The 288,358-nt window shown below is 38.6% G+C and overlaps 1 protein-coding gene across 2 annotated transcripts; it reads right to left on the reverse strand.

Moving 5' to 3' along the window:
* Positions 1-20,078: 20,078 nt before the first annotated feature.
* On the reverse strand, positions 20,079-241,898 carry LOC131043810 (ferrochelatase-2, chloroplastic). Of its 2 annotated transcripts, XR_009105605.2 has the most exons (12): positions 241,711-241,898; positions 216,430-216,538; positions 181,751-182,105; positions 148,891-149,034; positions 146,343-146,444; positions 145,703-145,806; positions 145,422-145,548; positions 108,912-109,064; positions 105,513-105,613; positions 104,462-104,663; positions 57,888-58,271; positions 20,580-20,714 (listed from the first exon to the last, which is right to left on the reverse strand). XR_009105605.2 is itself a non-coding variant. In XM_057977047.2 (11 exons), exons 1-11 carry the CDS (start codon positions 241,754-241,756, stop codon positions 20,490-20,492), a joined length of 1,668 nt encoding a protein of 555 aa, XP_057833030.1. In that variant the 5' UTR covers positions 241,757-241,893; the 3' UTR covers positions 20,079-20,489. The 2 variants fall into 2 exon arrangements, 1 of the variants encoding a protein (XP_057833030.1); XM_057977047.2 differs by lacking the exon at positions 57,888-58,271 and having other exon boundaries at positions 20,079-20,714; positions 241,711-241,893.
* Between the last annotated feature and the right edge of the window lie 46,460 nt (positions 241,899-288,358).

Below are 288,358 nucleotides of genomic sequence, written 5' to 3' on the forward strand. Positions count from 1 at the left end.
ATTGATATTGGTTATGATGTGGCAGGATATTAAGAATTCATTGGACAACGATTTATGATAATCAGACATCAATCTTGAAGAGGAATAAGACTTGGCAGTCTAATCAATGACAAATAATTGTTATGAAGAGGATTAGGGGCAGCGATCTATTATCATGAAGACAACGATTAGTCAGAAGACTAATCGGTAGTCATGGGATAACTAATCGATTGCATGTGAAGTGATGCGATTAGTATAAAGGAAAGGAGGTGGTGATGAATAGACATTATACATGTCTTAGGAACGCAACCAATCAATCTGACTTACAAGATATAAGGAAGCATTCGACCTCACTTCAGCAATCATTTAAATTTGCCTTTGTTTTTTATTTATTCTTGTATCCTATTTGGATCTTCTCATTACAGCATTTGCCCTTTACATAGTCAGGTTGCATAATTCAAAGGTGATATTCAGAAAGAACACCAAACCCCATTGCATATTCTCAAAGACCAATCAGACACAGCAATATAGCATTCTTGCTTCAGCAAGTTAGAAGGAGATTTATTACATAACTTCATCGATATACCAAGAAGAGAAGAGATCTCTATATATCTGCAGATTGGAATATCTTAACTTTGCATAATCCCTAAAGTCATATTCGATACAACAGTGATCTAATATCCAATCTATATATATTGTCATCTGCAGATTATACATATTATCAAGATAATCTTAGTATTATATATATATATACACTTAAGCACCTTGTATATATCCAATTGTCATATTAGAGGTGGCAGTGATATTGTCATCAAATATATAATATAAACATTTATAAGTGGTATCATAGATCATCATTCTTAGTGTTAAGAAAGATTTTGAGAAAAGAAGTTTCTTGCAATTGATTTTGTAAGTTAATTGTCCCTATTTCCTAAGTGTTAACTTAAGGGGACATTATATTCAATTCTACCATCAATACTTAACTAAAGATGGGATTCTATCCCATATCTTTTGGAATCTGAAATTGAAATCTTACATGAACTCATGAGGGGCTCTCTTGATGGCGGTTAGTTTCTCAATTAGAGAGAGATAATTGCTCCTTTTGCTCACACAACTTTTCACCAAGGTCATCCTAGTTATGAATGGAGTTGGGCTACAATCCTCTGTACCACTAAAGCACCTTTCCTTTTAGGGAGGAAAATAGGAGCCTAATAGCTACATTGTCTTTAGTGATATTATACAGAACAAATACTAGCAACATTTTGAATGTGCTCTACAAGGGTTGTAGCATTTTCACCAATGAAATAAGGTACGCTTTTATAGCCACAATTGGTATTTCATCATTTGCTGTAGATTAAGGGGGTTGTCTCCATTGAAGGTCACAAACACATGATTTCTTGAGGCAACCATTCAAGGAGCATGAAAAAATGTTCTACTTGTCTAAGAGAAATTGTTAATGAAAGGGTTCTTGATTGGGCTTTTAAACATGCAGGAGGTCTATTATTATATTTTTTCTTTATATATGCAAATAAGGTAATTTCCAAAACTTGGGACACTTACCTTTGTTCGATGCTTTTGTTTGTATCTTTGACATGAATGAGCAACATGGTTTGAAGACAAGAGAGTGGAGTCACTAGAAATCGTAGTTGCCAAGTGCTTGAGTCATCATGTCCAATGGTTGTAACTATTAAGATTGCACTAATATTCGCAATAGAATGATGTAAAACTCATTAAACTTGTCCCATCAAGCATGCCAAAACTATTATCACTTAAAATTGCACCTTTGTTCAACACAATTCCGCATTCCAATGACACAATGAGAATAATCTCAAGGCATGAGACCCTTGTAAATGAGACCAAACCTTTAGAGGAGGTTACTTCCTTTACTAAATCTATATGCATATGTTGGTGTAAAGCAACACAGGTTAAACCTACAAACTAATCCTATTCTATACATTCACTAGAAAAAGAGATAGAAAGAATGCATAGAAGAAAACAAGGTGATGCAACAAGATTTAAGTGAGTTTCCTCCTTGTTCACAATAGCATAGAAAATCAACAAAAAATCTTAAACTCACACAAATCTCCATTTAGCAACTACTACATGCATATATGGAGGCAAGAGATTTGAATATCACTAGGGAAGAGGAAATCCACAAACAGTTCATGAAAACAATTGTCTCACAACATTTATCTCTAGAAAAGCAACAAAACTCATTGAAATGTGAAGATAAACAAAATTTACATCACATATTAAATTTGAGAAAAGGTGAAACAAGCAATTTAATTGATTCAAAGGCATTGAACCTATTTAAAACAATAGAGTTGTCGAAGATACAAGTCTTTGAAGAGAAAATGAGAAGGAAACTCCTTATAAATGAGCATTGTGTGACCTTTAATTTTGGAAGAGGTGTTGGTAGCTATAAAAAAAATATGGCATGCTAGAAAGAAGCCGTAGACACCACCTCAACAAAAGAACAAGAATGTGTATAGTGATCAAATCTACCCAGGAAGTTTTGTAAAACAATATGGCCTTAGGAATGGCATTCTAGAGAAGTGATGCTTTTAGTATTAAATAAAGCATGACCAAACATTAAATAATTAATCTTGGTGCCTCTAACAAATATTGATTGGTGAGTGTTGCAAAGTGGTAGGTGTAATAAAGAAGGCCTTAGCTTTATTATCATGTCATCTAGAGTGATCCTCCTAGTTGTAGACAAATAGTGTCAGTGGACCATCGGGCCTATCCTTACCCTCATGCCCATAGGAGAGGAATATAAAATCTTTCAATACCCCTATAATTCACCAAAACATTAAACATGACTCCAAAATGCATTATAGAGGAGTTATTGAAGTCTTGGGCTTTTAGGGAATTAGACTTTTGAGGAAGGCGTGAAAGAGATGACAAGTCTGAAAGGAATGGATGGATAAAGAAGTTTGATAGCTTGAGAGACAAAAGAAACTTTTTGAAACGTGGTAAATTAGGATCTTTAGCCTAGAAATGCAATCTAGTAGCTTATTCATTCACCATTTCCAATTGTGATCATTTCATTAGGGGAACAAACAATTAAGTCCAACTTCAGTCGTCAAGGATAGTAGGACACTATTGTTAATTCTTCTTGTTTTTTATTTAATTTTATTGGATATGATTACGATATGAATAAGCAAGATCTAGATAAAATGATAGGAAATTGACAAGATTCAACATAAACATAAAGATATTAAACTAGAAACAAACACAAAATTACAGGTTTGGAATCAAAAGACAAAGAAGAACTTAACATAGCAATCTAGTATTGAAAGTGTTGGACTAGTGAACTAGGAACCCTAGTCTAAGTTGTCTTCATCAATTGAAAGCTTTGCATTTCAAAACAGGAGGCTCTATAGATCTTCCCCTCCAAAATTCAGTGAAAGTGTTAGATGAGTGAGCTAAGTAGCATAGTTCACTAGTTTTTACTTGTTCAAAGTCTGGGATTGTCCGTCTCAATTTACTTTGTGCAATTCTACAACTTTTGACTGTCATATCTAGACCCGCACACACAAGGGGGGAAAATGATGTGTTTCATAGGGGCTCGCCTAAGTCAAACCATGTGTTGGTGTTTCCACCTTCACTAATACAATGTTGAATGAAAGAGATCTTACACCTACTAAGGCAAAGGTTGAAAAGCTTAAAGGAAATGCTTGAATTGATAAATGATACATTTGATGTGAAATGCTTGCCTTGAAGTCTCACACAGAGCTTGATGTTGCCTAATGTATGTCAATGCATGCCTTCATCATGGAGGAACACATAAAACTTGATCATGATTGTTGAACTTTAATGCTTGACTCCTTGATTGCAGACTTGTCTTCAATTGCCTTAAAGATGCTTGATTAAATGCTTAGTTGGAATGTTTAATTGTAAGACTTGATGTTCAAAATGAGAGAGGGAATTGTATTTATATCCAACTACACCTTTTCAGTGTTAATTTTTAATTAAGGCCAGCATCAAGGAGTAAGCCAAAATCAAGGAGCACTTTCTTGCTACTCACAAAGACGACTATTATGATTTCAAATTTGGTGCAAAAATGCCTAGACAGTGTTGCTAGGCATCCTAGTCCAGGAGGATAGAGTGCTAGTTTCCCTATTCTTGGTATTTTGGGCTATAAAAAGGTCTTTGAGTAGGGCATTGCACTTAGCTTCTAGAATTGGTCCCAAAACTAAGCACAATTAGACATAAAACAAGAGCATGAGGCACAACCACTGAAGTGTGTCCAAAATGTGTGTGAAATTGTATCAGGATACAATTTATGACAATACACTTTTATGGAATTGAGGAAGAAAGGTATCGTAAGTAGATGAGAGAAAATACAAAAGTCCAAAGGATTATAATACATGCAATTTTTAAGGACTTCGATGGAGTTTTGAAGATGGATGGAAAGAGATGCTAGAACAAGGGAAGGTCGGAAGCCTAAAATAATTAGAAGGATTTTTGAAGTAGACTAAGGGAAATGATGGGGAATTAGACCTTCAAGTAACACATGCTTAGGATGACAAGTTTGATAAGGGTGGAGAGACAAAGAATTCCAAAATTTCAATCCATGCAAGAACTTGACCTTTTAGAAGACTTTTGAGCTTTGACGATTGGGAATGTCAAAGGAAAGGGTATGGGGGGGACTAAACTCTGAAAATCTAACAAAATGACAATCATCCAAAAATTTACCTTTTCAGATTGCCAATGTTATTTACAATTGTGCCTTCTTTAAGCATCCCCAACCCTTGAAGTTTGAAGGGTAAAATGTTGCCTAAGTGTTGTTTTGTTGGATTTTTAAAGTTTTGATTTTTGCGATACCTTTTCCTTTGGTCTTCCCAATCCTTGAAGCCGAAAGGTCTTCTAAAAGCCCAGGTCTTTGCAATTGTTGAAATTTTGGACTTCTTCATCCCTCCATGTTGGACTTGCCATCTCGTCCATGTGTTCCTCAAAGTTGTAATTCCCTGACATTTTCATTATTCCACTCCAATATTCTTCTAGGTCTTTTGGACTTTTGGCCTTCCCCTATTTTGGCAACTCCTTCCATTCATCTCCCAATGTTTGAAACTTTGTTGAACTCCTTAAAATTAGCCTATATTTATCGACCTTTTAGACTTTCAGATTTTCTCTTATCTTCTTACCATCCCTTCCTCCCCGATTCCCCAAAACTTGCTCTTTATCATTTGTGTTGTCAAACTTCATCATCCATCCATTCTTTTTGGAATTGTCATCTCAATCATGCCTTCCCTAGATATTCTTCTAGGTCTTTTGGACTTTTGACCTTCCCCTATTTTGACAACTCTTTCCATTCATCTCCCAATGTTTGAAACTTTGTTGACCTCCTTAAAATTAGCCTGTATTTATCGACCTTTTAGATTTTCAGATTTTCTCTTATCTTCTTAACATCCCTTCCTGTAATACCCTAAAAATGGTCACCTAAACCATGGGCCCCTAATCTCGACAACATCACCAAGGTCATAACCAAAGGCAATTAATCAACCTTGAGCATCTAATTAATTAATTCTTCAATCATTTATGTTACATGGCAAGTTAATCACTCAATATTAAATAAATATTTATTTAATTGGTTAAATCATTCCAAGTAAATCATTTTGATCAATTATCCTATTTATTTAATTAAATATCCTAGCATATTTAATTAATTAATAAATTTGCCATTTAATCACAAAAAAGGAATTAATTTACAAAGAGAGATTTATCACAAAAAGAGGAATTAATCTACAAAAGAAAGAGTTAAATTGAAAACAAAAGAAGAGAATTAAATTGAGAGAAGAAATTAAACTTACGATATTTCTTTTTCTAAAATTGAGATAACTTGAGAAATCAGAAAAGCAATTAAATTGAATTATTCATTTTCTCTAAAATTAAAACTGAAAGCTTTTGAAGAAAGAAGTTCAAGTTGCATTGAAAAGGCTTTTTCTAAATAAAAATCTTGAGAAAATTAAAGGAAAGTGCATGGAATCACCTATTTTTATCTCAAGTGCATGGAATCAACTAAATTTTATGTCCAATGCAAACTCAAACTTATAATCTGAATGCATTCAATCAAGCTATAATTGGAATCTATCTCAAGGTTAACTGAATTTGATCTCTCAATTATTTCAATTAATCCTAAATTGTGCTTTTTATTGAAGAATCTCAACCGCTCATTGCTAGTCAATCTTGACCATTGGTCTCTCTTTTGAGTCTCTATAAATCCAACCTTCATCTCTCATTCAAAACACCCTGGAGATTTATTGTTATTATGCCGTTTTTGCTCTGGAGAAATTGAAAATATCTTGCTTTGATATTATTGCATCTTAGTTTAGCTTTTTGCATACTTAGTTTAACTATGATCGCTTGAATTCATATAGCTTATTATTCATTCGTATAGTTTATTATTCATTCATCTTGCTTAATATTCATTCATCTAGCTTAATCTTGCATACATTTAGCTTATTCTTGTGCTCATATAGATTAAATCCTTCATCTTGGTGTAGTCTTGTCACTGGTATTGCTTAGACAAATCTGAGAGCAAGTCTATACTCGCATCTTTTAGAAGGAAATAGGTCAATTTGTTATGGTTTTTATATTCATGATTATATCTATCTAACCATGCATGCAATGACTTAATTGAAGTGTTGTGTCTTACAACTTGCAGATCCATATCCACTTTTCACACACACACTTCCTCCCTAATTCCCCAAAACTTTCTCTTTATCATTTGTGTTGTCAAACTTCATCATCCATCCATTCTTTTTGGAATTGTCATCTCAATCATGCCTTCCCTAGAAGTTTGATTCCCTAAAAGCTTGAAACTCCACTAATTCCCCTATAATGCTTCTTAGAGTCATTTTTTTGGCTTTTCTCATCCTGCAGTACCAAATCTCTTTTTCCCATCCCATGACAAGTTGCTCGAAGGAGGCTCAATGTCTAATGGATTGGTGAATTGTCAAGATATTGGAGGGTTTTATATTCTTCTCCTTTGAGCGTGAAGGTAAGGATAGGCTTGATGGTCTACCAACATCAACTATCGATGGCAATAAGGGTTTCTCTAGATAACGTGATAATCATGACGAGGCCTTCTTTCTTCCACCTACTACTATACAACACCATTAATGTGCTTGCAACATCCACCAATCATCAAACTTGTTAGAGGCTCCAAGATTGACCATTTTATGCTTGGTCATGGTTTATTTAATGGTGTGGACATCCATGCTCTAAACTGCCATTTCCTGGGCCAATCTCTTTTTAGTGGACTTCCTATGCAAATTTGATGTTTTGACTAATCATTAATGAAATAATTTTCTTCCATGCCTCAGTTAATCAGATCCTTCTAGATATATCTAATGTTCATTGGTTGTGGTGAGGACTAGGGATTCTCTTTGGCCTACCATATTTTTTTACAACTTCCAACATCTTTTCTAGAATAAAAGGTCTTGTAGTACTCATTTGTAAGGAGGCCCCTTCCCAGTTTCTCTTTAGAGACTTGTGTCTTCTACAACTCTACTACTATAAACCAATTCAACACCTTTGAATCACCTTGACACTTGAGCTTGCTTCTTCATTGTTGCCTAAACATGAGCCTTACCTTTCCCAACCTATCCAAAAGCTTAAATGATCATTGTGTTTGCCATTGTCAAGTCTACAAAATTCTTCTCTCAAAGATTCTTCTTTAGTTGTTGATAATATACTCACGATAATTCTATTAGCACAATCATACCACCCATTATGCTAGATTTTGATAGTGATTTAGAAGACATGGTTGAAACAATAGAAACCAATCACTTTGTAGTTTTAATATGTTGTGTATATTCTACTTACCTTCATGTTTAAATGAATTTTGTTGCTTTAATATAGACGTTGAGTGATAATGGTTTGCCAGAACTTGATGGTATGATGAAAGAATAAGTACTTGGTAGAATACTGAGAGGGGGGGTGAATCAGTTTATTGAAGAACTGATACAAAGTTCCCAAGCTCAAACTCAGTCAAACAAAGTAAACATATCTCAGTCAAGATCAATATTCTCAGGAATACTTGACATTAACTGGTTTAACTGTTATGACAACTTTTAACAGTAAACACCTTCAATCTTGTAAACATCAACAATGCTTAATCTTAACTCAACATATTCATCTCTCAATGCTTCTACTTACCATGCCTTATCGGAAATTAACCAAATCAACAAATAAGATCACAACCACAAAAGCATTCACCACTTGACACAAATGTTTATACGTGGAAAACCCAAATAGGTAAAAGCCACCGTGAGATGGACTCACAAGGATAGCTATCTGAACTCTTTTGAAGCTTGCCCTGTTAGGAGCCAAAGTATGTTAGAGCTTTACAATAAGTCATGTTAAGAACTAATTCCAGTTAGGAATCACCCGGTTAAGGGATTTACAAATATGCCTTGTTAGAAGCACAATACCCTGTTAGGAGTAACCTCGCTGGAGGATTTAAGAATCCAAGCTAATGGACCACCTTGTTAGATGATTTAATGAGTAACCAAGCTTGTTAGAGCTTACCCGGTTAAGGGATTTTACTTCTGCTATAATTGTTAGAAAATAACAGGTTTTCTTGATCTGTCTGAGTAGCACTACATTTGCTTGATCAGATCCTTCTAAGCTTCAATCTGCCTTCACTCAAAACTGCAGATCCATTCATTGGTTGGGCAACCACACACTCAACAGGTTTTCTACCAATCTTTCCAACAACCTTTACAAACAACTTCATCGACCTTAAATACAAATCAATTAGGTCAGTAACACAACAAAAACCTAATTCTCATCATTGAGATTACAAACAAGTTGGTTCAATCTTGACCATTAGAAATCATGACAATCTCTTCACATTCTTCAAGACAATTCCAACCGCTCCATTGGACTTTGTAACTCATCACACGTTGTGCATTAAATGCAATCATCTTTTCTCCTTCCCTAGACAATAAGCAAATGCGTCAAACCAATTTGAATTTATCCTCATACAATGATCACACATGTCTCCATCATTACCGCTCATTAGATAATAAACCAACAAACTTGATTGGTTAGGGTTTAATAGCTAATAGGGTTTACCGGTTACATTACATAGAAAGGTTTGACCCTTTACACTGGTTCAACTCACAAACTTTACACACCGGTTACAACATCATCTACAACTCTCTTCTTACTGGTTACTAGCCAATATAAAAAACAACAATATCAGCAATAACATGAATACCTTTCACCGGTTCAATTGACATCAATGACAACATATCATTAATGCAATCTCTATGCAAAATGCCAACAATCTCCCCCTTTGGCATTGATGGCAATACAAATATTAATGCCTCTGATTGCTGCTGAGATTGGTGAATAGGAATCCTGGTTTACATTACCAAGTATTCACCTTTCTCTGTGTGTCTTCAGCTTGTCGCTGGTGAGTAGGAATCCTAGTTTACATTACCAAGTATTCACCTTATCAGACACATAATTCTTCTCCCCCTTTGACAGCAATGCCAAAGTGAATGTAAAACATGTAATTCTGCTCTCACTATGCATCAACATCATTCTGTAACTTGATGCTCCCCTGTGGAATACATTAACTTCTTCATCAATCCATATAAGATTTTACAAGTAATTCAGGGACTGATGCAATCAGCATCATGTTCAACTGACTTCATGAAGAGGGACAACCCCCTATTGACTTCTAAGATACTCAAAAGTGGTCTTAGGCAAAGGTTTGGTAAAGATATCTGCAAGCTGCTCCTTGGTAGAAACATGCTCCAAGATAACATCTTTACTTTGAACTTTTTCCCTCAAGAAGTGATATTTTAATTCAATGTGCTTAGTCCTTGCATGCAAAACAAGATTTTTAAAAATGTTTATTGCACTTGTATTATCACACAAAATCTTTATAGGTTATGAGATTTTCATCTTCAAATTCCAAGATGTGCCTCATCCACATAGCTTGTGTGTAATTCATATAAGCTTCTACATATTCAACATCAGCAGTAGATTGTGAAGTGCAACTCTATTTTTTACTACTCCATGAGACTAGCCTTCCTCCTAGAAAGAATGCTCCACCGGTAGTACTCTTTTGGTCATCAATATTTCCTACCCAATCAACATCTATGTATGCCCACAAGTCAAAATCTCCACCATATGGATACCACAATCCATAATCCATAATCAATAGCACCTTTCAGATATCTAAATATTATCTTAGTTGTCATCAGATGTGCCTCATTTGGATTCTTCTGAAATCTAGCCACAATACCAATTGCATGGGCAATATCCGATCGACTGTGAACAACATAGTGTAGTTTGCCAATCATTGACCTGAATTCCTTTTCATCTACAGACTTAGATGCATCTTCCTTGGACAATTTACAACCTATAACCATTGGGGTTCCAACTGGTTTACAGTCACTCATACCGAAAGTCTTCAAAACTTCCTTCACATACTTGGATTGAGTAATGAAAATACCATTCTTCATCTGCTGTATCTGTAAGCCTATGAAATTTTTTATTTCCCCTACTAACGACATCTCAAATTCATTCTTCATTTCATCTGCAAAACAATTACTCATGTCATCATTTCCTCTAAATATAATGTCATCTACAAATACTTCACTGACCAGTATATCATCTCCTTCAGACTTGAGATAAATGTTGTTGTCATCACTAGTTCTATCAAAGCCTATCTTCATCAGATGAGTATGAAGTCGTCCATGCCATGCTCTAGGTTCCTGCTTTAGTCCATGCAAAGCTTTATGCAATTTGCATACCATGTCTTCCTTATCTGTCAATGCATAACCATCAGGTTGCTCTATATAAACCTCTTCTTCCAGTATCCCATTCAAGAATGAAGACTTGACATCCATCTGGTATACTTTGAACTTCTCATGAGTTGCAAATGCAAGTAGTGTCCTGACACCTTCCAGTCTTGCTATTGGTGCAAAAGTTTCTCCATAGTCTTCTCCTTCTTCTTGCGCATAACCTTTGCATACTAATCTTTCCTTATTGCGAACTACGACACCATCTTCATTTAACTTGTTTCTAAATACCCATTTAGTACCTATAACATTCTTGTTTACCAATCGGGGTACCAGGGTCCAAGTGTTGTTCTTTTCAATTTGTTCCAACTCCTCCTCCATAGCTTTCACCCAATGATCATCACCAAATGTCTCCTTAGAATTTCTGGGTTCAAAGGTGGATATCATGCAAGATTTCTCTCTTATTCTCCTTCTAGTTAGTACTCTTACATCCTTATCCCCAATTATCTGTTCAGGACTATGATTCAATCTCACATGCCTAGGAATAACATGATCATTCTCTCCAGGTTCAGATTCTTCATTGTCATCTTCCTCTGAATTTATTTTTTCCGATAAAACAAGTACATCAGGATTTGTTTTATCAGTTTCTGATTTAATAGTTTCAAGTTCTAAAAGCAAAATGCAAGGATCTTCATCCTTCTTCTCAGAACTGGTTCCTTCTGATATTTTAGGACATTCATCTACATGAACATCAACACTCTCAACAATTTTTTGTGTCTGGTTGTTGAAGCATTTATAGGCCTTACTCTTGGTGGAATAGCCAAGAAATATGCCTTCATCACTCTTAGCTTCAAACTTGCTTATGTAGTCACCTCTTTTAATAAAACATTTGCTACCAAATATTTTAAAATAGCTAACATCAGGTGATCTCCCATACCAGTACTCATATGGGGTTTTGTCCTTACCTCTTTTTACCAGAACTCGGTTCATTGTGTAGACAGTTGTACTTACAGCTTCTTTCCAAAAGGTTTTTGATACACCTCCTTGTATCAACATAGTTCTAGCAGCTTCAACCACTGACCGGTTGTTTCTCTCTGCTATACCATTCTACTATGGTGTCCTTGGTGCAGAAAGTTGCCGCTTGATACCATTATCATCACAATATTTAGTGAACTCTGCAGAAGTGAATTCACCGCCTTGATATGTTCTTAGCCATTTTATCTTTTCGCTACTCTCTTTCTCAGCTAAGGCTCTGAATGCCTTGAATTTGCCAAAAGCTTCATTCTTATCCTTCAAGAATGTGACCCACATCATCCTTGAACAATCATCAGTGAAGATCATGAAGTATCTGTCACCTTGAATGCTTCTTGTTCTTATTGGTCCACATAGGTCTGTATGAATCAAATCTAACAAGTGCTCTGCTGAGAAGGACTTGCTCTTGAAAGTTGAAGAAGTCATCTTTCCTAATTGACATTCTTTACAAAGAGCATTAACTGGTTTGTCTAGCTAAGGCAGACCTCTTACTATCTTAGACTTGCTTACTTTAATAATATTGTCAAAATTTATATGACAAAATCTCCTATGCCAAAGCCAACTATCATCTATTTCTGCAATCAAATAGTTGCTAACTTTAGGATTGAGATGAAATAGATTACTTCTAGTCTGTTTGTCGGTTGTAATTAATTCACCTTTGTTGTCAAACATTTTGCATAAAAAATTTTTGAACTCGAGTGGGTAACCTCTGTCATTAAGTTGTGCCACACTTAACAGATTATGCTTTAGGCCTTCAACCCAATAGACATCATCATCACTACTCTTCCCATTAAGAGAAATAACTCCCTTACCTTTTACTATACAGGGTGAGTCATTGCCAAATCTGACAACACCACCATCAAATTCCTTCAGGAAAATAAATTTGCTCCAATCACCAGTCATGTGATGCGAACAACCAATATCAATGATCCAATCACCAGAGTTATCCATTCTAGATACTAGTGCCTTCTGATCTGATAATTCTTCCTTCATTTCTACGAACATAATATCTTCACTAACATCATCATTAGATTCATCATCAGTAATACCATTGTCAATAGCTACAAGACAATCTCTCTTGCCTTTACCCTTGTACTTTTAAATTTGTCTCTCTTGTAATCATTTTCACCATTAGGGCAGTTTGTTGCTATATGACCAATCTTGTTGCATGAAAAACATTTTAAATGTAGCTTACCTCTATATTTACCAATGCCTCTAGGCAGTCATTTTGCCAATAATGCTTCAAGTTCCACTAAGTTGTCTTCATCATCAACATCTCTGCTGGATCTAGATTCATAGCTATTGCCGGTATCTCTACTTCTTCTCACAGATGGGTTAGAGACAGAAGCTCTGAATGCAGATTATGATTTCTGTACACTACCATCATAGCCATTTAGTTCAAAAGTAGTAAGTTTGCCAATAATAGAGTCAAGAGTTACCTTTGTCTTGTCAATGGATTTTAGCTCCTGAATAGCTGCAACTCGGATAGCATAGACCGGTAGCATGGTTCTTAGTACCTTACTGATTATTGTGGCATCTTCCACTTTCCCTCCTGCACTCTTTATCTCTCCAACTATCTCTTTGATCCTTTGACCATACTGCTGGATAATAGCTTCTAATGCCTAGTGATTTTTTTGTTGTTCTTTCTTCTGATCATCAGTTAGGGGTCCAGTAGGTGTAGTATACTTATGTTCTATATGATCCCAATACTAACTACCAAGACTCTTAATGTAAATCTTCATTCTGTCACTCCATATTCTATAGTTATCTTTGTTAAACTTTGAACCTTCTTTCTTCATCATGATCTACACGATCTTTTCCTCAAGCTGTTAGGCTTTTAGATTAAGAGGACTTGGATAGCTCTGATACCAATTGATGGTATGATGAAAGAATAAGTATCCGGTAGAATAATGAGAGGGGGGGGGGTGAATCAGTATATTGAAAAATTGATACAAAGTTCCCAAGCTCAAACTCAGTCAAACAAAGTAAACATATCTCAGTCAAGATCAATATTCTCAGGAATACTTGACATTAACTAGTTTAACTATTATGACAACTTTTAACAGTAAACACCTTCAATCTCGTAAACATCAACAATGCTTAATCTTAACTCAACATATTCATCTCTCAATGCTTCTACTTAACATGCCTTATCGAAAATTAACCAAATCAACAAATAAGATCACAACCACAAAAGCATTCACCACTTGACACAAATGTTTATATGTGGAAAACCCAAATAGGTAAAAACCACGGTGAGATGGGACTCATAAGGATAGCTATCTGAACTCTTTCAAAGTTCGCCCTGTTAGGAGCCAAAGCCTGTTAGAGCTTTACAATAAGTCATGTTAAGAACTAATTCTGGTTAGGAATCACTCAGTTAAGGGATTTACAAATATACCTTGTTAGAAGCACAATACCCTGTTAGGAGTAACCTCGCTGGAGGATTTAAGAATCCAAGCTAATGGACCACCTTGTTAGAGGATTTAATGAGTAACCAAGCTTGTTAGAGATTACCCGGTTAAGGGATTTTACTTCTGCTGTAATTGTTAGAAAACAACAGGTTTTCTTGATCTGTCTGAGTAGCACTACATTTGCTTGATCAAATATTTCTAAGCTTCAATCTGCCTTCACTCAAAAATAAAGATCCATTCACTGGTTGGGCAACCACACACTCAACAGGTTTTCTACCAATCTTTCCAACAACCTTTACAAACAACTCCATCGACCTTAAATACAAATCAATTAGGTCAGTAACACAACAAAAACCTAATTCTCATCATTGACATTACAAACAAGTCAGTTCAATCTTGACCGTTATAAATCATGACAATCTCTTCACATTCTTCAAGACAATTCCGACCGCTCCATGATCACCGCTCCATTGGACTTTGTAACTCATCACACGTTGTGCAATAAATGCAATCCTCTTTGCTCCTTCCCTAGACAATAAACAAACACCCCAAACCAATTTGAATTTATCCTCATACAATGATCACACGTGTCTCCATCATTACCGCTCATCAGATAATAGACCAACAAACTTGATCGTTTAGGGTTTAACAACTGATAGGGTTTACCAGTTACATTACATAGAAAGGTTTGACCCTTTACACCGGTTCAACTCACAAACTTTACATACCGGTTACAACATCATCTACAACTCTCTTCTTACTGGTTACTAGCCAATATAAAAAACAACAATATCAACAATAACATGAATACCTTTCACCAGTTCAATTGACATCAATGACAACATATCATTAATGCAATCTCTATGCAAAATGCCAATAAACTCAAAATGCCAACAGAACTATCTATGGATTCCCTCTTTCCTCCTAATGATTGTTGAATCCCTATGTCCCTATTTGCCTATAAGAGCTGCTTAATGGAGTTCTATATGAATTTAGATGATTTTGCTAGTTTTCTATGTTATGTGCAATGATGAAACACACATTTGGTGCATCACCTATTTTCAAATTTTGTGTTCTTTCTGTCCCTTTTCCTTGGTGAATCAATAAAATAGGATTAGATTGTAGGTATAATCTATGGTGTGTAATCAACACATGCATCTAGCTTTAGTAAAGGAACCATCCTTCTTTGGAGGTTTGATTTCATCTACAAGGATCCCACACCTTGAAATCATTCCCATTCTATCACTGAAATGCTAAATTATCTTCAACAATGAGTGCAATTTTAGGTGATAACAATTACCATAGGTAAAAGATACACATTGTTTACAAACAAGAAATGACAAGTTTTTTTTGGCTTAAATCATGACTCATTACAAAAAAAATTCATAGCTACAACTACTTTAAACATTGAGTTTTTCTTTGTCATTTTTGGGCTTCAAGCATAACAAGATTTGGACTATTGGTTATTGCTAATGTTTCACTTATAGTCCAAAAAATTCAAATCAAAGACAAAAATAGCAATTGTAGACTAATTTAATGCAAGTTTTATGGAAAATTAAATGCAAATATTAATCTTATTTCACATATTTAAAAATAATATTAATATGTACCAAAAAATATTGATATCACTACTCATATGAGCGACATTTACTCTTAATTTGTAGAATCCTCACTATTTATTGATATAGACCTCATGATTCATGTGTACAATCCTAAATGTCACATGAATTCCATACAACCATGTCTTTTTTTTTTTTTTTTTTTGCTTTGCCTATATCAACAATGATTTATGATTTTTGCTTGCAATCATTTTGACAACAATGATTATGCAATAACTTATCTTTTTGCCTTCGACAACAATTTGCCTCCTTCCAAAAAGATTGAATCATTGCACCTTCTCATAAGGCTTCCTTTCTCTAATTTAATGTGCCCTCTCCAAGATCGTCCTTGTTCTCATACTAACTAATAAAAAAATACTTAAATGGAATTAGAAAAAAAATGACGCACACTTCAATGTGTTTATTCTTGCATTTATCATTGCAGGAAGTGACATTGAGTTATATTTATTATTATCACATATTGAAGAAAGTAAATAACAAACAATTGTGTAATTAAGACATTCTTTCAAATTGAGAAGAAACTCTTTTAATATGAGGAAAGAATATCTTGTGAGACTTGGTGCATGGCTCCAGTTGAGACTTAGATTGTACACATTTGTGGATGGCTCTCGTGAAACTTAGATTGTACCAGTATTTCTGCCATTTACGAGTATCCAGATGATGCTCAAAACAGGTTGTCTTCATGCCTGATCTTCATTTTTGTTGCAACGAGTGGTTCATCGTCATCGACTTGGTACCTGGTTTTGTCACACTTTGACATTATTGGCGCAACATTGACTCTCTTTCTTCCTTGTGGGGAGGTATTTTGGTCAACATCATTGGACCATCTTTGTAGGAGATTCAACATTGAGGGGGGGCTTCATGGTCTCTTTTTCTCTCTTATGGGGGGACATATTTTGTTCTTCTCATTCATCATTGAGAGCATTGTGTGCTTTTTTCATCTCTCTTTTGGGGGAGAGTTTTTTCCCATTGTGTTTTTCTATCTTTCTCCGTTTATGGGAGATTGTATTTGCATTTGTACATGGGTACCTAACATGGCCTTGTAGCCGGAACCCATCTTGCATTGCTTAGTTGTATTGTAGACTTTAGTACATTCCCCTAAATTGCACTTAAGGGGGGGTGTTGGTGTAAATAATTATTCATCATGGATATTATTACACTTTACTTAAGTTTATTTAAGTACATACATTTCATAGTAGTTTGGGTATGAGACACTTGGGTGTTTGTGCCACATTGGGATAGTGTGTGTAGGAGAATTTCCACCTTTTATGGAGTTGATCTTGTTGTTACATTTCACCTCATGTGGAATATTTTATTGTTTCTCCTACCCACCCACACCTATTTCCTACCTACCCTTGTTTCTTATTGAGCCACATGTCATGTTTGTGTGCTCACATATCCATATAGCCTTGCCTATATAAGCAGACTCATCTACATTGTATTTAATGCTTGATGATCCAGTTGATCAGTATTTTCATCTTGATAGAATACAGTTTATTCCTATCATCTATTTTGTTCTCTTATTTGTGCTTTCCATTGCCTCTAGATCTTGGCAAAATCTCAAATGTATCAACTTCAATATTAATACCGATTGTCATGTGCAAAAAAGATAATGATAGTGGAAACAATATTTTATGTGAGTTTGTATGGAATTTGTTGTGCATGGTATGTATCCAATTATTTCTTGCATTCCTATTTGATTAGTGTGTACAACTCTTATAAAGCAAGATCCTTTAGACTGCATACAATATTAGCAATAATTCCAAGATTTTCTCTCGGTGTAAGAGTTCTTTCATGCCCCTACTATGGTCCTAATGTCACTCAACCATATTAGTGATTCTTCCCAAGATAAGCTTTATCAGTGGGAGACCCTAGGTGCCAAAGTTGAGATTTGATGATGAGATCATTACAGGCATACACCAATTAAAGACTCTAAATTTTAACACCAATATTTGACATGCCAAGAATCCTTTTGCACCCATTCCTAGCTCATAACGATTTAGGTCAAGAAGTTGCATTAAACATCCAACTCGATCATTGTTCCATTCAATCATATTAAAGTCTACTCCGAAAATTTTCAGTAGGCACCAAATGTCGTTTTGTGAAATAAGTCAATAAAAGAATACAATAAGAAAATACAAAATTTTCCAATAATCACTGTTGTTATGCACAAACACCGAGCCATTGGTTCTCTTCTTAGATATATGGTATGAGGTTTTGACCAAGAACTTCTCCCACTTTTCCTTCCTCATAGGTAGGATTGTAGTAATTGTTATAATATGCATTAACAAGAGCAAGTTGTGTCCAAACATTAACATATGAGGTGCTTGCGAGAAGCCACACAATTTCCCCTTCCTCATGAAAAGTGGCACCATAACACCATCTAAATATGTATATTATCAAGTACATCTTGAAAGCAATGTCTTTAAACTTGACGATGAGCACATCCACGCATAAATTGCATGAGACCATTTAGATAATTGCTTGCCAGTATTTTGAAAGATCCATGGACATCTGACCTAAAAGTTTCACTGTTAGAAAGAAGTATCATCTAAGTCCTTATTTGAGGGTTGTGTTGGTTGTTTGATTGGGCAAAACCATACTATGTTCCAATTTGATATAGACTTTGGTGTGTCATACTGAAAATACTCATGTTCCACCTTTCATATTTTATTGCATATATAGAAAAAACCAAACATGTGTTAGTAGTGAATCGAAGGAGAGAAACGAAAAAGTGTCTATGACCACCAAAAAGGTTCACCATAATCATGAGGCCAATTTGTTGGATGACACCTATAGTGATCAAGATTAAGCTCTAATCTAATCTAGCTTTATAAGGAACAATACAAACAAATCTAGACTAAGGGTGTGGTCCCATGGAGGGGCTTAAGCTTCTTTTTTTTTAAGAAAGAGGTCTCATGAAGAAAAAAAATGTGCTATGGGATTATTTGGAATCTTTCCTTAGAAAATAGAAGCTCTTACTTTTTAAGCTTGCATATTTAAGTGGGTGAAAATGGGGAGGGGCAAGAAATTGCCCCACCTGCTTAGGGATGTTATTTGCCATTTGTCAAACATACAAGTTTAGATTTCGATTAATAAATAGTTTTGGAGAGAAAATGTTTTTTTTATACTGATTTTTATCATTGCACATTATAGAGGACAAGTATTATATTCATGAGACCATCAGCTTCTTTAAATTTTGGACCTTAAACTTTTAAGCTAAACTGCATTACAAAATTCATGGGACCAACAACATTAAAATATTCCTAAAAAATCTCAGTAACTCCAGCTCTAGTTTTGAGGAAGCCCCTCTGAAGCCCCCTCTCCTTGGGACCCCAACCTAAGTAGAATGAAATCTAGAACGAAGCAACAGGGAAATAACATTTAACATGTAGTCTTGTAATTTGTCATGTAAATTAACAAGCATGTGAATGACTAAGATAATAGCATAAATGTAAGAATTTGTTTACTTGCACATAAAGAAGCCCCTAAATTGATAAGCATGCAAATGACTAATCTAATAGCATAAATGAAAGAAATTGTTTACTTGCATATAAAGAAGCCCCCATGGCTAGCATGCGCATAACTAACCTACCTCGATCCAAGCACTCTTAATTGTGTTGATAGTGATGAGGGAAGAGAAGTAATCCAAAGAGAATGAGAAGCAATTCATTATAACTTCTTTACTATCTGGCTAAAAGACTGGGCCATGGAAGAACGAGATTAACAATGAAAAAGGAATTTGAGTGCAATGAACTGAGCTTTAATGGAGACCTGTGTGAAATACAAGAGAGGCGAATGAAGTGGAATTATAGCAATGAGTGAAACTTCCAGCAGCATTTGGTTAAGGTAAAACAAAGTTAATAGAAAATGGAGACCTGGGTCCTCATGGAGGCTGCACCAAGGGCAAACTAGCCATTTATTGTTGTTGGAGAGACCATATGAACCACATCACATGGCCAAACTGCTAGTTTTAGGGGGTTTTGCCAAAAGCAGGTGCCCTAGGCCACAAGAGAGCCCTGTCCAATAAACAATCTTGGAGGGATGTGAAGGGGGTTAAATGTCAAATGAGTAACACAAAAAGGATAAGCAGAAGGAATCTTTGCAGAAGTACTTCTTGGATTTATCTTGTCTCTCAAAGACTGAGAATAGCGTATTGGTCATTGGAAGTATTTTAGCATTCAAGATTGATCACCTCATTTGTTTCTAAAATTCTGTTCGGAATTCAAATGGGAACTTAAGTCTGGTCCCAATTTACCAGCAGATGAAGAAAATCATGTTGCGTACTTCTCCTTGGTATTCATTTTTTCTCTAAAGAGCCAGAAATTACACAGTTGAATTAGAATCCTTTTTTTAAAATACAGCGATTAATTGCACTAGGCTATTGATAAAATCCAACAATATACATAAATACATCATTAACCAAATTACCTAACCACACACTCAAAAACAAAACTATTTCATCCGGTCATTTTCCATAATGTTTTGACTTTTTGTGGATGTGCTGATAATAATTTCCATATATGTTGAACTTAAAAGTACCAAGCATGTCTTCCAAGTTTTCAACTCCACAGGCACTGGCATGCAATATTCTGCGAGCAGCTACCAAGTGAAAAAAAAATCGTCTTATTAAACCATTAATTAAGCCTTTACAACATACAAAGAACTACAGCACATCAGCGGAACAGTGGTAGTATGCCCCACTGATGCAAGAAACCTTGACCTGTTGTGACTTCCAAAAACAGCAAAACAAGAACTGCCAGCATGGCTGCTCTTCCATTCCATGTTTCTGCACTCTTTGTCCAACCCCACTCCCACACAGTAACAGGTGGTGGCAATTCTCTCCGTTGTGAGTCATAGGTAGCTAGCAGCTCTTCCACACTGCCCAGTGGTAAAAGAGACTGCCCATGAATACAAAAATCTTCAGTATCATTATGAAATCCATCTTCTATATGACGTCTAAATAAATTTTCATTTCTTAATGTAATATTGAGAATGATGTAAAAATAAGAACAAAATCCACAGTAGAGACAAGATACTGACAAAACAAAATTTAATGTTAAACTTAAGATACATCTATTTGAAGTAGTAAGGTAGTTATTCTAAATGCTTAGACCATTTAACATTATATTAAACTGTTAAAAAACTACTAAACTAATCTGGCAAATATGAAAACACTAAAGTCCTTGCAACTTACATTCCTTGGGAGAGTTCATTCAAAAACTAGTTGGAATTAGTATTAAATCTATAGTATGTAGTTTAGATAAGAAAGTAATAAATAAATATTAGTTATAATAGTTAATAATAAATTAGTTAGATTGCTAGTTTTGGGAGTTACTTTTTTAATAAATAAGTTTGGGTAGTTAGTAGTTAGTACACGGAAAATAAAGGTTTTATAAGCCAATCTAATGTGATGTGAAATTTGTGTATTGCAATCCTGAATCATATTATTTTGTATTTTTCTTTCTGTGCAATAATGGTGTAATTTGTATAAGCAATCTGCTTACCATTTCAATATGGTATTTGAGCACCTTTGAAAATGGGTTGTGAAGGAGATACAATTGGCGGTTGAGTGGTGGAAGGAAAGTTTATCAGCATAATTATGCCTAGCATAAAACGGTTTGTTCTCTGTTTTTGCTAATATTATAATTGACTGTGTACATGTTATATCATTAGCATAAATCTTTGATCAAGAGTCAAGATCGTCCTCCATTTCCAATCAGAGTCTTAGCTCAAAAGTTTGGCACAATACTCTGTATGCATGCATTAAAAAGTGTAGAGTGGGATTTGAGAAGAGAACACAACAAATTTTAAATATTGAAAGGCACTCATGCAAACAAACGCACAATTCTTGCAGGTCGTCAAGCATTAAGCTTGAATGAAAGAGATGCATGTCAAGGAGTCAATGCTTGATGTTTAATGAAGTAGAGATGATTGAGTAAGTGAGGTTAGATATTTTTTAGCATAGTTAGTAACCTACCAAAAGCTCGAACTTTCATAGTCAGTGCCCTGTCTAAACCACAACCTCACTCGAAGCATAGTCAGTGCTAGATGAAATCTCCCACTCGAAGATGGAAGAAGATGTTAAAGTTGACGATCAAGAGAATGATGAAAGAAGATCAATCCAAGGCATTTGAGCATGAAATGAAGATTAAGGAAGATCAACTAGTTTGCATCTTAGTCAATGACCTCCTAGAAGTCCGAACTCTTCCAGTCAGTGACCTAATAAAAGTCCGAACTTTCCTTGTGCCCAGTCAGTGACCTAATAAAAGTCCGATCTGCCTTAGCATCTTAGTTGATGACTCCTACAAAACCCAATCCATCTCAGTCAGTTCCCTAGTGAAAGTCTGAACTTTTTCAAGCTTGTTCAAATTGGCGATAAAGATGACATTTAAAGCACTTATGCTTAAGATGAGAGCCCACCTAAGAAATAAATGTTTTTATTTGAATTTGAAAGGGTAAAAGCAAGTCGGCTTTTGTCTTAAAACTTCAATTGCAAAACATTAAATAAAAGATCAAGTCGGCCTAACTCATTTAAGGGTCACACCCTTACATCTCTATAAAGGATGTGATTGATCATTTCATTTGATCAATCATCGATTCCATCCTTCATGTGCAGCGATCTGACATTGTTAAGTGGCAGTGATTTTGATCAGTGCATCCTCCATTTGCTAAGTGAATCGCCACCCAAGGACAGCGAATTTGCCTTCACAAGCAGCGACATTGTATCTATTATAGAAAAGCGAACTTTACTTCAGCGATCAAGACCTCCAAATCAGCAAATTAAACAATAAGATCAGTGATTTTAAATCAGTAATCAGGTGAATACATCAGCATTTGATACTGCAAGTTCATTGACACAAGGGCAGTTTTGCCAAATTGGAGATCAATTCGAAGTTACCAGCCAGTCTAGAGCTTGTTTGTAGATCTGAATTAGGTTCTGTTTGACCATTTTCATTGAAATCAGACCCTAATTTGATGCTGGTACAGCTTCATGTTCACTAATTTCATGTGGTTCTAGTTATAGGATGCTTTTTTCATTACATTTTGATCATCTAACATGCTTAAGAGCACAATTCATTGGATTAGATGATTGTTTTCAGATTTAGACAAGTCTAGGGTTTGTATCCATGCCTAGGGTTTTAGTGATTCAGCAAGGTTTTGATGGTCTTATATGCTTTTTAGAAGGAATTACTAACCTAGATGCATTTTAGATATTATAGGCTTTGAAATCATATCACCACCCTAACTTAGATGCCTCTTTTAGGTAGAGCATGGCGGCCCCAAAGGCAGGAGTGGTCTCAAGGCAAACTCTCATCAAGGAGAACTAAAGGGGAGTGATGCCCGAATCAAAGATCACCTCATTTTGGAGTAATGTAGGAGACACCAATCTCGGACAAATTGACATGAAGAAGTTCTAAGGTCCCCTATACACAAGCAAGCCATCTAGATTCTCACAAAAGATGATTGAAAGTGGGATAGTGAATGCGGCAGGTTTCCTTCCAGCCATCCAATGCAATGAATTAATAGTAAAAAGCGCCAAACATTATGATGCCACCAGTAGAAAGGTGGTGGCACCTGATGGTTGAGTACTTGCCTACCTATCCAAGACAACCATAGGTGAAGCTTTCACATGTAGGACCACAAAGGCATGATCAACAAGAGCAAAGGAATGCAAGTAGTCTATGAGTATGATCTCGACAAATACCTGGGCATAATCAACAAGTACTGGGTATTGAACACAAGACTCATCTTATCAAAGGTTCCTAGTGGGCTGCAGAGAATTGATTTCAAGGAAGAATTTGGTGATTTGATCACTCTAATCAACTGAGTTACAGGGAGTCCTCAAGCATATCAGTTGGAGAACTGGATGTTCTACTTCATGGAGACAATATCAAATGGAAAGGAAAGGATCAACTAGGCAAGAATCATAAGCAATAACATTGTCATACAGTTGAAAAGATTCCAACGCACTAAGACATTCTACATGAGTTCATATCTCATATATTCACTTGCCAGGGCTCATGAGTATGTAGGATTAATGTATAGAGGTCCAGTTGAGATGAGATCTAAAGAGATGAGAGCATGCAAGTCAGAAAGACAACTGCAATACCCTAACAGAGCACGTTACAGGAGGGTGAATGTGTTGACATTTGGCATAACTGATACAGACGAGGTGATGTCATTGAAGATGGATGATTGCATTGGTAAAGGATAAAAGTCTATTTGTGATGAAGAGATTGAGATTCTATGATTAGATGACTTCATCAGTTATTTGAGTTGTGATTGATGGCAACTGATGTCAAATGATGTTCTTGATGTTTTGTTTTGTCATCTAAGTGATTTGGTTTACCGGAAGACAAGGTTTACCAGCAGAGAAATAAAATTTGTGAAATAGGACTTTAACCGGTAAAGCAAAGATGTTTTGATTGAATCGGTCGATCGGTGATGATTGGTGATTTGTGGTTTGAAAGGTGAGCTTGTATCATGGAAAGGTGTATCTGACCAGAACCGAAACTTGTGATGTTTTAGTAGGGTTTAAGACCGGTGAAGAAATCATTAAACCGGTAATGATTTTTGTTATGGCGGTGATCGACGATGAGTCTACATGAAGCTAGTAACACGACACAACCCGCATGAAAAGATTTAATTGCTGTTTTGGCGCGATTCAAGGAAAATTTCTTGGGAATCAGCGAAACGCTTAGTAGAGTGTTTTGAGGGTTTGACTTTAGTACAAATCGGATTTTCGTGATGGGTTACGATCAACCAATGATTGATATGGCATTGTAATTTGTTGTAATGATCTGTATATCGATCTATGATGATCTCTTATGATTGGTATTGCAAATTCATGATGTTATTAGGGTTTAGTGGCCGACCTAGTTGAGATGGCTATTTAAGATGACACAGTTGATGTTTATGATGTTGGTGGTCTAAGAGAATGTGTTGAGTCGTCCAAGTGAAGTGTGAGATCTGCCTGAGAGTTGCAGAGTGTTGTGCATAACTAGATTTGATCAAGCAAGCAGAGAAGTGCAAGTAACAGATTATTTTCTTACTGTTGTTCCCTAACAGTTGCAACAAGTTAAATCCCTTAACCAGGTAGGTCCTAACCAGAGAAACGAGACTTGCCCGAAATCGCCCAAACTCGGCGAGTCTGAGTCCGAGTCAGGCCAAACGAGTCCCAGGGGCTCGGACTCGGACTCGGCCGAGTCTGGAGAGTAAACTCGCCAGACTCGCCGAGTTGGCGATTTTGGCTCAAAATCGCCAGACTCGGCGAGTCCTGAGCCCCAGACTCGGCTACTGGCTGGGTTAATAAAATGACAAAAAAAAAAAACATTTTAAAAAGTAAGTTTTTTTGGAAGGGCGAAATTTGACATTTTGGTCTCTCCATCAAGATTATTTTATGGAATATAACATTTAAGTATAAGTGACAGACTGTCAGGATGTTTGAGAGTGGTTTCGGGCCTCCAGGAGTTATATTGCAAAATCTAGTTTTTGGAGGATTCTTCAGTTTTCCAGACTTAGTCAAATTTTAGGATCAGGACATTCCAGACTTAGCCAAATTTCAGGGCATTTGAAGATCAGGATGACATTCCAGACTTTATCACTCACCAACTTGACCTAGCTTGGACCTTCAAGAATGATACTCACTCACCAAGCAAGACCCAATTAGCAACAATAGCAAAACCAGGCCCTAAGGAAGACTCTCAAAGAAGCCCTAATTTAGACTTGTAATAAGTTTTTTTGGCCTCGCGGGGCGCTACCCCTCGACCTCGCCCTGTATCGCGACAAGGAGCGCGCAAGGGGCGCTGCCCCTTGACCCCACCTTGGGGGCGCTGCCCCCAAACCCCCGTCGAAAAATATGGGGGAAACTGCGTCGATAGAAGTAGAGAAAATTTAACCTCCGAGTTTGACATTGATTGGATCGACCAGGTAGATATAGAGGTTGAGACTGTAGCCATGGCAGAGGAGGAGCGGAAAGCACGAGCACAGACAGGAGATTCAGAGGCAGATAGTGACACGGATGTTCCTGATGTTGGTGAGCATGGCATGGTGTCACGGGGAGCGGCTATGGCAGTCGAATCATCCAGGACCTACCTTAGACGCCTTTGCAGGGGGCTGGGGCCGGAGGGTGCAGGCTCCTCTGAGCCATAGACTTGTAGTTGTATTTACCTTTGGTATTTGTATGAAACATTTGATGATGATCATATGATGACATGGATTTTTTATTCCATGAGTTTTGTAATATTGTATACATTTGACAATATTTATATATCTATGTTTGTTATTTTCTTCAGCTACAATTTGCGTTTATGCTTATGTGATTGATGTATACTTGTGTATGTAATCAAATGAGCTGAGTTTGATGATGTTATTGTGTCTTTAAGGTGTATTCAATAAAGGGTGTCTGAAACAAGTTTTAAATATTTAAAAATCTCTAAATTTCTTGAGTTTTTCACTATCCCGAGTCCAGCCGAGTCTGGAGCCGAGTCTGACGCCGAGTCCCGAGTCCGAGCCGAGTCCGAGTCCCGTTTCTTTGGTCCTAACAGACCTTAAACATTTAAGTCCCCTAACAGGGGAGCTCTCAAAAGAGTGTTAAATCATCTCACAAGGTTGATCCTAACAGATCATCAAGCTCCTAACCGGACCGCTAGGCAAATCCCTTAATCGGGTGACTCCTAATAGGGCATATTGTAAGCTCCTAACAGGGCTAAGCTCCTAACAGAGCGTACTTCAAAAGAGTACAAATATTTGTGGGTGCCAACTCCCACCATGGTTTTTCCCTATTTGGGTTTCCACATCAAAAACTTATGGTGTTCATATGTGGAATGTTTTTCATGTGATGTTCTTGTTTATGTTTCATTTCATGCATTATTTCTGAGACACCGGTTATGATGTTTTATTAGAAGTTTATCAAAGGTTACCGGTACTGATAAGAATTGGTAGAAGAAGTATTTGATCTAATTGATGGGGTTAATAAGTTGGTAAATGATCAAATCTATTTGACTGTTCAAGTGGTGAAAGTATTGATAGATATGGTAAATGATTTGATTAATGTGTTAAGCAAATTTGATTAAAGAAGTTAAGATATTTGTTAAATGGTTTCAGATCTGATATAAGTTTGATTTTGGGTTTGAAGTTTCAATTGGTCTTAATACTGATTCACCACCCCCTCTCAGTATTAACCGGATCCTCATAGGATTAACAATTGGTATCAAAGCATTGGTCCTCTGTGTGCAGAAAGCCTAACCGCTTGAGGAAAAGATTCTGAGGAAGTCAAGATGATGAAGAAAGAGGGTCCTGAGTTCAACACGGATAACTACAAGATCTGGAAAGACAGAATGAAGATCTACATCAAAGGTCTTGGTGCACAATATTGGAAGCAAGTTGAAACAACATATGTTGCTCCAACTACTACTCCCTTGACACTGGATGAACTCAAAGAGCAACAAGATAACATGCAAGCCCTAGAAGATATTGTAAGTACTTTATCTGATTTAGAATATATTGATGTTCAAGGATTGGAAACTGCAAGTGAAATTTGGGAAAAGTTAGAGACAATCTATGGAGGAGATGAGCATGTTCAAAGAGCCAAAGAGGAAAGCTTGAGAGGAAAGTTCGATGACATGAGAATGCTTGAAGGAGAAAATATTGCACAGTATGGTCAGAGAATCAAAGAAGTTGTTGATGGCATAAAGAGTGCTGGAGGTAAAATAGAAGATGATGCAATAGTAAGTAAAATGCTCAAAACTCTTCAACCTCAGTATGCTATAAGAGTATCGGCAATCCAAGAACTTAGATCTATTTTAAAGGATAAGGTAACCGTTGATTCATTGATTGGTAAGCTTACAGCTTTTGAGTTAAATAGTTTTGACAATAGCGTGACAAAATCCACTGAATCTGCCTTTAAAGCTTTTCTTACCGGTTCATCTGCTAGAAAAGGAAAAGATATATGTCAAAATCATGAGTGCGGGACAAGTCATGGAAGTAACTGGGGAAATGAAGACAATCAAGATCAAGTGATGGAACTTGAGGCACTGTTAGCAAAGAGATTTCCAAGAGGCACTGGTAAGTATAAAGGAAAGCTACCTTTGAAGTGTTTCTCTTGTAGTAAATTTGGTCATATTGCTGCTAACTGCCCTAACATCAATAAGAAAGAAAAGTTTAGAAGATTCAAAGGTAAGGGCAAAAAACATTGTTATGTTGCAATAAATGAAGGTGTGACCGATGAGGAGTCGGAAGATGAAGATGACAATGAAGAAATTGTGTTTCTAGCCGTGAAGGAGGAACTGTCAAATGAAAAGGCACTAGTATCTCATATGGAGAATAGTGATGAATGGATTATAGACAGTGGCTGCTCACACCACATGACCAGAGATACCAGTAAGTTTGTAACCCTTAATGAATTTGATGGAGGTGTTGTTAGATTTGGAAATAACTCTCCTTGCATGGTGAAAGGTAAAGGTTCAATTTCTCTAAATGGGAAGAGTAATGCTGATGATGTGTTTTGGGTTGATGGTCTTAAGCAAAATCTTTTAAGTGTTGGTCAGCTCAATGATGAAGGTTATTTGGTTGAATTTAAAAGTGGAGTCTGCAAAATTCTTTGAGGTAATGGTGAACTGATTGCTACCGGGAAGCAAACTAGAGGTAACTTATTCCATTTGAATAGTAATATTAATAATTGTTTGGTTGCAAGAATGGAAGACAGTTGGGTATGGCATAAAAGATGTTATGTTAATTTTGATAATTTGGTTAAGATAAACAAGTCAAGTGTTGTAAGAGGATTACCCCAACTTGTCAAACCGGATAGTGTGATATGCAAAGATTGTCAAATCGGTAAGATGACCTCTATTTCTTTCAAGAGCAAGAATTGTATTTTTGAGAATATTTTAGATTTGGTACATACTGATCTCTGTGGCCCTATGAGAACAAAGAGTTATTACGGTGATAGATATTTCATGATCTTCACCGATGACTATTCTAAATGTGGGTGACATTTTTGAGAGAAAAATCAAAAGCATTTAGTAAATTTAAATCATTTAAAGCTCTGGTTGAGAAGGAAACCGGTAAGAACTTGAAGTGTTTAAGATCAGAACGAGGAGGTGAATTCATATCTGATGAATTTGTTGAGTATTGTGATGAACAAGGTATAAAGAGACAAATGTCTACTCCGAGGACACCACAACAGAATGGCATAGCAGAAAGGATGAACAGAACAATAGTTGAAGCTGCAAAAACCATGTTATTACAAGGTGATGTATCCAAAATGTTTTGGAGAGAAGCGGTCAGTACTGTTGTATACACTTTAAACCAGGTACTGGTAAAGAGAGGTAACAATAAGAAACCCTATGAGCTATGGTATGGAAAAACCCCTTGTGTAAGTTAATTTAAAATTTTTGGAAGTCAATGTTTTATTAATAGAGATAACTACACTGAGAAATTTGATGCAAAATCTGATGAGGGATTTTTTCTTGATTACTCTTCTAAGAGTAAGGCATATAAATGTTACAGTAAGAGAACTAAGAAAATTGTTGAAAGTGCTAATGTAAAAGTTGATGATCTATCTGAAAAGTCTGAAGGTACAAGCAAATCTGAACCTGAAAAGGATATTAATGAGGAAAAGTTTGTAATCATTGAACCGGAGACAAAGAATGATGAAGAACCGGCAAATGGAGAATTAGATGCTCAACCGATAAGTGATGACAGTGAGGAGGAAGATGAAGAACCTGATGCAGAAGATGCAGAACTGGCACAGGCAATACCTAGATATGTCAGACTGAACCTTTCACAAGAGCAGATAATTGGTGATAAGAATGCAGGTGTGCAAACCAAGAGAAAGATCCGAGAGAACTCATGTTTGATATCTACAATTGAACCCAAGACAATTAAGGAAGCACTAAAGGATGATGATTGGGTTAATGCAATGAATGAAGAATTAGATCAAATTGAGAAGAATCAGACATGGTCACTTGTTCCTAGACCCGAAGATAAGAATGTACTTGGAACAAAATGGGTCTTTAGGAATAAATTGGATGAAGAAGGAAGAATTGTAAGAAACAAGGCAAGGTTAGTCTACAAAGGGTATGCTCAAGAAGAAGGTGAGGATTATGGTGAAACATTTGTACCAGTTGCTAGATTAGAAGGTGTAAGGATGCTGCTGGCATTTGCTGCATATAAGGCATTCAAAGTTTACCAAATGGATGTCAAGTCAGCCTTTCTAAATGGGATTCTAGAAGAAGAAGTATACATTGAACAACTAGATGGATTTTACTTGACCGATGACAAGGACATGGTGTGTAAATTGCATAAAGCACTATATGGTCTAAAGTAGGGACCGAGAGCATGGTAGTAGAGATTACATGCACATTTGATCAAAATTGGATTCCAACGTACCAGTGAGGACAACAACATTTATTTGAAGACTGATGGAGACAAGATGCTAATAGCAAAAGTGTTTGTAGATGACATAATTTTTGGTGGAAATGATGATGTGTATGGAGTCATGGACTTTGCTAATATAATGAAAAAAGAATTTGAAATGTTGAAATAAAGTTCTTTATTGGCTTACAGGTCCAACAACTGGATGGTGGTATTTTTATTTCTCAGACCAAGTATATCAAAGAGGTGTTGAAGACTTTCAGCATGGAAGACTGCAAACTGGTAGGAACACCGATGGTAACATGTTGCAAGTTGTCAAAGGAAGATGGTTTCCCTGCTGTTAGTGAAAAAGAGTATAGATCTATGATTGGCAAGCTACACTATGTTTTTCATAGCAGACCGGACATTGCTCATGCTGATGGATTAGTGGCTGGATTTCAAAAAGAGCCTAAAGAGAGTCACAAGGTGGCTGCGAAGAGAATTTTTCGGTATCTCAAAGGCACAGTAGACTATGGTTTATGGTATCCCTATAAAGGAGATTTTACTTTGGATGTCTTTACTGATGCTGATTGGGCAGGTAATGTGGATGATCGGAAAAGCACAACCGGTGGAGCTTTTCTACTTGGTGGAAGATTAGTGGCATGGACAAGCAAGAAACAAACTCATGTTTCTCAATCTAAAACTGAAGCATAGTATGTAGTTGCATCCATGAATTGTGCACGCAGGCAATATGGATGAGACATGTGCTAGAAGGATTCAAGATAGATATGTCTGAACCGGTGACTATCTATTGTGATAATACAAGTGCAATAAACATTTCTAAGAATCCTGTACTTCATTCTAGAACCAAGCACATTGAATTGAAGTATCATTTCCTAAGGGAAAAAGTTCAAGAAAAAGAGGTGAAGATGGAATATGTAAAGAGTAAAGATCAGTTAGCTGATATCTTTACTAAGCCCTTACCGAAGGCTACCTTTGAGTTTCTTAGACGTAAACTAGGGGTTAGACCCCTACACCGGAAGAACTAGAATGTTGGAGATGCATCAATCCAATGAATTTCATGTTTATCTTTCACTAAAGATTGATGAAGGTGCAGGCTACTCTTTTGGGGGAGCAAGTTTGATGTAATGTTCTGATTTAATGCTCTGTTATAATTTTTCTGATTTGAGTAGCAGAGATGATGGAAGAGGCAGCAACAGAATTGAAGACAAGTGATGCATTTATACCTTTGGCATTGTTGTCAAAGGGGGAGAAGTTGGAAAATAAATCAGATATGGGAGAAGAAGATCAGATTGAGAGAAGCATTGGTTAAGGGGGAGATGACAAAAGGAGGAGAACTGGCAGATGATGTGATACCGGCAAGCAAGTTGCAGATGATGATGTTATTTTGATTGTATATCTAATTGGTGTTGCCATCAATGCCAAAGGAGGAGATTGTTGGCATTTGGCATAACTGATATAGATGAGGTGATGTAGTTGAAGATGGATGACTGCATCAGTAAAGGATAGAAGTCTATTTGTGATGAAGAGATTGAGATTCTATGATTAGATGACTTGATCAGTTATTTTTGTTGTCATTGATGGCAACTGATGTCAAATGATGTTCCTGATGTTTTATTTTGTCATCTAAGTGATTTGGTTTACCGGAAGATAGGGTTTACCAATAGAGAACTAAAGTCTGTGAAATAGGACTTTGACCGGTAAAGCAGAGATGTTTTGATTGAATTGGTCGATCGGTGATGATTGGTGATTTGTGGTTTGAAAGGTGAGCTTGTATCACGGAAAGGTGTATCTGACCGGAACCGGAACTTGTGATGATTACTGGAAGGCGTGCTTCAAATTTCTGATGAACTTTTGCTAAGGTTTTAGTAGGGTTTAAGACCGGTGAAAAAATCATTAAACCGGTAATGATTTTTGTTATGGCGGTGATCGACAATGAGTCTACATGAAGCTAGTAACACGGCACAATGCTTAGTAGAGTGTTTTCAGGGTTTGACTTTGGTATAGATTGGATTTTCGTGATGGGTTACGATCAACCAATGGTTGATATTGCATTGTAATTTGTTGTAATGATTTGTATATCAATCTGTGATGATCTCTGATGATTTGTATGGCTATTTAGGATGACATAGTTGATGTTTATGATGTCGGTGGTCTAAGAGAATGTGTTGAGCTATCCAAGTGAAGTGTGAGATCTGCCTGAGAGTTGCAGAGTGTTGTGCATAACTGGATCTGATCAAGTAAGCAGAGAAGTGCAAGTAACAGATCATTTTCTTACTGTTGTTCCCTAACAGTTGCAGCAAGTTAAATCCCTTAAGCGGGTAGGTCCTAACAAGCCTTAAGCATTTAAGTCCCCTAACAGGGCATCTCTCAAAAGAGTGTTAAATCGTCTCACGAGGTTGATCCTAACAGATCATCAAGCTCCTAACCGGGCCGCTAGGCAAATCCCTTAACCGGGTGACTCCTAACAGGGCGTATTGTAAGATCATAACAGGGCTAAGCTCCTAACAGGGCGTACTTCAAAAGAGTATAAATATTTGTGGGTGCCAGCTCCCACCATGGTTTTTTCCTATTTGGGTTTCCACGTCAAAAACTTATGGTGTTCATGTGATGTTCTTGTTTATGTTTCATTTCATGCATTATTTTTGAGATACTGGTTATGATGTTTTATCAGAAGTTTATCAGAGGTTACCGGTACTGATAAGAATTGGTAGAAGTATTTGATCCGATTGATGGGGTTAATAAGTTAGTAAATGATCAAATCTATTTGACTGTTCAAGTGGTGAAAGTATTGATAAATATGGTAAATGATTTGATTAATGTGTTAAGCAAATCTATTTAAAGAAGTTAAGATATTTGTTAAATGGTTTCTGATTTGATATAAGTTTGATTTTGGGTTTGAAGTTTCAATTGGTCTTAATACTGATTCACCCCCCCTCTCAGTATTAGCTGGATCCTCATAGGATTAACAGAATGATGCCTTCACCATGCAGATGATAAGAACATTGCAAGGCGACATACATCAAAGACTTTCCCCGCAACCAAAAGAGTTAGTAAAGAAATAGTAGTGCTTGGTATATCCAATATCCCAAGTTCACCTACATTAGAATTCAAGGATGCTCTTGTCCACCCTACATGCTACCGCGCTATCCTACTGACAAGATGGTACTACTTGAGTTAGTGAAACAGTTGACCACATATGAAAAAGTATAGAAGAACAGACACAAGACAAGAATTATGTTCCCCATCTCAGTCCGGCAATCATTAGAAGTGTGTTGATCTCTACAAGCAGCCGAGAAATTAAAAGACGAGCTAAGATCTCACTTCCTCATTCCATACTTCTCCAAAGACAAATCTCACTTCCTCATTACATACTTCTCCAAAAACAAATTTTATCCTTACTGCTGCAACATGAGAAGATCCAATGGAAGGAAACAAAAGCATTAGCTATAGTTAGAAGATCATTGGATGAATGCTCAAGATGATTTTGAGATCAGAAGAAGAATGTGCTCAAGAGTCAAGACTATCAATTGACATCATTAGGGCGTGCAACGTCTTCAACATTTCAGATCAGGCACAAGATAGTGGAGGACGCCTTCAGCCAATATATGAACAAGAAAAGGACAAGGAGGTGAAGGTCAATTGGATTAATGTAGAGATCACCAATTTGAAAGATTTAATGAAGCTAGTCTTAGCATATACAAAACGATGGGTAGACATTCAAATCTAGAAGTTGAAGAACCAGAATATGACTTTCAAGTTGGTGGGAGAGACAAAATCTTCTGATGAAGATACAAAAAAAGCAAGCGTAAGTGGAAGTGTTGCCTAGTCAACTCAATCCAGAGGATCAAAGAGAAAAGAAAGTCACAAGGAAGAGCCTTCAAATAAGAAGCATAAATCAAGTTCAGGCCGCCCTTCTACTAGTAATTCTTTCATACACGAAGTAGAGATGAATCAGGCAGCTATTTAAGAGAGTCAACCACCTAGAGTGAGCATAGATCATGGAATAAATGAGTTTATAGAGTCCATCGTCCAGACTAGTAGATGTGAAAGAGTAGATAAAGGTAAACAACCACAAAACCAAAAGAACTCAGTTCCACAAGAGCAGGTTAATAACAAAGAAGGTAAAGATGTGTATGTGGATATTGAAAATGAAGATCAAGAAGTAACCTCTCCACCCCGAGAAGACCAATAGCCCAATGAGGTACAAGTAGGAGAAGAGAAATTTTCTACCACAACATGGCTCAAGGAGTGACTGGCAAAGGAAGTCATCGTGATAGTAGAAGAACCTTTAGATGACCTGGACAACTTCTTGAATAGAACTCATGAGACTATTGAAAAGAAGAAAGCAACTAAGATGACAAAGATGAAAAGAGATAGTACACGATCTCGAGTGTTACAAATTGCCAGCCCAAGGGTAGACAAGTCGGAAGGCGAGATCACAATAGAGGAGTATGATTTGGAGACCATTGATTTAGGTCCTCCCACTACTGAGAAGACATTGGAAGACATGAATGATACAATGAAGATTGTCCATGACATGTTGAAGTTGGAAGTAGAGAAGAACAAGAAATTGGAAAGAGAAGTGAGTGCATTGAGAAGTTACTTCCAATAATTCAAGCAACCGCTAAGGCAACATGATCCTTCAACCACGCTGCCACTGTTGCTTCCTCCAGACTCAGTTGACAATTTGGAGAAGATGAGAACTTTAGCACACTTGATGGAGACTTCAAAACTTCTTCATCTGTCTCATCTCCCCATTCTGTCTTAACCTTCCCCTTCTCCTTTTTAACATCTCTAGTTCCTTTACTTCCTTCCCGATCCTTGAATCCTTCTAGAACCTCTGTCACCATCTACCGGATGGCTTCTGGAGTCATTGCCTTTGGAGGCATTGAGCTTGTTGTTGATTCCTCACAATCTGACATACACCAATGTTTCAAAGGGTGGCTCTGATACCACTTTGATGCAGAGAGTCTTGGAGCTAATCCGATTCACCTTCTTGTCTTTCTTGTCTTACTCAACCCTCTAACTCCTCAAGCCCAACCAATGGTACTTGGTAGGGGTTTTTCTATCTAGACCTCCAAGGTCTAATCCAATTTGGCTTGCCTCCAAGGTATAGCCACTGACCTTTAACAACCAACTTTTCCTATTGAGGATTCTACCTCAATCTCTAACACACTCCCAAGGCTCCTACCACCTCTGCAAAGGATCACAATACACCAATTTGTTTTATGTGTTCAAAATGCATTTACCTAGTGTCTTTGATGTTTTTTAGGGGTTTGAGCACCTTCAATCCCATCGCCAAGGTTTCCCAACCTCTCTTTGTCTCTACCGGCTCCAAATAGGCCTAATATAATTAGCCCTCCAATGGCAGTTTTCAGGGCTTAGTTGCAAATCTTCCCACACAAGGCCACAAATAAATTACAGATTTGAGTACCCTTTTATGAGTTACAAACAATAGTAAAGAATTGGATATGGGTTCTTCATACACATGGGGTAACCAAAACTGTCCTATTTTCAAGGGTTTAGGCCTACCTGGGTGACATACAAATTTGGTCTTAAAACCCTTCACTAGTCAAATCATCTGAACAAATCAATCAAGGATTCTTTAAGGGCATTCAAAGGGAATTCCAACCATGCATCAGTTTCCCCTCTACCAATCCATATGTGCTCTTAAATCGTACATCTTTTGCTGTCCTAACTCACCAACTCCTAGTTGTGAGCCTAGGGCATCATTGCTCAATCATCACAAAGGCCTGCAAAACCAAGACACCTACTCTAAACATATGTACAGACCCTAACCTAGCATTCCACATGATAACAACTGGTGCCATCAATGGATGCTTAGGTTAGAGACATTTTCCTCTTAAACCCTACTTTGCAAGGGTTTTACACCTAGTCACAAAGAATGGACTAGATCTCGGCAACCAGACACAATCAAATTTGCAAATCTACCTTATTGGAAAGTAGACTCAACAATCTTTCATCCTCTGCAAGTAAAGTCCTCTGACAAGGCCGTACTGGGCCGTAGAATAGGGCAAAAACAAAGAGAAACAGTCCAAATGGTGGCAACACAAGATTTTCCTTATAACTCAAAACTTGCCTTTGCATTCTAGAACTTCTAACCCGTACAATGATGATGTCTTGGGCTTTAAATTACCTGGTTCAGTTGGTTGAACCAACTTCTTCACCGCCAACATCCAAAAATGCAACTTTTGCAAAATGTTGCTTAACAACTTTTACATTTTTGTCACTTAGGATGCAACTTTGCATTCAAGTATATTACAAGGCTCCCAAAGGCCCTCTAATCATCCTAGAAGACCTAAAAACAATACATTAAACCCCTATTACATGATGACTCTGTTTTAGAGTCCTACACCTATGATCAACATCAGCATTACAACTTCCTAGGCTAATAGCATCCTGAACACAACAAAAGTTTGCGCAACTCAACCATGGCTCTATTGAGTCCCAAAATGGTTGGCCCAATTATTACAACATTTAAGACACATAAAAGACTTAAGAACAAAACAAAATTTGCCTGGAGTGATAGGTGCCCTGCACTAGCTAAATAATGAACAGTCGCCCGATTTCCAACAGTGGTGTAACTTCTTGTTAAATTATAGTCTCGGTCGTAACACTCAGAAAACTAAATCTGTTTCTCTAATTGTATCAGCGCACAGAATACTAATTCTGTTATTTACGATTTAATTAAGATTGGAATTTAGTTAGTGTTAACTAGCAAATTAGTTTTACAAACATTAAGTTTGGTTAAAGTAATGAACGCCGGTGTAGAGAATCGTGGCTCCACACAAGGGTCACGACCCTATGTGGAACCACGTGGTTCCACATAGGATCGCGACCCCCTATGGGAGCACAATTCCATGAAGACAATCGCATATATACGCCATCCTCCCTATTGAACTTGGTGTTCGAATTGAATAACAAAAACAGACAGAGATCGGTGACCTATATATGCATTTGCCTTCGTACCTACAGAGGCAAATCGATAAGAGACATAATCGATTTTCATTTCTTTGATCTGACTCTAACATACCAGATTTTGAAGCTACAGCAAATCTGATTGCACAGAAACAATAACAGTCTATTTTACATTTACATGGTATCAGAGCCTAACTATTTAAAGATCCGAATAGACTAAAAGCGAAGTTTACAAATTAAAATCGAAGATTTCTAAAATGGCGAACACAATCAGATTCGAGGACAGACTCGAAGGAGCAGCAAATTTTGTGGCTTGGAAAGTCAGAATTATGATAGTATTAAAAGAGAACAAAGTAATCAAATTCATAAAAGAAGACAAGCCCGAACCTGAAGACCAACATGAGAAAACTGTATGGAATGAAGGAAATGATAAAGCTGTAAAAATCATGATAGATGCAGTATGGGATCACATAATACCACTTATATTAAAATATGACAACACATATGAAATGTACAAACCCTCGAAAGGACGTATGAGATAAACAATCCGAGCAAAACCCTATCTCTAAAAAGACTGTTGAACCACATAAGTATAAATAAAGGTGAATCAATAAACTCATACTTCATGAGGATAGGTTCACTCAGAGATCAACTGCAAAAACTTGATTATCATGTCGAGAAGCAAGAACTATCAATGATTACCCTAGATGGATTACCTAAATCCTGGGAATCATTCAAACAAGGCATAAATGCAAGGGATAAATTCACAGAATTTGATCGACTAAGGGATGACTGTCTCCTTGAAGAATCAAGGCAAATGAAAGAGGGAAATCACAAAACGAAAGATGAGGACCTCCACATTCAGAATACTGACTCCCGTAAGAAAGGCAAGAAGAGAAACTTCAAGAAAAGAAAATCCCACCATGGGAAAAGCTTTCATAAGAAAGACATGTCAAAAATCCAATGTCACAGATGTGATCAGTACAGACATATGTCATTTAATTGTCCTGACAAATTAAAACAGCAGGCATCATTCGCCAACGTAGAGAGGAACACAGAACTTGAATCTGAGAAGTTTGTATTATATTCAGCACTATCAAATCAAGCTTCAAACAAGTCTAACACTTGGGTGATAGACAGTGGATCCTCAAGACATGTCACCGGATTCAGAGAATTATTAGACTCAATGGAAGAGGGATCAAATGAAGAGGTAACAATAGGGGATGACTCTGCACATCCAGTAAAAGGTGTCGGGACATGTACAATCAGACTAAAGTCAGGAATCTCAATTCAACACACCGGAGTACTATTTGAACCAGGTATCAAAAGGAACCTAGTCTCTATCTCTGCACTTGAGGATGATGGATACAAAGTCTCATTCATAGACGGAAAAGTAATGGCATGGCCAAAAACATCCACCTTCAAAAGAGCACAAGTGTTTGGTTACAGACAAGGACACCTATATTAATTGTGTAATGAGCCAAATCAAACCTTACTTCATGAAGTCACAGATCAAACAGAAATTTGGCATAGAAGACTAGGGCACTTACACTTTCGTGCTCTACCCTCTATGGAGAAATTAGTCACAGGACTACCTAAACTAAAGCCAATTCATTCAGATGTTTGTGAAGGATGTGCACTAGGGAAAAACACTAAAAGCTCTTTTCCCTGCAGCTCTAGAAAAACTAAAGGAGTACTAGAACTAGTTCACTCTGACTTATGTGGGCCTATGTCTGAACTATCACTAGGAAACGCTTTATACTATGTAATCTTTGTAGACGATTTCTCTAGGAAAACTTGGATTTATTTTCTTAAAAGTAAGGAATTTGAAGATATTCTTAGGAAATTTAAAGAGTTCAAATCTATTACAGAAAATCATTCTGGTAGGAAAATCAAAACTCTAAGGACTGACAATGGTAGGGAATACACATTAGATGTATTTAAAGAGTTTTGTAAAGATGCTGAGATTAAGAGGGAGTTCACTGTACCCTACAATCCTCAACAAAACGGGGTTGCTGAAAGAAAGAATAGAACAATAGTAGAAGAGGCAAGGGCTATGTTGTTGGATCAAAACCTAGAAACTGCACTTTGGGGAGAAGCCACTAATACCTTTGTATACATTCAAAATAGATGTCCCCACTCTCATATTGGTGAAAAAACTCTTGAAGAAGTCTTTACTGGAATTAAACCTGATATTAGCCATCTCAAAATATTTGGATGTCCTGTTTATATTCATGTACCTAAGGAGAAAAGTACTAAACTAGAACCTATTGGGCAGAAAGGGATTTTTGTAGGATATAGTGAAACATCTAAAGCCTACCGAATATTCATCCCTAGACAAAGACAAATAGAATTAAGCAGAGATGTCATATTTGAAGAAGATGTATTCATTAACAAAACAAGGAGTTCCATCACACCTGACATCCCAACTAATTCCATGAATTTGGAAGAAGATTCTCTTTCTGAAACTCAAAGGGAGCATCCTGAGGAAAACACCTTGGAACATGAGAACACTACAACAGAGAATCCTAGGAAAAGACCACTATAGGCCACCAAAATAGTACAGGAAGTAGAATCCTATGCAGCACCTAGAGGAACATTTAGAGAAAGCAAAAGACCTTCAAAATTTTCTAGCTATGTTACTCTAATGACAGATCTCATAAATGTTGAACCCTCAAGTGCCGGAGAGGCTCTTAAATAGCAAGTATGGAAGGATGCCATGATAGAGGAATATCAATCTATCTTAAAGAATGATGTATGGAAAATTGTGCCTAGACCTAAAGGAAAATCAGTTGTATCTTCTAAATGGCTCTTTAAAATCAAGCATGCTGCTAATGGCAGTATAGAAAAACATAAAGCAAGATTTGTTGCTCGAGGCTTCTCACAGAAGGAAGGAATCGACTATGAAGAAACATTTGCACCTATTGCACGATACACTTCTGTCAGAACAATCCTGGCTATAGCAGCATCTAAAGGATGGAAAGTTCATCAAATGGACGTAAAAACTGCATTTTTGAATGGAACAATTGAAGAAGTATATCTAGAGCAACCTGAGGGATTTGAGGTAAATAATGCAAAAACACATGTATGCAAGTTAGAGAAAGCACTATATGGGTTAAAACAGGCTCTCAGAGCATGGTATGAAAGAATTGACAGTTACTTATTAGGGATAGGTTTCACTAAGAACATTGCTGATCCAAATCTGTATTTCAAAACAATCAAAGGTGAAATGTTGATACTGATATTATATGTAGATGACTTATTAATTACAGGCGAAGATCATCTCATTGCAAAATGTAAACAGGAACTAGCTTCAGAGTTTGAGAAGGATTTAGGTCTACTCCATTATTTCCTTGGATTAGAAGTATGGCAAAGCTCGGATGGTATTTATCTAAATCAAGGTAAATACACCTGTAGACACTTAAAAATAATTATTTTAATTATTTTTAATGCCTCACATAATTAATTAATTAATTATGTTAATTCAAATTCTCCTCAATATTAATTAAATATAATTAATATTGTCACTATAGCATGTGATTGATTTATTTAATAAATCAATCCCTTTCTTTATTCTTCTAAAAAATCAAATCCTCACAAATCTTCCTCTTAGCTAATTAATTTCAATTAATTAGTTAACCTACATGATTCCTACAAATCATCTTCTTAATTCATCATTAACCTAATAAATTCTTCTAAAAACTCCCTAAACTCACTTAACATTATTCTTCTAATTTTTTATTCCCTCCACTCATTCTCTCTCCTAGTCTAATCCTAGTCCCACCTAACATTTCCTCCAATCCCCCTCCTAATGAATCGTTAATGGCTAATCGTCATGATTAGCCACAAAGTCAACTCCTTGCTTTTAAATAATCTTTTCCTAGATGAATGTAAGATTTTCGAAATCTCACATTCCTCCAGGTATCCCCTCTCTCAAGGAATTTTTAATTCTTTTTTTATTCCTCCAATCCCCATAATATCCTTTTTGGGAGAATTTTTTAATTCCTCCAATGCACCTTGTGGAGTGTGGAGATACGAAATGCCTTTAAGGCATATTTCTTGGTCTCCACACCCTCTCTTGGAGCTTGTGTGAGCTCACAAGTAAATCTTAGCCCTTCATCTCGAATCCATCCTAGCCATCCATTTTTCTCTCCTCTTCCTATAAATAAAAGGGCTCCATCCCTTCATTTGAACATCTTGAAATCTAGTAAGCTTATGCTGCCCTTTTGAGCCCAGGAAATCATCTTGGTAGCTTCATCATTTTCATCCTTATCATCCTCCTGAAATCCATTTCATGTTGTGCACATCATTGGAGAGCCATCCACATCCAGCAATCAAAGGAGCACATCAAGTGGAGCATTATCAAGGGGCACCTTCACTTCATCAAGCTCAATCTGAAGGAAAAGGTAAAATAGCAAGGTAAAATGGTCTTTCATGCTATTTTAGCATTTTGCAGGTTTATTTTGTTATGTTTTGATCATTTAACCTTCTAATCTGTTTTCCCCTCTTCAACACCATTGACATTCTGAAGAGATTTGGAATGATGAATTGCAAGCCAATGTCATCTCCTATGGAAACAAACCTTCATAAACTAAAAGAAGCTATAGCAGATTCCAAATTTGCAGATCCAACATTATACAGACAGATTATTGGATCACTAATGTACCTAGTCAATACCAGACCTGATATATATTATGCAGTAAATGCACTCGGTCAACACATGGTTGAACCCAAAGAAATACATTTGGTTGCAGTAAAGCATATATTGAGATATCTACAAGGTACCTTGGACTATGGACTTCATTATGAACACACTGCATTGAACTTACATGGATACTCTGATTCAGACTGGATTGGAAGCGTGATAGACAGGAAGAGCACTTCAGGATGCTGTTTCAGCTTAGGATCAGCTATGGTATCTTGGATCAGCACAAAACAATCATACGTAGCTCAGAGCTCCACAAAAGCTGAATATATAGCTGCATCCATGGTAGCTAAGGAAGCCGTATGGTTGAGGACATTGATAGTAGGACTGTTTGGTGAAAGTTTGAAGCCTACAATCATTCATTGTGACAATCAGAGCTGCATTAAACTTTCAGTGAATCCAGTTTTCCATGATAGATCCAAGCACATTGAGATCCCATATCACTATGTGAGAGACATGATAGAGAGAAAGGTAATAAGATTGGAATATGTCAATACAGGAGATCAGATAGCTGACATTCTCACCAAACCCCTAGCAAGAGTGAAAATTGATCACTTCAGGAGGTATCTTGGTATGGTTAAAATGTAATTGATACATATAAAGATGTTTAAAATTATGTAAACTTCTTGGTCATATAATTAAGTATATGAAGTATGTAACCTTTCCCTATGTACATTTCTAAAGGATGACGATTCTTTAGTTAATGAACACTTGTATTTAAACATTGTAAGGTGACGATCTTATCAATGTTTGGAAGATCATATAAACTGAAAATCAGACAATTTGAATATCAGTAATATGATAAGTTATAGTAGACATTATGTAAGCCGATTAATGTCAGTGCACATACTATAACAGGGATATCAAAGTGAGTATATTCTTAGTATCATAGGCTGATACTTAAATAGGGATATCAAAGTGAGTATATCCTTAGTATCACACATTGATACTTCACACCTAGGTGATGTGATTCTCATGAGATTAGTGATGAGCTCAATTAAAGTTTTAGGCCTATACTCCTAAGACTAAGAGGGAGTGTTAAATTATAGTCTCAGTCGTAACACTCAAAAAACTAAATCTGTTTCTCTAATTGTATCAGTGCACAGAATACTAATTTTGTTATTTATGATTTAATTAAGATAGGAATTTAGTTAGTGTTAACTAACAAATTAGTTTTGCAAACATTTAGTTTGGTTAAAGTAATGAACGCCGGTGTAGAGGATCGTGGCTCCACACAGGGGTCACGACCCTATGTGGAACCACGTGTTTCCACATAGGATCGCGACCCCCTATGGGGGCACGATTCCATGAAGACAATCGCATATATACGCCATCCTCCCTATTGAACTTGGTGTTCGAATTGAATAACAAAAACAGACAGAGATCGGTAACCTATATATACATTTGCCTTCATACCTACAGAGGCAAATGGATAAGAGACATAATCGATTTTCATTTCTTCGATTTGACTCTAACATACCAGATTTTGAAGCTACAGCAAATCTGATTGCACAGAATCAATAACAATCTATTTTACATTTACACTTGTTGCACATGAGGAAAGTCATTTTTGAAGATAGCAGCAATGGATGCACCCAAGTCAATGAGACAATAAATTTGATACATGACAAGATTGTAGAAGTAGATGAGATCATACTTGAGAAGGAGATGTATGAAGGAATCCACATAGATGCCAATCAACTAGCTGAAAGAGTGAAGATCATATTCTTTGGAACAGACAAGTCACCTTTAGAGAAATAGCTGGATGACATAAACACATTCATGGTACTTGCTAACAAGACTAAAGATTATCCACCAGGATGGGAGAAAACTTTTGCCTCTGCCTTAGACGAAATCAACTTCATGGAAGAACAGTTGAAGAACTTACCTGCCGCTCTAGTGACTGAGATTGAATTCATGACGTCCAAATTCATTGAATTTGCAATAAAAGAAAAGGATAAGGAAAATAAGCTTCTAGAAGATAGTTTGTTATGATCCCATGTAGCATCATTTTTCTTATTGGAGGGGTTTTCCTCATGTTTGTTCCAAATGGATGTCACATTAACATTAGTTGATAATTGATAATTTGCAATAAGATTAGGTTTTGATGTAACAAACCCTAATTAGGGTTTAGGTGGCATAATCTTGGCCCTTGGTTCTGATTTAATCTTGGCCATTCATTGTATTTGGGGGCATTATATAAGCCCTGCTCATTTCATTTGTAAAGGATCGATTAGAAGAGTATTGAAGAATTGTTGCTCGATGTTGCAGAATTAATAAAATCATTAAAGTGTTGGTGACTTACTATGTTTTAGAGCATTTTCTTGTTTCTTCATCCTTATATGAGAGAACTTAATATTTGAAAAAAAATAAAAATTAGAATAGAATTATATTTAAGTATTTTGGATGAATGAAAGATGCATGTGCATGATTGATAGTGAAGCTCTCATTGTTCATACTACTAGTACTCTATCGATGGTGAAGTATCTTGCATGGTCGACTGAACTCAATTTTAGCTAAAGCTTAACTTCAATTACTATTTCATCATTGATATGAATCATCTTGAAGGTATCTATTCTTGTGGTAGTGATTTGGAAATCATCAAGCTACCCTTAGAAGATTCTACTCGCATTGTAGAGATGTTCATAGCATGTCAAAGCAAAGCTTAGTCAAGCTCACTTGAAGTTGTCCATTGTCTCACATTCTTAGCATTAGCTTAGCATTCCCAAACCTTACTCCTTTTTCACTTTTTTTTTATCAAAGACCATTAGTAGTAGGAAAGAGCGGCATTGCAACGTCATTCGAAGAGTAGCATTCATTGAATGCTTGAATTGATTAAAAACAGTTGCGTAAGTCCCCCTTGAAGGTACAACCAACATGTCAAGACCTGACATTGTAAACCTTGGAGTCCTCTCAAGTAATCCTTTTCCATTTTTAGCATTTCAGAAGTCTTTGTTCAAGAGAGGATAGAGTATTCAATACTTTATTTTGTGTTTGATCGTGCATAAAAACACAATCAACACTACCTCCTAATAAAGGATTTCAAACATGTAATAGAGTTGAAACCGAGTTCCAAGCCTATTATGACTACACCCCACTGTCATCGAAGGAGGTACAAAGAAGAGATTGAAAAGGCCATAAACGATTTTGATTATACCTAGTTTGTGAAAAATTTGTGCTCAACACAGATCATAATAGCTTGAAATTCTTCCTAAGCCAACTAGACTTGAATAATAGGTAGCAAAAGTGGGTAAAAAAATTCCAAACCTATGATAGAGTACATGAAAGGGAAAAATTATGTAGTGGCTGATGCACTTTCCAAGAAGCCTACTTTGTATTCTACTTCTATTATTTCTACTAATTGGAAGGTTGCCACTATGGCAGAATATGCTAAAAGTATTTCTGCTACTAATCTCATTGATGGGGAAGTGAAGGATGACAAGTCTATAGCAACAATGTTCTAATTCTCTCCGTAAGAACAAAATTTTCCTGATTTTCTTGGAAGGGACTTAACGAAGATGTCTTCAAGCATATTAGAGAATGCATTGTATGTCAATAAAACAAAGTGGCATGCACTTTTCTTATAAGAAAAAGTGGGAAAGTATATCTATGGTCTTTATTACAGACCTACCTAGGGCACAAGGGAAAGATTGCATCTATGTTGTAGATAGGTTAACAAAATATGTGCATTTCTTTGCTATCTCGTTAGAATTCAAGCCCCCTCAAGTGGCCAATTTATTTTTCAAGAAAGTATTTAGGCTACATGCATTGTCCAAAAACATTGTGAGTGATAGAGACAACAGATTCTTCAATGCTTTTTGGAAAGAGTTGTTTCATTTGATAGGTACATAACTCACTCCAAGAACCAACTATGATCCTCAAACTAATGGTCAAACAGAAATACTACATAAGTGGGTTGAGAAGAATTTGAGGATATATGCTTCAACAGCAATCAGCCTTCGTAAAATGGTTGTATTTGGGATAATATTGTTATAATGCTTATTATCATAGATGAAAAAATCTGCAAAAAAAATCTTTCAACTCCCGATTTTTTGCGAGTCATTTATGGCAACGATTTAATCTCCAAAACAATCGGGCGATTTTTTTGAAAAAATACAGGCGATTTATTGAAAAAAATTGCAAAAAATCAGGCGAAAAACTCAAATAAATCTGCAGTAATGATTTGTTGGGTATTCTTTTACTGATTACTATAATGCAATTGATTGCATAACTTTGCACCTCGCCATTTGTGAATCAATTGGTGTAACTGTGTACCTATCCACAACAAGTTAAAAATAGGTACCTTCAAGGGATGTGGCATCTCCGAGGGAAGAATGTGAATCCTTTGGGTGTATGTGTGAGGAAAAATTCAATATGGTGTTTTTGCATGATATGGTAGTTTATGTGGAAGTCTCGTGCTTCTTGAACCATGTCCTTGACGCCGAAGGTATGTTGTGAAGGCTGACAATGTTCATGAATGTGTATGAGATGAGCTGAAAATGTGAAAGGCTTTGTGTGCACATGCCAATACCAGCTATTGACCAAAGTATTTATTTTATGGAAGATGAGAAGTAGAGGAGTTTTAATTCTACAGAAAGGAGATTAAAGGAATGCGAATCCTCTATAATATGTATTGAACTCAATTTCATTTAAAGGTTGCACTTATTTTTTGGTATATGATACGTATTTAACTCAAACTTTGATTTATATATGATAGAAAACAGTAAAATGTTCTACAAATTAAGTGTATGTGTGATTTTCAAGAATATTTTAAGAATTATATATTTTCAAAAGTTCGATAAACTTGCCGAGTTTTTGCCAATTTTTTCCCGATTTTTTGCCGAGTCTCGAGTTTGAAAAATTTTTGGGCCAAAAGAGTTATTACCGAGTAAGAGTTTTTCATCTTTGCTTATTATCATGTCTATTGGTATGTTTCCATCCATGGCACTATATTGTTATAATTCTATTACCATTTTTGACTTAATGTTCATTGATAGTCAAGTGCCAACAAAAAGTAATTTGGTCAAACATAGGCAAGATGTGTTGAGAGCACTCAAAGATCACCTCCAACAAGCTCAACATTAATAGAAATTCTATGCATATCAAAATTGTCCAAAGAGGACATTTGAAATTAAAGACTTTATTTTTCTAAGTTTGCGACAAGAAAAATGGATTTGAGAACTAAAACTCAAGTTTTATGAAACCTATAGGATCTTGAGGAGAATTGGAGAAGTCTATGAACTTGAGTTGTCAAAAAATAGCAAGAGCTGCAATGTGTTTCATGTTTTACGCCTCAAAAGGTCACTTGGACAACACATCACCTTCAACAAAGTTGCCTCCCTTGGATAATGAGGGAAAGTTGGCATTGGTTCTAGAAGTTGTCATTGAATGCAAAGAAAAGAAGTTGAGGAACAAGACCATAATGGATTACCTAGTGCGCTAGAAAAATCTCCCAATTGAAAATGCTACATGGGAGGGTGCAAAGATACTTGAGCATCTGAATTTGCAACTGCTTTAAGGGCAAGCAATTTTGAGAAAGGCATACTATCATGTCCCCGTTTAGAATTAAATTTTCTAGGAGATCCATACCCTATTTCATTTCTGATAGGGTAACAAAGTTAGAGAAACAATTTAATTATAATATTTTAAGTTGTCCCTTTAATTTGTTTTATAACATTGTAAAAGAGGACAATTGATGTATTATTATTATTTTATTTGAGTGGGCCAAGTAAAATATTTTATTCAAGTGTTTTTTAACAGCTTTGGAGGAAATATTCGGCAAAAAATGAGAAAACCAGAATAAAAAAGGTGAATATAAAAGGAAGAGTTTAGCACAAAAAAGGGCATCCAATGTTATTGTTATCAAACCTCGTTTCAAAGCTTGAGCATTTTGTTCATCTCCATTGCTAAAGATGAAAAATTCTTTGGTGTAGAAATTTGGATGACATAAACCCTTTCAATTTTTAGTTGAGGTGATTCCATTTAGGAATTGCATTTATGCTGAAGCTTTAGTGCTGAAAATTGCAGTTATTTCGGTTTCAATTTGGCTACAAAGATTTCCAGTTTGCTGAAGTTTTTATATTCCGTTCCAATTTTGTGGTGGCTTTCTAGAGTAATATATTTTATTTGATTTTAAATAGCAAATCTTGTTATTTTTACTAGTCATACCTTAGCTAGGTTGCACCAATTTATTTTGCCAGTTGAACCACCATTGCTAGTAGTTGTACTAATTGTTGTTTATATTGTTAAAAAAAAAAATTCCATATAATTAGGAAGATACAGTTTGATAAGTTTTGGGTTTTGTATTAAGTCAGGGGAGGCAGACTTAAGGAGAAATATTTATTATTGGCTGCCATACCATATAAGAAAGGATTTGGAACATTTTAGGATGATAAGAGTTGATTTATGAATGCTATCATAATCTCTTCCAGCAGCCGTTGCACCAAATGTTATAAAAGCATTAATCTTTGATCTTGTAAGTGTACCTAAACACATTTATAATTTGTTGTCACTTATTAAGGGGGTTTCTACAGTATCCATTATGTTACCAAGATAGTATTTGGTATCAGCATTTTGTGAGTTTTTAGTTCAATGCAATAAAGCTTTCAGTTAGGTCTCGAAGAGTTTATGATATCAATATTGTATGTTGTTATTTATATTTTTATGCATAATTCCAATTTTGTGAAAAAACACAAAAAATAGATTTTTGTGAGTCGATTCATGACAACCATGAGGAAATTTTACCCAGCATACTTGGGCAATCCAGTAATGAAATCCATGAAAACCTCCCCTCACCATCGACTAGGAATCGATAAAGAGTGCAAAAGACCCAAGGTCTTAATTGTCTCACCCCTGATTTGGTGGCACACCATGAGTTCTGCCACAATTTCTTTTACATCCCCTTTGAGCCCTCCCCACAAAAAAATCTTTTTGATTCAATAATATGTCTTCAAGAAGCCCTAATGCCCACCTACTAGTGAAGAATGGAATTTGCAAGAAGCTTATGCTTGAGGGTCGAGTTCTTGCAAATGTAAAATTGATCCTTATACCCTAGTGAGCCCCCTTCTCATAAGAATTTTCTAATATGCTCAAATCTTATTGGAGCTTTTGAACAAGATCTTATGTATCTATTGCAATTTTCCATGGTGATCATGCCTCATCCAGCAATCTGGCATACAAAATGGACACAGCAAATAATAATGTATTTGTGGATTAATCTCTACTAGATAGCGCATCAACCACAATATTCTCCTTTTCATTCTTCTTGATGACCTTAAAGTCATAGCCCAATATTTTTGTGACCCATATAAGTTGTTCCTTTAATGAAAAAAGTTGGTATAAGAAATATTTTAGATTATCATGGTTTGTTATAGTAAGGCTGGCAAAATTTCATTTTGGTATTTTTTACAATGTTTGACAAAATGTAAGTAAAATAAATGCACAATATAATGCACTGAAGGATACACCATGCATTCTTTCACCATGACAGGTCATTCCGAATGGTCATAATGGAAACAGTATTATTAAATTTAGATTTCAAACATGCACACTGGATACCACTTCTCTAATGAGTATAACAGAACTGGAAATGATTACAAACCTCCAGGTCTGAGAGGAAGATGCAGACTGGAATGAGTCTTAAGCATATAAATTGAACTGACCTTTTGCTAATGTACAACATGCTAGTGTGACATTGGCTTGAAAGCTACAGTTCCAAGATGGTTGACCTATTTTCTTGAAATAGTAGCATCCAAACTTCCAATTTTCTTTATTTGATCATCTATGATTATGTCTTGAGTATAATGCCATCCTACGTTGAGAATCATTTTTTGTATCTCTTACAACCGTTCTCTTTTCTTTAGGTAAGAAAGCTCAAATCATATCTTCTTAAGTGTGAGAACGCAATTGATTAAGAATAAAAATGACATTGCTGAATTTTGAAGGCTGATTGTTTAACAAAATGGCTTTCGAATCCGCAACATCTACCATAGCATTGACTTCTGCTAGCTGTCTAAGGAGAGACATGGTGACTCTGCCAGCCATCTTGAATTTTGAACCTTTAGAAAAAAAATTGCATTGATTGCTTTTGCTACAAACAATTTATTTAGATTACCCCAAATTTCCTTGGATAATTTTACTAGATTTATATGTTGTAACTCGGCATTAGAGAGAGCAAGACCACTAATGGCTTTGGTTCTATCATCCGTACTTCACCAATCTAGTAATTTATTTGAAGCTATAGCTAGCTTCTTATTCCCTATGAATTCTTATTCATCAATTTTTGCATATAAATTTTTACTTTCTAATGTGGAAATTGAGGTTAAGATGTGTTAGTCCCACGCAATTGGTTAAAAATCATTGATGAATGCAACCCTCACAACTAAAATAGATCTTCACAACTCCTACAAAACTCATGATTTTCATGTTGATGCAACTTGCATTTTGATGACTGTGTGATAGGAAAGACTTCATGATTCCTCCACTCATTCAACTAAAACTAGTGTCTTTTATGTCTATTGTGATAAACACATGAAAAAAAATGCAGTTGTATATTCCTAAAATGTTGAAGACTTCAGGCAACTAGTAGAGGTCACGACTAGTGAAAATCGCATACCCTTGGCAAAAATGTGACCTTGTTGCTTTCCCTATTTGTGACACCTGCAAAATTCAACATGTAAAAATGGCCACCACTAGATTATACATGACCTATGATTTTCTTCATGCAATACGCCTAGGATAAAACCCTTTCTTTACCATATTGAGAAAAAGAGCTAATAACACAATATAATATTATTAAATATTGAGTGAATGAGATATTTTGGATTTTGTGCAAGAGGAATGAAGAGATTTTTCAGTCCAAAAGAAGGCCCCTTACTGAGTTCAACAGCAAACTCACCTATTTCACCATTATGTTGCAGGTTTCCTTCTATAGAGATACCTAAGGACAGGTTGATGATCTTGTTGAAGGAGGGCGTCATGTAGGTGTACAAAACAGATATAAAATTGGCTCACTTCTTCCCCCATGGAAAGAATAACTTGAATGAGGAAGAGGTGGCCTTGCTCAACAAGCACCTGGAAGAAAAGCAGATCACCAAGACTGAAATTGAACATAGAAATAAAGAAAGAAAGAGAGGACTCAGGAGGCTAAATGGGATATGGTTGCTGATCCAGATATTGTGCATCTCCTCATTGAATTTTGCAAAAACAATGTGTAATAACAGTGTAATTGGGTCTTGGGATTAAGACGGTGGCATAGATAGATATATTTGATCCAAACTATTCAAACTCATCACATTTTTTAATTTTTTGTACTCTTGGTGATAATTTTTGAGCTTGGTTGGCCAAGAGCTCCTCATAATGTAATCTATTTTGGTACCCTATCATTAATATAAAAAAAATATTGGAGTGAAGATTACAATAGGGTCCATCTGCTTACAAAGCGATTGAGAGATGTAACCAAATTTTTTTTTAAAATGTGACACTTGTCCATGACCCTAAATGCTAACAATAGCAACACAAACCAGTGTTCCACGGGGACGCGTCCCCCCCCTTTTTGGCCACATCTCCCAGGAGGAAACGTCTCTGAGGCGGGGACGCGACATCCCCCACCGTCCCGCCACCGCCACCCAATCGCCGCCGAGATGCCGAGACGTCTCCGCGTCTCCCAAGGAGACGTGGAGACATCTGGGCGTCTCCCCGTCTCTTGAAAGATGTAGAGACGTGCAGACGTCTCTCGAGGGACGGGGAGATGCCCAGACGTCTCCCGTCACCCCACGTCATATGCAATTAAAAAAGGCAATTTTAAATAAAAATGTGACTTTTTTAGGGGTTAAGGAGTAACCCTAATTGAACATGGGCCCCACCCTTTCACCCAAAACAACACAAAACCATGTTTTTTTTAGATTTCACTCTCATTTTGGAAAACTGATTTTTTTTCCAGCAAGCTGAAGAGGAGGAAAAACTTGAAGAAGACTGATTGAAGGGGTGAGAAAAGTGATTGCAAGCGTGATAGGAGGAAGAAGAAGAGGAAGAAGCATTTTGGAGAGATTTTTCAAGCACAAGGTAGGGTTTTTCAACTTTTTCTTGTTATTTTTTTGGTTTTTTTTTTTTGATTTTCATTGTTCTATCATTTTTGGATTTTTTTACCCTATTCATCTCAAAATGAGATTTGATGTTGAATCTTGAGGGCAAAATGATGAATGATTCAGATGAGTCATTCATCATTTTGCCCTCAAGATTCAACATCAAATCTCATTTTGAGATGAATAAGAAAAAAAATATATTGTTTAACTAGGCTGATTTTATTTTTATTTTTATTTTGTGAAATGCAGTGTCAATTTCACAATGAGCTCCCAAGGCATGAGTGAAGATGACATGGAAATCCATTCTCATAGTGAGAATGATTCAAAATATGAACTTGAAAATGAGGGGGGTGACCATGGGGCTGATCCTGGAGCCCAATCTAGTTCTATGGCGAGTGCACCGGCTAGTACAGGTTGCCCTTCAGAATTGTTGGCATCGTATGCTAGGGGTCATTTTGGTCCTAAGTCTCCTCTAAAACAGTTTGCTTCACGAATATCAGTACAAGGCACATCACATTCAAGTGGGGGAACAAGGAAGTGGAAGTGCAACATTTGTGACACTGAATGGTTCGGTAGCATTAGTAGGGTGAATGCACATTTTCTGTTTTGGAGAGGAAAAGGCGTGAAACATTGTAAGTTTTTGGAGGAAGCTGAAAATATTCAGTACAAAATTGAGTTTAATAGGCTTTTGGGGGTTCCAGATGACACAAATATTTCAATGCCTACTACTTTGTCTGCTAGGACGGCACTTCAGGGCAACCAGAATCTGCCACATACTTCTCATGCTTCGCAGACGAGAGGAATGATGTTTGGATCTCCATCCACTTCCACTTCTACTGCCGCCAGGGCTGGGAAACATAGGTTGCAGACACCACAGAGCAACCCCATTGCTGATATGTTTAATGTGCAGCTAAGAGATGAGATAGATGAATCCATTGGCAAGTTCTTCTTTGCCAATGGCATTCCATTTCATGTTACACGGTCTCCTTATTATAGGGAGATGATGGCTATGGTGGCCAAGGGAGGACCATCTTATGTGCCACCAGGGGAGATGAAAATGAGGACCTCAATCTTAGATAAATGCTATTCCAAGATCAATATTTTGATGGAGAAGATGAAGGCATGTTGCGTAGCATCGGGGTGCTGCATAGTTATGGATGGGTGGATGGACATTAGCCATCGTCTACTCATCAACGTCATGGTCACATGTGCAGAGGGCCCATACTTCCTCAAAGCAGTTGATTGTACATGGCATCGTAAAGATGCTGATTTCCAATTTCAGGTCCTCAGGGAGGCTATTGAGGAGGTTGGGCCACAAAATGTGGTCCAAGTAGTGATAGATGCAGTTCATGTGTGTAGAGCAGCAGGGAGACTCATTGAGGCAGCCTATAGGCACATTTGGTGGATCCCATGTTGTGTGCATGCCATGAACAATGCACTCAAGGACATGGGGAAGATTGACTGGATTAGAGGAGTGGTCACCGATGCGAGAGATGTGCAGATGTTTATCTGCAACCACTACACTTCACATGCACTCTTCAGCACCTTCGCGAAGAAGGAGTTCTTGAAACCAGTTGAGACTAGATATGCATCCTATTTCATTCTCTTGGAGAGAATGATTGAGTTGCAAGAGGCATTGCAACTCATGGTTATGACTAATGAGTGGAATAGGTGGGCTGAGGCCAAGACAGAGCAGGGGAGAAGGGTGAAGGAGATAGTGAAGAGTGATGTGTTTTGGACTGATGCGAAATACATTGTCTCCATCATTTCTCCAGCATTCCAGGTGATCAGATATGGGGATGGGGATGCACCTAACCTTGGAGAGGTGTATGAGTGCATCGACTCTATGCTTGACTAGATGAGGGCTGTTGTGCAAGTGAAGGACCCCTCTCTAGCATTCTACAATGAGAAAATCCGGCCTATCATTCAGCGTAGATGGGACAAGTTGAACACTCCTTTGCATATGGCTGCCTTTGCCTTGAATCCTAAGTAGTACAAGGCTAGACCGGGTAGAGTGACACCGATTCAGGATGATGAGGTGAAGGCGGGTTTCTTTAGGTGCATAGAGAAGATGTTTGATTCCAGAGATGTCGGCACAATTCGCACTGAGTGGGGGAGATTTGCCACTCTTAGAGGTTATTCAGGTGTGGCAAAGATGGATATATACACTATGGCACAGGAGGACCCACTTTGGTGGTGGAATTGTCATGGCCCGAAATATTTGACCACCACTCTAGCCATCCGTCTGCTATCCCAGGTTTCCAGTTCTTCAGCTGTTGAGAGGAACTGGTCTACATATAGCTTCATCCACTCTCTTAAGAGGAACATATTTACCTCTAAGAGAGCAGAGAAGCTTGTGGTTGTACACAGTGCATTGCGTCTCATGGACCACAAGACACTTGTGTACAAGGAGAGTCCAGTGGCACGATGGGATGTAGAGCCAGAGAAGCCTTCACAGATTGATGAGGATGATCCTACCACTTTAGATGCAGGGCTAGTTGGTGTGAGTTTGAGGGACCTTGATCTTCAGGAGTCCATCAGTTCCAACGAGGAGGAATTCGCAGATGATTAGAGGCCTCCATTAGCTACATTTTGAGTTTTGTCATTTTGTCTTTGACTCTAGTCTCTTTTGTAATGCTATTGCTACACGTATTTGTATTTGGCTACTCATTGTAATGATGAATCATGTAATCAGCTTTATTATTATAGACTTTGCAATGGCATCAGATATTCATATTTTCGTTTTCCTTTTTCGATATAATAGAAATCTCCAATTCGACAATTTCATTTGTCAAATTTTATTTAGCATTTAGCAATTACTAATCTTGGTATTTCCTATAGTTTCATTTGAAATCTAATTCTTATACTGTTATACTGTCATACATCTTTTCAAAACTAGTTTTTCAAGTACTATATGTATATGTATAACCATATGAGCACCACCACCCCGCAACCCCCCCGCCGCCATCCCCGCTGTCCCCAAACTTAGGCCCTAGGTCCCCCCGTCCCGGAAACGCATCCCCGCATCCCCAATGCTCGTGGAACACTGACACAAACACAACACTAAGTCACTATAGTGACTTTATTACAAAGGCAAGCCGCCTTATATTCTAAAATCAAGGGCTCTTCATAAGGCACATTATGGGCTTTCCACATATATATCAACAGCTCTTTTAAAAGTACGATATAGGATTTCCCTAGACTAGGAAGAATATATATAGCATGATCTTCCATGGTGTGATAGCACCCAATTCCTAGAAATTCACTCTATGCACTAGCAAAGAAGAATTTGGTTGGCACAAAAACTGAACCAAAAAAAAAAAATTATACACACCTTAAACATTGAGGTGGAAATGTGATATCTTATGAACATTTGTCTAGAGTCAAAGCAAATGCTATGGTACACATTGGTTGTAGGCTTTAGCTATAAATCAAAAAGAAATTTGAAATGGCTGCCACCAGTTGTTTAGTTTATAGTAGCCCTAGAATCTAAGGATAATGAAGTTGAATTGAGCGCCACTTGAGAAGTCCATGCAAAGCCTTGTAGGATACAACTCCTCAAGAGTCTTGGACTAGGTTGAAACTGATGGAGATGGCCCAATGCATGATGCACAACAAAGGTGTGTCATAAAAATGCCAGGGTAAATCAATGAAATTGTGGTGTATCTCTTGAATAGTACATGCAAAGCTTTGTAGGATATGAATCGTAAAAATCATGGTTCATGCTTAAAAGTTAAATCTAAGGTAACCCATAGACTCATTGCTATTTCCACTAACAAAGTCATCATTAGTTTAGATGTATAGCTAATATTCACTAGATGGGAGTATTAACCAAATAAGCACCATTCTGGGCAGATCTTCTATGAAGTTGAAATTTACAGCCCAATTTTCACGAGTTGGTCTCATTTTTTGAGAAACCAACCCTTTTGAAGGAAAGATCTCTAAGAAGTAATCTTGAAGTATCAAGTTATTAACTATCAAGAGAAGGTTGACCAAGCCATTGTTTCTACTTCCCTTGAGCTTAGAGCTTCAAAATCTTTGGCCTAGGCAAGGCTCTTATAGATCTGCAGATCAAGGCTCTTTCCTGGATCATCCAAATTCATTGTTCCATTTCCTCCATCAATACTGAATTCTTGTGCGGTGTCTCCTTTTTGAGGTGGCAGCCATTTGTTTTTGGAAACAATAAACTGGGATTTCATATTGAGCAAGTAGCATTCTAAGAAATTCAGAATTTGAGATCTTCATTTACAGACGATCCATTGTAAATAAAGAAATGCTTGCTAAATTTTTCAAGGAATCTTGAGCATGGGTATTGCAGCAGCACCCTTGTTGGCTTACATATGCAATCCTGACAGAATTTCTTAGATACAAATACCAGGAGGCATGAACATATATTCTATGCCATACAAATCAGCAAATAATTGTGGAAAACTAGCTATCTGAAAACATACCATAGGTAATAGTCAATTAAGTGAGAACAAACAACACAAATCAGAACCTAAACAACACATTAAAGCCACCAAGACTATCAAAAAAGATTAACTTTTAAATATCAATGGAATGGACAAAAGTACTTACATGCCAACACAAGACTAAATGACTACACACAAATGCTGACAATGCACCTCACCAACTCATTTTATTATTATAGCTGAAATTGAAATAAGTTGAATGTGGTCATCACATTTGTATGTCATTGAGTTAATAGGATTGAAGAGGAGACTTGATACCATAGAGGTTAAGAGTGGATGAAGGATAACAAGATGCAAGAGATCACTGACGCCAACTTGAAGCTAACCCATGAATATAAGTTACTTAAGGATCAAATAAACATATTACATAACACTATCAAAACAGGTCAAAAAGAGCTTTTGACCATAACACATGAATTAAACCATGCTGAAAGCATAAATATGTCAAAAGCAACCGAGGAAAGAAACATTCCACATCAAAAAGATCCAATCAGCAATAACAAGTATGGAGGTCAAAGAAGCTAAGCTAATGAAACGATTTGAAGAGACCAAGTCATGGGTACAAGTGGTTAAAAGGGCCAACAAAAAACGCAGAGAACTCGTAGAGAAGCAAGTCAAATTTAAAATGTGGGAAAAAGAGACCAACATGATTAAGCTGCATATTTCATAATCAAAACACTAAAAGAAAATGGGAAAAACAAGAATGTGAACAAGGGAATAAAAGACTTTCTAGTAGACAAATTTCAATGGGTAGGGCATATCCACCAAGCAAGTAGAATTGGAAGAATGGTACAAGGAGGAAGAAATAGGATGAATAGTCCAATCAAAATTAACTATTAAGAATCAAAACGTTTCTCAAAGGGACACAATTTTACAAAGCTGAATGTTTAATTCCAGCACAGCTAGAAGGAAGGAGGGAAGAATGGAAGAAGTTTGTAAAAGCAAGAAATACGAGAAACAAAGCATGTTTATGTAAGGGGAGAACCTAGTACAGTGACAAAATCACACAAAATAAATAGGAAGGTGGGGCCCCTCAGGAGCACCTTATAATGATAAGCTACCCTTGGAGTAGGGATCATGGTTGAGGGCCCATAGTGAAGGGAAAGTGCATCATTGTCCTTGTCAAAATGTATGAACATGAGAGCTACATAGTTTCAGAATTTGAAGGTTATAAGAAGGTTTTGGTTTGAGATGAGTGAACAAAAAGTGGCAAAGTGCATGGATGGGCATTCAACAATTTGAAAGATCGCCAACCCAATTCTAACCAAATCCGATCCAAACCAACAATTTATTTTGTTGATAAGGTCTTTGGCCAGTGTATGTTAAGTAGGGGTTTGACTGATTTCTTTGTTTTGTTTGGGGTTTTGAGAGTTTTAGAATAATGTTTTGAATGCTAAGTGACAGAAATAGCTAATACAAGATAGAATAATGCATAACACATTAAGAAGGCAATTAAGATAACTTTCTTTCACTTAAAAAGACCGATGTACATACCTTTAACTAAGCATAAAGGTCTGATACAAATTTCCACCAGATAGAATATAAAAATCAGCTCTAATATTAGCTTCAAACTCCAATTACAACCTAGGGCTTGATGCCCTTCTTCCCAAAATGGAGTGGCTGGCTGAGAATAAGCTGAAAATGAGTGATATTGACCTCAAAAAGGTCTCCCCTGCAATTAATTGAAGAAAATCTGCCCTCACACTGATAATTCTGCACTCAAAACCCCAAAAAAGGGGGCCAATTGCACAATGAAGTTGGATCTTGATGTAACTTGTCCCTAGGACAGATGGGTTTTCGTCCAAATCTCCGAATTCTTCCAGAAGTTTGTGTTCCTGGAAGCTCCAAGCTGCTGAAACCCTCGAGCAAGCTGCTGATCTGAAAATTGGAAGCATAAGAATGAATCCAAGTGATAGACAAAGTGCCTTTTTATCTATTTTCGGGTTACTATTTGGCCTTAAAAATCATAAAATATCATTGAAGATCTAATTCCTCATTGTGAACTTGGCCTCCTTTTAAAAACAACGTAAGTTACCAGGATGGGGGGCACATTTTACTATTCATCTTATGTTTCTCTGTTACTATTCACTTTTTACTATTCACATAAGGCCAACTTTAATATTTCAATTTTAACCATGGATTCAACCCCAGAACTCCAATCTAAAAGGCCCAAAAAAGCTCCCTGTTGAGTTCCACAACCCCCGGTTGGGTCCCCAAACCACACTGCTGACCTATGAGACCCTAATAGTAGGCCAACCTCTGCTCAAGTCTAAGATGCCTAAGGAAGGGACATTACACAATTCTAGTTAGAGAATTATGGGGAGGAATCATAAAACTAGAAAAGGAAGACCCAAGCAATCAATACATATGAATGAAGATAACAGATGAGGAATCTACAATTTGTTTTGTTGAGTGTTACTTTGCAGCTCATGGCTGAAAATCATATAAGAAAAATAATCTAGGAAAGGAGGAAGGAGACGCAGTGTTAAAAATGGACATATCAGTTTATAGTGCCATAGGTGAGGACATTTTAATAGAAGACTTTAATGCAAGAAAAACAAATAATCAAGCCCTTTACCTTAGAAGTGAGGAGAGGCTGAAAGGCAATCCACTATAGTTAGAGGAAGAAGAGAATCAAACTTGGGAAAGGATCTCCCGAAATAGAAAAGAATGTATTAAGGAAGAATGGTACAAGGAGGAAGAAATAGGATGAATAGCCCAATCAAAATTAATTATTAAGAATCAAAACGTTTCTCAAGGGCACACAATTTTACAAAGATGAATATTTTACTCCAGCACAGCTAGAAGAAAGGAGGGAAGAATGCAAGAAGGTTGTAATAGCAAGAAAGGAGGGAAACAAAGCATGTTTATGTAAGGGGAGAGCCTAGTACATTGACAAAATCACACATAATAAATAGGAAGGTGGGGCCCCTCAGGATCTCCTTGTAATGATAAGCTACCCTTGGAGTAGGGATATTGGTTTAGGGTTCATAGTGAAGGGAAAGTGCATCATTGTCCTTGTCAAAATGTATGAACATGACCTACAGAGTTTCAGAATTTGAAGGTTATAAGAGATTTTGGTTTGAGATGAGTGAACAAAAAGTGGCAAAGTGCATCGATGGGCATGCGACAATTCTAGTAAGAGAATTATGGGAAGGAATCATAAAAGTATAGAAGGAAGACCCAAGTAATCAATACATATGAATGAAGATAACAGGTGAGGAATCTACAATTTGTTTTGTTGAGTGTTACTTTGCAACTCATAGCTGAAAATCATATAAAAAAAATAATCTAGGAAAGGAGGAAGGAGACACAATGTTAAAAATGGACATATCAGTTTATAGTGCCATAGGTGAGGTCATTTTAATAGAAGACTTTAATGCAAGAAAAACAAATAATCAAGCCCTTTACCTTAGAAGTGAGGAGAGGCTGAAAGGCAATCCACTATAGTTAGAGGAAGAAGAGAATCAAAATTGGGAAAGGATCTCCCAAAATAGAAAAGAATGTATTAAGGAAGAATGGTACAAGGAGGAAGAAATAGGATGAATAGTCCAATCAAAATTAATTATTAAGAATCAAAACATTTCTCAAGGGCACACAATTTTACAAAGATGAATATTTAACTCCAGCACAGCTAAAAGAAAGGAGGGAAGAATGCAAAAGGTTGTAATAGCAAGAAAGGAGGGAAACAAAGCATGTTTATGTAAGGGGAGAGCCTAGTACATTGACAAAATCACACATAATAAATAGGAAGGTGGGACCCCTCAGGATCACCTTGTAATGATAAGCTACCCTTGGAGTAGGGATATTGGTTTAGGGCCCATAGTGAAGGGAAAGCGCATCATTGTCCTTGTCAAAATGTATGAACATGACCTACAGAGTTTCAGAATTTGAAGGTTATAAGAGATTTTGGTTTGAGATGAGTGAACAAAAAGTGGCAAAGTGCATCGATGGGCATACGACAATTCTAGTAAGAGAATTATGGGAAGGAATCATAAAAGTATAGAAGGAAGACTCAAGTAATCAATACATATGAATGAAGATAACAGATGAGGAATCTACAATTTGTTTTGTTGAGTGTTACTTTGCACCTCATAGCTGAAAATCATATAAGAAAAATAATCTAGGAAAGGAGGAAGGAGACACAATGTTAAGAAATGGACATATCAGTTTATAGTGCCATAGGTGAAGTCATTTTAATAGAAGACTTTAATGCAAGAAAAACAAATAATCAAGCCCTTTACCTTAGAAGTGAGGAGAGGCTGAAAGGCAGTCCACTATAGAGGAAGAAGAGAATCAAAATTGGGATAGGATCTCCCAAAATAGAAAAGAATGTATTAAGCAATATGGAGCAGAATTGTTATGGTTATGCAGCCTATACGACTTGATTATATGTAACAGCATAAAATTATGGCCGGGCTCATGTAACATTACATGTTAAATATACCATGGGCAAAGTATGGTTGATTATGTTATTTTCTCACAAAGTGCTATGCCATGGCTAATGAAGGTAGAGGTTTGGATCTCTCCTATAGAAATGAAATATGATCATAATCCAATTTATGTAAAGATTAGTGTGCAAAGAGATAACCAACAACAAGATAAGCTCCAACCCTCAGGCACAAGTCCTATGACACATGAGAACCAAGAAATTTCACCACTTTAAAAACAACTGCAGAAAACAGAAGATATTGGCATGTCCGGCATAAACAGAAGAATAATAGGCAGCGATAATTCGATAACAATAATCCACAAAGCACTCATTCCATGAAAAAGATCTATACCTAAGAAAGTCAACAAAAGAAGTCTTCGACAAATGCTTGGTCTGATAAAGAATGCAAAGCAGCAAAGAAAATGTTGAAAATCTTGGGAAAGAAAAGAGAAAGTTAAAAGGCTTATGAAGAAGCCAGTGAGATGTAAAAGGGACGTGAACATGAAAAAAGGTAGAAAAGAACTAATTTCTCTTAAAAAGCATAATCCTAGAGGATTTTCAAAGAAATTATAGCAAAATAGTACAACAATTGAGGATAATATCACATACTACTAATGGCTAGAATATGCAAAACTGAGCTATGAGACAAACCAAGATAAAGACATCCCCTTAGTAATTAATACAAAAGCTAAACTCTTCTCTAGAATAGATTTCAAAGAAGGAATTAAAAAGATAGCAAAGGGTAAAGTTACATAGATGGGTTATAGGAAAAATATCTTAAATGGGGCTTGGAACCCCTCCATAGAAACGGAACTCGCCCAAACTCGGCGAGTCCAAGTACGAGTCATGCCCGGTGAGTCCCAGAGACTCGGACTCGGACTCGTCCGAGTCTGGCGAGTAAAATTGCCAGACTCGCGGAGTTGACGAGTTTGGATCAGGCGAGTCTTGAGCCCCAGACTCGGCCGGTGTCAAGCCAACTAAAACACAAAAAAAAAAATTAGCTTGCAAGGTTTTTTCAATTCCATTTTTTTTTGTTGATTATCTCCTATCCCTAAAAGTGACCTTCATTTCATTCACTTGCAAAAAAAGGAGGAGTAAAGTGAGTTGGGAAGAAAAACAAGGGTGCATAGAAGAAAAATCAGCAAGGAGGAAGCTCAAGTTTTCTTCAATTTGTCACATTGGAGCTGCATTGTGTTTGGATTTGGTGCATCAAGAGTTGGATAGGAAGACTTTGCAGCTCATTTCAAGCTTGTTGTAAGAGGTAAGATTGTTTTTTTGAAGATTAGTTTATTTCTTGTATGGAAAAATTCCATTTTCTGAAAGTTTTACATTTTCTTTCAAAATCTTTTGTATGTTTGTATGTAGCATGTAGTATGTAGTTGTAGTGTTGTACTATGTAGGGTTTGTAAATTTCTTTTTTTTAAAAGTAGGGTTTGTCAAACCCTACTTTAGTTTTTTTGAATGTATGTAATATGTATTAATTTTAATTTTAATTTGTAATGTTTTATTGCAGCAAACTTCACTTTATTATTTGCCTCAACTTCAAGTTTCACAAAACTATCCTAAAATGTCTACTTCAACTTCTAGACCCCCCATTAGAAAGGACCCTGCTTGGAAATATCATGAGGATTTTCCAGGGTAAGGAAAGGGGCAAACAAAATGTATGTTTTGAAAAACAATATTCCATGGAGGTATATATAGGCTGAAATGCCATATTGCTGGTGTGCGTGGACATGATGTCGAACCATGCCTAAAAGCAATCCCTGAGGCCGTACGTGAATGTTATGTAATGGTTGAGGAAATTGAAAGGAAAAAGAAACAAAAGGAGGATCGAGCGGCCATTGGGAGAGAGACATTTTTAGGAAGAGGGACACAGTTAGGTTGTGTTGGAGGCCCTTCTTTCTTACCTCCATATCGTCCCACTCAGTTTGCTACTGTTGGTGCTTCCGCTTCCGCTTCTGCTTCTATAAGTGGCAATGCCACCACCACTTCTCATGCTCCTAGCACTAGTAGTTGTAGTGGGAGTGTTAGCATTGGACCTAGGATTCACAAATCTAGGTTGGATTCCTTCTTTGTGCCTCGCACTACTCCTGGGTCTCAACCATCACTTGAGGGCATGGGTTGGAACAAGGAGGTCCATGATTCTGCTAAAATGGCAGTTGGCAGGATTTGGAGCTACAGCTGTATTCCATTCTTTGTAGCCAGGTGAATGTTTTACTAGCTTTTATGTTTGATAACTTTGATTGTTTTAATTTTTATACTTAACTTATCTCATTGAGTTTCTTTGCGACAGGTCTCCTTATTGGCAAGAAATGGTTGATGCCATTACCATATGCGGGGCGAGGTTCAAAGCCTCCAGTGAGAGTGATTTGAGGGGACCCATTTTGTCTCAAATGGTGGATGATGTGAAGAAGGATTTAGATGAACAACGCCAGATATGGAGCACTAAAGGTTGCACCATCATGACTGATGGTTGGACGGATAGGAGAAATAGAACTCTCCTTAATTTTCTTGTTTCTTCCGCGGGTGATTGATTAATTTTAGTTTCATATAGTCTTTAATTTTTTATTTTTTATTTAATGGTTTATTGAATGATCATTGACCTAGCTTTATTTTTTTATTTCAGGGGGCACCATTTTCATCAAGTCCATTGATGCCTCCGCCCATTGCAAAAATGCCACCTACCTATGTGAGCAGATAGAGGTGATTGAAGATGTGGGTGAGGAGAACGTGGTACAGGTGGTGACCGACAATGCAGCAAATTATGTTGCTGCGGGTAAACTTTTGATTACAAACTAATTTTGTTTGCAAATTAATTACTATCTTGTAGTTTGTACCTCCATTAATTACAATTTACAATGCAACAAATTATGTTACTGCAGGTAGACTATTGATGGAGAGGCACCCATCTATAGCTTGGACTCCATGTGTTGCTCATTGCATTGACCTCATGTTGGAGGATATTGGAAAAATACTATGGGTCAAGAGATGTGTAGAAAGGGCAAGAAATGTCTGCAAATTTGTATATAATCATTCATTGGTGTTGGCTCTTATGAGACAATACAGAGAGCAGAAGGAGTTAGCTCGTCCAAGAATCACAAGATTTGCCACAAACTTCCTCACATTGCAGTCCATGCTTAGGTCTAAGTCTACCTTGAGACATATGATTGTTGGTGAGGAGTGGTCTTCCTCATCCTATGCTACCACCCCTGCAGGGAAAGATATGGCAGACTACATTTTTGACGAGCAAGGCTTTTGGGTCCCTTGTGATGAGATAGTGAAGGTAATTTTTTTATAGATTCTACAATTTAATTTCATGTTTTATAACTTATTATATGTAATATGTATTCTCTTATTTGCTCATTTTTCTAAATTACACAATATTTTCAATTTTGCAGTTTGTTAAGCCCTTGGTGGTTTTGTTGCGAGTTGCGGATGGAGATAAGCCCGCAATGGGCTATATATATGAGGGCATGGATAGGGCGAAGGAGGCCATTAGATTCGTCTATGGAGGAGATGAGAGCAAGTATGGTCCCATTTGTGAGATCATTGATAGGAGATGGCATCATCAGCTTCATAGGCCCATCCATGCGGCAGCCTATTATTTGAATCCGGCCTTCCGTTTTATCCCTTCTTTCAAGGCTGATGTGGAGGTCCTTAATGGGCTATACGCAATCATGGAGAAGATGGGACCTGCTGGTACTTCTCAGATAGACCTTTTTCGAGAGCTACAGTTGTTCTCAGGTGCACAAGGGGAGACCTTCTCTCGTCCTGTCACCAAAGATGGTAGGACAACTCTGATGCCAGGTAAAAATAAATTGTAAGGCTTCATTTTAGTTTTATTCAATACTATATTGTAACTTGTTAAATGAGTTCATGAGTGAGACTGATTTTATTTATTTTTCTCATTTCAAACTCAGATCATTGGTGGAGCTTTTTTGGCCCAAAAACACCAAATATTCAGAAGTTGGCCATTCGCATCTTGAGCCAACCATGCAGCACATCAGGTTGTGAGCGCAATTGGAGTATGTTTGAGCACATACACTCCAAGAGGCGCAATAGATTATCTGTGGAGAAGATGAATGATCTCATCTTTGTTCACTACAACCTCCGCCTGAGAATGAGAAAGAATGCATTAGTTGACATCTCTCCTATCATTCTAGATGAGGTTGATCTTGAAGCAGAGTGGGCCAATGAGAATCAGATAGCTCCTCGGACTCCTACAGCTGTCTTTAGTGATGATGACATTGATTGGATCAACCAGATAGATATAGAGGCTGAGGCTGTAGCCATGGCAGAGGAGGAGCAGAGAGCACGAGCAGAGACAGGAAATACTGAGACTCAGAGTGACACAGTTGTTCCTGATGTTGGTGAGCATGACACAGTTGTTCCTGATGTTGGTGAGCATGGCATGGTGTCACGGGGAGTGACTATGGCTGTTGAATCATCCAGGACCTATTTTAAATGCCTTCACAGGGGGCCAGGGCGAGAGGGTGCACGGTCCTCTGAGCCATAGGCTTGTACACTTGTAGTTGTATTTAGTATTTACTATTTACCTTTGGTATTTGTATGAAACATTTGATGATGATCATATGATGACATGGATTTTTTATTCCATGAGTTTTGTAATATTGTATACATTTTACAATATTTATATATCTATGTTTGTTATTTTCTTCAGCTACAATTTGCGTTTATGCATATGTGATTGATGTATACTTGTGTATGTAATCAAATGAGCCGAGTTTGATGATGTTTTTGTGTCTTTAAGGTGTATTCAATAAAGGGTGTCTGAGACAAGGTTTAAATCTTTAAAAATCTCTAAATTTCTTGAGTTTTTCACTTTCCTGAGTCCAACCGAGTCGGAAGCCGAGTCTGACGCCGAGTCCCGAGTCCGAGTCCCGTTTCTTTGAACCCCTCACACCACAATCATCAAAAGGATAGTCAATGGGGTCATTCACAATGGATTTCCAGCAAATTGGACAAACAATGTTGCCATTCCTCTCCTCAAAAGTGGAGATGTCAAAAAACATCAAACTACCATACTATAATGATTAATCCTCTTTTTGGAAAACTCTTTAGGTGAATGGTAAAGTGTAGAATTAGCAATTGAGAAAAAACGGAAGGAAAGAGGGCAAAAGGGTACGATGGTTTTAGGACAAAACACTTTAAAATTGATCAGCGCATTACTCTTAGACACCTGATTGAGAAGGTATGGGATATACAATGGGAAAAAAAATGTTCTTTTGTTGATTTCAAGAGGCATTCGACACTATGCTTAGAAGAAAACACTAGGGAAAATGGAAGAGCTGGGAATGCTAGAGATGTATAGGGCAGCATTCATAGGTTTTATGATCAATTTTAGGCCAAAGTTAGAACAGGACAAGGTTTATCAAAATGTTTTGGGCACAAAATTGGGATCAAGCAAGGATATATGTTATCCCTTATTTTGTTTGGGTTTATACCTTGACAAGTTAGAGGAGTTGGATAGACAAGTTTGGTGGTGAAGGTCTTCACTTGGCTAGCTATGTAATAAAGTTGCTTCTATATGTAGATGACCTTATCTTAATAGCAAAATCAACACATAATTTGAGAGCACACTTGAAAGTTCTAGAATTGTTTTGTCAGGAGGTAGGCATGCAAGTGAATATCAGCAAAGCCAAGGTCATGATCTTTACCTTGAGAAGAAAAAAAAACAAACAAACCTTGTATTTGAGGGAAGACCCTTACAATTGGTAAATGAAAATAAATATATGGGCCTTGATTTTTACAACAAACTCAGCTGGGGCAATTGTATGACAAAAAGGATACAAGGGGGATGGAAAGCTTTATACCTATTTCAAAACAAATATAGAAAGGCCAATTTATAGAAATGGAAAACCAAGAAGACCCTTTTTGGTTGCTTGTCAGGACATGGGTACTATATAGGTGTGAAGTTTGGGGTGGCAACACGTCAACATTAAAATGGAGACAAATATAGAGGATGCAATGTCCCCACTTTGAAATAGAATTTGATAATAAAATATAGTAATAAAATTAAAATACAAAAGAATAAAAATAAAATTAAAATATAAATATAAAAGAATGTAATTAAAATTTAATTAAGTTAATGAATGCTCCTAAGACATAAAATGAAAAGTTGGGACTCCCTCAAACATGAGATATAAAAGGGAGAACAAAACCTCATTTCAGAGAGGGGAGATACAGAAAGGAAGAAGGAAGGGAGCATATAAATCAAGGAAAGATTAATGGAGGAAGAAAAGGAACGAGAAGTACATAAGGAAGTGGCTCCTTCAAAAGGAAGAAATTATGAAGGGTTGTACAGTGTGTTGTCCTCATTTTTGTTTTAAAAAATGATGGACCATTACATAAATTTTTTGTCAAAAAATGAAAATTTTACTCTATGGCATGCTTCTCGAGGCAGAATTTTCTTCGCCCTTGGACTAGCTTAATCCTCAGTCCATCCTTGAACCACGTTTCAAATTTCATCGCATTCTGGGTTCGTTTGCTATATCTTTCCTTCAATCTCGGGTTTTTTCTCCCTGACTGCTGTTGGCGGCATTATTGTATACGAAAATACGACTAGTTAATTATGTGTAATTGTTTTGGTTAGTTGGCAACCGAGGGGTGGCAGTTGCGGTGCGATGGTTGGCGCTTGCACCCCCTCAGTATCTTTATAAACTTCAGAATGTAACTTGCAACACACTGATTAGGAAGGGAATAACATTTGATATATTGCATCTGATATCTATGGCATTATTATTTTGCGTTATCTGTGTACTTTAAGTTATTCACCCGAGAGGGTAAACATTTGGCGCCGTTGCCTAGACGTGCTCGGGAACGGAAGATGTGGATGGCGGACGGACACGATGGGCCTACCCGTTGGTGAAATAAACCCAGAGGCCGATGATGCGCGATCAGAACTTTACACAGGAGAAGACATGGCAACGAGAGAATTTTCAATTTTGCTCCAAGTAGCCATCCAGACCTACGTCTCACAAGAGGCGGCGGAGGCGGAAATCCCACCAAGTGCCATGTAGACAGCACTGGAGGTTAGCCCGGCAGTAAACCGATTGATGAACCACCTCCCCCGGTTGCTTGCACAGGCATCGCTGGCACAACAGGCTCGCCTGGAGGAGATTGCCCAGGAAAAGCGACGCCAACAAATCCTTCAACACTACGAAGAAAGCAGCCAAGGGGAAGCGGAACGGGGCGCCAAGCCAGGAGGGAAATGAACCTTGAACTTTTTATAGTCAAATAAAAGTGTCATTGACACGAGTTGTATTTGAGGAAATGAATTAATAAAGACGTGTTTTGATTTATGTATTGTGAGTTATGGAAATGTGCGGCAATTAATGCCCAATCTATTGAATAAAGATAGAAATAAAAAAACAGAAACGGACGAGTGGGAGGCCGCGCAGAGGGCCTTGATTCTGGAGCAGCGAGTAGAACGAAAATAGAGGCTAAGGCAACTTGCCGAAGGGTGGCCCGAAGGGAACCACGGAGGTGTCACGGAGGGTGCAGAAGCCGAGGGAAATTTCTACGTGTCACCAGAACACCATAGGGCGCGGAGCCACGAAGAGTTTCTGGAAGAAACAAGGTTACGGCGAAATCTAATCGAGGAGACTCGGGATCAGTTTAGAAACTTATCCCTTACACCACAGAGTGAGGATCACCAAGGAGAGCAAGGAGTGGGCGCGGGTGAGAACGAGGGGGAGGGCAACCATACGGCTGTAGGTGCCACACAGGACAGGCAAAACACCGTACCTCCAGTCGCCCATGCAGGACACACCACCGGCGCCGCCGAAGGAAGCAGCGCAGGGCCACAAACACAGGCACAGCCACCCCCAAGAAGACGACCCGGGATGGCGAGTAAACAAAAATTGCCAAAGTTCACAGGGGACTGCAAGGAAGACCCCTTACGGCACTGTCGTACATGTGAAACCATTTGGTGAGCCAATGAAGTGACAGACCAGGATGACTGGGTACAACAGTTCCCAGCCACGTTACGTGGAGTTGCCATAGATTGGTACTCCGATGTGGACAAGCAAAAAGTGGCCACGTGGGCCAATCTACAGAAGGAATTCACGAAGGAGTTTCGGTTGCTCCGTGATGACAATGAAATTGTAACGGAGATATACAGTACCAAACAAGGTACCAAGGAGACAGTACGGGCATATAGCAGGAGGCTGAAGGAATTGCTGGGTAAAATGGAAAGCCAACCAGCAGAGGGATTGAAGAAACAATGGTTCATTTAAGGATTGAAATCCTCCCTATGAAAAAAGATGAAAATTGTACCCCCGACGTCATATGACAACGCCTATAATAGGGCGATGGACCTAGAGAGCGAATACAAAACGTCAAAGAAGAAGAAAAGTAATAAATACTCGTCTGACGATGATGAAGACTCTGACAGGGAAAGCAACAGTGGTGGCGAATCGAGTAAACAGGTGCACGCTCTCCAAAAGGACATGGAACGAATAATGAAAGAATTCAAAGCCATGAAGGGGAGTACAAGTAAGACTGAAGAAAACGACGTGTGGTGTACCGATTGTAGGAGTGATGGACACACCAAGGGGTCCTGCCCCAAGAAGGCTTTCTGTGACATTTGTCAAATTGCGGGACATTTGACAAAGGAATGTCCCTACAATATGAAAACCAAGAGCCAACAAGTTCTCTTCACGCAAGAGCAGCCGGCTGTCGGAACTTCGCAAACCGCCAACAATAGTGCATCATCTGGTGGATACCAGAACAACCGGCGAGGGGGGAAGACCAATAATAATAATAGGAGTCGGATCCAATATGATGCAAAGGGACGGCCAATGATCCAATGCTGAGCCTGCAATCAATGGGGCCACTTTGCCAGGGAATGCACCTCGGAAGACACTCCACAAAAACTATGCAAATGGTGTGGGCCTGGAGACCACGTTGATGGAACTTGCCCAAAGTCTGGAGTGAACCTGCTCAACATTGACAGGACGGAGGAACGGGTATTGGCAATCACGCGGTCACAGGCAAAGAAGGCCACATACCCGGACCCTCGCACGAAGAAGCAGCGGGCGCTAGAGGCGAAGGCTGAAGTAGCGAAGGAAATGTTGGCACAAGGGAACACCCAAGAAGCGGCAAGTACTTTCCGCTCTGAGGCTGAGGAAAATATCCTGAAGCAAATGCTGCAGATTGAAGTACCTGTGAAGATGAAGGACCTCCTAGAAACGACGCTACAATTACGTACAACACTCCTACGTACGGTGCAAGTAACTCCGCACAGTCAGGCAACCCGGAATACGGATGTTTTCGGTGGAACACCTACAGACCCATTGGTCCTGACACTATACAGTGGCCGGCACCCGGCGGTGGTAGAAATGGGAATACTTGGCACCATTTTGACTAACACTATTGTCGACAGCGGGTCTGGAGTGAATGTGCTTCCCGAAGAAACCTGGAAGCAGCTTGGCAAGCCGACACTATGGCCGTCAACCTTCAACTTACTGGGAGCGGATCAACATGGTATCAAACCCCTTGGAACGCTCATGATGCAACAAGTGACCATCGGGACACAACCATTTGTCTTCGACTTCGTGGTGATTCCGCTCGCCAAGAAAGGATACGACGCCATTCTGGGCAGAGGGTGGTTGGTGGCAGCCAGAGTGAATCACAACTGGAAGCGTAACACGTTGTCAATGGAGAAAGCCAGGCGAAAATTTATTATAGACCTGAAAACACAACTTGTGAGTGAAGAACTCGTGTCAGAATCGGAATCAGACGGCGAGGGTGGAGTTGACGGAGGAAAGTACGGAAGGGAACCGAACGAGGAAGGCGTCCTGGGAATCCAAGGATGTTCCGAGGACGAGACCGATTCCCTTAATGGGCTCTTCCACTGGCAAATGGAGGACTACGAGCTGTTGTATGGGTGCAACATGTTGCAGGTTGACGAGGAGCCGGACGAGAACGAATTTCCGCCAGCGTACGGGGAATACATCGAAGGGGATGCCCCTGTCAACGAAGTACCAGCGCATAGGTTTGACATGACGAAACCAATCCGGTGCGAAGAGTTCGTAAAACCTACAAACCTCGGCACGGAAGCAGAGCCAAGGAACATCCTGGTTGGCGACGACTGGAATCCAGTCCTGAAAGCCGCTGCGTTTAAAATATTCATGGAATACAAGGATGTATTCGCTTGGACGTATAAGGACCTCAAAGGGGTGCCGCCAGAACTGTGCATACACCAAATTTCACTCGTACCTGGGGCCATACCTATACGGAAGAGGTCGTACAGAATGAATAAAAACTATGCGGCGAGAGTGAATGATGAAATTGAACGTATGCTCGAAGCCAGGATTATTTTTAAAGTGCAGACCAACGAGTGGGTGTTGCCCATAGTGATATCCCTTAAAAAGGAGGCAAACCAGATCCGAATCTGCATGGATTTCAGATGCCTTAACGCGGTCACCATAAAAGACCCGTTTCCAATACCATTTATGGATAGCATCTTGGAGGAAGTGGCCGGTCATGAAATTTATTCATTTATGGATGGATTTTCTAGGTATAACCAGATATCCATTGCTGAAGAGGACAAATTAAAAGCCACCTTCCTAGTGGAGGATGGCATGTATGCGTATAATCGAATGTCGTTCGGATTATGCAATGCGCCAGCGACATTTCAACGGATAATCCTTCACATATTTGAAAAGATGTCAGTAGGGAACTTTAGGGCATTCCTTGACGATTGGTCCATCTACAGTAACCAAGATGCACATCTGACCGCACTTGGTGAATGCATGGAGAGATGCAGGCGAGCCCGCCTAGCACTCAATCCCAAAAAATGCAGATTTATGGTGCCTCAAGGGAAGCTGTTAGGACCAGAGTTCCGTGACTCGCGGCAAGTCACGCAAGTCACGCGAGTCAGCGGGCCGGGTGACCCCTGCCGGGTCACAGTGACCCTGACCCGGGCTCGGACGAGTCAAAGGGCATGACTCACCTGACTCGCCGAGTCCGAGGGTTGTGACCCGGCTGGAGTCACTTAATAAAGTGCAGTAAAAAAAAAAAAAAAACATAACATTTTTTAATGACTTTTTTCGCCATTTCCCTTTCTTATAACACCCGACGCCTTTAGAAAATAATAAAAGTATTTTTGGCCTCACGGGGCGCTGCCCCTTGACCCCGCAAGGGGCGATGCCCCTTGACCCCAAGTTGGGGGCGCTACCCCCAAACCCCCGTTGAAAAATATAGGGGGAAACCGCGCCGATAGAAGTAGGGAAAATCTAACCTCTGACTCTGATTAGGCTCCATATAACAACACAACTTAGAAATCTTGGTAATTGGTATTTAGATTTAGTATTTCAAATTTCCTATAGTCTCATTTGAAAATGTAATTCTTATACTATAATACTGTCATACATCTTTTCAAAACTAGTTTTTCAAGTACTATATGTATATGTATAACTATATCAGCACCACCACCCCGCCACCCCCCCGTCGCCGTCCCCCTGCCGTCCCCAAAGTTAGGCCCTTGGTCCCCCTGTCCCGGAAACACGTCCCCTCGTCCCCAACACCTATGGCTACTCAGACTGGCACATCACAGGCAGAGACTATGGCTACTCAGTCATCCAGGACCTACCTTAGACGCCTTTCTAGGAGGCAGATAGACGAGGCTGAGCCAGAGCCTGAGCCATAGACTTGTTTTTGTTTACACTTTACAGTTACATATATGTTTGGGAACATTTGAAGTCATGGATTTTATATACATTGGACAACATTTATAACTCTATATATCTATGTTTTCTAATTCCTTCAGCTACAATTTACATTTCTACGTATGTGATGAATGTATGTTTATGTATGTGATCAAATTAGCTTCTATTTGATGATGTTATAGTGTCTTTAAGCTTAATTCAATAATGGGTGTATGAAACAAGTTTTAAATCGTTAAAAATCTCTAAATTTCAAGGGTTTTCTTATTTTGCCGAGTCATTGCTGAGTCCGAGCCGAGTCATGAGTCGAGTCAGCCTTGCCGAGTCAGAGCCGAGTCTGAGTCTGGGAACTTTGGTTAGGACACATAGTGTGTAAGGCTAGACTCAAGACTGACCCAAACAAGATTCGGGTGATAGTGGAAATGGAGGCGTCGACAGATGTCATGGGAGTCAAATCCTTCCTAGGACACATAGGGTATTACAGGCGATTTATCAAAAAATTTGCAAGAGTATCTTGCCCTCTGGACAAGCTGACAAGGAAAGGTGAACGGTACACATGGGGGACGGCTCAGGAAGAGGCCTTCCAAGAACTGAAGTCACGGTTGGTGGGTGCGCCAATCCTAACATATCCTGACTGGGACAAAGAGTTCCACGTACACGTTGACACATCCAATTTTGCCATAGGGGCCACACTGGTGTAGGTTGGCGTTCACGGGCTAGATCACCCAATCTACTTTGCAAGCAGACTCCTGTCGAAGGCAGAGAAAAATCATAGCACCACAAAGAGGGAAGCCCTCAGGATGGTGTACTCTGTCTAGAAATTTCGACATTACTTACTGGCCACCCCGTTCACATTTTATGTGGACCACTAGGCATTAATGTACCTAGTAAACAAGCCAATTATCCAAGGACGAATCAGCCGATGGCTGCTATTGCTTCAGGAATTTACATTCAACATTATCGTAAGACCTGGGAAGAGCCATGTGATAGCTGACTAGCTATCGAGAATCCAGTCAGGAGAACCAGCCGAAGGAGTGAATGAAGATTTTCCAGCGCTCACTTATTTCGCATCGCAGTCCTCCCTGCCTGGTATGCAAGCATGGGGGAATACTTGTCGACATCACGGTTTCCAAGGGAGATGCCACCAGAAGAAAGAAGGAAACTAGTACTGAGGAGCAGGACATTCCAACTCATTAATGGCCTCTTGTACAAAATGGGACCCGACCAGATCTTATGGCGATGCGTCCTAGAAGAGGAAATTCAGGGCGTCCTAAGGGAAGCACATGAAGGGCCTGCAAGTGGACACATGGGGCCCGACACCACGGCCAAGAAAGTTCTGTTGGCAGGACTGTGGTGGCCGACACTACATAATGACGCCAGAGAGTGGGTGACGAGCTGTGACACATGCCAACGGGTCGGACGGTCATTGAAGAGGGATTTTATGCCCCTCAACCCATCGAATGCCCAAGAACTGTTTGAGAGATGGGGATTGGATTTCATCGGACCATTAAAACCAAGTAGAGCCCGACGGTGCAGATACATTGTAGTGGCAACAGAATACTTGACCAAGTGGGTTGAGGCACGGGCCTTGCCGGACAACTCAGTGGTCAATACAGCAAAATTCATCTATGAACACATCATTACGCGGTATGGGATTCCAATCCAACTGACAATTGACAGAGGACATTTTGTAAATCATATAATCCGATTGCTAACAACGGAGTTCAAAATCTTCCACTCCTTATCAAGCCCCTACTATCCGCAGGCAAACGAGCAGGCCGAGGCGACCAATAAAATAATCATGTCGGTGATTTATAAGTCTTGCGGAGTGGAGAAGGATGACTAGGAGGAGCGCCTACCGTCGGTACTTTGGGCATACCGAACAACTTACAAGGTAACTACTGGGCAGACTCCCTTCTAGCTAATGTATGGACAAGAAGCCGTGGTGCCAGTTGAATTCATGGTGCCGAGTCTCCGAATTGCCATTGATAATCGACTTGGCGACAAGGAAAGCCTGAGAGAGAGACTGTACGCTTTGAACAAATTGGATGAACGAAGGATGATGGCTCAGTGGGTGACGAAGACAGCCCAGCAAAGACGGAAGGTTTGGCATGACAAGCATCTTCGACGAATGAAGTTTTCTCCTGGGCAGTTGGTGTTGAAATTCAATGGAAGGAACGAAATCAAACCGAGGAAATTCAAAGTGCGATGGCTAGGGCCCTTCAAGGTACGCGAGGTCAATACCAACGGGGCGATTAAGTTGTGGATGCTGGACGGGAAGGAGGTGCTAGACGCCGTCAATGAGTCGAAATTAAAAGTTTATCACGAACGGAGGGAACCTGATGTTTGTTAGTCTATTAAAAGATAACGAAAAAAAAAAGTACGGTCCGTACGACAACCATACCGTACGAAAAAAAAAGAAAAAAAAAGAGAAAGACGTGGGGCCACCGTATGGTGACCACACCGACGGTGGAACCACCGCCGGTGGGGCCACCGAAGGTGGAATCACCGTAGGTGGAACCACCGTCCGGTGGTCACACCGACGGTATGGCCACCGGCGATGGATGCCACCGTGCGGTGGTCACACTGACGGGATAAGAACCGCCAAGGGCAAACAAAGAAACAAAAAAAGAAAGGCGCAACCTGCACAGCCCCGCGCAACACCGCACAACGTTGCACAACCCAGAACAGTCCCGCACCACGCAACCCACGCAAAGGAAGAAAAAGAGGCTAACAGAAAAAAAATAACCCCCGCAAGCACACCATGCAACCCACGCAAAGGGAGCAAAAAGAAAAAGAAGGAGAAGGAACGCACGAAGGCAGCCCAGTCTGCACAGCAACAGCCATAAACAACAAAGAGGGTTGTTACGAAGGTATCCAACGACCGTACGATTTTAATGAGAAATCAGTTATACTAGAGATTAATGGATTCAGCAGGGAAACGAAGTTGGAAAAAACAGCTGCAGGCTTCCTCCAGTAGCAGCCAGAGGGATAGCAATATCAGGGTTTTAGCGTTAGGCATACGTGGTGCAGGCAACACCATGGATGCCAGCGCCCGACAGAAGCAAAAGCAGAAAGCACCACAAGCTGCCATAAGTGCGAAAAATATATTAACACCCCAGAATATCACCCTTGAAGGCTTGAATGGGTCGAAATGCCGGAAATGGTGGCAGAACACTCCCGACAATGATCTGGTGAAGCAAAACCTCCGTAAGGTGGAAGTGGAGTGGGCTATTCGGATGCCCGTATTTCCTATCCGCGAGTATGACGGTGCCCTACGGTTCATGGTAGACACCTTCGACAGGCACACATGCACCAACACTTTCGAATACCTCAAGAGGGATGTTACCATATCCTTCAAAGCGGGGGACTTCACGAGGGTATTTGGCATTCTAGGCAGACAGGGCAAGAAAATAGAATTGAAGGCTAAAAAGATGAAGCGGGAAGAGAAGGAGCGGTGGATTAAATTAATCTTTAGGAACTTGACGACGGTAGAGTTGGACAGCGTAGCTAATGCCACGAAGGGTCGAGGAATCCGTAAGACTTTTGTTGCAGAGGGCCACTGGCGATGCATTATGGATGTCATCAAGAGCAGATTGACAGGGTCAGGTAGGGCATCGAACATCGCCCTCCCTCAGATTATGCTTATGAACGGGTTGATGAATCGCATCGTGTATGATTGGGCCGCGTTACTCGCAGAGCGCATGTATGAGGTTTTGATGTTGCAGCATCGCACATTCTATATGCCACACTACGCTATAGGGTTGTTCCTAGAGGCCACGTGGGAAGCAGTGCCCGAGGAAGAGTTGGAGGTACGGCCACAGGGACCGTTGGCAGCAGGTGAGCCTCCAATAATGTATTGGAGGCACTTGGACATTGGGCACTCTTCTGCGAAGCGGAAACGGGCGGTAGATACGGCCTCGGCCTCAGGGGAGCCTGACAGTGGGAGGGATTCTAATAGCACAGAGGAATCAAAAGCGGAAGAGGACGATGATAGCAGTAGGGCAATGGAGGAGCGGGTCCTGTTCGCCCCACCCCTTCTACCAATGGGCACGCCATTGCCATCATCTGGAGTAGTGTTGATGTGTATTTTGTACACAACCAAACACAGAATAAAACACCCAAATGGTACCTTATCCTCTCTTGGTTAAAATCTCCGAATGCTGAAGATGTCGCAAAAAGGGTCAATCGGGATGACTTCAAGGTTCTTCGTTGTAGGATCTCTATGTGTGGATAAGCACCAGTGGTCGTTGTATATGCTGTTTCTTCAAGGGGCCTTACGTACTTTCAGAAAAAGCTTGCTCATATTACTCTCCTTTTGACTGCAGGAACAGGATCTTCCTAACACTAACAGATTTTCAAAAAAAATCAAAAGATAAGGATTTCAAGGGATGAATGCTAATCTAATCCTAAGAATGACTCAATGTAGGCTAGACTTGGTAAGATTCTACCAATTTCAGTATTGCCATGAAATTACAACTCTATTGGAATTGATGCGATCTTCTAAGGTGATTCAGTAACTTTCAAATCATCAAGGATATAGATACTATCATAGGGATACATATCAATACTTCCAAAATGATTGAATTTTTAAGCAATCTCAATATTTCCAGTTGACCACACAAGGCGTCCTTACAATCAGTAAGAAGCTAGTGGTTTGGAACGTGAATCTCACCAAAGATCAAGCACAACACTTAGTCCTTCAAACTTAAACTTAAATACTACTTCAACTGAGAGTGATTCAAGAAAATAAACAATCATGAAGATAGCCACAAGTATTGCAATAAAACACCATAACTTCAATATTTTATTGATCTCAAAGCCAAATAGACAACAATTGTTCAAAATTCTTTCTTCACTACTCAAGCTTGCTACACAATTACTTTTTCTCTCTAAGCTCTCTCTCCTTTTTTCTAACTTCTATCTTGCAAAATGAAAATGAGTGAGGGTATATATAGCATCCTCAAATACAATGAATGGCTCAGATTGAAAGAAGATCAACGACTGGGATTTTGACACCTAAACCCTAATTAGGGTTGGTTACAAAAAGGTCCCCATTTAGATAAACATCATTAAATGCATAGCCAATAATTAATTGGCACAAATATCGAGGGAACATAGACCAATAGGAATTAAGCTGCCACATCATCCTATAACAACTTTTCATCTAGAATGTTGTTCCCTTTCCTATGCTCTTTCCTAGCATATTCAATGAATCTGGACACAATTCTCTCAATCTCAGCGATGGGAATCTCAGGAAGATTCTTCATTCGTTCTTCCAAGTGAAGGACTTGATCAAAAGCAATGAGAAGAGTTGTCTCCCATCCAGGTTCAAGTTCTTTGGTCTTCTCAATCAGGGACATAGTAGTATACATCTGATCGCATTGCTTATCTGTGATGATGCTCTCCTCTTTGCAAAAGATAACCTTGACTCTCTCCTCCAACTCTTGGATGTCCACATCTGTCTCAATCTCGATCCGCCTGCCAAGAATGGTACACAACACCTCAAACACCTTATCTTGAATTGGATGAATGATACCTTCAACTTGACCGCATCTGGTGTTGATGTCTTCAAAAAGGACCTCTTTCATCTGGAGCAGAGCTGACCACTGTAAAAGATTATGGGTTCCTCCATCCATTATCTTTTCTTGTGCCAGAATCCGTCTTGATGTTTGTCTTATCACTTGTAGGACAGGAATGATAACATCTCTAGTGTGAGTGAATGCAGCTACAGTTATCATTAGATTATGGATAATCTCAAGGACCTGGATAGCTCGATGAACTGTCTTCATCATTCTTGTTGCAAATTCAACGGCTACCGTGTGGGATTTATCAATCTAAGAGCTCATAAGCTGAACCAAGCTCTTTACTCTTTCTGCCTGTTGTGACGTTTTCACACATCGCCCCATTACAAATGGGGACCCATGTTTTTTGCTTTTTAGGGTTTGTTTTCTAGGTTTTTTAGGGTTTTGTTAGCTAGCCTTTGCATTTTGAACGTCGCCCAAGGGATCAATAGGATAGCAAGTCCGGCTTGAGTAAAGGTCCTGATCCTAAATTTTGGCTAAGTCTGGAATGTCCTGATCCTGAAATTTGACTAAGTCTGGAAACTGAAAAACCTCCAAAAACTAGATTTTGCAATATAACTCCTGGAGGTCTGAAACCACTCTCAAACATCCTGAAAGTATATATGGAATATAACTTAAAGTATAAGAAGGAAATGTCACTTATACTTAAATGTTATATTCCATTAAAATTGTCTTGATTGAGAGTGCGAAAAGTCAAATTTCGCTCATGTCCTTCTCCAAGGGTGCAGAGCGAAAAGCGCTCCTGTCCCTCTCCAAGGGACCAAGGCGAATCGCTCGTGTCCCTCACCAAGGGACCAGAGCGAAAATGCTTAGTTGAGCCATTCCTGACCTTGTTTGGACGAATCGAGACATCAAAGGCATGGTGAAGGACGAAATGAGCATGATAGAGCATCCAGACTTGATCAAAAACAACGAAATGATGAAGTTTTTGCCTAGAGGGTCAAATTCGCTCCTGTCCCTCACTGAAGGACCAGAGCGAAATTCTTCATAAGGTACGATCTGGGCAAAGATCAAGTCAAGTTTATGTTTGAAGGCAAGGAAGGAGGTGAAATGAACTCATTGAAGATAAATTGAAGATTACCAAATGCCATCAAAGGACCAAAATGCTTAAGTTCGCTCCTGTCCCTCAGGAAGGGACCAGAGCGATTTTTGTTATAGATAATTTTCTTGCCAAGTTACAACCGATCTCAAGGCATGAATGAATGAAATGAAGTATGGCGAGACCGTTGAAGATAAATTTGGAAGCTGGCGAAGTGTGATGGAGACTACAAGTACAAATTCGCTCCTGTCCCTCTCCAAGGGACCAGGGCGATATCTTAGTTATGTTGCCTTTTCCTCAAATTCAAACCACTCCAAGTCAAGGTGAAGGGTGGCGTGGACGTTTTAAGGCATCTCATTGAAGAACAAAACATCAAAAATTGCCAAAGATGAAGGATTTGCACCAAGACATCTAATTCGCTCCTGTCCCTCAGGCAGGGACCAGAGCGAAATTCCTATAAAGGCCAAGATTTTGAAAGTTTATCAAGTGTTAAGTGATTAAGGAGAATCAAGGGACTTCATTTTACGCATTGAAAGCAATGGCAAGTTGAAGAACGCAAGAACAAGCTCAAAACCTTGAAGTTCGCTCCTGTCCCTCTCCAAGGGACTAGAGCGATATTAATCATATTGGCTAAATCCCTCAAAAATCACGTAAGGTCAAGGTTTTGCAAGGTCGTATGAGGTCCAAGGCATGATTAGAAGGTGATATACAAAGACTTCAAACGTTAAAAGATCCTTAAATTGAACACAGAAGCTATATCGCTCCTGTCCCTCTCCAAGGGACCAGGGCGATTTGTATGGGATCCTTCATTTTCCTTCAAATTCATGCCAAGTCAAGGTTTTTCGAGATCACACAAGGTATAAGGTGTCTTTTGAAGATGATATGCAAGAGTTTTGAACGTCAAAGTGTTACCAATTTGTGCAAGGAACTCATATCGCTCCTATCCTTTGGACAAGGACCAAAGCGATTTTCATCAAAACACTCATGTCCCGTCAAAACCAAGACAAGGCAAGGATAGGCGAGGACAAGAACACCATTTGGAAGGTAATGAACGAAGAACAAAGATCAAAAGTTTGCCAATTTGAGCCAGGACATAAGGATCGCTCCTGTCCCTCAGGAAGGGACCAGAGCGATATTGGTTAGAACACTCGTTATCCTTTGAAGACCACGTCAAGGCAAAGTTGCACAAGGTTTTAAACATCATTTGGAAGGCGATACAAAGGAGATGGACGTTAAAATGTTACCAATTTAAGCTTGAAATGGAGAAAACACATGGATCGCTCCTGTCCCTCTCCAAGGGACAAGGGCGATGATTCCCCAAATATTAAAATGCCTCATCCAAATCAAGTGGAACAAGCATGGAAGGATGAAACAAGGTTATTGTTCGCCTTATGATGGAAATTGTGGTTCGAAGATGCAAGATCAAGGAGAAACAATGGAGATCGCTCCTGTCCCTCTCCAAGGGACCAGGGCGATATCACATCTTAAAGACATTCCTTCGCACAAACAAGTCAATCAAACTTGAAGGACCCAGCTAAAATGCCGATTTGAACGTAAGGATCAAGATTTTGGACGTCAAAAATGCAAGGATCAAGACCAAATTGATGGATCGCTCCCGTCCCTCAGTCAGGGACCAGGGCGATGAGGTACGTATCTTTTCATCTTCAAAATATTTTGGCGCTCAAACACATTTTTGAATTTATTTAAATGCTAGAAAATTTGATAAGATTGAAAATTTAATTAAAAATAGCATTTAAATATTGCATTTAAATATTAATTAATTTTTGCCTTGTAAAAAAAATCGAAGTTTATTAATTAAAAACAATGGCAAATTAATTAATTATTATAGAGCGCTTGGTATTTTATTGTTTTATGAAGGTCGGCCTTTCTTATTTATTAAAAAATCGTTTATAATTGCTTTATTTTTACAAAAGTCGGCCTAAATAATGACGAGAGGTAAGCACTTATAAAGGAGGGTGGTGAAGATCATTATTTTCACATTGTTATTTTATCATCTCAAGTGCGATTTAAGGAAGACAAAGAGGTGCGAATTATATTCAAAAGGGGTGCGAACTTGAAAATTCTATTGGTGCGAACTTGTCAAAGGCTTGAAGATCACGTCAAAACTTGAAAGGTGGCGAAATTGCTATTTTGAAGGGAGATCACGTTGAAGCCATCAAATTTTGATTTTGCCTAGGCAAATTCCTTGTTTTGCATTCTAGAGTTAGCTCTCAACTGAGGTATGGCGATATTTGTTTTATTGATTTTGAACGTTGATCGTCATAGCTTAAATTTTGAATTTTGGAAATTTGTTTTCCCTTAGCTCAATCGTTTTTAGGAAATAATAACTCAAGGATTTATTATGAAGTTTCCTAAAAATTAATTTAATCTATGCTATTCATTGCAAAATCATGTTACTAATTTTGAAATGTTGTGTAGGCATCAAATGGAGATCTCTTCAAGGAAAATCAAGCTGGATCCAGGACGGTCTTTGCCAGGATGATCAAGTAAGGACATGGGCAACCTCTTTCAATCCAACGTTCCAAGGCGAGGTACATCATCATCCTGCACATCAAGGACACAAGGAGTTAGAACAAGAGTTAATTAAAGATAGCCTCTCAACGACATCAAATTGAATATCTAGCAAGCTACAAGTGTCAGATGAGGTGGCATCCTAGTCATCACTCCTCCAGTCAGTGTGGTCCACCTCAGCATGTCCAGATTCAATGTACTTAACTCATGGAAGGTGGCGCAAACTCCGATGTACCTACCCCGGCTATCCATTGGTCGATTTTTCTAGAGAGGACATGTGTCCAAGCAATACAATTTTATCATTGGTCAAGCATTAAATGTTATGTAATGGTTGTAACAAACCCTAATTAGGGTTTTCATTGTAAAATCTTGGCCATTGATCTTGAATTGATCTAAGCCATCGAATTGTATTGTGGGCACCATATAAGCCCAGGCATTTCATTTGTAAAGGTTAATTAGCAATTGTTAGAGATAGTTTGTAAATAGTTAGAATAGTTAGAGAATAGTTGGAAGCAATTAGAGTAGAATAGGAGGACAAGGCAAGAAATTGTTGCCATTGATTGTAAACAAATTCCATTTTCATTGAAGTAATGGTGAAATATGTCGTTTTCTTGCAATTTGCATGGTTTCTTGTGAAGTCTTCAATCTTAGATGGTAGATGATTAGATGAATGGAGGAAATGTGATTGATTGATGGTGGAATTCGTATATCCATACTACTAGCAGTTTGTTGATTGCAGACTTGCCTTGTGTAGTCAACTGGAATCGTTCAGCTTAAGCTCAATTTCAATTTGTTGCCTCTTCATTGATATGCATCAACTTGGATGGTATCTATGCCTGCGGTGATGATTTGAACATCATAAAGCTTCCCTTAGAAGATCGCACTAGTCTTGTGTAGATGTTCCATTGATGTCAAAACAAGATCTAGTTAGAGTTTCATCAAAAATCAAGTCATTGCTCCTACATTCTTAGTATTAGGATTAGATCCTCTCTTCGCCCTTATCCTTTTTCATTTTTTTTCAAATCCAAGTTAGTAAGAGCCTGTGTCCAGCAAAGCAGATCGGAAGTTCAAACATCAGATGTAAGTCCCCTTGTGATTCCAGCAAATCACATCATACCACGGCGAGCTTATCCACATGTAGAGACCCTACTAAAAGGAACCTTGGAGTCATCCTAACTGATCCTTTATGCGAATCTTCAACAGTTAGAGACTTTTTCTCAAGAGAGGATAAGATACCCTTAGGTATTTTATTCTGTGTTAGGCTGTGTACAAAATACACGTCAACACTACCTCACCCACCGATTGGGAGTGCTTGTAAAGGGGATACTGCTGGATCCTGACGTCTCAAGGGCTGATTAAGGTGACTAAAATAGCTTCTCCAAGCACTGACCTCCCTTTCAAGCTTCTTATTCTTTTCCATTTCTTCTTTAAGTTTGTCTTTAAGTGCTTCAAATGAATCGGTTGCCTCTTCCATTGCTTGTTCGGAGGTAAGTGGACCAAGCTCAAATGTTTCTAAGTCATACTCATCTGCAAGAATCTCACCCTCATATTTGTCCACTACTGGTGTAGCTACTTGCAATTTCCTGGATCCTGTCTCATCTCTAATTACCTTTGACATCTTTGTGGCCTTCTTCTTTTCCATTACCTCTTGAGAGTTTCCTATAAGGCTTTCTAAATCAAATACATCTTCTTCCTCTTCAACCACAACTACCCTTGTCAGTCTCTCTTTTAACCAATCCGGAATGGCGGATCTTGTTTCTCTTTCTTGTATTTCTTTAAGCAGTGGTCTATCCTCTCGAAAAGGAGATGTCGCTTCATCATCATTCTTCACTTCATGTAGCTCATTACCATCAACTTGGGGAGATTGACTCGACGACTGCTGAGGTGTCTGTCCCTTTTCTTGCTTGTCATTTTGTACCATGGATTCCATAGACTCATCAATTTCATATACCACCTTCTCCTGATCTTCTCCTTGACTTGTCTTCTTTTCATGTCGAGAAGATATGCTTGGTGGGTGATCAGGATTGGTTTTCTGCTTCTTCCTGGAGGATTCCCTTTTCTCAGGTCTTTCTTTCCTCTTTGAGCCCATGGGATGAGAAGTATTCTCACTCACACTTGCTTCTCCTTCCTCTGGTCTTGCCTCCAAAGTGAATGTCATTGATACATTCTGCTCTTTCAACTTCTGATGTTGTACATCCACCCATCTGCGAGTGCAGGACAAAACGGGGGCCACCAAGGCTCTCAAGTCTAAAACCTCGGGCTCATTCCAATCTATTTTCACTTCCTTGTCCTCTTTCTCATAAGATGACTGGAGGTATCTACTATTATCTTGGGCTTGATCGGCTACTCTATAAACTTTGCATTTCCTGATGAGATCTAAGGGTAGCCTGGAATGCATCTTTCTCTTAACCTCTAAATCACCTGGGAGATTCATCCAAAAATCCTCCACCTGAAACTCATGCTTGTACTTCCTGCCGACTGTATCCTCCATATAACCATGAGGATCAAAATTCTCCCGCGAGAAAAAGAATGAGAATGAGTATAAAGATAATTCCTTCTCTGCATCCTCTGAGGCTTGAGTGTTAGGACACACCTCAACTGAATTCCCCAATATGATGGGCACGGGAATTCCATTTCCATGCTTGTGTCTGGATGCCTTCGCATAAGCTGCCAATTGTCTGGTCACCTCAAGTAGTATTATTCTGTCTGTTGGATACCTTGGCAACATGTAGGGAGGTGAAGGACACCCATGAACGCTGATGTATGTGAATTTTTGAAACTGGATGAACCATGCACCATACTTCTTCACAAGCTCCTGTGCATCCAAGGATAGTCGATTGTGAATTCCACCTTGCAATATCCTAGTGATGTTCATCGTGAAAGTGTCATTGACTAACTTGTAGTCATTTCTAGGCGGATGATGCAAATGAACATAAGAATCACAAACTCTCATTTCTCTAGGTCCTCTTCCGATCACTCCTCTGTGAGGTAGCCCTGCATACTCGAAACTCCTGATTAAGGCATATATAACATATGAGCTCATGTGGAATGATTTGGTCGGTCTAAACCTTCTCAATTGCACGTCCAAACAATTGCTAATGATTCTGGCCCAATGAAGCATTCCCTTTCCTTGGACTATCATTTGAATGAAGAAGAACATCCACTTTTCGAAGGAGGCTTGAGGAGCCCCTGTAACTCGATTGAGCAAAGTTATCAAATCTCTGTATTCCTCCTGGAAGTCAATCATATGCGGTGTATTGGGAATCTTGTTCAAGTGAGGCCGACTTTTGAGCAACCAATTCTTATTGATGAGATTCAGACAAGTCTCAGGATCATTTTCATAGATCGACCTTGCTCCTTCTAAGCTTTTGTAAATCATATCTTTATGGTCTGGAAGATGAAGAGCTTCGCTTATAGCTTCCTCTGAAAGGTAAGCTAAGATGTTCCCGTCTTTGGTTACGATCGTCCTTGATTGTGAGTCATAGTGGCGGGCACATTCGATCATTAGCTCATGACACTTGACGGCAGGAGGGAAACCTGCAGCCTTGATGATGCCACTTTCAATTATCCTCCTCGCAACAAGTGATGGCTTGCCAATGTAGGGGACCTCTCGAAACTTCTTCACATTGAAGTTTCCTAAGTTGGTGTCTCCGATATTACTCCACTTGGACACGATCCTGGTCTCCAATTCGTCGCTCCTCTGATCTTCCTTGATGAGAGCCTACCGACTAGTAGCTCCTCCGGCTTTAGGGGTCGCCATGTGATGCCTACACAAAAATTTCAAAATTAGTCTTTAAGCATCATACCTTAAAGTGTAGAAATTAAGACTCTTCAAAGGGAAGATTTAAGATATTAATGATAAATCTAGAATTCCTCATTTCTCAATTAATTATGAATGGAATCAAACTTTCAAGACTTAGACCTTTTTCTAAAAAATGCTATGAAATTAAAACAAGCCTTGGATAAGAACTTCAAATAATTTGATTCCTCATACCTTCTCTTTGAAAGCCTAACTATGAACCTTGGTGAGTGGAAGAAACAAGATCAGATCTTGCTGGATAAGGATTGAATTGCTGGCCTTCTTGGATGAATTGTCTTGATTAACCTTCAAAAGAAGTTCGCCTTCCACTAGGTTCTCAAAATCTGGAAATTTACCTTCAAACAGCTCCAAAATCTGGAAATTATCTCCCAACTTGCTAAGAAATTCGCCTCCAATCTGCTAGATTTCACTCCTCCAATCTGCTCCTTTAAATTCGCATAAGAAGGAATGAATGAATGATTTGAAATTTAAAACAACACTCCCCCTTTATATAGGGCGCTCACCCTAATTCCTTCAAGGCCGACTTGGCAAATAGGGGTAAAAATAAATGAAAATTCCTTGAAAAGGTGGCCGACTTGCCTATAAAGGCATAATAATGATTATTGAGCGCTCAATTTGTATTTTTTCAATTTTTAAAATTAATTTTAATGCCTCCAAGGTGAATTTTTTAATTATTTTAAGGCCTAAAGATTAATTTATTAAATTAAAAATGCCTTTAATTAATGCGAATTTAATTTAATCCTCCCAAATGTTTCAAATTTAGCAAATTTGGTGATTTGGGGAATATCAAGGTTGGATTGAGGCCTAGTGAAGCTTGCTAATGATTTCGCCCTAGACCCTCTGGAAGGGTCAGGAGCAATTTTTCAATTTAAGACTTGAACACCTCATTCCCTTCACTCCAAAATCTCCTGGAAGGCAAGCTTATGTTTGCTTTGGCCTAATCAAGGTATTACATTTCAATTTTTTATCATTTCTCATGAGTAATTAGGTGAAAATGTAGATTTCGCCCTGGACCCTCTGGAAGGGTCAAGAGCGATATTCACAATTAGGCTCAAAATGTTCATTTTCAAAGTTCAAAAACCTCTTCAAGGCACCCCAAATAGGCTCTTTCATTGCATTCTAGACTTAGTTTTATTCAACTTAGGAGGAAAAGTGTGATTTTAGGGTTTTTCGCCCTGGACCCTCTGGAAGGGTCAGGAGCGATTTTTCCTCCTTAGGCTTACTCCTTTACCAACTTTTGTTGAATATTTCACTCTTAGCTAGGCAATGTTCTTCCTTATTCACTCCACCCAAGTTTGGCTTGTTTCTGCAAGGTAAAATAGGGGTTTTTCAAATTTTCACCCTAGACCCTCTGGAAGGGTTAGGAGCGATTTTTCTTCCTTGGCCTAGAATGATCATTTTTTTGAAACAAGCATCAACTCACAAGTGGTCTCAAAGGTTGTTTTTACCTTATCACATCCTTGCCTTAGCAAAAAATCAAAAGGAATAGGTTGATTTCATGATTTTCGCCCTGGGCCCTCTGGAAGGGTCAGGAGCGAACTTTGAGTTTTTTAGGCATATTCCTTCATTCTTTTAGCTTCAAATCACTTCTAAGGCATAAAACATCATGTCCTTCTCCCACCTAAGTCATGAATAGCAAGATTTTGTCTTGAATTTGCAAGAAAAGGGGAGGACTTGGGAAATTCGCTCTGGAGCCTTTGGAAGGGTCAGGAGCGAATTTCCTCCTTAGCTTCAAAACTTTCACTTTCAACAATCCATCTTCACTTCAAGGCAATCCAAACATCATTTTAAACCCATGCCTAGGCTCAACTTCGCTCAAACTTTGGAAGAAAAGATAGGTTTTTTGATTTTCGCCCTGGACCCTCTGGAAGGGTCAGGAGCGAAAATCTGGTTTTAGGCAAAATCCTTCATTTTTCCAAGTCAAAACAACCTCAAGAGGCAAAAGGGAGTTGTCCTTGTTTCAATCATGCCACAGACTTGACCTTCTTCACTGCAAAATAGGAGCATTTGGGAATTTCGCCCTAGACCCTTTGGAAGGGTCAGGAGCGAAATTACCCTTCTTGGCCAAAATTCCTCATTTACTCATGCTTTTAAATCTTCAAATGTATCAAATGACATCCAATCTTTCCTCCAAGATGCCCTGCACATCACAATTTAGCCCAAGTCAGTGAAAAATAAGCTCAAATAAAATTTTCGCCCTGGACCCTCTCGAAGGGTCAGGACCGAATTTCCTTTTCTAAGCCAAATTGCTCAATCTTTTAGTTTAAAACCATTTCATAGGGCAAGGTTAGATCACTTTCAAGGCCAAGAACCAGCTTGTAATTTCATCTAAGGCAAGAAATAGTGTTTAGGATGTAATTCGCTCTGGACCCTTTGGGAGGGTCAGGAGCGAAATTCCTCTTTTAGGCATCATCTGGCTCTCCAAAATCAGTAAAATTCATCTTTAGGCAAGAACACATAAATCCATCCTCAAACATGTCAAAACTTAGCCAAAATTGTGAAGGAAATCAAATCTACTAAAGATTTTCGCTTTGGGCCCCCTGGAAGGGTAAGGAGCGAAATTTAGGTTTTTTAAGCCCTCTATCCATCTCATTCTCTATTTAACTTGGCCGACTGGACTCCCTTTTTTCACTGACCATGCCTAGCTTACTCAGACTCAAAAACAAACAGGACCTTACCCAGCGAAAACCCCCCTCCAATCTAGACCTGACCTGAGACTGTCCTATCCCTAACCTAACCAATTTGACTCTCCTGAAAGGTATACTTTATTCCGACAATCTTGAATCTTCAGGGAGACTATTAACAATTCCAAAACTTGGTTAGACTTAACTTGAATGAAACCCTAAAAACGAGCTTCCAAGGTTTAGCCCTAATCCACCTAGATCAGACAGACCACTCACTCACTCAAAAATCCTAAAAGTAGAGAGAAAAACAAGCAACCGAAAGCAAAACCAAAAGCAAAAGAGGGGGTCCCCATTCTAATGGGGCGATGTGTGAAATGGTCACAACAAGTAGGCGGCACCTTTATTCCGGCCTTCGGACAGTGCCGCACACCAGTTACACTTGGCCCCCTACAGCAACAGGTAGCATCACCGAGCCCAACCACAGCGGCACTTATTGAGGACATGGCAGAGTCAAGGATGGAGGAGTCACCGCATCGGGTAGTAGTCGCCGAGGAGCAAGGGCTGAGGGAGGTAGTGGATACAGAGCCTCAGGTGCCGCTGGACGTTGTGGGGAGTGACGCCGTGGTGACTGTGTCTGCGTCTTTGTTGGAGGAGCCGACGACAACGAACCATCCCCCGATCGTAGAGATGTGTGCCGGCCCGTCGGTCGTGGCTATGCAGAGCTGGCTCACACAGCGGTTTCAGATGACATTGGCACAACCGAAGGGAGCTGTTGTATTCTCACCGTGTCGAGAGACTAGAGCGAAGGTAGTCGACTTGGACGACTCATTGGGCGAGGCACATGGACTCGTAGTTGGGAACGAGGCAGGGGAGGTCGCCTCTACTGGGCAAGCGCCAAGGGATGGTACACCTTCTGTTAGAGTATTCGGGTATTTACTTGATTAATTAAACATTATTTGTTTAATTATTTAAGTTCCCTTTATCTCTTTTACACTTAAGCTAACTTTAGGTGCATATAATTAATTGTTTTAATTAATTATTATGTGCAAACCTAGGTTTTCCCTTTTAGGGTTTCTTGACCTTTTAAAGGTTGAGTTCTTTCTTTTCATTGTATGAAGAAGGATTATTATTGACAATACATTTTGGAGCATATTTTTCATGTGTATTCTTTCCTTCTGTGATTTGCTTCATTGCTTCTTGTAACAGGTTTTTCAGCTTGCAGAGATTATTTGGGCTCCTGTGGTGTTGTATTTTCTCAACTCCTATATGGTATCAGAGCTTCAGATCTGTAGCTACCTATTCTTGTTTTGAGAATTTTTGCTTTGGAAGCAGATCTGGGGTTTCAGGGATTTTTTATGTACCTAGGGTTTGAGCTTTTTTTTTTAGCACTTTGGGCCTAAACGGACCTCACCATCGTGCTCAGAAGGCCCGAAAACCCCTATGGTCATATAAAATTCGACCTATTTTGGTTCCTAAGCCTCTGGGTGAATTTTTTTCTTAGATCCAGGCCGTACGACCCTGGCACGCAGATCGAGAAAAAAATTGAAAAAAGAAAAAAATTTGCCTTTTTACAGCATGTAGGCCGAAATTTGCTTTTAAAAAAAAATTTAATAAAAAAAGCAAGTAAAAAAATAGGGTTTTGTTTAAAAAAAAAAAAAAAAATTTTGGGAAAAGTTTTTTGGGGGGGGGGTTCCCACGGTACGCAAGGTACCGTGGCCCCCCTGGCTCCACAAACCCTGCAGGACCTCGGGCCCTGCTCCCCCTGCCGGCCTCTCTACACTTTCCGACGTCGGCCCCCTTCCGGCCTCCCTCCAGCAACCCTGCCGCCGCCGGCTACAGCCCTCGCACCCCGGCTGCCGCAGCCCCCGGCCCCTACCGGCCCCACGGCCGCCGCCAGCGGCCCCCCGCTCCTCGGCTGCCACGGCCCCCATCTCCCCAACCATCGCCCGGCCTCCCTCCGGCCGCCACCGCCCGGATCCGTCGCCACGCTACCAAGGAGACACCGCCCAGCCGCCGGGAAACCTCCGCCCAACCGCCGAGAAACCTCTGCCTTGCCAGCCGGCCACCCTGGCACCCCCCGGCCACTGGATCACCACCAGGCCGCCACCCACTGGCCACCAGACCCCTTTTTTGGCTTTTTCAGGGGGGGGGGTTTGGTTTTTTGGCCCTATCTTGGGCATACGGAGTCGTTTTTTCGAAAACGAATAGGCATCAGAAAGCTGGTTCCAAGCCCGACCTCATGGTGTTGGTAATTTTTTCCAATTTTGCTGTTTGACTGTGTTTTTTTCTAGTCAAAGTGAGATCTAGTTGTTGCACTCCGGGAGACGTAGAATGAGCATCCGACCTCCATTTTTCGAAAACTTTATATTTTCAAAAAACGTGTGTTGTGTACTTTCCAGAAATATGAGTTTTATTTCCAGATTCTGCTCCATGCATATTTTATTCAGTTTTTTACTTTTCAGCACTCTGGTGGATATCGTGGTTGTTTCAGGTCCTGGGATCTCTTTTCTAAGTAGGGTGTCTCTGTTTTGATTCTCGTTTCTATTTACAGTCTTCTTATCATTGTAGCTTGTATTTATGCAAACGCACTGAGATAAAGTGCCATCATGCATTGTTTACTTGGAATCTTGCATATCTTGTGTCTTGTTGTACATGCACTATTGATCAAGTGCCATGAGAGGGTTGATGTTTGCCTGTTGTTTGCCATCTTCCTTTGTCAAGTGAGTGTTCCTTCCATGACATTCGCCTCATGATGATGTGTCTCAGCACCTTTGATGTTCTTGGTTCTTCGTCATGCAGTTTTTTTGGCTGTCCTTTTCAGTGTTCCTGTCCCTCTCCCACTTCCGCATTATGGGGAGGTTTATCCTGTTGGTTCTACTGCTTCCGTGGTTCGATTGATCAGCTCTTCAGGCTTTGGTTTCTTATGCCATCTGTATCTTCGATTTCAGTTGTTTTTGCCTTGTTTGCCTCTTGATTCAAGTAGTGTCATTTGAGGGCACTCATGCAGATTACAGTCTTCTCTACCTGGTCATGTTCTAGTTCAGTGGATGTTCTTCAGATCAGCAATTATTCTTCGACAGAGTTTGCAGGTTCTTCATGCTTCAGTGGTGTTCTTTTTATCTCTTTTTGGAGTAGAGTTTTGTTCCCATGTGGTTTTCTCTATTTCTCCAGTTCATAAAGATTTCATTGTATTTGGGTACCTGATCAGGCCTTGTTGCCAGAACCCATCTTTATTGCTTTCAGTAGCTGTTCTAGGTTTTAGCTTCTCCCTAAGTCTAGCTTAAGGGGGGGTGTTAGAGTATTCGGGTATTTACTTGATTAATTAAACATTATTTGTTTAATTATTTAAGTTCCCTTTATCTCTTTTACACTTAAGCTAACTTTAGGTGCATATAATTAATTGTTTTAATTAATGTGCAAACCTAGGTTTTCCCTTTTAGGGTTTCTTGACCTTTTAAAGGTTGAGTTCTTTCTTTTCATTGTATGAAGGAGGATTATTATTGACAATACATTTTGGAGCATATTTTTCCTGTGTATTCTTTCCTTCTATGATTTGCTTTATTGCTTCTCCTTGTAATAGGTTTTTCAGCTTGCAGAGATTATTTGGGCTCTTGTGGTGTTGTATTTTCTCAACTCCTATACCTTCGGTGGCGGAGGAGGTACCTTCACAGCAAGATGCGGTTGTGTCCGTTCCACCAGAGACTTCACAGCCTTCGGTGCAAACGGGGGAAGATATTGAGACCTATCTAGCTGACATGGCTGACATGGTGACGAGGGGTAGGCAGGTGGTGGTCGCTGCCCAGACGCAAGCATTGCAGCAGGTGGTGGTGGAGCTAGAGCAGGTCTTACAGTTTATGCGAGTGGGCTGCCCGGCAGCCTTTACTACATGCTTTGAGTCTCAGGGTTGGCCGACTACTGAGACGGAGGAGATGCTCCAGGCTTGGCATGTGTGTCAGCCCCTTGTGGAGAGTCAGGTGACGGCAGTTGTCCTCGAGATGGAGCAGGTCTACCGGGATGCCTACTATGCCCTAAGGCATGCCCAGCATGAGTCGGAGATCCGCGAGGTTGCTAGAGTCGCATTGGAGAGGGATGTGGCCACTCAGCAAGCCTCTTGGGCCACAGAGAGGGCCCAGTTGTTGGCTTAGGTAGAGATGACCCGCGTAGAGAAGGTGGAGGTAGAGACTCGCCTGTCGGCAGAGCACAGTGCGAGGAGCCTCGTGCAGCAGGAGTTAGCGGCAGCCACTACCGAGAGGAGCCTGTTGCAGACTCGGTTGGTCAATATGACAGCAACAGCGGATACCAAAGAGAAGGAGCTGCTGGAAGTCGCGCACATGGTGAAGACGGCTTTGGAGAAGATCTTGGTGGCGGAGCGGGATGTGACTGCTCGTACTCAGCAGGTGTATGAGCTTCGCGCCCGCTTGGCGGCCCAGACACCGGCGTCTCAGCCTTCTACTTCAGGGACACTTCCCCAGCCCCCTCCTTAGTTTTTTCGGATATGTTTATTGTATAGGTTGCATGATCTCCATTTTTGTTGTAAGTCGCCTGGAGACGACTTTTTTTTGGGGGAGGATGATGTTGGCGGCATTATTGTATACGAAAATACGACTAGTTAATTATGTGTAATTGTTTTGGTTAGTTGGCAACCGAGGGGTGGCAGTTGCGATGCGACGGTTGGCGCTTGCACCCCCTCGGTATCTTTATATACTTCAGAATGTAACTTGCAACACACTGATTAGGAAGGGAATAACATCTGATATATTGCATCTAATATCTATGGCATTATTATTCTGCATTATCTGTGTACTTTAAGTTATTCACCCGAGAGGGTAAACAACTGCAGGTGGGAAATTTTCCATAAATTACAAGTTTTAATGTTTTTCTTTGTTTTAGTCTCTGTAGGGAAATTTTTAGCTAATTACAAGTGCACTTTATTGAAAAAGAACTTGTAACTTACTTTTTATTTCCCCCTTGATGCTTTTTGGCTTTTTAAGTCATAATAGGGATTGTTTGGATAAGTTACAACTTAATTTTAAATTGCAAATTTAAAAAGTCACTTGTAATTCTTTTATAAAGTTCCTATTTTAATCTTTTTACTTGTAATGGGGATTTTATTCCCCTATTACATGTATTAAGTTATTAAAACTTGTTGAAGGGATTTGATTTTCCCCTTACAAGTTATTATAACTTGTATTTAACATGTATTTCTCTCACAAAAACCCGATTTTGCCTAGAATGGAAATAAAGTGACATTTTATAACTTGCAATTGAGTTTTAAAAACCCATTTGCTCCATGAATGAAAATAAAGGCATTTTAAACTTGCTAAAGGGTTTTTAAAAACCCGATTTTGCCTTGTGGAAAGAAAAGTGACATTTTAAACTTGTAAAATGAAAAAAGAAACCCGATTTTCATTCTTACATGCAAAATGAAACTTGTTGCATTCTTCCAAGAACCCGATCAGCATTGTTGAAGGTTTTGGTTGACATTTTCCACCGATTTTTGTGGAGAAATCTTAGGAAGAAGAAGGCGTTTTTAATCCATTGCTACTTTCATGCATTCTTGGACTCTCTTCACGCCATTTGGAGATCATGAATGTTGGTTTCATGGTATTTGACAACAAGCACATGTTTTATAAATTCCACGATTTTCTCCCACAAAATGCCACAAATTCTTTCTCTTCAAAGTCGTTTATGCTTCCTTCACTTAGGCGTTGAGGTTAAAGGAAGATTTGACCGGTTCTTCTGCCATTATACTTGCATTTTGTGCCACATTTTTGTTGTTTAGTCTCCAAATCCGAGTTTGGAAAACATGGCTAGGGTTTTGGGAGTTCGTTCGTTGCTTATTTAAGGGATTGTCTTCTTCATTCAAAAAGATTATTTCATCTTTTGAAGAGGCATTCCGGATTGAAGCAAGGTATGTTTTCTTTTCTTCTTGTTTAATTTTCTTATTTTGTTTTTCCATTCTAGTTGAAAATTTGTGTATATGTTGGTTTTGCCCTAAAATCGGTTTTGTGAGAGAGATTTTCCCCTTTGCAAAGCAATTCGTGAATTGCATTGTTCTTCCCCATTTTCCCTCTTTACTTGTATTTGGGATTTTAAATCCCGATTACAAGTTGGATGAAAATAATTGATCTTCCCTTATGGTTATAAGAATTTAACCATCTTTTGTTGAAATTCCAAGTTGCAAAGATGAAAAACACCCATTCTTCCAAAATCAGGTTTTTAGAACCGGATTGCATGTTGAAAGTTCTTCCCATTTTCTTGAAAATGACATTCCCAAAATCTTCCCATTTTTATCCATCCATATTGCCTATATCCGTACTTTCCGTTCACATCATTTCCCACAAGTCTAAATCTAATTTTTCACTCACTTCTCCATTTTCCGTTTTACAAGTATACTTGCATTCGGGTTTTAAAAATCCGATTGCATGTTCGTTCTTCCCCACTTGTATACTTGTGAAACTTTCCCCAAGATCCGAAATTGGTCAAAGTCAAATTTCCAACATTCCGATTTATTTCCCATCTTTTTCTCACAAAGTTGTGAAGTGCAAGGGCTGAAGTTCTTTCCATTTGAAGAAGGAAAAATGTTAGTTGCATCTAATTATAATGTTGCCTTAACACTTTTAAGTCTTCATCGCACTATACCAGGTTGTCCTTCAATGTCAGATTTACCATCGTCTCTCATTCTGAGGAAGATGAAGTATAAATATGACGAGTACCAGAATGAAGTTTCACATTCACAAGTTTCCTCTCTTTTGAATCACATCAAGGATACGGAGATAGGGCATGTGGACATGTCAGAATTCGTTAAGAGGGTGGAGGATCCGCAAGATAGTAATATGCAGCGGTTGTTGGACAGCCACATTCATCATCCATCTTATTTTCCAGTGGCTGCCCTAGAACCTGAATTTGTTCTCGCTTGCGCCCATCACTTTGACAAAGAGACGAGAACCATTAGAAATGATGATGGTGAGGCAATAATCTGCCTTGATGCGGATACTATTGAAAAAGTCTTCAGAATACCACCAGCACTTGTTTATATAGAAATTTCAAAGGATAGTGTAGCTGATAACTATGTCAAGAGGGAAAAGGACTGCAAACGCCACATTAACAGGTGGATTCATGAGCCACGAGCCGCCTTCAAGAGATGGGCTAAGTTGTACCGTTGTGAGTTTAAGTGGGAAATTGGAGACATCATTACTCTCCTCAATAGGATGATAGGTTTTGAACACTCTAATGTTTTTGAACCTTGGATGTATCAGTTTACCATGTTCATAAGACAGTCCCATCATATATCATGGGGAGAGATTACCAGTGATGCTTTGTGCGAGCAACTTGCAACAGTCCCTACTACCATGACTTTCTACATGAATTCATACTTAGTGTATTTGGCAGCATCACTCACACATTTCCCTGGTCTTTCTGCCAAGGGTGATCGCTCGCTCATACCTGTGGGAATATTATGATCAGTTGCCTTTGAGACCCAGCAGATTACATTTCAGAAGGGTTCAAGATGCATTCTTTGGTTACTTCATGTGTCAGTTTGACAAGACTCTAAAGAACAAAAGGGTGTCAGATGAAGTATGGGAAAGAGTGAACGAGTATGGATGCTTGTTTCTTCAATTCCCAACTTTCACTTATGTAAGAGTCAGATGCTACAGTGGGCAGCCATTCATGCTTCCTAGATACCCGACTGATAAGATCATTCTTATGGAGTTGGGAAGACAGATCATGGCTGTGCACGCTCATCAATCTGTCAAACATAAGGTTGGAATGGGGATTTCTATAACAAACCCATTGAAGATTGGTCGATATTCTCTCTTGTCACATCCGTCAAAGCCAAAGCTATGGAGACTGAGATGCAGGAGATTAAACTCAAAAGGTTTAAATCAAGGGCAGATTTTGACTACCGAGGTATGAAGGAAAAGATCAAAAAGTCCTTCGTACATGTGCATCGTATTGAGGATATCTGGGTAGATCTTCGTACAGAAATGGAGGTTCTCAAGATGGACTACTGCAGACTTACTGTTGAGCAGGTTATTGATCTAAACCTGGTGGACATTCCACAAGGAATGATTGATGATGGTAATGTGCTCGATCCAGAGTTTGTCTCATGAAGGGTTGAGAAAGCTCCACTCCTTTAATCCAGTGGTCACATAAAGAATGCACTTCCATTCTTGAAAGATTTCAGCCTATCTTAGCTAACACCAACACTTGGCTCAAAGGTAATGGTGTTAGACTCATCAAGATCAAGGTTGGAAAAGAAGATGACTCTATGGGGCCTCTTCGACGTAAGTTTGAGATTCAGATTGACAACAAGGAAGGTGCATCATCTTCAGGTACTAGGATCAAATTATGGGTTAGTCGGGCAATAGTACTTCCTCCTAAGGAGGCGACAGTTCGTGGGAAAGAAAAGTGTCGGCTTCACATTCATGTGATCGATCCTGATAATCATGAAGAAGGACAGCAATCAGATGATGCTCCTAAGCCACTACTTCGGACTCACCTCATGAGATTCCCTCCTCAGTTTCCATGGAGCTGCCTCTAACTCCTCCTGACATAATAGTGAAGGAGTCTCCTTAGAATGTCGTTCCTATTTCAGCAGTTGAGCCACCTCTTGATCATCAACAAGAGAGTTTGCTGGAAATCCCCGAGGAGACTCCAGCATGTATCCATTTGTCAAAGATTGATACCTCTACTTCTGGCTTTGAAGAATTTATGAGGCAATCTTCATGCCCTTTGATTACCGAGCAAACCATGGTCGCCATCCAAACAGATACTCCTCTTAGGGTGACCACGACTGTTCAAACAGAAACCACTTCTCCTTCGCCTTCAGCAGCTATTAGAGGAGAACTAATCGTTTTACCTCCATGGCTTAGTTCTTTTACCCCAAAGAGGAAGAACCAGGAAATCTCTCCTTATGTCTTTAATTATCAGCAACTCAAGCAGTCTAGGCCCAAGGTTGCTAAAAAAGCCAAGACAATCTCAAGAGTAACTGTTGACAGCAACAAGATGAAAGTGGCAGAAATTGTTGAGCCCCTTGCGGATAAGCCACGTGAGGAAATGCAAGTTGTTGATTACAGGGTTACAAGGATAGAATTGGGTAAACAAACACATGAAGTGGTCAAGCATGATGCCCAGCAATCCGTAGCTTCACTAGTACGGCGGTATGATCAACTTCTGGCAAAGAAAGACAAGCTAGAAGAGGAGAATAGGCAACTTGTTGCAGTTGTTCATAAAATTACAAAACCTGTTGGTGAAGGGAGTAATCCTACAAGTTCTTCCAGTTTGCAAGAATCATTTCAGGGAGTTGAAAGAGCTGCTCAGAAAGTACAAGTGTTGGATTCTTAGGTGGATCAACTTCATGATCTGTGTGCACGAGTGCTGAAAGACATTTTCCAAATGATGTCTAAGTTGGAGACCATGGAAGAAAAATTGAATCATACCTCCGAGACTTTCAAACAGAATTTGGAAAGAGTTGAAGGTAGCTTGACAATTTGGCGCACAATGCCTCGACAACAGTTGAGTGTTCTTCAGGAGCATGTCATTATTCCTTCCAGAGTCATGTACTTGGAATTTGAAGAGCTTCTAGAGAATAAAGCCCTTGTTCTCAAATCCCTCATTGAGGAGATTGATGATGCAATGAGACTGCAAGTTGAAGTATTCCAAGGTGTTGTTTCTCATTGTGAGAAGGCCTCTTGCAATATAATGAGTCGGAATGGAGAGTTGATACTAGAAGAAGAAGTGCTCGGAGATCTACAGATGAGAATTCATGAGTGGAGGAGCAAACAATTTTCAGCTGCCTCAATTCAGGTTTTGATGAAACATCAAATCTTTTTGCACGAAATCTAGTCCACTTTGGAGAAGAACGACTCTATGCTTCTTCGATGCCATGACACCATCATGAAGACCATGGTTGTTGCCAAGAACACCCACGAACTGAATCCTGCTGAGCTACGAATGATCATCCAGAAGTTCGAAGGAATCATGTCATCACATGCTGCAGCTTAAGTGTTTTTCAACACTTAGTTGCATTTTTTCCAGAATTATAATCTCTTAGTTGTAGTTTTTCTTTTGACAAGTTACATGTAAAACTTTTTGTAAATTGCAAGTCAAGTCTTTATTTGCACTTTTGTAATTACATGTAAAGCAACTACAAGTTGTGTTGAGTTAGGACTGTAGTTGGAATAAGTCATAGTTATTGAATAAGTCTTGGTGGTTGAGAGAATCTCTCAATTTAGTTAGGATCCTCCCACCTTTTTCTCAAGACTCCTCTTCTATAAATACTTGAGGGGTCTATTGCAATCTTTATCTTTTCGAAAGCAAGCAAAAACTCTGACAAATTTACAGCAAAGAAGTCTTTGAGCTTTCATATGTGAATTCAAGAATTGAAAGAAATAGAAGAAAATTGTTCAAGCTTTGAGTCTTTGTGCTACATTCTTGAGTTTGTGTTCTATATTATCTTTCTTGCAAGTGTTTCTTTAAGATCTTAATCGGATTTGATTTGCAGTCTTTGTGCTGCAAGTATTGGAGGTTAATATGAATTAGAGTAAATATTCTTTTGAGAGGAGTTGTAAGACTTTGTACTTGCACTTGTTCTTAAGAGAGTTTAGAAGCAGATTTTGTAAGAAATAGTTGTGAGTATTTGAGCTCGTACTACTTCCTACTATTTTATGTAGAAAAGAATAAGATATTTCAGTCTTTGTGTTTTTATAATTTGTTCTTGATAACATTAGTATAGAAAAGGGTAGATAGGACTTCACATATTCAAGACTTTGAGCTTGATATTGCTGTCCTGTCCCGAAGTAAGTGACGGAAATCTTCGAGCTTTCAGGAAATTTCATTTCCTTTCTATCATTTCATTTCACAAGTTGTTGTTGTTGTTTTATGTTAAATTGCTATCACTTTTCTGTGAAGAGAAAAAGATATTGCCTTTCTCGAAAAAAGAAGAAAGAGTGTTGTCCCATCCTATTTTAATTTTAAGTTGTAGATAGATAGGGGGAGCCTTCCTTTAATTAGGAGAGTTTTACTCACACACTGTGGTTGAAACCACAATTTTGTATATTTCCCTAGTGTACAAAATTTTCAACCAACAAAGTGTACTATTTCAAGGGGTACAAATTGTGAAAGGTTGTGTCTCTTACCAAAGGGAATACATGATGAAGAGTTGTGACCTCTCCCTCACATTGGGAGATACAAAGGGAAGAAGGTTCATTTGAAGAAGGGATCCAAGGGAGATCAGTTTGGAGAATAATATATTATTCTCAAAGGCAGCAATGAAAAGTGGTGACTCAATTCTTATGAAAGGTGGTGCCTCAATCCCTATGAAAGGTGGTGACTCTTTCACCAATAAACTATAAAGGAAAAACATTCAACTTAGAGCATAGTGAGGAACAAGAGAGCAGATCAAAATATGCAGATCTGCAAATCAGTAATCAGCAGACTTATAATTGTTCAAGCCATTGGCTCTAAATCAAGATATTAAGTTGACAATTTACATTCCCAAGCATAATCCATACCCCACTTGGGAATTCTAGGGCAAATTGAGTAAAGTCCCAATACAGATCATAATAATTGGTATTAGAGCACCATTCCTGCCATCCTGTGAAAGATAGTTGATGCAACATAGCCAAAGGGCTCAAAGAGCTTTGGAAAGAGAAAGGTTTGTGCTTCTAATGCAAGGAAGAGTGGAGGCCAAGACACATATATAGGGGCCAAATATGCAATATAGAGGCAATATCCAATGAAGAAGCAAAAGGAAATCCAAGTAAGAAAACAAGGCACGATTAGAAAGATATTAAAAGTATTCAATCAAAAGAAGAAAGGACAATAAATAAGTGGATCTTTGTAGAGGATCTGATCTAATAATTACAATGCCCTTATATCCTCAAGATCTATGAGACATATTAAGCAAATGTTTGAAGCATATTGGAGCAAATTTATGACACATTAATAAGCATATGGGAGCAATAACATGGGGTTAGGCCCACTTCTTGGTTCTAAATGGCTTATGAGCAGCAATATGGGGTTAGGCCCACTAACTGACTCTAAATGACTTATCAACAATAAGATGGGGTTAGGCCCACTTCCTAGTTCTAAATGTCTTATGAGCATGTGATATCTTCTCTGGATATTTGCTCCATACTTTACCAAATGTTTCGAAGTAATTTAAACAAACAGTTTGCATGAAAACGGATTTCTATTCATTCAACAGATTATATTGAAAATCATATAATATCAAACTGCAAATGAGATCTGAAATTAAATATGAATATTATCACCAAAATAGATAAATCATTACAACCTTCAATAGAATAACAACAGAATTATCTTCCCAATTGTAGCCACAGAACTTACAGAACGATTGGATACAAAGAAAACCTCCCAATCACAGTTACAGTATGTACAAAAGGATTGGAAATCCACATACCAACAGCAGTTTGATATCTTTAGCAAACACCAACCAGAGTAGATCTTTCACCACCAAAGCTAGTCTTCTTCAAGAGGGATTTCATCCTCAAGAAGGCTGATATGGACCAAGTCCAAATCTCCAGAACCACACAAGGTTACGACCAAGAAATGAATAAACCCAACATATCCTCAAATGTACTCTCTCAACTCTTTTATAACTTTCTGAATCTCCCTTCGCCTTCCATTTCCTTTTGTCTTTTTATTTTCTTTTCTATTCTCACTTTATAATATTATCCTTATGATGCACTTTTAAAAAGGAATAATATTAAATAATTACACTTATGCCTTATTAAATAATTAAGCATGCTTTTAATTATTTAATTATATCTTAAGCCAAAAGGGGACATTACAAAACAGCAAGATGGGGTTAGGCCCACTTTTTGGCTCTAAATAACAAATGAACAGTAAGATGGGGTTAGGCCCACCTCCTGGTTTCAAATGGCTTATGAGCAACAAGATGGTGTTAGGCCCACTTTTTGGCTCAAAATGGATTACGAGTAGAAAGATGGGTTGGGCCCACTTTCTAGCTCAAAATGGATTATGAGTAGGAAAGATGGGGTGAGGCCCACTTTTTGGCTTGAATGGATTAGGAGCAGAAAGATTGGAATTAGGCTCACATTTGGCTTGAAACAGATTAGGAACAAAAAAGATTGGGGTTAGGCCCACTTTCTAGCTCGAAATAGACTAGGAGCAAAAAGATTGGGGTTAGGCCCACTTTCTGGCTCGAAATGGATTATGAGCAGAAAGATTAGGCTAGCCCCACTTTCTGGCTCAAAATAGATTATGAACAATAAGCTTGGGGTTAGGCCCACTTTCTGGCTTGAAAATGAAGAAGGGATCTAACAACACATGTATTTGTGTGTATACTCTATTTCTACATATATTCATGTGTATACTTTGATTATTTGTGTATGTTGTGTGTCTACATATATTCATTTGTATGCTTCATGTTTTTATGTGTATGCTCTGTGTTTGGTTCAGACCTAATGTATTTGTAGCATGTTTATTCGATGTATACTTCCAAAGCCATTTCATATTGCGAATCATTTTGAACACTCAATGAGTATTGCTTGAGGACAAGCAATCTTGGGTGGCGCAGACTTTAATTTCTCCACTTTGAAATAGAATTTAATAATAAATAATAATAATAAAATTAAAATACAAAAGAATTAAAATAAAATTTACATTAAAATATAAAAGAATATAATTAAAGATAATTAAAATTTAATTAAATTAATGAATGGTCAAAAGACATGAAATGAAAAGTTGGGACTCCCTCAAACATGAGATATAAAATGGAAAAGAGAACCTTAGTTGAGAGGAGGGAGATAGAGAGAGGAAGAAGGAAGGGATCATGTAAATTGAGGAAAGATTAATGGAGGAAGAAAAGGAACGGGAAGTAGATAAGGAAGTGGCTCTTTCAAATGGAAGAAATTATGAAGGGTTGTAATATTTCAAAGGGTGCTAATTGTGAAAGGTTGTGTCTCTTACCAAAGGGCATACATGATGAAGAGTTGTGACCTCTCCCTCACATTGGGAGATATAAAGGGAAGAAGGTTTTTTTGAGGAAGGGATCCAAGGGAGATCAGTTTGGGAAATAATATATTATTCTCAAAGGCAGCCATGAAAAGTGGTGACTCAATTCTTATGAAAGGTGGTGCCTCAATCCCTATGAAAGGTGGTGACTCTTTCACCAATAAAGTACAAAGGAAAGATCATTTGACTCAGAGCATAGAGAGGAACAAGAGAGCAGATCAAAATATGCAGATCTGAAAATCGGTAATCAGCAGACTTATAATTGTTCAATTCATTGGCTCTAAATCAAGATAAAAAATTGTCAATTTACATTCCCAAGCAAAATCCAAACCCCATTTGGGAATTCTAGGGCAAATTGAGTAAAGTTACAAGAAACATCTAATCACCAGCAGTTTCAAATCAAAAACTATGGTTCCATATGAGATTGTTTTAGTTGAGGCTGGCACCTTTCCTTTGGATCATCAACTATGATCCGGATGTTAAGCTACCTAAAGAAACTAGAGAGCATGGAGCTGCACCATTGGCCACAAATAGCAGCAAAGGAAAAGTTATAAGGGAGAGAACATGGATGAAACAAAATGCCAAGTAGATGAGTAAATGGGATATTAGCATGCAAGACTGTCCAAACACCAATATGGAAATCAAAAGATATGTGAGAGAGAAAATTCAAGGCAATCCTCTGGATGAAGCAGCTCGGTAAAAAAAAAGAGAATACTATGTCAAACGATTTAATCCTACATGTGGCCACAAGAAAAAAGATTATATAGGAGTGGAATTAAAATGGAAAGCAAAAATTTTAATAGCTTAGCTAAGGACTAGCTCACATTAGGTGCAAGAATAGAAGGTGGACAACACCTAAACAAGAGTGGGCAAATTGAATATGTCATCTTTGCAACTAGGTGTTAGTGAAAACAAAATCTACATCATATAATGTCTAACTTAGGATATCCAGATCAATTACATTGATATTTTAAACATTGAGTCCTTGACTGTCTTGGTTGAAGAGGAAATGCTATCACAAACAGCAGACTATTTGATCAAGATTCATAGCAGATGATCCAAGATCAAAAAAAAATGGATGCGAATCATACAAAATACAGTCAGCCTGCTAGGTTGGGCTTATGTTAATTGAAGTGTAGTTTTTAGCTTAGGGTTCCATAAGCGGCTTGGTCTCATGTACAATATTAAAACTTCCATTTCATTGCAACATTTGGTCTCATGGACAATATTAAAACTTCCATTTCATTGCAACATTTGGTCTCATGGACAATATTAAAACTTCCATTCCATTAAAACAGGGAAATCCAAGGGAAAGGAAGAGGAAATAAAGCTTGACATCCCCATTAACGTTGAACAGGGGGAACAGGGGGATACTATAAAAGACTTTGATTTTGATATTCTCCTAAAAAAATCTATTAAAAGCCATGAAAATTGCTTTCTTTGGGTCAGCAAGGAGATCAACATGCTGAAGGAAGGAATTAAGGGCATCATTTACACTTTTACTAAGACGGCCATGCCAAGCAAAACTGACAAGCTTATCCGAATGACACAGAAACTTACAGAAGATGTTAAGATCATGAAAACGGATCATGAATCAAGGATTGGTCAGTTGGAAATAAGCTTGGAAGAGATTAAGAGCAACCTGAGGAATTTGGTTGATATTAGCAGGGAAGCCATGAATAGTAGCGTTGAGGGTCTTAAAATGGTCAATGCGATGATTGCGGACCAAAGAGCCCAACCCATCACCAATATCCCACCCTTAGACACCAAAGAGAAGAAGAAAATTCAAGAGCCAAACTTGCAAGGTATGGGATCACAGGTCACTACTGGCCCCTATAAGAGGACGAGGAGAAAGAACCAGGAGAAGATTACCTCCAAGTTCATCATGGAAGAGCTCCAGGAAATCAACAAGAGTATGATCCAAAAGAATTCGGAGCTGATGCAATCTTTGGTTTAGTGGTTTTAAGTTTTTTTGTTAGTGGTTTTAAGTTTTTTCTGTTAGTGGTTTTTGTGTTTTTGTTGTGTGGGCGTGGCCCCTATTTGTGTGGCTGTTTTGCCGTTGTTTCTGGACTGGTTAGCGACTGTTTAACTTTTTGTATCTCTCTCTGACTTTGGTTTTCGGGTCCCTGTAAAACCCATTTATCTTAATCAAAAACATTCTACATGTTCAACTATGCTAGATCTTGGTGAAACACTATACCATATAGTTTATGCTACTCCACAACATGGCAAATTTACAAATTCAGATAGTTCCCGAATGGCATTATCATCTCAAATCATATAACCAAAAAAGCTAAACAGAAAGGAGTACTCGTTGCATAAATTTCAGTATTTCAATCTACCTGCCGAGCCTCAAGGTTTGACACTGCCATTGCTCCTACATATGGAAGAGCCTCAATTACTGCATCTGCCAAGTCTGAAATGAAGGTGGGTTCACAACCCAGAGCTGGAACACGCTCCCAGTTCTTAATACCAGATTCAAGGGCCAATTCTTTGTACTCCATGTCAATTTCCTCGAGTGTCTCAATGTGCTCACTAACAAAGCTGCATTAAAAAATAATGCACCAATAACATCAAATTTAGAAGCAAGTAGCCACAATGTTTATATGGCTCAAAATATACTCAAAGAATCTCAAGAACATAATCTATATATATGTATATACAGTACTCTGACAACAAATGTTTGAGATGGTTTAGGTTTTATGGAACTATAAACAAAACTCAGGACTCTTCTTCCTTAGAACAAAAAAAGCTAACTTCATAACATTATCATAAGATCTTATTTATTCTAATAAAAAAAATACATACAAGACAACCATGAATGAAAAAATATTTTCATCTTACAATACTTAATGTTTTTTCCCTACATAACTCATGGCAAACCTACCAGAGAATGTATACTGCCTATTGGATTTTTCTGCACAAAATCTATTAATTATTTTCTGGGTCGAATCAGAAAATTATGCTAGTAAATGGCTCAGTTCACACAATGCGCTAGTATATATATGTCATTAATTTGGGTTAAAAGGCTCAGTTCACACCATGTCAGCAATTTGGGTTTCTCTCTTTTTTTGACAGGGTGAAGGGTGATAGAGAGAAGGTAACAGAACAAATTAAATATAATATATGTAGATGAACCTTAGGTTGATAAAAATTTCATTAAAGTTATCATCATAATGTTTAAAAGTTACAATCAAACATAACACAGATTAATTTTTTGGGCAAAAATCCAACTATCAAATTTAACATGAATTAACTTATTAAGCAAAAATTCAACTCTATTGATCACATAAGTCCTTGTTCATTCCAAGGTCAGGAGACCTCAGATAAAAACCAGACATAGTAAACAATTGAAACAGCTCCATAACTCTCCTGAGATTGAAAATCTATTACCTGATAGGGACTGCAAGAAGACTTTTCACTCCTTGGAGCCCTAGCTGTTTGATAGTGTCATCAGTATAAGGCTTCAGCCATTCTACAGGTCCAACTCGGCTCTGCCAATCCAATTGAACCCAATGTTGACATTGATAATTGAATGTAGCAAGTTAAAACAGTCACTTCCTTCAAACATTTTTTATTAAAAGAAATCTTACATATCATTATATTAGTTCCCTTTACTAGGAATAGAACCATGCTTTCCGCACTCATAATAAAATTTTATTCTGCAAAACCTTGCCTATTTTAGGAAAGCAATGGCATTTAACAGGCAACCATGATAACTGCCTACCATGATTTCAACATTCTAGTAGTTTAAATATCTGTCCCAATATTCAAGGTACATTAAATCTAGAAATGCAACACTTCATGACATTAGGAGTGGTCAAGCAAAGAATAAAAAATTGCTCCTAAATAATAAGCAAAGACAATTGAAGGCTTTACATCTTTCTTATTAACATTTAGCTGTTCTAGCGAGAATTTTTCTTTTGAAATATCATACTAGAAACATTATCAGCCACTACAAAGCTCTAAACCAATGACAAGCAAATAAAGAATATCAAAATTGAATATTAAAGAGTCATGAAGTAGATCCTGCAAAATCATTGTTAACGTTTTAATTTCACCTTTTCGTGCAACACAAAATGGAAAAGCATTTGACAATAAAACCCTTCTTCAAATTAGAATGGGAAGCTCCCTCTAAAAGAAAATAAAACAAAAACCCTAAACCCTAAGGACATGACCTCTAGTTTAAATAATATGTATCACAGTTTGAAAACTCAGATTCAAACTCAACTCAGCAAAAGAAAAAAACTCAATTACACACAAAAGAAAGAAATCAATGCATTTAGAGAACATTAAAGTCTAATTTGACTATTAGTTTGTCATAATTCAAACATTACACATGTAACATGAACATCAAACACTCAAATTTTGAAATTTTAATTTCTATGTCTGTTATGTACCAAGGCCAGAAGAGTTTGGGCTCAAGATTGTAATGTCCCTTCTAGGATTATTAGTCCTTATGAGACAATTGCTCCAAATTCTTAAACTTGCTAAAGATTATAATATCAAATTATAGCATGAATTATATAATCAATAGTATGAATCAATTAATGTCACTTGCTTTTTCTATTATAATCAATATAATGAATGCTAAGTGAATAATATGTCTTTAAACTTTCCCTTTCACCTATATTGATAAGGGATGAAGATTGAATGTCCAATATGGCAATATAACTATGCAATGAGATGTAATGGTATTGCTTATAGCAATGCAAATTGCTGTCATTGGTATAACACTTATCATATGCAATGTCTGATCCTTAATTATCCCATATAGCAATATAGTTGCTGTTTCTAATGCAATCTTCAATCCATGCAATCAATTCTGCTTATTGATTATAGCCTAAGTTGCTGAATCGTGGGATTTTTTGGGCGATTCTGGGTACGAAACGTACCGGAATTGGATTCTGAAACGAATCTCTTGTGGGTACATCCAGGGTTCGCGTTATAGATGCCAAAATATTTCTGAAATGTTTAGTGATTCTTGTTTGATCTTTTTGATATTGAAAACTGAATTTAAATTAGTATGCTATGCTTCAAAATTTAAAATTTGCAATGGTTTTGTTTAGCATACACAGTGGTATATGACATTCTAAACTTAATTCTATTATGTGTGTGTGTCTGTGTCTATGTGTCTGTGTGTGTGTATAAATTTTGTATGAACATACCAAAAACATACCCAACCCCCCAAAAAATGTATGCTGTACCGGCACTTCGTATCCACATACCCGTTCCCGTTCCCATACCCAATTCGGCAACTTAGCTTACAGCAATAAGTGCTGTGACTGATATGCTGATATACTTATGCAATTCTGAAATGCTGCTATGTCTGATATGATCAAATGATGCTTGCAACAGAGGGGCTGTCTCTGATATGAAACGATTTATTTGTGCTCCTGAAAATGTGCCTGCGACAAAAGCTCTTTAAGAGTGATCCAAACTGGATTATAAACAAAATATAAAATACCATGATGCCTTTGTGAGGATGTGATACACCTTTAATATGTGATGGAAGGTTGAGACGGTGAGGAGTTGTGCCCTTACGTTTGGAGATAAACCTTTTCCTAATCGTGTCCTCTCATAAATATCTAATCACATTCTTAATTAGTGATTGTTGAAACATAATTGGGTTCCTCAATGGATGGCATGGTAAGGCATTATTCTCTGATGAGAAGTGGTTATCATCGTGTTTCATCTACTAAGCATAGTCACAGCAATCTTTGTTGTTAATGACTAGATATGAATCACAGGCAGATTATTATTTGTTTGTCATTGATCAAGGTGCTGAAGTTCTTACAGATCTGATCATCATCCTAAGGATGCAGTTTGAAGATCTCATGATGACATAATGATGTATGCCGACAGACTTGTGATCTTGCTTACACAGATCGGATGTATATAATTCTGGATTCATCTTTGATGCGCGGTTGTTACCACTGCTAACATTTAACTGATTTCTGGATCCTCTCAGCTACTTCACGGACAGCTACATGTTTACCTTCTAATGATGTGCATCATAGTTGTCTTGATGATGGTTTCGTGGTAACTCCTTGCATGTATGAAATTATGCATCTATCACTGGTTAAGTCGATCATATGTGATCAAGGTAATCAACAATGGTAGGGTCATTACCTCATATGGTGAGAGAGTTGATAGAGAGACCATTATCACAAGAACCTGGATGCTTGCAAGTCTATATTCCTTGATGGTTGGATAATACATTAATCTCTTATTTGTCTTTATCCCTTATTGAAGCAAGATGATCTTTTTAATGTTTTCTTGATGATGAAGATGTAACCATAAGTTTTCTTGAAGATGATCATCATTTGGAATCAATCTCTTATTCCTCCTAATAGCAAAAGTTCATATTGCATGAAGTAGGTTCACAGCATATTTAAGAATTGAATGCAAAATACTAAACCACTTGCTTTCAATCATCCATTTCTGCGTACATAATGCCCAAAATACTAGTGAATACACAGTCAGTTTACATCTATGTAACAGATCCCCTCTCTGACCTCAACCTTAGAAGCCAGAAATTTTAAAGGGACTTATAAGGTGCAGAGAAAAACGTTTATTTCAAAGACATCGTACAGAATGAAAGTGGTGAATTTAACACATCAAGACACTGTTTAAAGATCATGGACATCACTGCAGAGGAGACAAAGCAATAAGGAGAGCACTGTAGAGTCATAGACAGAAACATGCTCTGAACAATAACAATTTCCTTGAGACCTTAAAATTCAATATAGAGTTAGATTAGAAGTTTTGACAAAGTAATGCCAAGCTTACCTGATATGCAAGAGTGTGATTGTTGGTAATATCCCGTGCCTTGAGTTCATTCATAATCAATTCCACACACTCTTCCATCTCTGCCTTATATGGATCACCAGCCTCCTCAACATAAGCAAGTGGCACCCCATGTGCACTGAAAAATATCATAACCTGCAGACACTTAAAATGCAATTAGGATATGCATTTAGATCTCCATCTATGATATGACTTCCTTAAAGCTAAATGAGTTTGAAGCATGAAAGCATGTCAATAGACCTCTAGCATTTTCTTAACGAAATACATATTGTTAGTAATAAAAAATAAACATGGAAGAGATAAAAATTGCTAATAATTTCATTTTAACTGTCATAGCTATTAATTTGTAAGTTACTCATTTTGTATGCAAAAAAGTTCTATGCAGACACTCGAAATTTAGAGATGCTGATATGCAATAAAAACACATATTCATACCACCAGCTATAATATGACCTCTCCTGAAGTAGAGTCAGTTTTAAACAAGAAGCACAAAGAGTGCTTCCAGAATCTGCTCAATGCGATTATATGTCTTAGATTTGAGGTCATGTTGAAGTTATATTTATGAAGAACAAACATAGAGGAAATGGCATTGCTTCAATCATGTATATTGATAATAAATGTAGCAACTATGAATTGGCAAGTTATACATTTACACATCAACATTACCGTCCAGAGCTAATCCACTTGCTCAGTGGTAATAACTTTCCAGCTCTTTTACAATGATTATTATGTGACAGTTAAATACTAGGTCCAGCTATATAGCAATGTCAAATTGGCTCCCCCAATCTAATATATTGGCATGATTCAGAAGGAAATGTTATGAAATACCTCAAATTCCAAACTACCTATACATCTTCCAAGTAGTTCTGCAAATGTAGTAACTTACTAACCAAAAGAAGGCAAAGATGGCTGTAATAATTTGATTGGTTTGTACAGAAAACATACTGATCATACTATGAGGACACCAATTCATAAATGATAAAACGCAATTCCAGCAAATGGCATCCCTGTTCAATGGTGAGATAAATATCATGTCAGGAGATCCAGTTCCTTTGAATCAACCACACTTATATGGTTTGGGTCCAAGGGCAAGTCCTTGCCAATTTTAGCAGAACAGATACATCACATTGTTGCCACCAAGCGGAAAGGAAGCTAATTCTTTCAGATAATTCACCCTAAGCAGAAAGTTGAGTGTATCAATGTAGGGCATTCAGATTTTCATCAAATCAAACAAATGTCATTCAGATGCTTCTCACAAAAAACAATGCACTTTTTACAACCCAATAAAGAGAACTGAATCTTATGTTGTGTTGGCAAGCACTCCTTTCTGCAGCCATCTACAATGAATTTTGGCGCCAATGTCATTATTCTTCCAATTTAACATCAATCCTGAGATGGTTTCACTTTTCACATTGTTGTTAAAAAATCTCCACTTAGTGTTAATGAACCAGAGCTTCCACCAAAAAGCAAATGGGCCCATCAACTCCATCAAGCACCAAAATAGCATGTTTTTCTTGCCAAAACCGAGTGGGAAACAAAGGAAAAGTGGCACCCAGATTAGTATATGGGCAAAGGGAAAGATGAGCATCAAATAAAGCAAAATAAAGAAGAAAAAGTGATGAATCTGACCCTCCATTCAAAGTGACGCAAATGCCCAAAATAAAGCACGCCAATGTTTTTATTATTTTTTAAAGGAGATGACGATTAGTTACAAAAAATTAAAGACAAAATTAAAAGATCAAAACCCTTGATTCAGATAGATGCTCAAGATGGGAAGCAAATATTTTAGGTTATTTTTAGATGATGGGGACGGAATTGCTTTCAAAGAAATTACTTTTATTATTTTTGAAGTTTCCACAAGCTACAATTGCAAGCTTGAAAAATAAAAATATGCCATTTACACATGAATTGTAATGATAGTTGAAGGCAGACTTAGGTTGCACAGATTGTCACTCAAGTTCAAAGTCAAGTTAATGTGTTGAGCCTTTTGTGTGTAATGAATGCAAAGTTGAATCTTGCTTACGCTGCCAAGATTCGCATTCAAGTCAAGATTAAAGAGTTGTAATTATGCAAGGAAAAAGTCAATCAATAGAAGATCTTTGTTAACTGTGTGTGACATTGGTGTTCAAATTTAAGAAATAGATCTGAATATTTCATGATAATTAATTGCCTTCATCTATTCTTCTAAATCATTGCTGTTTCCAAGAGCTATATATCTCTTCAAGGTCAAATTAATTGCTGATATGATTCCAAAGATTTCTATTTTAATCCTTGGATAGTATTATTGTTTATGTTATAGCTGTCAAATATTGAGAGAATTCATTCGTGAGGTAGAAGATTTTCAGGTCTTGTGCTCTATCTTCTAAGATAAAAAACAAACAGGTCGAGTTTCCTTTAGTTATTTCATCTTTATGAAAGACCCCAAAGAACAAATTGTGCAATGTTTATAGTGGTAGGCTTCTTTATCGTATTAAATACGAGTAGATTAAATCATGGAGCTTCCCTTACAAATTTGATGAGAGGATTTCCTCATCCACTATTCTATTTGTGTTGTAACAAAAGTGACAAATTAGAACACCAACAATTACAAGAAACAAATGACAAAAAATTGCATAAAATATGTAAGAAAATTAGAAACAAGGTATACAAATAATTTTGAAATAGGTATATGGGATGTGCATGTGAGTGAACTTATTCTACATGGCTATAGATGATTGTATATTTAGTTCTTCCATAGTGGTTTAAGTTGTACATCATTGTTACACACATTTCCATTAAATAATTCAGTTTAAGTTGTCTACACATAATAACTTTAAAGACAACTATATTTAATTATTTAACTAAGAAGATTAAAGTGACATTTTATGTCAACATCATATTATAAAGTAAAATCACTTAATTAATAGAAGGGAATTCCAAGAGACAGGCAGTGGGCAAACGAAGAGTCACCGAGTTGAGCTATTTAATAACTTGGAGAGGCTCATTTTGGCATGCTTAGTTTTATGTTTGGAGATTGATTCTCTCGGAAAGTTTCTAGGAAGCTCTAGTTTTCAGCAGGTTTGAGGACGCAAACCATCGAGCTTGGAGGCAGTGGATGGAAACCCATTGTCAATTGGAGTTATCACGCAGGTGGCTCACATGTGCTTCAAATGCAATTTGCTGGTTGTCCAATCCAACTGTAAATGTTGTGGCTGGGATTGGCAATTTCTGTTGTTGCTCTGTTGTTGGGAATAATCATTATGTTATGTTGTCGTATTATGTTGTCGTCGGTAATTGTGGGTTATGGCAGTTAGTTAGTTTTCCCAAAGGGCAGTTGGACGTGACGGTTGGTCGCACCCCTTCGGGCATTATATATTGCATACCTTTCCTTCGAAGTGGGGGATTATGGTGATATCTCGGTGTGATGTTATGAGCACTTGATGTACATGGACTGTTGAATTAATACAGAGACTGGTTCTTTAATATATTTCCATTATGTTCTGTGCATTTACTTTCTGCATTTAATCGTTTACCGTATGTGGCAAACATCTGGCACCGTTGCCTAGACATACTCGGGAAAGGAAGGAGCGGATGGCGTACGGACTTGATGGGCCTACCCGTTGGTGAGATTAACCCAGAGGCCGACGACACACAAACGGAGCTCTACAACGGAGAAGACACTGCAACGAGGGAATTCTCAATCCTGCTTCAGGCAGCCATCGAGACCTACGTCCGAAGAGAGGCCACGAAGGCTGAAGTCCCAACAAGTGCCGTGTGGACCGCACTGGAAGTTAGCCCCGCAGTGAATCTGTTGATGAAGCACCTCCCCTGGTTGCTTGCACAGGCATCACTGGCACAGCGAACCCGCCAGGAGGAGATTGCCCGTGAGGAGCGACGCCAACGGGTCCTCCGACAGTACGAAGAAAACAATCGTCGCTGGGAAGCAGAGCGTGATGACAAGAGGCGAAGGGGAAATTGAACCCTGAACCCCTAGGAGGAATAAAGAACATTCTATACTATAATAATGGTGTCGTACTATTGACATAAATTGTATCCAACGGGATGAATTAATAAAGAAGTGTTCGATTTTTTATGTGTTGTTGCTATTTATGAAGATGTACGGGAATTAATGCCCAACTTATTAAATAAGGATAGAAATAAGAAGGCACAAAGTGAGAAGTGGGAGGCTGCACAGAGAGCCTTGATTCTGGAACAACAAGTAGAATGTAGACGGAGGCTGAGGCAACTTGCCGAAGGACGACCTGTCAAAGGGTTGCCCGAAGGGAACCAAGGAGGTGTCACGGAGAGTGCAGGAGCAGAAGCCGAAGGAGATTTCTACGTGTCGCCAGAACACCGTAGGGTGAGAAGCCACGAAGAATTTTTGGAGGAAACAAGGCTACGAAGAAATTTGGTCAAAGAGACCCGAGATCAGTTCAGGAATTTATCCCTTACACTGCGCACGGAGGACCACCAAAGGGAGCGAACAGAGGACGAGGGTGAGAACGGAGGAGAGGGCAACTGTACAATCGTAGGTGCAGAGGAGGCACAAGCACACGGCAGACAGCACCCCCTCTTGGGACCCATCACACCAATCACGCAGGTACAAAACACCATACCCCCAGTCACTCAAACAGGAAACACCATCGGCACGGGGGGGAGTGGCGCGGGTGAATGACAAAAACAGCCACCTCTGGGGACACGACCCCCATCAATGGCCAATAGGCAAAAGCTATCGAAGTTCACCGGCGACAGTAAGGAGGATCCCGTAAGGCACTACAAAACCTGCGAAACCATATGGATGGTCAATGGTGTCACGGACCAGGACGAATGGACGAGGCAATTTCCAACGACATTACGGGGAGTTGCCATCAACTGGTACTCGGATATTGATAAAACTGCAATGGCCACATGGGACACGTTGCGGAAAGCCTTCGAGAAGGAGTTCCGCCTACTCCGGGATGATAATGAAATAGTGGCAGAGATATACAGTACGAAACAAGGACAAAAGGAATCAGTTCGTGCCCATGGAAGGCACCTTAAGGAGCTAATTGGGAAAATGGAGAGTCAGCCAACCGACGGACTCAAGAAGAGGTGGTTCGTAGAAGGCCTAAAACCCAATTTGAAGAAGAAAATGAAGATAGTCCCTCCTTCGTCATACGATGATGCATACAATAGGGCTATGGACTTAGAAAGTGAATACAAAATGTCCAAGAAAAAGGGGAAGTCCTCCTCCGAGGAAAATGACTCTTCCTCTGATGAGAGTGGTAACGAGGAGTCGAAAAAGAAAGTGACGGCCCTGCAGAGGGACATGGAGCGTATGATGAGGGAATTTAAAGCAATGAAAGGCTCTACTAGTCGGACCGAAGGAGACGTGTGGTGCACGAAGTGCAAGGAGGAAGGACATACGAAGGGTACATACCCGAAGAAGGCCTTTTGCGAAATTTGCCAAGTAATGGGACACTCCATCAAGGAGTGCCCATACAATATGAAGACCCGAAATACGCAAGTGTTGTTCACTGAGTAGGCCACAACATCCGCACCAGCAGGTACAGCCCAACAAACCAACACAACGGCATCATCTGGAGGTTACCGGGACAACAGACGTGATGGTGGAAGGAATAACAACAACAATAACAATACCCGAAGCCGTGTCCAATATGACGCCAAGGGCCGACCAATGATCCAATGTAGGGCCTACAATCAGTGGGGGCACTTCGCTCGGGATTGCACGAAGGAAGCCACCCCTCAGCACCTCTATCGATGGTGTGGGCTAGGCGACCATGAGGATGCAAATTGCCCGAAGCCAGGAGTAAACCTTTTGAACATCGAACCCACGAAGACAAAAGTGTTGGCAATCACAAGGGCACGGCCAAAAAAGCCACATACCCAAATCCTCGCACGGAGACCGAGAGAGTGCGGGAAGCAAGGGTCGAGATCACAAAGGAAATGGCCGCACAAGGGCAAAACAACCACGAGGCCACAAGCCCATCACGGACGAAGGGAGAAGAGAGAATCCTATGGCAAATATTGCAAATAGAGGTACCCGTGAAGGTTCAAGACCTCCTTGAAACCATACCGCAATTGAAAACGGCTATCTTGAACTCCGTACCCACACAAGCTAAAACGAAGGAGGTCGTAAGCCCAACGGTCGACCCTATGTTGCTAGTAGTCAACATTGGACGCCACCCTGCGGTGGTAGAAATGGGCATCCTGGGGACTACCTTGACCGACACCATTGTGGACGAAGGGTCAAGAGTAAATGTGCTTCCAGAGGAGACATGGAAAAAACTGGGAAAGCCTACATTGTGGCCTCCCACGTTCAATCTGCTAGGGGCAGATCAACACGAGATTAAACCCCTGGGTACCCTCATGGGCCAACGGCTTATGATCGACACGCAGCCATTCTAGATTTTGTAGTGATTCCATTGAAGCAGAAAGGGTACGACGCCATTCTGGGACGTGGGTGGCTAATTGCGGCAAAGGCAAACCATAATTGGAAGCGGAATACGCTCTCCCTGGAAAGCGTGGGGAGGAAGTACGTGATCGATCTCCGTACACAGATGGTGAGCGAGGAGTTGGCATCCTCCTTCGAGTCCGAATCTGAAGGAGACCAGTTGGGTGGGGATGAAGACCGACGCGGAATGGAGCCCAGTGACGAAGGGGTATTAGAGTTGGAAGCATGCTTGGGGGATGACGAGGACTCCATGAATGGCCTCTTCCATTGGCAAATGGAAGATTATGATTTGTTTACACCCTCGTGCAATGTATTGAGTATCAAGGAAGAACCGGATACATTCCCTCCCGAATACGGGGAATACAAGGAAGGGGAGGCCTGTGTGAATGACACTCTCGCACACCACTTCCTGAAGGGCGCACCTATTAAATACCAAGAAGCCAATTTGAAGGAGATAAATCTAGGAAAGGCAAGTGATCCCAAGGTCATCCTTGCCAGAGATGACTGGAACCCACTGTTGAAGGTCGCAACCTTCAAAATTTTCCTAGAGTACAAGGATGTTTTTGCATGGACTTGCAAGGACCTGGAGGGCGTGCCCCCAGAGCTATGTGTACACCGCATAACATTGGTACCGGGAGCCCAACCGGTAAGGAAGCGGCCTTACCGTATGAACAAAAATTATGCTGCACAAGTGAATGACGAATTTGAGCAGATGTTGGAAGCGGGCATAATCTTCAAGGTGTAGACAAGGAAATGGGTGTCTCCCATTGTGATTTCCCTCAAGAAAGAGGCCAATCAGATCCGGATTTGTGTAGACTTCCAGTGTCTAAACATTGTCACTATTAAAGACCCGTTTCCCATACCCTTCACCGACAGCATCCTCGAGGAAGATGCTGGACATGAAATATACTCCTTCATGGATGGGTTCTCTGGGTACAACCAGATATCCATCACGGAGAAAGATAAGTTGAAAACTACCTTCGTGGTGGAGGACGGTGTGTATGCATACAACCGAATGCCCTTCGGCCTATGTAATGCACCGGCGACCTTTCAGCGCATCATCTTGCACATCTTCGACAAGATGTCGGTAGGGAACTTCAAAGCTTTCTTGGAGGATTGGTCTATTTACAACAGGCAGGACATCCACCTAAAGGCCCTCAGAGAGTGCCTAGAGAGATGTCGAAGGGCACGGTTGGCCCTTAATCCGAAGAAATGTAGATTCATGGTACCAATAGGAAGATTGCTTGGATACATTGTGTGCAAAGAAGGATTGAAAACGGACCCTGACAAGATTCGGGTCATAGTAGAAATGGAAGCTCCTCCAGACGTCACGGGGGTAAAGTCTTTCCTTGGTCATGTAGGGTACTACAGGAGGTTCATCAAGAACTTCACTGAGGTGTCCCACCCGTTGGATAGATTGACACGGAAAGGGGAGCCATACATCTGGACAAAGCCACAGAGCGATGCATTTGAAGAGCTGAAAACGAGATTGATGGGAGCACCCATACTGGCATACCCGAACTAGGATAAGGAATTCCACGTTCACGTGGATGCTTCAAATTATGCCATCGGGGTTACACTAGCTCAGGTAGGGGGACACAGGTTGGACCACCCGATTTATTTTGCGAGCAGGTTGCTCTCCAAGGCTGAAAAGAACTACAGTACCACGAAGCGTGAAGCCCTTGGCACGGTCTACGCCGTACAAAAATTCCGACATTACCTATTGGCTACACCATTCACATTTTACGTAGACCACCAGGCACTAATGTACTTGGTAAACAAGCCTATTAGTCAAGGGAGGATAAGTTGTTGGCTATTGCTACTATAGGAGTTCATGTTTACAATTGTGGTAAGACCAGGACGAAGCCATGTCATGGCAGATCAGCTGTCTCGGATTAAGTCGAGGGAACATCCGGAGGGAATAAATGATGACTTCCCGGATGCGCACTTGTTCCAAATAGCCGTAGTCCCTTCGTGGTACAAGAAAATTGGAGAGTACCTGTCAACATCCCGATTCCCGGAGGACATGCCTCCAGGGGAACGGAGGAAGCTAGTATTAAGGAGCAAGACCTTTCAACTGATCAATGGCTTACTCTACAAAATGGGACCCGACCAGGTACTAAGGCATTGTGTCATGGAGGAGGAAGTTCTCAGTGTATTGAGGGAGGCACACGAAGGACCCGCAGGCAGACATATGGGCCCGGACACTACGGCACGGAAAGTGTTGTTGGCAGGGCTGTGGTGGCCAACCGTACACAACGACGCCCGGGAGTGGGTCATGGGGTGCGACACTTGCCAACAGGCGGGTAAACCTTTGAAGCGGGACTTCATGCCCCTCAACCCTTCGCACGCACAAGAAGTCTTCGAACGATGGGGACTCGACTTTGTAGGGCCTCTTAAGGCTAGCCGTGCACGATGGTGCCGTTATATTGTGGTCGAGACAGAATACTTGACTAAGTGGGTGGAGGCGAGGGCCCTCCCGGATAACTTTGCAGTAAGTACAACTAAATTTATCTATGAACAAATTATTACGAGATATGGCATACCTATTCAGTTGACAAGTGACCGAGGGGGCCACTTTGTGAACCATGTCATATGGCTGTTGACCACCGAGTTTAAGATTTTCCACTCATTATCGAGCCCATACTACCCCCACGCCAATGGGCAAGCTGAGGCCACTAATAAAATATTGGTGTCGGTAATCTGCAAGTCCTGCGGGGTAGAAAAGGAAGACTGGGAGAAGTTACCCTCCGTATTATGGGCCTATAGAACGACTTACAAGATGACCACTAGTCAAACTCCATTTCAACTAATGTATGGTCAGGAAGCAGTAGTGCCTATCGAATTCATGGTGCCGAGTTTGCGAATAGCAATTGAAAATAGACTCGGAGACATGGAAAGCCTGCAGGAGAGGCTTTACAACTTGAACAAGTTGGATGAGCGTCGAATGGTGGCGCAGTGGGCCACAGAGGTCGCACAAGCAAGAAGAAAAGTATGGCATGACAAACATTTAAAACAGGCAAAATTCACCCAGGGATAGTTGGTTTTGAAATACAACGGCAAAAACGAGATCAAACCAGGGAAGTTTAAGGTGAGATGACTAGGACCCTTCCAAATTAGCGAGGTCAAGGCCAACGACGCGATCCGGCTGACGTTGGACGGAAAAGAGGTGCCCCAGTGAACGGCTCCAAATTTTAAGTCGTACCACGAGCGACGTCCGCACCAGCAAGTCCTAAGTGGAAAAAAATTAGAAAAAAAAAAAGAACAAAGTGGCCACAGTGGAACCACCGTATGGTGGGACCACCCACGGTGGAACCACCGTACGGTGGGGAAAACCACCGCACACCCACCGCATGCAGCCCGCGCTAAGCCACGCACACTCAGCTACCTTTGGAGGGGTCCACCACCGTTGTAGGCCTTTGGCCTGAAGGAAAAGGCGACGGTCCCATGGAAGAAAGGGAAACGTGACCCGATGGGGAAGAGGGAAATAGAATAAACGACGCTGGTGCATGCAGGCCTTCGAAAAAAAAAAAAATATACATGGCTTAATACATTGCGAGGCCACAATTTCATAGCAACGAGGCTAGAATAGAGGGAGCCGCAAGGAAGAAAATTGCCGAAGGAAGTCAAAGAGGAATAGGTGATGGCAATGACGGAGGAAGGTTGCCGAAGGTGAGCCACCTCAATTGCAGAATTGTAAGGGTCGCGCAGAAGACGATACCGAAAGGAGGCGCAAACCATACGGACAACACAAACACCGCAAGGCAAGGAGAAATTTTTCATGCCAAGTCCGAAGGTGCCGAAGGGAAGCAAACTGCGCCGAAGGGATTCCTGCCATATCTGCCGCAGAAGAAAGGGGTCGTTGTAGCCACATGGGTACGCAACCATTGCCGCAGGGAAGGGGAAGTGGTGTAACGGTTCCACAGTTAGCCATATCTAAGTTGGCATGTTAAGGAGAGGCAAAATACAGGGAATGCATTCAGCGGGCGAATGCCATTGGCAAGCAAAGTTGCAGACAAACATGGACAAGACCACGAGGGTTTTACCATCTGAAGTTCGAGTTGCAGGAGGCACGGATACAAGCACCAGCGCTAGCAAGAAAAACACAAGTGAAAGATAGCCACAGCCACAACCATGGGAAAGGTCACCGCCGACACTATTGTATTCGAGGGTGTGAATGGAGCCGAGTGCCGCAAGTGGTGGCAGAAGAATGTTGCAGATCACGAGGTGATAAAGAATTTACAGCGAGCAGGAGTTCACTGGGCTATTCAGATGCCTATTTTTCCCATAAAGAAATTCGAGGTACCACTACGCATGATGGTCGACGTGTTTGACGCCACCTCCAGAACGAGCACGTTTGACTATGGCAACCATAGGCTAAGGGTTTCCTTCACAGCAGCTGACTTTACAAGGGTATTTGGCATACCAAGCCGCAATGGGAAGAATGTGGAGTTAAAAGCCAAGAAAATGAATAAGGACATGAAGGAACACTGGGTGAAGATGGTTTCCCGCAACCTTACACCGGCAAAACTTGCCTCTATGACCAACGCCACAAAGAATAAGGGAATAAAAAAGTCATTTGTAGCAGAAGGGCCTTGGTGCTGCATCATGGATGTCGTGAAGAGTAGACTTACAGGGTCCAGTCGTGCATCGGATATAGCCCTACCCCAAATTATTTTGATGAAAGGACTTATGAATGGGGTGCAGTATGTCTGGGCTACAGTATTTGCTAACAGGATGTATGAGTTCATGACTCTACATCATCACACCTTCTACATGCCGCACTATGCCATTGGGTTGTTCCTGGAGGCCATGCGTTCCCAGCTACCGGAGGACGAAGTAGACATTAAACCGGTAGGCAGTCTAGCACCAGGTGAGCCACCCATCTTCTATTGGCGACATTTGGATGTAGGGCTGAAACCTATGACAGGGCAAAAAAGGCGAAGGCAGGATGTTTCCGAGTCTGACAACTTTGACAGTGGGTGGGAAGAGACCTCGGAAGCCTTGAGTGATTCAGACAGAGATAGTGAGGCAAGCTTAGTCGAGGTCGTACCAGCATCCACACCCCCACCCCAAGTCTTGTTTGCCACACCCATGTTGACCGCCTCAACGCATTTGAGTCCGCCTACGGGTGGCATTGCGTCCATCCTGACCTTCGAGGAGCAAAGACCGCCGGTAGTAATGAGGCTGCCATCAGGGACCGAGGAAGGGAGGACAAAGATAGTTCCATCAGAAGAAGTGGGTGAATCCGTACCCATAGGGAAAGTGCAAGGGCACGATCAGACAGCGACAGCAGGAACACTAGGCGGGGGGATACTACACACCCTCAAGGAGGACAGTTGGTTGAGCACGGAGTTCGAGATGACACCCATGTCGCCTAGACTGGTTACTACCATTTCTCCCTCACGGGCCACACCCGTGCGCAGGGACCCTCGGGAGGACTTAGACACAAAGGTTGTGAACTTAGATAGCGAAGGTTTCCCCAGAGATACGACACACTCAACGGAGGTGCAGGGAAGGGAGTTGTCACTTGAGCAGATGGCGGAGGTCCACGTGGACAGCTAGCGAGACAGGGTAGAGATCCACACGAAGAACAGGCAGCCAGGCCGAGTAGACGTGGAGGCTTACCTCCAAGATATGGTGGGTCGAGGGCAGACATACTTTCAGGAGCTGGTACAGACTTATCTACAGGAGGAGGTACGCCGAGGGCGGGAGGTTATAGCCTCTCTTCAGTCGGAGGGCCTTGGCAGCACCACTCAGGAGTTGGAGCGGCCGCTCAGGTTTATGCGGGAGGGTTGTCCGCAGGCATTTGCTGCCTGTTTTGAGAGAGGCGGATGGCCAGAAACTGAGACGGCGGAGATGTTGGCCGCATGGGCAGTGAGAAAGCCAGTAGTGGAGAGTAGAGTGGAGTCTCTCGGGAGGCAGATTGAGCAGACCTTCAGGGAAGAGTATTACACTCTTCGCCGAACTCGTGTTTGAAGGACATCTGACTGCGAGGGTGGCCGCAAAGAGAGCTCGGGAGGAGTTGGCCACCCAGGTTGAGGCCGTACAGAGAGACTTGGATCGCCAGGAGGCGGCGTGGGAAGCCGAGAGGGCTCAGTTAGCTGTCGAGAAGGCACAGTTAGTTGCAGAGTTGGAGGATGCAAGGGCAGAGCAGGAGACCCTGAGCACTAGTCTGGTACAGGCGTGAGAGACGGTGGATGCCAAGGAGAAAAAGCTCCTGGAGGCTCCCCGGATGGTTAAGTCTACAATTGAGCACATCAAGGTTGCTGAGCGGGACCTGAAGGTGCGAACACAGTAGGTGTACGATCTGCGAGCACGGCTAACACCAGCATCATCATCAGCCCTACCACCTGCTGCATCAGGGACGCCCCCTCAGCCCCCTTCTTCTTCTGTACCTTGATTCTGTACATCATCTCTATTTTGTATTAAGTCGTCAGGAGACGACTTCTTTTCTTGGGGGGATGATGTTGTCGGGAATAATCATTATGTTATGTTGTCGTATTATGGTGTCGTCAGTAATTGTGGGTTACGACAATCAATTAGTTTTCCCGAAGGGCAGTTGGACGTGACGGTTGGTCGCACCCCTTCGGGCATTATATATTGCATACCTTTCCTTCGAAGTGGGGGATTATGGTGATATCTCAGTGTGATGTTATGAGCACTTGATGTACATGGACTATTGAATTAATACAGAGACTGGTTCTTTAATATATTTCCATTATGTTCTATGCATTTACTTTCTGCATTTAATCGTTTACCGTATGTGGCAAACATGCTCTATTGAGGATTTTAATGTCATGTTTATTTCTAGACTCAGAACTATTATTTCAGTCTGAAAGTTAGTGAATATCACTTAATTTGATGGTGTTTGAAATCTTTTGCATGCGGAATTGTTGTTAATTTTTCTGTATATCATTGGATGAAAAAGGAACAAATATCCCTAAGGGAATATTTCAGTAGTATCAGACCTAAAAATTCTGCTAGCCTGTGAGGGTTTTATGAGTGACAGAGACAATTTTGCAGAAGTCAGAAGACAAAAATTAGAGAACTAAATTTGGTATGAAGGGAGCTTAGATGGTTCGAATAGCTTAAAGGAAGGAGTCATATTTATCAACTGCGGCAATTAAATTTGGGTGGGATATTTCAATGGTCTCTATTTTGCAAAATCGCAGCTTCCTAATGTGTTGATATTCGACATAACCTTAGGAGGTTGTTGATTAATAATCTTTGCTGGCCGAAGCCTTATCGTGGGTTTGTTGACTATTATAAAGGGCCGATTCAAAAGAATGTAATTCTAAGTGTTATTTGTCAAATATTGTGGGTCCCGATTAAATGATTGAAGTGATTCCTATTAAGTTTGGTGACCTTATTGAGCGGGTATATTTCATTATTCCATTCAAATATTTGGAAATAAATTACATTGTCGGGAGACTATGAAACAAATGAATTATTTCTGAAGTAGGGAATGAGTTGTGAATAACTTTCTGAGCCTTTCTTTACATCTGTCGCAAACATATTGTTATTATGGTATGAAGGAATAAAGGTTAATGTATTGTTCGATTCATTATTTTTCGTGGTGTGCTGAAAACGTTGCGGATATTATTAAACGGGCCAGTTCCAATAAATTCTGTACCCGTGGCTTGATTTATGTTGCAAATATTCTAATTACACAGTTGTGGGTTTGATTAATCGGTGGCTTCCCTCTAATATTTCATCAGAACTCTTAATGTTTGGAAATGAAATCATCTCCTTTTGGTGTTGAAGTGAATGATTTGAGGTGAAGAATATTGGAAAAAAAATAAAAATTGCTGGGCTGACACTACATTGTGGGACCAGCCGTTAATATCCCTGTAGGAGGGTGGAGATCTCTAACAAAGTTGTGATTCATCTTCTTGGGGTCTTCATCAACGCTGCTACCTTCTTGAAACCTTTTCCAGCCAAGAAGAATCTGAAGGAGTTGTGATTTTTTGCAAAGTCTTTCTTTTTAGGAGACTGAATATTAAATGCATTTGTCATCAAAAGATAATTGTGGTGCTTATTGCCTTGTGCCACTAAACGGAAATAATGCGTTGAAGAGATATCAATTAAAATATTGGCACAAGCTTGTGTTTGGGCCTGGAGCATTCACGGCATAATTGCAGCTTTTTCGCAGTGATCGTGTGAAGAATTTGTGACTGGAGTTTATCATTCTCATTGTGAGTTTCATGCTTCATGACAGCCTCTGAAGTTGGGTGCAAGACTGAACACTTACCGCAGCCTCCCTTTCTTTATCACTATATGCCATCATTGAGAGAGTTTATTTTAGCAGAGTGAAAACTGGATTCAGTTTTAAGCAAATCTTGTTTGGGCATTCAGCAGGAGATTTTTCAACAGGCTTAAGGAATAAAGGAAGACAGAACCGAATTAGAGTTTGCAATTGGATTCTAAGAAGGATTCTTGGTATCAACTCTATCTGCAGAGTTTGAACAACTCTGAGCAATGGATATTGGTTTTTGCATAGTTCGTGGATTTGTACTGAGAATGTGAGTCTGTTGGGTGCTATCATGTTGGCGTCATTCTGAGCGATTAATTCACTTGCTTGGACACGTCAACTGAAGACAAGAAGAATATATTATAATTTTATCTCTGAGTTCAAAGTGTTCATTTGAGTTTCTGGCTGGCCGTGGGCTTGACAAGAGTCTTGTATTGACTGAGAAAAGAGGCGTGGTTTATTGCTGGGCATAGCTTGTGATTTGGGAACAATAGAAAATAACTCTCTTACCTGGACGTGCCAGTGTTCTGAAGCTGATTGGAGGTTAAAATATGTGAATGCACTTCATTATTTGCGGCTAGAGACCTGAAGGGTCAATTTTCTGATTTATGGATTGCTGGGCATAACAAGGTACTTATCAAGCTTCTAAAAAGGGGCATAAAAGATATTGAAGGTTGACAATATCGTGTGAGCAGCTTACTTTATGTTGCTGGTGAACGTTCTTCTTCCTTAGGCAATACTGTGATGTGAGGAACTGCAACACCAACTCTATATTAATAAGTATCAATGAATGCTGACAATGTGAAAAGGTCAGGCTTATTCCTCCTCTCTGTTTTAGTTATTGCAGATGAACAAATGTTTCTTATTTTCAGTCTATGCTATATTTAAGAACAATGTTGTTTTCAATGCAAATATCTCGTCAATGTATGTCGGAATTTCCTAAATACATCAATACCTGAGGGTTATGAATACCTGTGCATTATATGTTTAACTAAACTCAACAAACAACAAACAAGTCAAATATCCAAACCTGAGATTATGCAAACAGTAGTTGAGTAGGGAAAGTAAGCAAACTGTTTGACAAAAAAAACCCTTTATAGCAGTGGGCAAACTGTCTGACAGAATGACCTAGCAGTTGTAATGGAGAAAAGGTTGGTGTCTTTTAGAAAAATTTGGGTCAGTTTTGGGGTGGCTGCTGACAGTGGTAGAGATTCTAGATACAAAGAAAAGCACATTTAGTTTCTCTTGGGTAAACTGCCTTAGCAAACACCATCACATAGAATCAGCAAACAGTGTGAGTAAACTTCTGTTCGAAATCAGAACCATCTTAACATTTCAGTATGAAGCCTTCAAGAGTTGTTTGCAAACTATTTGATGAAATGCCTAATCAGTAAATTATTGGAGAGTGTTCTGGAGAAGGTGTTAAAAACTGAACCAAAACAGAGGTAGCATCTTTCAACCTGTAGAGCGTACATCAATTTTGGTGGAATTCCGTTCGGAGAAAACAAAATGAAGTCAATGGCAGCAGAGGGCATTAAACAATTGGCCAGAACACTTTATTTAGCAGGCAGCAAGCTCAGTGAACATTCTCAGTCAAGGGATGATGCATAGTTTTAAAACTCGTGGACTCGCCACAGACTCGCGAGTCCTGGCAAGTCCATCTGAAAGACTCACGAGTCTTTTACAAGGACTCGCTCGCGAGTCCTGGCGAGTCCATCTGAAAGACTCGCGAGTCTTTTGCAAGGACTCGCGCGAGTCTTTTGCACGGACTCACGAGTCTTTCAGATGAACTCGCGCTGCCCCTTGACCCCGCAAGGGGCGATGCCCCTTGACCCCAACTTGGGGGCGCTGCCCCCAAACCCCTATCGAAAAATATAGGGGGAAACTGCACCGATGGAAGTAGGGAAAATTCAACTTCTGAGTCTGATTAGGCTCCATATAACAGCATAATTAGCATTGAAGAAATCTTGGTATTATACATTTTAGAGTTGAAAATTTGAAACTATGAGTATGTGACATGTGTAATGTTTCAATTATGGCTCTTATGTTCTCTAAATGCATTAATTTCTTTATGTTTTTTTGTAAAACTACGGGTTTTTTTTTTGCCAAGTCCTTGCCGAGTCTTTCACGAGTCCGAGTCCGAGTCCAAATTTTTGGTTTGCCGAGTCCGTGGCGAGTCCGAGTTTTTAAACTTTGGGATGATGTTTTGAACACTTTGAATAAGGTAGAGGAATGTTTGATTCATGTGGACCAATCACCTCAAGATATGTTACAGTTGGCTATGTCTCCTATAGTGGATGCCTTGAAGCAACACAAGTGACTTAGACAGCCAAATGAAGAAATCAAGTTGTTGGTGACTACCTGTTTATCTGAGATTATGAGGATTACAACACCTGTAGTTCTCTATAAGGATGATACTATGAGAGAGGTTTTACAGCTGTTTGTGGATAGTTTTCATGGGTTACATGATTTCAAAGCTCTCACTTTTGGTAAGAGGGCTAAAATTTTAGAAATTATGGCATGGACTAGATCATTTGTCCTTATGTTGGATCTCCAATGTGATGAGTTGATTCTTCAAATGTTCAATTGTTTCATTGCTGAAATCAAGAAACGCCATTCAGATAAGGTGAAGTCAAATATGTTCTGACATATTGTCCATGATCCTAGATGAGGATGATGATATCTGCAAGCAGTTGCAGTCAGATTTGTTAGCTATCTGGAGAAAAGAACTAGCACCTTGTGCTTATGAGTTCTCCAAAGGGTTGATTGAGCAGAAAATTGGAAGGTTCAGGGAACAAATGACTGGAAGGGAACTAATCTCCATGGGTTTACAAGTTTTAGGACCTCCAAAAAAGAGCAAGAACCAAATGAGAAGGGAGCAGATTTGTTTCAAATGTCAAAAAGCTTGGACACTTGATCATATTTGTGAAATTAATAAGGAAAAGGATGCATTGCAGCCAAGTGGTAATGAGGGCAGAATTACAGATGAGAACGCTTCCACGTCTCATGAGGAGCAGGCTAAAATACAGCCTTGAATACATCACTTACTGGGCATGATGATAGCAATAAAGATAATGGCTTTCACTCAGCTAAGGAGGATGATTTGAAGGAAGAAACAATGGCTTCAGGTGAGAAGCCTTTAAAACTTTTTGTTGGTGACCTAGAAATCAACATAGATAAATTTTGTGAAAAGACAAGTTCTTTTGATGAATCTTTGTATGAACATAGTTTGGTCCCTCCTTTCCTTCATGAGGAATGCATGTAAACCTGTTGTGAGATCGTTGATATGGCTGCTACAGAAGTTAGTAAATCAGAAAATTTAATAAGGGACAGCTCGTCTCTCCTTGATCAATTGGATCAACAACCTCTTGATGTGCAAGATTTGAAGGAGCATCTTATGGTTTCAGAAGATGAAGTTGTGCAGGTTCTAACAAGAGAAGACAACACTCATAAATTCATTGAAGACCTCCTTTGGAAAATCCAAATTGAGGAAAGGGAAAAAAGAATGGCAACTGGAATCAATAATACACACCTTCACACCATCAGAGAGGCATTAGGAAAGATGAAGTCAGATTATTTGAAATTGCTCAAGGATAGGGATTTTGCTATTAAGTTTGCAGAAAATGGGGAGGAGGTGGATGAGCTTTGCTTACAGCTGAGTATGATGCAATATAAATTATCCAAATCAGAAAATCAAAATTCTACTACAGCGACACTTAAGGAAGAAGAAGCTAATCTTAAGAGCATGGAGATGATGCAAATCATTGAAGGGATCAATACTATTGGTAGGGACGAAACAATTCACAATGTTCCTGCCATTTGTTGTACAAATGATAACAATGAAGAGCAGAAGGACCAGCAAGGAAACAAACCCATAAATTTTGATGTTGAAAAAACAATTTGCAGCAATGAAATGGCTGTGGCAACAAGGTATATAAGCAGATTTCAGAGTGGTTTCAATAATGGGACAGCGGCTACTTATGAGCTTTCGAATTTGGAAGAAGTCATGCTTCAGGATGATGATAAGCAGGTCTTTACTAGCTCTGGAATTTCACTTAATGGTGATCTATCCATGGGTGAAAAATTTGATTTTATCGATGACACTTATAGTGAATCAGACTTTCAAGAGTTATCAGTGTTGGGCAGTGAGGGCATACACACCTCATTCTTGAGACTGTCATCTTTTTCTCTTGATAGGGCAGCGTTATATTTGTTGCTTGGCGACTTCATAATCTTTGATTTCTTATGGACTGGTGGCTGTTCTAGATGGGATCATGTAGCATTTCCTGATTTTTCATTGAGTACATCAATGATTCAATGGTCTAGGAGTGTTGAGGGGTGCTTCTTTTTGATAGAGACGGAGTGTGGGTTGTTTTACTTTGATTGGCATTGGTTCGGACACATGTTTGAAATCATTTATGTTGCTGGTCAAAGTTATGGCAGTGAGATTTGGTATCCTTTTGTGTTGGTTTACAGGCATGAGGGTGTACATCTTCTTTTTGTCTGGTTGTCCTACATGCATGGATGGTTACCTCAGGGTGATTGGTTGGCAAACTCCTTCATTGCTTATAGCAGGTTCTATAGATTGATATGGGATCCAGGCAGTGACATGTTTGGTGCATTGACTCTTGTGGACCAAGATATGTTGCTTCACCATGGGTATGCAGATGTTTTAATCAATGTGGCGCAGCGGATTAGTTGAACAGTGTTCCTAAGGATGGTTTTGGATCCTGGTATTGGTATGTAGATTCATGATTGCTTGAGGACAAGCAATCTTTAAAGAGGGAGGACTGTAATGTCTGTTTACCCTCTCCGGTGAATAACTTAAAACATACAGCACGTAATGCAGAATGATAAAGCCATAGATATCAGACGCACTATAAGAGATGTTATTCCATTCATCATTGTTCCCCTACAAGTTACATTCGGAAGTATTTAAAGGTACCGAGGGGGTGCAAGCGCCAACCGTCGCACCGCAACTACCACCCCGCAGTTGCCAACTAACCAAGACAATTACAACTTAATTAACTAGTTTTATTTTCATGTACAATATTACCACCAACATCATCCCCCCAAAAGAAAAGAAGTCGTCTCCGGACGACTTAATACAAAATAGAGATGACATTAAACAGAACTGCTGACGCCAGTCGAGCCTGGAACTTATACACCTGCTGCGTCCTCACCTGAAAACCCTTTTCTGCTACCATCCAATGCTCAAGTGCGGATTTCACCATTAGTGCTTCCTTTGACATCACAATCCTCCTGTGCCTAAACCAAACTTGTCTGCAAAACATGCTTTTCAATCTCAGCCTCCACCAACTGCTACTCAAATGATACTGTCTCCCTAGCCAATTTGTCCTCGATAGCCACCGGCGTTGCCCTCTCGACATCCAACTCCTGGGTACGCTGAGCTAAGTCTCACGCTAGTACTGCCTCCAACCTGGTGGTCAGCTCCTCCCGAGCCCTCTCTGCATCCACCAAGGCAACCTCACGTCCAGCTGAGACCTACTCCAAGTTCCTCAAAGCATGCCATTCCTGCCTGGAGGTGGCCACAACCCGCTGGCACAAAGGCTAGGAGACACCTCAAATCCTCCATCACACTCCCCAAAGGCTAATAACTGAACTAAATAACTCCCTGGTGTCATACAACTGCGTGGACCTGCAATGTCTCCCCTCACCAATGCTTAGCTTCAGGCTTCCTTCTCACAGTACGGACAACCACAACACTTACCGTGACATCTCTAATGCCCTTCGCCCAACTCCAACAAGTGTACTGTAGCTCAAAAATAAACTGGGGTCTGGAGGCAGTGCCCCTAGCGAGATAGAGGGGCAGCACCCCCGTGGGGTCTGGGGGCAACGCCCCTCGCGAGGTCCAGGGGCAGCGCCCCCAGACCAATTTACAACCCTCAGAACCATACGAAAGTCCATGGCACACATCATTTATGTGATATTTTAAGATGCAAAAACCCTTCTTCTCCACTCTAAATTTCCAATGTCCTGGCTCCAGACTCCATCGAATGATTTTAAATCTGGTCGTCGTTTTTTTTTTTTTTTTCCCACTATAATGTCCCCGATGGCACCTCGACCATACAACCTCCCCGTACGATCAACAACACTGACACCTCCAATCGTACGGCCACCTTCCTATGCGGTCAACACCCCTCCACTGTACAGTTATGTGTTTGTTTGTGCGGGGGCTGCGTGTATGGCTACGTTGTTGTGCACGTCTCTCCTTTTTTTCTCTTCGTACGTTTTTTTGTTTGGCGTGGGCTACATGTCTTTCTTCGTGCAAGGTTTTTTATTTCTTTTCCTTTGCGTGTGTGGACTTATGCGGGGCTTTTATGTGCGGGTGTCCACCCATGGTGGTCCCACCGATTGGTGGTTCCACCGTCGATGGTCCCACTGTTCGGTGGTTCCACTACACGGTGGTTCCATCGTCGGTGGTCCCACCATCGTGCACCTTCTTTCTTTCTTTTCTTTTCTTTTTCGTACGGTCGTCGTACGGACCACGCGGTTTTGTTTTTTTTTCCCCAGCCGTACGGTCAACTGTCGTACGGCCGTACGTTTTTTTTTTTTTCCAATTTAGTTGTCTAGAGAGTCGTCGGCTCGGGTCCCCTGTCTCTAGGATCGCCCTTCATCCTTCTCGGTTTTCCTCGCCCAAGAGTCTCCCACGTTGGTCTCGTGCCTCTCAAGTCGCCTACTCGGCCTCTCGAGTCCCCTTCCATCCTCTCAGGTCCCCCTCCGGCCTCTCGGGTCCCATGCGTGCTTCGCGTGGTAGGGTTTCAATTTGGATCCGTTGGTGGCAAGTCTATTTTCAATGGCCATCCGAAGACCTGAACCTTATTCTACAAGGACCACGGTCTCCTTCCCGTACATAAGAAGAAGAAGAATAATAAAGATTTTGAAAGCTGCGGCCTTCCACACAGGGTTCCAATCGTTGTCGACACAATTGATCTTCGGATTATCTATGTCACCGAGGTTTGGGGCGTCTCCCTTCCAATATTCTATGTATTCTGGCAGGTACACCTCTTCTGTTACTTGCTCTGGTTCCTCTACTTCGAGCCTGTAGCTCTGGAACATTTCATAATCCTCCATCTGCCAGTGGAAGAGCCCATTCAATGACCCCGTCTCATCCTCGGAGCACTCTCCTAGTTTGAGAATCCCTTCGTCGTTGGGCTCCCTACAGCGTCGTCCTTCGTTCCTCAAGTTGCCTTCTCCTTCATCCTTCGATTCCGAAGATGATGCCAGTTCCTCACTAACCAACTGTGTCCCGAGGTCTATGATAAACTTCCTTCCTCCATTCTCCATAGACAGAGTGTTCTTCTTCCAGTTGTGGGTGGCCTTGGCTGCCACTAGCCACCCTCTCCCTAAGATCGCATCATACCCTTTTTTCTTTAGTGGGATTACCACGAAGTCCAGTATGAAGGGTTGCGTCCCGATGGTAACTTGTTGGCGCATCAGTGTCCCAATACATTTGATTCCATGCTGATTTGCTCCAAGCAGATTGAATGTAGATGGCCACAGCGTCGGCTTCCCCAACTTCCGCCAGGTTTCTTCTGGAAGAACATTCACTCCTGATCCACCATTGACGATGGTATCGGTTAGAATGGTGCCAAGGATACCCATCTCCACAATGGTCGGGTTTCTTCCAGTGTTAACTGCCAGCAGCATGGGGTCTATTGCAGACCCCCCAGGAACATCTATGCGGTGGTTGGTATTGGTGCGTGGTTGGGAGAGATTATTCAGCAACGCCGTTCGTAATTGAGGCATCATCTGGGGGAGGTCGTGTACCTTCACCGGCACCTCCAGTTTTAATTTTAAAATTTGATTTAGTATAGCATCCTCCACCTCCGATCGGTTGGAAGTACTCGTCGTACCCTTCACCTTCGCCCTTTCTCGTATCTCTTTCTCAATTTCTTCCCGTGCTTGCCGTGCCCTTCGCTTCTCCATCTCCGGATCTGGGCACATTGCGTGTCTAGCTTGGGCGCAGGTTACGGTTAGCACTTCCTCTTCTTTGGTTTCCTCGACATTGAGCAAGTTGACGCCGAACTTCGGGCAGGTGGCGTCTTCATGGTCTCTCGGTCCGCACCATTTGCACAAATATTGTGTGGCCTCTCCCTTCGGGCAGTCTCGGGTGAAGTGCCCCCACTGGCTGCACGCTTTGCATTGTACCATCGGTCGACCTTTGGAGTCATATTGGATCCGGCTCCTTGTGTTGTTATTGTTGTTATTGTTGTTTCGTCCTCCCCACCGGTTATCTCGGTAGCCTCCCGAGGTTGCATTGTTGTTCGCTTGTTGGCCCGTACCCGCTGGTGCGAACGTTGTGGCTTGCTCCATGAACAGTACCTGGTTCATTTGCGTATTCCAAGTTTTCATGTTGTATGGGCACTCCTTGGTGGAGTGTCCCATCACTTGGAAAATCTCGCAGAATGCCTTCTTCGGGCAAGTACCCTTTGTGTGCCCCTCCTCTTTGCACTCAGTGCACCATATGTCCCCTTCGGTCCGACCAGTGCTTTTCATTGTTTTGAATTCCCTCCTCATTCGCTCCATGTCTTTCTGGAGCGCTTGCACCCGTTTGCCAGTCTCGTTGTCGCTATTGCTTTCCTGTGACGAGTCATCCTCCTCGGACGAGCTATCCTTCTTCTTCTTTTTCTTCGATGTCTTGATCTCGCTCTCAAGATCCATCGCTCTATTGTATGCGTCTTCATACGATGTAGGTGGAACGATTTTCATCTTCTTTCGGAGGGAATGCTTTAGTCCCTCGACGAACCATCACTTTTTCAACCCATCTACTGGTTGGCTCTCCATTTTTCCCAATAGTTCCTTCACCCGCCGACTATAAGCTCGGACAGTCTCGTTCTTCTTCTGCTTCGTTCCATAGATCTCGATGACTATTTCGTTGTCATCTCTCAGGAGGCAGAACTCTATCCCAAACTCCTTCAGGTTAGGCCATGTGCCGACTTTGGCCTTGTCCATATCTGAGTACCAGTCTATGGCCACTCCTCTCAAGGTTGCTGGGAATTGTGTTACCCATTCGTCTTGGTCGGTAACACCGTTCGCTGACCATATGGTTTTGCACGTTCGACAATGGCAGACGGGATCTTCCTTCCCATCGCCATTGAACTTCAGCAGTTTCTGTTTACTCCCCATCGATGGGGGTCGTCTTCCTGGAGGTGGCTGTGGTTGTGTCTGGGCCCCTGAGCCACTCCCTCCGATGCCGGTGGTGTGTCCTGCGTGGGTGACTGGAGGTACGGTGTTTTGCCTACCGAGTGTGGCACCTACCGTACGGTTATCGTCCCCTTCATTGTCACCCGCGCCCACTCCTGGCTCCCTTTGGTGATCCTCACTTTGTGGTGTAAGGGATAAGTTTCTGAACCGATCTCGGGTCTCTTCGACTAGATCTCTCCTTAGCCTTGTTTCCTCCAGAAACTCTTTGTGGCTCCGCACCCTACGGTGTTCCGGCGACGCGTAGAAATTTCCATCAGCTTCTGCACCCTCCGTGACACCTCCTTGGTTCCCCTCGGGCCACCCTTCGGCAGGTCGTCCTTCGGCAAGTTGCCTCAGCCTCCGTCTACGTTCTACTTGCTGCTCTAGACTCAAGGCCCTCTGCGCAGCCTCCCACTTGTCTGTTTCTGCTTTTTTATTTCTATCTTTATTTAATATATTGGGCATAAATCACTTCCGTACATAGCAACCACACGCCATGTACAAAAAAAAAGCTTTTATTTTTCCTTTCGGCCACAACTTATCTCAACATTGTGTCGGGATTATTACAGGGTTCAATTTCCCCTTCGCCTCTTGCCATCACGCTCTGCATCCCACGATGATTGTTCCGTTTGCGCGTCGTCAGCCTCTAGGTTAATCTCACCGACGGGTAGGCCCCTCGTGTCCGTGCGCCATCCGCGTCTTCCGTCCCCGAGTACGTCTAGGCAACAGCGCCAAATGTTTACCCTCTCGAGTGAATAACTTAAAACATACAGCACGTAATGCAGAATGATAACGCCATAGATATCAGACGCAATATAAGAGATGTTATTCCATTCATCATTGTCCCCCCACAAGTTACATTCGGAAGTATTTAAAGGTACCGAGGGGGTGCGAGCGCCAACCGTCGCACAGCAACTACCACCCCGCGGTTGCCAACTAACCAAGACAATTACAACTTAATTAACTAGTTTTATTTTCATGTACAATATTGCCGCCAACAATGTCCCCTTTTAAAATCCATTCAATAATTAAGTTTGAGTTGTCTACACATAATAACTTTAAAGACAACTTAATTTAATTATTTATCTAAGAAGATTAAAGTGACTTTTTATGTCAACATCATATTATAAAGCAAAGTCACTTAATTAATAGAAGGGAATTCCAAGAGACGGGCAATGGGCGAACAAAGAGTCACCAAGTGAGCTATTTAATAACTTGGAGAGGCTCATTTTGGCATGCTTGGTTTTATGTTTGGAGATTGATTCTCTTGGAGAGTTTCTGAGAAGCTCTAGTTTTCAGAAGGTTTGAGGACACAAACCCTCGAGCTTGGAGGCAGTGGATGGAAACCCATTGTCAGTCAGAGTTATCACGGAGGTGGCTCACATGTGCTTCAAATGCAATTTGCTGGTTGTCAAATCTGACTGTAAATGCTATGGCTGGGATTGGTAATTTTTGTTGTTGCTCTATTGAGGATTTTAATGTCATGTTTATTTCTAGATTCAGAACTATTATTTCAGTCTGAAAATCAATGAATATCAGTTAATTTGATGGTGTTTGAAATATTTTGCATGCGGAATTGTTGTTAACTTTTCTGTATATCATTGGATGAAAAAACTGGAACAAATATCCCTAGGGGAATATTTCAATAGCCTGCCATTCTTGTTCATCCACAAGCAATATCATATATCTGTGAAGATGAAATTCCAAAGCATGCAAATCAATCCTTATAAATTTGACCACTATTTCTTACTCAACTAGTCATTTATCCTTTTGGAACACACAAAGAGACCTCACAAACTTTAGACAATTCCTTGTATGGTTCATGTTAAAGTTCAAGACAATGCATGGGAGAATAAAAATTAGATACATAGCATGGCATACTACTTTAGCTTAAATTATTCAGAACTATAGGGAAATTTGTAGGGTATTATGAAGTATGGTATTCATGATTTCTCATTGACCATATTATTTGTATGGAGACATTGTTGCATCCACATCCTATTGCACCCAATTTTTTGCATGTTGTTAAAGATGTCGACTGAATACTATGCAGAAGCTAGTTCCTTTAAGCCCATGCTAGATTGTATTATACTAGGTTGTCAGTTCATTGGCATTTGTGCCTGAATTCAGGTCAGGTTTGAACTAGATTTGTGCTGCAGTTCAATACTTGCATATTTGCATAAATTTGCACAAGAAGCATCCAAAACACTATGGGATCATCCTAGATGAACTTACACAAACCCAAAACAAACCAAGCAAAACTATGACAAACTTGTTGTGAACCTATCAATTTGTTGACCAATATTTTGAATTATTTAATTTATTTTGTTTTTCTTAATTATTTCTCATATTTCACTTTGACTAAGAAACACAAAAATGAATTCTTAACTCTAAAAGTGCCAACTAAACCATTTGAAACACTGAAACAAACTCATTTTTACCTCATTTTGATTGCAAAAGAAAAATATCATTTCTTTTTTGTTGAGCTTTCATTCTTGCTTGTCATTACACAAAAAGAGTTGAAGATTATCCATTGAAGGTTCCAAAGTTGTTGCATTATTGTCCCTATGCCTGTGCAAGAGTCCTTAGCTGCCAAGAAAATCATAAAATAAAACTTTTTAAAAAGAAGCATTTTTTTCCTACATTTTTGTTTTACAAATGAACTCTCTTGTTTTGCCTTCAAAATCTTATTTTCCTTCCATTTTTTTACAAATGTACCATTATGGTCAAAATATTGAAGGAGTTAGGTTCTATACAATTTTTGTTTCATGTGTTTCAAATGTGTTGTTTATAGAACTTGTTGTAATAAGAATTACAATGGCAGCTAATTCTAGCTCCACGCCAATCCCACTACAAAACAAACCCAAATTCTGCTCTTTGTAAGTATATTGATATGATACACCCAGTTATAGGTGGCTTGGACAAAGCATCAAAGCTTGGCTTGAAAAGAATGATGTAATTGTGTCATTAGAACAAGCAATAGCATATATTAATGAGTATAAACAAGCAAATAAAACAGCAGGCCATAGAACAATTTGTTCAGCTTTTAGCAAAGAGAAGATCTCAAGGAATGAAGCTTCCTATACTTCTATCTAATCCTGCTATTGTAGATAAGAGCCACCCATTTTATACCACCACTCAATTACAACCCCTTACAAATAAGAAACTAAACGTACCTTTGTAAATAGGATTTCAAAATGAGCCTCAAGAGATTGTTGATCAACACATAGCAAGATGTATTTATGCAAATGGGTTGGCTTTCAAATGTTGTTTGCTCTACATATTTGCAAGAAATAGCGAAAAAAAATTATGAGGATCCAAAAGCATACAAGGGCCCCTACACCTTATTGGAAAATGTCAATCTTGTAAAAACTCAAAGAAATTCATAAGGAATTCATAGGCCAAGACAAGGGTGACCATCATTTCTAATGGACAAAAGGACACCAAAAATCGGCCCTTGAACAATGTGATTACAATGTCCCCTAAAGATGCAATGTTTTTGAGAGTAGGGGATTGTTAGGGGGAGGTGAAAGATGGTCAATTTATTACTGAAATCCTCATCAAAACCATTGAGGAAGTAGGGCCTTGTAGTATTAAAGTCATTAGAAACACTGCAAAGAATTGCAGAGTGACTGCTTTGTTAGTTGAGGAGTAATATTCACACACGTTTTTAACACCTTGTGTTGTCCATTCCTTCAACCTTGTGTTACAAAAGTTGCAACAAAATTAATTGGATCAAAAATAAGCATGTGGAGGGCAAAGAGATCAAAAAGTTCATTACAAACCACCAAAGGCCATAGGGCATCTTTAGATAATTTTCAAAACTGGAGCTGCAAAAGGTAAGTGAAGCAATATAAAATTTAATCTCACTTTAGCTACTTTAAAAAAAAAGTAACTTAATTTGATCATATTTTCTTATTTAAAGTTTGTTTTTTATTACTTTATTTTAAATTTTGATTAGGTTGTTGAGACCCATTTTGCCTCCAACACAATCGTCTTGAGATAACTTGTGAAATTTCAAGAGGCAGCTTCTAGCACAGTCATTAGGAAAACTTAGTCCATATGGAGACAAGCCAACACTGAGGGTAGCAAATATTAAGTGAATGATCCTAGATGACTCTTGGTGGGATCATGTGGAATATCTCCTTAGTTTCACTAGGCCTGTTTTAGAATGATTCATATACCGACATAGACAAGCCTTGCATGGGAGAGATATGTGATGGCAGCGACTCAATAATTGAGAAGATGAAGACCATCATAAATGTGAAAATCCAAGATCTTGAAGAAACTTTCTTCAACAAATGCACAGACATATAGCACAATGATCACCTTGCTACATCTTCTTGCCTTTGCATCAAGTCCAAAATACTATAGTGCTAAGGTTCTTTCTATGCCAATGAGGATTGCCCCATATAAAGATTTTGAAGTCACCGAAGGATACAATACAACATTTCATAGACCCTTCCTAGTTCTAATTTGTAATATGTGGTCACATGTGAGTTCTTTGATTTTGTACACTCTAATGATCAAAGAATTGAAGCTCTTTGCAATAAGTTCAAGAAAGATGCTCATAGATGGTGGTACTTCCATGGCCAACAAATCTAACACCTACAACCTCTTGCAATCAAAATTTATCACAAGTTTAATAAAAATATTAAAAAAATATCTTTGAAGTTTCAATTATGATTTTTTATATCTTTTATTGTTATCATTATAACTCTACATCTCTACTTTGTCTTAATAGGTTGTCAATTCATCTATATCCAAGGGGAATTGGAGCACATACTCATTCATCCACTCAGTAAAGCACAACCAGTTGCACCCAAAAAGGGTAGAGGACTTAATTTATGTACATTCCAAAATGCACCTTCTTTCACACAAACATGGCTACAAGGAAGGGGACACAACGTTGTGGGATATGAAGCCAAAGCATGTTCACTTAGATGCTTCTATTTCCCAACATGCTACATTTGTGGAGCCAAATAGAAAGAACACTTTTAGTCCAAGTTATATATATAATTTTAGAATTATAAAATATTAAAACAGTGATACTCATGATTGCCATAAAACAAAATACTTAAATACCTCATAATTTGAAAAAATGAAAATACTCAAATTCATAATTCGGTGATTTGTCAAATGTCAGTAGGCAATGAAAATTACAATCAATATTTAATAAATTTCAGTTTTTTATTCAGCAAAAGAATCAAAGCCAACATTTGGTTCAGTTTCATTTAAGCCACAATCACCTACAACACCACTCCTACCAGCCACGTCATGTGCAAAAGTCATCTCATCTATAGACTTCAGCAATTTATGCAACTACAGCATCTAGGACGGAACACTCAACAGTTAGATCCCATTTCTTTGTCACCCCATCATTGTAATTAGGAGTCTATGTGACAAGAAACACAAGTTAGCATGCACGAAGACCAAATCCACAGCTTTTTTTGCACCTAATCATTCGTGCTTAACTGAGTGGATGAAGGAGTATGTACATTTCTCTTAAGTGAAGAAGAACTCGTAACTTGTTGAATTTGCATACAACATTTACAATTACAAAACATTAATTATAAATTATTAAATTATAAAATATAATATATCAATGAACACATCTTCAAAGAGAAATTTTATTGCAAGAGACTATGAATTAAAAACTAAAAAGATGCATCTTCAAAGAGAAATTTTATTTTATTGAAAGATGTACACACACACACACACACACACCTGTGTGGGTGTGTTGTACAAATGAATCATAAACAAATCCAACTCCTAAAAAAAAGTTTGCTGGATTCACGAACCAAATCTGCTAACCCAAACAAGGATCCAAACCAGAACCAGCAACTTAGAGATTTTACCTATCTCTAGTGTGTGTGTATATGTATAAATATAGTTTGAACTTGACATCATCATTTTAATATTGAACTTGAAGATGTTTGCCCTCTCGGGTAAACGGTTAAATGCAGAAAGTAAATGCACAGAACATAATGGAAATATATTAAATAACCAGCCTCTGTATTAATTCCACAGTCCATGTACAATAAGTGCTTATAACATTACATCTGACACGACTAACATGATCCCACTTCGAAGAAAAGGTACACAATATATAATACCCGAAGGGGTGCGACACAACCGTCGCGAATCCAACTACCTACCCGTCGGCTAACTAACTGACCGCCGTAACTCATTATTACCGACGACAACATAAACATAATATAACAACATAACATAATGATTATTCCTGGCAACATCATCCCCCCCAAGAAAAGAAGTCGACTCCGACAACTTAATACAAAATAGAGATGAACGGCAGGAACTACTGACGCCAGTCGGGCCCGGATCTTATACACTTGCTGCGTCCTCGCCTGAAAACCCTTTTCTGCTACCATCCGATACTCAAGTGCGGATTTCACCAATATTGCTTCCTTTGCCATCACAGTCCTCCTGTGCCTAACCCAAACTTGTCTGCAAAACATGTTTTTCAGTCTCAGGTTCCACCAACTGCTACTCAAATGATACTGTCTCCCTAGCCAATTTGTCCTCGATAGCCACCCATGCTTCTCTCCCGGCATCCAACTCCTGGGTACGCTGAACTAAGTCTCATGCGACTATTGCCTCCAACCTGGTGGTCAGCTCCTCCCAAGCCCTCTGTGCATCCACCAAGGCAACCTCACGTCCAGTCAAGACATACTCCGAGTTCCTCAAAGCGTACCAGTCATGCCTGGAGGTGGCCACAATCCGCTAGCACAAATGCTAGGAGACACCTCAAATCCTCCATCACACTCCCCAAAGGCTAAAAACTGAACTGAATAACTCCCTGGTGTCATACAACTGCACAGACCTGCAATGCCTTCCCTCAAACTCTGGTTGTTCGCAACCTCCAAATCCGTCTCCCTCTACGGCTTATGGCTTCCCACCAATGCTTAGCGTCAGGCTTCTTTCTCACCGTACAGAACAACCCACTCTGAATTTCCAGTGTCCTAGCTTCAAACTCCAGCGAATCATTTTAAATCTGGTCGTCGTCGTTTTTTTTTTCCGGCACTATAATGTCCCCAATGGCACCCCGGCCATACAACCTCCCTGTATGGTCAACAACAGCATTGGCACCTCCGATCGTGTGGCCACCTTCCCAATCGTGCGGCCACCTTCCCGTGCAGCCTACACCCCTCCACAGTACGGCGGACCATGACGACGGAGCGGCTGTGCGGCTTTGTGTGCGGCTGTGCGGGGATTTATACTAGGTGTGCGGTTGACCACCGCACGATGGCATCCACTGTCAGTGTCCACCGTACGGTGTTACCACCGCCGGTGGCCCACCGTACGGTGGTCGCCGTCGGTGTTACCACCGCACTGTGGTCGCCGTCAGTGTTGCCACCGCCGGGGTGGCCCACTGCACGGTGGTCACCGCCGTACGGTGGTCCGTTCCTTTTTTATAATTTTTCTTTTTTTCTTTTTTCTTTTTTTTTTTAATATAATTTTTTGACCGTACGGTCGCTGTCGTACGACCGTACGGTTTTTTTCATTTTTATAGATTTTTTACCGTACAGTCGCCTGTCATACGACCGTACGTTTTTTTGTTTTTTTTTTCTCATCTCCTAATTTAGTTGTCTTAGAGAGTCGTTTGCTCGAGTCCCCTGTCTCTAGGATTATCCTTCATCCTTCTCGGTTTTCCTTGCCCGAGAGTCGCCTGTTGTGGTCCTATGCCTCTTGAGTCGCCTGCCTGGCCTCTCAAGTCCCCTTCCATCCTCTCGGGTGTCCGTCCGGCCTCTCAGGTTCCCTGCGCGCTTCGCGTGGTAGGGTTTCAATTTGGGCCCGTTGGTGGCCAATCTATTTTCAATAGCCATCCGAAGACCTGGAACCACAATTTCTACAGGGACCACGGTCTCCTTCCCGTACATAAGAAGAAGGATAATAAAGATTTTGAAGACTACGGTCTTCCACACAGGGTTCCAATCGTTACCAACACTCTTCGGATTATCTACGTCGCCAGGGTTTGGGGCGTCTCCCTTCCAATATTCTTTGTATTCCGGCAAGTACACCTCTGTTGGTTGCTCTGGTTCCTCTACTTCGAGCCTGTAGCTTTGGAACATTTCTTAATCCTCCATTTGCCAGTGGAAGAGCCCGTTAAGTGAGCATACCTCATCTTCAGAACATCCCTCCAATTCGAGCACCCCTTCACTGTTCGGCTTCATCGCGTTCTTGCCCTTGCTTTCATCGGGACCCCCTTCCCCTTTATTAGAGTCCTCTGAGTCCGAGTCGGAAGAGGCGAGCTCTTCGCCAACATCTTGGGTGTGTAGGTCAATGGTATATTTCCACCCTCCCTTCTCCATGGAAAGTGTATTTTTCTTCCAGTTGTGGTTTACCCTCGCGTTGATCAACCACGCTCTCCCCAGGATGGCGTCATAGCCTTTCTTCTTCGAGGGAATAACCACGAAATCTAACAAAAATGGTTGCATACCAATCGTCACTTGCTGGGCCATCAACAGGCCGAGTGGCTTAATGTCGTGTTGGTCCGCTCCCACCAGGTTGAATGTGGGTGGCCACAGGGTAGGCTTCCCCAGCCGCTTCCATGTTTCTTCTGGTAGTACATTCACCCCAGATCCCCCGTCCACAATGGTGTCCTTCAAAATGGTCCCACGGATACCCATTTCTACCACAACTGGGTGTCTACCACTACTCACGGCTAGTAACATCAGGTCAGTCGAAGGGCTGACGGAAACCTCCACCTGTGGTGTACTCTTCGAAGCAGTGGCAGGAACCCCTACTTGTGGTGCACTCGACGATGCGGTGGCGGGAACCCCTACCTGTGGTGCACTCGACGATGCGGTGGCGGGAACCCCTACCTGTGGTGTACTCGATAATGCGGTGCTTTGCACATTGGTGAGGATGGCAGTCCTCAATTGTGGCATACAATCTAGAAGGTCTTTTACCTTTATCGGCACCTCTATCTGCAAGATTTGCCCAATGATGCTATTTTCCGCTTCCGTACGAAATGATGTACTCGCCACCTCGTTGTGCCGTCGTTCGGTCGTCATCTCACGTTCAATATTGGCCTTTGCCTCCCGTAATCTCTCCTTCTCCGTATGGGGGTCAGGATAAGTGGCTTTTTTCGTCTGGGCGCGGGTGATCGCCAGTACTTCTTTCTCACCAGTCTTCTCAGCCTTCTCAATGTTGAGGAGATTAACCCCTGCCTGCAGGCAATTTGCATCCTCATGGTCGCTTGGCCCACACCAACGAAAGAGGTGCTGAGGGGTGGCTTCCTTCGTGCAATCACAGGCGAAGTGCCCCCACTGATTACAGGCCCTACATTGGATAATTGGCCGGCCCTTGGCGTCATACTGGATACGGCTTCTGTTATTGGTATTGTTGCTATTCCTTCCACCGCTGCGTCTGTTGTCCCGGTATCCTCCAGATGATGCCGTTGTGTTAGTATGTTGACCGGTACCCGTTGGTGCGGATGTTGTGGCCTGCTCCGTGAACAGCACCTGGTTCATTTGCGTACTTCGGGTTTTCATGTTGTATGGGCACTCCTTGGTGGAGTGTCCCATCACTTGGCAAATCTCGTAGAATGCCTTCTTTTGGCAAGTACCCTTTGTGTGCCCTTCCTCTTTGCACTCAGTGCACCATATGTCCCCTTCGTTCCGACCAGTGCTTCTCATTATTTTGAATTCCTTTCTCATTCGCTCCATGTCTTTCTGGAGCGCTTGCACCCGTTTGCCAGCCTCATCGTCGCTGCTGCTTTCCTATGAAGAGTCATCGTCCTCAGATGAGGATTTATTACTTTTCTTCTTCTTTGATGTTTTGTGTTTGCTCTCCAGGTCCATCGCCCTATTATAAGCGTCGTCATATGACGTCAGGGGTACAATTTTCATCTTCCTCCGTAGAGAGGATTTCAACCCTTCAACGAACCATCGTTTCTTCAATCCATCTGCGGGTTGGCTTTCCATTTTACCCAAGAGTTCTTTCAACCTCCGACTGTATGCCCGTACTGTCTCCCTGGTACCTTGTTTGGTACTGTATATCTCCGTTACAATTTCATTGTCATCACGGAACAACCAAAACTCCCCCGTGAATTCCTTTTGTAGATTGGCCCACGTGGCCACTTTTTGCTTGTCCACATCGGAGTACCAATCTATGGCAACTCCTCGTAACGTGGCTGGGAACTGCTGTACCCAGTCATCCTGGTCTGTTACTCTGTTGGCGGACCAAATGGTTTCACATGTACGGCAGTGCCGTAAGGGGTCTTCCTTGCCCTCCCCTGTGAACTTTGGCAATTTTTGTTTACTCGCCATCCCACCGCTGGGTCTCGCTCCTCTAATTCCTTGTGTGCTTGTACCTGGCGATCCTCCACCTCCTGCAACTGAACCTCCACTCGTGGGTCCTCCGAAAAAAGTTGCTAACACCGAACCAAACAAATTGCCTCCCGTACGGTACCCTTGTGCTCCCTCGGCACCTTCGGTCGTACTGTCACCTTCCGTTGTCTCCCTCCGGTTGTCCTCTGAAATGGACAAATTCTTTAGCAAGTCTCTGGTAGCGTCGATCAGGTTTAGACTTCGCCTTGTTTGTTCCACCAACTCTTCGCGGCTTCTTACCCTACGGTGGTATTCTAGCGAACTATAGAGTTCTCCTTCGGCACCCTCCGTGACTCCTTCTGGCAGCCCTACAACAATGTAGACAGTGTAGTTCTCTCCGTCTATCTCTGCCTCTGCAACCTCCGTGACACCTCCTGGGTTCCCTTCGGGCAACCCCTCGGCCGGTCGTCCCTCGGCAAGCTGCCTTAGCCTACGCCTTCGTTCTATCTGCTGTCTGAGATTCAATGCAGTTTGTGCCACTTCCCATTCGTCACTCTGTATCTTTTTATTTTTGTCCTTATTTAGTCTATTGGGCATAAGTCACTTCCATACACATCAAACACATGCCATGTACACAAAAAAACTTTTATTTTTTTATTTTTCCCTTTCAACCATAATTTATATCAACATTGTGTCGGGATTCTTACAGGGTTCAATTTCCCCTTCGCCTCTTGTTCCATGTGCGCATCGTCGGTCTCTGGGTTCATCTCACCAACGGGTAGGTCCATTGTGTCTGTGCGCCATCCGTGTCTTCCGTTCCCGAGTACGTCTAGGCAATGGCGCCAAATGTTTGCCCTCTCGGGTAAACGGTTAAATGCAGAAAGTAAATGCACAAAACATAATGGAAATATATTAAATAACCAGCCTCTGTATTAATTCCACAGTCCATGTACAATAAGTGCTTATAACATTACATCTAACACGACTAACATGATCCCACTTCAAAGAAAAGGTACACAATATATAATACCCGAAGGGGTGCGACACAACCGTCGCGAATCCAATTACCTACCCGTCGGCTAACTAACTAACCACCGTAACTCATTATTACCGACGACAACATAAACATAATATAACAACATAACATAATGATTATTCCCAGCAACAGCAGATATATATATATATATATATATATTCAACTTAGAGATTTTACCTATCTCTAGTGTGTGTGTATATGTATAAATATAGTTTGAACTTGACATCATCATTTTAATATTGAACTTGAAGATATATATATATATATATATATATATATATATATATATATATATATTCAACTTAGAGATTTTACCTATCTCTAGTGTGTGTATATATGTATAAACTAAGTCACAAGGTTCGAATTCGAATTCGAATTCGACAGCCATGAAATTCGGATGAAATTCGACAAGGGAAAAAATTGAAAAAAAATCGGATAAAATTCGCCTTCTATAATTTTGTTTATTTTTAAATATATGTACACTTCTAATAAATTATCAGAATAGCGACCCTTGTTGGAGAAAATCCGAGGGCGATCCAGCAATTGGAGACACCCATGACCCAATAGATACAAAGCATATACAAAGAATACCCACGACCAGCTGAGTTGTGTTTAGAGGCGGATAACAATGCTTTATAGAGGAAATTCGATTAAATTCGATTTTTTTTACAGAAGTTTGAAATTCGATTAAATTCGAACGTCATCCATGAAAATCGCCGTATCCTGTGACTTAGTGTATAAATATAGTTTGAACTTGACATCATCATTTTAATATTGAACTTGAAGTTTATATATATATATATATAATTTGTTTTGTACAAATGAATCATAAACAAACCCAACTCCCAAAAGAATATTTGCTGGATTCATGAACCAAATCTGCTAACCCAAACAAGGATCCAAACCAGAACCAGCAACTTAGGGATTTTACCTATCTCTAGTAAGTATTTTGTGTAAGGCAGTAGAAATCGGAATGCACATAAATAACTAAGGCAATGGAACAGTTGCAGCAATATATATTGTAATTTTTATTTATTTACAATAACCTTTCATTCAAATATCATAGACAATTTTGCTGATTGTTTTGACATGTTATATAAGCAAATTCATATAAAACAAAACCCCTACAAGGAAACTCAATAATCATTAATGCTGGCCAGTGCTACAGAGACTTTGATGAATCAAAGCAGTAGCATTTATGCAATTAGGCGAAAGTGAAGTTGTAAATATTATTACACCTCTGTATTCTATCCCATAAAAACTGTACCTCTGTTGGCCTTTCAAACTTCTGCAACTCTTTCTCAATTAAATTTGCCATAGCTTTAATATATCCTTCTCGCTGATACCAGGAAGGTATTACTGTGTGTTGCATCCTCACCAGATACTCATCTTCCCTGAAAAACCATAAGAAATCTGTTGTAGTTCTAACTTCAACACTTCATAAGAATCAATAATGTAAAGAATTCAGCAAACTCTAAAATTGTCATATTGCTTATTAGATTAAAATTAAGAAAAATGTAGTAAAGCCAGTAACAACTAACTATTTACCTGAAAATGCTTTCTAGAAGACGGAGACTTGAACCACTAGTGGAAATTGAAAATTGAGGATAGAGTGGAAGGACAACAAGTTTAGTGACTCCATCACTCTTGATCTGTACACATCTCATATGATAGAGGAACCAAATTATACATTTTAACAAAGAAATATTTCACTTGTATACAATCATGATGCTTGATTTACTGATTCAGAGGGATTCACTAGATTGTATTATTTTTACAAGGTTTAACTCATAATATAAGGTTCCAAGTGAATTGACTGCCATTTTGAACAAATATCTGGAGCCAAATTCCATTGCTTTCCTAAAATTGCAGATTTAAGCTCTGTATCTTTCATCATTAGATTTAGTTTCGATAATTTAGATGTTGGCATCAACAGCCAAGACTAGATCAAGGACAAAAATCAGCAAGGTGAATATGATATCAATATTTTTTTCAACATCCGGCATGTCTATCAGTGTTTCAAAACACCAAACCACAATCAAAGCATAATTTCATTGAAAGATGAGATGTAAAGCTAATTCAAAAATTAGGTCATCATAGAACCATTAGACAACAAATCCTACTGTCAGAATTTTGCATTCACATGCATACAATTTGAATTCTCACTATAGAGTTAATTTGAAACTACCTGCTCAATTGCTTCTTCCGTAAATGGATGCCAGTAACGCATTCCTACATACACTTTGGTAGGTACTTGCTTCTCTTCAAGAGCTTTCTCCAATGCAATGGCCTATAGTGTATTGTAATAAATAACTAATGTCATAGTCCAAAATAAAAACATTAAAAATGGTCTTGCATAAAATGAATTGATAAGACTTATAAATCAAGGAATACCAATTCCACCCAATACAAGATTTTGGTACTCAATATAGTTCATATCAAGTTATAGTTATGGACATCTAGCCAAGTATTTTTTATATCTAGATACAAATTCCTCATATAATCTAAAAACAAAGAATTTGTGAATCATTGCTGAAGGTAACTTAACTAAACTTTTAAACAAATGTATTTCAATTGACTGCCAATAGTTATCCGCAAAAACAATCTCATTATTCTCCACTCATATATAGCTCTGAAAACAATCACAATCTTGATATAAAAATTTGATTTATCTGGAATTGTTAATTCCTCTGTGCATCAGCTTTCAAACAAGACCAGCCTACCCAAACGAAGATTTTGATATAGTTCATTAACTTTTGTTACTATAGCACTCACTTTTGAACCTGTAGAAAGCTTCTAAGATCAACTCATTAAGGACCCTCAAAGATGTTTCAAACAACTGTAACACTATTTGTCATGTCCGCACTGTGGTGTGAGTTTCAGTGTTTAGGGATGATTCCTTAGCTTTGGAGGATTCCTAGATTTTAGGGGAAACTGGCAGTTGGAGTTCTATGCCCAGTCATCATTCCGGGGACCAGTGGCACCCTCAGTTTCAGTTTGGAGGTGATTGGATGTGTTTTTAGGGAATAAATTGGATATTTGAATATAGACTTAAATATGTCCATTTATTTAATTGTTATTATATTACTATAACAAATAAAGGAAGTGGACCCCCTTGGAATAAATAATGGTTGCCTAGAGAAAACTTTAGCTCTTTAAAAACAACTTAAACCATTAACAAATTAGGCTCCCTCAAGAAGAATCGAACCTCTCATGAGAGAATATACTTGGCATAAAGTGAAGCATATCCAAAAAAAGATGCCTCTCTAGGAAAGTTCGATCCAAGGAGAGAATAAAGTCAGTTTGGTTGGGTTATTTTTCATTATTATGAATTGTTTTTTGGAGCAGCAGCTTGAGAGAAGCCATGGAAAGGTTTCAGCAGTGAAATTGGGGCTTTTGGGAGCAAAAATTCTTAGAAGTTTGAATGCCTACAGGAGTGCAAGACCATCCAAGGGTGTTCGATCAAATAAATTCTTCAATTCCAGCATTGGTGAGGGCAAAATATAGTGGTTCAGACTGATTAAAGGGCAGATTAGAGTAGTTCCAGAGCAGATCTACATCATTGGAGACACTACAAGCAACCCATGACAGCAAATTAGCCAACCTTTGCCTTTATTGCAGCAAGGAACAACTGTACCAGCTGAAGGTGAGGGTTTGATGATCAAATAAGGAGCAGATCAGAATTTGTTAGTACTGTAAAAGCAGATCAGCATTTGTTAGTACTGTAAAAGCAGATCAGACCTCAAAATTGCCACTATATGCTGTCAAAACCTCAGATCAGCTCATGTATGTTGGAAGGGTATGTAACCAGCCTATTATCCAAAAAAGAAAATTGATTTATTGGTCCATAATTACTTTAGTTTCTCATTTCTATCAATTCCAGCAGTTGTCTTCCTCTATTATATTTATTTCCTATTAGCAAAGCATCAAAAACTTTAAAAACACAAAAAAATCAGAAAAAAAAAATACAAAACAAACTTTTTCCAACAAAAAACAATCAGATTTGCATCAGCAATTGGGGGTGGTACACTACACTATTAATGATAGTAAGTGGTAACAGTACTGTAAGCCGTAAACTAGTTATATTAATGTAATAGCAATAATTAAGTTGTTATATGGGTTGGGTAGTTGGTAGTTGTTGGCGGTTGATGGCTCAACCAACTGCAGACTCTTTATATGCAGCCTTGTAGCACATTTGAAGGTGGGGGTTTTTGGAATGAATAAAATACATCTCTAAGTGCATCTATTCTGCAAGTGGCTTATATTCTGTGATGTATGCTTCATGACTGCAATACCTTGTACTTAATTCGTCATCACTCAACCTGATATATCTATGCTTATAGTCCTGATTGACATAGGCTACTAACAAGTACTCTTTCTTACATTACCAAGATAACCCTCTTAGTACTCTTCTTTATATCAACATGCTAGGAAGAGATTAATATGATATTGACTGCCTCATGTTGCCTCTACTTGGAATTTCTAAATCTAAAGATTATATCAAGATGATTTTTCTATTCTCAACCTGAACTCTTACCCTCATCAGATCAAAAATCCATGCTAAGAATAAATATAATTGTCATAACCCTAAAAAAAGAAATGTCATTCCTTAGTATGGAATTTCAAAAGATGCACATACATAAATCATGCAGTTCACATAGGAATCTATATCACAGTGGAACCTTTGTTGTATAAAACTAAAATTGCAATCAGTGATGGAAAAGAGAGATGTAAACCTGTTCATCTGTTATCCTTCGAAGAGGTGAACCCCCACCAATGGCAGCATATCCTTCCATGCTCTTGGGAGCTCTACTCACAGAAATTAACTGTGCCAAAGGCTTTTGAAGAAAACGGAATGATCTAGGTAGACGTATAATGTCCTGCCATATATTTGAATAATCAGTCTTTACTAGAAAGTAATCAGAACAACACATACTAAAAGAATCCAAAATAAATGGAATCATCAATAGCAATATTAATTTAACAAGTAAATTTGCATATTCCTTGTTTCCAATGACTCATCTACATATCAAATATCAAATTGAAAAACAACACAAAAAAAAAATTAATCATTTAAAGACTTTGGTCCCTAGTTTTGACTCTATTGAAAAACTTTATCTGAGAACATCGATTTATGAAAAATACTCTGGATGATTATTGAACCACTGCACAGAACAGGGCTTAAATATCTCAAAGCATGCATAAGTGATATACAAAATTTTCAATCTCTTACAAGAAAATGAAGTAGGTTGAGATTTAATGTTTAATTTGATTGAGTGTTAAATTACAAAACTTATTTGATACAATTATGTTTGGGGAAGGGGCAAAAATATCTACGGTTGTTGAGGGAGGTTCATTCTGTCACAGTATGAGGCAAGTGTGTAGCATTTTTAAAACATGAGTTCACTGCTACACATGAGAGAATATGAGTGTGTAAATATGACACAGAGAAAGAGCAGGCACCCATACATGTATTCATAATGATCAATTAACATGAAGATTATACTCAATTATTAAGGCATTTTAGCATGCAAAGTGTTAATTCCCTACTTAAGAAGATATGTTACAAGAACTCGTAGCCTAAAAAAACAAATCTATAACATTCAAAATGAACTGGAAATTAAAGAGATACTTGATAACTTGGAAATAGTCCCTAGTATTTTTAAGGCCCCAAATCATAGATTGTGCAGTCTTCTTTCTTTGTGAAGGGAGAGAATTCTAGTCTAGAGGAATTTTATGCTTCCTCAATGCATAGAGTAGACGATTAGTCATCACTCTGACATGGTCAAGGGAAATAGACACCGTCCAAAGCCAGTTTCATAAAAAATAAAAAATAAATGTTAAGATCCAGAAATTTCAGTTTCTGTATTTTATTCATAATTCTGAAATGGTGTCTTGTGATCTTGGTTTTCAAATTTATTAATTTACTTTTTGGTAAGTTTCTTATCTTGAAAATGAACAATCTCACCTTATGAGCAGTTTTGCTCTAATCTTTTCCTAACTCAATCATATTCGCTTTAAAATAAAAGGGACAAATGTCGTGAGTGATTCTCACTATGGCATTTTCACTGAGTTACAAACACATGCACAAAGCGTTCATCTTACATTACATTGCACTAATGAAAGATTAAGAGGCTGTGAATGTCCAATTATCCGTACAGAAACACTCTTTTTATGGAGCATAATTAGCAGGGAGGACATAATTACACAAAAGGAAAAGGATGCAAGTTCAACTAAAGAGTCTTAGTGCCAAGAAAGTATTGTAATTGGGAATAAACTAATAATACAAGATTCCTAAATATTTGTGGAAAATAAATATAGATGGAAAAACTTTACAGTATGCAAGATTTGATCAACCAATCAATAAAATTGCTTTTAATAGTAGCCATTTGCAAACTCCGCAAACAACACTCTCGTCTGATTTGTAACTGCAAAGATCTGCACACTATTTAACAGTTTGGCACATGCATCTAGGGCAAATACATACATTTATGCAAAACCCCCAAATGAAATCTTATATAGTATGCATACATGTAAACTCTATTTATAGTTTTAGTCTAGGGTTAGTTTTAGGTTTAGTAGATATCAAGGAACTTCCCCTTACAATTTGAAGAACGGTTGTACCATATGTGTTGTTCTGTTCTATTTTATCTCGCAAGAGACCAATTAAAATGCTTACAATAGCGACAAACAAATCTTTCACCATGCACCTGCTTTCATGCATATATTAGCCAATTTGACGATCAAGGGCAGCATTAATGGTAGTTTTGTTAGATTAGGGTTTGCTGAAAAACCCTCGCAAGCAATTCTTACTTGGCAAGATTTGATAGGTAAGGTCCTTATGAAGAAGTCACTTTACACTTGGTGAAATCAACGAGTGATGAGGTTGGAGTGAACTATCCATGAGTTGCCAAAATCCACGGCCTTCCTCACATCTTTCCTTCACTAGCCAAAATCAACGACCTTCCTCACATCTTTCCTTCATTGGCCAAAATCCACAGCCTTCCTCACATCTTTCTTTCACTAGCCAAAATCCACAGCCTTCCTCACATATTTCCTTCATTGGCCAAAATCCATGTCCTTCCTCACATCTTTCCTTCACTGGCTCAAATCCACGGCCTAGATGAGATTTTTCTTTCACTTGCCAAAATCCCCAGCATAGGTGACATTTTTCCTTCACCTACTCAAATCCCCAGTAGTGAGGTGATTTTTTCTTGAGTTGCTAAAATCCCCAGCCTAGGTGAGTGATGCTCAAATCCGCAACCTTGCTGGATCACTGACTTTGAGGCTGGAAATCAACTTTATCTCTGCCTTAGCTAAATCAGCAACATGGCAATGAGTGCTTGAAGTGATGATGTGCTGAATTCCACCATCTTGAGGAAGCAAAAGACCATCCATGACTTGAAAAAATCCACAATCAGACTTGCAAAACTGAGAAATCAGACCTATAAAGTAGATAACAGACCTGATTCACACTTGAGAACGGAAATTAGAACACCATTTCACCCCCATTAGGAATGCATATCAGATTTGAAAAATGTGTGAAATCAATATATATCAGGTATATTTGATGGTATCATGTTAGTTTTTGCAGGTGATTAAGGAAGAGAGTGAACGAGCTGGTTGCAAGCAACATCAAGGCAGGGATGCACTTCGAGGGAAAGACTCCACCAAAGCTCTCTTTACGGCACTTCACCAAGAGAGAATGCATCTCAAAATCAGGCCACATGAGGACTCAACACCAACCTGAAAGTGGATATGAAGAAGACAAGAAGGTGGAGGTGGAATACATTTATCCTTCCAACAAGAAAGATCTGTCTGTCGTCAAGGCATTCAAGAATACAAGAGGTGGTTGCAAGAATCAAGTTATACAAAGAGGATCAGGCATTCACAATGAGGAGGAAGTTGGACAACCTTGAATTTCCTCCAGAAATCAAAGAATTGTTGCCAGTACAACAAGAGAGTAATCCAAGACGAAGGCTTCAAGTGAAGGGATTCAGGATCAAAGATAGGTGAAGGTGATTAAATCTGATAAGATAATGCAATTTGGGAATATCTCCCGCCATCATCACCTAAGGTGCTTAGAAATGTTGAGTATCAAGAGATATTACACAATCACAAACACTTGTGGTGAGTTACAAGGCATAGGCTGAGGTGGCACCTAGTCATCTTTAACCCAATCACGTCATTCCAAGTCAAAGCATCCAGATTTGATGTACTTGACTCATCCAATGAGGAGGATAACTACCGCATGTGGAGGCACAAAGTTCGATGTACTTAACCTCATCATTCATTGGTTGAAATTCACTGATGGACAAGTGTCCAATTCAATGTAATTTTATCATTGGTCAAGCATTAAATGTTATGTAATGGATGTAACAAACCCTTATTAGGGTCTCTATCTTTCAATCTTGGCCATTGATTTGAATTTGATCCAAGCCATTCATTTGTTATGAGCTCTCCATAAAAGGCTTGCTCTCCTCATTTGTAAAGAAAAATAGTTAGAAGCAATTAGTAGTTAGAGTAGAGTAGGAGGACAAGGCAAAAATTGTTGCCAAGCACGTAAATAAACATAGTTTTCATTAAATTTATGGTGAATGGTGGTGTTTCTTTTGCATGTTGTATGGTTTCTTGTTGGATCCTCATGTTAGATGAAGTTCATTGATTGTGATGGAGCAATGCGTGGATGTTGATAATTCCTTGGTTCATACTATTTGTGGTTGGATGATTTTTAGTTGCAGTGCATGGTTAGCCTGAACATCAAGATGTGCTAAGTTCAATTGTGGATATGTTATTCAAGTTGCACTAGTGTATTGGGTATTTGGATGAATGTTCATGATGTGAAAACCTTTCATTTACCTTGGAAGATTGCATCGATTTTGTGTAGTTGTTGGCAACATGGTGAAGTAAAAGCTTGGTTTAAGGAATGTGTCCATCCAAGCATGATCCACTACTATCATTGATCTTAGGAGTAGAGTAGATTTCTCTAAACCCTTAATCCTTTTTATCTTTTTTTTCCAAATCAAGTCTTCATGTTCTAGCAACATTCATGTTCAACGTAAGTCCCCCTTGTGATTCTAGCAATATCACATCAAACCATTGAGTCATCCACACATCAAGACCTGGCATTTGAAACCTTGGAGTCACCTCAAGTGATCACCTAATTCAACATTTGAGGAGAATTTGTTCAAGAGAAGATAAGATACCTTGGTCTTTTATTGATTTATTCTATGTATGAAGTGCATAAAAACCACATCAACAGGTGTAATGGACACCCTAGAATGCCCAAAAACTAACCCCACTGCTGATAGGAATTTAGTCAAACAGTTTGCAGCCAATTCCTTATTCCTCCGTTTAATGTTTCAATGTTTTTTTTTTTTTGTTTTAAGTCTTTGCACAGGTATGAAACCACATAACATGAACTAAAAAGAATTTACAATAATAGGCAAGCTGGAAATTGAACTACTGCTGTTATAATATTATTTCAAGAATTAACAAACTCAAATACAAAGCAGGTTATTTTCAACTCACTAAATACTCCAGCATTTTGACATAATGTTCCAACAAAAGTTTCTAATTCTGCTGCTACAGTAACATGAATAGTGCTGCATGAATAGTGCCGCGTGAATAGTGTCAGGTGAATAGTACTCGTGTGAATAGTGCCGCGTGAATAGTGTCGCGTGAATAGTACCCGCGTGAATAGTGTCGCGGCCTGTAGCTGGAAATGCAACCAAATAATGCTGCTGCTTGTAGCTGGAAATGCAACCAAATAATGTTGCTGCCTGTGGCTGAAAAATGCACCCAATCTGCCTGTAAATGTAGCTGATCGCAAAGGATTCCAAAGGCCAAACCCCAAGGGAATGACGTCTAGAATGTCACAAGAGAGGATAGACGTCCTCTAATGCCAAGAACGGATCTGCAACTCACACACCAAATTCTTCTCATATTCAACATGCCCAATGAAGCCACAAAAGCTCCCTTTTATTCTTTCTCCAAGGGGCGACCCAACTCACTCAAACAATGTGGGATAAAACATGTTCAATATAAAACATATTAAAATATTCACTTATGTCTCCCTTGGTTGCCCCTTTGATTTACACATATCTCCATAAAATAAATATTAAAGTAACACTTCAATAATTTACAATTAAATTAAATGTTACTTTAATAAAACTTCAGGCATTAAAAAATATTAGCAATCGGACTCCGAATAGCGTGAGTGATAGCTCGTCGGAAAGCTCTCGCCAAGGAGTATCAAATCCAATCACCAAAACTAGCCTCCGTTGTGTCCTGCTAACTTACTAAAAATAGTAAGTATGCCTGAAACTAAGTAAATCAACTTCGTTTTGGCCCAAACTGGAAATGACTAGGCCAAAACACTCCAGGATCCCTTTAAACCCTTCGTTAGCCCTCGGGACCATGTAGAGCTAGGCTAACGCACATATGCTTGGTCAATCTGCTAGAGTGGGGACATTACAGTCCACCCCCCTTGAAATTGCTTGTCCTCAAGCAATCTCAGTCCAGCCTGCTGTATCACCTGCTCATTCTCCCATGTAGCATCTTCCTCCTGCAGGTCTCTCCATCTGACCAAATACTCCTTCACTATCCTGTTTCTGAGTTTCCTCACTCTGGTGTCCAGAATAGCCTCAGGTACTAACACGAGCTTCCCCTCCTCATCCAAAGGGGGTAAATCTGCAGAAGGTACTACACTCTGACCAATAGCTTTCTTAAGCCTAGACACATGAAATACATTGTGTACTCGACTGCCCTCTGGAAGCTCAAGCTCATAGGCGACTTCGCCCACTCTGCGAATCACCCTGTAGGGACCATAAAATCTAGGCTTCAGCTTCTCTGCCCCGCTCCTCTTGAGAGATGACTGCCTATATGGCTATAGCCTCAAGTATACCATATCCCCTACCTCGAAACTGCGCTCTACCCTGTGCTGATCAGCATACAACTTTTGTTGATTCTGAGCTTGCTGTATGTTCTCCTTGAGCACTCTCAGGATATCCTGACTATCCTGCAATAAGTCTTTCGCTTTGGGCACCCTGCTGTCCCCCAAAACCAGATCCATGAAGCTTGGTGCTTCATAACCATAAAGTGCCATGAAGGGTGTCATCCTGATGGACATATGATATGTAGTGTTGTAACAGTATTCTCCCATATGCAGCCATCTAACCCAAGCCCTCTGCTGTGTAGTCACATAGTTCCTCAAATATACCTCCACCCATTTATTCACAATCTCCGTCTGCCCATCTGTTTGCGGATGATAACTAGTGCTGGGTGTAAGATTTGTGCCACACAACGTAAACAACTCTTGCCAGAAAATACTCATAAATTTACTATCCCGATCACTGACAATGAATCTAGGTAGCCCATGTAACCTGAATATCTCTTTGAAGAAAAGATCTGCCACCTGTGCTGCTGTGTAAGTGGACGGAATAGCAAAGAAGTGAGCGAACTTCGTTAAGCGGTCTACCACCACATAGATGCAATCCCTCCCTTGCACTCGTGGCAACCCAGTGATAAAGTCCATTGAAATACTTTCCCATTTCCTATCTGGGATGGGCAAGGGCTGTAGTAAACCTGCAGGGAACGTGTGCTCTCCCTTATTCTGCTAGCAAACTGCACACTCCCTGACATACCTCTGAACATCATCCTTGAGCCCTCTCCATGAGAATCGCTCTTGGATCTGCCTATAGGTCTTGAAGACCCCTGGATGCCCAGCTGTAGGTGCATCATGAAATGCCCTAAGTATCGCTTCTCTCAACTGTGATGATGGAATCAAGTAAACTCTGTCCTGAAATCTGATCAATCCATCTATCACCTCATAGCGATCATCCTGCGTAGTACCTGAAATCAAACTAGACGCCCAAGTATCCCCGACATACTCTGCTATAATCTTATCCCTCCAATCTCCTGTAATCTCTGCAAGAGCACAAATGTGAGGTCTTCTGGATAAGGCATCAGCTACTACATTCCTCTTCCCTTTGACAAACTCAATGTCAAAGTCATAAGCCTGCAATTTAGTGACCCACTTCTGCTGCCTGTCATTCAAGTCTCGCTGGCTCATGAAATACTTTATGCTATTGTGATCCGTCTTGATCACAAACTTCCCTCCAACCAAGTAGGATCGGAATTTGGCCAAGGCATGCATGATGGCCAACATCTCACGATCATAAATAGAATAGCTCCTCTCCACACCTCGGAGCTTCCTACTCTCAAAAGCAATGGGGTGCTTCTCCTGCATCAATACTGCTCCAATCCCATCACCCGATGCATCACAATGAAGCTCAAAGGGCTTCGTGAAGTCTAGTAGAGCTAGAACTGGACACGAAGACATCACCTGCTTGAAATGCTCAAAACACCTCTGTGCTGCCTCTGTCCACATGAAGGCCCCCTTCTTAGTAAGATCTGTCAAGGGAGCAGCTGTCTGAGAAAACCCCTTAACAAATCTCCTATAAAAACCACATAAGCCAAAGAACCCCTTAAGCTGAGTAAGGTTCGTAGGTGTGGGCCAATCAACAATAGCTCTAATCTTTTCAGGATCCACCCGAACTCCCTTTGCACTGATAATATGACCAAGGTACAAAAGCTCTGTCATCCCGAACTCACACTTAGACTCCTTGGCATACAGGGACTCTCTCTCCAAAATAGATAGCACCTCCTCAAGATGTTGTAAATGCTCCTCCCATGTCTTGCTAAAGATCAAAATATCATCAAAGAAAATCAAAACGTATCTCCTCAATTGCCCCCTAAACACCTGGTTCATGCAACTCTGAAAAGTAGCAGGAGCATTGGTTAGCCCAAATGGCATAACCAGAAACTCAAAATGACCATAGTGACACCGAAAAGCTGTTTTCTCAATGTCCTCTGCTCTCATACTGATCTGATGATACCCTGATCTCAAATCTATCTTTGTGAATACACATGCCCCATGTAGCTCATCTATCAGCTCATCTATCCGCGGAATGGGGTACCTGTTCTTAATGGTTTTTTTGTTCAAGGCCCTGTAGTCAATGCACATGCGCATTGTTCCATCCTTCTTCTTAACCAAGACAACTGCTGAAGCAAATGGGCTTTTGCTTGGCCTAATGTGCCCCATTTCCAACAACTCCTTAATTGCCTTCTCTATCTCATCTTTATGTTTCTTAGGATGACGATAGGGAGTGATCATCACTGGTTTGGCTCCCTCCTCGAGCTCAATAACATGCTCTGCACCCCTATCGGGAGGAACCCCATGAGGAATATCACCAAATACCTTGGCATGCCTGTCAAGTATCTCCTGTATATCTGGTGGATGACTCTTCACTCGAGGCTCCGGTGAAGCTGGCATAACTAAGCACTCTGTTGCCCACTCTATGTCATTATGTCGAAAAAGTCTCTCCATTCTCCTCAAAGACACTACCCTGCAACTCCCATCTGAAAGTCCCCTGAGCACAACAGTCCTACCCTCATGCTGAAACCTCATTTCCAACTTCGCTAGGTTGAAAGTGAACTCAACCAGCGATGCCATCCATGTCATACCGAGGATGACGTCGTAATCTCCCATGTCCACAACATAGAAATCATCCTCCAACTCATAACCATCTCCAAATCTAATGTGAAGATTCGAAACCTTCTGAGTACATAATAGCTTTTGGCCATTAGCCACCATGACTCTAAAACCATCATGCTCCTCTGTCTGTAAGCCTCTCCTGGCTACCAACTGTGTATCAATAAAGTTATGCGTAGCCCCAGTGTCAATAAGGGAAATCACCTTCTGTCCCTGGATAGTACCTCTCACCTTAAAGGTGATTGCCTTCTGAGCCCCGGTTAACCGTGCCAATGATCTGTCATCCCCAGCAGTTCTGCTCCTCTCTGTAGTACTACTCTCATCTGAATCGGAGTGCTGATCCTCCCCCTCTGACTCTGACTCCTCTGCTGAAAAATACTCCATTTGATTTGCCTTAGCCTTGAGAGGGCATTTATGAGATAAGTCCCAAGGCTCTCTACATTGGAAGCACAGTTTCTTCTTTCGAAGTTCATTCAAGGTTTCACTGTCTAGTCCTTTTGATCCTTCTTTGGGTTTGTTATACTCTTTTTGAAATGGTTTTTTGTCTTTGTCCTTGCGGTAGGAAGAATCTGTTGAATGGTATTTTCCTTTGTATACCGAAGGGGCTAAATCTCGTGCCTTTTTAGTTGCTTCTGCTAAGGTGAGTGGATCATGTCCCTTCACCCAACCACGTAATGGATCAGCAAGCCCATCACAAAATAACACCACCAATCTCCTAGGAGAGATATCAGTAACAAGTACAGACAAACGCTGAAACTCGGCGATGTAAGCATCCACTGACCCTGACTGTTTTAATTGTGCTAGCTCCTTGAAATGTAACTCGGGATCCCTAGTGTCAAATCTCTCAATCAATCTTTCTGTGAATTCCTCATAGGATGTAATCTGATTATGCCCCAGAGTCACCATGCCATGATGCCACCATTCATGCGCAACGCCGTCCAAATGCATAGCCGCATACTTGATAGCCTCATCCTCAGGCATAGGATTTAGCTGCAAGTATGTATCTACCTTCTGCACCCAAGCTCGTGCAGTCATCTTCCCTGAAGCATCATAATAAGGCAAGGAAAGTTTTCCAACTTTCTTCCTCAGCTCAAAATTCTGATTCCTCCCTCCTGCTCTAGGCATATGTCTCATCCTCAAGTCCATATAATCTCTGAGGGAAATATCTGCCTGAAACTCGGGTCCACTGGCCTCCCAGTCCCTCCTGAACTGACCCTGTAACTCAGTAATCTGCGGTTCGTTCACTGGTTGAACCGGATCCCTAGGTGGAAAGGTGGGTAGAAGAGGTCTCGAGCTCGCTATTCGAGCTGGGTGTGCAATGTGTCTAAAGTTATCCGCCTCAATTCCATTGTTGCCATGTCCATTATTACCATTAATGTTATTCTCAGGGCCATTGTTGTTGCCTCGGCCTCCATTATTATCATTGCCCCTATTGTTATCATTTCCCCCATTGTTATTGTTTCCATTGTTGGCATCACCTGGATTAATATTAACGCCCATCTGTCTAGCCATAAGCTGCAACATCATGTCCATTCGCCTATTCTGCTCCTGCTGCATACGCTGCCCTTGCTCTAACGTACCCAGTAACTGTCTGAACATTACCTCCCCCTGATCTGGAACGATATTCCTCTCATCTCGGTCACCCATACTGCTGTCCTGATCGAAGAATATTTCCTCTATGTCTGTATGACTGGATTCTATGTCCACCTGCACAGATGAACTAGACTGCTCACTCTGACTATCCGGATTTCTATTTTGTCTGGCCCTGGTATTGCGAAAATTATAATGCCCCTGTCGCATGCTCAATCATACATTCTGGACCTGTTTTATTTCTGCAATATGTTTTGGTGAAAGTTTCCCACAAGATGGCAGAATCTTCTGCTCTGATACCACTGTAATGGACACCCTAGAATGCCCAAAAACTAACCCCACTGCTGATAGGAATTTAGTCAAACAGTTTGCAGCCAATTCCTTATTCCTCCGTTTAATGTTTCAATGTTTTTTTTTTTTTGTTTTAAGTCTTTGCACAGGTATGAAACCACATAACATGAACTAAAAAGAATTTACAATAATAGGCAAGCTAGAAATTGAACTACTTCTGTTATAATATTATTTCCAGAATTAACAAACTCAAATACAAAGCAGGTTATTTTCAACTCACTAAATACTCCAGCATTTTGACATAATGTTCCAACAAAAGTTTCTAATTTTGCTGCTACAGTAACATGAATAGTGCTGCATGAATAGTGCCAGATGAATAGTGCCGCGTGAATAGTGCCAGGTGAATAGTACCCGCGTGAATAGTACCCACGTGAATAGTGTCGCGTGAATAGTACCCGCGTGAATAGTGTCGCGGCCTGTAGCTGGAAATGCAACCAAATAATGTTGCTGCTTGTAGCTGGAAATGCAACCAAATAATGCTGCTGCCTGTGGCTGAAAAATGCACCCAATCTACCTGTAAATGTAGCTGATCGCAAAGGATTCCAAAGGCCAAACCCCAAGGGAATGACGTCTAGAATGTCACAAGAGAGGATAGACGTCCTCTAATGCCAAGAACGGATCTGCAACTCACACACCAAATTCTTCTCATATTCAACATGCCCAATGAAGCCACAAAAGCTCCCTTTTATTCTTTCTCCAAGGGGCGACCCAACTCACTCAAACAATGTGGGATAAAACATGTTCAATATAAAACATATTAAAATATTCACTTATGTCTCCCTTGGTTGCCCCTTTGATTTACACATATCTCCATAAAATAAATATTAAAGTAACACTTTAATATTTTACAATTAAATTAAATGTTACTTTAATAAAACTTCAGGCATTAAAAAATATTAGCAATCGGACTCCGAATAGCGTGAGTGATAGCTCGTCGGAAAGCTCTCGCCAAGGAGTATCAAATCCAATCACCAAAACTAGCCTCCGTTGTATCCTGCTGACTTACTAAAAATAGTAAGTATGCCTGAAACTAAGTAAATCGACTTCGTTTTGGCCCAAACTGGAAATGACTAGGCCAAAACACTCCAGGATCACTTTAAACCCTTCGTTAGCCCTCGGGACCATGTAGAGCTAGGCTAACGCACATATGCTTGGTCAATCTGCTAGAGTGGGGACATTACAACAGGTCCCACAATGACCAAGGTTTTAAGCATTCTTCAGATGGATCTGGTAGGTTTCAATGCAAAAAGTGTTTTCAGAATGGAGACTCATGTATAAAAAATTGCAATTTTTAGCAATGATTGTTTCTGTGGTTCCATTTCCAAGCAAGGTGAGGACCTATTTTTAAGCCCCTATTAAATAGCTATTTTATTAGTTGTTTAGATTATATTTATTGTGAATTAGCTTTCTTTTCATTTTTCTATAGTTTTCAAGGGTTGTGTTGATGTGGAAAGTTAGCACTTCCATCAACGTAGAATAGAATGCACTAGGTATATACTATTCTCTCTTGAATAAGGAAATCTTGTATGCCTTTCGACTATCCAAACAAGATAAACTCAAGGTTTCTAACATCAAGTCATTACTAAACTTAGGATAACTTAGGGCTGATGTGATTTGTTGGTAATCTCAAGGGGACTTATGCATCAGACAAGATGACTTGCATCCGGTATAGCTATCTGATGATGCTTCACTTCACAAACTGATTAAATAAACAGCAAAAGGACAAGGTTTAGAAAACCTAAAGACAATGATAGTAATGGTTGGTGTTGCAGATAGACAAATTTCACATAAAACTATTTTCTACTTAGCCAAAGATAAACTCACAACAGCAAAGAAACAGTGCAATCTCCAAAGGAACATAAAAGAATTTTCAGACCATGACATACACTAAGTACCCAATTCTGGTGCAACTTAGATGAACATTCACAATTGAGCTATCAACAATAAAGGGGGCTCAGACTAACTATGCACAGTGACCTAGAGTCAACAAACCTCCAATGGTATGAACCCGAAATCTATCATATATCCTCACACTTCACCATTAAAATTACTGAACTTTAACTAACTTTGATGAAAAGAAACCATGCAAACAGGAGAAAGCAAATGGCAAAACACCATGCTTCAATGCTTTATTCACTTGCTTCAACTGCCATTACAACAATTTTTGCTCAAGAATTCCTACTCTACTCCTAATTCTAACTTCTAATTTTAAATCCTACCAATTCTAACTTCTAACCTTCTAACCATTCTAACCCTTTACAATGAGAGAGGCACTAGCCTTTTAGAGATTTTGCATCTTGAATCAAAGGCCAGGATTCAATCTATTCAATGGCCCATATCTGCCCTCTAAAAACCCTAATATTCTTCAATTAATGGTTTCAACAACCCTCAACCACCTTTCAACTATTTCCAATTGCTCCCACTACAAGAGAAAATGATAGCCTGGCCTAATAACAGCCTTTGTCACAAAGGACAAAATTGGTAGCTGGATGAACAACTAACTTTTGGCCTCCTTTTATATTGCATTAAATTGGGCCCAAAAGTTGTCATATTACAATAAATTAATCCCTTTTTTCATAATAAATCATTTTCCAATTGTTCCCTCTTCTATTTTTGTATGTCTCCTGTAGCATTCTATGTCTTATCACTGTCTTCCAGAATTTTGGAAATGACATCATTTGGGCTCTCTGCACTGTGGTAGTCATATTTCATCCTCGTACTTTGACTTTGGCAATCCTCTAGCTTTATCACGATCATACCTTCAATTGGTACTCCGGATTATAATGTTGTAGAGGCTCCTTTTGTCTCGAGCATCTTGATGTCACCTCTTGGTGTAACTTGATCTCCCACGTGGTTGAATTGTTATTCATCACCATCATGTGAAACAATCCCTGAATGCAATCTTGAGTTCGTCCCCTTCATGTCGCACCTCATTGAGTCAGTCATGTAATGGCCATGTTGTTGAGTCCCTCAACCTGCATAGACAACTAAGTCCAAGGATCAATCACCTTTTCATTTAGCCATTCATTCATTACCATCACATCCATTGGAGATTTTCTTTTTGAAACACTTTAGCCCTATTGAACATCATACTGAAATCATGTCCCATGAACTAGGACCTAGGAAGGTCATTTTGGGACTATGGGAAAAGTTTGGTTCCAAGATGAGCTTCAAGACTTGAAACCTGATCTGATTTTGACTGCAAAGCACACCATTAAGACAAAATTCAGTGCTATGATGAGTTTTGGGAATAAACGGCTTAGCCTGATTTGGAGTGTCAAGACCACGCGGAGTGTCACCTTGAAACTTGGACTCAAGACTGCTGCAAATGGAGAATTTTCTGACTCAAAACCCTAAGTTTGGAGAAGGCTGCAAATTTGGAGTTGTGAAACTTACTTGAGAATAGGAAATGTTATCCTACAAACTCGGGCTAAAGTTCGGTCTAAGGAAGAACTTTAGGAATAGTGTTTGTTCCTACTTTCCATGCTACCACTGAGTTTCAGACTTTGGGTCAGAACTTCAGGCTGAAGTTCAGGGTTAGGAAACCCTTTAGGAACAAGACCCTTACTCTAAATTTTTGTGCAACCACCGAACCTTTCTGAGTGAAAGATAATACTCAGGGTAAACTTCGACATTAGGAATGCCTTGAGGAATAGTGACTGTTCTCATTTTTTGATCTAAAAAACATTAAATTTTGATTTTCATTTGCTCAAACCTGGCTTGGGACTGCCTTGAGATGGAAATCCTGACACAATTTCGGTACATGGAATGCTCTAGGGAATAGTGACTTCCGTTTTTCCAATGTAAACACTGAACCTTTGAAGATTGGAGGATGATAGTTCGGTCAAAATCACAGGGTTAGGACACTTTTGGATTAGAGGCTTAATCCCATTCCTTGTGCAAATACCGAGTTTGAAGAGAATCCTTGGGACTTAGTTCCAAGTCCAGCCTTGGTCTATGCTTTGGGTATTTTGCCTTTTCTCTTTATCCCTCCCTGAATCAAGTTGGTCTTTGAATGATCTTTCTTCCTTGATTCTTCATTTGTCACACAAGACCCTTGGGTTTGAAAGGGGGCATGACATTGCTCCTTTGTCCATGTGATGAGTCTAGATTTAGATTCCTAAACTCGCACCCCTAAATCCCTTCATATTTTATGGCCTTGATCCTTTCATGCCTCAAACTTCACCCTATGCTCCCTTTAGCTTCTCTCTCTCTCTCTCTCATGCTAGCAAGGCGAAAAAAAAGAGGGGGTCCCTGTCGAAGACGGGAGTGTGTGCACAGCACAACAGGTTGCTTTAAAACTTTGTTTTTAGAGGAGTTAATTATTGTTTTGTTTTCAAATCCCTAAAATTATTTTCATTGTAACCTATAATAAGTGCCCTAGGCACAAGGTTTTTCTAATGGTAGTTAAGTGAAGCTTATATTGAATAAATTATCATTCATGTATTTGATATGAGTTTTTATGTGTTTATGTAAGATTTTATTAAGTGGACTGAAGTGAAGAACAACATTGATCTTTGTAACAACACTGCAATTCATCTTATTAAGTGGACTGAAGTGAAGAACAACATTGATCTTTGTAACAACACTGCCATTCATCTTATTAACTAGTTGTTTATGCTTCTAAGAGTGGATCTTTCTTAAATCTTGCATTGCGGTGAGTTGTTAGAATTTCCTTCTATTAAAATCCTCTTATGCGTATGTGGATCCGCTGGTATCTGTTTTCACCCAATTAGAAAGTATTCATGATTTAGTCTACACCGTTTCATTTGCAAAACTTTAATCATTAAAAACCTTATTTGTGAGAGAAGAACTTGTAAGTCTTGTGCTCAACCTCCAAGAATAAAAAATATAGGTCAATTTATTTTTAGTTATTTCCTTTATGCAAAACCTCATTGATGATGTTATAAAGTGTGCATATTTGTGAATCTTGTTCATAGCTTTAGGTTTAGGAGTAGTGTTTAGTTTTCAGGGAGGTTCCCCTGCTAATTTGAAGATAAGTTTATCCTTGTGTGCTGTTTTGCTTTATGTTCACCTAGAAGAGACAAATCAAAATGTAACACAATTTTGTTTTGAGCTATTTTGTTTTTTTTGTCTTGGAAGCATCAACTCAACATTCTTCAAACTTGGATCCCAAGCACTTGCGCACAATTGTATAAGACGAGATCATGCAATTGCAAACAATCAACCCATGCACCTATTCAAAGTCACTGATTTGGGACAATATTGTAATCCCCTGTTTTAGGAACAATGCAATATAACCATAAAATGCAATGCTTTGATATCACTTGTAATGTCCCGTTTTAAGAACAATGCAATATAACCACAAAATGTAATGCTCTGATGCCACTTGTAATGTCCCCCTTTAAGATAACTAGGAGTTATGGGACAATTACTTAAATTCCATAGAGTTACAATATCTGATTTTGCAATAAACTTGTGTAATTGATAATATGAATATAAATATATAATGATCAATGCCACTTGCTACCTCAGATTTGTACAATTTTGAGTATGCTTAAGTGAATTGATGTAATTGCATGCAGTGTCCCAACCTATTTGCAACTATTTTTTGCTCTTTTCCTCTCTGTAATTATACCAAACAGCTTGCACACTCTGATTTTTCACTGTGTTCAATACTCTTCACCATACACTTTATCAAACAAGTTGCAAGATATATTTATAAGAGGTTTCAATTTACAAAGTTTATCTTGCTTCTGGTTTAGAATTAGAGATGGAATGTGTTGTGTGAACACTCTTAAAAGCAAAGATGATATTGAACTGATATAAATAACTGCTGCAAAGAATTAAAGTAAAATAACAGAGATAGAACATATAAACCTGACCTTTTATATCAGAAATATGTCTCAGTTGCATACAAGGATTTGATTGATAATAAGATAATATCCTCGGTCAATAATTCAGCTGTCATAATAGAAAATTGTTCATGGATTACAACAAAGATCCACATAATAATAAGTTGACCTCATAAGCTGATCTGTTGTCCCTTGTCTCAAAGAATACTGATTTTTTATTTGCCAAGGATAATGTGGCATGGAAAGAGATAGTGGTGAAGACCCCAAAAACACAACTAAAAACTTTGTTGATCCCTCACAGCTGGCAGCAGTCTTAAATCCACAATTTGAATTTTCTTTCCCTGGAAAGTTCATAACAGCTTGCAACAGGCTTAAATCCTCAATTTGAATTTTCTTTCCCTGGAAAATTCATAACAGTTGGCAGCTACTTGTTTAGTGGAAGGCCCCCAAAAACACAAAATAAAATTCTCAGTTCATAGCAGCCGGTGGCTAGTTGGTATATTGGAAAGGCCCAAAAAACACAAATTAAAATTCTCACAGATAAAAGTTAGGAAACTTAGAAAACTTCAAAGTGAATGCCACCTTTTCCCAATCTGTTTTATATGGCAGCTTTAGGGTAGCCTGACAGCAGAAATCAAGTAATATTATTTAATTTGTTTGGTCCTGCTACAAATAATTTGTCTTTATTCCCCATAAACTCCACGTCACCTCCTTGAACCTTTTCTAAGCTGCAACTTCCTTTTCTAGCTGCAATTTCCTCTTCATTTGCTTTAGCACTGGCAATAGAAAATTTAATATAATGTTTCCATTAAATTAATATTGAATTCCTCCAAAAAAACCCAAACAAATCAACACAAGAAAATACTCCCACGAAATTCTCCTCAAGCAACTTATCTTATTAATCTGTGCCAATACTAAGAGAGTTGAAATTAGAAATTCGGTCCACGATTTGTCTTTTCATGTAGCGCCACATTCTCCAAACAAATCCCATGTCACTCTCAAAGAGTCCAAGTTTATCTTTCTCACCGATTTCCTTGATCTATATCCATATCTTAGAAATTTGTCTTTTGTAAGAAACGCATAGCTGAAGACTCGATTTCATATGCCTCACATGCCCATAATACTAAACTTGAAAAAACTGACGCCTCTTTTAGAAAATCATTTTCCGAAAACCCTTCACTACTTCGAAGGCTATAAAATATTAATATTAATTTCTTCTTTGATACAACGGCAAACAAAGAAGAAATTAAACTTCAAAGCACACATTTCGAGAGCTTAAAAATTAACCAACCTGTTGAAAAAACTGGCAAATCTGAACCAAGAACCAAGCACCATGAACGAAGGTTTTTGTCCTCGCTCCAACCTTTAGCACTGTGACAATCTCTATGTGGAACCACTCTTGAGAAGCACAAGAGTTTCTGTCTTCAACTCTAGAATCCTTTGAAGTTTTCGTCCTGCAAGGAAGGGTTTGACCTCAAGCTCAAACCAAAAATCTTCGTAGAGGGAAAAACAAGTTCTCAATCTCCTATCCTTTTTCCAAATGAGACCCCAACTCCTTTTATAACTTGTCTCGGAAACTTCTGGAAGGGAAGAGTTAAAAAACACTTTTAATTAATGTATCCTTATAACTCCCGAAAGTGACTTTATTTTAAAATATTAAATATATTAATCACTTAAGTCACTTAATAAATAATTAATTTAAAGTGTCTTTTTTAGTAGCATCAGGACAACTTAAAAATAAATTATTTTTTACCCAAAAATTGGGGACTTTACAGTCCTCCCTTCCCAAATATTGCTTGTCCTCAAGCAATACCAATTTAGCCCCAATATCAACAAGTTGACCCAACCTGAACCTGAATATGATCCCAGGGTCCCAAGTCAACCTAGTAGATCTGCAATACCATCTGCTCATAACACAATCCTACTAGTAACCTGTAAACAGAGTTTTGTGACTCGCGGTGAGTCACGCGAGTCGGCGGGCCGGGTGACCCCTGCCGGGTCATGGTGACCCTGTCCCGGGCTCGGACGGGTCAGGGGGTGTGACTCGCCTGACTCGCGAGTCACTCCCTAACTTGCCGAGTCCGAGGGTCGTGACCCGGCGTCATTTGAGTTGGAATCTAATTTTCTTGAACAAATTTATCTCTATCTGCTGTTGAATTCACCTTCTTTGTTGTGAATTGTTCCTTGATTGAATTCATTTTCTTTACTTCTTCTTTTCTGCTGTTAATATTAACTCTCTTCTGATTTTCAATTAATACTTATTTTGAATGCTAATTCCCTTTGCATCAAAATCGAACCCTCTGCTTGAAGTCGCACCTTTTCTCTGCTCTGATCTGATTGCTTTTGCATTCTGCTATGATCTGATTTGGACATTCACCACCATGAATTTTACATTACTTATGCATTCATTGTTGAACCCTACACTTGCAATTTACACAAATTCACCCCATCTGCTCTTGAATTCGCACCTCTCTACCTGAATTTATCTCTGCTCTGACATATTTCTGCTTTGAATTGAATTATGTATTATGGTTCCTTTGATTTTGTATTTGTAGGCATTCAAAACAATTGTTTCTCTTGCAAAGGGAGGTTGGCCAGGCTATGTTTTGTATTGTTTTTCAGATTTTGACACTATGTTTTCTAATTCCTTCAGCTACAATTTACATTTCTACGCATGTGATGGATGTATGTTTATGTATGTGATCAAATTAGCTTTTATTTGATGATGTTATAGTGTCTTTAAGCTTAATTCAATAATGGATGTATGAAACAAGTTTTAAATCGTTAAAAATCTCTAAATTTCAAGGGTTTTCTTATTTTGCCGAGTCATTGCCGAGTCCAAGCCGAGTCACGAGTCGAGTCAGCCTTGCCAAGTCCAAGTCTGGGAACTTTGCCTGTAAAGGAGACCTCTAAATAACCAACTGTAAGAAGAGCAATCCAAAATTGCATCAACTCAATCAACTCCTCGGAGAATTGCTCTTCAAATAAATCAATCCAAGGCATTGTCGGAGCAAGATCAAAGCAATCAGCATTAGCTCTCTCATTCCCAATTTCTTGTATTCTATAACGCAGGCTATCTTCGAAACCTAATCTGCTGTTCCAAACGCAATTACAAGTTGAATGTAAGCAATAACAATAATCCGGTGCCCGAATGTTTAACCAAAACCCAAACCGGTTAGCCCAAACAAACATCCAATCTATCTGAACCTCGAAATTAACCCTGACAATGAGCTGATTGGATTGAAAATGCTCAAATCTACAGATGATCAAATCTGATTTTTAAATACACAACACCTACAAAAAAAAGCATTGCTGCAATACTGAAAATTTTGGGCCGAAGTGAAATTTTTGTTCATTCTCGTGGTTAGAAGTGTCTTTCCTAGAATCTCCAACTCGGTAGAATACCAAGTTCTAATCAAAATCTCCCTCCAATCCATTTGTAGGAACTCAAATGGACTCATACGATAACTGAAATAAGAGGTAATAGCTGTACTAATATCATTTTTCAGGTTCACAACACTCCATGGTATGCTTCTACCAACACCATTAATCACCCACAATTCCTGAAAAGGGTTGGGTGCATAAATACCAACCCAAAGAGTGACTCCACCACGCTATTGCTGCTCTACTTTGATTCCCATGTGGCCCCCACTGAGAATGCATATAATGACATCTGTTTGTTCAACATTAATGGTATTCCTCATCAAATTGAAGACTAGCATTATACATTGTGTCTTGAGATAGCCCCTCGAGGTCAACCATCAAACCATGGCAACCCATAGTCCTCTGTAGAAAATAAATCACCAACGATCCTGGGTGGCTCAATAGACAACTCAACCTGTTCTAAGTCTAACTCATAATCACATACCACACTTGGATACCACATTTCATTCCTATCATCGAGAACAAGAGCCACCTCATCATCCAAATCAAAGAGTGGATTATCCCAAGTCAGGTCAGTACTCAACACACAAAGAGGGTTATCAACAATCTGGAAAGTATTCCCTCTTCCTAACATAGGCCATCTATATTGCCATCCTAAACCTGAAAATGCCAATTTAGGACATTGCTCCAAGTCAAAGACTTTCTGGATTTGGTCAAGTTCATCAATCACCTGTTTGACTTCCTTTGCCATTTCTTTGTTTTCCTACTCCCTAAACTTTTCAATGACAACAAGCTGGTTTTCTACTTCTTGTATAGCCATTTGTGTATCCTCCAATGTCTCCTTAGTATCCTTAAGCTCTATGACGAGATTATTGATTTCATCCTCCTTCCCTGTCAATGCATTAGCATAAACTCCAGCAACCTTAAAGATGTGATCTCTATCTGAAAGTAATTGCAGATAATCTGATTTTAGTGACCCGAGAGCTTCTTTGACAAATTGCAAATTGGCAAGATAAGATTCACCTTCCATCCCCTTATGTTTCCTCTCAAATTGGATCCTCCAATAGAGGTCTTCTATGTTCTTGTGTGTGTCATCAATATGTACTAAGGCTGCAACAATCATATCATTCGTGTTTTCAGCTCATTCTTCAAACTATGTATCTCAACACCATCACCTTGAAATGCATTTTCTGATTGGTTTTCCAAATGAGCCCCTTTAGTGCCATCTTCATTGCATAGACAAGTTGGGACAGCAACTTGATCAATGGGAAATTCATCATCTACTGTAGTATTCTCAGATTCAGTACATAAATCTTCACCTAACAAACTGTTGATTTTTTCCATTTCAGAATTTATTAAGTTGGCTTCTTCCATTACTTCCACTTCCTCATCAAATTTAGGACCTTCCAAATTACCAGTTCCGTCCTTCAAAATATAATCATGCATAAAGGAGCTGCTGCTAAAAAGAACAAATGATTCATCATACCTTTCAAGGGTGTTGCCAATGTGACCACAAGTCTCAAAATCCTTAATAACTTGATCTGAATGCAACGTTGAGGCTGCTGCTATATCATCATTTTCTGAGAATTCCACTTCATATGAAGTTACATGAACTTCATTGGAGACATCTAGGAATTCTAACATACTCCCTTTTTGAATTAGGCCAGCTTCAGATTTTGTAGCTGCATTTGTTTCCTTGTCCTCATCACTACTTGGCTGCAATAAATCCTTTTCCTTGCTAGCTTCACAAATGTGATCAAGTGTCCAAGTCTCATGACAAGTGAAACAAATCTGCTCTCTTCTCATTTGGTTCTTGCTCTTTTTGGGAGATCCTGTAACCTGTAAACCCAATGAAGTTAGCTCCTCTTTAGTCAATTGTTTCTTGAACTTCTCAATTTTATGCTCAATCAAACTTTTTGAGAACTCATAAGCAATAGATGAGAGCTTCTTCTCCTTCCTCCAAATGGCCAACAAGTCTGATTGTAATCTTTTGCAGATATCATTGTCCTCATCTAAGACTAAGGACAAAATAGTTTGCATGCTTGTTCTAACATTGTCTGAATGATACTTTTTAATTTTCGTTAAGAAGCATTGGAACATTTGAAGAATCAAATCATCACACTTGAGATCAATCATGATGACACATGACTTGACCCTTGCCATAATTTCTAAAATCTTAGCCCTCTTACCAAAGGTAGGGCTTTTAACATCATGTAACCCATGAAAGCTCTTCACAATCAGCCGTAGAACCTTCCACAACACAACATCATTATATGGTGCTACAGGAGCCGTTATTCTTGTGATCTCACTGAGACAAGAGGCAACTGCAAGTCTTACATCTTCGTGAGGATGTTCTAAAAACCTGTGTTGGACCAAAGCGAGCATTGATGGTTTCAAAGCCCAATTCAGAAGTCTCCAATCTGATTGGTCTACCTTTGATAATATGAGTCTAATTCTTCCAACTTAGTGAGTAATCTATCAAGAAATTTCATGGACTCCAATTCCAATCCAATTATAAGGAGCCAATTTCCCTCTTCCTCTTCTTTTTGCAAGTCCCTCTGCTGAACACAATTAAATGTATCATTGAATTCTTTTGAGAAAGGACCAATTCTCTGATTTGCTCTTGACTTCATAGTTTTTTTCTGAGTTAAACTTGCTTTCCAATCTGAAAATAACCAAATCTGATGCACACTTCAATGATCAACTCCACAGGCTAGCAGGTTCACCAACTCTGATACCACTGCAGTGTCCCAACCTATTTGCAACTATTTTTTGCTCTTTTCCTCTCTGTGTAATTATACCAAACAGCTTGCACACTCTGATTTTTCACTGTGTTCAATACTCTTCACCATACATTTTATCAAACAATTTGCAAGATATGTTTATGAGAGGTTTCAATTTACAAAGTTTATCTTGCTTCTGGTTTAGATTCCTTTAGAATTAAAAATGGAATGTGTTGTGTGAACACTCTTAAATACAAAGATAATATTGAACTGATATAAATAACTGCTACAAAGAATTAAAGTAAACTAACAGAGATGGAACATATAAACCTGACCTTTTATTTCAGAAATATGTCTCAGTTGCATACAAGGATTTGATTGATTATAAGATAATATCCTTGGTCAATAATTCAGCTGTCATAATAGAAAATTGTTCATGGATTACAACAAAGATCCACATAATAATAAGTTGACCTCATAAGCTGATCTGTTGTCCCTTGTCTCAAAGAATACTGATTTTTTATTTGCAAAGGATAAAGTGGTATGGAAAGAGATAGTGGTGAAGACCCAAAAAACACAACTTTGTTGATCCCTCACAAGTGGCAGCAGTCTTAAATCCTCAATTTGAATTTTATTTCCCTGGAAAATTCATAACAGCTCGCAGCAGGCTTAAATCCTCAATTTGAATTTTCTTTCCCTGGAAAGTTCATAACAGCTGGCAGCTACTTGTTTAGTGGAAGGCCCCCAAAAACACATAATAAAATCCTCGGCTCATAGCCGCTGGTGGCTAGTTGGTATAGTGGAAAGGCCCAAAAAACACAAATTAAAATGCTCACCGATAAAACTAGGAAACTTAGAAAACTTCAAAGTGAATGCCACCTTTTCCCAATCTGTTTTATATGGCAGCTTTAGGGTGGCCTGACAGCAGAAATCAAGTAATATTATTTAATTTGTTTGGTCCTCTTACAAATAATGTCTTTATTCCCCATAAACTCCACGTCACCTCCTTGAACCTTTTCTAAGCTGCAATTTCCTTTTCTAGCTGCAATTTCCTCTTCCTTTGCTTTAGCGCTGGTAATAGAAAAATTAATATAATGTTTCCATTCAATTCATATCGATTTCCTCCAAAAAAACCCAAACAAAACAGCACAAAGAAAATACTCCCACGAAATTCTCCTCAACCAACTTATCTTATTAATCTATGCCAATACCAAGAGAGTTGAAATTAAAAATTTGGTCCACAATTTGTCTTTTCATGTAGCGCCACATTCTCCAACCAAATCCCACATCACTCTCAAAGAGTCCAAGTTTATCTTTCTCACCGATTTCCTTGATTTATATCCATATCTTAGAAATTTGTGTAAGAAACACACAGCTGAAGACTCAATTTCATACGCCTCACATGCCCATAATACTAAACTTGAAAAAACCTACGCCTCTTTTAGAAAATCATTTTCCAAAAACCCTTCACTACTTCGAAGGCTATAAAATATTAATATTAATTTCTTCTTTGATACAATGGCAAACAAAGAAGAAATTAAACTTCAGAGCACACATTTCGAGAGCTTAAAACTTAACCAACCTGAATTGGAAAAACTGGCAAACCTGAACCAAGAACCAAGCACCATGAACGAAGGTTTCCGTCCTCGCTTCAACCTTTAGCATTGTAATAGTCCCTATGTGGAACCGCTCTAGAGAAGCACAAGGGTTTCCATCCTCAGTTCCAGAATCCTTTGGGGTTCTCGTCCCACAGGCAAGGGTTTGACCTTGAGCTCAAACCAAAAATCTCCGTAGAGGAAAAAACAAGTTCTCAATCTCCTATCCTTTTTCCAAATGAGACCCCAACTCCTTTTATAACTTGTCTGGGAAACTTCTAGAAGGGAAGAATTAAAAAACACTTTTAATTAACTCCCGAAAGTGACTTTATTTTAAAATATTAAATATATTATCACTTAAGTCACTTAATAAATAATTAATTTAAAGTTGTCTTTTTTAGTAGCATCAAGACAACTTATACATTTATTTATTAAATTTTTACCCAAAAATTGGGGACATTACATTGCACTAAGTGTAATGATTACTTAGGATTTCTGCTATGTCTAATATGGCAATGTAAATATGCAATGAGATATAATATGATACTGCTTATAGCAATATGGATTTGTTGTCTCTAATATAATGAAAGATGCCAACTAGGAAATGGCTCAATTCTGATTTGTTTTGTTTCAAAATCAATCTTTGACCAGCGTATTGAAGCTTGGAGTTTTCTTGAGGAAGTTTGAGTGTAATGCGTGTTTTGGGGTTTTTAGATGATAGAATGTATAATGCAATTTGGAAATGCAAGAAAGAACAAATGACAACTACTGAAACTAAATTTCAGAATATCTGATTTATTATCAGCAATTAACAAATGCAAAGAATTAATGAATTTCAACACTGAATTGCCAAATTTGGCCTACCAAGGATCCAACGCCTTGCCTGGAGGCTTCTTTATTGACTTTAGTGAAAGAAAATGCTGCTACAGGAGCTTCCAGAGTGCACCAACAGCTCCAATGGTTTTTATTCTTCTAAACAATAATTATCAAAAACAATGGAATAGATGGATAGCAATTTTTGAAGCTTATTCTGAAATCTTGCCAGGAGAGATCACCAAATTGACCCTCTTTTCCCCTCTAATTTGCTGATATCATTCAATTGTGCCCTGAATTCACAGAAAAGATCATTGATCTGCCCTAGTGGCCTCCCAACAATAATTATCAAAAACAATGGAATAGATGGATAGCAATTTTTGAAGCTTATTCTGAAATCTTGCCAGGAGAGATCACCAAATTGACCCTCTTTTCCCCTCTAATTTGCTGATATCATTCAATTGTGCCCTGAATTCACAGAAAAGATCATTGATCTGCCCTAGTGGCCTCCCAACAATAATTATCAAAAACAATGGAATAGATGGATAGCAATTTTTGAAGCTTATTCTGAAATCTTGCCAGGAGAGATCACCAAATTGACCCTCTTTTCCCCTCTAATTTGCTGATATCATTCAATTGTGCCCTGAATTCACAGAAAAGATCATTGATCTGCCCTAGTGGCCTCCCAACAATGATTTTCCACCCAATAGCTGCTGCTAAATCCCCTTTATTAATTTATTTGCATCCCACAGGCTGATTGGGATGGTACGAATGACCTAGGAGAGGTATGGCTGGCATAAATAACAATAAATTGCTGAAAGTGTCAACCAAAGTGCTCAGATCTGATGGTTAGGCTCTGTTATCAGAATCCACTTCACCAATGTCAGGTTTCCAAGCTTCAAGAAGGCAAATCGAAGCTAATTATAGGTACCACGTGGCTGGAAATTCACTGAATTCTGCCCAGAATTATCGATCAGACCTGGTACTGCTGATATTTGCTGGTAAATCACTGTAAACTGCCCTTCAATGGCCGATTGTATGCTTCTATGCAAAAATCGATGTGTTCTTGATAAAGGGATTTTGTCCTTTATCTCAGATTGGAGGTTTTCATCTCCAATAGTCTCCCCAATGCCTTGTCGTGGCTGCCAAAGACCTGTAGCTGAAAGCTAATCTTCAAAAATTATAAATCAAAAGTATGAGAGAATAATCTCTCACGCATTGCTTTAACCTTCTTACTCTCAGCCAACCCTAATCCCCAAGATTCTAAGATGCCATGGGGAATATTCCTCTAATTTGAGTGCTCAACTTGAGGGTCCCATTACCATGAGAGGGGTCAATTATAAATTATGTTTATATCTAGGAATGAGCGCTCAAAAGGTAATATTTTAATTCATCATTAGTCTCCTTTAACCCCCTTCTTATAAAGTTACTTTATAAACTTTTCTAATTATAGAAAAAGTAACTTTATATTTTATTATTATAAAGTTTCATTAGGAAAACTCACTAAGGCCAAAAAGTGACTAAGTATAAGCCCTCCTTAGTTAGCCAATTATCTCCAAACACTGAACTTCACCTGTGGAGACGGATGACAAGTGAATCTATGAACCAAAGAGTCTAGTGGGAAAATGGGGACATTACATATAAACACTTAAACCATGCAATGCCTGATCTGTATTATTGCTTATAACGATATAGTTACTTTGTCTGATCTTATATATTAACTTGCAACAATAATGTTGATGCTATGTCTGATATGTGCTATTCTCCATTGCAATCAATGGTGCCATCTTAGATATATAGTTATGCACTTGCAACCGATTTAGCCAAGTAGGCAATTGCTCAAATGAGAAGATCCAGTTAAGGATAAGAGATAAACAAGTTTCCAAATCGATGATTTGATGGAGTGTGTTTGACCTTCATCTTATACCTTGTGCACTGGAATGGTTTCCTCGAAAAGGACATGTCTTTCCTTAATTATATCTCCCCATTATTAAATTGCATCTCTTCATAACAAGGTAAATCGATTCTCTGATTTAATTGCACTCTTCCACTAATTAGTGATTGCTGACCACTTTAATGGATAATTAATCTTCCTCAAAGTTAATGACTTTTGTATTTGCTAAGTCATTAACATCTTTATTGCTGTTAACATTAGTTGTTACCGATGCTATTAATAATGGTTCATAATTACAAATCTTTATATTATCAGCTAATCATCATGAACTAATCTCTTTACTCTCCTTATGCCATGATCATATGTCTTCCCTTAATCGATATCCTTGAGTCTGCATATGTGAGCGATCTTCATAGATCTTCCTCAGTGATAATATTATTGGGCTCGATTCCATGATTGGCCAAGTCTTCCTTCTTGCTTATACCATTTCCTTTCCATGAACAAACCAAGCTCCTTCGTAGCACAAGACATAATTCCAACCTCCATAATGTTTGATGCTTATATTAGCTATTGTTAAGGTATCGTAATAACATATATATCACCGACATCCTAATGCCCAATACTTTGCGGCTTTGTCGTTTGTTAGAGAAACCATATGATTGGTGTAATTAATATGGATAGCCTTCATCTATGAAGGATATATATAAGAGTCTGATTGTGATATATCATTCACCTCTTTGGCATACGTCCTCAATGTTAACATTATGGTCAACTTCTTTCTTGATCTTGTCATCCTAAATCCTAACTCCTCAAATCTCATCCGGTTGTGCCTCTCAATGCCAACTAGGAAAATCGTCTTATTTATAAGACTTCACAATTTTCCTTGATTCTCTTGATGCTTTATTAACTCCTCATGCAAACTACTACTTGAAATCTTATTTGTTATGTATAATTTACTATTAACTCTCTCCTAACTAATTCGAGGTGCTCATGGTCTGCCGCCCTTGACCTCATATGTAATTTATTGATAATCATGATTAAGTCATTGATGGGGACATCACAAATATGCAGATCAAGCAAAGTGGTGCAATCTCCAACAACTCAATGTGTAGTTTCCAAGCTCAAGAAAGACATAATGGAGCCATTACTTCTCAAGAATAGGCGAATAATTCGAATGTATCCATGCAAGCCACAAGGAACCTTGGACACACATTGTCAACCTCTTGCATTAAGATGCATAACTCCTCAACTCTAAATGTTAGCACAAAAGCTTCAAAAATAGTGCACTCTACGTGCAACTCATTGTGTTATCATGTGCCACTATGCATGACTTAGAGCAAGTCACTACGTTGTCACACACTTCCACGCATGACTCGACGTACCTTTGTGCACCATCTAGTGGACATTGCACAATCAATGCTTCGTAAAGCATGACATCATAAGACTACTTTTGCTTTGGGAATGGAATGCCAACTATTAGAAAGTTTAACTACCAAGAATATGGAAGCTCAAGTGATTTGGGACATGACTTATTTCGTCTTCTCAACATATTTTGTAAGTATATTGTGTATGAATGCAATAGATCCTCTAAAAGGTCAGATAACTAAATATAATAAGGCAAACCAGCTTGATGTGTTCACCCCTTTCTAGTCACCAGGATTTTCACTCCTAACCTTGCTATCTATAATACATTGTACCCTGTTAATTTTTGTTTAAAAAGAAGTAGCACATACTAGCTAAAATGCTTCCACTCTCCCTTGTGTATTGAATTACTGTGTATTTTCTGTTTTCATGTAAATAATCTATAAACTCATCTTTTACAAAGACTGGTTTATCCCCTTAGGAGATGGATCACACAATGTACTGTCCCCTGCTCTAAGGATTTTTGCCTTTTATTGTTTCAGTTATGTTGTTGACTTGTATGCACAAAGGGGGTCAAGTTGACTGGTCACTGAAATATAATATTTATCAAAGTAATAATCTGCTAAGGATTAATGTGTCGAAATGATTATAAATGCTCTGATTATTAATATGTTTGAGTTCTGATCTTTAAAATAGTTGTAGATCTTGCTAGAAACAGAGGAACCAAACCTTGTAAAGATCTGATCGCCTTTCCTGACTCACTTCTTTATGTTCGTGTGAATGAATATATCTGAATTGTGTATAAAAGAATAGGATCTGAAACTTATCGCTTTTCCAGAATTAGTGCCTTCTAACCATGTGATTTCCTTGATGCTGTTTCTGTTTGGCAGGCTCTTTGTTCATGCGTTCAAAGCCATATAATTGGTGGCAATACACCCTCCAAATACTTGGCAGATCATGGGCTCTTGGAGCGCTCTAGATCTGAGTTTTAATAAGTAACAAATACAAGTCTTCAATGCCTCTTTTGGTGCAACATGAGCCTCCTCTAATAGCCATTGAAGGGGCATGACGTAAGGAGTTGTATCTCCACAGTCATGACTCTTCACACAACTAAACTAATCATCCTTCTAATCGGATTCGGCCTTTGTTAACTGATCTTGTCTAATGATAATTGTATCCTTTCATTAAGCACTCAGTCTTCAGATCGCACCCATTCATTATTATTAATCGCTGATAATGGATTAGCACCGTATCTTCTCATAATGACATTAGTTTACGTTTTTCTGTTAACAACTTAATGTTGATCTTCTTGTCGATCAGGTTGCTTGATTATGTATGGTGCTGAGAGTGTCAAAATCGATATTAAAGTTCTTCAGCTGGTTTATTTGTTCTTTGCGGTATCTTCCATCCTCCACGATAATACAAAGCTCCATATGTTTTAAATCACGATTACTGTCTCAGCGATGCTCCCTATTATAATAATCAATTGTTTGTATGAAATTGATAGAGATAGCCTTCATGAAGGATGCATATAAGAGTTTGTGCAATCAATAGTGTTAAGTTGCTGGTACTGATATCCTTCCATGCTTTTGCCATTCTCCCTTTATTCGATGTCTTCCAATAAAGACTCTTGATTTATTTTACAATTTTGTCTTTTAGAGACTTCAAAAAATTGAAGGAGTATTGCACTGTAAGGTTAAAGCTGGGGACATTACACACAACATACAGAACACAATAATAAGTAAAGAAAAATTGCATAAAGAGTGATAATCAACACAATACAAAAATTACTCGTACAAAATGAACAATTAAAATCTTAAATAAAATCCAATAACTCTTTGGTGGGTAGATCATCCTCAATGCCTATCATTTTGACAAAGAATCAAAATATCATAAGATAGATGGTCAAAATTCTTAGTCTTATAGTTCAAAATTCAAATTACCATATAAAACGTGACAAAAGTAAACATATAATGCAGTTTACTTTTGTCTAAAATGAGGGTTCAAATTTGTCAAGGGTTTGTACACTATTTAAGTTTTCCAATGTTACCTTGGTCAATGTTCGAGTTTGACTCTACTTGAATGAGCAAATCTCAATTTAGATAAATTTATAGTTAATGTCCCTCACACAAAGCTTCCACAACCTATCCAAGAGTAATGCACGCTATAGACAAAGGGGCTCAAGAAGGCTCGTATAGATACCTATCTAGACCAATCATAAGCCCTTCATAGGGATACTAAGACCAACCAATCCAAGGAAGATGTTGACAATAAGGCATTGAGGAGCAAGATAAGGAGTAAGCCCTAGGCACAAACAAAGAGGTATGAGGAGAAGGATGAGGACTCTACCCATAATTCACATTCCACCAAATCATAGATATTGGCCCTCAAATACTCTACATGTATTTTTATTACACAAATAGCACCTTTTGGCAAAGCTTTGCAACAAATCAACAATAATATTAAGAGCTTGCGCTAGATTGTTGGAAGAATACACTATACTTGTAGGAGATTAACATGCTCTTTGAGTTTGTCACTTAGCATAAAGAGGCTAAATATTGAAGCACATGCAAAGGAATTGATTCGGGAGGTCAAATTGGTCCAGAGCCAAGCAAAATGCATTCCCATACCTTGTTAGAAAAGTTCATCCATTCATTTGCAAAAGATGGATGAAATTCACCTAGTAGATACAAATTGCCGAGCTAACTATCTCAAGGACAGATGCGTGAATAAAATATTAGGTTTCATTAACAATAGATGAACAAAATTCACCTACTGTATACAAATTGTTGAGGTACCTATATAAAGGATAGATGCATGGATGAGAGAATAGTGCAAGACAACACTGAATCAATATATGCAAAGGAAGTGTTGGCAGAGGGATTAGACAGTTAACAACTTACAAAAAAGTGAAAAAACAGTTCCTTGCTCTGTGTGTGTGAGAGAGAGAAAGAGAGGTTAGTATTCCTGACAGAGAAGCAGCGATTAAATGAGCTAAAGCGACAAGGACTACAGAATGCCCAAGATTGTTCCATTTTGGAGGAAAGCAAGAGCGACTTTAGGATGGCATCAAGGGGAGTTTGAGCTGCTCCAAGGAAAGTTTGTTGCAAAAAGACAGTTTGGATGTCCAGATTTGACAGTTATATCAGATGTTATAGAGGACAGCAGAAGAGGCATGACGAGTTGACAAAGAAGATGGAAAGCAGGAAGAAGATGAAAAAGAAAACCGATTGAGGTGGTGACCTTATAGTTAGAGCTCAAGTGGATGAAGACCTTGGTTCCAAAGTCAACCACATTTGTATCATCTGCAGCAGCCCATCCCTTTCATCAGCTGTAACCTGCTACTACATAGGCGCCATTGCTGGATCTTCCAGAGATTACTGCACCTTTGTGAAACACTCCAGTGATTTCTTGAGTGTCAGTAGGGGCCCTGACCAGGCATGTGAACAGATGTAGACATCATTTATGTTTGTACTAGATTTACTCAAATATTTTGCATTAAGTTTGTATGTTATATGTTATGTCATGTAATGTTCTGAAGCATACTTTTGATTTTTGGTTGGTAATGGTCAAGAACCCTTGCATGGTTGATAAATGGTCAGCCCAACCGATACACCTGTCAAGCAAATATATTCATGCATGGAGTGTGGATGAGAAGTCAGTAGGGGAGCCCTCTGGTGTGTCCATTCTGCCAGTTATTCTTGCTGTTCATGACTGGTGTAAATAGTGAAGTTTTGAACATCATATGAATACATATGAAGCTTCCCACCTGTTTCTCTAAGTTGTTCAGCACTGCTTATTTCTTGTACTAGAACTACTTTATTTATCATTGCATACAATATTTCTTTTAACACAAATACAATCTACGATAGTTTTCTAATGCTCATTCAAGTTGGAAGTAAGGCAATAAGGAAGGAAATAAAATTTAGTTGTTTCATAATGAAGATAATATTTGATTTTGTGCCTTTCCAAAGACAATATTCAGGATATGTTAATACTGCATGATTCAGTTCTTCAGTTTGGGTTACAGTACAGATTAGACTGGTATTTTGAGATGATAAGCTGTAGCCTTTTAATAAAATAGAATTTTATTTAGATTAGCCCAAGCTTGAGGCATAATCTTTTGAAAACTTCTGATTTAAATATTATATCTTCAAACAGAAAGGAAAATGCATTGATAAAGCATTATTGTCCTTGGAGAATACATTGTGAACTATGCATGTCATCCAAAACATGCCAAAAGGGCACTATATGTTTCAAAGAGCAAGGCATATAAGGAATCTAATAAATTTAACTAGTATGCTCCATTCAAGAGCTTTACCACCTTATTAGCTTTCCATGCGCAATATCGGCATGTTTCATTTGTACTACATTAATATTAAAAAATTACAGTGAGGATATACAATGTATTAATTAATTAAGGGAATAAAGCCTGACAAATTTTGATAAGGACTGAGTACAATATCCCAAAAAATGTGGAAAATTGAAAAAGAACCAATGAATTACACATCACCGGGTCTGCAAATAAGTTGAACAAGAATGGTTGCACATCCTGAAGCGTCTCTGGTCCTCCAAGATTTAACAACAAAACGCCTACTTTTTCCTGCTCAACAAGCAGATCACGAACTAAAGTGGGATTTTTTTCTGTCATAAAAGTCTTTAAAGAGCATGAAATCTGGGTTACAGAACCTGTCTTTTTAATCACCGAAGGTAAACTCTTTTCCCACTGGGAATGAATTCCATCATAAAAATCAGTTTTTGATGAATTCAATCTACAAAGAGCTCCCTTTGTAATCATTCTTTTGTCAAATGGATACTTCATGTTTAGTCCATTGAAATGAGTTGTGCCTTGTGTTGAAGCAAGTGCCCTGCAATAAGAGACATAGCATGCTTTTAGTAAGCAAGAAAGATACCATCATATGGTAAATTCCAAATGCATTGTAAAACTTGCAACAAATTAAGGTAAAAAATGTGATGTTGAGGTCCTTAAGGAAATATAATTCATCTTCCCTATCGCCAAATGTGTTGTTACTTCCTACGTTGGATTTGTGCAGCTTGTTATGTATTACATTAATAAACAAATCACCTTGCAATACACATTGCAAAAGATTCCCAAAAACTAAACAAGTCTAAGTTTAATGTAAAAATCATGTGGACCTATTGCGATTCCACAATGAAAACCTAAAACCTTCATTGGAATCTTAAGTAGTAAAATGGAATCAAAGACAATCTAGTGAAATACAGATTAGCCTATCAGAATGCTTTCCAGTGACATGATATGCCTATTTTTTGTTCGTCAATGAGAAAGCAACACCTTGATGAGATGTCTCCTGCCTTGTCATTAAGCCAGAAACTGTACATCAACATTTATAGAGAAGTTTGACTCAAGCAAAGCCAATTCGACCAACTTCAGCTCGGAATAAACACATGGGAAAAAAGATTAAAGATAGTTCATCCAAGGCAACTTTGTAAATATCTTTCTAAGCTCAATTACACCTAATGCTATGAAAACACAGTGATGTTTAAAACCTGATTCTAAGTAGACTATGATTTTTTATCCATATAGCTAAGCCAACTTTATTGGAGGATAAATAGAATATCAAACATGATGGGGTTTCTTCAATTTTGGGGGGCTGCTAAACTTTCTGAGTTTAGTTTGTAGAGTTATGTTACATCTAAATTGTTGATAAAGACCAAGACACTTATTCGCATATTTTAGCTAATACTTATTTCTTTTTGAGTGACAAACTCGTTTTCTTAATGATATGTCAGATTTGTATTATGAATGCTCAAATGCAAAATCCTTGGGTGCATAGGCTACAATGAAGGATCCCTATGCCCGTATTTTCTCTTTCATTGTCAATTTGAAAAATTGGTTGTCTGACCTTTGTTATGAGCTGAAATGAGTAATTTCTATAAAATACAAAAAAATAGAAATGAATTAAAAGCTAAGTTGTCAGTTCGCTGGCATCTGCACCCAAATCTAGGTATGGTTTGAACCAGATTTGTGGTGCAGTTTGGCATGGGTAGAAATTCAAATAGAATATATCCAAAACACTACGGGTTCATCCTAGGTGAACCCGAAATGAACCGGGCAGAACCACAATGAACCCACAGCAAATACTCGATTTTAGTGAACTATATTGCTCACCATTGACACAAAATGTCACTGTATCATTTCTTTGCTCTTCTTCTAGATCTTCCAAAACTCTTCTTAATCAAATTGCTTTTGTACATGCTATTGTTCATGCAAAAAAAAATTCTTATGTACTAGATATTGCCAGTATATTTTGTTTCTTTGAACTTGATATAACCAATCCACTTCCTAAAGCAAAACAATGTCTTGGTGTGCTCTATCATCTAATGATCGTGCCCAACTTGTGTCTGAATAACAAAACAAATTTGAATCTTCAACTAAATAAATATAGTCCATGATCCTTTGTTCCTTTCACACATCTGAGCATTATTTTTGCTACTTGTAGATGCCTTTCTATAGGTTCATTCATATACCTTTATATCAATGAAACTACAAACAAAATATTTGGACTTCTAGCTATCAAATTGATTAAGCTCCCAACAATACTTTTGTATTTCCTTTCATCTAACTTTAGCGACCCATCTTATTTCATTATTTTTTCGACATGAGCAATTGGGGCATCAATACCTATACAATCTAGCATATCAAACTTCTTCGACATACCTTGAACATATTTAGTTTGACAAATAAAGATCATACTGTGAAATTGGTGTATTTCCATGCAAAGAAAATATTGCATCAATCTTCAATCAATCATTTCAAATTCTTTCATCATTGCCTCCTTGGATTTTGTCTTCATCATATTTGATCTTCTTATATAGATTAGATTATCGACATATAAAAATTAAAGATTCATCACCTTCCTTCTTAGAATGTAGTGTACGCTCATTCTTACTTCTCCCATATCCATTTGCTAAGAATCATGTATTAATTCTTGCATACCATGCTCTTGGTTTTTGTTTCAAACTATATAGCTCTTTCTTCAACTTGTAAACATATCCCTCTTTGTCACCTTCTTCAAACCTGTGTGGCCGATCCACATATACTTCCTCTTCAATGTAACCATTCAAAAATGCACTCTTCACACCTAATGAGTGTTCTTTTCACCCTTTCTAAGTTGTTAATGTTAATATCAATCATATAATGTCATGCCTTGCAACAAGTGCATAGGTCTCTTCATAGTTCGTACATACCTTTGAGCATTTTTTTGCAATTAATATGGCTTTGTAACTTTCAATTGTACCATCACTTTTGTACATTATCTTGTAAATCCATTTAGTTCCATCACTTCTTTGGTTTTTAGTAGCTTTATAAGCTCCCAAGTTTTGTTTCTTCCAATAGCATCAATCTCTTCTTCCAAGTTATAATACATTATTTCTTTTCAAATGCATCTTCAAACTTAGTAGGTTCCACCTCAATATTTGAATAAAATCCATAATTGATCAATTTATCATGCTTTCTCTAACTTGACTTGTCAATCTGTTAAAATTTTGATCTATCATAGATTTAGGGAATGAGTTTGCATTGCCTTCTTATTTTTTTTAACAAATTTGCTTGAAATTGATGTCAATTTTGCACTTTCAGATTTTTCTTCTTGATCTCAAATTATTTCTTGACTCACCATTTATTTTTCTTCCTTCAAGTGATCTGTATGGACTCCTCCATCAAACGTTGCATCTCTAAAAGTAATGCTCTTCCTTCTTTAAGAGGCATAAAACTTCTAGGCTTTGCTTTTTGCATTGTAACATATGAATATGCATGCTTCACTTTCTAGATCGAATTTCCATCTTTTCTCATCACTTATGTAAACATAAGCTAAGCAACCAAATACTTACAAGTGTACCACTGTAGGCTTCTTCTCCCATACCAAGCTTCATGCAATGTCCTATTTCTTACTGAAATAGTTGGGCTCCTATTCATGATGTAAACAGCAATGCTAAATATTTCAGCCCAAAATGCCTTGTCTATACTCTTTTCCTCCAGCATGCTTCTTGTTGATTCTATTAGTATTGTATTCTTTCTTTCTGTCACTCCAATTCGCTGCAACGAATATCATACTATTAACCATCTTTTAATTCCAATCTTCCCACAAAATTCACCTCCTCTATTTGTCCTTAAACACATTATGTTTCTTTCACATTTCTTTTCTACCATAGCCTTAACATTTTGAATGTTTCAAAAACATATTTTTACTCTTCAAAAATAAACCCATATGAATATAGTCAAATCATCAATAAATGTAATCATGTAGTGTTTTATACTTATGCTTGCCTGGACATAGGGCCACACAAATCTGAATGAATAAGCTTCAATGGCTGATTTTCTCTCCATGCACTTCCCAAAACATGTCCTTGTGGTATTTTGCAAGTGCACAACCCTTGCACACTTCCATTCTGTTGTCCCATTTTCGGTCCATTCCAACATTCTTGGAAAGTTCAAGGAATCTTAGCAAGCACCAATTTTATCAGAAAGAAATTCTGATAATGACAGTGAAATTAGGAGATCAAGATGAGTCCAATGGTACTTTCTAAAGCCAGTTTCAACATTTCAAAATCTCTCCTCACTTCTTGGAAAAGATTACTATTTTTGGAAAGAACCATTTTTTATGAAATTCAATACCTTGAGAGCTTAAGAATATTTTGGCATGGTCAAATTCTGAAAAATAATTGAATGAATTTCATTCATGAATATACAACGTCTATAAAGAGAATTACAAGATGGTGTTCTAAAAAGAACAAACCGTTCAACTGAAGCTTCAACATGAAGCTAAAAAGCTAAAAACTAAAAATATTATTTTAATACCCTCCCTAATGGTCATCGTACTCAATAACCTACAAAAGACACTACAAGAGTTTTGATCACAAATGCAAAGAACACTTTGCTGCTACAAAGACCTCCCGGGATCTACAGAATGTTAATGACCAAGGGTACCAGAAGCCATCCAACCTGATGTAATCCTCACACGTGAATTATAGAACTGTCACACACATAATTACTAAGCTGAAAACACAATTTTGAGGAAAAATCGGCAAACCCTCCAAAGAGCAACAAACACGATTTTAGCACAAACCGCAAAAACTTTTGCAGATGAGCACAGAGCACTGATTGCTCCAGCAATTCCAAAATAGACTGCAAGATCCCACGGTTGCAAATGTTTGCCCCAGCAACTCCAAGTGCAACACAAAAAAGACTACAACAAAGCACGATTTTTGTGGGAAAAAACATCAAACCCTAAAACAGGAACCCTCCAAAGGAGAATTCACGATTTTTTAGGACAAAATCGACAAACCCATAAATCTGAGGTTACAAAACATCATTTTGTTGGAAAAATGGTAAAACCCAGCTAACCAATATCCCACACGGACTTCGCAAATTACAGGTGATTTTTGAGGAAAAAATCGAAAAAATCTACGAACAATTTTTTAGGAAAAAATCGTGAAAACCCTCAAACAATTTTTCAGAAAAAATCATGAAAACCCTCAAACAATTTTTCAGGAAAAAATCGTGAAAACCCACCAAACAATTTTTTAGGAAAAAATCGCGAAAACCCATAAATAATTTTTTTCAGGACAAAAAATTATAAAAACTATCAATAATTATTTTTTGAGGACAAAAAATAAATTTTTTATGGCCAAAAAAATTATAAAAAACCTAAAAATAAGGCATATTTTCCACAAACCTCCCAAAAGCAACAATTGACTTGAGCGGCACAATGAAACCGTCACAGAAGACAGATTTTAGGCCATGCAAATACAAAAAACGACCCACAGAAAAATGTCGTAAAGGTCTGCAAAATTTTGCAATCTTGTTTTGCAGAAAAAAAAAAAACACAAAACGGCTTTAGAGAGCTTGACAAAAACCCTTTCATCGCCACCAGAAGTTGCAAAAAAAAACTCAATAAATACCAGTCGTAGGTCGAAAATGCCTGTTGGCACAATGTCGCGCCTTCGTGCAGCAAATAACACCTACGAAAAATAGCAAGAGACCAGATATGGATTTTCTTCGCTGAAAAAAAAATACATTTTTCTTTGCTCGAAAAACACATCCGTGTGGACAAAAACCCTCCTGCAATTTGCAAGAAAAAACTACCAAAAGTCGCCCACAAAAATAGAAAAGGCCCTCAAATCATAGAATCCCCCGACATGTTCAGAAACTCGTGTGAAAGAAAAAACCAAAAAAAACTTGGATCGTGCGAACCCCACAAACAGAAAACGAACACAGATGGAAAACAAACACAAAATCCATCACGTGCCCTTGGAGGGCCGAAAAATACAGTCGCAGAAACAAAATCACAGCTAACAAAAAAAAACGCAATTTTTCACTATTATTTTTTTGGGCACGATTTAGAAAAACCCTTGCAAACTGTAATGACCTGCAAAAACAAAAGCGCTAAAGACGTGCCAAAAAAAACCCTCGAAATTGAACAAATTTTGGAAATAAATTCCAGATAGAGGTCTTAAGAATTTTTAATAAAAAAATCGGCAAATCCTAAAAAAGCTCATCAACCCGCTCTAATACCATGAAAAATAATTGAATGAATTTTATTCATGAATATACAACGTATATAAAGAGCATTACAAGACAGTGTTCTAAAAAGAACAAACCATTCAACTAAAGCTTTCAACATGAAGCTGAAAAGCTAAAAAGCTAACTACGCCTCCTAATAAAAGAAACAGTAGTACCACTAAACGAACTAAAAAAAACAACTAAGTGAACAACTAAGATGACCATTATAGAATAGATATAATATTATTTTAATAGATTCATATTTGATCTATTTTATATTTTTTGTAACTTTGGTTGAATGTGCAAAAAATAATTAAATTTTAAGTTGTCAAAAAAGTAAAAATTAAAAGACAACTTATGTTAATTATTTAAAAGGAGTCTAAAGTCACCTTTTGGAGGGTAAAATAAAAGGACACAAATAATAATATTTTAATATTCCAAAAGTGCCTATAAAAGGGGATTTTGAAGGAAAAAAGCTCATTTTGAAGATTTTATGAAACCCTTGTATATTTGGAAGATTGAACCAAGTTCATTCTTCAGCCAAAGGACAAAAAGTTAAAATCCTTTTGACCATCAATTTTGTGGACAAAAACCCACCTAGCAGATCAAATGGATTTATAGAGAGTTCACCGTTGTGCTGAACGCTTGTGCCAATTGATTTCATAGTGTTTTGGGGATTTGAGATTCTAGTTTTCTTTTGGTTTCGAGTTTTCTTTCAGAAGTCAAAGTTTGCATTTTGGGTAAAGTTCAGTTTGCACTTCAGTACTGAATAAATGAAATTTTAGTTTCAAAATTTATCAAACCCAATGTGAAGTTATTTAATACAGAAGTTTGTATGCTAAAAATAATAATATATTCTCAATGTATTTGATGAAATATGCCCCTAACATATCAGCCGAGTAATACTACCCAGCTTTACCATAAAAGCTAGTAAGGACAGCCCTATTAATAGTCATACCAATAGTTCCCCAGCCGTATCATCCTAATGTCTAAGGTTGACCATACTAATTTCTAAGGAGGAAGCGACTAAATGGTGATCGTTCTTAATGTTTTAAGGCTTGAAATCCATTCCCTACACTACCAAACCAAAGGAGTAAGCACTTTAAGGGAATTAATTTACTTTGTTGAAGACTTGTTCCTAATGCTATTTCCCACCTTTCATAAGATTAAAAAAAAAAAAAGATTATTTAATTTACAAATAAAGGTGTTGAGCTTGCCTTCTAGCTGCACGTCTTTTGGCATTGTGTGAGACCTTCATGTACTTGGAAAGTGTTCGTAGGACCCTTTACATCATGAATTCAGAAGTCTTTGCTGATCCAAGCCCAAGTGCCACCTCATCACTAAGGGAAATTCGTATTAAAGTCTAAGCCCTTGTTAAAACTTGAACCAGAATATAGAAAAACTGAGAACAAAAAATAAAGAATGAAACACAAATACACAAGTCCTTCTCCTGGGAAAACCCTCCACCTGAGGGTGAAAAACTCAACCCACTCAAAATGAACTTTATTATATCTCAGAAATAGAATACAATTGATGATAGTCTCAAATTACTATCAATCACAATAATATGAGTTTGATTCTCTACAAATCAATCATAAGAATGAACTCAGATGATACATCTCACATACAATCTAAAAACCTTCATATGACTGAAAACTCTGAATGTAGAAGGAACACATAATATCTATGATTTGACAGACACAATCACACTATTTTGATGAATGAAAGAAGCCGATCATGAATCTATCGAAACTGCCGAAGAAGAGAGCACGAGACAAGGAAGAATGATCAAAATAACATATCCGGATTTCCAGTGAAGAGGCACACGAAGGGAGAGGGAAAGGCACGAACAGTTACATCTGCACCGAATAGCCTCATATACACCGACAGCCACATGAACTGACAGCCACATCACCTTCACCGACAGTCGTAGCAACATGAAGAGTCACCGACAGTCACCAATGCAAACAAGGCAAGAAAAGAACAAAAGCTAACGAACCGATACCAAAAGAAATAAATAAGGAACATTGCATTGATGATCTCTATCGCAGCTATATCTTCAACACTCCCTCTTAGCAAGAGAGAGATCTTCATTATGTCAACATATGACAAGTACACATAATTGCAACTCAGAAGATGTCAACAAAAAAACCATCACAGATTTTATTCAATAAAGTTGTTATCTTAGTATAACAATATTCATCATAGCTACTCCTAGAGGATTAGTAAAACCAAAAAATAAAAATCATAAAGTCATACACATGACTTCCACCATAGCTACTCCTAGAGGGTGGATCAAGGGATTTCACCTAGAACTTCTCTTGCAGAGAAGAACTCATTAATCAAGGGATTTCACCTCGAACTTCTCTCACAAAGAAGAACTCATTAACCAAGGGATTTCACCTTGAACTTCTCTCGCAGAGAAGAACTCATTAACCAAGGGATTTCACCTCGAACTTCTCTCGTAGAGAAGAACTCATTAAACACAGGCAATGTATCACTGAAGTTGAGACTCTCTCTCAGCAAGAGCATCATTCTCCCTCATACCAAGCTTTTCATGGAGGTAACAGAACTTCACTCTCGAAAGTGGCTTGGTGAGAATGTCTGCAGTCTGCTCCTCTGTAGAAATGTACTTGAGTTCAACTGCTTTTCGCTGAACCATGTTTCTCAAGTAATGATATTTAATTTCCACATGTTTGCTTCTATCATGAAATACTGGATTAACTGAAAGTTTAACACAGCTTTGATTATCACACATAATCACAGTAGGTTCCAAAGGCTGTCCAAACAAGCCTGCAAGTAATTTCCGAAACCACACAGCTTCTCTTGAAGCCACACAAGCTGCAACATATTCTACTTCAGCTATACTTTGTGCAACACAAGATTGTTTCCTGCTGCACCAGGAAATCATAGCTGAACCTAGGCTAAAACAGCAACCTGGAGTGTTTTTTCTATCATGCACACAGCCTGCCCAATTTGAATCAGAAAACCCTTGCAAGTTCAGCTCTACACACGAAGAAAATTTTAAGCCAAGTCCAATTGTACCACGTACATATCTCAATATATGTTTGGCTGCCACAAGGTGAATATGCCTTGGTTCACACATGAACTGACTCAAGGTATCAACTACACAGCATATATCAAGCCTTGTGTTAACCAAGTACATTAAAGAGCCAATTAATTGTCTATACATAGTAGGCTCAACTAAATCTAAAGTAGCTACATCATCATGTAATTTCTTCAAATTTACTTCCATAGGAGTCACCATAGACTTACACTCTAACATGTCAAATCTTTTCAAAATATCAACTGCATATTTACCTTGACTCAACATGATTTCATTTGGTCTTTGCCATACCTCAAGTCCAAGGAAATAATGTAACAAACCAAGATCTTTCATTTCAAATTCTGAAGCTAAATCCTTCTTACAATTGTCAATGAGATCATCATTACCAGTGAGAAATAAATCATCAACATATAGTACTAAAATCAGCACCTTATCATCATATACCTTGAAGTATAAGTTTGGATCAGCGTCATTCTTTAGAAAACCCAAGCTCAAAAGATAGTGGTCTATCATTTCATACCAAGCACGAGGAGCTTGTTTAAGACCATATAAGGCCTTTCTAAGCCTGCATACATGAGAGTTTCTATTGTAAATAATAAAGCCCTCTAGCTGCTCAATGTAAACCTCCTCTTCAATTTTACCATTCAAGAAGGTTGTTTTCACATCCATTTGATGAAGTTTCCAACCCTTAACAGCTGCAATAACTATGATAGTCCTGATAGAAGTGTAACGTGCTAAAGGTGCAAAGGTTTCTTCGAAATCTATGCCTTCATTTTCGGAAAAACCTCTGGCTACAAATCTGGCCTTGTACTTTTCTATACTCCCATCAACTGCATGTTTATTTTTAAAATGCCACTTAGAAGAAACCATTGATTTGTTTTTAGGCCTTGGAACAATGTCCCATACATCATTTTTCATAATAGATTGATATTCCTCTATCATGGCATCCTTCCACACTTGCTGCTTTAAAGCCTCTTCAACATCTGAAGGCTCAGATGCTAAGATATGACTCATCAAAGATACATAGCCAGCAAACTTGTGAGGTCTTTTACTTTCTTTGAAAGTACCACAAGGGGCTGCATATTTTTCAGCATCTTCCATAGTGTGTCTAGCCCACAAAGGTCTTTTCTTATTAGCTGAACTATTACTGGGACCTGCTGATGTAACTATAGAGTCAACTGGATCAATTGGATCAGCTGAATCAACAGGATCTTCTAAATCTGTAAACTCCCTCTGAATGTCTGAAGATGGATTCGGATCAGCCGTATCTAAATCTTGAGGATGCTCAAAATCTTCTTTATCAGATTCTTTGAATTTCATGCAAGCTACATCATCATCAAAAGAAACAACCCTGCTGATCTCAATCTATTTTTGTCCTGGAATGTAGATTCTATATGCTTTTGAAGATTCACTATAACCAACAAAGATGCCTTTCTTGCCTGAAGGTTCTAATTTAGATATTTTCTCTTTAGGAACATGAATATAAATAGGGCATCCAAAGATTCTGAAATAACTTACATCCGGTTTGACACCTGTAAAAGCTTCTTCTGGAGTCAAGTTGTTTAGAATCTAATGAGGACTACGATTATGAATGTGAATTGTTGTCCTACAAGCCTCGGCCCAAAGAAATGTTTGAAGACTTTGGTCATGAATCATAGCCTTTGCTGCTTCAACAATTGTCCTATTCTTTCTTTCAGCCACACCGTTTTGTTGAGGATTATAAGGGACACAGAACTCCCTCTTAATCCCAGCTTCAACACAAAAGTTATGAAAAACACCAGAAACATATTCTCCTCCATTATCAGATCTAAGAATTTTTATTTTCTTGCTAGATAAATTTTCAACTAGAGCTTTGAACTCTTTAAATCTGGACAGCACTTCATCAAACTCTTTAGACTTAAGAAAGTAGATCCAGCACTTACGTGAAAAATCATCAATAAAGATGACATAATACCAAAAACCACTAAGAGAAGCAATTGACATAGGTCCACATAAATCAGAATGAATTAATTCTAGAGCATTCTTTGCCCTACTTTCACTACTATGAAAGGTGCTCTTAATGTTCTTACCTAGAGCACACCCTTTGCAAACACCTTCATGGTTTTGATTCAGCTTAGGAAGACCAATGACAACCTTCTCCATTGAAGACAAAGTTTTGAAAATTAAATGACCAAGTCTTTTATGCCACAACTCACTTGAACTTGAAGAATCATGAGCTAAGACTTGAATAGGATAAGCTAAAAGCTTGTAAAGAATATCCTGACGAACACCAATAACATGAGTTGATTGAATACTAGAGTTCTTCTTCCATGCAAGTACTTTTCCATCAGCAAAAGCAACATGATAACCTTTGTCTTATAATGCAGAAACAGAAATCAGATTCCTCTTAATACCAGGAACAAATAGGACATCAATTAAATGAAGAGGAATACCAAAGTCCAACTAAAAAGAAGTATAACCAGCACCCTTCACAGAATAGCAAGCATCATCACCAATGATAACTTGAAGATGAGAGTCTTTTTCTTTCAAGTTTGAAAGGTGCTCACGAAAACCAGTGATATGACGAGATGCTCCACTATCTATCAACCATGTATCACTGTTAGTAGTAACATTACTAGAAAGTGCAGAAATAAATAAAAATCCTTCAGTCACTTGACTCTCTTTGAGGAGAAGGATTCTCAACATTTGCAGCAGCTGCTTGAGGCTTAGATTTTGATACACAATCTCTGGCAAAGTGACCAAATTTGTCACACCTAGAACACTGAATTCTAGAAAGGTCCTTCCACTTTTTCTTGGCATCAGGGGCTGACTCAACATTCTTGTCTCTAAATCTTTTGAAGTTACCTTTCTTTCCTTTCCCTTTAGATGCATGGGCAGCAAGCACATGATCATCTTCATGATGAGATTTGCGACCATAACCTCTTGCTTCTTGTTTGCATTCTTCCTGAATGCAATCTACCCTCAACCTATCAAATTTAGGAAGATCATCTCTTCCACTAATGCCTTGAATGAAGGATTCCCATGAGATGGGAAGTCCATTCATAGCTAACATAACCAAGTCTTTATCAGCAAAAGTATCTCCAATTGCACTGAGCTGATCTTTTAACTCAGAAATCTTCATGAAATAAGAAGTAACAGATTCTCCTCTAGACATTTTCACATCCAGCAGTTGATGCCTCAAGGCTAAAGCTCTGTTGGTATTGTCGAATTCATAAAGATCCTTTAGAGTCTGAAACAATTCCTTAGTTGAATCCAACTTAGAGATGATAGGCACCAGATGATCCTTAACAAAATCAATCATAATTTTCTTAGCCATGGTCTTATTCTTTCTCCATTGAACTTTCTCTGCATCAGCAGAAGGTTCTTCTACATCTTTCGAGACATAGTCAAGGAGATCATTCTCTTTTAAAGTGATCAGAATTCTAAATTTCCAAGAAGAGAAATTTGATGAACCATCTAATCTATCTTCTACTTTCAATCCGTTCGCCATAATGAATGACTTAGGCAAACAACTGAAAGAAATAAAGAACTTAAAAATTTTGGTTCTACATCGATCTTCTAGACCCACTCTGATACCATGTTAAAACTTGAACCAGAATATAGAAAAACTGAGAACAGAAAATAAAGAATGATAAACAAATACACAAGCCCTTATCCTGGGAAAACCCTCCACCTGAGGGTGAAAAACCCAACCCACTCAAAATGAACTTATTATATCTCAGAAAAAGAATACAACTGATGATAGTCTTAGATTACTATCAATCACAATGATATGAGTTTGATTCTCTACAAATCAATCATAAGAATGAACTCAAATTATACATCTCACATACAATCTAAAAACCTTCATATGACTGAAAACTCTGAATGCAGAAGGAACACATAATATCTCTGATCTGACAGACACAATCACACTATTTTGATGAATGAAAGAAGCCGATCATGAATCTATCGAAACTGCCAAAGAAGAGAGCACGAGACAAGGAAGAATGATCAATATAACATATCGGGATTTCTAGTGAAGAGGCACACGAAGGGAGAGGGAAAGGCATGGACAGTTACATCTGCACCGACAGCCTCATATACACCGACAGCCACATGAACTGACAGCGACATCACCTTCACCGACAGCCATAGCAACATGAAGAGTCACCGACAGCCACCAATGCAAACAAGGCAAGAAAAGAACGTAAGCTAATTAACCGATACCAGAAGAAATAAATAAGGAACATTGCATTGATGATCTTTATCGCAACTATATCTTCAACAACCCTTATCTACCAAGTGCTTGGGAAAGATGGTTGGAAAGATTTTTTGTGGATTACATAGCTGACGCAGTTAAGAAAGATGGGATTGCAGCCTTTATTGGCTGTTTAATCAAGTCCGTACAGGTTTTGTTTTTTAAATCCTTCTTTGGAATATCCTTGAGTTTCAGCAGCCGCATCATTTGGCATCATCTGTTTGCCCTCTCGGGTAAACGGTTAAATGCAGAAAGTAAATGCACAGAACATAATGGAAATATATTAAATAACCAGCCTTTGTATTAATTCCACAGTCCATGTACAATAAGTGCTTATAACATTACATCTGACATGACTAACATGATCCTACTTCGAAGAAAAGGTACACAATATATAATACCCGAAGGGGTGCGACACAACCGTCGCGACTCCAACTACCTACCCGTCGGCTAACTAACTGACCGCCGTAACTCATTATTACCGACGACAACATAAACATAATATAACAACATAACATAATGATTATTCCCGTCAACATCATCCCCCCCAAGAAAAGAAGTCGACTCCGACGACTTAATACAAAATAGAGATGAAAGGCAGGAACTACTGACGCCAGTCGGGCCCGAATCGTATACACTTCCTGCGTCCTCACCTGAAAACCCTTTTCTGCTACCATCTGATGCTCAAGTGCGGATTTCACCAATATTGCTTCCTTTGCCATCACAATCCTCCTGTGCCTAACACAAACTTGTCTGCAAAACACGTTTTTCAGTCTCAACTTCCACCAACTGCTACTCAAATGATACTGTCTCCCTAGCCAATTTGTCCTCGATAGCCACTCGTGCTGCTCTCCCAGCATCCAACTCCTGGGTACGCTGAACTAAGTCTCACGCGACTATTGCCTCCAACCTGGTGGTCAGTTCCTCCCAAGCCCTCTGTGCATCCACCAAGGCAACCTCATGTCTAGCCGAGACATACTCCAAGTTCCTCAAAGCGTACTTATCCTGCCTGGAGGTGGCCACAATCCGCTGGCACAAATGCTAGGAGACACCTCAAATCCTCCATCACACTCCCCAAAGGCCAAAAACTGAACTGAATAACTCCCTAGTGTCATACAACTGCGCGGACCTGCAATGCCTTCCCTCAAACTCTGTTTGTTCCCAACCTCCAAATCCGTCTCCCTCTACGGCTTATGGCTTCCCCGCCAATGCTTAGCTGCAGGCTTCTTTCTCACAATACGGACAACCACAACACTTCCCGTGGTCTTCTGTAGCTCAAAATAAATTGGGGGTCTGAGGGCAACGCCCCCAACGGGGTCGAGGGGCAGCGCCCCTCGCGGGGTCAGGGGCAGCGCCTCTCGCGGGGTCAGGGGCAGCGCCCCAGCGGGGTCGAGGGGCAGCACAACATTTCTGTGATATTTTAAGATGCCAAAAACCCTTCTTTTCCACTCTGAATTTCCAGTGTCCTGGCTTCAAACTCCAGCGAATCATTTTAAATCCAGTCGTCGTCGTTTTTTTTTTTTATTTTTTGGGCACTGTAATGTCACCGATGGCACCCCGGCCATACAACCTCCCTGTACGGTCAACAACAACACTGGCACCTCCAATCGTGCGGCCACCTCCCCGTGCGGTCGACACCCTTCTTACCGTACGGACACACCTCCAGCATACTGACAACATGCTCAACTGTGCACACCGTACAGTCCTCCTTCCGCACGCCCAACGCAGTTCAACCGTACAGTGACCACTGACAACGAAGCGACTGCGTGTGTGTTTGTGCGTTTGCATGGCTGTGCGGCTGCGAGCTGCGCGCTGTGCGGCTGTGGGCTGTTCGGCGCGTGTGTGCGGGCGGGTGAGTTGTGCGGCTGCAGGCTACGTGTTGTGTGGCTTTGTAGTTGCGGGTGCCGCCGTCGGTGGTCCACCGCACGGTGGTCGCCGTCGGTGGTGGCACACCGCACGGTGGTCGCCGCCGGTGTTACCACTGCACGGTGGTCGCCGTCGGTGGTGGCACACTGCACAGTGGTCATCGTCGGTGTTACCACCGCACGGTGGTCCCATCGTAGGTCCGTCCCTTTTTTTTTTCTTTTTCTTTTTTTTTTTGACCGTACGGTCACTGTCATACAACTGTACGGTTTTCAAATTTTTTCATCATTTTTTTTTTTTTTTTTTTTTTAATAAATTTTTATTATTTTTTTTTTGAGTTGTCTAGAGAGTCTTCAGCTCGGGTCCCCTGTCTCTGGGATCGCCCTTCATCCTTCTCGGTTTTCCTCGCCCAAAAGTCTCCTGCTTTTGTCCCGTGCCTCTCGAGTCCCCCTTCCATCCTCTCGGGTCCCCCTTCGAGCTCTCGGGTGTCCGTCCGGCCTCTCGGGTCCCCTGCGCGCTTCGCGTGGTAGGGTTTCAATTTGCGCCTGTTGGTGGCAAGTCTATTTTCAATGGCCATCGGAAGACCTGGAACCACAAATTCTGCAGGGACCACGACCTCCTTCCCATACATAAGAAGAAGAAGGATAATAAATATTTTGAAGACTGCGGTCTTCCACACAGGGTTCCAATCGTTGCCAACACTCTTCGGATTATCTATGTCGCCAAGGTTTGGGGCATCTCCCTTCCAATATTCTTTGTATTCCGGCAGGTACACCTCTGTTGGTTGCTCTGGTTCCTCTACTTCGAGCCTGTAGCTTTGGAACATTTCGTAATCCTCCATTTGCCAGTGGAAGAGCCCGTTAAGTGAGCATACCTCATCTTCAGAACATCCCTCCAATTCGAGCACCCCTTCACTGTTCGGCTCCATCGCGTTCTTGCCCTTGCTTTCATCGGGACCCCCTTCCCCTTTATTAAAGTCCTCTGAGTCTGATTCGGAAGAGGCGAGCTCTTCGCCGACATCTTGGGTGTGTAGGTCAATGGCATATTTCTGCCCTCCCTTCTCCATGGAAAAGTGTATTTTTCTTCCAGTTGTGGTTTACCCTCGCGTTGATCAACCACGCTCTCCCTAGGATGGCGTCATAGCCTTTCTTCTTCGAGGGAATAACCACGAAATCTAACAAGAATGGTTGCGTACCAATTGTCACTTGTTGGGCCATCAACAGGCCGAGTGGCTTAATGCCGTGTTGGTCCGCTCCCACCAGGTTGAATGTGGGTGGCCACAGGGTGGGCTTCCCCAGCCGCTTCCATGTTTCTTCTGGTAGTACATTCACCCCAGATCCCCCGTCCACAATGGTGTCCTTCAGAATGGTCCCACGGATACCCATTTCTACCACAGCTGGATGTCTACCACTACTCAAGGCTAGTAACATCGGGTCAGTCGAAGGGCTGACGGAAACCTCCACCTGTGGTGTACTCTTCAAAGCGGTGGCGGGAACCCCTACCTGTGGTGCACTCGACGATGCGGTGGCGGAAACCCGTACCTGTGGTGTACTCTTCGAAGTGGTGGCGGGAACCCCTACCTGTGGTGCACTCGACGATGCGGTGGCGGGAACCCGTACATGTGGTGCACTCGACGATGCGGTGGTGGGAACCCCTACCTGTGGTGCACTCGACGATGCGGTGGTGGGAACCCCTACCTGTGGTGCACTCGACAATGCAGTGGTGGGAACCCCTACCTGTGGTGCACTCGACACTGCGGTGCTTTGCACATTGGTGAGGATGGCAGTCCTCAATTGTGGCATAGAGTCTAGAAGGTCTTTTACCTTTATCGGCACCTCTATCTGCAAGATTTGCCCAATGATGTCATTTTCCGCTTCCATACGGGATGATGTACTCGCCACCTCGTTGTCCCGTCGTTCGGTCGTCATCTCACGTTCAATATTGGCCTTTGCCTCCCGTAATCTCTCCTTCTCCGTATGGGGGTCGGGATAAGTGGCTTTTTTCGTCTGGGCGCGGGTGATCACCAGTACTTCTTTCTCACCAGTCTTCTCAGCCTTCTCGATGTTGAGGAGATTAACCCCTGCCTATGGGCAATTTGCGTCCTCATGGTCGCCTGGCCCACACCAACGGCAGAGGTGCTGAGGGGTGGCTTCCTTCGTGCAATCACAGGCGAAGTGCCCCCACTAATTACAGGCCCTACATTGGATAATTGGCCGGCCCTTGGTGTCATACTGGATACGGTTTCCATTATTGGTATTGTTGCTATTCCTTCCGCCGCCACGTCTATTGTCCCGATATCCTCCAGATGATGCCATTGTGTTAGTATGTTGGTCGGTACTTGCTGGTGCGGATGTTGTGGCCTGCTCCGTGAACAGCACCTGGTTCATTTGCGTACTTCGGGTTTTCATGTTGTATGGGCACTCCTTGGTGGAGTGTCCCATCACTTGGCAAATCTCGTAGAATGCCTTCTTTTGGCAAGTACCCTTTGTGTGCCCTTCCTCTTTGCACTCAGTGCACCATATGTCCCCTTCGTTCCGACCAGTGCTTCTCATTATTTTGAATTCCTTTCTCATTCGCTCCATGTCTTTCTGGAGCGCTTGCACCCGTTTGCCAGCCTCATCGTCGCTGCTGCTTTCCTATGAAGAGTCATCGTCCTCAGATGAGGATTTATTACTTTTCTTCTTCTTTGATGTTTTGTGTTTGCTTTCCAGGTCCATCGCCCTATTATAAGCGTCGTCATATGACGTCAAGGGTACAATTTTCATCTTCCTCCGTAGAGAGGATTTCAACCCTTCAACGAACCATCGTTTCTTCAATCCATCTGCGGGTTGGCTTTCCATTTTACCCAAGAGTTCTTTCAACCTCCGACTGTATGCCCGTACTGTCTCCCTGGTACCTTGTTTGGTACTGTATATCTCCGTTACAATTTCATTGTCATCACGGAGCAACCAAAACTCCCCCGTGAATTCCTTCTGTAGATTGGCCCACGTGGCCACTTTTTGCTTGTCCACATCGGAGTACCAATCTATGGCAACTCCTCGTAACATGGCTGGAAACTGCTGTACCCAGTCATCCTGGTCTGTTACTCCATTGGCAGACCAAATGGTTTCACATGTACGGCAATGCCGTAAGGGGTCTTCCTTGCCCTCCCCTGTGAACTTTGGCAATTTTTGTTTACTCGCCATCCCACCGCTAGGTCTCGCTCCTCTAATTCCTTGTGTGCTTGTACCTAGCGATCCTCCGCCTCCTGCAACTGAACATCCACTCGTGGGTCCTCCAGAAAAAGTTGCTGACACCAAACCAAACAAATTGCCTCCCGTACGGTACCCTTGTGCTCCCTCGGCACCTTCGGTCGTACCGTCACTTTTCGTTGTCTCCCTCCAGTTGTCCTCTGAAATGGACAAATTCTTTAGCAAGTCTCTGGTAGCGTCGATCAGGTTTAGACTTCACCTTGTTTGTTCCACCAACTCTTCGCAGCTTCTTACCCTACGGTGGTATTCTGGCGAACTGTAGAGTTCTCCTTCGCCAACCTCCGTGACTCCTTCTGGCAGCCCTACAACAGTGTAGATAGTGTAGTTCTCTCCGTCTATCTCTGCCTCCACAACCTCCATGACACCTCCTGGGTTCCCTTCAGGCAACCCCTCGGCCGGTCATCCCTCGGCAAGCTGCCTTAGCCTATGCCTTCGTTCTATCTGCTATCTGAGATTCAACGCGGTTTGTGCCACTTCCCATTCGTCACTCTGTATCTTTTTATTTTTGTCCTTATTTAGTCTATTGGGCATAAGTCACTTCCATACACAGCAAACACACGCCATGTACACAAAAAAACTTTTATTATTTTTATTTTTATTTTGCCTTTCAGCCACAATTTATATCAACAGTGTGTCGGGATTATTACAAGGTTCAATTTCCTCCTGGCCTGGCGCCATCTCGTTCGTTCTGTTTCCCGTCGGCTGTTCTCTTCGTAGCGTTGCAGGATTTGTTGTCATCGCTCTTCCTGGGCAATCTCCTCCAGGCGGGCCTGTTGTGCCAGCGATGCCTGTGCAAGCAACCGGGGGAGGTGGTTCATCAATCGGTTTACTACCGGGCTAACCTCCAGCGCTGTCCACACGGCACTTGGTGGGATTTCTGCCTCCGCCGCTTCTCGTCGAACGTATGTCTGAATGGCTACCTGGAGCAAAATTGAAAATTCTCGCGTTGCCGTGTCTTCTCCTGTGTAAAGTTTTGTCCGCGCGTCGTCGGCCTCCAGGTTTACTTCACCAACGGGTAGGCCCATTGTGTCCGTGCGCCATCCGTGTCTTCCGTTCCCGAGTACGTCTAGGCAGCGGCGCCAAATGTTTGCCCTCTCGGGTAAACGGTTAAATGCAGAAAGTAAATGCACAGAACATAATGGAAATATATTAAATAACCAGCCTCTGTATTAATTCCACAGTCCATGTACAATAAGTGCTTATAACATTACATCTGACACGACTAACATGATCCTACTTCGAAGAAAAGGTACACAATATATAATACCCGAAGGGGTGCGACACAACCGTCGCGACTCCAACTACCTACCCGTCGGCTAACTAACTGACCGCCGTAACTCATTATTACCGACGACAACATAAACATAATATAACATAACATAATAATTATTCCCATCAACATCATCCAGGTCAGCTTATGATTCTGATTTTTAAATCAGTATATACCAACTTTTAGTATAAATTATTAGCAGCTGATTTCATTGAGAATTATTGCAACTTTCATGACAAATTGCAATGTCATGCGAATTTATCCTTATATGCTAGTGCTATTGCATCTATTATGGTCATCTCATTTCACAAAGATTATGGTTGAAATACACTCAAATACATTGTCCACCAACTGTTTGATGAAATGTCCATGAGTGTACATTGATAAATTTGCTAGTTTGATAAGATATCTTGATGAGGACAATTACAGCGAATCAGAGCTATGAATGTTTATCTATAATATTTGCAACAGTCAAAAAAATATTTCATTCAAGATAATACAATGGTATGAAGAGCTCATTTTCTTGCCAACTTGTTGGGTTAATAGTGAGAAGATCATTTTCAGATTGCTTCAAGTTAGTGACCAGCACTTACATATATTCAGTTATCAGCAATCCCATTTTTTTGTCCAGTGATTTCAATTCAGCTTCAGTAGAAGTTGGTCTTTAGTTACACATGAATCATGGAAGATAGACAAATGACATATTCCTTGTTTGAATCTCTTAAACAAAGTCAAAATGAAATGGAAATAACATTTCGAAAGATGTTTGGGGTAAGTTTAAATCAGAACAAGAGTCCTCCAACCATTAGTCAATCTGAAGAGCCTGATATTAAAGAGAAAGACTTGCATAAAACGCCTTACAATGCTAGGGAAAAACTTGAACGCCTGCCACAATCAAAGGATAATCTACTTTGCATTTTGGAGGAAGTGGAGAATTATTTTGTTGATGGTAGATCTATTAGACACTGTGGGAATGCAATATGTTGTGAAGCCATCAGTGAGTTCTTTAGATAAACCAGAGCTTATGAGTCACCTGGATAAGGATGTGAGACTTAAGGTTACTTATTGCATTAATGAAATTGCAAGGATAACAACACCTAAGACTACATACAATGATGACATAATGAAGGAAGTATTTCAAATGACTATAGAGAGTTTCCATGATTTGAATTGATACTAGGCATCCTTCTTTTGCTAAGAGGGTAAGAATTCTAGAAACTGTTGCAAAGGTTAGATTTGTGTGTTGATGATTGACCTTAAATGTGATGATCTAATTCTCAAAAAGTTACTATTTCATATCTGCTATCAAAAAGTATCATGCGGAAAATGTTATAACAGCTATATAGGCCATTATGTATTTGATTATTAATGAGGGTGATAATGTACCCCATCTTCTCTTATCAGTCTTATTGGCTAACATGTGGAAGGATGACCAAGAATCTTTATCTATTGTGCAGGTTTTAACTGAAATGGTTGTTAAACAATGTGAAGAAAAAATTGAAACCATATCTAACAGTTGATAGGTTAAGAGTTGAAACCACAGATTAAATGTCCTCCTAAAATGAGTAAGAGTCAATTAAGGAGGGAACAACGTTGTTTCACATGTAAGGAAGTCTGGACACCTAGTCGCGCATGTGGGAGCAACAAAGAAGATAAATTAGTGACTTCCATCCCATGTTTATTCCAATAGAGTGATGATGAGAGCAAAGAAGAATTTGAGACAGTAAAGCTTGATGAAGAAGGAAAGACAACATCAGAAATCTTTGAAGTTATGACAAAATTTGAGAGGAAACTCCAAGATGATCCATAAGAAAGGTATGCAGATGATAAAAAATTTAAAGTCGTTAATAATGATTTTGGGTTTTTTCCAAATTCTCGCTTGACAGATTATGATGAGCATTTATACCAATTCAGTGAAGCCTATTCAGAAATTGAAGGAAAGACTCATGAGACCTTATTGTGTAATGAGCAAAGTCATTTTTCTATTTTAGATCAAAGGCCTAGAGAATTGAAAGAATTGAAGAATCAATTTTTGGTCATTAAAGAGAAAGTGGTACAAATTTTGACAAGAGTTGATAGCACATGCAAATTCATTGAAGAACTCATTTGTAAGACCCAAGTCAAAAGAGATGGAAAGGCACTGAAGGAGGATCCACCCTTGCAAATTTGCAAATAATTAAAGATGCTTTGGAAACAATGAAATCAAATTAAGTGCAATTGCTTTTAGATGAGGATCATACCATCAAGTTTGCAGAAGAGACCCTTGATGCATTGAAAGGAAAAGAGAAAGAAGTTGATGAGCTCAGCTTTGAGCTTAAATCAACAAAGGGCTCACTAGAAAGTACCCAAATGGAACTTCTAAAAGCAGAAAATCAGCTTGATGTTGCACAGCAATTTAGTAAGCAAGAGAATGAGTAAAATGCTAAAGAAATCAAACAGGTGATTGATGAGTTTGATAGACTCCAAGAAGATTTTGATTTGGAACAGTTTGTTGAGTTTGCAGGTACAGAGTTGGGACAACATGAAGATTGGTTTAAACAAGAAGATGGAAATAATTTCCTATTTTTTGATAACCCACTCTTTGAAATGGATGCAAAATTATCTTTTGATAATCCGATTTTTGTGATGAATGCTGGAGACATGTCCTGATTCTAGTAATATAGCAAGTGACAATATCAAGAGATGAGATACATGTGAAATTTTCAAGCATGAGATAGATGCTATTCCTAATACTGGATGTGGCTTTCAGCTTGTCAAAGTTTTTGGATCAGCAACTAATGGTGAGCAATTTGGTCATCTTTATGAGTATAGCTTAAGGTATGAAAGTACTGTTCCTAGTGAAGAAACATCAAGCACCATCAGAAGATCTCTAGGTGAAGCTCATATGAATGTCAAAGTAGCACAACATAAGCATGACGGAGCTACCATTGTTTAGCATGTATGCAAGAGATCGTCAACAAGGAATGTTAGAGATTAAAGATGATGGAAGGAATGTACCATGGAGGGTCATGGATCAAAATATCAATCTTACCACTACTATCATCATTCCAATCATCCATCACATGATTTCATTTGCACACTTACAAATGGATTGGCAAGTATTTTAATCAAGGGATGGAGCATTTTTCTGTTAGTAACTTGTATGGAAGGATTTTCAGTCATTAGAACGCTCCCATTTCTTGATATTGCAAGGAAATTTTATTTTTGCAGCTACTATTACATTTTCAGATTGTTAATTTTGATGAAATCAAATTGTAAGGTGATGATTTCAGACTTGAACATCAACAAAAGCTCAATTCCTTCGAGGTCATGGAATTATGGGAGAATGTTGGTAAATGTTATCGGCTGAAGAGAATGGATACTCCAGCCAACAAAATCCTGATTTGAGTTAAAAAACAATGATTTGTAGCTGTCATAAATTGTTTCCAGCTTGCACCCATGCTGATTTATGTCCTTCCTTGAAAAGAACAACCTTCAACATCATTAATGAAGATCATTTGGCAAACGATTGGCAAACGAATGTGTTGTAATTTTCAATAGGTTATCTATGGAGCTAATTCAAGGCAGCAGATTGCCGCATGATTATGACCATCATTCAGACTCTTGGAATGAAAACAGTGTGTGACTACACAGATTTTCCAGCTTATATCCGAGTGGCACAGTGGAAACATGGCAGAGAAAAGCAATTTTGGGGAGTTCCCTAAATTCTTGCAGACTGTTGTTGTTTTTTTAGCAAAAAGAGTGAAGGATGTCTTATTCGAAGGTGTGTTGTAGCATAGCATATCAAACAAGAGGAATCAGAACCTCCTAGCTTGATTTGGGATCCTAGTACTTGTAAAGGGATTCAATTGAAAAGAGTTGGAGGTTTGAGTTGGCATTGCTTGAGGACAAGCAATTTTGGGAAGGGAGGATTTGTAATGTCCCTTTTCCAGTCCATTCCAAGAACATTGGAGAGCACCAACTTTATCAAAAAGGAATTCTAACAGTTGCCGTGAGCTCAGGAGATCAAGATGAGTCAAATAGTACTTTTTGAAGGCAATTTTGGTATTTTGGGAGCTCTCCACACTTCTTGGAGAAGTTTTCTATTTTTAAAAAGCACCAATTTTCATAAAGTTCTATAACCTGAGAGCTTAAGAATATTTAGGCATGGTCAAAATTCATATTTGATCCATTTTAATATTTGGGAACTTTAGCTAGATGTGCAGAAAATAATTAAATGTTTTGTCAAAAAAGTAAAAATTAAAAGACAACTTATTTTAATTATTTAAAAGGAGTCTAAAGTCACTTTTTGGAAAGAAAAATAGGACATAAATAATAATATTTTATTATTCAAAAAGTGCATAAAAAAGGGTATTTTAAGGGAAGAAAGCTCATTCTGAGCAGTATAGGAAACCCTTGTTTATTTGGGAGATAGAATTGAGTTCATTCTTCAGCCAAAGGACGAAAGCCCTTTTGGCCATCAGTTTCATGGATGAATAAACCACTAACTGATCGAGTGGATTTATACTAAGTTGACCATTGTGCTGAACACTTCTGCCAATTGATTCCATCGTGTTTTGGGGATTTGAGATTCCAGGTTTGCTTTTGGTTTCAAGTTTTCTTTGGGAAGTCAAGATTACATTTCCAAGTTTGGGTGAAGTTTCAATTTGGAGTTTGGTACTAAATAAATAAAATTTTAGTTTCAGAATTTATCAAACCCCAGAGTGAAATTATTTGGTACAGAAATTTGTATGTTGAAAATAGTAAGGAAACACAGGGACACATCCCCGATCTGAAAAACCTCATCCCCATACCGGGGACGTTTCGGAGACTTCAAGACGGCCAGGAGACATACGTCCCCTTTTTCGGAAACGCCATCCTCTGATGCTGGGAGTGTTTGGCCATCCCGGGGACAGCCAAACCTCCCCTCCATTAGGGAGACTTTTTTTAAAAAATCAATTTCAAGTTGCAAAAAAAGGCATTTTTTAATTGTTTTGTGGGCCCCTACCTCCCATATCGCCCTAAAAGTCATTAGGCAAAAGATTTTGACTCGTTTGATCATTTGCATGAGAGGAAAAAAAGTGGAGCAGCAAAAGGGTTTGAAGCAAGCAGTCATTAAAAGAGGAGGAGCAGTAAGATAGAAGGAAAAGAGGTTGAATCTGAAGTGGGATGTTGATCCCGAAGATGTGACCCAAGTTCATGAGGAGACACCAGAGGGATTGGTTGGGATTCTGTTGGATGAGGTGGACATAAACCATGACAGTGGTAGAGACTCATAGGACTCTGATTTTGATGTAGTGTTAGGAGCTGCAGATTAGGGGCAGCAGCGTCTCCGTTTTTTTGTATTTTCAAATCATAATTGAAAATGAAACTATATGGCAGTAGTGTAGCCTTTGGGTATTTTGTATGTTATTTTTTTAATATCACATGCATATTGACAGTGAATTCTGAATTACAAATCCAAATTGACTATTGACAATAATTTTGAACACAAATGTTGTATGTTAAAACTTAAGGTTCTAAAATATCTTCATATGCATGCTATATACATGTTTTCATATGAATATAATGTATATATGCATGATTTCTCCATGTTTTCATATGAACATTTAAAATTTCCCTATATATTTTTAATTTTCCCTATAATTTATATAGCTGTCCCCTTTTGTGTCCCCAAAATAGACAAAATAATTTGCCATCCAAGAAACCCACCCCATCCCCATCCCAGAAACTCTGGGTAACATTGAATAATTATATTCTAGATGTATTTGATGAAATTTGTCCCTTACATATCAACTGAGTAATACTACCCAGTTGTACCAAATATGCTAGTAAGGACAGCCCTATTAAGATTCGTACCAATAGCTCCCCAGCTGTACCATCCTAATGTCTAAGTTTGACCATAATAAATTTTAAAGAGGAATCGATTATATGGATGGAAATCATTTTCAATTTTTAAAGTTTGAAAACTCATTCCCTAAACTACCATACCAAAGGCATAAACGCTTGAAGGGAATTAATTTACTTTGTTGAAGACTTGCCACCACCTTTCATAAGTTAAAAAAAGGATTGTTTAACTTTCAAACAAAGACGTTGAGCTTGCCTTCCAATTGTGCCTCTTTTGGCATTTTGTGAGACTTTCACGTACTTGGGAAGCATTCATGGGACCCTCCACATCATGAACTCATCTATTTTATTTTGAAGGAAGTCTTTGCTGATCTAAACCTAACCGCCACCTCATCACCAAGGGAAATTCATATTATAGTCTGATTCCAATTACTTGTGGGGTCCTCATCTACCAAGCACTTGGGAAAGATGGTTGGAAAGTTTTTGTGGGTTTTATGCTAAACAGTTAGGAAAGATGGGATTGCAGCCTTTATTGGCTGTTCAATAAAGTCCATATAGTTTTTTTTGAGAAATCCTTCTTTGGAATATCCCAGAGTTTTCAACAGCAGCATCATTTGGCATCATCTAGGTCAGCTTATAATTCTGATTTCTAAATCAGTATATACCAACTTTTATTATAAATTATTAGCACCTAATTTCTTTGAGAATTATTCCAACTTTCATGAAAAATTACAGTGGCATTTGAACTTATCCTTCTATGCTAGTGTTATTGCATATAGTTGTGTAACCTCATATGGTTGAAATACACTCAAATACATTGTCTACCAACTGTTTGATGAAATTTCCATGAGTGTACATTGAGAAATTTGCTAGTTTGACAAGATATCTTGGTAGGGGCAATTGCAGTGAATCAGAGCTATGCATGTTTATCTATAATATTTGCAGCAATTCAGAAAATATTCCATTCAGGATAATTCGCATTCCTCTAGCTTGAATCTTTGGTAAATCATGTAGCATCTTTATTCGGTACAATATATACAATCTCTAAAATTAAGATACCCATACCTTTGATGACATAACCAACTTGCACCCTCAATTGTAGTATAACAAACATTTGATTCACTTGCTTTAATTCTCAATGGTAATATTTTATTCTTTCTCATCTCTATTGTAGCAATCATCTTTCCTCCTTGCCTATTATTTATATATAGTACAAAATTTACCATCAAATACCATTTTAAGTCCTTTCTTAACAAGGTAGTCAACACTCATTAAGTATGCATTAATTGTGGTGAATGGTATACATCAACAATATCTTGTCATCCTTATCTAGTGTCTATATCCATTTTTACTTTTCCACAAACTTCAAGTACTTTATTAACATCCAATCTTGCTTTGCTTATAAAAAATTTATCAATGTTGAAAGGGTGATAAAGTTATGGAGTAGAATTGAAAGGTCTATTTCGGAGTTAGTTAGCTCAGCTTCAAGTTCTGTTAACATTATTAAGTACCCCTACAACTGCTCGGACAGCAGTATCCAAGCTCATTGGCCACTCATTAAGTTTAAACCCGTTAATGGGTTTGTCAAGGTTAATCCTTCTACCCCCCTAGAAATGGAAAACCGAGAAGCTTGGCAACCTCCGGAACATGGTTGGATTAAGGTGAATTTCGATGGGGCGGCTCGAGGCAATCCAGGCCCTTCAGGGGCTGGCTGTGTTGCTAAGGACAGTGAAGGCAGAATCATTGCTAAAGGGAAGCAATGTTTAGTTTCGGGCACAAATAATGAAACTGAGGCTCAAGTGGCACTACTAGCAATTCATATGGCGCAGAAGTTAGGTGTTTCGTGTCTTCACCTTGAAGGGGACTCTCAGATCATTGTTCGTGCCATTATTAAAGGTGTTTCCCAAAACTGGAGGCTAGATAGAGAAATCCAACTAATCAGAGGTCTTCTTTCTTCCTTCCAGAATTATAAGATTTCGCATATCTTGCGAGAAGGAAATTATGAAGCAAATAGATGTGCAAATGAAGCTTTTACGCTTCAAATTGGTGATATTTGTTTGGAACCTTCCCTCCAAACGATCAATTCTCAACCGGTTTTTTCAAACTAAGCTTGGTTTTTTTGGGTTGACATCCGCATTGATATTGAGGACATCGGGCTTTTCACTATTAATGAGTGGCAGGCTTTCTAAGATATGGTAGGTCAATTCTCTCCGACCGATAGATTGTGCCATCTTCGTTGGAGGTGGCGGCGGTATTGAACATTGCAAATTTAAGGTGGCGAGATGTTTGCCATACGAGAATTAATGGTGATGATACCCGCCACACATGTTGCCAACCTTGCCTCGTCTAGGTCCATTTATGCCTACTTTGATCACAGCGTGGAGTTTACACTACTTTCTCAGCAAGATTGGAAGTGGTGATACAAGCTTTGCCGAGGTGGTGCTTTTCTTTGGGAACCGTAGCAGTGTTGAGGTGCATCAGCAGTGATGGAGCCTAATTTTTCTCTGCAAGCGTCTAAGACAATGGTTGCATTTTGGGGGAAAGTCTTACACAAGAGACTTTCGAATGTCTTCTGTTTTGAGGAACCGAACTTCATTGGTAGTGTCAAACTGATCCTGGGAGATGAATACCTCTATGCTCAATACAAATACAGGACCAATGCGGACATTACTTCCTTATTTTCCGCATGGTGTTTTGAGCTGCTCAAGAAGGAAAGAGTGAGGTGGGTGGTGGAGTGTTGTGTCAAGGAAGAATGGAGGGGAAACTTAGATAGTTTCATTCGGGTATCGAGGGATGGAGAAGGCTTTGTATGCCCGGATGGAGCTTGGCTCCATGTTAGTGAGTTTCGTCCTCCCCTTCGTCCCTATTTGGTGTGGAGTGTGACGTGTAGCAAGGAGGTTTGCAGGGCGACAACGTAGGTGGGGCTACACGGGATTGTAGACTTTTTGGAAGCCAGGGCGAGGGAAGACATGAACAAAGAAGTGGCAAAATGGGGACCCTTTGGGACAGCGGCTTTGGAGGGTAGCTCCTCATCTTCTGCGAAGAAGAAACGTGGTCGGCCAAGAGGGTCGAGAAGCTGCAAGCCAAAATGAACTATTTGGATTGGCTTTCCACCCAAAGAAGACGACGACCTGATTGAGGATGAAGACCCATTGGAGACTCTGCAGGGAGACCCAGCGAAAGGCAAGGAGATTGTTCTTGCAAGTTGAATTGGGTTTCATGTTTTTTGTTTGTAATTACAGTAAACTTGGTTATGGGGTGGCTAGTAGATTAAGCTGTGTTATGACTGTAGATGGAGTCCTTTGGTTTTGTCCGGACATTTCTCGTTAATAGTTTTAAACTCTCTCGAAGTATGTATTTTGTTTCTAAAATTAATAGAATGATATAATTACCGAGCAAAAAAAAAATTATCAATGTTTGGAAATGCTTCTCTACAACCAATCATATGATTAAAGCCTAAATCTAAAAACCATACCTCAATATTTATGTTTTTAAATTTGCTGAATGGAATAGAGGAGTGCAGTGAATCTTCATTTATATTCCTTGTCTTGTGCATAGTTCACTTTTCTTAATTTGAATTCTTCAATCTGCAAGCTCTCTCGATATGACCAAAATTCTTGCAATAGTAGCATTGCACTATCTTCTTTTATTATATTTGCCTCTACTTCTTAAGAACCCATGGCCTCTACTTTGTCCTCTTCCTCTGAAATTTGAACCATACCATTGAGAAGAATTCTCCCTATTATTGCCTTGAGGGAGATTCATACTCGCTCCTTGATTCACTGATTTTTGCCTTTGACGTAAGTGTTTGATATAGACCACCCATAAACTTTACCTTCTCTTCATGTGAAAGTAAGAATCCAAATACTTTTTAACCTTTAAAGCACCTCAATTTTTTCTCTTGTAAAGTAACAACAATATTTATCCACTTGGTGTGTAAAAGATCTAAAGATCTTCACAACTACATCATCTTTCACTGCCTCCCCCATATGTTCTCATCTTATTCACTACATTTGTTACTCTAACACAATAATCTTCAATTTTTTTATTATCCTTCAAATTTAAATTCTCAAAATTCATCCTTAGGGTTTGAAGCTTTGCAGCCCTTACCTAATCTATCCTCTAATATGAAATTTCTAAAGCTGTCCATGCATCCTTTGATGTCTTGCAACCTGCGATTCTGCATAAATACTTGGATCCTCTGCTCTCTAAATGTAGAAAAATGCTTGGGCGTTCTTTTTCTCCTCTTCCCTCTTTTTTGTCTTATCCTTTATACACTCAATATATTCCAATCTTGAGGTTCAGCATACCTACTTACTCCTGTTTTTCACACTCCTTTCCATAGTAATACCAGTTTCAACTAATCTCTTCAATAAACTAGCACTGCACCATTGTTCGATGCCATTGTAGCGAACCAAACAAAGCTAAGATTTTCTCTCAAAGTCTCTATGTCTTAATCTCTAGTGAAGGAGCTTCAAATCTAAACTTGTCCAATATAATTCTCACCCACCCAGATAAACTCTTGTGCTAATAAACCTTTCTCTGATAGTAATGTTAATAAATTTCATATGGGACAAGGCCTGCTCAGAAATTACACACTGAAAAAATGACTTTTGTTTATTATGAATCTTCCTCGAGTCTTAAATTATTCTCTAATTTTCCATTTCAAAATAATTATATACAAATTGAAATAATGCATCTAATATACAGTTTGACGCTCCTAAAAATAACTTATAAAAAACAATTAGACAATCTACTAAATTTACTTGCCTTACTTTCAGTTTTCCAACTGGGTGATTAAAACTAAAAATAGAGAATAAAAATTTGGCAACTAAACAAAAAACTTATCCTAAAATTAGTGATTGCCTTTCTTCTAAATCAGTAACTAAGATATCTTCATTGACAACAGACCAACTTCATCAACATCAGTAGTTTGACTTCATCAGCTTCTTTTTACTTCAAAAGCATTCTACTGTTTGACATCAAATTTTCCTACAGTAGCAACATTACATCCTAGGGAAGAGAACCTCATTTACTCAAACCACCTTTAGTTCCTACATAGATAGAGCAAGTTGGAGAATGCATGCCACAATAAGTGGATGACATATTTACAATATTTAAATCTAGCCACCAAACACAGGAAGGGAAAGGTGAACAAAGATGGAAGTTAGATTAACTACTATACTGTCTAACCACTCATGGATTCTCTAACTGGTTTTCTGTCCATTCAACCAACTCAGACTTTGTGCTAGCCTAAATTGTTCTCAAGTAGGGTGAGAAAGTTGTCAACTTCTCTTTATGACCAGATTCTTTCCAAATTCAGCAATACCTATGATACGATAAGTGTTCCTCACCAAAGATTCATCTAAAAAGCACATTATTTGAAAACAATGGGACAATGTAGAGTAAACATGACCTTATTTGCACTCTAACAACACATTCGGTAGCTTCCAATGTAGAGACATAATGTGACACATTAAAACATACATTCCTTTTTGCATTGCCAAGCCAAAAATAGGAAGCATTAAGCAAGTAGTTGTATATTTGACAGAAATCTATTTTTTAAGAGATCTGATTTTGGTTGATATATTTGAAGATAATTCTATACTTTGAGCTTGCTTTGATAGCAAGCAAAGTATTTTTTTGTATATAAACTGCAGTGTGCTTTCTATTATCTTGAATAAATCACATGCAAAAAAGCTTGTAATAACTTATAAATAAGTGTGCTTTCTATTATCTTGAATAAATCACATGCAAAAAAGCTTGTAATAACTTATAAATAAGTGCAGCACTTATATGTCATGTACAAATCTAAGATCTTTGAATAAAAGTGAGAAATTTAAGAGGTGAATTCAAAATGGAAGCTCCCACTCATACTGTTGCACACCCTAAGACACACAAACAGGGGGAAAATGGTGTAAGTTTGATAGCAATCAATGAAATTGCAGGTGTTGAAGGTGTTGTGCAAAATGCAGATCAGCAAAATAAAAATGTGGCAGAGATGGGCCCTATGTTGTTACCACACAGGTTACCTGTGACACCTGTTATTCCTAGTAAACAGGACCATGTGGGTGGACATCAAGTCCTGTCCACAAAAAACAATGCCTACAGCTCTTGGCTCTTCCCTTGCCAAACAAGTAGAGATCAATACAAAAGGAATGGATACAATCGCAACTCTGGCAAATAAAATGTGGCAAATGAATGTCAAGGCAGTTGGCACTTGAAAATGATTTGAGAAAATAGCAACATGAACATGCTTTGTTATTGAATCTTCAATTCAGTTGCCTCTCCTTATAGGTCATGCATTTGATTATGGAAGCTTATCCTTGTGCACACCTATACTACCCTCATGCATTTGATTGTGGAAGGAGATCTTTGATTCTTTGCTTTTGCCCTCGAGCTTAGACAAAGAAACTCACCCCCTCCCCCCCCTTTTCAGCTCAATACAAAATAATAGAATTTTTATATATTGAACACAATATTTTTCTATAGTTTGGTATTTATTTTCAAACTATATCATAATGCACTTAAAAAGAAGCATTGAAACTTCAGGGAGAAGATCATCAGACATAGATTGTTTCAGCAATAACAAAGCTTCCTATGATATTTTCCATAATCTTCTGAGTTGGTTGTATGTCAAGTTTCAGTGTCTAAAAGGATTTAGTCACACATTCTAAAGGGGGCAATACATATGATTACATACATTAAAATTATGACCATTCCACTTATGAACATCAGGTAAAATGAGGTGGCGAATATTGACAATTGTATAAAAAGGATATACAGACCCAAACCCCTACAAATTTATAAAACCCCTTCAAAAAAAAGTTTACAAATTCAAATTCAAACCATAAAATAGACTCAGAAATGTTCCATACCCTTTCAAGTGGAAAGCTTTCAACCTCCTTCAAACTTAAACTACTTTAACCAAAAAATTTGCAAACTAATAATTATTCTTTCATATAACACTGAAACAAAATGCTTTATAAGAAATTGTAATAGAATTCTCTGTTGATCAGGATTTTCAGACCTCTACAACAATCGACTAGGATTTCTCTCACTACTACTTGCAGCTCGGGTTTTAATCACTAAAAAAATGACTGCATGCTGCAAAAACATTTCAGCCTACCCTTCCACAACTGGTAAATGCCATTTTGGCCCTTAACAAATTCTTCAATGGGAAATTGTTGTCACCCACTCTTTCCTTGTTGCTGCCTATGATTTTTCTTCACCAATATGTAATTCCTCTTCATGGAAATCTATGGCTATGTGACAGCTTACATCCAATCAACATTCATGATTTTATTCTCTTCACGACCTTCTTCACAATCCATACAATCAATTATGTACCCAGCTGACTGGGCTTCCTCAACATGATCTAGCTCTGATACCAATGTTGATAAGATCAAAGAAAAAAGAAAGAGAGAAAATGGCAAATCATCTCAAAAAGAGAGCGCAGACATGTATTGTTGACATAGACTAAAAATAGATGGTAGTTACAAACTAAAAATAAAAAAGCAGTTACAAAATGGTGGTTACACTCATAAGTAAAGATACCACTTATTATAACAATATAGCAATAACTAATACTATTCTAATACTAGCAGTTATTCCCTCGTTAATAAGGCTAAGTCTTAAGCCATTCCTTGTTCAGCTTTCACTCCAAGCTCCAATAGGATTAGCTCTCTAGTTATGTAATCTTGCTGATCTTGTTTCCAGAAATGGCCCTAATGTTGCTAGGAATCTTGCCACCGCCGTTGGTACCACTCCAACTCTCTTGCAGCCAATACCTCAAAGGAGTGGTCCTCATATTAATTTGCGTGAGAATCCAAATTTATTTAAAGGTTCCAATTAGCCACGCCTGTACCAAAAACAAAGCTGAAATTGTCCTAAGAACTGATATTCATTTAGCCTTTGCTAATATAGATAATGCTCTTAATGGACTATTGAAGATTGCAGAAATGCAAGGTAATAAGAATGATCTGAGGTAGGAAAATGACCTTTTTGTTAATGCCAAAATCTACGAGGCATCAAAGAGAATCAGCACGCAATTATCACTTATCTGTACAAGCAAAAGGAAAGGTTAAAAATGCTGAGGCACTGATATCAGTAAGTTCACAACTGCACTAAGGGCATTGACAAGTTCTTGCACCCTGAAAACTTTAAAAAGGAGCACTTGGTGGTTAAGCAGCAGATAAGGCAGATCAATAACCCCAAAAGGCAATCTAGCACACATCAGTTCTCACTGAATGATGATGCCAGTCCAACTAATAAGTGGCACTCCAATGTGACAATCAGGAAGATGTATGTGGTGGATAGATTTGAAATGTAACAATCATCCTCCTCATGGGTAAGCACTAGATAGAGACTTTGTGCTACTCCAAGAGCAATTAATCAAAGAAACTATTTGACCTTCCTTCCTGCCCTTCACTCCCTTTCCCTACCCCTCCTTGGTGATTTGCCCATTCGATCAATACTTTTTTTTATTTCTGCAGTTCCAGAATATGGCTTAGTTTCTTATCTTTGTATAACTTCGTTTATCCTTGCTGCTCTTTGTTATATTCATGACCATCTACAATACAAGAGAACTTTGTAACTTCCTTCCATAAAATCTCCTGTCACTACTATGGGGGCTTTTGTAATCTATAACTTTTGTTAATATGAAAAGTCTTCTGTTCACCAAAACAAAAACCTAAAGAGGAATGGTGCTGTCCAATAAAAACCAATATATAGCTGACCTCACTCCCATAAAAAATTACTCTATACAAGAGATAATAAGGAAAGCATGACTATTATTTTTGTAAACCCTGAGCTCTTCTAAGTTCTAGTAAATCTCATCAATAACTATATGCTCAGCAAGAAACTAATTTTGAATGACACTAGTGCAATGATATTTCATAAAACAGTGAAGAAAGTTTTCTTGAATGGACCAATTCAACAACGCCCACAAGAGAATATGTATTACATGTGCATGAATATAGCAAGAAGGATCAACGACAATATGGCATGCTCAATAATAAAGAGAAAACTATATTAAGAATTAATTAGTGCACTATAAAGGAGCTACACATTTTCAATTTAGGTCACATTTCATCTAATATGCATAATATTAGGACCTGCAACACACAGTACCTGCTTATTGGGCTTAAATTGCTAGCAAATCTAGAAGGCTTAAACTCTGAGGTTCCAAGATCAATTCCTCCCCTTGTGCTAGCTTGAAGTGATGATGATAACCTTTCACCTGTTGTATGCAATATGTATAAATAGAAATCACTTAAATTGTAAATTTGAGACATTATCTATCCAAAAGCTGCATCTGAAAAGAAACATTATATGCATATGAATCTCTTACAACAACATATAATAAGACCATAACAGCATAATTCGTAAATAACAAAATTCACTTCTACTATAAAATTAAGTTTTATTTTTTTCTATTTTTTGGTTAACAAGAGTTCATTCTCTAGTAATTCCATTCGGATTCTTGAAATAAAAGAATGTAGCAGTGTATGACAGACAGTACAAAAGGTAAACTTGTCTACTAAATGAATCCCTCTTGCGGCAAGTATTGAATTGCAGTTAAGCCTTGGAAACTATCAATAGCAACTAATCCTGCTAGGTCCCCTTCTGATCTACTTAAATTGAGCTGATAAAGGCACCCAAAGAATTCCTTGGAAATATCCAAGGGATTTTAAAAGGAATTACTAAATTTGAAAAGTTATTGTTGGAATTGTAGGAGTATATTAGTGACTCCTCAACAACTCCAAGAACCCTACAAGACTAAAATAACTTTCAGAAGAGAGAATGTCAAGAATAGCTTGCTTCAACAAAGCAAGATAGAATAATGGTTGAATATGGACATGAAAATGTACATGAGAGGCCTTGCTTATAAAGCTAAGTTACCAGTTCGGGTTCGGGAGTGGGTTCGACGATGCGAACCCGGTTTGTGGGTTCAGGAAAAAAAAAATTGCCTTTTGGGTTCATGGGTTGGAGTCGTCCATATATATATATGTTATATACAAAAATTTAAAGAAATATACAAAATTACAAATCTAAATACATTTAATAGTATGCTACTTCATCATTGAGCAATGCCAAATGCCATTTCAATTGAAAGTTCAGAATATAATATATATCAATGTATCATAGATTCGTATATGTCCAAGTTCACAATTCAAATGAAAATCATTACAATTACAAAATTGACAATCAAAAATAATAATTGGCTTCTATCTTAAATGTTCATCAATCATCAAAAGGATCTAGATCAAGATCATCATTATTTGCTCCAAGTTCAAATTCAAAATCATTTGAACCCAAACAAGTGCCACTCTCACTACCTCCATGAGCTATAGGTATCTCATCATCATTCAATATATAAATACTAGGTTGCCAGTTCGAAATCGGGCACCGGTTCGGGTTCGAAGAACCGGTACGTTGGTATGGCAAAATTTTGAAAAGGGCTTTGGGTTCGTTTGGGTTTGTTAGTACAAAAACATGTACTTATATATATATGCAGCATATAAGCATGAATTAAGATTAGCATGTCACATAGCATCATATAAACAACAAAACCAGCATAAACTTGTAATCATAGCATCATGATCATACCATAACAGCATCATATACATCAAGTTAAATATCAAAATAATAAAATATTCAAGTATCATTGTTTCAACTTTCAACAATTTAAAGTTTGATCATCAAATGGATTCTCTAATTCATCATCCTCATTCTCCGCCTCCTCATCATTGACATTGACATTAGATGAATCAATGCCAATGTGTAATGTCCCTACTAGTTAGGGATCACTGTCCTGCAAAACAGATTGTTAGAATACAACAAATATATATATAATATATATATATATATAACTAATCTAATTTGCAATTAAACTTAATCTCAAATCCTATTTAATAAAAAGGATACGAGTGCAATACTGGGACATGTCCATAGGCGGCTATGCAGCTCGCCTTCTTGGAACCCATCTTGGTTCCAAGCCATACCAAGAAATCGAAGGTTAATTCGATTCCTGTCTTGGATGTAATTTCTTACACCCGAGCCATCCAGGAAATCAAAGGTTAATTCGATTCCTGTCTTGGATGTAATTTCTTACACCCAAGCCATCCAAGAAATCGAAGGTTGATTCGATTCCTATCTTGGATGTAATTTCTTACACCCAAGCCATACCAAGGAAGACCATCATATATGATCGATTCCTTGCCTTGGATGATGCATCTTGCCATCCAAGTCCCTCAGAGAGGACCGGCCAGATCCGTCTCTTCTTGGATGAACTTTGTCAACCAAGCCATAACATATATGCATATAGAAATTCAGTATATACTGCCTACCAGGGATTATCATAATCCCTCCATTAGGCTAAGGGAGTTTCCTCCCTATAGCCTCCATCATAAAGTCACATTATTCATATTACATTGTATAATTCATTATCATTTTCCATTTCATAATTTACGTCTACATTTACATACTTTTAATCCTCTTTATTGATCCTAGATATACATAAATATTATGCATGGATACCTATATTTATTGCCACATACATATAAGTAAACATTCAGTAATATATATATTCATAAATTAACATATACTCAGAAGTATTCTTTAATTCATTATCGCTCTTTAAATTCATAAGTTAAGCCTACAATTATATTTTCCTTCATTCTCATTATTAATCCTACATACATATGAGTTTACTGCATACATACAACATTATAATCATTTATACTTTTATAATATACAACATCATAATTATAATTGTGCAGAATGAGATTGGAAATAGATCTACCAAAGAAATACTATTATATCTATTTGTGTGTGTGTGGTACACACTTCCACACACAAATATGTACTTGTAGCGCCAAAGCCAATCTCCTATTCAGGTTCTGCTGACGCAGCTGTATCTCCCTTCTTCCCTTTATCGTCCTTTGTCTCCGCAGCACTAACAATCCTCTTTTTCTATGTTTTCCTCTCGTTATTTTATGCACCGTTGTTCTTCCTTATGCCCCGTGAAGGGTTGCATCCCTCCACGGGTCTTCCCGTGCGAAGGGATGCGACGGTGGTCGCGGCCCAAGGCTGCGATTACCATCGCACCACTTCGTGCTGGGGTAGTCTTAGTGCGTAGTTTGTATATGCACAGTGCGTAGAGTTATATTAATGATTTAAATTAATTACACTTTTCTTATCAATAGTTCGTAGTTTAGTTTATACGTTGTATTAATAATTTGTTTTAATAATACTTTTCTTATTATTAAATACATTGATAAATAAATGCTTTTCTTTATTATTATTATTTTATATATTAAATACATTGACATTTTAAGCATTTATTTATAATAACCTTATTTAATTAATCAATATCTCATGATTTATTTCCTCTTAGTATATTAATATTATTTAATAATTTTACATCAGGTGATACCGTAGGGGCTATCACATTCCCTTCGTCTCAATTTTGCTTGTCCTCAAGCATCTTTAGGTCTTCCTCTTTTTCCCAAGTAGCATCCTCATTTGGGAGATTCTTCCATTTAATCAAGTATTCGGTAATGGTTCGGTTCCTAAGCTCTTTTTCCCGTGTATCTAGAATGATCTAAGGGTACAAGGTGAGTTTCCCTTCATCATCTAGGGGAGGTAGTTCACTGCATGGAGCCAAGTGTTGCCCGAGAACCTTTTTGAGTCGGGAGACATGGAACACATTATGTATTTTACTGTCTTTGGGGAGTTCTATTTCATAAGCTACTTCCCCAGTCCTTCGAATTACCTTGTAGGGTCCATAGAACTGAGGTTTCAATTTTTCAGTCCCATTCTTCTTGAGGGAAGATTGTTTATATGGTTGTAGCCTTAAAAACACTAGCTCTCTGGCCTCGACTGTCCTTTCTGTATGCTTCCTATCTACATAGATCTTTTGTTGATTTTGGGCTTGTTATAAATTCTCTTTCAAGGTCTTCATGATATCCCTACTCTGTTGAACAAAACCTTGTGCTCTTGGTACTTTGCTTTCCTGGGTTATTCGCTCTCCAAAGCTAGTGGCCTCATAGTCGTACAAGGCTTGGAAAGGACTCATCCCTATTGACATGTGGTGTGTTGTGTTGTAACAATGTTCTCCTAGGTGTAACCACTTGACCCAAGCCGTCTGTTGCCCTGTAACATAATTCCTTAGGTAGCCCTCTATCCATTTGTTCACTAATTCAGTTTGCCCATCAGTTTGAGGGTGGTAACTGGTACTAGGGGTCAAAACTGTTCCTGCCATTCTGAAGAGTTCCTACCAAAATTGGCTGATAAACTTGCTATCTCTGTCACTGACGATATTTAGAGGGAGTCCATGGAGTCTGAAAATTTCCCTGAAGAATAGATCGGCTATTTGGTAGGCTTTATATTCTATGGAGACTGCAAGGAAATGGGCATACTTCGTGAGTCTGTCTACCACCACAAAAATGCTATCCTTTCCTTGTGCCCTTGGCAACCCTGTTATGAAATCCATAGAAATTCTCTCCCACTTTTGATTGGGAATAGGTAATGGTTGAAGCAATCCAGCTGGGTGGGTGAGTTCGGTTTTATTGCGTTGACAAGTTAGGCATTCTTGTACATATTTTTGGACATCTCTTTTTTGGTCTTTCCATGCATACCTTTCCCTTATGTGTTTATAAGTTTTATAGTATCCTTGATGTCCTGCTAGGGGTTTATCATGGAATTCCTTTAGGATTTTGTTTTTGAATTTGGTCTGAGGGGTCAAGTATACCCTTCCCTTGTACAAGATGAGGTCTCCCTAACTTTAAAATCTTCGTTGGGAAGGTTTCCCTTCAAGATTTCCTTTGCTTGTGGGTCTTGGTCATATTCATTAAGGATTTCTTCCTTCCAGTCCTTTGAGATGCTGGTAATGGCATTGACGTGGGCTCTTCGGGATAATGCATCTGCTGCCCTATTATTCACCCCTTTTACATATTCTATATCAAAGTCATAGGCTTGTATTTTGCTCACCCATTTTTATTGCCTATCATTAAGGTCCATTTGGCTCAAAAAGAAGCGTAGACTATTATGATCAATTTTCACACCAAACTTCCCACAAACGAGGTATTGGCGAAATTTGGCCAAGGCGTGCATTATGGCAATCATTTCTTTGTCATAAATAGAGTAGTGTCTTTCCACTTCAGTAAGTTTACGGCTCTCAAAAGCTAGGGGGTGTTTCTTTTGCATGAGGACTACCCCAATTCCCTCCCCGAATGCATCACATTGTAGTTCAAAAGGCATAGAGAAGTTGGGAATGGCCAATACTGGACATGAGCTCATGGTTATTTTAAATTGTTCAAAAGCTTGTTGGGCTTGGTCATTCCATGTGAAGGCTCCTTTCTTAGTTAGGTCGGTGAGGGGTGCTGCTATCTTGGAAAACCCTTTTACAAAACGTCTATAGTAGCTGCATAGTCCCACAAACCCCCTTAGTTGTGTTAAAGTTCTAGGGGTGGGCCATTTCTTGATGGCCCTGATTTTTTCCTCATCCAGACTTACTCCAGCCTCACTAATTTTGTGTCCTAAGTAGATGATTTCTTTCATCCCAAATTCGCACTTGGAGCCTTTAGCATATAAGGATTCAGACTCAAGAATATTTAATACCTCCTCAATGTGTCGAAGATGTTCTTCCCATGTCTTGCTGTAAATGAGTATATCATTGTTTAGTCCTAAATGTATGGTTGGTGAACGAACAGATAACACAGTGTTTTCCACACGTACCAAATATTCATGTAACAAAACAGTCATACATCACAACATAAATAACAATGATACCAGTTAGACCAGAAGAGTTATATCTTTATTCCAGTGTCCAAAATGTCCATACATAATCTCCCCTGCCGAGGTTCCAACCAAACAATATATAGACCCGACGATTGGTCAAGTTGCCAACCGTCACCAACTCCCAAGTACCCGACGGGAACCTCTCGGCGACAAACATAATCATAAACACACTTATAAATATTATTCTTACTAACATACATTATTTGCCCTTAACATTAGCCCCCCCAAAAACGTAGTCGTCTTTCAGACGACTAAGACAATAAGAGCTGAAATATAAAACATAAACTAGGACCGAGAAGAGGGAGGAGACGTCCCTATGGTGGTCGGAGAAGAAGTTTGTTGTCCGGTGTGAAGTCTTAAGTTCTTTTCTACCAACAGCTGCCGTTCCCGTGCCTTCTTTACCATGTGGGAAGCTTCCAACAGTTTCTTATCTTTTTGCTCCATCTGTGAGGTTCCGTCCTGGCACCTCACATCCCCTGCCTCATCTTTCTCCGATGGTACCGTACTAGCACCTGGCGTACCAGTACATTTTGATATCAAACCAGTTCCTGCTAACACCGTACCAGTTCCTGCTGGCACCCGTACCAATTCTTGTTGGCACAGTACCAGTTCTTGCTAGCAACGTACCAGTTCATGTCGTACCCAATACATGTTGGCACCGTAGCAATACATGTTGGCACAGTACCAGTTCATGTCGTACCAGTACATGTTGGCATCGTACCAGCACCTGTTGGCATCGTACCAGCTCATGTTGGCACCGTACCAGTTCCTACTGGCACCGTACTAGTACCAGTTCCTGTTGGAGCCTCGTACCAGTACTTCTTGGAGTCGTACCAGTACCTGTTGGAGCTGCACTAGTACCTGCTAGTACCATACCAGTTCTTGTTGTACCAATTCCTACTGGCATCGTACCAATACCCGTTGGAGCCGTACCAGTACATGTTGGAACCGTACCAGTACCCGTTGGAGACGTACCAGTACATGTTGATGTTGTACCAGTACCTGTTGGAGTCATACCAGCACCTGTTGGAGTCGTACCAGTACATGCTGAAGTTGTACCAGTACATGTTGGAATCGTACCAGTACCTACTGACACTGTACCAGTACGTGTTGATGTTGTACCAGTACCTACTGGTACCGTACCAATGTCTTTCGTACAAGACCCTGGATATGCCGTACCAATTCCTTGCTCGACCATTGTGTCTTTTCCTGGTACGGCCTCCCCTGCCACTGTCTGGTCTACCGTACTGGTACCCTCCGTGGTTTCTGACTCAAGTACTAGTTTCTGTGGTAATGCTACCCGCCGCTGCGCTAGTGATTCCTCTTCATTGATTTTTCGGGACAACATACTGGTCGTACGTCCCCCACAAGGCTGGCCACCACAAGTGCTTCCTGTGGTACCAAGTGTGTCGAAGATAATTTGGAAGGTGTGAACTTTACCCTCGTACTCTTCCATTGTGCCCGTCACCTTCCGTGTTGATCCTTCTCTTCCTCCTCTTCCTGTTGTTGCGACTCTGCTTCCCCTTCATCCTTCGCAACTGTGTGAGGTGCCATATGAAACCCCTCATCACCACTTTCCTGCTCCTTAGTCTCTTATGCCTACTCAGAATCCTCTACGTTGTTGGCATCTTCGACCTCTATGAACGTGTCCAACTTTCTTCTCCTTTTGGTTGGCTAGGCGGTGTCACCTAGTGTGTCTAGGTGAGTATAGTAGTACATGGTAGGTTTATTCGGTTCCACCCGTCCGCGCGGTTCGAAGGTTCCCCACATTTCTGGTGGTACTTGCAGGCGTATGGCGTCCAGGAATAGGCTGATAGCATGATGGCACATGTAGAATGTCTTGTGTTCCAGCTTGAAAAAAACATGAATTCGTTCTACCAAAAATTGTCCTTCCGGCCTGGTACCAATGATCATCGTACAAGTACCTGAACATGTTGTACTAGTACCAATTCCTTGTACGGCGACCTCGTTTTTCCCTGGTGCGGCCTCCTCTGCCATTGTCTGGTCTGCCATAATGGTACGGACCATTGGACCAACCGCTGCCTCTACACCATACGGATTAACTCGTGCACTTCCGCTCCCTGGTCGTACGGCCTCTTCAACCTGTGCCAACTCTTCACTCAGCTCCACATGGATGGCACAAATCTCTACACAGATACCCTCAAACTTTTTATACAACTGCTCACTGCATGTACGAAAGCCGCAAAGGAGGGAATTGTATGGATCCTGCACGTACGGTATGTCTGTTTTCTGACCATACAGTCTTTCTCCTTTATCCGTTAGTAGTCTTACAAGATCGTACGACTTAGTTTCCTGTGGGTGCAATGTTCTGTCGTACAGTATTCCTCCCCTTGCAGATCGTACACTGTACAGGCTATGCCAGTCTCCCTTCTTTGTCGACCATACGCTGTACAAATAACTCAAGCACTGCCAGTCTCCCTTCTTGGTCGACTGTACGTCGTACAGATAACTCAAACACTCCCTCGACTGGCGTACATCGTATGAGTGATCCAGTACGGGGTTCCAATCATCCCCTACGAGTATCACCTGCGGGTCCTCGTCCTTGCCTAGATTGATTATTTTCACATCCCTTTCCTCATACTTGATGGGTTTGTCTCGTTCGAACTGGTGGGCTGGTGTGTCATCCACCCGTGCCATTCCCTCCTAGTACCTACCGTACTCCGAGGGAAATGACTGCTCTTCCATACCGCCACTTGATTCCCCAATCTCACATATTTGCAGCATGTGGCACTCCGGGTGGAAGACCTCGTAGTCCTCCATCTGCCAATGGAAGAGTCCAGCCAGCGAACTAGTTCCATCTTCAGAGCATCCATCCAATTCCAGCACTCCTTCATTGTCGGGCTCTTTCCCTCCTTTGTCTCCTTCAGAACCCCACTCCCATCTATTTGAATCTTCTGAGTCGGAGTCGGATGACGCGAGCTCTTCACTAATGGACCGGTTCCTTAGATCGATTACATACTTATGAGTCTATGACCGTCACTCTCGATTGAGAGAGTATTCTTTTTCCAGTTATGATTAGCTCTGGCCATGATCAGCCAGCCCCTTCCCAGGAGGGCGTCGTACGCTTTTCTTTCCAATGGGATGACTACGAAATCCAGAAGGAATTGTTGCGTCCCGATTACCACCTTTTGTGCCATGAGGGTACCGAGGGGTTTGATACCGTGTTGATCCGCACCGACCAGGTGGAAGGTTGGTGGCCAGAGTGTAGGCTTGCCGAGGCTTCGCCAAGTTTCCTCTGGTAGTACGTTGACTCTAGACCCACCATCCACAATGGTGTTTGTGAGCTTTTGTCCCACTATATCCATCTCTACTATTGTCGATTTCCGTCCAACGCCTACTGTGAGTAGCATAGGGTCCATAGCATCCATACCATATTCCTTCACCGAAGCCGTACTATGTGGTTTTGTCATCGTCTGGTGTTCTTGGCCGACTGTGGTGTCACCAGCTGCATTCGTCAGGGCCATCCTCAACTGTGGCATGGTCTGTAGAAGGTCGGATACCCGTACGAGTATTGTGGTTTGTAACATCTGCTTAATGATGGATTTCTCTAGTTCTGACTGGACTGGTGTACCGACAGCCAGGTGTGAGGCCCTCCGCTCTCCAGCCATCGCCCGCTCAATATCCGCCCTTGCCTACTGGAGCCTTTCTTTTTCTGTGCGAGGCTCAGGATACATGGCTTTCTTGTTTTGCAGCCTTGTGATTGCCAATACATCTTCTCCTGATCCTTCCACGTCCAGCATGTTCACCCCTTTTTGCTTTGGACAATCTATGTCCTCGTGATTTCCTGGACCGCACCATCTGCACAGCAAACTTCTTGCATCACCTCCGGTTTGGCATTCTCGGGCAAAGTGACCCCATTCGTTGCACTTCCTGCATTGAATCATGGGTCGCCCCTTCGCGTCGTATTGAATTCTACTCCTTGGTGTGTTATTATTGGATCTATTGTTACCCCGCAGATTGTTTTTGTACCCTCTAGGGGAGGCATCAGAGTTTGTTGTTGGCTTCGAAGGTGTCGCCGACGGTGTGGCTTGGTCGGGTTGGGCGTAGAGCATTTGTGTGCTCCGTGCTTTCAAGTTGTACGGGCATTCCTTAGTGGAATGTCCCATTACTTGGCAAATGTCACAGAAAAATTTGCGGGGACAACTTCCTTTAGTGTGTCCTTCAGTCTTGCAGCCAGTGCACCATAGTTCTTTTCCTTCCCTACCACTTTCCTTGTCACCTTTTAACTCCTTCATCATCCTCATCATATCCTTCTGGAGTGCTTGCACGGTTTTGGATCCCCCATCGCTGTCTTCGTCCGTGTTGTCATTGTCGCTCACTCGTCGCTTCCCCCGGGATGTCTTGTTTTCACTTTCAATATCCATGGCGCGGTTGTATGCTTCAGCGTACAATGGCGGAGGGACCACTTTCATCGTCCTTCTCAGGGATGGTACCAATCCTTCTACGAACCACCGCTTCTTGAGGCCATCCGCCGGCTGGTTCTCCATTTTGTTAAGTAGTTCCCTCAGCCTTCTATTATATGCGTGCACACTTTCATTTTTTCCTTGTTTGGTGTTGTAAATCTCTGCCACAATTTCGTTGTCATCCCGTAGGAGTTTGAATTCTTCCTCGAAGGCCTTCTTCAGATTGCTCCAGGACGTTTTATGCTGAGCATCAAAGTCTGTATACCAGTCAATAGCTATTCCTTGCAGAGTGGTCGGGAATGCCTTCAACCAGTAGTCTAGGTCGTCCTGGCCATTTGCTTCCCAGATGGTGACGCATGTCTTGCAATGTCGTACGAGGTCCTCTGACCCGTCGCCCATGAATTTTGGGAGTTTCTGCTTCGCCGGAGTGTGTGCCATCCTTCTTTCTGTATGGTTTTATGCAGTGCCTAGAAACGGCTATATGCCGAGAAGGTATTATGTGTCCGGGAGGTACCATACGCTCCTGATCTGGTTGAGCCCCTGTCAACCGAGCTTTGGTCACCTTCGCTTCTATAGTCCCTCCTTCCTGGGGTTTCCGAATCTGACCCTCCTATTTTGATGCCCTCTGACAAGGACAAATTTTAATGCCAGACAATGTTGCTTCAAAAATAGTGGCGATTTCCTCGTGCAGGACTCGTACCGCCTCCTCTCGTTGTTCAGAAAATTCCGACTGGGTGCTTTGCGATTTGGCTCTAGAGTCTTCTTCACTTGACGTTGAGTGTGGGGCCTGGTCGGCGAGATCTTCCTTTGCTACATCTAGAAGTGGCAGGTTCCTGGCCACCTCGGCCAACTCCTTCCACGTACACAGTTTTTGCCTCTCCCGACTACAACTCCGACTCACACTCCGACTTCTGCTGTGTTTCTCTGGACTCTTCGAGTCGGCAACCTCCCTTAGTCATCGTCTCCTATCGGCCTGTTCTTTTAGGCGGAGAGATCTCCGTACAGTTCCCTCGTTTACTCCTTCGGTGGTAGTGGTACGTCTGTCTTTGTTCGACCGTAGGGGAATCAAGTGCCAGAGGTACGGCACTGACTACCCTCCCTCTCCTCTTCCTCCCTACAACTCTGTTCCTCGTACCGTCGGAGAACTTGTTGCCACTGAAGTTCCTTTGTCGTTTCCCCCCTTCGGTCTTGGAGTGCAATCAAATTTCTAGCGAGTAACCTTGGAATACTCCCGAGTAGGTCAAAGACGGGGGTGCTAACGGTGAGTTCACCACGTACCGTGCCTTCTGAGACGGCTCTCTCCTGAGCCTCTCGCTGCATGTACTGTGTGACTGACACGTCCCACAACTCCACCAAGTCTGCCGTCAACTGATCCTCTCATTCCTCTTCCGCGGTACTCTCTTCGTGCGTGTCGTTGTCCACAACAATTAATTGCTGGTTAAATGGCCAGCCCATTAATTGCTTCTGCCTGCCGCCATAGTTATCTCCAGGTTCGTTCAGGCAACGGCGCCAAAATGTTTAGTCCTAAATGTATGGTTGGTGAATGAACAAATAACACAGTGTTTTCCACACGTACCAAATATTCATGTAACAGAACAGTCATACATCACAGCATAAATAACAATGATACCAGTTAGACCAGAAGAGTTATATCTTTATTCTAGTGTCCAAAATGTCCATACATAATCTCCCCTGCCGAGGTTCCAACCAAACAATATATAGACCCGACGGTTGGTCAAGTTGCCAACCGTCACCAACTCCCAAGTACCCGATGGGAACCTCTCGGCGACAAACATAATCATAAACACACTTATAAATATTATTCTTACTAACATACGTTATTTGCCCCTAACAATCATCAAAGAATATTAGAAGAAATTTCCTCAATTGTTGCCCGAATGTATGATTCATGCATGACTGAAAGGTGGCCGGGCCGTTAGTGAGACCAAATGGTAGAACCAAAAACTCTAAATGTCCATAGTGACATCTGAATTTTGTTTTGGGAATATCCTCTTCCCTCATTCTAATCTGATGTTATCCTAACCTTAGATCAATTTTAGAAAAATATCTTGCTCCGTGTAGTTCATCCATTAGTTCGTCAATTCTCGAAATAGGGTATCTGTTTTTTATAGTTTTTTTATTCAGGGCCCGGTAATCTATGTACATTCTCATCGTCCCGTCTTTTTTCTTGACCAATACCACTGATGAAGCAAAGGGGCTTCTGCTTGGTTGGATGTGTCCCATTTCTAATGGTTCTTTTATGGCTTTTTCAATCTCCTCTTTGAATTTGTGGGGGTGGTGGTAAGGAGTGGTAATGACAGGTTTTGCTCCTTCTAATTCAATGGAGTGTTCAAATCCCCTTTTTGGGGGTAAGCCCGGGGGAATGTCTTCGAAGACTTTTTTGTGTCTCCCAAGTATGGGTTGTATATCATTATGAACGATCTGACCTTCGATCGGAGATTTATCCAAGACCATACATTGGGCGATCCACTCTCCTTGATCATGCCTAAGGATTTTCTCCATTTTATTACATGATACTATCTTTGGAGAGCCATCACGAATCCTTTTAATGTTATCTCTCTCCCTTCATGTTGGAAGCATATCTCCTGAATTGGACTATCCATGGTGAACCGTCCCAATGAGTTTATCCATGGCATTCCCAAAATGATGTCATTCTCAAGGTTCGCCACAAAGAAGTTCCTCTTAATTGTATGCCCCCCCAGGGTGACTTCCAATTGAGGTATAATTTTAGTGCACCTATCTATGACTCTGTTACCCATGATCACTTCAAACCCTCCAAACTCTTGAGTTTTTAACCTTCTCTTTGCTGCTAAGTGTTTGCTAATGAAGTCATGTGAGGCTCCTGCATCCACCAATGGGACTACTTTTTGTCCTTTGATAGTCCCTTTGAGTTTGAAGCATCTGTTCTCACTTCCTTGAGTGATGACTCCCAAGGTACTTGGTTCGTTGTTTTCAAACCTGGCCCTTTTATAGGGTCTTTCCTCATCCCGTATTTCTTATGTGTTATTTAACTGTCCTCTTTTACAATCATGGCCTTTCCCCCATGGGGCCTTGTATTTGAAACATAACCCTTTCTCCATGAGTTCTTCTCTCTCCTTACATTGGTGATTCAAACTCCAAGGTTTCTTGCAAAAGTGGCAGGGCCTCTCCCGGCAGTCTCTCTGGGGTCCCTCATTCCTATGCGGTGTTTTGGTTGAGGTGTTCTTGGGAGCACTAAATTTGACCATCCTAGTTTTCTTAATGGCCTCTACTAAATTTTGTGGTTCCAAGGGTTTTACAAAAGTTTGAATAGAGTCTTTCAAGACTTCTAAAAACGTGTAGGTAAGCCTTCTCTGGGATAGGTCGAGAACCATTACTGATAGGTTTTGGAATTGGTGTATATAGTCTTCAATGGTTCCTAATTGCTTAAGGTGTGTTAACTCTTGGAAGTACCATTCGGAGTCTTTCTGGTCAAACCGGCTGATGAGCTTTTGGGTAAACTCATTGTAGGTGGAGACATTTTTGTGTCCTAGGGTAATGAGACCATTATGCCACCAATTATGGGCTGCTCAGGTTAAATGGAGTATGGCAAATTTTATAGCATCTCCTTCGGTCATGGGGCTGTAAGAAAGGTATGTATCTAGTTTTTGTACCCAAGCTTGGGCAATATCCTTCCCTGATCCATCAAAGCAAGGTAGGGACATTTAGTTGACTTTAGCTTTGAGGTCTTTACCCATAGGTTTCCTCCTTCTACCTTCATTAGTCTTGGACTCACAGAAGTCCCTGAAGGAAACCACCCCTTGAACTTCTGGCTCTAATCTAGCATAAATTTGGGCGATTTCTTCCACAACAAGTGTGGCTAGTTCCTCTTCATCCCCCACATGTTCCTCTCTAGGAAGAAATTCAGGAATTGTTTGTCTAGAACTTTGAGGAGATCATTCATTATCTGCGTGATTAGAGTGTGTCTCTCTTCTAGGGTTTGGAATATCTCTATTGTTGCTGTTTGTACTTTGGAGGATTAATTGGCTCATTCTTTCGAATTTCTCATTGGTTTGCTCCATGAAAGTCTGAAGTTGTTTGGCTAATTGATCGGCCATTGCTTTCGTGCCTTTCTTTCTCTGATATGTGATCATAAACTAAGAATCCTTCCCACAGGTTGGCAGGATTATGCTCTGATACCACTGTAGTGTCCCTACTAGATAGGGATCACTGTCCTGCAAAACAAATTGTTAGAATACAACAAATATATATATATATATATATATATATATATATATATATATATATATATATATATATATATATATATATATATATATATATATATATATATAAAACTAATCTAATTTGCAATTAAACTTCCATTACTTAATTAACACTAATCTCAATTCTTATTTAATAAAAAGGATACGAGTGCAATACTAGGACATGTCCATAGGCGGCTATGTAGCTCGCCTTCTTGGAACACATCTTGGTTCCAAGCCATACCAGGAAATCGAAGGTTAATTTGATTCTTGTCTTGGATGTAATTTCTTACACCCAAGCCATCCATGAAATCGAAGGTTAATTCGATTCCTGTCTTAGATGTAATTTCTTACACCCAAACCATCCAGGAAATCGAAGGTTAATTCGATTCCTGTCTTGGATGTAATTTCTTACACCCAAGCCATACCAAGGAAGACCATCATATATGATCGATTCCTTGCCTTGGATGATGCATCTCGCCATCCAAGTCCCTCAGAGAGGACCGGCCAGATCCGTCTCTTCTTGGATGAACTTTGTCAACCAAGCCATAACATATATGCATATAGAAATTCAGTATATACTGCCTACCAGGGATTATCATAATCCCTCCATTAGGCTAAGGGAGTTTCCTCCCTATAGCCTCCATCATAAAGTCACATTATTCATATTACATTGTATAATTCATTATCATTTTCCATTTCATAATTTACGTCTACATTTACATACTTTTAATCCTCTTTATTGATCCTAGATATACATAAATATTATGCATGGATACCTATATTTATTGCCACATACATATAAGTAAACATTCAGTAATATATATATTCGTAAATTAACATATACTCAGAAGTATTCTTTAATTCATTATCGCTCTTTAAATTCATAAGTTAAGCCTACAATTATATTTTCCTTCATTCTCATTATTAATCCTACATACATATGAGTTTACTACATACATACAACATTATAATCATTTATACTTTTATAATATACAACATCATAATTATAATTATGTAGAATGAGATTGGAAACAGATCTACCAAAGAAATACTATTTGTGTGTGTGTGGTACACACTTCCACACACAAATACGTACCTGTAGCGCCAAAGCCAATCTCCTATTCAGGCTCTGCTGACGCAGCTGTATCTCCCTTCTTCCCTTTACCGTCCTTTGTCTCCGCAGCAGTAACAATCCTCTTTTTCTATGTTTTCCTCGCGTTATTTTATGCACCGTTGTTCTTCCTTATGCTCCGTGAAGGGTTGCATCCCTCCACGGGTCTTCCCGTGCAAAGGGATGCGACGGTGGTCGCAGACCAAGGCTGCGATTACCGTCACACCACTTCGTGCGGGGGTAGTCTTAGTGCGTAGTTTGTATATGCACAGTGCATAGAGTTATATTAATGATTTAAATTAATAACACTTTTCTTATCAATAGTTTGTAGTTTAGTTTATACATTGTATTAATAATTTGTTTTAATAATACTTTTCTTATTATTAAATACATTGATAAATAATGCTTTTCTTTATTATTATTATTTTATATATTAGATACATTATCAGTTTAATCATTTATTTAATAATACCTTTCCTTTATTATTTTATATATTAAATACATTGACATTTTAATAATTTATTTATAATAACCTTATTTAATTAATCAATATCTAATGATTTATTTCCTCTTAGTATATTAATATTATTTAATAATTTTACATCAGGTGATACCGTAGGGGCTATCACACAATGCCATTTACACTTGCACTTGCACTTTAAGTTTGCTCGTTATCTGAGTCATCAAATGCGACAAGCTGAGAAGTGAAATCATCCAAATCAGTATGTTTTGGCTCCACATCCCACATCTTCGTTTCCGCTTGCTTGTAGTCATGTTGCTTGTGTGAAATGAGCCAAGTTAATGTTTAAAACTCACTTTTAGGGTCATATTTTCATTTTTTATGTGGTGGAATTAAAAAAAAATTAAATTTTGCAACAAAAAAAAAATCCATTTTTGGGTTGTCAGACCCCTGGGTTCAACATTGGTCCTCTTGGGTTCGACCTAGGTCCTCTTGGGTTCGACCTGGGTCTTCTTGGGTTCACCCTGGTTCAAACCAGGCCTGTGAATCACGAACCCTATCTGAACCACAGGCGAACCGAACCCGAACCAGGACCGGACCGGACCAGTACCAGGGGTCTAGGGGGCCAAACCCGGTAACTCAGTATATATATATATATATATATTACAAAATTACAAATCTAAATACATTTAATAGTATATATGTTCAGGTTCACGATTCAAATGGCAATCATTACAATTACAAAATTGACAATCAAAAATAATAATTGTCTTCTATCTTCAATGTTCATCAGTCATCAAAAGGATCTAGATCAAGATCATCATCATTTGCTCCAAGTTCAAATTCAAAATCATTTGAACCCAAACAAGTGCCACTCCCACTAGCTCCATGAGTTGTAGGTATCTCATCATCATCATTTAAAGTGACTCTAACTAGATCATCAACAGTTGCATCCAAGTTGGTACACTCAAGGGTTACATCCCAAAGCTTCATTGCCCCTTCCTTGTATTGTTGTCCCTTATGTGTTAGAAGACGCAAATTGGAATGAATATAAACCAAGTCTTCTGCTCTTTTTGAAGCCAACCAGTTACGCTTCACTAAGTGGATAAAGGAGTATGTACTCCAATTCCATTCAGCAGTGGAAGAACTTGCAACCTGTTGAAATTGGAGAGAAAACCAACAAAACTTAAAATTAAAAAAATGCAAAATAAATTAAAGAATGTTAAAAAACTTTAAAGCTAAAGTCTACAATACAAATGTTAATATTTAAAAGTAAAAAAACTTACCTGTGATAGTATCTTGATTGCAAGAGGTTGGAGGAACATAAAATCTTGACCATGGAGGTACCACCATGTAACTCCTTCCTGAGACTATGACTTCTTCCTGAGATAAACAAACCAAACTCTTTCCTAACACTATCCACCACTTCAGGATCACTGTAGAGTCTAGTGAATGCCTACTTGTACCCAACAGCAACTTCAGGATCTCTATATGGTTTAGTTCTCCCTAGCAAAGAAAGTACTTCACTGCTATAGTACATGGGAGAAAAAGCATGTGCAAGGAGGTGCAATGGCGTGGTCATCTTGTTCCACCGATGATGAATGATTTGTTCCACCCTTTTGAAAAATGCTTCTTAGGGGTCCTTGTCTCTTTTTGCTATTACAAGTTCGATTTTTTCAATCATGGTGTTCATGCCATCATAGAATTCCCCCAAACATGTTGTATCTGTATCAGTATACCTAAGCATACTCATGATAGGCTCGGTGAAATTCAATATATATTCCACATTATCCCACCAATTGAGATTCACGATCAAATCCCTAACCTTTTGGGCCTTCGCTGAATTTGATAACTTCCAAATACTCCATTGGTTACTAATAACCATGGCACTCAATGCCTCTTTCACCTTCAAAAGTCGTCTCAACATTATTGTATGTGATGCAAATCGGGTCTCAGCAACCTAGGTTCATGTAAAAAATGTCAATAACACATTTAAAAAATATAAAATTAAATTAAATAGATAAATTAAATTTACCTTCAGTAATTCCAACCTCCAGAAGCTCCTAAAAATGGCTTGTGACGTATGGTGGTTTGTCACAAACATTTGGATCTCCTCACCCTCTTGGTAGATATCCTTCACCCAGTCTATTTGAGTGTCAATTGCTTGCATCACCAAGTTGAGGGAGTGAACGGTGCATGGTGTCCAAAAAATGTGAGAATATCTTTGTTCAACCAAAGCACCTACAGCCCTACAAAATTTTGCATTGTTTGTGATGACTTGGACAACATTTCATGTCCCATTATATCAATGCAATCAACGAGGATTCTAGAAATGAATTATGCATCTTTGAGCTGCCCCTCACAATCAACTGCCCTCAAAAACATTGCCCCTTTGGGGGACACTGCAATAACATTTATCGATGGACGGTTTTTGCCAGCCTTCCATCCATCAGAAACAATAGAAACACCTGATTCAGCTCAAGAATCTCTAATCGGTTTCAATGATCGGTCTACAAAATTATTCTCTCTTGCCAATAAGGTGGTGCAGACCTTTTCATACCCAAGACTTGTGAAAGCAGTAGGTGCATTATTGATTGTTGTCACCATCTCCTACCAATATGGTGATCTTACCAAGTTGAAAGGAAGACCATTGGCATAGAGGCAACGTGCAATTTTTTGCTTTGCAATATCTCTTGATTCCATTTTGAATGCTTTGTCCAATGGGCCTCTTTTCCGGGAAAGGGAATTTTCTACTTCAACTTCATCTTATATAGCGGGTATCTCCAAGAAAGGGTGATGGGGGGCCTTTTTTGGTAGTGTATGATCATCAAGTAAATTCATTAGTGTTTTGCTTGCAGATGGATTAGCTCTTAGTTTTTCTGTTGCTATAGCTCTATCAACGTCTTCTTGTTCTCTAATGAATGTTGCTATTTGTGTTGTAGACAACCCTTTCTCATCTGGCCCTACATACATTGTAATCCCTTTCCGAGCAGGGCCACAAAAGTAACATCTCACTCGATCATACGAGCACCTATAATTGGTTTTACAAAAATTACAAGTCCATTCATATCCCCCACCTCCTGGAACTTGTTCATGCATTGTAGTATAATTCCATAAAGGAGAACCTCTATCAACTTTAAATTTTTGGTTTTGAGTCTTGTAACCCCACCCACTGAACTCAAACTTGTTGCCATATTTTTTTTTGCTATTATAAGAAATTAAACATTTTTAAATTAGAAAAAGAAATTAAAAAAAATATGCAATATTACACAATGTAAAGGCCAATATAAGTATGAAAAAACATTATAAAAATTGTTTATCTTTTTCTATTAAAAAAAAATTTTAAAAAAACTTGAAAAAATTCTTCAAAAGATCAAAGAATAGGGATAAATGCTTACCTTAAGTACTTGAATCTCCTTTGTGCAAGCTCTCCACCTTCGCCAAGCACTCCATGAACAATCTCCTTTAAAAATAATTACTTGCCCTTCAAATGCCAAAATGAAACCAAGAGAGAATAGATGAGCAAATGAAGTTGTTTTGGGTCTCAAATGTATTTAGCAAGGGGTGGATTAGGGTTTTTTTGCTCCAAAGAGGTAAAAAAAAAAAAACAATTAATGTTTGAAGTCACCTTTTGGTGACTTGACCCAGCCCCCCACCTGGGTTCGCCCAAGTCCGCGCCTGGGTTCGCCCAGATCAAGGATAAATGCTTACCTTAATGTACTTGCTGATTTAAAGAGAACAACAATATCAAACTCACATCAGATCTGAAAACTCGCAAAACCCTCCAACAAAGATGGTACAACAATAGATATGGATAGTGGCAATAATGTATGGTGATGGCGATGCTTGGAGGGATGGTGGACGTGCATGGCAGCAATGTATGACAGCAGCAAACCCTGAATAAAGTCTGACTGTTATAGTAACAGCAGCAAATGATGATTTTCCTCAATTTGGTGCTCGAAACAATGAATATTGATGATGAACAGCAGCAACATGTGTCGCTAAATTCTGAAAATCAACAATAACAATGATTTGCTTGCAAGTATAAATTGACCTAGTCGTCCACAAGCTGAAATCTTCAATAATTGCATTGTAGCAACATTATAGCCAGCTGAAAATGACTTCAATTCTTTGAGCACAAATGTGATCCCCAGTTGGAATCACCTCTTATGGACAAGAGGGATTTTGTTTTCAAATCCAACATTCGAAATCAAGTGGGCTTTCATCTTCCAAGATCTCCAAAATGCCAAGGGCTTTCATCATTGAATGGAAAGATGAACATAAAGCTTAATCTTTAGAAAATATTGGAAAATGTAAAAAGACAAGTGATGATTTGATGTGATCCTTGAGTTCTCTTTTATAGGCACTTTACTTCAGGCCCTCTATCTATTTTATTTTATTTTTATTTCTTTTTCTTTTTCCCTTCAAGTTTTAAAAATACTTTTAAATTACATCCAGAGGCCCCCTTTTATATTACAATTTAATTAAAGTGTAAAACCACTTTTAGATATTATATAGGACCAAAAATAACATTTGCAATTGCCCTTTTTGAAAATGAAGTGATCGGACCCACTTAAAATACTATTATTTTTATTTCTCTTGATCTATCCTTTAGCTTACAAGAAAAGGGTATAGGCTAGAGGTCCTCTCCATGGATCTAAGCCTAAAAAGGGTACATGACAAAGTATAACATCATAGTTCTATAAATTTCAAACACAACTGAGACAAAATTCTTTAACTATATGTGAACAACACTCCAATAAGCATGATTTGACTACCAATTTGCAACAATATTTAATTCCCATCAAAAAAAAAATTTGATGGATGGATCCCAATTCTCTTTGCTTATTCTCAAAATTTATCAAAGTCATATTAGTTATTATATTCTACCTGTGTCTCACGGTTAAAGCCTTTCCAACCAAGGAGGACCAAGGATTTTTTAGAGGTAAATAGTTGAAATCAAGGACTCAAATTTTGGTGGCTAGTGCACACTATAAGATGACCTAAATCACCACATTTTTATGAAAATTTAGTTAATTGTTGGTTAAGTCGCCTAAGCATTATTTTATTAAACTTTTTATTCAACTATTTCACCACAATATTTAAAATTTTGATGCATGATTAGATTTGATTCTCCTAACGTTTATAAGTGATATTACAAATCTAAATTGATCCACCAATAATATTACATACTTCTCACTTATTTCAGTGCCATATTACCAATATTCATTTCCCATCATTGATTTTGTCTCTAAATGGTTCCCATTGCTTTCCAAAAGCTAAAATATACTTGCACTTTCAAATGTTCATCCTTTTGGAGGATTGATCTCAAGGCCCAATTAACATTTGAAAGCATTTTGGCTCCTAAAAAGCAATGAGAATTGTCCAAATAGAGGAGATCAACGGTTAGTTATCACATCAAATTGCACCCTATTGAAACTGGTTTCAGTATTCCAATGAACAATGGGAATGATCTCAAGGTGTGGGACCTTGCAAGTGAGATCAAACCTCTAGAGAAGGCCAGCTTCCTCTAACCTAGATGCAGAGTGTTGATCCAACTCAACATAGATTAAACCTAAACATAATCATATTCTACTAATTGTTAAGGAAAGGGAGAAGGAGCACAAAAAGGTGGTGATGCACCTAGATTAAAATGAATTTCTTCCTACCCACTACAACATAGAGAATCAAAGAAAGTAGTCAAAAGGACTCGCACAGGTCCATGCTATACTAGCTCCTAGAAGTATGTCTGATGGTCAGGGTTTGACAAGCACTGAGAGGGAAAGCTAAAATCCACAGATAGCAAGTTTCACACAGCATACATATCCAAAAAATGATCAACATTCATTCATACATGAAGGTAAAAATATTTTATACAACGCATCAGAAGTGAGAAGAGATGAAAATAGGACAACATTATTGATTGAGAGGCATGGAGACTATTAAAATGGCAGAGTTGTAGAGCATGCAAGTCTCTATAGAGAACAAAAAGGAAGAACGCTTTACAAAAATGAATCGTGGAGGCTTTATTCTAAGGAGAGGAAGTTGAGAATTCATGCCAAAGTGTAGCAGACGAGATAACAACCCTAACCACCAACAAATCCAAAGAGATACAAACATGTGGACATACCAATCCAATTTGGGTGACCAAGGGCACATGATAGGACATCTTTAGATCTCTACCATACCTCAACATTGATGATTCTAATTTTGAGTGCAGAAAGGATGAAGATTGCCCACAATCTGCAATTTGGGGATGGAACTCTGACAAAAGGGGTTCCTACAGACAATAAATGAGGTATGGGCATCATCTTCCTTCTTCAATCCATGCCAAAAGCATTAAGAACCTTCCATAGCTCCCATGGATCGAGATTTGTTGGTTGTACTAATCGTTGAACATTAATGGCATTTCTGAGTCAAAAACAAGCCTCTAAAGTCTATCAGCAAAGTATAGAGCTCAAGCTTTTTGTCATGCCAAAGACATTAAATCATCGACAACCCCAAAGAGACTATCACTAAGCATCGATCCTTGAGTCTATCGCATATCACCTACCATTGGGCCTGGAAGAAGAACACATTCATCCATGATGCCTCAGTGAGACAATCCTTTGTCGGGCATTAGACATCTGCCATGATGCTTGCCAAAGGGGAAAGGGAGGATGAGGGGTGCCAAAAGTACAACCTCTAATGATGACATCAACATGACATCATTGGGAAGTGGATATGGGGGTCATTTCAACATAACATCAGCCATTTCAAGTGATGATTTTTCATTAAAAGAATCTCAAAGGTTCGTCTATGGATGGTGCCCATTTAATAAGGGACCTAAATTACAACACAATATAAATACTAATATATTACATCGTTTTTGAGGTATACAACTTACCTAATCAAATATTCTAACAAAAATGTAATCACTACAACGCTTCTAATTCTCAATATGTCATTCTACAATTATATTTACTTTTGACATTAATATGCTTGCAAAGCACACCAATTGATCAAGCTTGGTAGCACCCTCTTGCAATAGTGTGCACACTCAATTATGAACTTTGATGGGTCACTCCAATAAGGGTATACTAGGCTAGAAGCATTATAAGACAGACATTCACATCTATTTCAGAGCGTAACCCCGTTCCCCCTTGGTTTTGGTTCCTTCTACCAAATCTTTGTCTCTAGTTTTTGTATTCATCATTTATAGCTTCCTTGGAGATTAATGCTTCCACACCCAATGCTTGTTGTTCTTAATTAGATTTTACGTTATAGAGGCATTTCTTGACACTACTCTAACGTTTTCTTCAACAGTTCTCCCACCATCATTGGTTCCACCTTTGATTTCCTAGTCCTACACAAGATTTCCTATTCCTCATACACTTGATTAGTTCTTCCATCCATTCTTTCCATGATTAAGGTTATAGATACTTCAACCCTCCTGTCAAACTGAAACACAATCAAGATCATTTGTCTCCATGTCTACTGTTTTCTTGATAATCTTCGTCTCTGAGCTTTTTAACTATCAGACACCTTTGAAGAATTATTAGTCTCAGTGTCCTCTTCATAATAGGCAGCACCAGACTTTTATATACCCGGAAACTTCTAATTCATAAATTCCCTCAACCACCACTCATTTTCTGTCTCTTGTTCGTCCTCTCTGTTCATTTTGTTTTCTTTGCACTTGAGAGTGCACTTCCCTCAGTCTCTCTTTGTTGCTGCTCGCAGATCCTCTTCAGTTCCAAGTATCAGCAAGCAAGGAATGCTCAACATATCTGTTTCACATGAGATTGTTTGCACAGGTAGAATCCCTTCAAGTAAGTGGCTACAGCTGTGTCCATATGGTGAAAGGCATTTAAAAGCGTTAATTAGTAGTTTTAACTAGTTATTTGTTCTACAGATAAGTTGGTTTAATAATTTAGAACTAGCTGTTAAAAACAATTTAAATTTAATACATTAACGGCTACTTCATTTATTAATTCCAGATCATAATGGTATATTTCTATCTAATTAAAGGTTGAGGTCCCATGGAGGTGGGCTTCCTCAAAAATAGAGCTGGAGCTGCTGAGATTTTTTAGGAGTATTTTAAATCTGCTGGTCCCATGAATTTTGTAATGCAGTTCAGCTTAAAAATTTAAGCTCCAAAATTTAAGGAAGCTGGTGGTCTCATGAATATAATACTTTTGCCTTCTATAATGTTCAATGATAGAAATCAGTATTAAAAAAAACATTTTCCCTCCAAAACTATTTATCAATGGAAATCTAAATTGGATGTTTGACAAATGACAGATAAGATTCCTAAGCTGATGGGGCAATTTCTAGCCCCACCCCATTTTCACCCGCTTAAATATGCAAGCCTAAAAAGTAGGAGCTTCTATTTTCTAAGAAAAGATTCCAAATAATCCTGTTGCACATTTTTTTTTCTTCATGAGACCTCCTCTTCCTAAAAAATAGAAGCTTAAGCCCTTCCATGGGACCACATCTGACGATCAATTTGTATTATTTTTTGTGTGAAACAGGTAGACTGAAAAGGTCAAGCGAGTTATGAAAAAAAAGAGTGTTTCTTTCGCACAAGCTGGAACAGTTGAAACAGGAAAACATTTTATTTTGAATTGTGAAGCTTACAAAGATGCCCAGGTCAAATGTATAAGTAATTCAAAGACAATTCCTTTTCAAGATTTAATGAGCAAGGAGATGGTTGACAGAATGAGAGTTCTTAATGAAATTGAATGACAGAAAATCAGGCACTTGTGAAACTTACAAAGATGCCCAGGTCAAATGTATAAGTAATTCAAAGACAACTCCTTTTCAAGATTTAATGAGCAAGGAGATAGTTGACAGAATGAGAGTTCTTAATGAAATTGAATGACAGAAAATCAGCACTTCACAAAGCAAAATAACAGGGTCTGATGTCTCATAAACTATCTTTGAGTTTATGAACACTAAAAATCTTCTATTCTATTCTTTAAGTGAAGCTGTAATCCCCATACATATTATTTCCAAGTCATTTATCTTTAATGGAATCTTTGTACTTAACTAGAATTATCTAGAAGAGGAGCTGTAATCTGCATCTATAGTCATCTTTTCATTCTGATTCCCGATATGAATTTTGGGGTATAACTGAAAAATTAATGAAAAATCTTGTGATGCAGGGAACTCCTCTTATTTATCAAATGCACTGAGCTAAAATTCGGTCTTTAATTAACGTTAATTTTGTCTGCAAAGTTAGTTTCAGTATTGGATTGGACATCAGATTTGTTGTAAACCATAAATAGGTGGTGTCTTCTTTTTCTTCAGGGTCAAATATAGCTATCGTTGAAGTATTTAAAGGGTTTTGCAAATACAAATACAGCATGTGGGTGAAATGCAACTTACAATGAGTGACAGAGGCAGGAAAGAATGACAACACCTCGACGCCCATGGCCGGTATATTCTTACTGTGCGATTTGTTGAAACCAATTAAAAAAATGCATGTAACACTATAGCACACCGTACCCTAGTCTCCCCTCACATTTTTGCGATCGTCTTCTTAAGGTACTCCAAGATTAAAACGGCTTTCTCTGGTTGCTTCAATTTTATGCGCACCTACTGCAGCCACGTCTATTGCTTAATTATCCTACTGTATTAAATTTTACGGGAGCCGCTGCCTGTCAAGCAGGTTTCCACTCTCGTAAGTTTTTCTATGGATAAACCCACGTTCTCTCCAAAATTCTAATTGATAGGTTGAGCCTCTTTTTATGTGGCTTATCACTAGCTTAAATAAATTGATTTTCATTAACTCTTATTATTGAATTGTTTTATCATCAATTATATTTATGAATTTATGAATTTATTTTTTTTTATTTTTTAATAGTTAAGATGTGTGATTTTTAAGTTTTCAAATTACAAAAATTGTTTTTCTTCAATCTAATTGACTCAAATAATTTGCATCTTATTACCGGATTTTCAGGATCCACTTTTTACATTAATTTTTTTAGGCAAATTTTTAGGTCATTAAAATAATATTTAGTATGGCCTCTTAATGGGCACCTAAGGGCTAATCTTCAGAATCAGGGTCAATCAAGCCCTGAATGGACTCCGCCAAAAAAGGGGTGGATTAAGATTAATTTCGACGAAGCATCGAGGGGCAACCTGGGGATTTCTGGTGTTGGGATGATTGCTCGAGACGATTGGGGCAACACTCTGGCCATTGGTGCTAAAAGATTGGTGGATGGATCGAACAACGTTGTTGAGTGTCAAGCAACGTTAGAAGCTATCCTAATGGCTGGGAAACTGGGAGTGAAGAAACTCCATTTGGAAGGAGACTCTCAGGTTGTGGTGAACGGGATAGCTCGAGGCCGAATGGCAGCGTGGCACTTAGACAAGCAGGTTCGAAGAATGCAACTTCTACTGGGCGGGTTTGAAGATTTTAAAGTGACTCATGTCCTCCGGGGAGCAAACTTGGAAGCTGACAAACTTTCAAATGTGGGAGCGAATGGCTCCTTGGAAAATAAGTATAGTTTGTTCGAGGACTTTAGAAATTTTAGTCCTCTCGATTTTGAATTTGGTTAGATGGCTTATCATAGAAAAGTGAACCCGAGCTTGATTTGAAGTGACTATTGGTAGCCACGGTCTTGTGGGAATTAAAGATCCTCGTGGTGTGTTGTCTACGATGTTACTGCAAGTGGCCTTGTGGTGATGGACGATGATGGAGGCGATCGGTGAGTGACTGACGATGATGCTTAGTTTTCTGCGAGGCATGTGGAGTAATCATGACATGTGATGGTGGTGACTTTAAAGGCCTTTGTGTTTCGTTTCCTAGCATTTTGTGGTGGTTGCTTGGTGATAGGCAGTGTGTTTAGGGTTTCTTTTGTGCAGCAGCGAGAAAGGATGGAAGCAAATTTTTCATTGATGTCGGATGGGCAATTGCCTACGTTTCGTGGGCTGATCTCGAGGAATAGGCTATCGAACGTCTTCAGAGTGGATGGAGAAGACTTTTGGGGGGCAGTGAGGTTATTGTTCGGGAGAGGAATTCCTGACTCTAGATTGGCGATCGAGAACAAACCTTGACATTTCATCGCTTTTTGTTGCTCTAGCCTTGCAGGTGGGAAAGTCGGTGGAGGAAGTGCAATGGGTTACATCTCTGGTGCTGAGACTCAAATGGGCGGGTGGTTTGCAGGAAGTGGTGGCTCGAGTTGTCATTGGTGAGAGGTTGAAGTCGATGGAAGGCCCGCGGAGGAGGATTGGGGTGGATGTGGGGGCGTTGCTGCTTTTGTCATCTGGTTGGCTTCCCGGTTGGTTTCACTGCAGGTGGAGGACGCAAGGAAAGGTTGGGGCGAGATTGTGAATTTTGTGCGTAAATTGGGGCCGACTAAGAGAGTGAAGATTCGTGGGAAGGTGACCCCCATTCGGTCTGAGGCCCCTCTGGATGCGGATGGGAGGCCTTTGGTTCGACACCAGATTCCAAAGAAACAGGCGAAGGTGGTGGAGCGTGGGTCTCTGTGTGGTAGCAGGCTAGGAATGGTGCCAGGTGGAGGGAGCATGACGCAGGAGGCAGAACCAACAGGGGAATCCCCAATTTCTCAAGAGAAGAGGCTTTAGGGTGGTTTAGTAGATAGGTTCTATGGGTCATTCGGGGCCTCTTTGGTGATTTTTTGTATCTGAAAGTGGCCTTTTTTGTGGTTGTTAGCCATGGTGGGATGGTGTCTTGTCGGGTTCCATTTTGTAATAGGGGCGTGACCCCATAGTGTGGCAGAATGTCTTTCTGTTCTTCAGATGTAAAACTTTTCTGTTTTAAGCAATATATTATATAATGTTATCGATCAAAAAATATATATATATATATATTTAGTATGATTTAATTTTATAATAAATCTAAACTTTTTATAGTTGATAATATTTTGATGCAAATTAATTGATTATTAATTAATTGTGAAAATCTTTGTAGTTACCATTACAAGGTAACAAATCTTTTACTTTTTAAGTAATTTATAAATAGCATTATTGTCACCTAATTTAATGGTATTAAATTTTGATAACATAACAACATTAAAACAATAGAATAATAACATAATATAATATAAAACATTATAAAATAGTAATATAATGTTTAAAATAAAAACATTCTAATAATTAAAGTACTAATGATGATAATAATATTAAGTCAACAATATAATACATTAGTAATTAGAATAATAAAAAATAATAATTTAATAATTTTGACATTAATAGTATAAAATTAACATTTTTATAATACAAATAAAATATAAGATTAAATTATGCTTAATGTAAGATAATACAAAATAATAATATTTAAAAATAATAATATAATAAATATCCCAAAAATAATATAATGAATATTAATGCAATCTAATATAAATAAAAATTGTTCTCACTTTCCTCTCTTTTGCTACAACAAATATTTAAATTTTCTTTACTACTATTGAGGTATAATTTATGATATGTTGACAAATCACATTCTCAAATAAATATGAAATTTTAGAAAAGTTATGGTATTCTTAATTGAAAAAAATTAAATAAATTGATTTTATATAATTAATTGTATGATTGTTTTAATTAATCTCTTCTATTTGCTAATTGTTTGAAAAAAACATAATTGATTACTATACAAATAAGGTTAGGATAATATTTTAATTAGGGTTAGATTTATAGCTTAGTGTTAGAGTTTAATTAGGAGTAGGATTCAATTAGGGTTAGAACTATGATTCAATTAGTGTTTAATTAAAGATAAAATAAACTTTTGAGTTAGGGTAAAATTATGGTTATAGTTCAAACATGGTTATGATAAGGATTTAATTAGGGCAAGAGTTAGGTAAAGTTAAAAATTGGAGTTAGGGTTAAAGATCAATTAGACTTTGTTGGGTGAATATTTTGTCACTAGCATACCAACGACAAAATATATGATTCACACACACTATGTTGAGAAATTAATCTCTACTCTCAGCAAGGGGAGGCTCCCTTTGAAATTTCTTCTCTAATTAACAAGAAACTAAAATTTGTGGGTAAGTCTTTCTTAAATGTAATTCTAACTAAACTAATTATTACAAATGATAAGAAATTTAACTTGCAGCTCAAAGTCTTCAAGTGTAACTTCCCAATCCTTATAACTACAAGTAATAGCAACAATACAAAGCCTACCACTAATCACTTAACATCTAGAAAATTTCTCAAATATATTGTTATCTTAAAGTCTACTCAACACACTTGGATTAAATCTCTTTCAATAAAATAGACAAATTTGCCACAAAATTATAATATATATAAGAACGATTGTGAGAACTAAACATAAGAGTAATTCCAATCACAACCACAATCTTCTACTTCACTCAAAGTTGAGGTTTAATGGATTGCTTTCTTATATTACTTTGAATCCAATTTTACATCCAAAAAGCTCAAAGTCTTAGTTGGCACAAAATTTCGATAGAGTTTTGCTAAGCATATTAAAGATAAATATTTAAAAATGAGGCTCCTCTATATATGGGAGAGAAAAAGAGAAAAAGGTGGTCACAGTTGACTAATTCAACTGCACAGTCCCACTTGACTACAACTACAACATAACGGGAACATGCAGCTATGAGAAAACTTACAGCATCTAAAAATGCATCTACATGAAAAACTAAGTGTCAAAAAGGGGACACTTTATTCATCTTTCTCCTCCTCATTGGATTTAAATTCTTCAAATTTAGCCAAGATGGATTTCATCTCAGCTTCATCTGGCAGGGCGATGGAACTTGATATAGCATTGATCCGGAATACAACATCTCTCGTCTTTGCATGTTGCTTCTTTCCATCCTTGAGCAAAGAGGCAAGAAACTCTAAACCAACATGTATTTCAAGAAGCTTATCAAAAGTGTTCAGAGTGAAATCTTGCTCAGCCCAACATGAGATTAGAGAGTGGAATTCTTGGATGATGGTATCACTTGTGACCAATTGTTGATTATCCTCATCATATAAGAAGTAAGGGATATCAGTTATTCTTGCTGAAATTTGATCAATATCATTATCACAACCCTTAATCTCACCTTCAAGATTTGTGACCATATGCTTGATCAATTCATTTATGTGTGCTAGTAGAGACAAAACTTGAACATACTTTCCTCTTGTTTCTATCGCTTTATTCTCTACAAGGAAATCAATGTTGAAGTCCTCCATCTTTCTCCACAACTGCAAGTTCCTTTCATTCTCATCTATGTCTTGTGTGAAAGTAGTTTTGATTCCTTGTACTTGACTTTACATGATTGCAAAGTCTTTCAACAACTTGATGGTTGAATCTAGGAGGAGGGAGCCTTCGGATTTCAACCTTTCAATCCATTGATCCACCACTTGACCCTTAACCCCCACTTATTCCATTCTTTTGAGTGCTTCTATATCGATGGATGAAACATTTGGTTCTACCTATTGAGAGGTTTGGGTCACTTTGATCAATACATTGGTTAGTTGCTCACACTTTTCCTTCAATTTCAGGTTTTCAGCATGTTCTTCATCAAGTCTTCTCATGATAGCCTCATTCGCAGCTCTTGAATCCTGCTTCATGCTCTCATGAGTTTCTTCCCCAAGCTCATGAGTTTCTTCCCCAAGCTCAACAATTTGAACTGTATAATCTGCAAGTTGAATGTTCTCTTTGGTTTTACCTGCAGTTGGCACAATTACTTCAGCATATTTTGTTTTACTTACAGGATCAACCAGCACCCTTGATATTGTCTTTGGCTTCTTGGTCACCTTTTCCTTCGAAGGAGCTAACTGTTTGAAGTCGAAGTCATCTGGTGAGACAACTTGCTTCTTCCTTTTTGGTGCCACTATGTCCAACCAAGGAGGTAAGACTGATTGTGTGGTTGGAGTAGTGACCTCCACTTGTGTAACCACAAGCAAACTAGTAGGTGGTTGACTTGAAGATATTGTTGTCATTGATGGTCCCACTTGTACCAAGGTCATTGTAGCAATAGGCATCATAGGAGTAGTCAGAACTGAAATTGTAGAAACTGATACTAGTGGTGGCAGTGGCATAGAAGTTGGTAAGACATTAATTGTCCCAATCATTGTATCTACTGGTGGCGTTGATGTAATAACAAAAGTTGTTGTTGCAGAAATGACAATTGTGCTCACCAAGGGTGGAGTTTCTGTCATGGCAGCAAAAGTAGGCAAATTTACTACATGTTGCTCCTAAGTAATATGTTCCATGGCTTCATTAAAATCCAAGATTGATGACTCAATCATGGAAGTTGGAATGTCATCAAAGCTAAGAATGCGAGAAAGAGTAAAAAATTCTTCATTACCCCCTTCTTGACCTTTCTCATCATCCAACTCAATATCTTCTCTCACTTCATAATGTTCTTGCACTTCTTCATCAAAATCAGAGTCAATAGAATGAATCCCAACATGAATAGGTGATGATGTCTAAGAGGTAGTAGGAGTAGATTTTTCCGTTGTTCTTGTTCTTCTCCAGCATGAGGAATTTCTCCCTCTTCTTGTTCTTGTTCTTCTTCCTCGGTTTGATCAGGCCCTTGGGTTGATTCTTGTTGCACGGTCGTGGAGGAGGATTCCCCTTTCTTTGGGCCTTTAACTGTGAATTTTAATTTTGGTTCATTTCCCTTATATTTTGCTGGTGAAACCAGTGGTGGGGGTACCTGAGTATCTTCTTTATTCTTGCTTCTTAACTCTGAAGTCTTCCCCACTGGGCCATCATTATCTTCCTCATCAGAGGTAGCAGGAAGTGGTTTCATTTAGATTCCCTTTTTCAGTAGCCATTGGTTTGTATTAGTCATAATGGGTGCAAACCTCTTTGAAATTGATTTGCTTTCTTTATTTGACCATTGAATTAGAGGTAAAGGAGTAGCAAAAAATTTTAGCTCATAGTAGACAAGATCCACTTTATCATTTGTACCTTCCATGGTGTTTGGCATCTTAGCCAAGTCCAAGTTCTCTATTTGCTCTAATGTAAGACGACTATAGTCAATCCTTCTTACATATTCATCACTTTTACAATCTGCCCAAACATCCTCAAGCCTATGTACATGCACACAACTCTTGATTTTGCCTCTCATTTTACAAAAATCAAAGTTCTCTCGAGCTTTAAACCTCCTCATTGTGACCCATAACATTTCATTCTCCATATTCTTGGCCTTGGGCATGATAAGCACTGAATTTCGACCAATAGACTTAGGCCATTTGAGACCTGTCTTATGAGCAAAAGCTTGTTTGGCATGTACATGTACCAATTGATGACACGGTTCCATGAGGACAATCTTATCTGATGTGTATCGAGGCAACATGAATGGTTCACCTGTGAAGCATCGAATGCGGATATATGCAAAAGTAGGAAATTGTAAGAACACACAACCAAAAGAAGACACCAAGTCATATGCTGCTTCTGAAATTCTCTCCTTGTTCAGATTCTTGTTGAACAAACATCTCCACAATACGAAGAAAGCATCATTGACTCTTCGGAAATGAGATCCCTGATTATTGATGGTTAGTTGATCATAATAATCCCAAACATATAACAACCTTTTATCTCCTTTGGTAGACAGTCCTGGATATTGCCTCATTGAGGCGGCTGCATACACAAGATATGAAGTCATATAAAATTTTAATGATGTTTTGACTTCCTTTAGCTGAATATAGAGAGCATCATTGATTTGCTCTCCCCAATCAATCTTGGTTGTCCCTTTTCTAATGACCTTCATGTAGTAACACATCCACTCCTAAAAGTAGTGGGAATCTTTCAAACCTCTAACTCGTGCAAGCATTGTAACCATGTCATTGTACTCTTCACTAAAATCACTTTTATGAAAGTACTTAGGCCATCTGGTGACAGTTGAGTCACGTGGGGTAGATAAAAACATAGTGTTGATTGTTTTCTTGCACTTATCTATGTGCTTCTCATAATATGCTTGTACACTATCCATGGTTATCAACAACTTCAACTTCCTTTAGACCCTTGAAAAGACTGTTGAAAAATACACTATCAAGTGTCATTACCACATTCTTGTCATCATCCTTCACTTGACGAGTGTTCAGGTCGAAGTGTTATGCCACAACCAATACAAATTCTGGATCATGAGCTGCAATAGGAAAAGATGCATACTTGTGCAATTCTAACCTCATCAAATTTGTCATATGGGATGGAGCCTTCTTGCTTCTATTTTCAAACTCCTTCATATCCACATACCTAATTTCAGTATCTCTGATCTCTTCCACATTAGAGTCCACCGAGCTTTCAGGGAACATATTCAAGTACTTATCGTACGTGTACTTCATCTTTTTGTATATAGGTTTCCTCAGCGATGGATCTGTATGAATGGGAGATGCCTTAGATTTGCTTGAGGATGACTTGGACATTTGCAAAGATGTTGCAGAGAACATGTTTGTTAGGCCCATGATCAGTATTCATCATCAAAAGAATAAGCTGGAGATCCAGAATTAAACAGGACTGAGCGAAAAACTTGATTGAAAATGGCTCATGAAGGGAAAAACATCAGAACTGACAGGTCGGGGTTTAAAACTCGATATGCTAGTTGCAAAGGAAAGATACTGGCATGTTGGGTTTTAAACCCCGACATGCTAGTATGAAAGAAAAATAAATCACTGACAGGTCAGGGTTTAAAACCCGACATGCCAGTAGAACAAAACTAATTGACAGGTCGAGTTTCAAACCCCGACCTATCAGTTGCAAATGATAGAAATAAAAGCTCGCATGTCAGGATTTGAAACCTGACATTCAACTTGAGGAAACTTCATCCTCACATGTTGGGTTTCAAACCCCGATATGTGAGCTGTGGGAACAAGCATGGGTCAACTTACATGTCGAGGTTCAAAACCCGACATGCAAGCTGAGGATATTACATCCACATGTTGGGTTTCAAACCCCTACATGTAAATTGAGGGTTTTTTACATTGGCTAACTTGCATGTTGGGGTTTGAAACCCGACACGTGAGATAGAGGGAAGGACAATCCTCGTGTTAGGTTTTGAAACCCGACATGTTGGATTAACTAGAAGGGGGAAAAAATGAGGAACATCCCTCATGTCAAATTTCTAAATCCGACATGAGGGATTTTGAGGAAACAAAAAGAAACAGAGGCACATGAAAATGAACACTATCAAAACCCTAGCAACTATAAACTAAAAACCCGAAACAAAACAAAACAAAACCCTATCTGCTAGCAGTAAATGTGTTGATGAAGCGGAAAAATCTGATGGTAAATCACCAAAATGCACAAGGAGGAGGAAGAACAAAGAAAGAGACACCTCGACAGGAAGAAGAAACGACTAAAATGCTCAAATGACCAGCTAAAAAGCAATTTATAACTAATAAAAATATAAACACGAGTATTAATAAATGCAACTCGTGTTGACCTGTCAGCACAAGACCTTGACAGGTCGGACTTTAAAGTCCGACCTATCAGTTAGGCCAACTAGCACATCAAACTTTAAAGTCTGATGTGTTGACAAGAACAAACTGACACATCGGGTTTTAAAACCCGACATGTCAGTAAAAAAAAGAAAACTAAAAACTCAAAAACGACTAACCACAAAGACGCAAAACAAAAAGCAACTAATTGACAAGGTCGATTAGCCTTTCCCGGAGGACGTGAGGTATGAAACAGATGAGTTTTGTAGGGTTGCCTCACGATTTAGGCCGCGCCAAAATTGAGGACAACAAGCTTATATGAAAAAAAAGTCATTTAGTGCTAGGGTTAAATTATTGTTAGGATTCAAAGAGGTTTGGAATACAATTCATTTAATATTAGAGTTATAATTGGAATTAGAGACATGACTTTTATTAGAGTTAAAATAGGGTTAGGGTAAGTGTTAATATTAGTGCTCAATTTGGGTTAAGTATTATTATGTGTTAAATTTATGATTCAATTAGTTTATAATTAACATTCAATTAGTATTATAGTTAGGGTTCAAATAAGATTACAACTTAATTAGGGTTAGGATTCAATTAAAGTTACGTTACAAAATGATTAATCTCTTCTATTGCTAATTAATTGCAAAAAAAAACATACTCAATTACTATTACAAATCTAAACGACAAGTACTAGCCACTACGTGGCACTTGTTTTTATTTGTGTTTCCTTTTATTTATATTTAGTCATATCTTATATGTATCTATTATACATTTAATTGTATCTTATATGTATCGATATATATTTTTTTTATATTTGATCTTTTTTATTTTTTTATGATTGGATATTATTTTTTATATTTTTATTAGTGATGTAGGAAATTAATCTTTATAATGAATTAATTCTATACACACTTTTTTGTTTATTTGCTATTATATTTAAAGACATTCAAAATCTATTCATTTATTATGTGATCGTCTTTCGATTTTCTAACATTCAAGAAACATTCATTATAAGAGTATTTTAATTTGGAGCACTAAAAAAAATACTATTTGTAACAAAATTTGTAAAGGACACTTGTATTACTTAGGATTTGTTATCTTTAATCAATTTCATGACTATAAAATGAATCCAGACAAGGGGATCAACCTAGGAGAACTTGATCCCCTACGATTCAATGACTTCCCTAAAGTACTTCTAAATACTATTAGTCCTTGATAGTTAGAACAAAGAAAAGAATTTGACAAATCAAATATTAAAAATTTGAATACTAACCATTACTATTAGTCCTTGATGGTTAGCACAAAGAAAATAATTTGACAAATCAACTAGGAGAACTTGAACCCCACGATTCAATGAATTCCCTAAAGTACTTCTAAATACTATTAGTTCTTGATAGTTAGCCCAAAGAAAAGAATTTGACAAATCAAATATTAAAAATATGAACACTAACCATTGCAAATTATAATGTGATTCCTAATAGATAATATGCAAATTATATTATGATGATACCATGGGATTTTCATTCATTATTAATATGACTTTAGATTTTCTTAAAGTCTTGTAAAAACCTTCTCTAACCACCCAAAAACTACCTATGTGACCTCCATACAAGAAGGTAGCCTCCACTTAACTATTAGCATTAATTTATTTACTAACTTTTATTTATTGACATACTAACATGCTAATTTAGTATTTACTTATTTAGCCTATATGATATAGATACAATATATTTTTAATAAATCCCTTTATTACATCAATCTAAACAAAGGATCAATTGAGAAGGTTCCTTTCTAGAAATATTACTAGAGAAACCAATCCATCCATTATGGTAGAAATACATAAAGCATATCAGTCCCCACCATCAACTCCTCCATCTCATTCTATCTCTATTTCTCTATTTAGAGGTTCCCCATCATCCACAGGATCTCGTCCTATTATGGGGGACATAGGGATTACAAACAAAGATAATGAGACAACCACATTCCACTTTTCCATCATAGAGAAAGAAAGGAATATTGTAATTAAGAACATATCACCTTTAGCCCTTCCTAACTTCCATGGACTAATGACAAAGGACCCAAACACATTTCTTTTATATTTTATTGTCTTTTGTAATAGTTATGACTATACCAGAGATGCTCATAGATTCAAGCTATTTCATGCCAACCTTAAGGATTTGACATTAATGTGGTTCATGACACTAGAGACAAATGTAGTGGATAGTTGGGCTACCATGAAGGAGAAATTCCTCTCAAAATATAAAGACTATTGCAAATGAGGTGACATGAGAGATATCTTTAGAATAAGCTAGAGGGAAGATGAACCTTTAGAGGACTCTTGTTAAAAGATTCATATTTTGTTTGCAAAAATCTAAGCATAACCGATTAACAAATGATTCTCTGAAGTTAATCTTTCTACAAGGAGTTAATGAGGAATACTTGGATGCATTGGATTTAATTGGATCAAGAGATATATGAAAGATGCCAACTGAGAATTTGATCCAGTTTGAAGTTTTTTTGTTTTCTTTCAAGTATTTGACCAGCAAATTGTTTTATTGGTTTGAGGTGAATTTTGATGTTTTTTTTAGTTTTGGGGGTTTTGCTTGCTTATGCCAATGAAAATTTGCCAAAAGAATGCAATACATAAAATAAATAATTGACTGAAATAAAATTTCATAATTCATATTTTTTTGCAACAAATTATAAATTCAAGAGAATGACTATTTAAGACAATTAGAGCCAAAATTGGCCTACCAGGTTTCCAACACCCTACTCGGATGAGCTTATTTTGATGCTGGAGGTGGTGCACAAAGCAATACAAGAGCCTCCAGGTGCTGCAAATTGTTCCAATGTGTTTTATTATCCTTATATATAATTATCAAAAACAATTTAAGGAAGAAATAGCAGATCAAGTGCTTATTCCAAATTCTTGCCGGGAGAAACCTCCAGAATTGACCCTTTTTCCCCATTAAAATGTTGATGTAGCCCAAATGTGTTAAAATTTCCCTGAAAAAACCATTGTTCTATCTTTAGTTGCTGCCAACAATGAATTTACACACAAAGTTATGAATCAAACCCCTCTAATTTATTTTATTGGCTTCACAAGAGAAGCAAAGAGGGTACAACCAGCCTAGGAATGGTATGGCCAGCATTAAAAGCACAATAACTACTAGAAAATGTTCCCCAATATGTTCCAATCTACTCAAATATGTTGTAGATGATTTATTCTTGCTGAAAGTATGAATTTTCCTCCAGATATTGTCCCCAAATGACCTGAAAGAGGATTCCTTCAATGCAAAGGTGAATGGGTTTTCATCCACACACTGAATAAGGGTGAGAGTTTTTGTTCTCAACCTGAAACTCCAATCAATCTTGTTGCTGAAGAGCTCTCTGGGGAAAAAATGATCAAATATCCCATGAATAATTAATAAAATGTTGCCCCCAATGTCTTTTAAACATTCCTCAAACCCTAATTCGAATTTGGGGTTAGGGTTGTACTTTTGGCATCAAAAAACATGTTAAAATGTTTCTTTTTATTAAAAAATAACTTCCCCTAAGTGGTTTGACCCATTAAGGGTCTAATTCCTCATTAAAACTGGCCATATTATTAAGTTATAACCTTTAAGTTATAACTTCTAGGGAAATGTACCAAGGGGCCATTTTATAATTCATCATTAACTTTTGTTAGAGTATTCGGGTATTTACTTGATTAATTAAACAATATTTGTTTAATTATTTAAGTTCCCTTTATCTCTTTTACACTTAAGCTAACTTTAGGTGCATAATAATTAATTCTTTTATTAATTATTATGTGCAAACCTAGGTTTTCCCTTTTAGGGTTTCTTGACCTATTAAAGGTTGAGTTCATTCTTTTCATTGTATGAAGAAGAAGGTTTTTTACATTACACATTTTGTGAATATTGAGCTCTCTCTTTTTGAGCATATTTTTTGTGTATTTCTTTCTTCGGTGTTTTACTTCCTTGCTTCTCCTTGTAACAAGTTTTTTTCAGCTTGCGGAGATCATTTGGGCTCCTGTGGTGTTGTATTTTCTCAACTCCAACATGGTATGTTTTCCCTTTTAGGGTTTCTTGACCTATTAAAGGTTGAGTTCATTATTTTCATTGTAAGAAGAAGGTTTTTTTTATATTACACATTTTGTGAATATTGAGCTCTCTCTTTTTGAGCATATTTTCTGTGTATTTCTTTCTTCTATGATTTGCTTCCTTGCTTCTCCTTGTAATAGGTTTTTCAGCTTGCAGAGATCATTTGGGCTCTTGTGGTGTTGTATTTTCTCAACTCCAACATGGTATCAGAGTCTGGGATCTGTTCTCTGAGTAGGGTGTCTCTATTTTGGTTCTCCTTTCTACTTCCTATCTTATTATCATTGTAGCATTGTATATATACAAATGCACTAAGACAAAATTCCATCATGCATTGTTTACTTGGGATCTTGCATATCTTGTGCCTTATTGTACATGCACTACTTATAAAGTTCCATGAGGGGGTTGATGTTTGCTTGTTGTTTGCCATCTTCCTTTGTCCAATGAGTGTTCCTTCCATGACATTCGCCTCATGATGTGTGTCAAGTGAGTGTTCCTTCCATGACACCATGTACTTTTCTCAGCACCTTTGATGTTCGTAGTTCTTCGTCATGCAATTCTTCTTGGCTGTTCTTTTCAGTGTTCCTATCCCTCTCCCTCTTTAGCATTATGGGGAGGTTTGTCTTGTTGGTTCTAATGCTTCCGTGGTTCGATTGATCAGCTCTTTAGGCTTTGGTGTTTTCATGTCATCTGTATCTTCGATTTCAGTTGTTTGCCTTATTTGCCTTCTGATTCGAGTAGTGTCATTTGAGGGAACTCATACAGATTATAGTCTTCTCTACCTAGTCATGTTCTATTTCAGTGGAGGTTCTTCAGATCAACAATTATTATTCGACAGAGTTTGCAGGTTCTTCATGCTTTAGTGGTGTTCTTTTCCATCTCTGGTGGATATCTTGGTTGCTTCAGGTCTTGGGATCTCTTCTCTAAGTAGGGTGTCTCTATTTTGGTATCTGAGTAGGATGTCTTGATTTTTGTTGTTCTTTGTGTTTCCAGTCTTATTATCATTGTAGCATTGTATTTATGCAAACACACTAAGATAAAGTGCCATCTTGCATTGTTTACTTGGGATCATGCACATCTTGTGCCTTATTGTACATGCACTACTTATAAAGTGCCATGAGGAGGTTGATATTTGCCTGTTGTTTGCCATCTTCATTTGTCCAGTGAGTGTTCCTTCCATGACATTCACCTCATGATGTGCGTCAAGTGAGTATTCCTTCCACGACACCCTGTACTTTTCTCAGCACCTTTGATGTTCCTGGTTCTTCATCATGCAGTTCTTCTTGGTTGTTCTTTTCAGTGTTCCTGTCCCTCTCCCTCTTCAACATTATGGAGAGGTTTGTCTTGCTGGTTCTAATGCTTCCGTGGTTCAATTGATCAGCTCTTCAGGCTTTGGTTTCTCATGCCATTTGTATCTTTGAGTTCAGTGTTTGCCTTGTTTGCCATCTGATTCAAGTAGTGTCATTTGAGGGCACTCATACAGATTACAGTCTTCTCTACCTTGTCATGTTCCATTTCAGTGGAGGTTCTTCAGATCAGCAGTTATTCTTCGACAAAGTTTGCAGGTTCTTCATGCTTCAGTGGTGTTCTTTTCCATCTCTTTTTGGAGTAGAGTTTTTTTCCCACGTGGTTTTCTCTATTTCTCCATTTCATAGAGATTTCATTGTATTTGGGTACCTGATCAGGCCTTGTTGTCGGGACCCATCTTTATTGCTTTCAGTAGTTGTTCTAGGTTTAGCTTCTCCCTAAGTCTAGCTTAAGGGGGGGTGTTAGAGTATTCGGGTATTTACTTGATTAATTAAACAATATTTATTTAATTATTTAAGTTCCCTTTATCTCTTTTACACTTAAGTTAACTTTAGGTGCATAATAATTAATTCTTTTATTAATTATTATGTGCAAACCAAGGTTTTCCCTTTTAGGGTTCCTTGACCTATTAAAGGTTGAGTTCATTCTTTTCATTGTATGAAGAAGAATGTTTTTTACATTGCACATTTTGTGAATATTGAGTTCTCTCTTTTTGAGCATATTTTCTATGTATTTCTTTCTTCCGTGATTTGCTTCCTTGCTTCTCCTTGTAACAGGTTTTTTTCAGCTTGCAGAGATCATTTGGGCTCCTGTGGTGTTGTATTTTCTCAACTCCAACAACTTTTATTTATCTCATTTTTAATAAAGTACTTTATAATTTTTTTAATTATAGAAAAATTAACTTTATAATGAATTATTATAAAGTCTATGTAACTTAAGCTCACCAAGGCCAAAAAGTGACTAAGCATAGACTCCTCTTAGTAAAGCCAATCATCCTCTAGCCTTTGTAATTGCATGCAGAGATGGCTAACAAGAAAAATTATGCAACTAAGTGATCACAAGAAAAATGGGGACATTATAGTATCTCTCAAGTTCCCTAGGATGATGTCTTCCAACTTTGTAGATGTTATTCAAGAGATACAAAAAAGGCATTTACTTAAAGCTCGCCATAGCCTCTAAAACAGTTTTTGGTGTCTCAAGGATAGAACTCAACAATCTGCTAAAAGATATGATGCAAGATATTATTAACCATATGGCAACTCAATATGATACACTACATGCTAAGAAAAACTAAGAGGATGCATAAGTTGCATTGATCAACTTGGTAAGGTGCTTGATAAGGAGCTTGGTAAGGTCTATAATTTTGGTTTTTCTACTTTTTTGTGTCTACTAGTTCATTGCCAAAGGTTTTACTAAGCTTAGACATATTTTCAACCTCAAGAGATAATGTTGGAGTACTCTCTTCTTGTTAAGTAGGCCAATTATTTGTTGTTGGTAAAGAAAGTATAGCAACTATGAGGGGCATTTCCAGGGGTGTAAGTGGTTGCACTTTAGTAAAAATGGGCATAGGTGGCCTAGGAGCAATATTTCTTGCTTGTATAAGACTATTTTCAGCTCTTATTGCAATGGTGAAAGCATTAGGGAGTGAAGTACCACCCACAAATTAATTCATTATGAGATATCACTATATAAAGCTCTTAAATATTACAAAACTACATGATTAGTTGCAGACATTACTGTTAGAGGGATCATTTCCCATGTCTTTTAAAAAGGAGAGTTGAAATCTACCATGACCTTATGTGTATCCCTCTTGATTGTGGTTAGCTACTCTACTAAAGACAAATTGTCTAATTTGTCTTCAAAATACTTGCAAAGCACATCACCCAATTTATCTCATGTAACTACATAATTCACAAATAACCCTTTGAACCATTGTAAAGCTTTTTCTTTGAAGGAGGCTACTAGCAATCTGATTACAATATTTTCTTTCATGATGTGGTGGATTGCACAAATATTGATAACAACTTTGTTGTGTTCAATGAGAGTTTTTGGGTCTTCTCCATTAAAGAATGGAAGACTTTTGAGGGCATCCATTTGGATATAATCATGTTATGTCAAATTCAATGTGTTGCCACTATTGAAAGGCACAAATATTGGTTCCTAAGACAAGCCATTGAAACTAAAGGAGTTATATTCCTTGGAATAATAGTCAAAGACCTCAGTGAAGGAGGGGTAGAATGATTTCTTATTAAATAAACAAATGTATTTTGAGTAGGAACAATTGTTTTTTGAGCACTTCTACCTTTTCTTTTAGGTGGAGATACTTTCAAATAGTCAAAAGAGGTTGAGCTTTCTCTTGTTTGCACTACTTTAATATGTTGTTCAACATTGTCCTTCTACTTGCACCAAATCTTAGAGTCTCTAGGTATGTGAGTTTATTGCCTCAAAAGGTTGAAACTATTGTTGTACACACCAAACACAAATAACATAAGGTCTGAAAATATAATAAAAAATCAGTTTTGTTGTCTCACTTGACATGCAAAAAATTGTTATCAACAAGGTTTTCACCCTAGCCAAGCTATTAACTTAACCACTTGTTGACACATGGGAACACCTATATGTTGTGTCTAACCTCTAATGGAGATGGACCACCAGAGAAGGTTGGTTCTTTATGATGCATCACCTAAAAATTTCTCTAAACTATTGCTTCTTGATGGAAAAGAGGAAGAAAACTCTAAAATAATCTCTAACTTCTTGAAAAATACATCTACAACTATAATGGTGATGCATCAAATTGTTACTAAGTTTATATCACTATTTTTGACACATAATCTTCAACTATTTAGATGGTTTATTGCACAAATATAGCATTTCATACATTTATATATTAGTATTTTGCAAGAAGAAGTTGTTTTAGTATAGTCCTCAAAAGGAAACAAGAGGTTTCATAGTTTAAAAGACTAGTTTTCTACACTTCACAACTAGCAACCTATGTGAATACATGCATTTTTCTATTCTAAGATGTTGCAAATGAAACATGTGTTTAAGGACTTCAAAAATAATCACATAAACTAAGCATCAGTTACAATAACTATTGTCATGAAGGATTGCACCTATGATGGCTAAGTATAGAACCCAACAATCCTATGAAACATGGGAAAACTTTGAGGCTTGTGGGTTGCCTATCTTGAAACTAGACCTTCAGAGATCAGGACGACTTCTTGTCTTGATGAATCTCCTACAACTTTCTTTTTGTGAGAAAAGGGTTAAAAGGCTTGCATGCGAAATAAAACTTATCCTAATGGAGGTGATACACCGAGATGATAGAGTTTTTCATACTATAGTAAAACTATGACAACTGCAATAAAGAATGAAAATGCTTCGCAAATCAGCTAGATCATCAAATTCATAAATATTTCGTAAAAAGGTTCGAAGTTATCCAACTTTTGAATGAAGGAAAAGTGATTTTTCACAACATGAAAAAGATTGGAAACCAAGTGAACACAACCCACAACCTGATCTGCAATGAAATTATCCTACTTTTTGCAAAGCAAAAATGAGACGGAGTAAAGGATTGCAAGAATCACAATAACTCTATCAAATCACTCACTTGACAATGAAAAAGCAAGAAATAATGATAAGAAAATTGACTTTGTATTGCAAACTAAAAAGAAATAACTCTATAACAATAACTAAAAAAATGGTAAGTGTTGAGATACAATGCTTTTTGCTATATGTGTAAGCAAAAATAAAGAACTAGAGGAAATAATGAAGGAGAAAAAAATATATAAAAAACTCTCCTTCGATAAACCCTAATATGTAAATCTGCATTAGAAAAAGCCTTGGGCATATTTTCCCAAAATAGCATTAAAAACTCATGTGAAACACTGCCAAAATAGCTCCTCATATTGAAAATAGGTCCTCAACTGAAACTGAATGGAGAAGACACCCACTGCTATAAATAGAATTGCCACACTGCTAAAAATAGAATTCCAAAAAGCACTGACTCCTTCTGAAAATCTCTGCATGAATACTACTAAAAATAGCTCCAAAAAGAAAACACTACTCCCTCTAAAACTGCATGCTTGGTAGATGCTATTTAATAAAATTATTTTAAACTATTAATGAAATAAATAACTTAAAATAACTTTATTAACACAATTAAAAAACAATTGTTGTAATAAAGCTATTTTAATTATTTTGCATGAAATACCTAAAGAGCATTTAAAAACATTTCACATCCTTATTCTATAAAGACCCCTCTTTAGGGCTCTAAGTATAGCACAAGGTAAGAAAACTAAAAGTCTTCTCCTCATGGCAAATAATAAAAGAGGGGTTTGTAAAAAATAAAGCACATCGAAACAAATTTAGGGCATGCAAATAAAACATTCAAAACCCTAAAAAACACTTAACCATTTCATTATTTTGTCTTCTTAGAAGAAAACTCTATTTGTCGGCATGAATATTGTTTCCTAGAGCAAACTAGGGTTTGGAGTTTGAACGGAGACATGAACAAAGACCTTTCACTGCTTATATTCTGGGATTCTTCATATGGTATGAGCTATTTCTGCCGTTATTTCTGGAAAAAGAATTTACTTCAGAGGCTTTGTTTTTGTCTCATGCCCATACTTAGGGTTTTGATTTGGAATATTTATCTTGGGCTTCTCTGCATGTGAATAAACTAAAGTCGTAATATCTTTGTACTTTCATATTTTGAGGGTTTATATCTTTATCTCAGAATGGCTGAAGCTGCTCTTGAATGATTCTTTGTCCATGATGTATTTTGGGTATCAGGGCTCTTTCATATCTATGATTTTTACATCTGCTATACTGTGTCTTCTTTATTTAGTTTGGGTTAGGGTTTTGACCTAGCTCTCTCCTTGAAACAAATAATCTTCATGTTGTTGTTTTAGGTCTATATTCGTTCTTTGCATTCAAGAATCCACTATTTCTTATTTCAGGACTATATACTTTGCCATTTTGTTAAATATTTGCTTGTAACTATCATCTTGTACTATCTGGTTTGATCTTTATGGCATCTTAGCCCTTCAATACTACTTGTCAATAATTTTTGGTTTTCCAAAACCCTTGTCTCATTGCATCCATGTCTTTGAAGCAGTGCTCAAACTATCATTTGTCCTTTGATTTCCCTATGAAAGGGCTTTGATTATTCCCTTGCATGTTTTGCTAAGACTGTCATGGCTTTGGTCTTATTGTGGAACTTGGTCCTTTTCACTCCAAATTTTGTTTGTTCAATGATTTGGCAAGGTGTTTATATTTCCTTTTGTTGTGTCACAATGTTGCAACATGACAATGGTTATGACCTTGGACCTATCTTGCTCATACAAGGGTACAACATGACAAACCTGCTAAATCCTTGTACTCTCTGTCCGAGATACTCTTATGACAACAAATGTTGATCTATAATGGTTGTGTTTTCTTGACTACATTACTCTGTGAGTTCATGGGTATTTGGCTGTTATCAATCATTACAGAGATCATTTGCTACAAAAATAAGACTTTAGGCTGTAAAATGTATGACTTTTCCTTCTTATCATAGTTGTGACAATTTTTGAAGCCTCATTCCTTTCAAGGCTCATGTGCTGCTCTATGTGCATGATGTCTTATGCTCCTGGAAGTTGACAAAAAACTAAAACTCTTTAACCCTATGATTTCACCATTTGGGCTTGGGATACAACTATATTTACTCAAAGATGCAACCTATAAGATTTGATGGTACTGGCACAATAAGATAAGACTGTTTAATGATCTAACTCATAGCCTTTCTTTTGGAGGGCCATAATATTGACTATCACTACTCTTTTTGAAATAATTTCTTGACCTCATGACTATATTGTGATTGAGATTCCATTTGGAGACCGTACATGCATATACTCAATAGTTAAGACTGCAAATCCAATCATTAAATTGTGAGTTCATGAGCTATATTCTCCATTGAACATTTTAACTATTAAGGGCTACAAAAATGAATGTTGATCATTTTTTTATTGTTTCAACTATCTTATTCATTATTTTTCATGTGTATATTGATAGTCACTCGTCCTTGACTGTAAACCTCTGAATATTCATGAATGACTCTCTACTATGATATCTTCTCTTTGAAGCACTGCAACAATTGTATATGTTTTGATCATTCTATATTGTGTAATGGCTACAATAAGCCTTCAAGCTTATTAATAATTGTTGTCTATAGTGTTGTATTATTTGTCTCAAATTTTGATGATCTATAATTGTGATATACCTTGGGACAGTAGTACTCTTTACCATTACTTGCCAAAACACTGTATGCTAAGCAGAGAAGTTGTATTCATTATTGTATATTTTTTACCTTTGACATTATTGAAGTAAGGTTTTTACACTTATATCCTTGTGATCATGTTAAAGGTCATTTTCCCATTGCTCTATTTACTGTCATGATGATTATCACATGCCTAAGGATCTTCATCCCTATTTAGGACTATGCATTGTATACACCTAAAAATGCTCTAAAGATAATTAATTAAACAAGCAATTATTTAATTAACCCCCCTTCCTAATTTAATTGAATTCATTACCATTTTGATTAAATCCCTTTCATCTACTTATTAATAAATATAAGGATTTATTTAATAGGTTCATTTCAATAGTCCCCCTTGATTAATTAATCCAAATTAATTAATCCTTCCCCCATTTAATTCATTTCTTCTAATTCCCTAAGTAATTAAAACAAATCAATTATGAGTTGTTGAAAGTTAATTAGCCTTTTCCTATAATTTGAAATTTTTAAATTCAAATTACCCACATGCCTCCTAACTTCTAACCACCCAACCTAACCATCCCTCTAACCTAACCCATTCCACCTAACCCTGGGTTTATCTAACCCTATCCTATCTTGCACATCCTAACCTCCTATGGTGTGTATATTCTCCCTTTGAGACACATGGAACTTTGGCCACATGTCTCCTTTGTTGGAAACTTGCCCTCTTATGAGCAAGGCTCCTTGACACTTGTCACCACATAGATGACAAGTGTCCCTCCCTCCAACCTCTTCTCAAACCTCCTCTAATTTCACCCTTGATATCTTCAGACTCAATCTTGACCATTGATTCCTACCAACTCACCCCTGGCCTTGGAAATCCTATAAATATCCCTCATTTTGGAGCACAAAGGATCTCATCTCATATCAATTTAGGCATTGTTACTATAGCCATATCCATTCTAGCATATAATTTGAGCATTGTTATTATAGGCAATTATCTAGTTTAATTTGATCATTTTCTAGCATAATTGTTGAATCATGTAGCTTAATCAATCTCTTTTCTAGCTTAATTTCATCATCATCATAACTTAATCATGCATATTATTAGCTTAATTATCCTCTTGGATCAATCTAGCATAATCAATCTCATCTAGCTTGCATACCATATCATTTCAAATCCTCCATCTAGGTGTTGTCAAGTCACTGGGATTGCTTATCCAAATCTGAGAGCAAATCTACACTCGCATCTCTTAGGAGGTGATAGGTCGCTTTGTCATGGTTTATCTTTCATTTGCTTTTAATTTTCTAACCATGCTTGTAATGATCTATTGAGTGTTTGTGTTGTAGTTGCAGGTACCCTACTTCACACACACGACATTTTGGCACCCACCGTGGGGCCAGAAATCTAAGTTCTTGGCCTCTCTCATCATCAAATCTTCAATCTCACGGGTTCTTGGCCAGGTCTATTTCAGAATCTCGTATGAGTACCTTTACAGTACCATACGAGTTTCTTTGTACACTCGTACGGGTATGTAAGAATACTTGTACGAGCAGGTGAGAATACTCGTATGAATTTTTGCTTCTATGTTTTCAAAACATATTGCATTTTAGGATTTTTTATGCTTCAATTTGGCTATTATTAATGCTAACCCTGGCCTATTTGTGAGTTTTCTAGCAACCTAACTGGTTTTTGTAGGATGATTGTCGAACATTACGCTTGTCAAAGCTTCATTTCATCAAAACAACATGACTACTAACGTATCTGTTTTGTAGGTTGCCTAAAGGAGAACTCAACCAAACTTTATGTCTTCTTTAAGTTTTCTAGGCACACTTATTTCGCTAATGGTAATGAACATCTTGTTTTCTATGTCTGAGAAGTTGTCTAAAAGGTAGGATAGTATACTCTTGTCCATTTGGATAATCAGAAATCCGGAACCTTGAAGTGCTTCTATGTTTAAGATTTGATTATCTTTAGTGGGCTTGTCACAATGGGAAAAAGTAATCACCCTGTGAGAATGACCCAAGTGAGTACAACTAGACCTAAGCTTTTCGACTAACTCTAAAAAATAGGCCTCTCAGGATTAAAGTCTCGGAGGATGGGATTATTTGAGTTTTCTCTTTTGAGATCTCTCATATCATATATTTAGTAGGGTCTCACAGTCTCAATCACGCTTGCGTGACTACTTCTTGTTTTGGTACCTTGCTGGACTATAGGCCTCAATCGCCCTTGCGCAACTACAAGGGGTAATTTCAAATGGAAACCCTTACTAAGAACCCTAAAATGGAAGCTACCTGATTCACCTCTGAAAGGGGGATAATATTTGTGCAAGAGAGATAGTAAAGTTCTCCCAAGACACTTTCCATATCATGCCCCCATTAGCATTTGGAGTCAGATAATACAATGTTCAGAATCCATTGCGTGCGACTCAGCGATCGTATTCTGATTAGCTATTGGGTGTGTACCTAAGTTTACAAGCAAAGGTTTTCTCTCTCAGCCAATTTCCTTAGGATTTAGCATGTTTTGCTTGAGGTCACTTATCATATTATGTGTTTGTTGTGTCTTCATCCTTGAAATAGAAAATCAGACATCTAAAAATTGGAAAACAGAAGCAAAACATCAAACTTCATTGATAAAAAATATATCCAAATAAAAAAGAAATCTTTGTTTTGTCCTTAGTCGTACGAGCTTTCTAGTTTGTCGTACGAGAAATCTAGTTTATCGTTTGGTTCGGTGAGAATTGTCGTATGAGTCAGTTTTGCAGAAGCTTTTTGGTTATCTTTTGTCGTCTGGTTCTGTGGTAAGTGTCGTACGAGTTTAGGCCTTTGTCGTGCGAGATTCCTAGTTTATTGTATGGTTCTATCTAAATTGTCATCTGAGACTATCTAAACTGTCATACGAGTTTCTGTCTCTGTCAGTCCAAAGTTGTCTTCTTGTATATCTTTTTCAGACCTGTCATGTTTTCTTGGTCAATTTATAGTGAGCATTAACACCTAATATCTTTCTTTATGTGCTTAGATTATTTTCTTGGTTCGCTTGGTCAAGTTATCTTCTGTCAAATTGGATTCTAGATCTAGACACCTCAAATATTTTCAAGTATTCACCTTCAACAAGTTCAAGATCTAAACATCTCAAAGTGCATTATCACCCTCTTATATAAACAGATCACACAAAACAATGTTTCTCATCAGGATCTATCATCCTCTATCAGGAAACTACAATGTTTGGTCAGGATAACCTTGTCCCACATCGTAGGATATATCATTCCTATTGGACTTGGTTTTATCAAAATCATCATCATTGCACTCCAAAACTAAAAATCGAAAAACTTGCAAACTTTCAAACACTTAAATTATCTTTTCATGTCATATCACTCTATCATATCTACATTGGCAGTTGATTACTTATCGAAACATCTTTTAGACAATCGAATCCTTGAACAATATTCAACACATGTATATGCTTGTTTTAACTAGAGCACAAAGACATAAGATCGTTGAAACGGAAATTGAAACATTCAGAATAGCTGAAGATCATAGAAACATGGCATACCAAAGAAAAATAAAAGAAGAAGACGTAAAAATTCAACACATCAAAGCAATCAAACAAGTCCAAAATCAAAAGCCAACTACGTCAAAACCTCACAAGGATTCAAATATATGTCCAAAGAAATGTGGCTCTTTTATGCAACTCTTAAAGAGATCCGTAAGGGATTTTGTTGAGGAAGATCAAAATCGCACACCTATGTTTAGCAATGGCTCATCCCCCCATAAGAAAATTGACTCTCCAAAGGGATCTATTCCCACAGCTCTTGAAAACTTGCAAGAACCTTCCATAGCATCCTCCCCAAACAATACACCCAAGGATGAAGTTCCCCAAGGGATATCCATAATTGCCATCAAACCTATTTCAGAGGATCATATCCAAAGTCCATCTCCTTCATATCTAAGCATTGATTCCTTGCAACATCCCCATAATGCTCCCTTACAAATTGAATTCCTCATTCATAGAACGCTTGTTAAATGTATCCTAATAGATGGGGGAGCTGGTTTAGACATTTGCTCATTAAGTCTTGTCCATGCTCTAGGTTATTCAGAAGATGCAGTTGATCCCTAGAAAAAGATAACAATCAAAGCATATGGTGAAGAAGAGCATTCCTCTAAGGGAATTGTGATATTACCCATCTGGGTGGGACCTTTACAGAAAGACACAACATGCCAAGTTCTACACTTGGACTTACCATACAACATACTCTTGGGAAGACCATGGACACATGACATACATGCTATTCCATCAACATATCATCAGTGCCTAAAGTTTCCATACAATGGGCAGGAATCATGATTTGAGCAGGCTCAAATCCATTGCAGTGCTGTAGTAATCTAAAACCATCTCAAGAGGTCATTTTCCCACATAACAGAGAGGCAATATTTTCAAGCACACAATCCAAGGAACAATCATTTGCATCAATTTTGTCAAGCATGGAAAAACAAATGGAGCTAGGAGATCGAGGGAACGAATAATATTTGCTATCATGGAAAACCAAACAAGAGCAAATTGAAATTGAAAGGGAAGAATAAAATGTAGGAGTTGATGTAGTTCATGTGTATCCAGGGCAAACATTAGGAACTAGCCCACTTGAATCATAATCACATTTGGTTGACTTGGACTTAATCAAGGACAATCAGGAGCTATTTGCGAGAGGTCATTCTGATGAGAGTATCGTTCCATACATTGAAATACATATCGAAAAACTTTGACATCTCTATCATGACCCCTAATATCTTTGAAACAATTCAACCTGAGGATCCTTTACCCTTAATCCATCTTGAACCTATGGACTGGGAAAATGAAAGACATACCACCATTGATACCTTTTCTAATGACCATTCCATATCCTTACATCTTAATGCAATCTAACCCACAACAACTGCCACTAGGGATTTCGCTAACGTATCTTCAAGTCAAGTGGGTGCCAAATCTCGTAGTCACAAAAGTGAAAATCAAGAAAACAATATCAGGTCTACTGTTGCAAACCATTTATTTGCAACATTAGATCAGAAAAAAGAAAAAAGAAAGGATGTATCTAATGGTGAAAACCTCCTCGAGGCACCGAAAGATGGGAGCTAATGGTGAAAACCTCCTCGAGGCACCAAAAGATGGGAGATTTGACACTTTACCTAAGCACTATCAAGAAAGGTCATCCATTTTGATCGAACTTGCAGAGGTAGTTAACATTGGCACAATTGATATATATCCAACAACTTCTCTATCAGACCTAGGAAGGCAAAAATATTTGGAACTCTTTAAAAGGAGGCAAATCAAAAGATGGTCATATGCTGACATTCTAGGGTTAGATCCATATCTTATAATAAATCACTCAAATATCAGTCCAGGAAAAGGCATCAATAATGGAACACAACATGGATCAAGAGCACGCATTCTATTAATCACACCACATGGTCATACAATTCCAAAAGTGTACAAATTAAGCTTTCCATGCACCAATAACATAGTAGAATATGAAGCTTTGTTACAGGTATCAAAATGGCTATAGAATGGAACATTACATAGCTACAGGTCTTTGGAGACTCTCAGCTCGTCATCAACCAAATCAATGATGATTATAAAACAAAGGATGAAAGTTAATGTCTTATAAGAAGATGGTTGATGATGCCAAGAAATACTTTATCGAAATAAATTTTCAGCAGATTCCAAAGAATGATAACAAAGCAATAGACACCATGGAAACACTTGCTTCTCTACTCCAGACACAAGAAAATCAAGAGCGTTACGAATTCCTGGTGGAAGATTTGTTTTACCTTACACATAATTGTCCTGATTCCCAAACTATCTGTCACCTTATTGGGCATGATTCCTCCCGCTATGGCAAAACTTACAGATACCTGAAAGATAATATCCTCCCTCCTAACTTATCAAAGAACCAAAAGAGAAACTTTATTCACTAATCTTCCCGTTATACTCTTGTCACAGATACCCTTTTTAAACGAGGTCTAGACAGTACTCTTTTAAGATGTCTCGAGCAAGAAGAATCTGAGAAGGCTTTAAATGAAGTCCATAATGACATTTGTGACACTCATTCAAGTGGTCTTACCCTTTCAAAAAAACTCATACGCTTGGGCTATTATTGGCCAACTATGGAATGAGATTCTTTTCATATAGATAAAACATGCAAACAATGTCAGATCCATGGAAATTTAATTCATGCACCAACACAAGAACTTCATGCTTTAGCAACATCTTGGCCTTTCTGCCAATGGGGGCTTGATCTAGTAGGAAAGATAAATCCTTCTTCATCCAATGGTCACAAATTCAACCTTGTAGCTACAAAATATTTCACAAAATGGATTGAGGCAGTACCTCTCATCAATATCATAGGAAAACAAATTGTTGCATTTATCTTGAACTACATCATCTGTTGCTATGGAATACCCATGACTATTATCACTGTAATGGGTGACCGTTCAAGAATCAGGATGTACAAGAGCTATGTGAGAAATTCAAGATCCAACACATATTTTCAACGCCCTACTATCCCCAAGGGAATGGGCAAGCAGAAGCATCAAACAAAACTATTTTGAAAATCCTCAAAAAGACAGTGAATGATGTTGGTAGAGATTGACATATTCAATTGAACCCTGCTCTATGGGCCTACCATACTAGTATTTGCACACCAACAGGTGCCACACCTTTCTCTCTTGTCTATGGATCATAAGCAATACTACCAATAGAAGTAGAGATACCTTCTCTATGAGTATCATTAAAAGGCCTTATCCCAGATGAAGAACAACGAGTATCTAGATTGTAAGAGTTAGAATTGATCCATGAATGAAGACAAAATGCCTTTGATCATTTAAAGATATATCAGTAAAGAATGTGCCACAGTTATAATCACAAGGTCAAACCGAGAGTATTTCAAGTTGGAGAACTAGTACTAAAAGAAAATCCACGCAACCAGGCAGATCGGGAAAAGAAAGGGAAGTTTGAACCAAACTCGTTAGGTCCATTTGTAGGCACAACAGTATTTGGGTCAGGAGCAGAAAAATCCAAAAGCAGTGAAAAAGTAGAAAAATAAAAAAACAGTGAAAAAGCAGAAAAAAAAAATAGTGGAAAAGAAGAAAATCGAAAAACAATGGAAAATCAGAAAATACAAAAACAATGAAAACAATGAAAAAAAAATCACATATGAAAAAACATGCAATAAAAACCGATGGTGAAAACCTGGCAAACATGCGCTATCTGTTAGCTAGCTCTTCCATCTATTAGTTCGTGTAGCCTTCTGCTTGCATTCATTTTCCATCAGCGTTGTTCATATCCATAATAAGCCTTTGTACATACGCAGGCATCATAGCTGATTTCTCACCATGGTAGGGATGATTGGGTATATCATAATAACTTTGTTTCTAGGCTTGGGGCAAAATCCTACACCTAGCTGGGGGCAAAAATTTTGATCATTTTGAGCTTAATTAAACAGGAAGAACAATAGTTAGGCAACTCTTGTCAAGTGAAATTGAGACGCTTCCAATGTTGAATATGAGATCAAATTGTCAATCATCAAAACTATCCCATGTCAGTCTAAGCACGACACACACATATCACTCAATGATATCTTTTGACTACTGATTTTTTGTTTGAATTTTAATCAATGATTGTTCAACTTTTCTATCTTGCTTTTTGCTATAATTATTTTTGAGTGACTCCAGGATGTCTCTGACTAGAGGAACAAGGAAGGAACATGATATTTTTCTTGTCTTTTATCTATAAATTAATCATTAATATGTTCAAATTTGTCTTAGGACATGATCCTCAGAGTATCATCGAAGACATTTCTGATTTGCATATAGAAATGGTTAATACTGTCTGTTTTACGCAAGCAACACTCAGGTCATCTTGGTTCAATTATACCTCGATGCTTGTGCTAACTTGCAATATCAAAATCCAAGAAAGTAGTGCTCAGGTAATCATGGTTTAATTCAATGTTTGCACTTAGTTCCCACATTTAAAAAAAATAAAATCTCAATGATGACAAAACACAATAACCCAGTGACTGGTCCGATCGTAGCTTTGCATTTCATTCATGCATAGTATCCCACAAGCTCATCTTATCCAAGGCTAAATCTATTGTAGGAATCATCAAAGTATCATCATAAGTGTATCCACAATCAGAATGATGACTCATCTCTCTCCAGATATTGTTGACCCAATGCAAATTTTATGCTACCCCCTCAAAAGAACCCACATCAACATAACTGAATCTTCCTATAACCTGATATCAACAAAATGTCAGTTCTTTATCCAATCAACCTTATCAATTCTATCAAACGATCACATCTGATCTATTCTATCATGTCTTATATAGGATGTATCTTTCCTGGAACCAGACGTTCTGATCAAGTCTTATACAGGATATATCATTCTTGAAACCAAATGCTTTGATCATCTTTGCCTTATACAAGAGGTGTCATTCCTGAAAGCAAACTAAATCTTGATCTTATCAATCTTGTCAAATTCAATCAAGCTTTACCAATCATCACATTGAGAATCACATCATCGTGATCAAAGAACTCACACTTTCATCAATCAATGTTGTGGAAATAAAATCAATTCTAATCGAGAAATCAATTTCGCAATGATGCAAACACTCCAAAGGTCAATTATCGCAATTGATCTCCCGAGGGGGCATCATCATACCGCAATTTATCAATCAATGTTTGGGGCATCCTATAAAACCAATATCACATCAACATCACCAAAATGAGATCATTCTTTGAATCAATGTCTCCTCTCTTGGACACTTTCCCTCTTATGGGCAAGGCTCCTTGACACTTGTCACCACAGAGATGACAAGTATCCCTCCAACCAATCTCTTCTCAAACCTCCTCCAATTTCACCCTTGATATCTTCAAACTCAATCTTGATCATTGATTCTTGCCACCTCACCCCTGGCCTTGGAAATCCTATAAATATCCCCCATTTTGGAGCACAAAGGATCTCATCTCATATCAATTTAGGCATTGTTACTATAGGCATATCCATTCTAGCATATCATTTGAGCATTGTTATTATAGCCAATTATCTAGTTTAATTTGATCATTTTCTAGAATAATTGTTGAATCATGTAGCTTAATCAATCTCTTTTCTATCTTAATTGCATCATCATCATAGCTTAATCATGCACATCATTAGCTTAATTATCCTCTTGGATCAATCTAGCATAATCAATCTCATCTATCTTGCATATCATATCATTTCAAATCCTCCATCTAGGTGTTGTCAAGTCACTGAGATTGCTTATCCAGATCTGAGAGCAAATCCACACTCGCATCTCTTAGGAGGCGATAGGTCGCTTTATCATGGCTTATCTTTTATTTGCTTTTAATTTTCTAACCATACTTGTAATGATCTATTGAGTGTTTGTGTTGTAGTTGTGGGTACCCTACTTCACACACATGACATGCATGACTTTATCATTGTATACTTTGCTTATGGCTTTGCCTTGTGACTTTGTATAAAAGGTGACTAATCTGGGCATTTGACTATTCAAGTGAACTCCTTATGCCTTTTCCTCTTAAATTATTACCATGCAATAATGTGAGTACTAGCTCTAAATTTTTATTTGTATGAATTTGATAATGATGACTGATATTTGGGAGTGCACACTCTATTCTTTTCAACTGTATAAACCCATGCTCTAAGACTCACATGATTTTGATCCCCCTTTTGATGATTGTACTATATATTATCATAGTTTCTCATGGTTGTTCGTCACTATGACTTGAGCTTAATCCATAATGTGACTCATTGTATTGTCCTTTAGCTTACAACTCTACCTCTATTTATTTTTAAAGGACTGTACCTTGTCATAAGGATGATCATGAATAGCTCTTAGTATATGCATATTAAGTTGCAAATAAAAACTGTATTTGATATCTTTTCTGATTGAAGCATTATCTTTAATGACTTTTGTTCTATATAGATTATATGGACCATGTCTCTGATAGACAATGGTTATGATTGTCGTTGCTTATGATTGTGAGAATTCTCTAATGCTCACTTCATCTTGTAATCGTGATGAGTGTGTTTTGGGCTCATAACAGTCATGCTCTGGGCTTCAAAAGAATACATCTTAATCACCATTCTTTGATTACTCTTTATTGATATATTTGGTAAGTGGTTGTCTCAAAACTCTGTTAAGATGATGCTTTGATGAATCATTGTTGTTCATATCATTATGTCAAAATTCTCCTTTGTATGCACGAGAGCATTGCCATCCTTGAATACTGTAAGTAATGTGATTTGCATGTTGAATGTCCTCAAATATTGAGATCTTCTTTATGAAGCAACTTTGACTATATTTCTCTACCCTTTTGCTCTTTATTGCGATAGTTACATGGACTATCTTTGTCTTCATATTGTCACTCTATTAAAGATGACTGAGATGCCTTTGTTATTTATATAATTACTTTCCCTACCAAATCTGTATATAATTGATACAACTCCTCTCATAAGGTATATCTATATCAAACTTTGCTATGATCATCTCATTCTTAGACATTGCTTTCAACGCCTGTCTGGATTTGATGTTGCTCTTCAGTTAACAAGGCTCTATGATATTCTGACTATTGATATGCTGCAATGATACATGTCTTAGGATTTTAATGTTAAACTATGTTCCTTGATACATGGTTGTAGTTGTTCCTTAGTTGAGACTATCACATATGTTATTGAGTGTCATAATTTAATGCATAAGGTTTTGAAACATAATTTACCCTCATGCTGTAATCATTGTCTTATGACAATCAACAATCATACTTTTTCTTAATCAAGCTCTCCCTTTTTCATTTTGATCTTCTCTAATTATCTTAAGATACCCATATCACTGTCTATGATGATTTCTTTGTCAGTACTTTGACTATTCTTCATACTTTCATTGTCAATGTGGGGTTTGACTATGAATATCTTCTAGACATGCAATTTGTATGCTTTATGTCTCTTCAAGGAGTTTTCTTATGATTGTATATAGATGTCCTCTCTATGTTGTGGCCCCATTCTATCAGCAGTAATACCATTGGATCAACCTTTGGCCTCTTGGGATTAAGATCTTCAAATTTGATATGACCTATGTTGAAATGTCCAGTGTGTATGGACTGCTCATTCACTACAATTTTGAGTTGACATGAATGCAACTTTGATATGTTAAGACAATAATCTTTTAGAAAAATTATTATCCTGCATTGAGACATATGGGCTTGATATATGATATAACTGTCATTTTCTCCTCATTGTCATTGTCTGATGAGGTTTTGTAACTGTGCATTGCTATTGTTGTATAAATACTTTATTGCTAATTATGAGATCAAGATTGTCATTTAGAAACCTTGTCTACTGTTAGCACCTAGGTTTATGATGTACTTTGATGCTTACTATTTACTTAACCTGAGCATGATTGTGCTTTTACGAGATCAATGCAGAAGATTGTCCTCTTGATTGTAGCATTCTTTTTTGACTATAGGGTTGTATCTCATAATTGTGATGCCATTTCATTACTGCTTTGAACTTGGTTATCATGTTGTTTGATAACTATTGTCATTTCATTCATTTTTCATTGGTGATCATGGGTTGTTATGACTATTTATAATGAATTGTCTCTGTATTCTCACACATGCTATTATGACTGTTATATTGAATAAAGGCTATTATAAGAGTCATCTCATATGCCACTATGACTAGGATACATACATATCCTTTTTTATGTTGCACATGTATCATTGAATGAGAATGTTGATCAATATACTTGTCTTATGACTACTTTTTTATAGTTTGGATGTCTTTTTTGTTGTATCAATCATATCATGACTGCCATGATCTTATCTCTTTTATTCATATGATGGCTCTAGTTAGTTATTTTTCATTGAGTGTGATCATGTTCATTGTTGTATATACTATCATTGGATGGCATTTTATACTATCATTGAGTGACAATATATGGGAATATGGATGTGATTGTACCCCATGTCTAGTAGCTGATTAGTGTCACCTTGTGAGTAATGACTAGTATCCTGAGCTCAACCCTTGTGGGAGCCCATTTTAACCCACATACCTATAGTTATGAAATGAAAACTTGTTTCTGCACATGAAACAAACAAATTAGATAAAACATGGTACTTGTTGTTATCTCATGGCATCCTCTTTCTACGTTGACTTGATATAGCACTTTGAGCATATTGGGAATAGTAGCATGTATGTTAGGGCGAGGCAAGTAACCCTGGGCTCTAACAATTTCTTTCTCTCTCTCTTTTCAGGTCATTCCTTGGAGCAGACAACATAGTAATTGTATCCCAGGAGATGTTGGTCAACCTTGAGGAGGAACTTGTCAAGCTTTTCAAGAAATGACGGGTTCCTTGTCTTTCCTTCACATACCCCTCTTATTTCTTATATGTCTACTATTCTATCTTTATGTAAATCTCTTTCAGCTATTCCCATAGCTTGTGTGGGTACTCATGAACAATATATCTTTATAAATAAATATGTATTTCGTGCAAATGTTGTATTTGTATCTTTTTAATTTTAAACACTTGCATATATGAAATAAATATTTGTATGGCATACATGTTTATTTATAAAGTGATCAAAATTTTGAAAAATTTTGTTTACCTTTTAAAACTGCAATGTGTAAGGCCTGCAACAGGCCACCAAGTTTAGCTGTAGTAATAAAATGGTAACATTTTTGGCGACCTCTTAGGGTTGTTTGATTGCTAAAAAAATGAAAAATAGTAGCCTAACATATCCATTGGGCATGAGTCATTTCTTCCTTGTTCCAAATCTAGAACTGTAACTCAGCATTTCAAACAAAACCAAAACATCTAAAAACTTAATCTAATTTGGCTCTACCTACAGTTGAGCATGCAAACTGTGCATCAACATATATTGTAAACAACAATCAAATTGAAACTGAAAATGAAACTGAAACATGAGAACAACAATGTGCTGAAAGCACTTATTCAACTGAAACTTGTCGAAAACACTTAAAATAGGAACACTGAAATCTAAAACTACTTTGTGTTGGACAAAACTTATTTAAATCAAACTACTACAACTCTTGTTATAGCTGGGCCTGGAAAACTGCTGAAATAAAAAAGTTGAAACTGAAAATCCTACTATGTACATATGCAAACTGTTAGTACTCAATACCATAGTTCGAGGTGAATCCCGTTGACAGGGATTGGCAACACCTCTCCATCCAAGTTAGCAAGCTGGAATGCATTATTCTTTTTGCATGTTGTGATAACATACGAGCCATCCCACATGAGATTAAACTTGGTATGTCTATCAGGTCTATTCTTTAATTCATCCCATTTGAAAACAAGATCACCTTCGTTGAATACTCTTGGGATTGCTTTTCCATCAAATGTCCTTTTCATTTGAGCATGGTGAACTTCCAACTTTCTAAATGCTTCTTTTCGGGTTTCTTCTAACTCTATGAGTTGCACAAGCTTGATCTACATTGGTTGCTCCTCAAGTAACTCTAGTTTCTTAACATAGTTCAGAGTTGGCAATTCATCTGAGATAGGTAAATTGGCTTCTTTGCCATACGTTAAAACATAAGGTGAGTTACTTGTTGACCTCTTTGGTGTAATTCTATCAGCCTAAAGGGCTAACTTGAGCTTTTCATGCCAAAATATTTGGTTTTCAACAATGGTCTTCTTGATGATGTTGATCAAGTTCTTATTAGTTGATCCAGCCTATCCATTACCCTGAGGGTAATAATTGGATGAAGTATTCAAATAGATATTATTCTTAATTGACCAATCTGAAACTCTAAGACCAATAAAAGCTAATGCATTATCATAAATAATTGAGTCAGAGACTCCAAACCTAGACACAAAGTCTTGATAGAAGTTTAGGACAAAAGTTTCATTAGCTTCTCTTAATGGTACTTCTTATGTCCACTTTGTGAAATAGCCAGTTGTTGTAAGAATCCACTTATGACTTGCACTAGAAGGTGGATTAATAGGTCCAATAAAATCAAGCCCCCACTTTGCAAAGGGTTGTTCAACTTGAATTGGTTGCAAAGGCAAGGCTGCAAGCCTTAGTTTGCCTGCAAATAATGAACATTTTTCACACTTTCTCACCCATGAGTGAGCATCCTTAAACAAATCTGGCCAATAATAACCAACTCTCATAATTTTTTGAGTTTTTGTGGGCCTTCATGAAATTCTTGCAAAACTCTTTCAATCTGATATGGTTCTATACACCTTAATAAAACATTATTGAAGTCGTTTTTTAATAAAACACCATCAATCAAAGCATAAGGAATGACTTGAAGCCTGAAATACCTTCTTTTTGACCTGTCCAAACCTTTCGAATAGTCACCAATTTGTAGATAACGAGCAATTTGTTGATTCTAACTTGCTAGTACAACTGGGACAACAACTTCTTCATTTATGAGCATTGTTTCAACTTGTTGTTCCTCTTCCTTGCTGCTTTCTGCATTTCTAGCAAGTTGTTCACATAAACCCTTGCCTCTAACCAACTTTGTTACCTTGATGGAGATGTCATATTCCATCGCTTTAGTAATCCAACCTGCTCTTTTGTCATTGATGTCTTTGCTGAGCAGAAAGTCTTTCACCGTTGGATGGGAAACCATCAATTGAATCTTATTGTTATAAAGCATGTGCCTAAATTTCTTAAGACTTCTTAATATTTCTAATACATGATTTTCTACAAATGAGTATCTAATTTCATAGTCATGCAGAATTTGAATAAAGAAAGCAATTGGGTGTTCTAAGCCTTCATCATTTTTTTGGCACAACATTGCAGAAATAGTATCTTCACTCCCAAAAGCATATAAGATAAAATCCTTCTCAAAATTAGGGTTAATGAGAGTAGGGGCTGCTGAAAGTGCCTTTTTTATTTCTTCAAAGCTATTTTTACCTTCCTTTGTCCACTGAAAAGGTATATTCTTCTCGAGCATAGTTGTAAGTGGTTGCATCAATGATGCAATATTAGGAATAAATCTTTGAATGAAGTTTAATTCTACCTATAAAGTTTTGAAGACCCTTCTTATGTGAAGGTAAGGGTAAAGCAAGTATGGTTGTGATCCACTTATGACCAACTAAGATCTCATGTTTTGAAACAATATAACCCAACAATTTGCCTTCATGGACAATAAATATGTTCTTCTTGGGATTCAATGATACTCCATACTCCCTGCATTTCTCAAATACTTGTTTGAGATGTTCATTAGCATTCTTGAAAAAATGGTTACATCATCTAAGTAAACCAGAAGAAACTTATTTATTAGGCCCTTAAATGCCATTTCCATTGCTCTTTGGAATGTTGCTCCTGCATTGGACAATCAAAAGGGAATTTAATTGTAAGTCATTGTACTCCACTTGGTGGTAAATGTTGTTTTTTATTGATCTTCATCTTTAACTAGAATTTGGTTATATCCCAAATAGCCATCAAGCAATGAAAATATCTCTAAACCTGATACAACTTGCAAAATTTGCTCCATTGAGGGCATCAGATAATGGTCTTTCAGAGAGGCTCTATTTAGGTCTCTAAAATCAACACACAACTTGAGTTCACTATTCTTCTTCCTAGTAGGAACTAGATTGGACACCCAGGATGTGTGTTTTATTGGAAATATGATGTTTCCTTCAATCAACTTATTTAACCCAGTCTTTATAAGATGTTCTAATTTTGGATTAAGAGGACTTTGTTTCTACCTCATTGGTTGTGCATTATCTACCAACTCTATGGTATGTTGAGCTAAATGGGGATCAAATCCTTTCAATTTCTCATATCTCCATGCAAATATATCACTAAATTCTTAACAAAGTAATATGAAAGCATGCTTTTCTTCAGGGGTACATACCTTGCCAATTTTCAACAGCCTGTTCTTGAATATTTCTATGGGCTCATAGCGTTCCTCCTTCACAAACATGCTGCCTTTATCCTTTCTGACCTGGTCATCTATATTGAAAATTAATTCAAGTGTTACCAAACCCTTGGGCAACTTGTTAGTTTTCAGTTGAAAAATATAATTTTCATATTGCTAATTAAACTTACGTTGATTTCTGGCAGAAAGCTCAGCTTCTTCAATTAGGAAGTTAGCAATCTATTCATCTAAGTCAAAAACATGCCAATTAACACTATTATCTAGTATAGAAGGTCTTACAACAATCTTAACATAATGTTGTCTTTTCACATTCTCCAATTCTTTCAGAATATCAAACTGAGCACGTAAGGCAACAAGCCTTTTGCTTCCTTATTCTGATTTCTAGGTATGGACAACATATTAAATGCATGAAAATCTTAAATTAAGTCCCAAATTTTGTGTTTGTACATCTTCAAAACATCATTTTTCGTGACATGGATATTTCTAACTTGGTTCACAACTAGTTCACTATCACCAAAAACTTGCAAACACTTAACTTTTTTCTACCTAGCCCATTCTAATCCATGTGCTAATGATTCATACTTTTCTATATTATTTGTACAATTGAAAGAAAATCTAAAAGCAGTATAGTATTTCATACCTTTGGGTGAAACAAGCATAACATCACCTCCAGAACCATTTTTACCTCTTGAACTAAATAAAGCTGCCATACCTCATTTTTGTTGTTGTTCTGATTACTGGTATAGTGAAATGTTATCCTTTTCAAGCTTAGGAATAAGAACATCTTCCTCATGAATCATATAAACATCAAGACCTGCTTCATCCATATTGCTGAAAGGATCTTCTGTAGTATTCTGGGCTGCCCACTCATCCAAGTTTACATCAAGTATGCCTTGAATGGGTGTGTCTGGATCTGGGATAGGAGGTAACTCCTCATGGTCACAGACAACAAGATATGCATTTATAGGACTTGGGGTATATGGTTCCAAATGACAAGTGGCATGAGGTTTTGACTTAATGGTCACCTTAGTTCCATATCGGGTTCTAAAAAATAAGTGTGACCAATTAGAGGAAAGGTTTCCTCCCAACTTTGCTATGAAATCTCTAGATAAGAAAATGGCAAAGTGTGGAGGCAAATCAACTATGTAAATATCTTGAGATACTACAAAGTTGGGACAAGCATGCAAGGTTAAACCAAGATCTTTGACCACTCCAATTGACTTGACTGCTATTTCATCTAGCTGAACAACTCCTCTAGAAATAGGCTCATAATTTAAACCAAGTTTATCAACAAGCTCTTTGGGCATAATTGAACTGATGGCTCCTGAGTTTATCATTCAACTGTGGACTAAATAGTTGCCAATTATCAAAGTTACAAAAAATGGAGGAGGCTTTGCTATTTGGACTGGCTGACTATTCTTAACTATGTTATCATCAGCTAATGCAACCTTGGGCTGATCTTTCTGAGGCTCATTTGTTATTGACATATTAGCTAATCTTTCTTGCAACAAGTATTTTTGCCCATAAATTTTCAAAACATCCATAAGAGACATAGTAACAGGGGTCTTCTCCATAGCTTGAACAATATTAAAAGAAGTACCACTAACATTTTGCTATACTTTTGAAACAACAGGCTCTGGCTGAAAGTGAACTTGTTGTTGTTCTTGAAGTGTTGTAGGTTGTCCTCTTGGAAAAGCATGTACTTTTTGAGTAGTAGGAGGTCCATTAGCAGTTGGCTGACTTAAAGGAAACCTACTATTTTGAGTTATCTTGCTGTCGTTTCCCCTTATCAGTCTGTTGTTGATTAGTTGTAGCATGCTGTCCATGATTTACAGCTTGTTGTTGGTAATTTGCAGCAGACTGTCCTATGTCCAGTGCATGCTTTTTTGACCTTGTGTTAGCTGAAACAAGTGAATAAGGTCTATTATGTACTTGTGGATGATTAACTCCACAAAATTCCTCACCCTGCCAATTCATCATGCCACTTTGGGTCTTTCTGATTCCTCATTAATACCTGGATCCTAATAAGACATATTATTCTATACCATCAAAGCTTGTGATTGTGCATTCATTGCATTCTGACATGATGCTTGGTTATGAGCTTGTTGGCACAAAAAACAATAATCTTGAGCCATATTGTTCTGAGTAGGTACAATATCTCTGGTATTACTAGTGGTATTTGGATTGTACTGCTGATTTGGCCTATTATTGTAATTTCTCCTCTGATTTTGAGGATCAAACTGGTATTTAGGCAATAGGGTTGATAAGGAGCTTGGTATGGGGTTTGATACCTCTGGTTTTAGCCTTGATTCTTTTCAATATTTACTAGATTATTGCCAAAATTTTGCATAGTATGCTATGTTTGATGAGTTTCTTCAACATTCTTCATAAACATCTCCTTTAACTCTTGAATTTGCTTTGAAGGATCTATAACAACATTATTTTGAGCATAATTCTAAAAACCTAATGATTGAAAAATGGGTAATGCAGCTATAAGAGGTGCTTGTAGGGGCATTAATAGTTGTATATCTGAAAAAGTAGGCATAGGATGTCTAGGAGCTATTTTACTAGCTTGTATAAGGTTATTTTATGCTCTAATAGCTATATCATAAGCTGCTAGTAATGTAACCCCACCCGTAGACTGAATCATAACAACAATATCGCTATTTAAAGCTCTCAAATAATATAAAAATAAATGTTCAAGAGAGGGTTTTACTGCTGTAGGAATTCTATTCCATGTTCTCTCAAAATGGTGGTTGAAATCTATCATCTGCTCTTGTAGAGCTCTCTTGATAGTGGTCATCTGCTCAATCAATGACAGATGATTTGACTTATCTACAAATTGCTTTGTCAGCTTATCACCCAAATCATCCCAATCACTAACTGAATTGACTAGCAAACCTCTAAACTATTGGAGTGCTTTGCCTTTGAATGATGTTGCCAGTAGCCCAAGTGCCACATTCTCCTATGTTACACGATGAACACTACACGGAGATGCAACATCTCTGATATGTTCTATTGGTGTAGTTTGATTCTCACTAGTGAAGATAGGCAGACTTTTCAGAGCTGCTCCTAGTATGACATTGTGTTGAGTCAAATTTAACAGGTTGCCCCCATTAAATGGTACAAAAGCATGTGCTCTTACAACCATTGGATGTATTGGTGGGTTTACTGGAGGACTAATTAGTGGAGTGAATGGAGGATTTAATGGTGGATTCCAGATAATGGATACTTGAGCTGAAGCTATTGCAAAAAGAGGATTTGTACGGATGGCAAAATTAGGCAGAGAACTAGACAAAAGAGAAGAATTAGACAAAAAATTAGAATTTGGGAACTCGGGAAAATCTTCAGTTGATAAATCTGCTGAAAACTCAATTGCTAAATTTGCTGCTTTTTTTGCTTTTTTCACTGTCCTTGACCTCCTTTATGATTGTGGTACCTCAATATGCTCAACCGGATCCTCGCTCTGTCTAGTTTGATACTTTCTCATATGCTGTTAAAACTTGATTTGCTGAAAAAACAAGAAAATTAGAGTCATCAGGTACTTAAAAAATAACCTCAAAAGGCTGTATTACTATTGTCAATACCAAAACAACAACAAAAATGGATTTTTTTTGAGTTGTAACAACGCAAATGAGTCCCACCAGGCGTTCCAAAAACTATTGTCATGAAGGATTGCACTTATGATGGCTAAGTGTAAAACCCAACAATCCTGTGAAACATGGGAATACTTTCAGGCATGTGGGTTGCCTATCTTGAAAGTAGACCTTCGGAGATCAAGTTGGCTTCCTGTCTTGATGAATCTCCTACAACTTTCTTTTTGTGAGAAAAGGATTAAAAGACTTACATGCAAAATAAAACTTATCCTAATGGAGTTGAAACACCGAGATGATGGAGTTTTTCCTACTATGGTAAAACTATGACAACTACAATAAAGAATGAAAACGCTTCACAAATCAACTAGATCACCAAATTTATAAATATTTCTTGAAAAGGTTTGAAGTTATCCAACTTCTGCATGAAGGAAAAGTGATTTTTCACAACATGCAAAGGATTGGAAACCAAGTGAATGCAACCCACAACCTGAATCTGCAATGAAATTATCCTACTTTTTACAAAGAAAAAACGAGACGGAGTACAAAATTGCAAGAATCACAATAACTCTATCAAATCACTCACTTGACAATGAAAAAGCAAGAAATACCGATAAGGAAACTGACTCTGTTTACAATGCTTTTTGCTGTATGTGTAAGAAAAAAGAAAGAACAGAGGGAATAATGAAGGAGGAGAAAAGAATATATAGAAAAATATCATTCTATAAACCCTAATATGTAAATCTACATGAAAAAAAGCCTTGGACAAATTTGCCCAAACTAGCATAACAAACTGATGTGAAACACTGCCAAAAATAGCTCCTCATGCTGAAAATAGGCCCTCAATTGAAACTGCATGAAAAAGATACCCTCTGTTGTAAATAGAACTACCACACTGCTAAAAATAGCACTCCAAAAAGATATAAATCCTGAAAATCTCGGCATGAAAACTACTAAAAATAGCTTCAAAAAGAAAACAATTCCCCCTCTAAAACTGCATGCTTGATAGATGCTCTTTTTAATAGTTAATATAATTTTATTAGAACACTTAATATAATTGTTATAATAAATCTTTTTTAAACTATTAATGAAGTAAATAGCTTAAAATAAATTTATTAACACAATTAAAAAACAATTGTTTTAATAAAGCTATTTTAATTATTTTTGCATCAAATACCTAAAGAGAATTAAAAAATATTTCACATCTTTATTTTATAAAGACCCCTCTTTAGGGGTCTAAGTATAGCATAAGGTAAGAAAACTAAAAGTCTTCTCCTTGTGGCAAATAATAAAAGAGGGGTTTGTAAAAAATAAAGCCCATCCAAACGGATTTAGGGCATGCAAATAAAACATTCAAAACCCTAAAAGCACTTAACCATTTCATTATGCTATTTTCTCAGAAGAAAACTTTGTTCGTCAGCATCAATGTTGTTTCCTAGGGCAAAATAGGGTTTGGAGTTCGAATCGAGACATGAACAGGGACCTTTCACTGCATATATTTTTGACTTCTTCATATGGTATGAGCTATTTCTACTGTTATTTTTGGAAAAAGAGTTTACTTCAGAGGCTCTGATTTTGTCTCATGCCCGTACTTATGGTTTTGATTTGGAATATTTATCTTTCACTTCTCTACATGTGAATGGACTGAAGCCATAATATCTCTGTACTTTTGTGTTTTGAGAGTTTATATCTTTATCTCGGAATGGCTGAAGTTGCTCTTGAATGATTCTTTGTCCATGATGTATTTTGGGTATCAGGGCTCTTTCATATCTATTATTTTTACATTTGCTATAATGTGTCTTCTTTATTTAGTTCGGGCTAGGGTTTAGACCTATCTCTCTCCTTGAAACAAATAATATTCATGCTACTCTTATAGGATTGTATTCATTATTTTCATTCAGGAATCCACTATTTCTTATTTCAGGACTGTATACTCTGGCATTTTGTTAAATACTTTCTTGTAACTATCCTCTTGTACTATCTAGTTTGATCTTTATGGCATCTTAGCCCTTCAATACTGCTTGTCAAGAATTTCTTGGTTTTCAAAAACCCTTGTCTCATTGCATCCATGTCTTTGAAGCACTGCTCAAACTATCATTTGTCCTTTGATATCCCTATGAAAGGGCTTTGATTATTCCCTAGAATGTTTTGCTAAGATAGTCATGGCTTTGGTCTTATTGTGGAACTTGGTCCTTTTCACTCCAAATTTGGTCCATTCAATGATTTGGCAAGATGTTTATACTTTTTTTTGTTGTGTCACAATGTTGCAACATGACAATGGTTATGACCTTGGACCTATATTGCTCATACAAGGCTACAACATGACAAACCTGCTAAATCCTTGTCCTCTCTATACGATATGCTCTTATGAAAACAAATATTGATCTATAATAGTTGTGTTTGCTTGACTACATTGCTCTATGAGTTCATGGGTATTTGGCTGTTATCAATCGTCACATAGATGATTTGCTAAAAAAATAAGACTTTAGGCTGTAAAATGTATGACTTTTCCTTCTTATCATAGTTGTGACAATATTTGAAGCCTCATTCCTTTCAAGGCTCACGTGCTGCTCTATGTGCATGATGTCTTATGCTCCTTGAAGTTGACAAAAAACTAAAAATCTTTAACCCTGTGATTTCATTGTTTGGGCTTGGAATGCAACTATCTTTACTCAAAGATGCAACCTGTAAGATTTGATGGTACTAGCATAATAACATAAGACTTTTTAATGATCTGACTCATATCCTTTCTTTTGAATGTGGTGCAGGGCACCCAAGGCATATCTTAGACTATTAAAGATCACTAGGTTGTAGTAAGTGGTTAAAAGGATGCAATCATGGTGTTGATCCTTTGGATCCACCTAATAATGTTTGTTGGTCCAGCTTGTAAGGCTAAGAGTCCCAAAGGTACCTTAAGACAACCTTGGGTCGCATTAGACCAATAGGACCTTAGGATAGGATGTCATAGGTGTTTTTGATATTATTTTAGGAAAATAAATGACTTTATAATAGATCCTAAACATGTTTGAAGCTTGGAGGATGCAAATTGCCAAAAGTTGCAAAATTGTCAAAAATGTTGTCAACAACTTTTGCAATATTGCTCCGAGAAGTTGCATTTTGGTTCTAACGGTCATAACCATTCAAAAGGTGGTTAGAGTCACTGGAAAGGGTCTATGTAAGAATGTGAAACCTTCCAGGTGAAGGTTGAGAAAGTGTTTGGATGCCATTTTGGTGGAGAATTGAATGAGAAGCACTGAATTTCCTAAGCAATTTTGTTTTTTCTGAGATAGTACGGTACAGTACGGATTGCCATATCAAAACTATGGGCATGGAATGATGGTAAATTGAATCATATCTTGTTTTCCCATGTTTGGAGTTCACTTGGTGATCAAAGTATAGGTTTTGTCTTCTTTCTGTTCTGATTGGTCTAGAAACCCTTAATTTCAGGGTTAGCGCAGAGATGGAACCCTAACTTGTCTTTTCTATAGTGGGATCTCATGGCCACTTGGAAAATGAAAGTTAGGGGAGTGTATTGTAAGACCCTAAAGGATTAGGATTGGAGGAGTTTGTCTGTTGCTTAAACCACCAAGTCCTAGACTAAATATCTCTATGTATTTAGCCTAAGCGATGAGACCATTGTGTGGATAATCAACCAAACAAGCAAGTTGACCAGTTTGATAGTGGATCCTATTCATTTGGAGGTAGGAGAACCTAACCAAAGTGCTGCATTAGCCCTATGCACCCATTCCTTGATACTTGCTTTGTTAACCAAGCCTAATTAGGCCTATTAGGTCGGTGAACATAGTAAGGGTTAGGGTATGGTGGAGTAGAACCAATTCCTGCAACTTTGGGATCTTTTGTAAGTCCAAAAATGGTATCCAAAATAATAATTTTTTTGTCTAGTTCTTTGGAAGTTTTACAAGTTGTTGCCCATAAACCGGATAAAGAGACCTACTAGGATCCTCTAGCCTTATAAGGGTTTTTATGCTTGTGGAGATCCCAGAACCTAATTGGTGTTTGATTGTCCTTATATTATCCATAAGTAAACTATCCCAATAATCAGATTGAGAATTTGTAGACCGGAGACCAGATTTCCATATTTTGGTCAAATTTAAGGAAAGTGTCCCTAAAACCCAATCTTGGTTGGAGTTGTGTAAGGTCCCTAGAACCTATGGAAGAAGTGTGGGGTGTGAAACACACTTAGGAGATCATTCCTTCCATATAGGAAGCCATTGGACCACTTAGGAGTGAGAAAATCAATCTTTGGGTGTATAAACCAAGGAGTAGGCCCATTGTACATTTCTTGCTGAGTACTCTGCATTAGGTGGTATCAGAGCATCAAAAGAACCTTGGGAAAGATAAGGAAATGGAAAACACAACATAGAATAGTGAGGAGATCCCCACTAGACCCATGACAAACATGGAGTTGGCCAAGATAGTAAGAGATTAGGCGGCCAAGAATAAAAAGATGGAGGAAGAGATAGAGAAGTTTAAGAGAGAAAAAGTAGGCAAAGAAGTTGCATCAACCTCTAATGGAGAAGGAGAAGAGGAAGTAGAGAGACAAGAGATGCCGACAGACCAAAGACAATTTGTTGAAGCCCTTAATAGAGTGGGAAGAAGAGATAATAGAGCAGAACTACCTAAATTATCTGGGAAAATGAATCGAGAAGAATGTATGGATTGGATAGAGGAAATGGTGAATTATTTTGAATGTGAGGAGACACCTAATAACCAAAGGGTGACGATAGATAAATTTAAAATGAAGGGTCCAGCCCTTAGTTGGTGGAACTTCCTAAAAAATGAAAGAGATGAAGAAGGAAAGAAGCCTATAACTTCATGGAAAAAGATGGTGGTAGAGATCAAAAGACAATTTGTGCATGAGGACTATGAGATCATCTTACACAAGAGACTAAAAAACCTAAGGCAAAGGGATTTGGATGTCAGTACCTACACTGAGGAGTTTCACCGGATGACACTCAAGGCAAAGATACTAGAAAATGAGACACAAAAGCTATCAAGGTAAATGAATGGCCTCAAGTTCAACATTCAAGATGAACTAAGTTTGTTTAATCTGGAATCAGTGCACAAGTGTTATCAAATGGCACTTAGAATTGAGGAGAAGAAAAAGAGGAGAAGAAAAAGAGGAGAAGAAAAAGAGGAGAGGAGAACACACTAATAGAGGAAGGGGTGCAAATTTTAGAGGTAAAGGCAGATTCAATGGTAGGGGACCATCTCCTAAACCTCAAGGAGAGTCCAATTAGCAGGAACATGAAGGAGAATCAGGGAACAAAGGTAACTTTAGAGGAAGAAGGGAGAATGGTAGAGGAATATTTGGTGGAAGAGGACCTAGTGTCTTCACCAATAGGTGTTTTTCATGCAACCAAGTTGGGCATCAATCATTTAGGTGTCCAGAGAAGCTAAGAAATAGAAACCAAGGAGGTGATAGAAGAACACATCTAATACATTAAGAAGATAGTCAAAGTATGACCTCCTACCACACATCTACCTCAAAGTCTACAGATCTGGAGCAAGGAGAACTTTTGATGATTAATAGGACCCTCTTGAAGATACCATCCACCAAAGAACACCCTCAGAGGAAATCTCTTTTCAGAACCTCTTGCAAGGTACAAGGAAAGGTATGTAAAGTCATTGTGGATTCAGGGTCCATAGATAACATAGCTTCTATTGAAATAGTTACTAAACTTAATTTGCAAAGATTACCTCATCCCCATCCCTATAAGGTGTCTTGGTTGAACAAAGGTCAACAAGCCTTGATTAGTGAACAAGTTTGGGTAGAGTTTTCAATAAGTGAATACAAGGATAGAGTGTTGTGTGATGTGGTAGAAATGGATGCTTGTCATTTGTTACTTGGCAGGCCTTGGCAATATGATGTAGATGCTAGGCATGAAGGTAGGAAGAATGTCTATACCATCACCAAAAAAGGAGATAACTTCACCATGAACCCTCTCCCAAATGATAGTAAGGATAAGCATATTGTGACTCGTGTCATGCTAATAGATGAGAAGGAGTTCATGAAGGTCTTAAAGGAGGAAGATACCCCTTGCTTTGCAATAGTTGTCAAGCCTAAAGATGAACCTAAGAAGCAGCCTAAGAGCCAAGAGGCAAAGAGGAAGGTAGGTCCTAAGGAGGTGCAAGATCTGCTAGATAAGTATAAGGGAATAGTTGTAGACAGTACCACAGATACCTTACCTCCCCAAAGACAAATTAGTCATTGCATTGATCTTATACTAGGTGCTACATTGCCTAATAAGGCAACCTACAAACTAACCCCTGAGCAAAATGCAGAAGTTGCAAGACAGATCCAAGAATTGCTAGAGAAAGGGTTCATTAGGAAGAGTATAAGTCCATGTGTAGTCCTGACAATGCTAACTCCTAAGAAGGAAGGAACATGGAGGTTTTGTACAGATTCTAGGGCTATTAACATGATAACAATAAGACATAGATTCCCAATGCCAAGAATAGAGGATT

Source organism: Cryptomeria japonica, chromosome 6, assembly GCF_030272615.1.
Source record: "Cryptomeria japonica chromosome 6, Sugi_1.0, whole genome shotgun sequence".
Classification (NCBI taxonomy): Eukaryota; Viridiplantae; Streptophyta; class Pinopsida; order Cupressales; family Cupressaceae; genus Cryptomeria; species Cryptomeria japonica.

What these genes read in the sequence shown, in the direction of transcription:
- LOC131043810 (XM_057977047.2), bottom strand. Translation starts at nt 241,756, where the DNA reads ATGGGCGTCGAGGTGTTGTCATTCTTTCCTGCCTCTGTCACTCATT. An exon ending in CGGAAGAAGCAATTGAGCAG is followed by an intron (nt 145,807 to 146,342) that starts GTAGTTTCAAAT and finishes AGATGTGTACAG; the next exon opens with ATCAAGAGTGATGGAGTCAC. An exon ending in ATCACACTCTTGCATATCAG is followed by an intron (nt 105,614 to 108,911) that starts GTAAGCTTGGCA and finishes TTGGATTGGCAG; the next exon opens with AGCCGAGTTGGACCTGTAGA.